A 271509-nucleotide genomic window follows, 5' to 3' on the forward strand; every position below is an offset into this window, starting at 1 on the left:
TACCAGTTAAGTTAGGTTTCTACACACGTTTCATTACATGATTAGTTGAATGTAAATTTGTTTGGTTCCTGCTGAGACAGTCCCCTGATGCTGGCTTACATTTGCCCAGTGTTTTTGTGGCTTGGTGCACTTGTGTGCATGTCAACTGCTTTAACTTCAGTTAGCTGGAATACCAACATCAAAGAATATGATATAGTGCTGTTTAGAGAAGAGGGATTTGATTATATAACATTTAAAACTTTGAATATGCCTTCCAAAGAAGGGTTCTGGCTTGGAAAAGTAAAGGAAAATTAAGACTAGAACTAGAATTACAGAGAGCTGGGAAATATTTTGCTGAGCTTTCTTCATATGACTTTATATATATATATATACACACATTTGTAAGACAAAAAGCTGCTTATCCCTTTTGAACAAGTATTTTAAGATTATCATTTAAATGGATGCCGATTCTTAGCCTGCTAGAAAACTTGCATCTCTTTCCTGCTCTAGAGTGAGAGCGCTTCCCCAGGTCTGCAAGGACCTCCTGAGGTCCTCCTCTGCAAGGACACCCACATAGCTTAGACCCGAGGGGCCTGGCCAGGTGGAATGCAAGGTGTGATGGAGCAGGAACTCCTTTTGCACATTCCTTGGAGCAGGACCAACTAAGAAGCATTTGAAGAACTCAGACTTTTTAAGTACTTCATTTGGACAGCAGTAAGATGTCAGTAAAATGAATTAGGTAAGACAGTGACATGTTTGGATGGAGATTCTGAAAGATTTCATGACTACAGGGTGAGAAGAGATTGGGCTGGTAGTGAGCACACGGGCAGAGGCAGGGTGACTAGCAGCAGCTGGTGCAGTGAGCTGGGTGAGCTATGACGGTGGTCTGTACTAGACAGGATGGAGGTGAGCGAAAGGATTCCAGTGCGGTGATAGAATTAGAAAGGATTAAGGAACCTTTATCAGGGGGCTGAGGGAATGGTTGTTCAGTTCTGAGTGGGTAAAGGGCACGGCAGTTCACCAAGTCAGAGAACATAGGCGAGGAGCAGGTTTTTAGGTTGGTGGGTAAGAGGGGAATAAATTCAGATCTTGACACTTGGAATGCTGAATTGCTGAAATGAAGTGGTACCAAATAGAACACAAATAACGAAGTGTTGATGCGTAACCCAAAAGTAACTTGAGTAAAGAAAAAAATTCACTGCATTTAAAAAGAATATTTAGTACTAGTTAACTGAGGTTTCCACATGAGCTGCCTTATATGATTAGTTAGAGGTAAATTTGGTTCATGCTAAAATAGTACTCAAGCAGAAATTAAAACAACAAATTATACATCTTACAAATGCTGGTCTATATATCAAATATAACAGATTTACAAGCATGGAGACCTGAGGAGAGGCCCCAGGCTTAGACAATCCTCAGGTATCATTGGTGAACCATGACTTACACAAAATATTAAAAATACTTAAACATGAATTAGTGAGGAGAAAATTAAGTGAAGAAAATTTTCTTTTGAAATACTTGTATGACCATATCATTTAACTTTATCCTGATCAGTCTAGGTAAAATAGCATTCTGCTCTCAAACCCCCTGACTTTTCTCCATAGCAGTGATGGACTACTGGCTGGTGTGCTATATATTAACTTGTTTATTTGTTTTTCTTCTGTTTTCTCTCTCTTTCCCTTACTTAACTAAGATGTTAGCATTAGGAGAAAGGCTTGGTGTGTTTTGCTCACTGCTATATCACTCAGCATCTAGTAAGTTCCTGGCACATACATGTATTGAGTAAATATCTGTTGAATGTTGTTGAATGAATAAAATGTCAGTTCCGCAATTCCGCACTGTCAGGTCCTATACATCATACAGATTGTCATGATAAAAACAGACTGAAGCATTCTTAAAACTACGGACATTTATGTATTGTACTTGGGTGCAATGTAGCTAACTTCACAACTGACCTAAAAATAGAGTATTTAAAATCTTCTGGTTCACCTAGTTTTCTTACCAACATTTATTAAACATGTTTATTGTGGATATTCAAGCCCAGCTGAATGAGGTTTTAAAAACTAGCACGTTTGAATGAATAAAAATGTACTTAATTTTAAATGATGCTATTTTTTAATTAACTCCGGACTTCATCTCATGGGACATTTTTATAAATATTTATAACTTAAAACTGTGGAGCGTCAAGTCCTCCCTAAGAGTACATGCCGCAGTGGAATTCCAGCAGCATTTCTGTGACTCGGAAAGAATCTTTAGAACTTTTTTCCTTCTGTGTAGGAGCACTCTAGCCTGAGTTTCTGGAAGATGAAATAACCGTCCTTGCAATACGGAGGTTAGTTAGGTTAGATCAGTGTGTGCTTTTCTGCCCTGTTGATAGGAGGGCTACTTTAATGGCTAGCATTTCCGGAGACTGTGTGTGGCCCCCCAAAATCGAGTTTGACGTGTGCGCTGAAGACTGAGCATTGCCTCAGAATGCAGCCCAAGTGCCCAGGACGCACAGGTCCCCAAAAGGTCCACGCCCGCGTGTGCCTTACAGCGAACCCTACTTCTGGGCATGGCATCACCTCTGGCGGCGATCCACTTGCTAAAGTTCACAAAGCACTTACAAGTCGTGAACCGCCGCCGGACCGAGGCCGCGCAGCCTCTCCCGGGGCCCTTCGTGCACGCCCCCCGCCGACCTCCGGGCCGCGGGGCGGGCACAGCCCACCGCACACCCCCGCGAGCGAAACCGGCGGCAGCGGCGGCGGCCCCGGACCCCGGGGCGAACTGCCGCGACCCGGCGCGTCTCCCCCGCCGCCACCTGGGGCGCCTGCGCCGCCGGCCCGGGGCCGCTCCCTCGGACCCGTGCTCGCCGGCCTTCCCAGCCCGTCGGTGGCAGCCCCCTCCGCCGTCTCTGCCGCCGCCCGCGGAGGCTTGTCCCTCGCCGCCCGCCGTAGCCCGGCCCTGGCCGGTCGCCGTTCCCAAGATGGCCGCGGCGCGAGCCGCCCCTGCGGCGGGCTAGGGGCGGAGGCGGGGCTGAGCCGCTCCCGCACCCCGGGGCTCCGGGCCCCGGCTCCAGGCTGCGGCGACCGTCCGACGCGGCCATGCTGGGCCCTGCGCACGGATGAGGGAAGCCGCTCCCGCCGCCGCGCCGGTTCCTCCGCCCGCCTTGGCCGTCCCGCCCGCCGCCGCCATGGAGGGGCCGCCGCCGCCGGAACCTGAGCCCGACCCCGAGCGCCGCCGGGCGGCGAGGTGAGTGGCACGGCCGGCCCGGCGCGGAAGGCGGGTTTCGGTTGGGCCGACCTCGGTCGGAGGCGAGGGGCGTGGGGGCGCCGGCTGCCCGCCGGGCGGTGAGGCGGCATCCCGGCCCCGGGCTGGGCCGGAGGGGCGCGGTGCAGCCCCAGGGCCGAGGCGCGGCGGCCGGGGCTGCGGGGGGAGCCTTGCCCTCGCGCCCAGCTTGCTGGCCCGCGCTGCTGCTTCTGCCCCTCCGCGCCGGGGGCGCAGTGGGGCACGCGGGGTCCCCACTGCGGCGCGAGCTCTGAAACAGGGGCCGCACTTAAACTGCTCGCATCGTTACTAGAGGAGAATGCGATCTTCCCACCGCCCCTACCCCTGTAAAGAAGTAGGCGCTCGTGAAGCAGAGACGCGCTGGCAGATTGTCCCTCGTTCTTCTCCTGCCCTCCTTTGCTGCACCCCCCCTACCCGCCATCCCTGGGCCTGCTGTCCCTCCTCCGAGAAGCTACACTGTGTCTCTGCAAAGCGGCAGGTTGGTTTCTCTTTCCGATGGCCCTTAACCGGCTCACTGTAGTAGCGTTGTGCAGATTGTTGCGCACACGTGCACATAAAGTAAAGGACTGATTTGTCTAAAAGTTTGCTACCGCATGAAGCTCTTACGATGGAACTTTGGTACCCAACGCATTTGTTGCATTTTGTTACTTAGGGACCCAGTTAATTTGATGGCGTTTTCTTTGGGGGATCAACCCCCACCATAACTGGGAATTTTTTCCTTACATGCCTGTTTGTATGTTCAAATCTCCTCTTACCCCTGTCCTTTGCATCCGAAAGTAGACTTGCAAACTGCTGCCCCCTGTCCCTTATAATGAAAATTTGTGCACCGCTCCTCTTGAATCTGTCTTGCTTTGTGCTTCCAGGAATAAGGCAATTAAGTGTCCTCTTTATTTTTCCTGCTTAAATAAATTTCAGACAAATTCTATAGCTGCAGTTAGAACTGTACACAGGACCCATATTCTTGCTTGTCATGACCCAGTTGCTCCATACCTGTTTATTTTTATAAGCTCTGAAAAAAGTCTTCATTTTCCTTGATGTTGAGATACAGCCTCTCTAAATAATGGTACACGGTGTAAAGAGAATTCATTTTGTTCCTTTTGAATACATCTAACATTTTTAGAAGTTTTGTCTGAAAGTTTATAAATTTGTTAGTAGATTCAGTCTTTCAGCATTTTGACTCGTTATGCTTTTAAAATAGTAAACTGAATGAACGCTTACTAAATGCTTAGAATGTGCTGTTTACTTCTGTTAGCCCGTTTAGTCCTTAACAACAGCTCTGTGAGGTTGGTCCTATTATTCTGTCTCTTACAGATGGGGAAACTAAGGCACAGTGGTTAAGTATATTGTCCACGGTTTCACAGCAAGTAATGAACTCAGGTCTGCATGCCCTTAAACACATGAAGAGGGGGTGTGATTCCATTGTCTAAATGGGCAGATCAGAGATTATAATTCTGTATAACCACACTTTGGGATAAAATGGATTAGGTAAAAGTAAAAAAGGGCAGAGAGAAATGGAAATGTGCTGTAAAAACGACTCTACCTCCAATGATAAAAAGAAACATTGATTTTTCAGCCAGATTTCTGTGTCTTTGTCATAATAAAAATAGGTCAGGATAATGGGCTTCATCCAACTTTAAGTGAACAGAACAAGAAGAGCTTTGAAATATTTTTCTTAGCAACATTGCACTTAATTTTACAGTAAATCTGTAAAACAGATTATTTGACAAAGCTGTTGTTTTCTGTGTCATATGCCCTCATTGTCACCACCACCTGCCTCTTCGATATACAAAGCTGACCTCTGACAAACTTACTGTAGATCATTAGCAAAAGATGCTTCAGGGGTTCTACAGTTGTTTATTTAAATTTCTTTTGTTTATATTTTTAACTTTTTAAAGAAGCTCAACATGCACATTCAGCGTGTGCTAGATACCACATTCTAACACATTGGAGATTGGTAGTGTGATTTGCGCTACCAGGTTAACTGGTTTGGGGACAGACTGGAACAGCTCTCCCTGCCATCTTTGCTCGTGCACTTTCTGTCAATGTGTCATTGATTAGCAAGGCTGTTCTAAGGCACAGGTCCTCTGTGGAGTGCAAGCCCACACATGTTTGCCAGTGCAGTACCGTGGCAGGTGCCAGCCCGGCCCATCTGCTGGGTGCATGCTGCTGCGACAGTTACGCAATGAGCAAGAAACACAAAACAGGCTGAGAGGTGATAGTACTCCATTATGGTTTTACTGCTAATTGTCAGTTGTGGATACTGCTTGTCCTTATTTTTGATAAAGCATTCATGGTAGGGATATCAGTTGTTACTGTTAGTGATTAAGCTTAGAAATAAACATTCCTTGTAATTTCTTTTTCCAGCATCTTGGTGGGTTGTAGGATGATTCTGAGATTGTAATGAGCTTTTAAAACTAATTTGGAATAATTTACTTTTGTGATTTCTTGAATATGCACTTAAAAAAACACAGAACTTGGATATTAAGGCTGAAGTAAAACTGCTCCTATCTACTGTAACCTTTCCTTTAAAATAGTGATATTAAAACTAGCCTCATTACTCTCACTTATTGTCCATATGTTACATGAACCTAAAAGTAGCTTTCTTTTTAACCAATGACTTTAGCTACTATTCACTTTCTGTAATACTCACTTCCTTATAAATTCACTTGAAAAAATGGGTTTCACTACTGAAGAAGTACTTGGGTATCCTGTCACTCCCAGGTGAGTTGATCGTTCTGTCAACTTGCATGTCTCCTTTGAGTGGGACTTCATACTTTTTCATACTTTCTCAGTCTTGACATTGGATGTCACTGTTGTCCCTAGTGAAGTCCACCTTAGGGCACAGCTGCAGACTGCCAGACCAGCCTCAGTGGTGGGCGTGGCTTGAGGCCATAACAACAGTAGAACCCGTGGGTGGGGTGGGGGAGCTTTAGGCAGAGACGCAGTGACCTTGCAGCTGCAGTAACAAAGGGCTTCAACCATGGCAGAGACTATCCTGTGTTCTGAAATGGGGACAGCTAGTCTCTTAAGAAGGATTTTGTGGTTTCCTTTAATTGTCCTATTGTTAGAAGTTGCTTCTCCTTCCTTCACTTGTGTTCCCTTGGTGTCTTGTAAATCTTGTTCTGAGCTCCACCTGAAGTAGGGTGATAGGAGGTCTTCACTGCTTCCTGGATACATTTGCCTTAATAACTTCCTGTTACTTAATAATTCCTCATTCCTCCATGATTATCTTTTTACTCATAGCATTCTGTTGTCTCAGCCTTCTCATTTGACCAGGCAGGATGTATTCTTTTTAAAGCACTTTCATCTTGCTAGTCAGGCCGTTGGCAATAGTTTCTTTAAAGAGAAAATAGGAGGAAGTCAGAAAGGGAGTTTGGCGGATGGCTGCTGTGGATCTTGGTAGGCCAGCATTCCCCTGGCAGGAAAAGTAAGCAAGGTCTAGGCATTGCATGTCACCCCACTCAGCTTGGTCTACACCTGGTGGGTCAGTGTGCCCTCTTGGCTATGGAATGCCAAAGCGTAATTAAGAGATTGACAGGTGAGCATGGCATAAGCAAGAGAAATTAGCTGAATGATCTTAGTGACGAAGTTACCAGACCAGGGAGGCTGGCCAGCATCCCTATGAGGTGTACTGCCTGCTTCTAGCATGGAAGGCCTGCAGCTTAAACTTACTCCATTCCCTAGACTTCCCACAGGCTGTCCCCCACCTCCTGCCCCCACCACTAACTTGCCCGGGTTGGTTGGGTTATAGTGTGTTTGTTTTTAATCTTCAGTCTTGCTTTAATTAGATTATGACAGACCTTGCTTTTCTTGCTTTACTCTGTGATATATTGTACCCTGTCTCTTAAAGACATTTGTTTAAAAAACCCTCAGTGGGAGATTTTTACTAGTGGTAAGTCTCAGAGGATCACCTAACTGCCTCCACCCTCCCCATAATCCACCCCCCACAAAGAATCCTTTGGCATAGTTTCTGAAAAAAGGTGTGGTAAAGATGCCAGTGGTTGGTGCTTTCATAAAATGCTTTTTTTGAGTCTTGTGACTATTGTGTTCAAAAAAGGTCATGATGGTATGTGGTTCTTCTGGATTTATGTCATAAAATTAAATTAAAAAAATTCAGAACCACATAGGAATTCTGTGTGGCTATTAAAAACCATGTTTTCAAGGAATATTCAGACATTAAAAAATGCTCATGATATAAGTTCTTCTAGATAAGAGGGACCTGAGCGTCTATGTCTAAAAAAATTCTTAAGTATTGCTGATGTTGTATACTCACACTGTGTTCAGTGAGAAAAGCAGATAATGAAACAGTGTTTGTGGAAGATGGGAAGCAAAACTTGAGGAGGCTTCTCAGGTCATGTGTGTTTCTGCACTAGTTATGTCTGGCCTCCCTTCGTCCTTCCGCTCCCCCGTTCTCATCTCTCTGCTGATGCCAGCTCCGTGGTCCAGACTGGAACTGCTCTCTTGTTCCACATTCCTGGCTATCGGGGTAGGCAGTTGACCCAAGCCAGGCCTTTAGGGTTCTCTTCTGGGATTTTTCAAATCGAAGCTGGAGGAGAAAAATGCTCTTTGTATTACCCGAACTATGTACTGTGGAGTCCTGAGCCTAGAACTGGTCCCCTGAAGCTGTAGTCACAGGCTCATAGAGAAGTGAGTTGATCTCAGACAATGGCGTTAACCCCACAGAAAAGCAGAGACACTTTGCCCACTGTCCTTTCCTTTTATGCTAGATTCATCCCCGTTTTTCTCCTGTTTTGATACATAGTTAATAAATTCTCTATTTTTAAACTATTATTTATTTGAGTTGGGCTTTGTAAAATCCAAGAGTCGGTATGATCCCATTGAAAAAAAAAGATGTATATGTGCATAGAAAAAAAGATTGAAAGGCTATATAATGACACTTTCCCTAAAATATTTTACAATGAACATACTACATGTTTTTATTTTTCCATAAAAAGCTAATTATAGAGCCCAGATTCTTAACTAGTACATTTATAATTTTAAGTCTCTTTTGAATTGTTGCTAGAATTGAAATTGATAAAATTCCATTTAAAGAGAATATTGCTGCCAAATTTTAAATGAAATCTTTTTAAAAATTTATTTCCAATACATGAACTATCCAACTATATTGAGTAGGTTTTCTTTAATTATTTAGTTCATCCTAGGTAAGAGAGTAGGTAGATTGAAACGACATTAGCAGTAACGAAGCAGACAAAGGGCTTGCTTTATGATGGTAATTTACATGTGTAGAACTGTAATTTAGAATCTGTAACTGTATTCTCAACAAGTACGTTATTCTAAAATGCTTTCCCCTGTTTCAGCGGCATATTCCAAACTGCTGTATATTAAAAGGAACATTATTCCTCTGGAAAGTAGGTATGTTAGTTACATTCTTCTGTTTCACAGAGACCTCAGACTCATGTAGTAGAGTACAATTTGCCTTTAGATATTTATTCTCTAACAGAATAGGCAAAAGGAAAATTTATTTCTGACCTATACAAATATTCATTTGTCATATTTTGCAGACATCAGTAGAAGTACTAGTCTCACGGATCATACAGATGCCAAATATTCATAAAGGATCAGGGAAGGAAGGCTATTGTGGATGTATTAGGTGTTCTGTCCGAAGCATTTCACTTCATAAGTGAATTTCATTTCAGTATAATTTCAGAAGAAATAAACTTGTGGAGAAAAGTGGACACTAAACTTCAAAGCTGATCAGATTTGATGTTTTCAGTGGAAACTTTTTGCATGTGAGCAGGTTATTTGAGGATACTAGCTGTACAATATCCTGAGAAGGACTTATTAGAAGACAGCTAGTTTAGAGATGTAAATTAATAGAAATTGTCAACCTTTCAGTGGAAGTATTTTGGAAGAAAATTTAATACAGGTGTTATTTTTATTATACCATTGACAATCCTAAAGTCTTTATTTAGGAAAATAAAAATGTATGTATAACTTGGGTTTCGTTAGTTCTCATTCAGATGAGGAATTAAGCACTTGCTAATGCAAGTCTTATGAGTTGGTAGGGCTCTTAACGTTACTTTAGTCCAACTTCCCAGCCATTGCTTATAGAATTACAAAAGTTAGAGTAGAAGGGAATTTGGAGATCATCTGGGCCATGCTCTTCATTTTAGAGATGAGAAAACTAGCCCAGAGAGGCTGCATCTTCCCCAAAGTTAAACTTGGCATCCTGGGTCCAGGCTGTTTGCTTTTTACTTATGACACGCTGTGTTCCCAGGTTAGGGTCCACAGCTGAAGGCATGCTTCAGCCATCTGACTACCTGGCCCAGCGTCAGCACAGGCCCACATGACCAGTTACTTAGCAACTGTGGAATACTGTATTTTCTGAGTTAATTAGACTCTACAGGATAGATTAGTGATGAAATATTTGGTTTCACAAAAAGTCAGTGCAAAAAAGCCTCTGACATCTCTGTCAAACTCATTGTATACTTTCCCCACCATGGAACAAGCTCACAGAATAATGAGGAGACAGTGCACAAACCTTTATAGATACATTGTTCTTTTCTGTGTTCATCTTAGATTAAACAGGCAGTAAGGCTGTAATTTCTGTTTGGTGGTAGTGGTGTTGAAACTCCTGCTGGGACCATGCCCGTGGTAAGAAATAGTGTGTATAACCTGTATAACTGAAGTAAAAATTTATGAAATAATGTTTGACCTTGTAATACAGTTTGATAATTCTTGTTCTGTTCTCTTAAAAAAGCTGTTCATTATGATCCATTAAATTGATTTTATTACTCATAAATGTGTTGTGACCCTCACTTTGCAAAACATGACCAGTCAGAAGTGGAAAAAGGCACTCTTGTGCTCGTCCTTTGAGAGTGAGTGAGGAGAACATGCCCAGTACCCACTAACTGGCAGTTTTGAAGAAGCTGAGCAAGGTTGGGATCCCTTGAAAATAACCTTATTTCCCGAAGGCCAGAATAAGAATACATCTCATCCTTGTCTCTCAAGATTGTTCTCTTAGTTACTTATCAGAACACAAGAATTGTAACAGAATTTAGGATTAATTTTAGAGTAAAATTGGGGTTGGAATATATGGGTACCTTAGGTAAGTTATTCGTTTTTCTCTAAAACACTGATCTGTATTTAAATTTTTTCAAAAATAGTGTGGCCCTCAGGAAGGAAAGAAGCATGTTGCCCCTGCCATGTGTGCACACAGCGGTGGGCAGTGCGCAGAGTAAGGACAGTGGTGGGCAGTGCACCGAGTGAGGACAGCGGTGGAACGGTGGGCAGTGCGCAGAGGACAGGGGTGGGCAGTGCGCCGAGTGAGGACGGCGGTGGGCAGTGCGCCGAGTGAGGACAGCGGTGAGCAGTGCGCGGAGAGAGGATGGCGGTGGGCAGTGCGCCAAGTGAGGACAGCGGTGGGCAGTGCGCAGAGGACAGGGGTGGGCAGTGCGCCGAGTGAGGACAGCTGTGGGCAGTGCGCGGAGAGAGGACGGCGGTGGGCAGTATGCCGAGTGAGGACGGCGGTGGGCAGTGCGCCGAGTGAGGACAGCGGTGAGCAGTGCGCGGAGAGAGGATGGCGGTGGGCAGTGCGCCAAGTGAGGACAGCGGTGGGCAGTGCGCAGAGGACAGGGGTGGGCAGTGCGCTGAGTGAGGACGGCGGTGGGCAGTGCGCGGAGAGAGGACGGCGGTGGGCAGTGCGCGGAGGACAGCAATGCATATATTGATTGATTAGGGCTTAGGTTTCGGTGTTAAGACAGGCTTTGTATCTTACCTCTTGTTTACTAGCTGTCTGATTTTGAGAAAGTTATTTAACCATTCTCCCACTGAGTTTTCCTCATTTGAAAAACAGAAATAATAATAGCACCTACTTTCTAGGTTGTTACTAAAATTCAATGGAATAGTGGCCTTTTATGTGAAGTGTTCAGTATTAGTAGTCATTGTTGCGTATCTCTTTTCTTCCTTTTAAAGTGATAAAGGGGGAAGTCCATCATAAGTAATTTTTTTTAAAAGCCATCAAATATATTTTGAGTCTAGATATTTTCTAAAAAAGCTGCAGTAGTCTGCATTATCCAAGAATCTTTTTTTTCTATGTCTGCAGAAATCACAGAAAGGAGAAAAAGGTTTTGGGACCTGACTTTTCCAAATTCCTTTTTTTGCTTCAGCTGTGATTTATTTTGCATGTTATTCCTAGAGGTGTTTGGAATTCACACTGGCTGTTGCAGAGTCATAGATCCTACTCAAATCAGAAGTGTGGCATTACTGGTTGAGTGACTTGTTTAGGTCAGTAGGCACAGCTCAGTTTCTTTTCTTTTTTTTGGAAGTTCTTTTTAGTTTTTTATTTAACTTAATGTGTCTTTACTACTTAGATTAATACTGTTTTCATTTTTTTAAGTGGTATAGGCTATACTTAAGAGTAGTATTTTCCAGATTGATCTATTTGCTGCTTCAGAAAAGCCAATGAAACTTGTTCAGTTGATAAAACTAAATTAGGAACCTCTCAGATAGTAAAAGTAACACATGTCTATTGTCGAAAAATCTGAAGAATTTGAAAAGTTTAAAGAAACTAACTGGTCAGAATCTTCCCGTCTGAAAATTGTTACCGTTAACACTTTAGCATATTTCATTCCTGGGCTGTGTGTGTGTGTGTGTGTGTGTGTGTGTGTGTGTGTGAGAAACATGTTGAGATATGTATTTTTTTCATATTTCATTCCTGGGCTTTATCTGTGTGTGTGTGTGTGTGTGTGTGTGAGAAACATGTTGAGATATGTATTTTTTTCATATTTCATTCCTGGGCTTTATCTGTGTGTGTGTGTGTGTGTGTGAAACATGTTGAGATATGTATTTTTTTCATATTTCATTCCTGGGCTTTATCTGTGTGTGTGTGTGTGTGTGTGTGTGTGAGAAACATGTTGAGATATGTATTTTTTTCTCCATAGACCTTACCTTTAGAAGCTATCATATGAGTCCTGTCCCATGTGCAGTGTCCCATGTTTAATGACAGTCTCCCACTTGATGTATATGCCATAATGTCGCGTGCCCTGTCCTCGCCGGCAAGAACAGCATGCAACAACAGCAGGATTCTTCTGCAGAAAGCTTTATTCTTCAGCTCTTTGTGAAACAAATGAGTTGGGCAGGACCCCGAGGGGAAGGAGAGGCTTGCTTATATAGTTCTCATGCTCTGACCTGGTTGGTGCGGCTCCATATGCCTTATTAGCATAACCATTTGGTGGGTCTCATTGGTCCTTATGCCAAGGCGCAATTAGCATGTAGTTTAGTGGTGTGGGATGATTTGTCATTAGGAAGTTCGGGGCCTTCCGGCTGCCCTGCATGGGGCGCTATTTTCTGAGCGCAGCTGCCAACATCTCCCCCTTTTTTGTCTAACAGAAGCTCAAGGCGGAACTTGCCAGCAGAGGCGGAGACAGAGGCCTGACCTCCATCATACTTCCTGATGCCCCCTTTTTGGAGAGGGGTTCTGGGCATCTACCCCTATGCAGTCAGGCATGCCTCTCAGAGGGGTCCAAGACCTCTTGCAGTGCTTTGCCTCGCATCCTCTGGCTGGCGTTGGGACCGCTTGGTACAAAGGGTTTGGACCCTTTTTCTCAACCCTCTTGCACCATGAGCTTCTTAAAGAAAGCTGTGATTAAGCATTGAGGTACTCGGGCCTGGTGCAGTGCCACATGGGCTCAGGGTGCAAAAGCTACCTCAAGCTAAAGCCGAGCTTCCTTCTTAAGCATGCTGAGCCACACTTGGGGAGAGGCGCCAACGTCTATCGCCATTAGGGCTTGAGCAAGGATCACCTTGTCCTGCTTATGTTGGTTGCGGAGTCTGCATAACAACCAGAGTAAGAGCATGAGACCTCCAAGCAGGAACACGCCCATCCCAGCCATGCCCGCCCACTCCTTGACGTGGGAGAGAGCTCTGAGGAACCAGGAAGAGAGTCCTTCCGCTACGGAGATATCTAGACGGGTGGAGTTGATGTGGATAATTTCTCGCCGCAGCTCTTCTAGTGTCCCATCGAAGTCTTGGGACCAGTTTCCTGAAAGATACTGGGACAGGTCTCGTGACAGATTAGCTGCCCGTGTAAAATTTTTATATTGAATGCTAGTGATGCAGAGGGCACGATATTTCCGCTCACATCCCAATTGGGCCATTTGCCAGAGCACCTCCATTTGTTCCTCCACGAGATCTATGCGTTGATTGAGGATCATTATTCCTCCTTTCAGTTTGCCATCAAGTGTGGACTGTTGGTCCAGGGCAGAAGCTACTGAGGCTGCAAGGTTATTGAGCTCTGTAGCCGATTTGATGGAGGTGTCTAAAGCTATACCAGCGGCGGTGGCTGCAACCGCGGTCGCGGAGATCAGGAGCACTATGGCGGCTGTAACACCGAAATCGCGCCTTTCTCGAAACAGAGTCATGGTGTTAGGGGCGTCTACGGGAACAGGGACCCAACGGGGGATGCGGACTACCAAAGCATTGGTAAAGTTACGCGCATCCCAACACTGAGACAGAAAGCAGGTTTCATTGGAGCAGGAGTCAAAGCTACTATTGGATAAGATAAACAGAAATGGGGGGTATACGCATACTGGAGAAGGTGGAAAAAGGGAATTAGGTGACTCTGGACCTGATTTTGCTGAACACGTGTAGTTCTCGTTGTTATGGGTCATGATCATGTTCCAGTGTGCGCGCATGTGGTTATTCTCGCACCAAAAGGTGATATTTTTTACACCGATTCCCCCACCCTGGAGGGCGGAAAAGGGGGAGAGGTCGGTACACGAGCCATTGACTCCACACAGCATCCATTTATGGAAGGGGTTCATGCTCAGCTGCTGACGAAACTCGCCTTCGAGCACCTTTACTGGCCACCAAGCCTCATTGACTGGCCGTCCCTCCATATCTGGGGAGATGGTAAACTCCTGCCTCTCAGTTGCCCACGTTACTACAGTTGACTGACAGTCAGTCCAGGGCCACAGCTCTCCCTCATAGTCGCCCACACAATGGGAGGCATATTTGGGTTGACGAGGCCTGTCGGTGGAATTGTTCCTGGGAGAGTGTACAAATGTGCCATTGATCCAGAGAACCATCTGGTGGATAGTCATGTTCTTATAGGACGGGCTCCCTTCCTTATTAGGCCCTTCAAATTTAGCTGACATAACGGGGAGGCTACTGGCCTCTAGAATTATGTCACTGAACCATCCGTATTTCCTCCGTTTCAGGGAGATACAGCCAGCTAGATTCTGAGTGGTGAAGCATAATGACCCATTAGTTACGAAGGATCGGTTTTCTCCCAGGGGAGCTACTAGGGTGTCTTTAACTAAGTAGGGCAAGTTCATACTAGTATTGGTAGTGAAAAAGCGCGGAAAAACGGCTGCATTGAAACGGACAGGCATAGGCTTAGGAAAGGCAGACAGGATTCCCCATCTCAATACTCCCTGAGTCGGGGTCTCCAGTGTCAGGAGCAGGGTCAGGAGGTACAGCGAAGTCATCTCCTTTGTTTAGGACTTTCCTCGTTAGGCGCTCCGGGATCCAGAAGGGATTTTCTTCACCCTGGGGGAAAACACACACAGCTCCCCTGGATCTGATTATGATTGGATCCGGGCCCTTCCATTGGTTAGATAACACGTCCTTCCATTTTACTAGTTCTTGTGGGTCTTTTGGCCACTGATTATGGCGATCCGCTGCTGTATGGCTTTGAGCATCCAGATTCAAAAAATTTATAGTGAAAAGTGCTAGGGCTATGGCAGTTTTTGGTGTGGGGGGTATATCTTCAATTCCCCCTTTTTGTTTAAGTAAATAGGATTTGAGCGTGCGGTTTGCGCGTTCCACAATCCCTTGACCCTGTGGGTTGTAGGGAAGGCCAGTGATATGTTTTATCCCCATGTGATGACAAAATTGAGCAAATTTTGTAGAGGTATAGGCTGGGCCATTGTCTGTTTTCAGAATCTGTGGTAACCCCCATGCGCTCCAAGCTTCAAGGCAGTGCTGGATGACATGGGAAGCTTTCTCTCCTGACAATGGGGAGGCAAAGATGACTCCTGAACAAGTATCCACGGATACATGTACATATTTCAGTTTCCCAAAAGACGAAATATGCGTCACATCCATTTGCCAAACTTGTAAAGGCCTAATACCTCTGGGGTTGATCCCAACATGAGGTGTGGGAAGGAAGCTGCAGCAATGTTGGCAGCTAAGGACAATGTTCCTAGCTTCGGCCCTGGTTATGCTAAACCGCTTGCGCAGTGTTTCGGCAGTGACATGAAATTGTGTATGGAATTTTGAAGCTGTGGTGATAGGGTCTAGCAGGGGAAAAGCTATATTTCTGGTTGCGAGGTCTGCCAGGTGGTTGCCTTGGGTCATAGGCCCGGGAAGGCCTGAATGTGCTCTGATATGAGTTATATACAAAGGAGATTGCCTATGAAGTAGTGCTGATTGTATCTGTTTGAACAAAGTGGCTACTGGGCTGGACGCTTTGATTAGCCCGGCCACTTCTAGAGATTTGACTGCATTAACTACATAACAGGAGTCAGACACAATATTTAAAGGTTCAGGAAAGATTTGTAGGACCTCTAAGACTATGCGACATTCCACTATTTGTGGAGTGTCAGGCGTGTAGCCTTTTGTCACAACTTTGCCATCATGGACATAGGCACCTGTGCCTGTCTTAGACCCGTCCGTGTAAACTGTTTTTCCATGAGGCAGCGGGGTTAGGCTAGTGACCCGAGGAAATACTAGGAGATGATTTTTGGCGAAGTTGATGAGGGGATGTTTAGGGAAATGATTATCAAAGGTTCCTGAGAAACTGTAAGCAAGTATGGCCCAATCATCGTTCATAGCACATAATACTTGTATCTGTTCTACGCTGTAAGGGGTTATAATTTTAGCTGGAGCCTCTCCGAAATGTGTCATGGAGGTTTTTACTCCTCTCAAAGCAAGTTTGGCCACGGCTGCTGGATAGTACTCTATTGTCCTAGCCTGAGAGGCTTGGGGATGAATCCAGATCAGTGGGCCGTGCTGCCATAAGACTGCTGTTGGCAGCTCTGGGGTGGGAAGGACACACAACTCAAAGGGTTCATTCGATTGCACTCTATTTAATTGTGCTGTCATCAAAGCCTGTTCTACTTTGCGAATGGCTTGTAATGCCTCAGGTGTGAGGGAGCGCGGTGACGTTAGTTGTGGGTCTCCTTCTAGGGTTTTAAATAGTGGAGTCAATTCAGTGGTGGGTATCTTTAAGTATGGGCGCAACCAATTAATATCCCCTAGGAGTTTTTGGAAGTCATTCAAATTTCGCAATTGATTATGTCTTATCTCAAGCTTTTGGGGGCAAATTACATCTGTGTAAATGGTTGCTCCTAGGAATTTGCTAACACTAGATTTTTGGACCTTCTCGCTTGCTATATTCAGTCTCCAATTTTCTAGGGATCTAGTGAGATCTATATATGCTTCTTCTATTTCCGCTGGTTGTGGGGAGCAAAGAAGGATGTCATCCATGTAATGGATGATCTTTAGCGTGGGATAGGTCTTACGAATTGGGTCTAGCGCTCGCTGAACGTACAGTTGACATATGGTGGGGCTATTTGCCATTCCTTGAGGGAGGACCTTCCACTGAAATCTGGCATCGGGTTGTTCATGGTTAATAGCTGGCAAAGTAAAAGCAAATCTTTCCCTGTCCTTGGAGCTTAGAGGTATAGAAAAGAAACAATCTTTAATATCTATTATGAGCACTTTCCATTCTTTGGGTAAGGCAGAGAGGAGTGGCAGTCCCCGTTGTACGGGTCCAAGCATTCTCATTTGAGCATTTACTGCTCTCAGATCATGAAGCAACCTCCATGATCCTGACTTTTTCCTGATTACAAATATGGGTGTGTTCCATGGGGACACAGAGGGTTCTAGGTGTCCCACTTGGAGCTGCTCTTGCACTAAGCAATGAGCTGCTTCTAATTTTTCAGAGGATAGGGGCCACTGAGGAACCCATACGGCCTCCTCTGTGAGCCAAGGTATGGGCATGGCATCTTCAATGGCCCCTATGAAAAACCCAGGCCGTGACGGTCATTCTTTACTTTGGGCAGGATGGGCTCTATGTGTCCCTGTTGGTGTTTCCCCAGCCCCTTGCCAGGGATGTATCCCATGTCCATCATCATGCCTTGGGCGGGGGTGGAGTATTCATTAATGAGTTTGAGGCCTAAGTCTCTCATGACATCCCTCCCCCATAAATTGACCGGTAGAGGGAGTACATAAGGGGTGACTGTACCCTCTTGTCCTTCAGGGGCTCGCCATTTCAATGGTTTGGCACTAATTGAAGGGCTTGACTCATATCCTAAACCTTGTAATGAATGTGAGGATTGGGTCACAGGCCACTTGGAGGGCCACCAGGTTGCAGAGATAATACTTTTATCTGCTCCAGTGTCTAGGATTCCCTCAAAGCTCTTTCCCTCTATTTGAAGAGTTAATTTTGGTCTGTCTGCTAAATCTAATACTATGAAGGCTGAATCCCAGTCAGAGGAGCCGAAGCCCCTTTCTCCCCTCTCCGTGTTGGTAGCAGGATAATTGGCGTGGAGACTAGGTAAAACTAAGAGCTGGGCTATGCGGTCTCCCGGGGATATAGGATAGATTCCTCTGGGAGCTGAACACATGATTTTTACCTGTCCTTCATAATCTTGATCTATGACTCCGGGATGAACTACCAGGCCTTTCAATGCAGCAGAAGAGCGCCCTAGGAGTAACCCAATGGTATTTGGTGGTAGGGGGCCTTTAAAGTCTGAAGGGATAGGCTGAACTCCCATCTGTGGAGTCAACACTATTCTGGTGGTGGCACGGATGTCCAATCCCGCGGAACCTGAAGTGGCTCTCCTTGGGGGGCCTGGTTGTTCCCGAATGACACTTGCGTGCTGGTTGCCCCATATATTTGCGGGCCCTGGTGACGGGGGCCCCTCTGGGCGTTTTTTGGCAACTCTAAGGGTTTCCCTTCTATATCTTTAATAGACCGGCACTCATTAGCCCAATGCCTGCCTTTCTTACACTTAGGGCACAACTCAGGGGTCTTTTGGGTTGTTTGTTCTGAAGCTGGGCTCCTACACTCTCTCTTTATATGTCCTAATTTCCCGCATTGAAAGCATTTGATACTTCTGTTAGTGATCCTGGCTTGTTTGTGGCTCTGTAATATGGCCGCGGCTAGGCCCGCATTGGTGAGTGGCCCTCCTATTTCTCTACAGGCTTTCAACCAGGCATGTATCCCTTTTTGTTTCCAGGGTGTTATCGCCTGTCTGCATTCCTTGGTACATTGTTCAAACACTAATTGCTCCACTAGGGGCATTGCTTGTTCCTGATCTCCAAATATTCTGCCTGCGGCCTCTATCATACGAGCGACAAAGTCAGAAAATGGCTCGCTCAGCCCCTGAATAATTTTTGTCAAATTGCCTGATACTTCTCCTTTGTTGGTGAGGGCTTTCCATGCCTTGGCGGCGCACGTGTTTATTTGTGCATATACCTGTAAGGGGAAGGCGGTCTGGTCGGCTACCCACTGTCCTTGGCCGGTCAGCATATCATATGACCATGCAGGCTGTCCTTCGGCCGCGTTTGCGCGTGCCTGGGTCATGCTGATATCATGCCACAATGCCTTCCATTCTATGTATTGCCCCATACTAGAAAGGCATGCCTTAGTTACATATTGCCAGTCTGCGGGTGTCATGGCTGTCTCTGTTAATCTCTCAACTTGTGCTATGGTATAGTTAGCACTGACTCCATAAGCCCGAACGGATTCTGCTAACTCCTTAACTTGTTTATGGCTCAGGGGCTGGTGAGAGCGTACACCGTTATCCTCAAATACAGGAAACATTTGTCTAATTGCCTGAAGAGTATCTGGGTGGCAAAAGGAGAGTGCGCCACTCACGTAAGGTGGCGGGGCAAAGGGCGTCGGGGGACACCCTGCTTTCATTTTTTCCTTGGTCCGCTTTTCAACTTTGCTGGTTCCCTTACTTCTACACTCTGCGGTTTTATTTTCTTCCCCTTCCTCTGCGGACGTTAATTCCTCCTCAGATTCCCTATTGGAGAGTTGGAGGTCCCTCAACTCTTTCCAGGGGTATTTACTATTTTCTCCGAGGCGATTGTCACTCGCTTCTCGGGGCTCTTTCGCTTTTGCCCTAGGCGGGCTTTCTCCCTCACTCTGAGGTTTCTTTACCTTCGTTTTTGTGGCCTTTTTTCGGCCGCGCGCGCTCTCTGTTTCCCGTTCCGTTTCTGACATGCTCTCTTGGATATCTGTCAATGCTCTCTGACCTTCTTTTATTACCTTTTCACATCTCTCATCTTGCAGAAAAGCTCTAATCAGTTTCCAGAGGGGCCTGGTGCCTCCCCTCAGGCTACCCTCCTCCTCCTCTCTATCAAGATCTTTCCCCAGTTTGTCCCAGCTCGGGATTGAGAGGGACCCTGAACAAATGAACCAGGGGGCCACACGGTCTATCTCCTTCACAAAAGATCCTAAGACTTTGCTGGAGACCTTCAAGTTTCGCTCTTTGAGAGCTGTCTGCAGCGCCGTGACTAATGACGGTGCATTCCCCATGGTGCCTCCTTATTTACAGAGAACCATCAACCATCATCCTAAAAAGCAGGGGCCTCTCGGAACTTACCCCTCCGGGCTTTCTTCTGACCTGCAGTTCTGAATCCTCTCCAGATGTCTGAAGGGTCCTCCCTGTGCCGGTGATGTTCTGGTTCCCGGGTTTCGGCACCACTTGTCGCGTGCCCTGTCCTCGCCGGCAAGAACAGCATGCAACAACAGCAGGATTCTTCTGCAGAAAGCTTTATTCTTCAGCTCTTTGTGAAACAAATGAGTTGGGCAGGACCCCGAGGGGAAGGAGAGGCTTGCTTATATAGTTCTCATGCTCTGACCTGGTTGGTGCGGCTCCATATGCCTTATTAGCATAACCATTTGGTGGGTCTCATTGGTCCTTATGCCAAGGCGCAATTAGCATGTAGTTTAGTGGTGTGGGATGATTTGTCATTAGGAAGTTCGGGGCCTTCCGGCTGCCCTGCATGGGGCGCTATTTTCTGAGCGCGGCTGCCAACACCATAATGTAGCTAATTGTTTTTGAGTTATTTTATAAGATACATGTTTCCATTTAATAACTTGATAGAAATCTTTATGTAAACTTTTCAGGTTTTCAGATTATTTCCTTAAAATAGATTACTACATTGTGAAGACAGTTTTTTTATGTCTCTTGAGACACATTGCCACATTTCTTTTTAGAAGTGTGTTACACAAGTGTGAAAAGACAAGATACACTGGATAATTTCAGTTACAAAAGCACAGTCTACTAAGTTGTTACAAATTATAGATAGCTTAAGAGAAAAGAGAAAAAGGTTCCTAATATAGCCAGGAAATAAAACCTAAGACAACAGCAGTCTTCCAGCAAAGCCTACAGTTATCCTTCGTCAGTTCTTTCAGTCCTGCGTAGTTCTTGTTCTGCTTGATGTTCAGTTTAGCAGTCTCCTGAATCCATCTTCTTGACTAGAGTTCTAGAAATCCTGACTCAGTGCTAGAAATCCTGACTTAGTACACTGGTGTTGTTTCAACATGCCATCAGAAACCTGTACCCAAAAGTACCTAGCATAGTCCTTTTCCTTGGGCTCTGAGACAACCACTTTTGTTGAAGACTGGCCCTCTGGCCTGGAGCTGATTGCAGATGCTTCCAGGGAAGGAGCAGAGTCAAACAAAAACCTGTCTGTAAGTGATGGAAAACTTAAAGTGACCCTGGCTAATTATATATTTTACTGTTAAATTAATTTATAATTTTCAAAAGTGAAAGATCCATGAAATTCATTAAAGATTAAGGCAACCGATGAGAAAATTTGCTGGTTTCTGTGACACACAAAATAAGATAAAAGTCAATCCAGTTGAGGTCTAGCCCAACGGGACTTTTTCTTTAAACCTACAGCATTGGAAATGCCTCAGAGAGTGTCTGTGTGGTCTGTTTTTCTCACAGAACTGTGTGTTAGATCTTTGGGAAACTACACGACAGGTCTGCTACACCTATGAGAACCACTGGCTTAGAGGATCCTAGCTTTGAAATTAAGAAAGTTGCAACTAAGTGATCATATAAAAAACATAACTGAACTATAACAGAAAATATTTTTTTAATCTTAGGTATTTGCATATCCTAGTGATCTGTACAATTCCTAGGGTTTGACAGCTTAGGAATGAGTATGATTTGAACTTGACCCATGGTTAGAGGGTATCTGAAATTGAGAACCAGGTGGATCCTACTCTGACCCTAAATGTGGCCCAAAGGTAAATGCTTGAAGAAATTGGATCCCAGAGATTATACAATGGGGAATTTTTGAAGTATGTCTATATTCAAGTGGTGATCGTAGAAGCTCAGCTAAAAGAATGTTGGACTGAATGATAATAACAACTGTGGACTGAACAAAAGCTGATTTTAAAAGGACTGTCATGAAGATCATGACTCAGACCTGGGAGGAGCTGAGGGTATTGGCAGTGGAAGGAATCACAATGTGAAATTCCTTAGATAAAAATTTATTGACTTAAAATAATTTTTCCTGTGTTACACATAATTAAAAAAAAGTTTACTCTTAAAAAAATGTCAATCCAAAGATTTTTTAGACAAAAATTTTTTTAAATTTTATTTTGGTATCATTAATCTACAATTACATGAAGGACATTATGTTTACTAGGCTCGCCCCTTCACCAAGTCCCCCCGACATCCCCGTTCACAGTCACTGTCCATCAACATAGTAAGATGCTGTAAAATAGACAAAATTTTTATAAGTTTAATGATTAAGTCTGTTAAGAAGTTTTTTAATTAAGAAAATGGAAAACTTAATGATCGTTATAGAGAAAAAAGATCTTCCGGTATAACATTACAGTCCTGATATAGTATACTAAGAATATGTAAAAAATATCAAATAAAGAGATTCTATAAAGTCCGCAATAGGTGCTAATAAACATCTGTGTGCATTAATGAAACTCCATAGGTGGTAAGTGATGTGAATCTCTAGTTGAGAACCACTGGCTTAGAGGATAATAGCTTTAAAATAAGGAAGTTGCAACCAAGTGATCATATAAAAAACATAACTGAGCTATGCCTAAGAACCCTGTGCTGTTGTTGAATATTGAGGAAAATGGCTCCAGCACTCTGATAACAGAAGCATGTCATGGACAGTGAGGGCATTAACAGTTCTCTGGGAGCTTCTATACAGCAGAATGTTTCTGAAATATTTATAACATCTTACTCAGGCAGATTTAACCTAGGAATGCTAAGCATATAACACATCAAATAGACCTAATTATTTCTAGTATCTCTCCTTGTACAAAGTGGGAAATCTCAAGGACAGTGTTAGGTGTAAAAGCTATCATTTAGGATTTGATTTTGGGAAGGCAAAATATCAAAAGTTGTCAGGAGATTTGGACCCTTTAATTAAGATAGCACTTTTACATATTCTCCACTGATGTTTTCTGTTGTCTCTGGGTATTAATATACTACCAGGTTGGGCTGGGGGCAAAGGTGAAGAAATATTTGTCTCTATAGTTCTAAGGGAAATCATTTCAGAGCAGAAGGGAAGAACCAAGTTAAGTGTCCACATAATATACAGAAAGGGTCTTGTTAATTTGATGACTTCAAATTAAATAATTTAAATTACACTTGAAAAAAAAAGATAGAATCATCGATTACCAAGAAAAAATACTTTGATATGTATTTAACCAAAGTGACAGTAAAGATTTTAAAAGTAAGAATAGTGGGTAACATGATTGTAAAGAAGCTCTCCTATATGAGAACTTCCATTTTCTTAAATAATCAAGGATGTAATATTCAGGCTATTGCAGTGTGGAAAATATCCATTAATGGAGAATATCTCAAAGAGGAGAGAGAAAACTTGTTTTATGAAACATGGGAATCATGGAAGAAGATAGAGATGGTTTTATCTCATAATATACAAGGACATGGTGGCCTTAGGGTTAACAATTTCTTGGAACACAAAAAGTTGGGGGGATTTCTACTCATTGCTCTTTTCCAGAAACATAGTGTTCAGGTAAAATTCAATAGTTTTCTCAAGTAATGTGTGTCCTTTATAAAATTGAGTATCTTCATTTTAGTAAATAGTTTGAGGTTATTTGTTTAGCTGTAAATATCTGGACATAATCCATACAGACTCTGAAAATCTATAAACAGAGTTTCTTTTTAAAAAATTGCTCTGGTTCTTATTTATTTTGGTGCCTTTACTCTTGAATAAACTTCATTTCTTATGAAGTATCTGTCTTATACTCATTTAATTTCTTGGAATTGAGCTTTTAGAGAGTGATATTTCATCAAAGATAAGATGCCATTGATTATAAGGTGCACTGCCAGTATAGGTATCACTGAGGAAACACACACAGAGGCTGCTGGCTTTCATATGATCCTGGTAAATTCAGGAGGAGTACAAAGAAAATGGGATAGGGTAGAAAGAAAGCAGGTTGTAGTGATTTTTTTATTACATTAATATTTGGCATAATCTCAGTCTACCAGTAGGGACTTCTGTTGGGTAGCAACTGCTTACTGATTCCCACTGAGTGTTTTCTTAAGTTTTTATTCCAGGGAGCTATTTGTGATCTTAATTAATTTGGTTAGCTTTTTGTTGGATTTTTAGGGTGTTTCCATTTCTTCTGCTTTTACAAATATCAATGTATGGGCATTCTTCTTAGCTTAATCTTTGTTTTCTTAGAATAAAATCCTGGAAATGTGCTTGCTCTATCAAAGAGTATGCACACTGAGTTGACCCTTGAACAGTGTGGGGATTTGGGTTGTTGACCCCTCCCACAGTGTTACTTTTGACTCCCCCAAAACTTGACTACTAGTAGCCCGCAAACTGTTGACACTGTTGCTTAGGCACTTCATTGGTGTGTGATTCTGCAAGTGCTTGTAGGGAGAGTGGATAAATGAAGAGAACACCGGAGAGAAGCATGAGAGCAAGGGCAGCAGGAGTTAGAGATGACAACGAGGGAGCAGGTGGGTAGAAACCCGTTCCTTTTCTCACACTCCCTCCTGCTGTCCTGATGTCCTTTCCCCTGGAGGGAAAGCTGTGGGAAGAATTTTAAAGTTAAGTGCTTTTAAGGAAAGTTTCTTTGGCAGCATAAATCAAATTGACTCTTTTAATGAGAGGTTCCCAAACAACCGTGAAGTTATCAGCCTACAGTTAATTGATAAATTAGTGTGGTGAGTTTTTTTCTATAAAGTTAAAACTTAGTTAAATTGTATGTTTTTGGAGATTATGGTGGCAGTCAGTTTTGTATATTTTCTATATCTTTGCTTGGCAAAATAAAATGGTGGCAGTCCTGTATTGGTTGCTTTCAGCTCCCAAGCCCCATCATACTTAATTTTGGATATATGCCTTGATCTGAAATAAATGATTTAGAAAATAAGTACTTGATTACACTCATTTATTTGAAGAAGTCAGAAATAAGTCAGGGAAGTAAGAATACTTCTGGAAACATCAGAGACATTTGCCATGAAGTTTCAACTCCAGAACTGAGCTTTTATTTTGTAAAAGAAGCCCTTAGAATTTTACTTGAATCTTTGACTATCTAGGTGTTAACAGAATACCAAAAGGAGTATGTGTGTATTAAGGAATGATTTCTAAAAAGGGAGGGTCATTAGCCTAATTGTGTGAATGAAATTTAAAAACTCAAACCTTTCCTGTAGTGACTAGTAGCAAATAGTAGTCGCTGCTTCCTCCCATCTTACCCATTAGAGTTTCCTGTCCTGTTTATTTCCCTTGCAGACTCACAAATTGAGTGCCTACCATGTGTCAGGCAGTGCTAGCCAAGGACGTGGGGCTCCAGTGGTGGACAGAATAGACATAGGCTCTCCTAAGTGACCAGGTCCTCTGTGGGCCTCTGTTAGGTTCAGGGACCTTTCCCAGTTGGAGATCCTTCATTCATCTGCCCTTTTCTCTGTTTTCTGTTGGAGTCATTTCAAAGACACTTTGTGAGTATTCCTATGCTCCCCCAGGCAGGTAATACTTTTTTTATATATAAGGATAATAGAGAACATGCCTTGCCATCAAGGAATTTATAATCTAATTAAGGAGAAGAGATAAGGTAATGGCAACGTTGTAATTCATAGTCTGGTTCAGAAATAGTCATAAATTTACATCTGTCATCTGCCTGCATGCCATCATCAAGTGGTTTAACATGTTTTATGTAACGATTACAGTGAACTTGTAAAATAGATGTGCGTTTTTCAGATGAGGAAAATGAGGCTTTAAGAGATGTATTATTAGTTCAGAGTACTTGGAGCCTGGACTCATCTGTATTTGTTACAGTTCAGAATCTGTGGTTTTCTATTTTATATGCTATTTTCTTAGGCATACGTGTGAAAAGATGTGGTGAAGGACTTAAATAATAGTTTATTATAGCAATAAGAGGTATCACAGGAAGATGAATTGCCAAGCAAATCATGTAGGTATGGGAAGCGGTCTCTCTAGGCTGAGGTGAGCATGATGAATTATCTGCCTGTATTGTGAACACTTGACATGTTAGTAAAAATATTAAAATCTTTTTTTCAATGGCTCCATCATATCCATTTTTATGGTCATAACATAAACCGTTTCGGTTGTTACCAATTTCTTACCGTTCTAGGTAGCACTGCAGTGAACCTCTTAGTATACTTCTGTCTGCACTTCTGGCTGCTCTTGTAAAATCATTTCCTAATTTAGAATTCAAAAGAAGTTTTGAGAAATAAAATCTTTAATAGTTAAAATTTTCCTTCTAGAAAGTTTGTATAAATATACATATAGGCCATAAATAGTGCTCTATGCTCTTTCTAGTTTTGAGTGTTACAAAAAGTCTTTGGTAATTTAATAGGCCAGAAAGGGTTATCTTTTTTAAAATTTGAGTATCTGTTTACTAACATAGGGGGAACCTTTTCCATGTTTTATTGCTGTTTGCATTTATTTTGTGAATTCTCCTTTTTATATTTGCTTATTTTCTTGTTGGTATCTTAGGTATTTTCTTGCCAGGTTTAATGAATCTTCTATAAGTTAAGGATGGTATTTTATCTCCAGTTTAACTTTTAATATAGCTTGGTTAAATTTTTTTTCACATTTTGAAGTTTAAACGTTTACATAGTTGAATCTATTTCTTTAAGTTTTCTTTGATTTATTTAAAGCTAGAAAGTCTAACACATGAAATTAAGGGAAAATAATTTCAGATCCATTTTCTGGAAAAGTGCCATAAAATACCATTTTCTATCATAGCTTACAAATATTGGAAGCTATGTAAGAGCTTTTGTAATTTGGGTTTTATATGTTTTTACATCACTGGAAACTAGTTTTAGTAGCCACACCCATAGTCGGTGCTGAGTAACTATCTGTTGATGGAATGAATAAGAGTTAATCTAAGGAGTTATCACTGACGTGATTAGTAATTTTATTGTTTCTTGGCATGTCTTCCTTTGTATTCTCTGTATCTATCATTTTCTGAGAATTAGTGAACTAAAGACAAAGGGGTGCCCTTTCTTTTAGGCTTTTTATGCAGGATTTCTCCTCCTTTTTGTATCACTGAGTAGTATATCCTGCATACCTGGTAAAATGTACCATTTTCTTCCTGGAAATGGTATTTGAATGAGAGTTAATGTAGAACCTGTGGTAAGATTCCTGTTGCCCCTCATTTTAATAGAACTAGGATTGCCTTCCTTTCAATTCCTGCTTATTTGCTGGTGCTTTTTCAAATTAATTTTTCAGAATTTGGATAATAGGTGATTAAAATGAATTAATTTGGTTTTGCAGAGATCTGTACCCAAAATTCCCAAAATTTTGGGAACAGTTCCCAAAATTTGTTGCTATTCACAATTTCTTCAAGAAATGAACAGGTGAGGTAGCACCCTTTATATTACGGTGCTAAAAGCTTGTCCTAACCTTAACGTATATATATATTTGAATTCTGGACTGTCACATTGCATCTCTAGGATATCCAGAAGTACTCTAGCTGGAGTGGGAATTTGTGTGGAGAGTTAGAGAACTGTAGGAGTAGGGATCTTGCTTTTACTTATTTATTTTTTAAGAATAGCTTTCTGATGTCAAGAGGTCCTGGTTCATATCTGGGTGTCCCCTCCAAGAAAAAAAAAATAGCTTTATTGAAAGATAATTCATATATACAGTCAATTTTAGAACATTTTAGTCACCTCAAAAAGAAACCTGTACCCACTAGGTATTGCCAAACTGAAACCCCCATTCCCCCTAATCCTAAGCTACCACTAATATACTTTCTGTCTCTATATATTTGCCTATTTTGAACACTTCATATACATTTTATCACATAATATGTGGTCTTTTGTGACTGACTTCTTTCACTTCACATAATATCTTCAAGTTTCACCATGTTGTAACATTTATCAGTGCTCCATTCCTTTATATGGCTGAATAATATTCCATGGATATACCACAATTTGTTTATCCATTCATTACTCGGTAGACATTGGGTTGTTTCCACCTTTGGGCTAATATGAATAGTGCTGCTGTAAATACTTGTGTACAAGTGTTTGTGTGGACATATGTCTTCATTTTGCTTGGATACATACCTGGGAGTATAATTGTTGGATTGTATGTTTTCCATCGTGATTGCACCATTTGTATCAGTAGTGTATAGGAGTTCTGATTTCTTCACAACCTTGCCCACACTTGTTATTATCTGACCTTTTGATTATGACTGTCCTAATTGATGTCAAGTTCTATCTTGTGGTTTTATTTGCATTTTCTTAATGATGGTGAACATCTTTTCAGGTGCTTGTTGGCCATTTGTGTATCCATTTTTAAGTGGGTTATCTGTCACTGAGTTTTAAGAGTTCTTTTGTATATTCTTGATGCAAGTGCCTTATCAGATATATGATTTGTAAATATTTTCTCCCATTCTGTGGGTTGCCTTTTTTATTTTCTTGGTAGTGTCCTTTGAGGCACAAAAGTTTTAATTTTGATCAAGTGTAATTTATGTTTTTTTCTTTTGTTCTTTCTTTTGAGTCATATATCTAAGAATCCATTGCCCAATCTGAAGTCCTATAGCTTTACCTTTGTTTTCTCCTAAGAGTTTTATACTTTCAGCTCGTACATTGTCTCTTATCCATTTAAGTTAATTTTTGTATATGGTGTCAGTCATGGATCCAACTTCATTTTTCTGCATGTAGCTGTCTGGTTATCCAGCATCATTTGTTGAAAATACTTTTGTTTTCCCATTAAGTGGTTTTGGCACACTTGTTGAGAATAAGTTGACCACAGACATGGGTTTATTATATAGGGACTCTCAGTTCTGTTGCATTGGTTTATATATCTGTTGTGTGTGGTCATGACCACACTGTCTTGATTACTGTTGCATTGTAGTAATTAGAAGAAACAGTAAATTGAGAAGGTGAGTTTTTCAACTTTATTCTTTTCCGGGATTGTTTTGGATGCCTTTATCTTTTAACTCTTTCTATCCCTGTTCCTAGAATAGTGTGTAGCCCATAGTAACTTCAGCAAGTATTTATTTAAGGGATGGTTTAAAGCAACTAATTCAGCTTCAATTTGAGTGGTAAATTGTTATCTCTAAAAAGAATTTTCCAACTGCAGCATTTTTTCAGTAATTTGTAAAATACCTCATACTTTTTGTCCCTGTTAATAAAAGTTTCTAGTAATGAGATATATCCTGTGAGTATGTTGCTTTATTAAAGTTCCTGTATTCATTGAAAAAAGAATTAAAGATGAGGAAAAGAAATAGACAGACATATTAGTGATTAATCAACATGATATTAAGGTATAAAGAAATGTTTAGACTCAGTATATAAATTACTCTTGTAGAAGGGGGCATGTTTGTATAATTAAATATGAGTTTTCAGAAATTGTGTGGCTTTTTGACTTAATTTCTTAATATATTAGAATTTTTGTTTGGATGATCCTGGCCAAGTCAGAAAAATTTAGTGGCATTTTGTTTCTATTAATGACTCCCTTTAGCTGTAGAGATTAGAGTAATAGAATTACTCATAGTTTTTCTGATAAGCACACAAGGAACTACCAAAAATGGTATGTGTTGTTTGATCTTCCAGTACCATCTATAGTTGTTTTGCTGTATTTGGATATTTAAGTGGTATTAGCTTTGTTTGTTAAGTATTAAGTTTTAGATCTTTCATATTCCTCTTTACAAATTAAGTCCACAAAGAATTTTTCTGTAATTAATTGAGAAAAAAATCGTATGAAAATTATAGAAAGAGAACTTAAGTTGCTATAAAATAAATTGGCTAGATTTGGCTATTTGTGAACATTTCAACCTCTAAAATGAGATAGTTTGCCTTTTTATATAATTTGTCTTCATTTTAAACAGAATTTTCCCTCTCTTGTTTCCTAAAGAACTGCTTTATGATCCTACTTTAAAATACTTTGTTACTTTATAGGGTTAGTCACTGAAAGTCAAGTGTTGCTTTTCATATATATATGATGAAGTAGGTAGTGTGTCATTTCATTGTAACACCAAAAAAATCCACAGAGCAAGTTTTGAGATAAAAAGTTATACTACATTTTAGTGGTATACAATAAGCTATTACTGTGCTATTTTGAATAAACTTAAATATAGGACATGGGACAATAGGCCTTGATTGTTGTTCCTGAGACAAGGGAAGCAAATAAGGTGAGCCCTGTAATTACCCTCGTTTTCTGTCTGGAAGCCTGTTCCAGACTGTGGTGCAGGCAGGGGAATCCCAGGCAGAACAGAGTGATCTTTCTGAATTGAGGAGGCTGACTGGTGTTCAGGGAGGCTGAGGCACTCAGATGTTGAGGCTGCATTCTGGAGAGGAATGAACGATGTAGAAAGAGAGCTCCAGAAATCTACGTAAGGCCAATCCAGTCTTTGAATACAAGATGCTTTTGCATGGGGCAGAAATGCCACAAGGTTATTAAGCAAAGAGCCCTTGGGGTGCCGTGAGCCACATAGTTCCCAGAGCTCACGTGTGGCTGGGAGCATGAGTTCCCATTGGTCAAAGTGGAAAGTCTTGTGTGAATCACTTGGGACATGCTATAAAGATGTGGAAGATTCACATCTTAGTAGTTGGGGTTAAACTGTCTTTGAGTAAAAGCATGTCTGGAATCACCCTAGCCAGGTTGCATTTAATTATATATCTTGAGACATTTCTTTTCTGAAACTGTGCTTGGTGTTTATATTTGGAATACACAGGATTTTTGGGCTCCACTTTTCCAGTAAATTTCACATTGGCCTTATGTATTCAACCACAGTTACCAATTATGTTTTCCTTACTGACGAAACTATAAAATTAAAAACAGGAGCTTTTATATTTTTCCTAAAATTTTTAGACCCGTTTAAATTTTTACTAGTTTACAGTTTATAATTAGAAGAATGTTATATTTTTCATGAGGCAAACTTTGTGTATGAATCTTTAATCACATCTTTGATGTTGGTAGTATGTTACTCCTCAGAGGTTAGTGTGCTATTTGTAAGGATTTCATAATTTGTAAAGGCATTGTTTCTCCCAAGTGAACAATACTTTTTCTTCTGTTGGCTCCTGAACGGTGAATTGGTCTTGCTTGTTGGAATACTGTCCACAGAATAGCTGTGTAGGTTGATTTCAAGGTTAAATAGTTGAGAAGGCTTGTGTGTGAAAGTCAAAGTCGTATTTGAAAATTGTATGCATTTGTACGCCTGGCTGCTAGTGTAGGGTGATGTGGTCAGTACTTAGAAAGACAGGGTCGCTCATGTGCCCCCTCTCCAGGCTGCAGCGCTTCGGTAGGCGAAACGGCCCTCTGGCGCTGGTGACGGCTGCTCCTGGGGCTGCTGTTGGTCCTGGTGGCCTTTCAGTTTCTCAAGTGAGCCGAGCCCTCTTCTGTCTCAGCCGCTCTTTCCCTCCCTCTTCCTGTCAGAGGCCTGCAGAGCTTGGGTCTCAGTTTCAGTGTTCCTTGTTTAGAGAAGTCTTTTTTGTTACCATCATCCCAGTTCTGGAGGCTACGTCCTGTCTGCCGTATCCTTTGTAATCTCCCTTCTTAGTATAATTCAGAACCACACTTTAAAGATTTGTGTGGGTACTTAAGTGCTAAATATCTAGTTCTTTCTATAGACTGAAAGCTCCAGGAGGGCAGGAATGGTGACTGTCTGCTCAGTAATATGTTTTTCTTCACCTCCCCGCACAGCGCTTGTCCAGTAGGGCTGTTGTCGAGTGAATGACAGTTCTTGTCCTGGAGGAGCTAAGAGTGTAGTTGACACACATGCACACACAATGAAGTATGAGACAGTGTAGACTTTCAACTGTAAATAAAAACAAATTGCTAGAATAAAGACCCAAGAAACAAAAATCCAAAAAGTGATTAAAAGAACATACGTTTAAAAATTTTATGTCTTCTATCTCGTTGCTTACACAAAATTTTATTCTCAATGAAGGAAGTTAATTGTTAATTCCAAATTAATGTTCTGTAATTTAAAAGGCCAGCTGTCCCACTAAGGAGTAGTTTTATGCTCTTTAAGACATAAGCACACTCAGGTTTACACGAAGTGAATGGAAGCAGCAGCCTGATCTGGAGGGTGCTCTGTTAGAGGAACAGTAAATTGGCGTTCCAGGGAAGAGGGAGTATGATTCTTACCTGTGGTGGGGAAAGTAAGGAGCTACCTGAAGGAGAGAGGTTTTGAGTTAGATCTCTTATTTGATATGCAGAAATACATAGGCCAAGCACAATCCTCACTTTTTTCCTCATTTAAATTGTAGCCAAGCTATGGACCCATAGGCCTGGATTTAGACTTAGTATCTTACCCAGGCTAACACCTTTGTTTACAGGTGAGGAAATTCAGATTTAAGAGTGGTTAAAAGGCTTCAGCCAAGATGTGAGCCCTAAAGCTGATGAAGAACTAAATTCTGAACTGTCTTTTCTGCAGCTGGGAGGGACCGCATTCCGTAAGTGGAGTAGTCCTCTGTGCCCGATAGGGCAGATAACTCAGTGACCTAGGGGCTGGTGGTGGGCTGCAGGGGCAGGCGCTGGAGTCAGACCAGGGCTCCTGTTTGGACCTAGACGCTTGTTCCAGCTTAGCAGACAAGGTTCCTTTGCAGCTCTTTTTCCTGTTCTGTAGCATAGGGATTGTGATAGTACCTGTGGGGATGGTTGGAAAGATTTACATGGGATAACATTGGTAGAGTGCCTAATTGAGTACCTAATATGTAATACGTATTTAATAATGAGTACTTTTCATAATCAGTGAGATTTTCTGGGCAAAGAATCCTTTCCTAAAATGGCTCCATAAGACTCTGGCAAGGGTTAAATAAAATTGTATATGATACTTAGCATAGTGCCTGGCAGATGGTCTGTATTCAGTATCTGATAGGAGCAACTGTACTGTTACAATGAAAATTGTTCACTGCTGTGTATTATACAATATATATACACTTAGTACATACAGTATTTATTGTACAACAGTTATACAGCTGATTAAAAACATAAATAGAGATCTGATGCATATCCCTGTTTGGAAGTCTGTTTTAAACGGCATGTCCTCACCTACCATTTAAAATGTTTTTACAACCACAATCATCAGTTACATTGATAGAGAATTGCTTAATTTTTAAAATTTTTATTTTGGTATCATTAATCTACAATTACATGAGGAACATTATGTTTGCTAGACTCCCCCCTTCACCAAGTCCCCCCCCCACATACCCCATTAGTCACTGTCCATCAGAGTAGTAAGATGCTGTAGAATCACTACTTGTCTTCTCTGTGTTGCACAGCTCTCCCCATCCCGCCCCATTATACATGCTAATCGTAATGCCCCCTTTCTTCTCCCCCGCCTTCTCCCTCCCTTCCCATCCATCCTCCCCAGTCCCTTTCCCTTTGCTAACTGTTAGTCCTTTCTTGGGTTCTGTGATTCTGCTGCTGTTTTGTTCCTTCAGTTTTTCTTTTGTTCTTATATTCCACATATGAGTGAAATCATTTGGTACTTGTCTTACTCTGCCTGGCTTATTTCACTGAGCATAATACCCTCTAGCTCCATCCATGTTGTTGCAAATGGTAGGATTTGTTTTCTTCTTATGGCTGAATAATATTTCATTGTGTATATGTACCACATCTTCTTTATCCATTTATCTACTGATGGACACTTAGGTTGCTTCCATTTCTTGGCTATTGTAAATAGTGCTGCAATAAACATAGGGGTGCATCTATCTTTTTCAAATTGGGCTGCTGCATTCTTAGGGTAAATTCTTAGAAATGGGATTCCTGGGTCAAATGGTATTTCTATTTTGAGCTTTTTGAGGAACCTCCATACTGCTTTCCACAATGGTTGAACTAATTTACATTCCCACCAGCAGTGTAGGAGGGTTCCCCTTTCTCCACAACCTCGCCAACATTTGTTGTTGTCTTTTGGATGGTGGCCATCCTTACTGGTGTGAGGTGATATCTCATTGTGGTTTTAATTTGCATTTCTCTGATGACTAGTGATGCAGAGCATCTTTTCATGTGTCTGGAGAATTGCTCAATTTTATAATTAATGTTACATTTTCATTTAGTCCTGTCTCTCAGTCTTTTTTACCTGTGGCGTAACACCGAATTTATTTAGCATTGTCATGAAACTGTTCCATACAATGTCATTAAATTAGTTACTTAATTTTAAAGTAAATTTTTATTCTAGAATAGTTTAGATTTTGAGGCAGTTGCAAAGATAGTATAGAGAATTTCCATGAATCCTATGCCCAGTTTCTCTTCTTGCTCAGTCTTACATTACTGTGTATATTTGTCACAACTAATGACCAATATTGACACATTATTATTTATTAAAGTTTGTACTTTATTCACATTTCATTTATTTTCCCCTAATTTGCTTTTCTTGTTACTGGATCCCATCCAGGATAACACATTACATTTGGTTACCTTGTTTCCTTAACTGCCGCTTAGTTGTTACAGTTTCTCAGACTTTGTTTTTGATAATGTAACAGTTTTAAGGAAGACCAATCAGGTGTTTTGTAGACTGTTCCTCAATTTGGGCTTGTCTGCAGGTTTTATCATGGTTTGGCTGGAGTCACGTTTTTGGGAGGATCACCACAGAGCTGTAGTGCCTGTCTCACCACAGCAGGCGCAGGTGCTCTCGAGGTGACCTACTGCTGATGATGTGAACCTTGCCCACCTGACTGGCAGCTGTTAGGTTGTTTGTCAGCTTTCTCCACTATACAGTTACTGTTTTCTCTGCCATTCCATACTTTATTCTTTGGAAGAACTCAGTACCAAAGTGCACCCCACATTTAAGTGGTGTCAAGTTAAACATGCCACCTCCTTGAGAGGGGAGTATCTAAATGAATTATTTGGATTTTTTTCTGTATGAGATTTGTTTCTTCACTCATTTATTTACTTATTTAGTAACTATTCATATCAGTATCGATTCATGGGTTCATAGTTATAATCCAATATTGTGTCTTTATTTTGTTACTCAGATTGTTCCAGTTTAGGCCACTGGGAACTCTGCTCCTGTGTCCTTCTAACATAGTCTCATAGGTTTGGTTTTTGAGCACTTCCTCACTTGATGGCACTACAGTATGTTTCAGGCACATAGTCCATCTTCCTTGCCCTAGTCCTGGTATCAGCCATTTATCCAAGGATCCTGTTTTTTTTTTTTTTATTGGAACATGGTATTAGAAATTTGGTGAGAGATTCCTATGGTTTTGGGAAGAGGTGAGATTTAATGTCCAAATTTTCCTAACTGCTTTTCCTATTTTTCTGTTTTCCTTCACTGAAAATCCTGGGAGGATATCTCATATGCTTGCACTTCCTAGATATATCTTCCCAACAGTTGGACTTCATGTTTGAATTTATATGTGTGTCATAGGGTATATTTACAGTTAACTATTTTTAAAATCTAGAAGAGAAAAAAAAGATAACTTGAGCTAAGGAGATTCAGATAGCTCATGTGTTTACTACAGAAAGTGGCTCTTCAGTTAGTTACTTCATTTCTAAGAATGATAGGGAAGTAATTCATCATATAAAAGTCTTTTTTTCCCCACAAATAAATTCAAATTAGAATAAGGGAATTAAAAAATGTTCTCACTTGTAAGAAGGGTAGATAGAGGGACATCGTAATTCTTTCTTGCTATCTTTGAAGTTTTAAATGTCTTTGTTGTTTCTCTTTAAACTCTTTAATGTTTTGTGTAGGTTTGGCATAGTTTAATACTCTTTGTTGTCTTTCCTTCCAGCTTTGATAGTTTTTCATCTTCCGAATATCTCTGCCTAAGCCCCATAGTTCTCTTTAGTAAAGCCTAAGACAACTTTTTGAATGAATCATCACTTTTATTTTGTTGATTTTCTTTAAATATTTTTCTGTTGACATTTCATCGTAAAATGCATTTACAGTGAGATTGACGAGGTGCTTCTTTTCACTTCTTGTATTGAAAGGACACCGTCCCATCAGTGGCCCCTGTATCACTCCCCTGCACAACCTATTGTACAGATGGCAGGCCCAAAACAGGTGCATTGAAGGTTTTTATTTCATTTCAGTTGACTCCTTGCTAATCTGCATGTATACAATCTGGTGTTGATTTGCAAAGCTTTGGATTAAGATATAGATACAGATATACTCACACATTTCATTTTTTGGAGTTTTTAGACTGGTAAAAATAAGAAAGCACAACTGAAAAATGTCTTAATCTCTGTCCGCTTGTTTTCAAGTGTTGGCAGCAAGACTGCAGAAGTAACAATCACATTCGTCTTTTTATCTGTAATGTGACTCAGGTATTTAAATGCCTAAAGCTTCTCTCTCTGTGTCTTGCTTTTTTTCTTGTTCCTTTTGGGTAGTCTACTGGCTGACCAGAAATGAAAGATAACAGGAAGTCTTTAAAGCATTTTGTTTTATTTGTTTATATGATTTTATAACTTTGTTTTCTGAAAGCCTTTACCTGAAAATGTTTTTTAATAGCTTGTAGAATTTTAGCTTTTAATTACTTTTATTTCCAATGATGAGTAAAGTTTACCCATGTGGGATAATTAATTTTTCTTTACATATGTGTTTGTTTTCTGTTTTTGTGTGTGTGGGTTTTTTTTTGTTTTATTTAGTTCAGGACTAATAAAGTATTCTTTGTGTAAATCTGTGAGTGAAAAAAGACTTCTACCAAAAGATCTAAGTCAAGCAGGCCTTATCCACTCATGTACCTAACCCTTTCAAGACCTAATCCTATCCCTTTCTTCTATAAAACATATAGACTATAGACTGATGCTCACAGAAACATGTATGCTTATGGCTCTGCTCCCTAGAAAGCCTATGATTTTCTGTTCCCAGCAATTGAGCTATGTTTATCAACAGTTCCTGATTTGTTCCTTAATCTGTTTAGGTCTATTGTGTGTTTTAATTGTAATTGCATAGTTTAGTAAATTATTATACAAATACATGATTTGTGAATGCAAAAGAGAACTGTAGGTTCTATATAAACTAATTTAGAATGCTTTGGAAAGTCTCAAGATAGGTCACAAAAAGGAAGTTGCTGTCAGATAGGTATGGGAGAGAAATGTTAAAGTTTAGGAAGAAAAATCATGAAAATCCTGGAAAGTTGCTCCACAAAAGTCTTTAATTCTTGTTCTGTTTTCAAGAAATGGAGAGTGGCAGTTGTAGGGGCTGCGGTTTGGTGTCGTGTGCATGATGAAGGTGACTCGTGACTTCGCTTAGAGACCCACATGAAAAAGCAAGACGGTAGCCCTCATCAATCAGCGTAGTGATGGACTTAAACATTCATGGGAGTAAAGAGAAAATGAAGTGTTTAAGTTTTGTATATGTGTCATCTATTTATTATAACTTAACAAGCCATACCAAAGCTTAATGGCTTAAAATGAAAACCATTTATTGTCTTGTTATGGTATTGAATGGTCTTCTGCTTCTCATGGTGCTGGCTTGGACTGGGAGACAGCTGGGAGGTCCAAAATAACCTCACTCAGAGGGTAGCAAGTTGGTGCTGACTGTTAGCTGGGAGCTTAGCAAAGCTTTGACCTAGCTGGGTTCTCCTTTTTGCAGCCTCTGCACCGGCTAGGTTGGGCTTCAGAAATGGCAGTCTCAGGGTAGTTGAGTTTCTTACATGGTGGCTAGCCTTTGCTTGTGTGGCCTTCTTAAGTCTCCGGACTGGAACTGGCTGTTGTCACTTTTGCTACATTCTGTTGCTTAAAGCAGATCAGAAGATCATCCTGGATTCAGGAGGAGGTAGTTATGCAAAGGTGTGAACAGCAAGAGGCCAGGTTCATGGAGGGCCATCAAAATAGCAGCTATCACAATTGTTTCAATGTTTCTATTTGCATGTTTCATTTTTAATGCTTTTAATATGTATTTTTAAAAATTATCTGGCTTACCAAAAGTCCAGTGTGTTCTAATAAATCAAAGGCTTCTAATAAATCAAAGTGTTTGTAAGCAAACTTGTAATAATTTGATTAGAATTTGTATTCTTACTGATAAGTGTGGGGGCCTGGGGCTTTCAGCCCCTGTTAATCTGACTCCAAAACCCTTATTCCTTACACCATACTCCTCCATTACTGTTGTTTTGGTTAGTAGACCGTCATCTTGGCACGTAGGGTTACTGTATCACTTAAACAATGTTATTGTCAGAAATCAATCTTTAATTCTTGTAGCCTTACAGAATTAGATTCTTCAAGTAATTAAATGTTACTGTAGTTTAATAGAGTTTAGATTATTCAATTGAAAGTATCAAAGATATAATTATTTATTTAACATTCATTTATTTAACAGAAAGCAAAAAGCAGAAATCTCCCTTTGACTATTACTTATTAGATAGTAGGTTGATGATGAGGTGGGGGTGGCAGAGTGAACCTCACACAGGGGAGTACCATACTTCATAAGTTAACAAGTTTTTTATTTCTAAGGACTTAGCTAAAGAACTTTAATGAAGTTAATTTTTTTTTCCTTAGGGCTTTTGCTAAACTACAGATGTTTTTGAACTCATCTAATCCAACTTCATCATTTTATGGATGAGCTGTTTCAGGCACCATGTGGCTTACATACTATGTCAGAGCAGAACTATTTAACCCCAAGTTACTTGAATTTTTGTCTTGTCTTCCACACATTTTTCACTTAAAAATGACACCAAACCCCCTTGGGTTGAGTTCAAGGCATACTTTTCTAAGACCAAATTTTATGTCAAGTGAATAGTACCTTAACAAAGTTTTATGTTAAAAGAGTGAAACATTGTTTTATGTGACTTGTCAGAAGTTTAGTACCAGAAAGATATTTCACATTTATATGTTTTTAAGCACAAACAAGGCCAGTGTTACAGGGTAACTGATGTAGACATTGTACTAATTTTCTCATCCAAAATAATTGGTATCCATGGAAACATTCTGAACCAGTCAGCTGACCACATTAGCTCATCTCACATGAGCTAATCCTAAATGAGATTTGGGATACTTTTGGTTAGTTAATTGAAATGATGCAAGTTCTTTTAAACTGACCACTGTATTTATTTTCCTATATTTTGTGCATAAATTTTTTTTTAAGAAAATAAAAGAAGAAACCTTTGCTTGATTTTCCCCTTCTGCCCCCCTGTACCTTCTAAGCTAAGACTCCCAAACTAAGTTTTTCTTTGGCTGCTTTTAAGATTTTTCTCTTTCGTCACTGGTACATCACTGGATGTGCATAATCAAAAAGTAGTAGTTTTATAGTTGTTCTTCTTGGCATTTGCTGAGTTTCTTGGATCTGTGAGTTTATGGTTTTCTTCAAATTTGGATCAATTTCAGGCCTTAATTCTTAAAAAATTCTTTTCTGTTCCTCTTTTTTCTCATTTTAGACTCCAGTAACACACATGTTGCACTGCCCGATGTGTCTCACAGATTACTGATGCTCTGTTTTTGTCTTAACTTTCCCTTTAACTCATTTTGGATAGTTTCTATTGCTATGTCCTCGAGTTCACTGACCTTTTCTTCTGCTGTGTCTAATCTGCTTTTAATACCACCTGGGGTATTTTTCATTGGAGCTGTATTTTTCATCTCTGTAAGTTCTACTTGAGTCATTTTTGGTCTGTTGATTTTTCTCCTGATTTGGGTCATAATTTCCTGTTTCTTTGGTAATTTTTGAAAGGATGGCAGACATGAATTTTACTTAGTGGGTGCTAGAGTTTAAAAAAAAATCCTTTAACTTTGCTCTGACATGTATTAAGTTACTAAGTTACTTGGATGGAATGTGAACCAATAACATTTCCAACAAGTTTGAATGCTTGTCTTGACTAAGCTAAGTAAATCCTAAGAAAGTATTAAATGCATAGCTTTACTTTTGTGTAATGCGTATCCTAAAAGTTATTTTAATTATGAATTATAAATATAGTGGCTGGCAGGACCACATGGCATTTTCCTCTTATTTTCTGTGCTGCCTAATGAATAAGGAGGGGTGAAATGTATTATGTTTTATCTTACTTAAACATTGTTTACAACAAGATTCATCTTCCCTTCCATATGATTCTTTGTGTTTGCTGTTAGCGTAATTAAGTATTTAGAAATACTTTGAATTAGTAGTTGTTTATTGTGTCTGTATGCAGGGATAAGACTAAGATGACTTTTTGTTTTGTAATAGATGAAGTTTTGAAAATCAGGTATCTTCCTTTTCTGAAGAATTATTAAAGGAATTTATTATTCTACTTTTATTTGAAGAGTGCAGGCAAATGAATGGTTCCATGTGGAGAGAAATAACTTGAGTCCACAGTTGGACAGCAGAACACAAATGTTCTTTTTTGTTTCTCCAAATTAAATTCTTTGCAAAAGTTAACATTTTATCACAGATACTTACTTTGACTTTGACTTTACTTGTTTTTATGATATGTACTTACTAAAAAGTGGTACTTATTTTAAAAATAAACTGTAGTGTTGAGATCATGCTGTGTTGTTAGGTCTGGGGGCTTTCCCACTGGGGTCTTGGCTCACTGAAGTTTGGATATTTTCAGTCCCTCTTTAAAAAAATTTGCTTTAACTTTTCATTTCATTAATTCATTCAGTCACACAACTGCTGGATACCGGTATAGTATTTCATACCATTTCATATGCTCATTTGATATTTTAGTATTTTCCGATAGCCTTTCATTTTTATTATTTTTTGATATTTTTTTGAATGTTCACAACTGAAATTCCTGAGATATTTTTAGAGTATTGACCTTGCCAATTCTATCTTAATTAGTCATCATCTTAGTCTTAGAAAGTTAAAGTCATGTATGCAGTGCCTCATCCAGTAAGGCCGGGACTTGGCTTTAGGTCCTCTGCCTCCTGAGTTCATGTTCCTCCTCACTGCAGAGGGCATGTTCTGAACAAGGTCTTGTTTGCTTCTTCATGTCTGACTCCATTTTGCTGTTTATCCTGGTATTCTCTGCTGTCTGATCTTTTAACTCACTAAATGTTTGTGCTCTAGTTTTCTAGTAATTACCATTCTAATACCTGAATTGTGTTACTGTAGGAAAATACTGGGTGGTTTTGAGCATGCTGAAGACTACTGGAGATACAAAAGTAATAAAGTACAAAACCCTTCTTTACCATTGATATTGTCTTAGTGGGGAAATTTATAAAAGAAAAGAGTTATAATATTGAATTAGAAAGGATTTAGAGGATGTTAGAAATGTTAAAACGGTTTACAGTGCTGTGCTGTGCCGAACTCAAAGGCGAACTTCTCTCTAAATGTTAAGCAGGTGAGTGACGATCTCAGGCTGTCTCAGTGGGTAGGTGCATGAGGACACTGACTTCCAACGCTTGTAATATGAGTAATATCAGTCGCTTAGTGAACCCTTACACTTTGATTACTCTTGTTGAGCGTGCAGGTATGAAGTTGAGGTATTATCCTTATTTTGTAAATGTGCAATGTGGAGATCAGATATAATTTGGCCAAGGTCACATAGCTCCTAACCAGCACAATCAGGATTTGAATTTAAATTTGAATTCATTTAATGCATTACTGAATATTTTCTTTGCTTATTATCTTTTGTAGGCAAGAGTGCACATTGGGAGATTCAGCGTGCAAGAATTCTGAATCAGATCTAGAGGATTTTTCAGATGAAACAAACACAGAGAACCTTTACGGCACCTCTCCTCCCAGCACACCTCGACAGATGAAACGCATGTCAACCAAACACCAGAGGAATAATGTAGGGAGGCCTGCCAGCCGATCTAGTTTGAAAGGTGAGTTTTGTACTTAAAAAGGTGTGCATGAGCAGACATGGCACTTTTGGTACTTTTAGTTTTTCCGTTTAAATTTGATTTTTATGCTGCTTTAAAATGGTATCTTTTCATTTGTGGATTAACATTAGCAGAATTGTTAAGAAAGGAGGAAATAATACTTCAGAGAAAGAAAGGTTTGTCCTGAGTAATTGTTGAATTCAGTGCTGTGAGGCATTTGTATTACTTTTGGGATGAAGAAGAGACCAAGTGTGGATGAATCAGTGTAACTCATCCAGGATGTCTGCTGCTCTATGGGGTGGATGCCTGCTTTTATTCTTTGAATTTCTAGATTTTGTCTTTCAGACATGATGTATTGGGCAATTTAGGAGAGGCTGAGCCAGGCTTTCTTCCCCCAGATTCCCTAGCCAGCCTGAGACCCTTGCCGTCTGATGGGGACCAGGAAGCTGCCCTTACAGTGTAGGGCCCTCTTTCTCACTAAGATCAATGCAAGCTGTTACCTCATGCCTCTTAACTATAGACAGAACTTGTGTTCTGCTTTTCTCTTTGTTTAGAATCCCAAGGCCCAGATGGTGTTCAGCTCCTAGAAGCTGGGAGTGATCTCTGTTTTCATTGCTTACTCCCTCCTAGCATGGTACAGCAGCTTTCTGAGGTAGAAGAATCAAGTCCTGACCTGCTCTCTCCTTGTCCCCTACTTTCTATCATGGAACCTCAGGTCATTGAAGGCTTGTAATTTTAGACTTTCTCTGTTAATTTCAGCAAACTTGTTCTAAAACTGATCTCATAGCTTCCTGGAATTCATTCATCTATTACTGAAAAAGATAGGGATTTCATTCTTTATGTCATCTGAGAGATTTCCTTGCCACATATTTTCCCTGTTGACATCAAATTTTGCATTTCTCTTTTTCTTTAGTCCATGCTCTTCCTCCTTTTGACAAGGTTCCCATCCTGCAGATTTTTCCCGCACATGACCTCTCATGGTGTTCGTTGGCAGGTTCCTTCTGTGTCCCTGTTGTGGCCCTTCCTCAAGAAAGAATGAAGGGAAGAGAAATGGATTATATTGTATTTTGCTGCTTGAGTGAAATCTTACACAAGGAGGAATTCCTAAGCAGTAAATAGTCTTTCTTTCCCACAGGGAAGGTGATTTTTTTTTACTTTCTCTTAAAACTTGATTTTCAGTAGGATATTAACCTATAGTCTATACTTATTAGTTTCTTTGGAAAACTAATAGCTTTCCATTGCAAATTGCCATCTTTTAAATCAATCCTTATCCATTTTCTGAAAGAAATTTCTCAAATGCCTACAGAAGTTTCTTAAACAAAATAGGTATTAGTGAAGTAGTATCTACTGAGTCAATATTAGTACATGTTTTGCTTTATGTGGTAAGTGGAGAAGACGCCAGTAGTACATCTGCCTTTTCTTCACTTACTGGTCCATACAGCTTTAGAATAGGAGTTGGGAGCTCAATTCCTGTTAATAGAGTGAGGAACTGAGGCCAGGAGTTTTAAAGCAACTTCTTTAAGGCCAGAAGGCTTGAGATAGTGACAGGATTATTCTCCTGGTACTCAATTTGGACTTCTTCCTAGTACAAGCAGTAGCGGTTAAACTTCCCTGAATGCAGTGCTTGAGTTAACTTGTGGTTTTTCACTGATCAGTCAGAAAATCAGTCACTTGATATTTGTTGAGCTCCTCCTGTTCTTCTGGACTATGTGGGAGACAGAAAGAAGATAGAAGCTTGTCTCTTTTTCTTACCAATTTCTTTCAATTGTATATTTCATTAAATTATTGAATATTAGATCTGGCAGGGGTCTCAGAGACCACTTACTCCAGGTCCTGCCATTTTTCGAGTGAAGAAGCAATGGCTATAGACCTTTGGACTTGTTGCTATTTAATAGTAGACCTTGGACACCAACATCCTTAACAACTTGTTCTTTTTCTTATTGCAAAAGATTACATGTTTGTTGTAGGAAATTTAGAAAATGCAAAAAGAAATAAAAATACTTATAAACCTAACATGCATAAATAACTTTTGTCATCTTAGGTAAAAGCCTGTATCAGTAGGAAGCACACAGGTAAACGGGCGGTGCAGTCTGTGTGGCAGAGCTGGGATGGAGGGTGGTGAGTAGAGGCCTCCCTGCTCCCCATAGGAGGGACTGAGAAGAGCTGAGGTTGGGAACATTCTGAACAAGTGACCTTTGTGTATGACCTGGATGGAGGCTGAGGTACGGAGACCAATAATTGAAAGGAGTGTGTGATTCATAATAATATATTGGTCCTTGGTATTTTCAAGAGCTTTTAGAATTAATTAGGTTGGTCAGTTTTATTTTTAAAGCTTTCCAAGGAAATAGTACCTGGTACATTATTTCTTTCTCACTGCAACAAGCAAAGGTTCTCTGAATCATGCTATTCATTTTAGAACTACAGTCCAAGTTGGACTCCTCTTTTTAATAAATGTCACCAATAATATTTGTGTTTTTCTGGTTTTCCATTGCTATGCAACGAACCGCTCCAAATTTTAGTGGCATGAAAGAGCAGCCATTTTATTGTGCTCACAATCATGTGGGTCAGGTTTTTCAGGCAGGGCACAGCTTACCTCTAACCATGATGTTAGAGCCTTAGCTAGGACAGCTCAGTTGGCTGGAGATGTTGTCATGGCTTGGAACCTGAGGGACCCTAAGTCAGGAGTCTCAGTTCTCCTCCACGTGGTGTCTGCTGGGCCTCTGTGGTCTAAGATGGCTCCTTCACTCGTTTGTCTGGCACCTGGGGCTGAAGGCTTGCTGCATTGTTTTTTTGCCTCACCACTTTTTCACCTGACTAGCCTAAGTTTCTTCACAGCATATTGGTCCCTGGGTAATTGGATGTCTTATATGGCAGCTAGCGTCCCTCAGAACAAGTGGTTTAAGAGATCAAGGTAAAAATTGTCAGGTTCTTAAAATGCAGCTTGGGAAGCCCCACAGCATCTCTGCTGCATCCTCTTGGCTGTGCAGGGCTGGCCAGAATTCAGGGTGGGAGAGGCCGCACAGGCCTTGAGGATGAGGACGCGTGGCTCACTGATCATCTTGACAGACTAGTCCTGCCTGCATTTGCTGTAAATCTTTGGAGAGTTAAGATCTGGTCAGACTGTCTTTATGCTCTCCAGCCCTTCTCCTTCATAAATGCAAACTTCAAGAGCATCCCTGAAGGAATATATGAACAGAAAAAGGGCACTGTTTTTTGAAAGGAAATGAGAGTAACCATGAACACTTACTTTTTTAGTATGGTAGCCTTTGTTATAAACTAAGTGTATGGATATGATTCTTTATATATTTTTATTATAGACTGAGTAATTACTGTTAATCTGTAGTAACTAGCTACTATAGATTCATTTTTTTATAATTGGAAATTCCTTCCCAGGCCACTTTTTGACCAACAGGCCATGAATTGAGGGCTCCCACGAGACTCTCTTCAGGTTCTGTAATTTGCTATAATTGCTTACACAACTCAGAAATGTACTTTTGTCCCCTCCCCTAAACTTAATGTTCATCGGACTCCAGAGTAGCTGAATGAAGAGATTCACCAGGCAAGGTGAGGCTGGTGAGGGGCTGGTGCTCAACAACAGGACATGAAGCTCCCATGCCCCATCTGTGACGTTATCCTGCCAGCCCAGGATGTGTTTGCCAACCTGGACGCTTATCCAATCTCTTTGTTCTGGAGTCTTAATAGAGCTTAATCTCCAGACCCATCCTGCTACCTACAACCCCATTCTGGGAGGTTAGGTTGGTGGGAAGTGGGGCTTGAAGTTCCAACACTATCGCCTGGTCCTTCCGTGACTTGCCCTATCCTGGGGCTGTTTGGGGCCCCACCCTAAGCTGCCTCATTAGCATTACATTTAGGTGTGATGGAAAGGAGCTCTTTGTGAATAACAAAAGAAACTCCTATAATTCCGGTAATGCCAGGGGTTTTAGAAGTCTGTGCCAGGAATCTGGACAAAAACTGAATATACTTACTATACCCCAATGTGCAGTATCAAATACTAGCAAAGATACGAGGAGATGCCAGCTTTCATACAAAACTGGTGGGAGTGCAAATTGTCTCAGTTCCCTGTTGGAAAAGCAATTTGTTAATATAGTTAAATTGAGATTGGTTAAATCTTTTATCCAGCAAATCAACTACTGGGAATAGATTTTAGAGAAGTTCCTGCAAATGGACATAAGAAATTCTGCAAAAAGACTCATTGTGTCATTCGTTGCTTGCGATTCCAAGCATGATATGCAAGTGTGTAACCACTAGACAGGGAAGTTCAGAACAGTACCTATCAAGGTTGTCTGAATGGGAGTTGACTGAGGAGAGGGGACTGGAGATTTGGGCAAAGATGAGGTCACCATCCCTGCGATATTTTATTTCTTTGTATTGATGGACTTTAAGTTATTGCCACCTAGATGTGTGGAACACTGTGTTTTATCCAATGGTTGAATTTTCTTGGTTTTGTTTCCCTGAAAATGTTAAAGACACGTTTGTTTTCAAAATATTAACTTCTGTTTTAGAACTGGTGCTAAATGTGATAGTGTTGTTATGACATCCAGGTAAGGATGGTTAGCTCCTTCCTACCTAAAAAAAGCCAGCTATGTGACATGCTGAGCAGCATAACCTACCAGACAAGCTCTTGACTTAGCTTGCTGGCCAGGCTTAATTTCATACTTTGGTGAGTAACAGAATTTAGCTATGGTATTATTTAAATTATATTTTCAGATCATGGTAAGTAACTACCAAATTACAGCAATTAAGGATTTAATAAGTTTTGGACAGTAATTAGCCATATATTGCTGTTTCTTCTTGAGGTTGGTTTAAGGGAAAGGCAGTCAGTCAGGCTATCTCATCCTAAACTTTTGTTCTTTTTAATGTAGCAGAAGGAAGTAAATTGAGCTCATTTCATAGTTTAAATAGGCCGCATAAGAATTAAGCCTATTCTTAATTCAAAGCCCTTTTTAGAGTGAATCTGCCTTGTAATTATTATCAGCTCCATTTTGCAGCGGTATTAGGATATTGCAGTAGCCAGGTTATAGAGATAGAACAAATATCCCAAGATATGTATATCAAATTTGTACATATATATACACATGTATATACATATACATATATACACATTAATGTCCCTATCATTAGGAAATATCTCAAGCTCTGTGTGTGTGTGTGTGTGTGTGTTCCAACAGTAGTAAAATCTGCAACTCTTGTTTTTGAAAGAATATAGTGTGGCTATGAACTTGAGCTGGTAAAATGGTTATAAGTCAGATTCGATCTGTATAGTCAGATGAATGCTCATTGTTAACCAGAGTGGACCTAAGTCTATATTTCAACTCTTTAGTCTAAACCCAGCCTGACTTTCATGGTTCTAATTTATATTTCCAGGCTACCTACATACATACTCACTGTTCCAGCCAAGCTCTCTTCTTTTTTTTGCCTTTGTGTCTGTTCATGCTCTTCTTATTTGGTGTAAAGATCCTCTTGTCTTCCTTGTTAGCCTTAGTTTAATGAAGTATAGGACTTCATTGCTCTAATGATCATACATTTAAGGGTAAAGAGCAGGCATCTGCATATACTGTCTCATTTGAGAGCCTGAGGAAAGCCAGCATTTTGAATTTGGACAATACGTGAGTGGGGGGAAATACGAATTGTAAATACTGATAAAAAAAACATTTTATATGTAATCTAAGGAGCCATTTTTAGATATGGATAGTGGAAATTCAGTTGATAGACTGATAACTCCTCAAACAAGTGAACTGTGTTGTCATTGGTTGCTTTTGGTTTCATTGTAAAACTTAACTTCTTTTCCATTCATGTTCTTTTGACTTGGCAGTAATTATTGTTGATTGGCCAAAGGAAAAAGTAACTACTCCAGAAGTTCACTTTGTGCTACAAATCATGCCATTTAATTTATAGCCACTGGGGATATGAGATGTTCCATTAGACTTACTTAAGTTATTATGAACTAGTTTTGTAGTACTTTAGAACTTGTCATGGAAAATATTTATATACTTTTGATCTATTCTCCTTTTCAGAAGCTCTGTTTGTATTTGACTTTTTTCTTAATTGAAGAGGGTTTAATTTTAATAGAAAATTTGACAAACCTGTCCATAACAAACAGGCTTTTGAGTAGGAAAAGTTTTTTACTCATGTCAGAGTGGGTAAAGATAAAATATAAAGTCCTTCAGTATATTACTGTCTGAGCTTATCGGTTTTTTACCCCTGATACCTTATTACTTCCCAGATCTCCCTTAACTGACAGATCCCTTAGGGTTTCATGGAGGCCTCTCTGGTTACCACTGCCAGAAAATACTCGTGTGTTTCTTCTCTCCAGCACAAATACATTATTTAAAGATTATAGTTACTGATAAGATAGATGGGTTGGTATATGTATAGATTTTTTTTGCATGGTAGTTAGAACAGGGTTTAAGTCTGTTTTAAGTTGAAATCACATCATTTTAAAACTAAGATATATCAGTTCCCATTTGTATTCTTTTAAAACCAACTTTATTTTTATTTTGGAAAAAAAAATAGCTTCTTAGTCCCATCTTGCTCCTTTTCCAACTTGCTTTTCTTTATGCACACACACACACTGTAGATCCCCATATTAAACCATTGCTTTTTGTAAACATGAAATTTCAAAAAATTTTGTAATGCACCATTTTGTGAACTGTAAGGTAGACTGAACAATATTTATATATAATCTACAAAAACAAGTTTTTAAGGCTTGCTAACATTTGATTCTATCTGTATGGAAAAATGGGATTGTGGCATTCTTCCCCTTAAGTCTTTATAATTGTTGGAATAAAGATCCAGGCTGAGAAGCTTCATCTCTTAATATTTTCATGCTTTGAGTATTAGCTTCTTGGTGACTATAGATTTGGATAAAGTTTATAGCCCAGTGTTCTCTGGTTGTTAAAATCAATCCAGTTACTCTCAGATAATTCTTTGTTTCCCTTAGAACCTTAAATCGTGGATTAGAGAAACATTTATAAATTATATAAGCAAAGTAATACTTCTTCACTGTTCTCTATTACTTTCAAATTATACACTGTATGCAGACATTCTCTGGGCATTATCAATAATGCTACCCTAGGTTTGTTTTACAGTCTTAGGATCCTGAATCTTAAGCTCACGAATTGTTTGTGTTACCCAAGTTTTTTATTTCTTTGATGCAAAACCATTTATTTGGATACATACACATACTAGTTAGAACACCATTCTGGTCTAGATAGGCAATGGTTTTTTTCTTCACATATTTCTTGGGCATTCTTATGTACTCTCCTGGTGTTAAATAGCATCTGTATATACCAATGAATTCCAAATTGGCATCTCTATCTAGATTTTTGTCCTGAGCTCGACACATATATTAATTACTACAGACATCTCCACATGGCTGTCCCATAAGGCATCTCAAACTAAATAGTGTTAAAAACTAAACTCATTATTTTTACCTCCATTTTTACTGATACTGTATATATATCATTTTGTGTTTCATAGTAATAGAGTATAGAATTACTTCAAATCTTGAAAAGTAAAATATAGGGAGTTAAATTTGGAAGTACTTGTTAGCTTTGCTTTTAACTAAACATTGCTTTACTTAGTGGAAACAAATGGTATGTATGTGCTATGTTAAAGGTGTAAAGAACATAGTTAAAGAAAACACGAAAGGGGAGGCAAAGGGCTAGCCTGGATCAATTTTTATGACAGCATTGATAAACATCTGTAGCCAGAACAATAAAATTGTGAAGAAATTTCTTGGATGGATTGTGTAAGAAATTTTAAGACATTCAGCAATAAAAGAGATTAAAACTACAGATAAAAATTCCATCATTTAAAAAATATTGCTAAGTTAAAAAATAATAGTAATGGTTTTTATATGAAAATACAGAATAATCCCTATAGACAGATAAAATCCTTTTGATGGATCATGAAGGAAATTAAATATAATATAAATCAAGTTGGAAGTGCTCTTAGGGATATTTGTTCTAAAATCTGTATTTTAAAACTAATTTAAATTGACTGGAAGGTTAGTTGGATTTAAACATTTTCTTTGGTGAATTGATTTTGGGTATATTAGTCTGTAACCGATATAAATATACCCTATTTCTTCAAATCTAAAGGCATACTGTAATGTTATGTACTAAGAAAAAATGCTTACATTGATGACAAGGTATATTCTTACACTTGGAATTTTTAATTTATTGAAAGAACTTTAATACATCTTGATTATTTTAAAACATATTCAGTTTTTTATAAGAATAATCTTAAAGTACCTTAAGGACTTTTCCCTCAATCTACTTCATTTTATAAATGAGAAAAGTGACCTAGAAAATTTCAGCTCCAAATTAATACATTTTAGTTCATGGCAAAGGCAGGAATTGGGTGTGTTTTCTCAACCATGTTTCTGTCAGATCTGCCATATTGTTTCTCCTTAAATTGAAGGTGAAAACTTGTGGAGCTTTGACTAGCTGGTAAGTGTGCTTTGGAGTGTAGAGGTAAACAACCTGCTGTAGGTTAGTAGTGGCTATTAGAGACCATAACAGTATAAGATAGCAGGGAAAATAGGTAAAATCTTTTTAAAAATTTAGAAAGAAATGTTATATATATTTTGAATCTTCTAATTTTCAGCAAATAGTAAGACATTTTTCTCCAGTAACAACCTAAAAATATAAGTACAAGTGAATATCAGTTTTATTGAAAATATTCAAAATATTGAGAGTAGCTTCATATTTAGGAGTAATATAATGTTCTTAATTTATTTATTTTTATAGAAAAAATGAATGTATCAAACCAGCCTCCACATAAAGACACTGGAAAGCCCGTGGAGAATGTGGAAGAATACAGCTATAAGCAGGAGAAAAAGATCAGAGCAGCTCTTAGGACAACAGAGCGTGATCATAAGAAAAATGTGCAGTGCTCGTTCATGTTGGACTCAGTGGGGGCGTCTTTGCCCAAAAAATCGATTCCAGATGTGGATCTCAATAAGCCTTACCTCAGTCTTGGCTGCAGCAATGCGAAGCTTCCGGTGTCTGTGCCCATGCCCATTGCCAGAACTGCGCGCCAGACTTCTAGGACTGACTGTCCAGCAGATCGCTTAAAGTTTTTTGAAACTTTACGGCTTCTGCTAAAGCTTACCTCAGTCTCAAAGAAGAAGGACAGGGAGCAAAGAGGACAGGAAAATACCTCTGCTTTCTGGTTTAACCGATCTAATGAACTGATCTGGTTAGAGCTACAAGCCTGGCATGCAGGAAGGACCATTAATGACCAGGACTTCTTTTTATATACAGCCCGTCAAGCCATCCCAGAAATTATCAATGAAATCCTTACTTTCAAAGTTAATTATGGGAGCTTTGCCTTTGTTAGAAATGGAGCTAGTTTTAATGGTACTTCAGTTGATGGGCAGTGCAGAGCCCCTCATGGAACAAAGGTCATGGGTTACTCAACATATCATGAGCATCTCCAGCGCCAGAGGGTTTCATTTGAGCAGGTAAAACGGATAATGGAGCTGCTGGAGTACATAGAAGCACTTTATCCATCACTGCAGGCTCTTCAGAAGGACTATGAAAAATATGCTGCAAAAGACTTCCAGGACAGGGTGCAGGCACTCTGTCTGTGGTTAAACATAACAAAAGACTTAAATCAGAAATTAAGAATTATGGGCACTGTTTTGGGCATCAAGAATTTGTCAGACATTGGCTGGCCAGTGTTTGAAATCCCTTCCCCACGATCATCCAGAGGCAATGAGCCAGAAGATGAGGGCGACGACACGGAAGGAGAACTGAAAGAGCTGGAAAGCAGTACGGATGAGAGTGAAGAAGAGCAAGTTTCCGGTGCACGTGTGCTTGAACCCAGACAGCCCGTTGACGCCAGTTTCAACATCCAGTCGCAAGATTGCAGATCTAAGAAGCTTGAGAGGCTTGAATCTGAGGACGATTCTGTCGGCTGGGGGGCACCAGACTGCAGCCCAGAAGCAGGCTTAAGTAGACATTGTCTGACTTCTATTTATAGACCATTTGTAGACAAAGCACTGAAGCAGATGGGGTTAAGAAAATTAATTTTAAGACTTCACAAGCTGATGGATGGTTCCTTGCAAAGGGCACGTGTAGCACTGGTAAAGAGTGACCGTCCAGCGGAGGTAGGTTTTCAGTAGGCGTTAGCACGCTCTCTCGTCCTTGGTTCCATTGCTCCTTGTTAATTACAAGGTGTGTTGTATCGATTATTATGTACTCTCAGGGTCTTGATATTTTTAAGGCTTCAATGTAGTTATTGTAAATTATAGATTTAAATGTTTCTATGAAGTTCTGTGATGAATGTGGAAATGGATCTATGGAAACTGTGTGAAATTCAGTAAATTAAGTGTAAGGTGGTATGTGGAGGAGAAAACTCCAGCCATATAAATACAGGACAGAGAAGGACAGGCGACATACAAAGAGGGAAGAAAGCCACAACCACGGGTGACCACAGCTGAATATGAATGTTAGTAAAAAAAAAGTCAACATGACACCGAAATATTTTTTTTTTTTTGAGAGGGCATCTCTCATATTTATTGATCATATGGTTGTTAACAACAATAAAATTCTGTATAGGGGACTCAATACACAATCATTAATCAACCCCAAACCTAACTCTCAACAGTCTCCAATCTTCTGAAGCATAGCGAACAAGTTCTTACGTGGTGAACAAGGTCTTACATAGTGAGTAAGTTCTTACATGGTGAACAGTGCAAGGGCAGTCATATCACAGAAACTTTCGGTTTTGATCACACATCATGAAATATAAACAATCAGGTCAAATATGATTATTCGTTTGATTTTTATACTTGATTTATATGTGAATCCCACATTTCTCCCTTATTATTATTATTATTATTATTAATAAAATGCTGAAGTATACCGAAATATTTTTAAATGAATAAAGCACCCAGGGTTTAGTTCTTTCTCTAGTCTTTGCACAGCTTACTCCCTTTCCCAGTAGCACATCCAGTTTGGGTCACTGTATTTCAAAGAGAATGTGAATTATAGAGAGATGTAAGAATGATCACAGGCGGAAAGTATACATTGTTTGGCAGTGTTAAAGTGTCCAGTGTAAATATGGAAGTTTAAGGAAAGCCTTAATTATTGTCAAATCTGTTTTGATATGTGAAGATATTTGTGAGAGGATTATACCCACTAGAGGAAGTGGTTTGAAAACAGTACAGATTTGGTTTTGATAGTTTGATATCTCAGAAATTCTTTACTGTTAAGTTGGAAAAATTAGAAGGGGACGTATTGTTGGATACCGTTCTTGAGAGTTGGAGAGCACGAGTAATTTTTCTGTTGTGGTGCGTTTGCATGTTCATCTGGCAAACAGCAAAAGCACCAGACCTCAGAGATCCCTTACAACTGTGTTAGTCTCAGCGTCTAAATTTTAGGAGCTATATACATACACATGTGTATTTTTTATTTTAATTTTTTTAACTTTGGTTTTATTACACGGTAGATAATAAGTAGATAACAAAACAGAAGGTATTCTTTCAAGAGATGGGAAACATGGGAAGTGAACCTGAGTTTGCAAGATTTTTATTTTTAATCTGTTGGCCAGATCATGAGCCCCAAAGAGAAGGGGTCAAACGTTTATGTAAGATGTTAGCAAAATTAATCAATACTTTGTAGCTATAAGAGATTAGTTTGAGTATTATTTTGTTTAGAAATCTTAAAAATGAATTTATATGATTCTCATTGAACAGTATTTTAATGCTGAGTATTTTTATATACATCTTTTTATTAGAGCAAGTGAGTTTCCCCCCCTTTTAGTCCATGAATAACCATTTTATAATAAGATTTTATTGTAGTATAGGTTTCAAAATCAGTAGAACAAAGCTAGATATGTAATAAGAATTTGTTATATACTTCAGATGGTGAATAATTTATCTAGGTGTTAGGCTGGAGTGGTTCATTCCATTGGGGAGACATGTGGCAAGACAGGATTGAGAATTAATTTTTATTGGGAAGCACTGTTTTTGAAATAATATGAATGAAAAACTTTTGACAGTATTACCTCATCTTTGATGAGGAGAGAATGTCTTGGGGAGGTGTGCCCTCCCCCAAATTATTCTCCTCTCCCCTCCTGACTCTCTGTAGCAGTGAACCATTGCTACTAACAGGAATGCTCTGCATCCCTTAGATGTGTTGGAACAATTGAGAAAGACTTCACTACTTTTTTGTATTAGAAATCAAGTTGAAAAGATGATAAAGTAACCCATAGTTTTGAATTCCCATCAAAGTTGCATTCCCAATCGAGATTTAACTGAAAACTTTATCCTTGTTACAGGAAAAAAAAGGAACATACAAATCCAAAGCTAATAAAGTATGTGAATTAAAGACTGTATGAGAATTATCTGTAGGTTGTTTGCTTTTCAAAAAAAAATGAAGTTTAGAAACCCATGTTTTAAATTTTGGCTTAAAAAATGTGTCAAGTAATGAAAGAGTGAGAGCTGAAGTAGAAATTATTCTGTATTGGAGATTAGCCCAAACTAAAAGGTAAGGTTCTGAAATTATAATTAACTCAGTGGGAAAGTAAGACTTTATTTTTATTCCCATTTCAGCACCATAGTTTCTGTAAGGGAAGGTGTATGTGTACACATGTATGTGAATATACGCATACTCCTCTTCTGGGTTTAAGTCTTTTTTTACTAAGTCTGGGGAAAGAGCTACAGTTTTGAAGTCAAATAACTGGATTCCATTTCTTGATGTGGCTCTTTATCACTACATAGCTTTGTAAGTGAATTAATCTTTCTGACCCTAAATTTTCACATCTATAAAATGGCTATAATAATACTTTCCTACCTACCTCACAGGGGTGTTGTGAGGCTTAAAAAAGATACTTGTCTAAACAGTAAAATGCTACAGAAGTCAAATATAAAATACTATCATTTTCTAAGAGTTTTTTTTTCTACATTTTTCCTCCCCCTAAGCTGACTGTAAGCCACTACAGGTTAGGCTATTTTGTATTTTTATTTTTAAAATGTATTTTACCTTTTAATCTCTGCCAAATAATCGTACTTTTAAGGGCATACATCTTCAGCAGTTTATGTAACCTTTTAGGTTTGAGGATAATTTTATTTTTATTCCTTATTGTTAGAAATATCTTGACCAACTGTTATCAGAGATCATGTCCAGTACAGCCTTCTGTTTTGCAATTTTCATGGCTTATGTGGTAGTGGTAATAAGTATAGTTGAATATACTTTGTGGAAAAGAAGAAATGCACTCATGATAGTTGATTTTCCTTGTCTTTGTCTTTATGTTTTATTCCTTTTGATTAAGTTACTTGTAACTACTATATGTAAATAGTATGTGATCTTATATTTAATTCCAACCCTTGGCTTGTAAACATTTTATGAGAAAATTTTCCTTGAAAATTTTATTATATTTCAAAATCTTGTAAGTTAAAAAGAATTGCAACTGGTGATTCCAGCTGTTTGTTTTAATATCATGAATATTTTAAGTAACCCTAATGGTTTAGATAACTTTATAGCTCTCTAGCCTCCATAAATTCATTTTCTCAGGACACATTGCTAATTATATACAGAGTCTCTGATTAACATATGGGTTAGTTTCCAGAGTTCCCTTTGTAAGACAGTTATTGTGATGTTGAAAATAATTGTCTAAGAGAAATTGCTGTAAATGAGTCTCAGCCCATCAAATAAAACTTACTTAAATCTAGTAACTGAACTAATAGTGCCAGCCAAAATTTTATTCCTGGCAGCAAGGACAGCATAAAGTAAGAGGAAAAAATGAGAAAGCATTTTTTTTTCTCCTCTTTTGGACCCGGAGATGATCCTTGTTCTTTTGAATGCTTATTTATTTCCTGGTTTTCTTAGTCCCTTGACATTTAGAGCATCCCAGGAACTTGTTGTTCCTTCTTAGGTCTTCCACTTTACTGTAATCCTAATTCCTCTAATCTGTGGTTGATCTCAAGTCTTTGGAATGTATCTGATAACCATTTCATAGTAACATGTCCTGGTGTCTCTCTATGATAGGGATCGTCCAGCCTCTGCATCCTGCTCCTTCTCCACCAGATACTGCTTGTGGAGTGACCCTTCCCAGCCTTAGAAATTAGTAGGAATCATCTCAGAGTTCAGTAGTTTATAGGTGTCCTTCTTGACAGTTACTGCAGCTAAGTGTGGATTTTGTTATATTATTTATAGTTCAGTTTTAGCTTACAAATTAACAGACTAGGTAAGCATATATAAAAGATATATTTTTATCTCAAAACCACCTCCATGCAGTTGCATTTTTAAAAAATAAATTTGTAATTTTGGAATAATTTCAGATTTATAGAAAACTTGCAGAGATATTAGAGTTTTCATATGCTCTTCATTAGCTTCCTCTAATATTGATATCTTAACTCTGGTACATTTGTGAAAATTAATATATTGACATTGGTATAAATACTGTTAACGATAGACATTATTTGGGTTTGTTTTTCACTAGTGTCTCCTTTTTGTTCCAAGATCCAGTCAAGGAAGCCACATTGCATTAAGTCACTGTATCATCCTAGTCTCCTCTGATCTGATACAGTTTGTCTTTCCTTGTTTTTCATGACCTGGACAGCTTGTAGCATGTCCCTGGATTTGGATTTATTTGTTTGCTGTTTTCTCATGATTAGACAGGGATTCCTGGGCTTGGGCATGAGTACCACAGTTGAAGCACCCTCATGGCATTATATTACCACTGGTGATGTTAACCTTGATCACATTCATGTGGTATCTGCTAGGTTCCTTTCCAGTTTTTCCTTTTCATACTCTGGAAGTGAGTCACTAAGCACAGCCTGTACTAAAGGGGAGGGGAATTAAACTCCACCTCCAGGAGTGGGGACTATCTGCTTGCATTATTTGGAATTCTGTATGAAAGACTTGCTGTTCTCTCCTGTTTATTTATTCAGTCATTTATCTTAGTATGGACTCATAAATACTAATTTTTTACTTAGAGTTATATTCCAGGTGTGTTGTTATTTATTTTGTTGCTCAAATTGTTCCTGCTTTACTTAGCCATTGGAGCTCTTTCTGTTGGCTTCTGTGTCCATTGGACAGACCGACAGCTTTTTTGTGTGGTTGTGCTTTTTGTTTGCTTTTTGAGATTTCTTACTTTTTGGCATCATCTTGTATTTTCCTTGCTCCAGTCCTGAAATCAGCCATTTCTCCGAAAGCTCTGATTCCTTTTTTTGGAGAATGTATTTAAAAGTGAGGTTCTGGGCACTTGGTGGGTTTGTTCCTGTTGGGGTGTCATTGCTTCCAGGCCTCCCTAGTGATCAAGTTAGAAAATAGAGGTATGTCTGCTAACCCACGTATAGGCACAGATCTGCAGTTAGTTCTGTATCTGTCTATCTTTGTATCTGTCTTTCTTTCTTCTTACCTGTCTGTTAAAAATAAACATGAATTCATACTGATGTCTTGGGCTCTAATCCAGCACCACAAGTTTTATCCTAGCTTTCCTCCCTTGCTTATTTACAATTTATTACTCTGGTGAGAAACCTGTCTCCCATTACTATAATTTATTTATGTATTTGTACAACCACAATATACATGTAAAGTAGGTTCCCTGTGAAGAATCAGTTTACCAACTAGAGTGCAGTGTTTAAGTACAGTTCTTTTTGTTTTAACCTTCGAGTATATAGTCAGAACAGTTATCCAAAGTTAGTTAGGGCAGCACCTTTTTCCATTACCCTCTCCCAGTGAGGTTATACCATATAGTTGTAATATAGTTAGGCATTTATATCAATTCATATTCTTTCCTGGGATTCCCCAGTGTCCTAAAAGATTTTTTTTTAATTTGTATACTATAAAGGTCTCTCTTGTATAGTTCTGTGGTTTTTAAAATGTATTTAAAATGTTAAATACCTGTGAAATACTTAAGCCATAGATTGTGATATGGTTATTTTGTGCTGCTTCCTTTTTGTTTTACCTAATGAAATTTATATATTTTCAGAAAAAAAGGTAAATGAAGATTTATACTTGAATGTACTACACAAAAAATTAGCTGCCTTTACATATTACCTCAAATTCTAGGATGATTTTTGGTTACTTTATTATTTTTATGAATTAGAAATTATTATGTAATTGTTTTAAGTTTAATGGCCAGTGAAATATTGTTTGTCTTTAGATCTAACAATAATTATGCTGTTTTTCCTATGAGCACAAGAAACCCTTAAGTGCTTGCCTTTTTATTCAGAGTCGACATCATATCTAGAAACTAGGATATGTGTGTGTATATATATATCTAATGGTTCCCAAACCTGGCTGCATATTAGTGTTACTCAGCTTTTAAAAATACACATACCTATCTATGCCTTCTTGGATATAAGGCAACTTGGAATCTCTTGAGGGAGGATATGAGCACTCACATTTTTAACAGATTTCAAAACGTGCTTCTTATGTAGCCAGACCAGTCCTGGTGCAGTTCTGAGTCAGCCCACTGGAAACATCAAGTAGGCTGCCATACTTCCATACCCCTGCCTTCAAGATCATTGTTCAGTAATAGTTATTATAATTAATTTTTAATTTTGCCCCAATTACCACCTCCCTGATTTCATAAACTTTTTAATTGAGTAAGTGGCCAGCTGACAGGCACATACTTGCTCATTTGCCTACAAGTTTTTTTGTTTTCTTAAAAGAAGCATGTTTTTGTAAGGGAAAGTGGGAAGTTGTGCTACATTATTTTTGACTGCAGTGAGCCAGCTGAGTCAAACCTGCTATAAGACGAAAAAGATCAGGGATCGAACAGAACTCGTCGGCTTGCAGAACTGGACCTGTGACAACAGCAGGAGCAGCCAGTGGGTCTTGTGATAACTGCAGAGAACTAGATCCTGTAGAGAAAACAAGAAGACTAGTATTGGCATTAACTGAGTACGTGCTGTATGGAGGGGTTTGGTCAAGCAGCTTGGTCAAGGTCACACATCCTGTATGTCGCAGAGTCAGGATGTGAACCAGAATGGGCGAGCCATACTTTTAGTGTTACAGTGCATTGCCTTGTTCCACATAGTGCTTAAAATATTTTTTGACTTGGTGGGTAGCATTTAAAAGTGAGAAGATTTCACATGAAAATTGTATTTTTCATTTTCCTTGAAATACTGAGAGGTCTGTCCGTGCTGGGCCCACATTCACATGTGGTAGCCCTGGCATGCTCCAGTTTACCACATGCCCATGTCCTGTTCTCCTGGCCCACTGCCCTAGCTCGTACATTTACGTCATCCACTGGTCCTATAGATGTTTCGGTTTGTGGCATGTCCCTAGTATAGAATCATAGACTGGCTTTCGAAGGGTTACATAAAGACTATTTTGATCTAATTCTTCATTTTATAAAATAGTATGCCTTCTTTTGTTTTATTAATTTGTTGATGTACATAAAACAAAGTTGCTGTTTCTCTGTCCCTGCTCAGAGTTTTAATCATTTGGTTTGTGTTTTCTAGACATTTTTGTGCTTATATAAATATGTATGTTTGTTATGTAATGCAGGAAAATAGCCCCCCCACCTCACCCCCGCCCCCAAAACAAAAAACAAAAAATCATGACAAGCTATATTCTGCATTGGTGGGTCATCCCCACTCCATATTCTCTATTTTGGCCTGTCCCTACTGGTATATGTAGCTCTACCTCCATTCCATTGAACAACTACAGTGGTATTACATTATATGAAAGTACCATAGTTTAATTAATTTTTTCACTCTTTTGTTTTTAATCCTACCTTCTGCCACTGGCAACCATCAATCTGTTCTCTGTAACTGTGGGTTTGGTATTCTTGTTTTTTATTTTTTTGGTAGATTCTACACATAAGTGAGATCATACAATATGTTTTTGTCTTTTTTCTTTTTGACTTATTTCTCTGAACATAATGTCCTCAAGGTCCATCCATGGTGCCACAAGTGGCAGGAACTCCTTTTTCATGGCTGAGTAATATTCCATTGTATATGTAAATCATGTTTTCTTTATCCATTCAACCTTTGGTGAACACTTAGGTTGTTGCCATGTCTTGGCTGTTGTAAATAATGCTGTAGTGAACATGGGGGTGCAGATGGCTTTTCAAGTTAGTGTTTTCATTTCCTTCACACAGTAAGAGGTGGAATTGCTGGATCGTAAGGTAGGGCTATTCTTAATTTTTTGAGGCACCTCCATACTGTTTGCACAGTGGCTGTACCAACTTATATTGCCACCGGAAGTACATGAGGTTTCCCTTTGCTCCACATCGTCACCAACATTTGTCAGGTTTTGTTTTTTTGATAATAGACATTCTGACAGGTTTATGGTTATACCTTTTTGTGGTTTGATTTGCATTTCTCTAATCATGACAGCCATTTTAATGGACGCTTAATTTTTTTGCACTTACAACCTAGCCACAAATACTCTTTTACATACCCCTTAATGAATTTATTGTTTTTTGAAGAATGGTAAATTGAACTGGAATTGCTAGGTTGTAGGATACACACATTTAAATTTTTGATAGATACTGCCAAATTGCTTTCCAAAATAGCCGTACTAATGATACTTTCCCCCAACAGTGTAGGAGAAATCCAATTTTTCCTAATTTTTGCAACCATGATCTGTAAAACCATAATTTCATTTTAATCCTTAATTCTGTTCATTTTTAGTGACATTGAGCCAGTTGTCATACTTGTCCATTTGCATTTCTGCTTTGATTTTCTTTTATTCATTTTGTCCAATTTCTGTTGGGTTGTTATTAATATCATTATTGATCTGTTAGAGCATTTTGTATTTAGTGGATGTTATTCATTTTTTATTTTGGCTATAAATATTTTCTTTGAAAGAGTCTCATCTTATTTATTGTGCTTTTCTAGATAGAAATTTAAAATTTTTATGCAGTTGTATTTATTACTATTTTATGATCACCTTATTTTATGTGTACTTCAAAATTATATATAAAAAATTATCCTATATTTTTTTCCTTATTCTTTTTACATAGATTGAAAATTTTTTTAATGGAAAATATTAAACATATGCAAAACTAGACAAAATAATACTGGGAACCCACTGGAGTCTGTGTCCTGCACAGTAGTTACTGATTCATGGCAGGTACTTACAGCCACCTGGCACCTTACTCTGTCATTTATCATTTATCAGAGGAAAACCTCTCATATCATCATTTTTTGGTTCTTAAACATTTCAATGTGTTTTTCTGAAAGATGAGGGCTTATTTAAAAATGTACTGCGATACCATCATCATGCCTAAAAAATAGCAATAAATTCCTATGATCATCAAATATCAAGCTAATGTTCATAGTTCTGTTATGTCATAATTGTCATAACTTTCTTGAAAAAAGTATCTTAGCATTTGACTCAGTTTGCAAGTAATGTCCACACATGGTAACTGTTCATTATATAATATTTCTTAAGCCTCTTTTAATCTGTAGGACCCCCTCCCTTTTTTTGCCATGTATTTATTGAAGAAACTGGGTCCTTTATAGCGTCTCCTCAAGTGAGAATTTTGATGATTGCTCCTACAATTGCCCTTTTATATGTTTCTTTTTTTTTCTATGTTCTCTGTGAATTGACTATAAGATCTAGTGGTTTGATCAGATTCAGGATTTCTTGATTGATTGAGTTAACACTACCTGGGATACACAGTTGCAGGTTGTCTCTTTGAGACATTAGTAGTTGTTGATCATTGTGTAGGTCCCTTAACTCATTAAGAGTTGAAAAGGCATGGTACTCTAGTTCTCTCATTTCTTCATCATTTATTAGCTGCCTTATTGTTAGCTTCATTAATTAGATATTGCTAGAAAGAAACTTTTCTCATCCATTATTTGGTTACCCAGTGGAATAGTTGAACAGAATTGACAGGATGAACATGCTTGATTCTTTTATTTTTATTTACCATTTTTCAAAATAATGAGTTGGTATATTGGTGGCCAGTTAGTAATATTTTTTATTAATGTGATTTTGAACTCATGAATTTAAACATAGTGGATATGTTTAAGTCCGTTGAAGTCATTATTATAATCTATTGAAGTAATTACAATATTTGATGTCACATTGTCATGTCTTTTTGACAATGGAGACATAAAAAGTTGGCTTAGGCCCTTTTTTCACAGCCCTAGTGAGTGGTCTTTGAAAGCTTCCTTGCTATTGCTTTTTTAAACTTAATCTTGCAAGAATTATGTAAAACACTTAGTTTGAAGAGAAAAATCTAGAATATATTTTCAAAGAAGTCTGGCTTCTTTGATAGGGATAGTTAAGCTTTAAAAAATTCTATTCTTCCATTTTTTAATATGAGGTTGTATATGTATTTTTCTTTATTTACTTTTAATATATGACAGGTTTATTTTTATCCCTTAAATTATCATTATATTAATATCCTTATATAATAAATGTATTACTGCCCTCCTACCCCCCAGTTTTTGGTTATTTGTTCATTCCCAACTGAGCTGTATTGGAATTATACTTTTTTCTCCCAGCTTCTCATATGAAGTAATTTCCTTTTATTTTCTATGAAATGCTAAGACATTTCATACACCCTCCCCTTTCTCCCTGGAGTCTGATAGTTGTAGTCTGTCTGCATCTGTGAAAGCAGATTGCCATTATTGACAGTAGTGTCTGCCTTACAGTTACCTAGTTCTGCAGCAGTATGTGTGTATGTTTAGATAGAGAAATTTAGATTTAGACATATTGTTTCTTAAACTTTTTTTTAAGGCTCATTTTTAGATCTTATGCCAGAGTCTCTTTGAGTCATTTTGGTTGGCTGGCACTTGTTCCCTAAGAAGATTCCTCAGTAAGAGCCCATGAAAACAATGTTTCTTGAGTTCTTGGATTTTCCCTAACAGTTTGCAGCATTTATACTTGCAAATCTGTTTGGCTGACCATGAAATCTTTGGCTTATATTTTCTTTCCATGAATTCATTTCATGTATGTTATTCATTGTCTTTTGGCATGAAGCATTGAAATTGCAAAGTTTGAGGACAATATGATTTTTCCACTTATCAGAACCTTGTTTTGTTTGCTTTTTAAATTTATTTATTAGTAACCTGGATACCAAAAGATTGTTGTTTTTCTTTAATTCTACTAGTTTTACTTGGGGTTGGTTTTTCACTCTGGTATTTTGAATATATGCTGCTTTTTCAATACATTCCTTCAGAATTTCGTTTTATTTTATTTCAAGTGAATTTCTTAACTTAATATTTTAACTTTTTTTCTGTTTTCTTGGTTTGGTTTTCTTTCCTGAGAACCATTGCTGTGTGTATTTTGGTTCTACTTTGCCTGTCTGTTCTGTCACAATCTTTCTTTTTTCTTCTTTCTTTCTTTCTTTATTTATTTATAAAATTTTCCTTACTTTCTTACCTCTTATTTCTGTCAAGACATTATCGGTTTTATTTGCTCTTGTTTCTAGTTTGTTTTTAGTTCAGAAATGATTTTCTACTTAAAATTATTTTCTGTATTCTTTCACTTCATTTGTCTTTCTGATTCTAAGTTCTGTTCTTTTACCTTTTCTGTGATTTTCTTACTTTCTTTTAGCTTATTTTGAAAATTGGGCCACAGCTCTCATCTGTTTAGTAGGCCTGTGTCTGACATGCTTTCATCGTCTAGAGGGTTATTCTCCATATTCTCTCTGCTTATCATAGCCCCTTGTCGGATCCTGTCACAACCCTTTGCTATTGTTCATTTTTAAACTTGAGGCTTGTTTTCTTGAACTTTAAGGAGAGAGTTAGGGAAGTGCTGAGGTATATGTCTTTGTGCTCCCTCTTCTGACGTGCTAAAAAACTCTCGTCTCTTAGTTTTTGAGATCTTGTGGCTGCGCTCCTCCCACCTTCTCTGGCCCCTCTCTTTCCTTTACGTCTGCTGTCTTTTACTGGCCAGTTAGATTCATTCCAGCAATTTCTATGTGGTGTGAAGGTTTGTCCTGGAAGGGAATTCTGGCTAGTAGTTTAAAGAGTTTTGGAGGCCTAAGCCACTCCAGCCCCTTCAGACCTGTTGCTAACTGCTTGACTTCACTCATGAATTTGTGCCAAAATCTTTTTCAAAATCAAATTCAGTTTTGCCGAAGTCCTCAAACAGAAACAATGAACTTTCTAATGACTACTCTTGGGGATTGTGCAATTTGTCCAGTTAGCCCCATCAGGCACCCTGTTAATTCCCTTTGTTTACCCTATACAAAGGTGATAGATAACTTCAGGGCCTGAGGTACCGTGTGGTCTGGGTTATGGCTGGAGTCTAGAACTATTTCTTTTTTTCCCCACCTCTTGTGTTTTGGAGTTCATGGAGATACCTTGTCCTGTTTTTATTGTGAACATGTCTCATGGAGTTTGAGTTTTGTCATCCAAGTTGTTCTATTTTTATGGGGGAACTAAAGGAAATTAAAATCTACCATCTGCACTGTCTTCCCAGAATTCTTTTATTATGTTGACTTACACTAATTGCCAATATTTGGTCATTTTCAACTGACTAAAATGGCAGTTTTATATGGTTTAACCCAATGTAGAGCTCTGTGTTTAGGTTTTCATACATTTGTAATCTTTTCCAAATATATATATTTAACACACATTTTTGCATTTAAGTTAATACATACTTTACTTTCTAGGCAAGAATTTCTAAAATAGCCACATCATTTGAAAACTGATTGATTGCAGTGGTGTGAGGTATGGTTATAGGGTGAGGTAGGGGTGTAGTTATTTTTCCTTTAATTTCCTATAGCTTTCATTGGATTATTCATTATCTTCAACTTCTTGAACCACTGGCTACCTTTTTTATATACTTAATTATTGTGGGTAATTGGATGTTTCTGTGGTCTGTTAATATGTTTATTACTGTGCTAGTACTTTTCTGTTTTAAATAAACTAAGTTTATTAGTAAGGTTTGCCATTAGGTTGGGCAACTCTTCCTATTCTTTTCAAATACTTCTGGGCTGTTTTTATTTTCAGACATTACTTTCTTCCACATGAACTTTAGTTAATGAATTTGTTAATCCACACAAAATGCCAAGGGATTATGTTTGTAATCACCTTGCTTTTTTATTGACGTCCCTAAATTATTGAGTCTTCCCATTTTGCCTGAATTGATCAGAGATTTTATACTATATTTAATCCTGTATTTATCACCAGAAATAATAACAGATGAATGGAATAATAACAAATACACCATTCTTGCACCTTATTGCCCCTTCCCCCTCTCCCTGTGTTTTATTGAAATAGGAATTTAAGTTCCAAGTTTTTTTCTTATAGTATTTTTTCTTTTAATTCAGATATTCCTTTCACGGGATGGAATTACAGCCTTTAACTGAGTTATCATCTTGAAGTTGTATCTGCCTGTATAAGTTCTGCTGGATTCATGGCTTTGTACTTGGATGTTTTTCCTCTCTTACCTTGAGATCTTTGTTCTGATGCAGTTTTCATTTGACTAGACCCCACTGTACTTGCTCAGGTTTATAGAGCAGGTAAATGAATTGGACTTTGAGTTCTTCTCCTTTGAAAGTGGTTTTTCCTTCTTAACACTTAGTGATATCTTGACTGTACAGAAAACTCTCCATTTTTTCCGTTTGTTCTTTCTGGAATCCCTGTCATTCTTTTGTTAGAGCTCCTGGATGTCACTTCCATATCTCTTTTTTATTTCAGAATTCCCACTCCTTTTTCTTTTTCTCTGGGCTATAGTGATAGATAATTTCTACTGATAATTTCTAAATTATTAATTCTTTTTGGCAACATTTATTCTGTTTTCACTGCCTTTATTAAATTTATTTCAGAAATCTTGTTTTCTTTTTCAGAGAACTTAAATAAGATCTTGCATTAAAATATTTGCATGTTCTCTCCTTTTATCTACATTAAATTAGTACCAGCTGTTCTGATTTCCTCACCTTGGTTTCCTTAGTTAAAACTGCTGTTTCCTCTTGGATGCTGAGTAGTTTTTCAATGTCTCTTCCTCTCTAGATGGCAGTGGACCCAGCAGGTATCCCCGGCAGGAGTGCGTTTCCACAGCACCTGTGTGGGTCTGGCTGTCGGGTCTCCCTGGCAGAGAAGTAGAGATCATTCTTTCCCAGTGAGCTGGTAGCAAATAGGTCAGGTGGCTGTTGTGCTAGGGAGCCTTGACCACAAGTTATCATTTAAAAAATTTTATGGCTATTTTAGAATGTGTATTATTAATTTGCTGTAATGCATTAATTTAAATGTAAAAATATGTGTTGAACATAAAAGGATATGAACAAGTAGGAGACCAGTTAAGAGTTCACAACATGGCAGGGAGCACAGAGATGGATGACATATGGAGGTAGAACAGCCATCATTAGGGATGTTTTAAGTTGAAGAAAAGTTGAGATTTAAAAATTTTGGTGACCCCAGATTTTTCAGTAAATGAAGAAGGGAAAGTGTTTGAATATGATTGGTTAGGATGATGTTCCAGAGGTTTAAGAACAGTGGGAAAGCTCCAAATCCCCTATTTTATGGGGAAAAGTATAAGGAATTGATGGGGATAACTGTAAGAAGGGGGTGAGCAACACTAGGGTTCCCAGGAAATGTATTTGAGTGGGACCAGCCAGGTCAGTTTTATGAATTTTTTTTTCTATCAGCTTTGTTCAGTATAGCTCGGAGAACAAATGGACAAAAGAACTGGTTGAACCCATTAGTTTTTATTTTTACATAAATGACTAGGTGATTTTGTAAATCTTTTCTCAAATGTTATTAATTTGTTTTCCTCAGTGTAGTAATAGTTGTGGATAATACTGTATATAACCTTAAAGTGTGCTGGTCATTTTAAGAATGATGAAAAAATAGATGTTGAAAACATGAACTCAGTTCTTCTACTATACCTTTTTAATATAAATATAATTTGGTTTTATTTCTTATTATGGTTTTCTAATATTTTTAGAATTTCTTGGGTCTATGTTGAAAATGTTGAATTATCCTAAAGATTACTTTTCCTGTAAAATTATGATTTTGTAGGTTTGTCAGCAAATTATAAAGAATAATAGTTTATAACCACAGCTTTAGGATGTTCTCCTGTAAGCTATTTTAACCTTTGTTGAATTTTTGTCATAGTTTTCTGAATTTCCAGATCCCATGTGGGGTTCAGATTACGTGCAGTTGTCCAGGACCCCACCCTCCTTGGAGCAGAAAGGCAGCGCTGTGTCGTGGGACGAGCTTCAGTCCATGGATTTACCTTCATTCGAGCCCGCCTTCTTAGTTCTCTGTCGAGTCCTTCTGAATGTTATACATGAGTGTCTGAAGTTAAGATTGGAACAGAGACCTGCTGGAGAACCATCTCTCCTGAGTATTAAGCAGGTTTGTTTCAAATATTTAGTGATCATTATATTATTCTGCAGGTTTATTCGTTTTATTTTGAGGAGTTTTTTTCCAGTTATTGCAAATAATGGAAAATGAGTGTTACTGTTTTTAAATTGTTCTTTTTTGGGTGATTTTAAATGTTCTTTATATGTAGCCCCCAGAGTTAAGACTCTGGTTCAACCTTTCTACCACCTCCTTTCTTATTCTAAAAGGATATAAAAGTATGGTGATGGTATGGCTCTTTTTGTCCCACTAAAAATCTTCAATCTTTGAAGATTGGAAACTTAAACATCATTCAGAAAAGATAGTTTAAGTTTCTTAAATTTATTTATTTTTCTATATATGCTACATGTAAACAGATAAACGTCTTTAGAGTTTACAGAGGGGCATGTTTAGATTTCTTGCTTGCTTAGACAGTTGTATGGTTTAATCAGTAATAAGAGCTTCTGCTTGCTTAGTTTTTATTAATTTTTGAAATGAGACTTTCTAGGGAGTTTGACTCCATGGTAACAGAGGAATGGCTGGAAGCAGTTATATTTATCAGAGTGTTGAAGAGTGTATTTATACATTATAGTATTACCATGTTGACGTTCACTATATAAAATAAACATGCCAGATTTTGATTAAAAAGAAGTTGATACGTTTTTGTGGATTGTGGGTGTCCATCCCATAGGGATTGAAGAGCTAGGAGCCTCTTGGCTGTGAATGGTAGGGTGGAGCATAGGGGAGAAATCATACTGAGGAGGGGCCGTATGTTTGGTACAAAATAGGACTGTGCCAACTTGTTAGCTTGGTTACAGGTGGAGTAGGTGACTGATGGACTTGGAAGTGGACCCCTGCACCTCGTGTCCATCCAGCACTGACAGAGCTCCATTTACACATTTGCTTTGCTTCCTTCTTCCTATCTTGGTTCTGCTTATTGTCCTGCCTTCCACTTGGCCATGCTTTGCCCTTATTCTCTGTGTTGCAGTGGTAATTTAGGAAATTTTGGTAAAATACTTTTCTTTCTCAAAACAAATATTTCAGGACTATAACCTGGTAGAGCAAGGTGGGGTTTACTTTTGTCTAAAGGGGCTACTATGAGGATTAAGCAGTAGTTCATGTTAAAACATTTTTAAAAATAAAAAAACAGTACTTAGGTCAATGTAGCCTTACTAGAATAAAAAGAAGAGAATTTGGCAAAATGCGTTCAAAGCACCTAAGTGACATCTTTAACATAGAAATTTATGTCTGTATAATCTGAACAGAGCACTTTTTAATAAATTAAATCTAGCTACTGCTCTCATTGGGATAATAATTTTAGAACATTTTAAAGGGGAACTTTTTTTCCGATAAAAAGTTCAATAAAAGCAATACATGTTTATTTTAGAAAATTGGGAAAGTACAGAAAGTTATACAGACAAAAATGAAAATTATCCTATTATCCTGCCATGCAGAGGTAACCACTGTAGTATTTCTGTGTATTTCTATCCATCTGTTTTTCCTGTATACGTACATATTTCCTACACATACATGTAAAAAAAAAAGGTTTTACCCATAAGTAACTTTCAAAAACAAGATTTTAAATGGCTACAGTAGTGCTCTACTATATAGGTACATCAGAATTTATTTACTCCCTGTTTTAAATAATACTGTGATGAATATATTTGTTTATAACTTTTTGTCTATCTCTGATTACTGAGTATAAAATATAAAAGTAAATTAGTCATTCATTTTTAGGTTCTAGAAAGTTTGTACAAGCTTACTTTGTCAGTAGTAGCACTGGAGTCCCTTTTGTGTCTTGACTATTACATATAAAAGTAATGTAACTGTGTAACTGCGTACCCAGTTCCTGCTGATGAGAATTTTGAGGACATTATGGCCCAGCATATTAGTGGGAAGGACTTTGCAGGGCCCTTACTTCAGCCTCCTTTTCTCCTTTTTGGCATTACCTGCTGGCCCTCATATTGCATATTGGGGTTTTACTCATTTTTTTGTTCTGTTTCAGTTTTTTTTCCTTGATTCCATCTAATTTCGTCACATTAATCTTAGGTTCATTTGTTTTGTGGTTGTTAGAGTGTTTTGATGGCAAAGGCCACAAATCACAGTATTTACTATGCCAAATTATTATGAAGGCCTCCATGCTCTCTGGTGGGTAAGTATATTTGAATCTTTATTAAGTTTTTGGTTAAAAATGACCAGTTTCAGTAGGAGAGCTTTCTCTCATATCCCTTGTCTTGTAACATAAACTAGTAGAAAAATAGATCTTATCCTGTGGGATTTATTTCCTATGTAAATTTATTTGTAGGAGATTGTATTTTAGCACATCAGTGTTTGCCTGTATAATATTTTCTCTGTTTCCATGTTGTAATATTAAATACTTTTATTTTCACTATTTTGTTCTTACTCAATTGAGCCTACTAAGATATTTATATAAAATGAACTGATAGAGATTTGGAAAGTATTTCAGGTTTTTTGGTGGCAGCGTTTCCCTTTTTCTGAGCTTTTTGAGGCCCTAAGTAGGAAATGTGTGAAAACCAAGGAATAATCTGGCTGGGAGGTGTGCAGGGCTAGAGCCCGTGACTCTTTCCTTGCAGCTGGTGAGAGAGTGTAAAGAGGTGCTCAAGGGCGGCCTTCTGATGAAGCAGTACTACCAGTTCATGCTGCACGAGGTGCTGGGCGACCTGGACAAGACCGACTGCAACATCGATGCCTTTGAGGAGGACTTGCACAAAATGTTAATGGTGAGGGCAGACGGGGGAGGGGGATGTTCTTACACGTCTGTGGGGGGGGTTAATCTTTAACCTGATTCCTTTCGTCTAGTGTTAGAATGTGTTTCTTCTAAATCTACATTTAAAAAAGTTCTCAATATTGTTAAGTTAGAATTTTTGACAAAGCTTACCCTAGTTCATTGTTCGATTATAAGATAGTTTGTCTTATAGAGGAATGGCCCAGAAGTAGGATCAGAGTTTGGCCCTATTTTGTTGAGCCACCTATCATCAGCCACTCTTGTGGTACGAGGGGTGCACTAGGAACCTTGCACAGCTTTGGGGACACTGGAATGAGTGATAAGAAACTCATGGTCTGGTGGGATCTGGGCAGAGTAAGTCCTACCACCCTGCATGGGAAGTGCTGGGGTGGAATTTGGCTGAGATGTGATGATGACTTTGAGATGGGACACCTAAACTCGCCTGGGGACACCCAAGAGCTTCTTACCATGAGGAAGCTGAATCTTAAAGTTGAGTTAGGCTTTTGCCGAGGAACCTGGCAATTTGAGAAATTGTGAATAATGTGATATAGCGGGAACAGACTTATTTTTATTTCTCCCTTGTCTTCTCACATGCACTAAGCTTACCTGCTTTCTAGCTTCTGTATTTTGCTCATATTTTGCCTTCCTGGTAGACATGCCCCTCCTCCTTCTCTGCCCAGTTAAAACTTAATTTCAATTTTTATTTTTCTCTAGAAAGCTTTCTCTGACAGTTTTAACCTTTAGTGTGCATTTATTTATACCTTCTCTGAACTCTTAGAGCAGTTATAATTAGAAGGGTACTATTTAATAGTTAATGATATACCATTGCCCTGTTCCCAGGTTTCTCTAATTAGACTGAAAGCTTCATAAGCTGGGGTCTGTGGCTTGAGGTTGTCTTTGTAATGTGTGGTACAGTGTTAATCTATAGCAAATACATGTTAGACTAATTCGAGTAGATGTCCTGTGGCAGGGTGAAGAATAACAGGCAGTGATAGTGCTTGCAGGCATGTTGTTTTTGGAATGCTTTCATCTTTGTTTGACATCTCACTGTGTCCTGCCTCAGGATAGCTGCTGCATCTCCAACACCTCCACTTCCTAGGTTAGAAGAAAAGAGAAGGGAAAGGGGAAAGGGTCCCTGCCGGCTAAGTCCAGAACAGTGAAAGCTCACCCAGCCCCACCCTAGAGATTTCCCCTCTGTCTTGTACAGGCCTCTTACCTGTAATGGAGGCTGGAATGGACATGTTTAGCTTTCTAGCCTCTCTAGTAGAAGAAGAGAAAGAAGAATGTGTCTAGGAAGAGAACTTGTCTGGCATACCACAGTAGTAATTTTGAATTTGGAATTATTTTCTAATTGGAGAGAATACATAAAAGACCAGAGTGTATAAAATATGGGTACATTCTGATTCTCTGACAGAGAACTTGTTTTCATTGAAAAGTTATGGTAAAAAGCAGCAAGTGAATTGTTTTCTCTTATTCTACAGATAATTAAATCAGAAGTTTAAAAAGACAAAATGTGCTTTTTTTTCCAAAACTGTATTTGACAGCTTTACAAAGGCACGTACAGCCTCTTTTAGCATGTGATCACCAAGGCAGGAAGGATAAGCAGGTAAAATGTGCCTCCTAGGTCATTAGTTTCAGGGTCTTTGGTGTTCCTGTGAGACATCTAAAGCCCGTTAATTAAAATACCAAAATTCATAGTTAGAGCTAGAGGTGCCTTAGGATTTTCTGGGTGAAGTACAATCTCACTTAGTTTAATCACCGTAATTTCCCAGATGAAGATCTAGAAGTTATCAGTGGTTTTAAAATTGTATCCCAAAGTGTGCTTGATGGCTAGTGGCAGGGACGTGTTTTGAGAGCTGGGGGAGCCCAAACAAAATTAGTGTTTTTATTAGGAAGGAAGGAGAGAATGACCTTTGGGTAGGCAGTCAGATTATGTTTACCACAACACCTTTCTTTTGAAACTCACCAAAAACAGGTAAAGGAATAAAGAATAAAGAAAAACTTCTATGTTCAGTGAAAGAGTGAATTAGCCACAATACTCCCCTCATCCCCTCTAAAAAGGACTGTTAATGGTCATTATTTGCCTTGAAATTTAGACTGAAATGAGGGTGGATACAAACTGTAAATATATCTCATTTTGATGTGGAGGGCCCGTGTGGTGATTAATTAGAGCTGTGATCTCCAGGGGTGTGAACAGCCAGGAGAAAAGCAGGGCTCATCCCCATAGAGGACCATAGGTGGCAATCTATAAGCAGTATACTCAGAGACACTTGTATTGTCTGAACTTACCCTGTTTGCCAAGTAAGACTGAGGAATGATAGCTAGGTTGAAAGGGTGAAGGGAAGTGGTGATTAGCAAGTTATGAAGCGGAACGTCTGTGAATTGGGCCTTTACTTTGTGTCACATCATCTGACTCAAAAAACTGAGAGATGACTTGAGTATTTGAGGCGCCAAACCCAGATTAAAGCTCTGAACTGTCTTAGCTAATTTCCCTGTCCCTGGCCTTAGAAGTAACCAAAACAATAAATATAATATCGTTATAGGAACATGTGACAGATTTAAGGGAACCACACAAAAAGAATTTAAAAGGAATGAAAATACGAAAAGGATGAACAAGATGTTAGAGTTGTCGAGATATAAGGCAGAGCTCAGATTTGCATAATCAGTGATCTTTTATTCTTTTTTATATCTAGACCATTGGCTTTTTTCTTTATTGAAGTATCATTGATATAAAATCCTATATTGATTTCAAATGTACAACAAGTGGTTCAACAGTTACCCATATTATTATATCCTCACCCCCTCTAGTGTGGTTACTATCTATCAATGTAGAAAGATGTTACAGAATCATTGACTGTATTCTCCATGCTACCGTCCCCATGACCAACTTACACTGTGATTGTGAATTATTGTGCCCTCTTATCCCCCTCACTCTTCCCCCCAAACTCGCCCCAACTCCTCCCCCTAGATAACTTGGTGACTTCTCAGTGTCTGTGAGTCTACTGCTGTTTTGTTTCTTCTGTTTTTATATTTTACAAATAATAGACCATTGACATTTAATGTTCTTTTTGATATAGCTATATGAGTATCTACCAAATTTTTTACTGTTTTATGTTTTCCACCCTTATTTTCATCTTTGTCTTCCACTTCTTTTCTGCTTCTTGTGGTTTTAATTGAAAATTTTATGAGATTGTTTTTTTTTTATTAAGGTATTATTGATATATACTCTTATGACTTTTTTTTTTTGGTATCATTAATATAAATAAAATCACATGGGCAACATTATGGTCACTAGATTTCCCCCATTATCAAGTCCCCACCACATACCCCATTACAGTCACTGTCCGTCGTAAGATGCTATAGAGTCACTACTTGTCTTCTCTGTGCTGTACTGCCTTCCCTGTGCCCCACCCCCCCCCCCATTATGTATGCTAATCGTAATGCCCTTTATTCCCCTTATCCCTCCCTTTCCACCCACCCTCCCCAGTCCCTTTCCCTTTGGTAACTGTTAGTCTACTCTTGGGTTCTTTGAGTCTGCTGCTGTTTTGTTCCTTCAGTTTTTGCTTTTTTTTACACTCCACAGATGAGTGAAATAATTTGGTACTTGTCTTTCTCCGCCTGGCTTATTTCACTGAGCATAATACCCTCTAGCTCCATCCATGTTGTTGCAAATGGTAGGATTTGTTTTCTTCTTATGGCTGAATAATATTCTATTCTCTGTATGTACCACATCTTTATCCATTTATCTACTGATGGACACTTAGGTTGCTTCCATATCTTGGCTGTTGTAAATAGTGCTGTGGTAAACATAGGGGTGCATATGTCTTTTTGAAACTGGGATCCTGCATTCTTAGGGTAAATTCCTAGGAGTGGAATTCCTGCATCAAATGGTATTTCTATTTTGAGTTTTTTGATGAACCTCCATACTGCTTTCCACAATGGTTGAACTATTTTACATTCCCACCAGCAGTGTAGGAGGGTTCCCCCTTTCTCTACATCCTCACCAGCATTTGTTGTTCTTAGTCTTTTCTATGTTGGCCATCCTAACTGGTGTGAGGTGATATGTCATTGTGGTTCAAATTTGCATTTCCCTGATAATTAGTGATGTGGGGCATCTTTTCATGTGCCTGTTGGCCATCTGAATTTCTTCTTTGGAGAAGAGTCTGTTCATATCCATTTTTTAGTAGGGTTATTTGCTTTTTGGCTGTTGAGGCTTGTGAGTTCTTTATATATTTTGGATGTTAACCCCTTGTCGGACATGTCATATTCTCCCATACTGTAGGATGCCTTTTTGTTCTGCTGATGGTGTCCATTGCTGTATAGAAGCTTTTTAGCATGATGTAGTCCCATTTGTTCATTTTTTATTTTGTTTCCCTTGCCCGAGGAAATGTATTCAGGAAAAAGTTGCTCATGTTTATATTCAAGAGATGTTTGCCTGTGTTTTCTTCTAAGAGTTTTATGGTTTCATGATTTACATTCAGATCTTTGTTCCATTTTGAGTTTACTTTTGTATATGGGGTTAGACAATAATCCAGTTTCATTCTCTTGCATATAGCTGTCCAGTTTTGCCAACACCAATGTTGAAGAGACTGTCATTTCCTCACTGTATATCCATGGTTCCTTTATTGTATATTAATTGACCACATATACTTGGGTTTATATCTGAGCTCTGTAGTCTGTTCCATTGGTCTGTGGGTCTGTTTTTGTGCCAGTACCAAATTGTCTTGATTACTGTGGCTTTGTAGTAGAGCTTGAAGTTAAACTCCCCCTCCCCCCCTGCTTTATTATTCTTCCTTCTGAGGATTGCTTTGGCTTTTTGGGGTCTTTTGTGGTTCCATATGAATTTTAGAACTATTTGCTCTAGTTCATTGAAGAATGCTGTTGGTATTTTGATAGAGATGTACAATTGGTGATCTTGTAGAAGACTAAAGGGCAGAGGCTCAGAAAGATTGAGTTTTCCCTTCTACATGTATTTCTCAGTGCCTCCTTTGTGCCAGGCGGGCATCATACAAGGTACTGGAGATTCAGTGATGAACATAAACTCCCTCTTGGAGCTTAAGAATGAGCAGGAAAATGGTTGTTAAATAATCATATAAACTTAGCCTTGCAACTGTGAAAAGCACTACAGAGGAGAAACACAGGTCTTTTATGGACTTGAAGTTCACGTGGAGGGTAGGAAAGGCTTCTCTGAGGAAGGGACACTTGGAATTTATCTGAAAGCTGATGTAATATCCAATTTATGCAAGAAATTGAAGAGAAAAAGTGCTATGTATAAAATAATTTATGTAATAACATTGTTTCAAAAAGCTCATAAACTATAAGGAGACATTCTGAGTACATACTTACTGCCTCTGAGAGGGAGGAAAGAGAAGTAAAGAAAGAAACAAAGGAGAAATTGACTTTGTTATGTATTATTTTATTGAAAAAATATCAAAGCAAATATGACAAGACAGTAACATTTGTACATTATGGTGATACTTGTTAGAAAATCTTAAAGCCTCCATGCTTTTTAATATAAAAAAAGAGAAACTGAAAGAAACACTTCCTGACAGAAAGGCAGCAGATGCTTCTGTGGTTGAAAGAGCATTGGAACGAAGGTTCCCAAGAAAGCATCGTGACGGGGTCATTGTGGCTGCAGTTGGATTCGGAGCAGATGTGAGAAGACCAGTCAGAGACTATGCTAGTAGTGCGTCTGGGCTGAGACTGGTGTAGTGTATATTTAGAAAGAAGGGTGAGGATTCAAAAGAAACTTCGGTAGTGAAATTGGCAGGATTCAGAGAGGGATTGAATAAGGGAGCTATGGAGAGTGGCCGCTGGGCGTTCAGTTTGTGTGGCAAGCTTAATAGTGAAGAAGGTGGGTTTTTTATATTGAAGATAGCAACTGAGACCATTTGAAACAGCCTTTGGGAGTCATTTTGTTAAGGGAAAGACATGAAAAGGAAATGTGTGTGAGAGAAAAGGGAAATGGATGGAATGAGGTTCCTCAGGTACTGTAAGGAGAGGGATCTCAAAACCCACGTGTTGGAATTAGGAGGAGCCGTTCGTCTGTTAAGGGAAGGACAGTATGTAACAGTATGTAGGCTTACGTTTTTGGTTATTGGGAAGATGAGAGACTTAATATGTAATGACTTTTATTTTTGTGGAGAGGTGTGACATCACCTGCTGAAAATGGGTGAGGGTAGGTTTTGGCAGTTTGAGAAAAGTGGAGAAGCTTCAAACTTGTGGTTGTAGAGAGAAGGAAAATGAGTAGAGAGATAAATATTACCAGAAATGTTGTAGGCTGTGTGGTTGATAATGATGGTTGTGAAGACCTCCTCTTCCACAAGTCATGTGCCGCCCTTGCAGCCCTCAGCTTTGTGAGCGTGGGCATGGGGAACGGGATAGGAGGGCTTCTGAGCTTTGGGGTTTTGACAGGCAGGTGGGATGAAAAGGCAGGGATGGTGGTAGGGGAGTGGAGCGTGCTCATAGTACCATTGGAGGGGATGCATGGGCTGTACACTGGGAGTGAACTGGAGAAGGAAAAGGAACAGTGACTGGAGTCCCTGGGAAGGTTAAGAGAACAGCTGTAGTTGAATAAATAAACTGGAAGAAGGAGAGGAGGTTTTTGAATCAGGGTTTCAAAATTGGTGGTTTGGGGCTTGGAGAGGGTCTCATAATAACATAATCTGAAATGAAACCTCGTCAAGAGTGGAAGAGAGGTGATTGGACCCGGAAGCAGTAGGAAACAGAACTGAAATGGTATTGGGGGGTTATCCACCTAATATTAAGTCACAGAGCATGGTGTCTGAGCCTGGAATGGAGAGGAAACTAAATCAGACTCTAGAGTGTGATGGGTGACCATGGGTAGTTGGAAATCAGTAGATGGCAGTGTGTGGAAGGGGGTGGGGACTGATGGTATATCTGATGACAGAAACCTTCAAGGGGCAGGGTATTTCTTTTGTTTGTTTTTCAGTAAGACTGAGAGTAGTGATTTGAAAGTAGCAGTGGAGAGCATGAGTATGCCAACTGCTTGCAGCCCTTGAGGTATATATGGTAAGACAGTTGCCCCTTGAGAGGACTGTAGGTTGTAAAGGAGAAGTGCATTCTTCAGGAGACAAGCCTCAGGGAAGCCAAGGAGAGGAAGGGGCACTTCAGGAAGCAAAAAGGAGGTCCTGCCATTTAAGAGACTGTGCCATTTGGATAAGATGATGGTAGATCCATAAATTGAGGGTTCCACACAGCTGTTCCTCATAATGGACCCAGACCGCAGATTCACACCTGGATGGTGGAAGGCCCAGAAGCATCAAAGACAAAACAGAAGACAGTTTTCTTGAAATAAAAGGCCTAAAATTTGCCTACTGAAAGTTATTTCTGGATCTCAGAAACATTCATTCCAGTGAACTCTAAGATGCAGCCTGGCGAAATAACTGAACTCTAAGACTAGAGAAAGAATCCTGTAAACATCTGAGCAGAGAAAGCTAGTGTTAGGGGGAGAGTGGTGACAGATTAGGCTGGCATCAGATTTCTTTATCGGTGTCAGAAGGTAGTAATGTCTCAGAAGTTCTGAGGGAGAGGATATGTGACTTGTTTATTTTATACCCACTCAAATTATCCTTTCAGTAAAAGAATCTGTAGACAGTGATGTTTTGTAATACAGGAATTGTGAATCTCTCTTGAGAAAAACCAATTGATAGTAGAACCCTACTAAGCAACAGATAAATCAAAATAACTTAGAAATGGGAAGCTGTTGAAAATAGGACTTGTGGTGGTTATAAACCCCACTTCAGAAAAATTGAGCATTGTGGTTATAGATCATAATTTATATGTAATAAACCTTGAAAAGGTTATACTGTAAAAGTCTGGATGTCAGGAAGCAATGATGGAAAAAGTTTGACCATTTTCTCCTTTCAATGTGTAAGATACCATCTAAAGTTAAATAAGTAATTAAGCAAGTAAAGACCCCAACTACTTAAAGAAATAATGTTCCTAATATATTATTATTAATGAAAATTTCTGTGTGCTATTATTTTGATTTTCTTTATTATACTTTCCCTATGCATTTTGAACACATTAGTTATTAGTAATTTGAAGGGTTTGTGAATAATGTGTTAAGTTGCTGAGGAGTTGAGTTATACAGCTGAAGAAAAACCCTCATTTGGACATGAGTGAGGATGACGAGAATCTCGCTTTCTCAATGCTGCCTGCCTCAGTGATCTTTCCTGCATCTTGCCCTTCTTATTTGTGGCTTTCAGGTTAACAGAGGGGAAAGTGAGTTGCTGAATTCTATTCTCAAATATTTCCCTTTACATTTTTATATTCTAAGGTGTATTTTGATTACATGAGAAGCTGGATCCAAATGCTACAGCAGTTACCTCAAGCATCCCATAGTTTAAAAAATCTATTAGAAGAAGAATGGAATTTCACCAAAGAAATAACCCATTACATCCGGGGAGGAGAAGCACAGGCTGGAAAACTTTTCTGGTAGGAATCCTTATGCTCCTGAGCATGCCGCCTTCCTTGCTCATCTGCTCCCTGGTTCATTCAGCACTTCTCTTCTGAACGTTTGAATGCTTAGTTACATGAAGTCGACATTGTTCATTTCTGCTGTGTGCCTCCCACCCAAGTTGTGTTATCTTTACAGTGGTGGTTCCCAACCAGGGGTGACATGCCCCCCGGGGACATTTGGCAATGTATGAAAACAGTTTTGGTTGTAACAACTTGGAAGTACTACTGGTGTCTGGTGAGCAGATCCTATAGTGCACAGGAGAGCCCCAAAACAAAAATCATGCACCCAAATGTCAGTTTTGAAGTTGTGAAATCCTGCCTTAGAGTAAATCTCTTGGTTATATATTAAAAAGAGAATCTAAGGCCTCCAAAGAGTAGAATAGACTTTTAGAGCTATGTGTATCAATCAGTCTCAGTGGGGGACATTTGGAAACTAAGAATTGTGTATTTTCACTGATACTGTTTGGGAATGTAATGCTAATCACAGAATCTCTTTACAAACTGAGTATATATATGGTGAAAGATTAGAAATATAAACACAGGAAAACTATAATGGGGGGAGTGTGCTCACTGGTTAGTTTGTTCTAGGAAATGAATGCATCTTCTCCAGGACAGGCACCTGAATGTCAAATGTGGGTGCATTTTGGGTCTTTCTGGGGGACATTCCTCTGCTGACTGACAGGATCAGTTCATTCTGTGGCTCTAGACTCTGCTGCTGTCTTTTGGTGCTGTTTTCTCTCACTTGCTTCATTAGCCATTTCATTTTTCTGACTCCTTTTTATAAGTCCTTTTATACCCAGCCCATATTTTCTTTCCCACTTTGTGTGCCTTCTTTAGGACTTCAGCTTTCACATGGAGTTCTCTTCTGACTTCCAAAACTCATTGCTCTCAGTGCTACCCATCTCTGTCCTGTGCTCAGTGTCATATATTCACTTTCCTGCCCTAATCACCAGTTCTTGTGTCTTCTCTTTCTCTATTTTGAGTGAATAGTGAGCTTGCTCTGGTCTCAGAACTCTCCGAATCCCTCAGGCCATGATTCCCAGTCTGTCTTGCTTCCTATTCAGATCAGTCCCATATCCATAGAGCACCTAAGCAATAGCCCATAAGGCCTGATACAGTTTGACTTTTCATGAAATACTTTCCCCATCTCCTACTAGCCTCTCCTTTGCTCACTGTACACCACAGAAATTGCATTTTTACTACACTCCTTTAGACTTTTGGGTTTCCATTTTAACCCTAGGATTTAGATAGTATATTCAGGGAGAAGGTCAGCTATAGGGTATTTCATGTTCATTGACTATGAAAAGCTGATTGTGAGGGACATTTTTTAAAACATTTAAAAATCCTTGCATTTAAGGAGTTCACTTTATTTTCTTATGCTGTCATTTAGTTTATTAAGCTTTTAATAAACATCTTGTCATATAATTGAGGCTACTTTATATCATTTAAACGTTGGACATGGAAATAACATTTGTATAATAATACATAGCTACTATGAATGTAATTTAAGATTTTAAAGTTTATAATGAAAAACTATGGTAGTAGAACAAAGGTAGATATATACCATATTGAGATTTATCCTTTTTAATCATGATTGTATATTAAAAGAAAACTGTCACTATTATTGGTTTTTAAATTACTGAAATAGTAGTTGTAACTTCCAGTGTTTTTATCGAAGAATTAGAATGAGTGAAGACCATTTTTCTTCTTTGGTTTACTTTTGTTGTTTTTGTTCCCTTAGTGACATTGCAGGAATGCTGCTGAAATCTACAGGAAGTTTTCTGGAGTTTGGCTTGCAGGAGAACTGTGCTGAGTTCTGGACCAGTGCTGACGACAGCAGTGCTTCAGATGAAATAAGGTGGCGCCCGCGCCTTCTTTCCTCCCCCATGTCTTCCTTCATGTAGTTCTGCTCTCGGTGACAAACTTAGAGTGCGCCTTGTTCAAACCATGTGGGGTTGGGCTTTATGAATGGCTAGTAGACCTAAAGGGATTTATTTATTTTTGCCTGTCTTTTCGTATGATCTCTTAGTTATGGTTTTGTATGAATTTTCTTTGAAGGTGTTAAAATTTATTTAGCCTAATAAAAATAGGATCTGTAGAAAAAAGGTAGTTTAAAGAGTCTAAAATGAGTATAGTAGAATTCATCTTTGTATTCTAGAATGTCTTCAATTAAATAATTATGTTCTGTCCTTTAAAACCCCCATAGCAGTCTCATTATGCACTTAACTGACACTTGGTACATTTTATTTTTATATTTAGCTCTTGTCCCTTCTGTTGAACTTTAAGCTTAAGTACATCAAACCAGGGCTTTACTTATCTTACTGCATTTCCTTCAATTCTATGCAGATACCATTTAGACTGGACCATGTTAAATTGCTGTTTTTGTGGTATATTTACGAGCCATGCAGCCATTTTGTGGCCATTTGTCAACACTATCGTATGATCCAGTCTTAGGAAGTGCTTAGCTGGAACTGACTGATCTAGAGCTGACATGTTTCCTCTCGCTATCCAGAATCTAATGAAAAACACATTTTGGGTGTCAGAACACCTGGGATATTTTTATGCCAGGGTTAAAGAAAAGTTAGCACATAGAATAGCACCTGGGAAAATGCTGAATAGCTGAGAAACAGGATGGATCAGTTTGTAGAAGGTCTTGCAGTTTTGAGAGCTAATGTGGTAAATTCAAAATAAACACAGCAATTTAGGAAGTAAGATGGTGAGCTAGAGAATAGCACTTATGATGCTCTGATTGTTTAACAGGGTTGGATCTAAATGGGGTTCATGCAGGGGCTGGCTTACCATGGCTCCAGGGAGCTGATGTGTGACGACTGTGTACTTCCTTCCCACGTCATCACTCAGTGATGTCGTCCACTCTGGTAGCTTGAAATCATTTACCATGGAAATATATGTACCGCGATATTGGCAAACACCAACTAAGACAATAAGTTTTGAGGGCAGGCAGTCATTAAACATTTACCAGCCCACCCTTGCATGTATTCTTTTTTAGTTAGAATATGAGTTGGGAGTCAAGAACTCCTCTGAGACTCCCAAGAAATTATCATAAAGAAATCTTTAAAAAACTGAGCTTACTGTTATTTGAAGGTTTTTAAATGTCCCTTACTTATTTAAAGAATGTAAGTACTTTATAGAAAACTACAGGAGCAAGATTCTGAATGTTTTGAGTACATTCTCAGTAATTGCTTGCTCCCCTTTATAAAATCTTCAGCCTTTGTTAATGTGATTTGGAATTCGCTTCCTTTGTTGCCATTTATTCCTCAGTATGCTCCAGTGTGTTCTGACCAGGTGTCAATTACCTCTGCAGGAGATCTGTTATAGAGATCAGCCGGGCACTGAAGGAGCTCTTCCACGAAGCCAGGGAAAGAGCCTCCAAAGCACTTGGATTTGCAAAAATGTTGAGAAAGGTTAATTACCAATTCTGATTCAATTATCATTTTTTCTTGTTTTTCAAAAAGCTGACCCTAAAGAACTTTCTTTGTAACTGTGATCCTAGGACCTGGAAATAGCAGCAGAGTTCATACTCTCAGCCCCCGTCAGAGACCTTCTGGATGTTCTGAAATCAAAACAGTATGTTAAGGTAAATATTTAAGATGGTGTAATTGACACGTGTGGCCTGACTTTACTCTAAAACTGGCAAACTTCTTAATGGTCCAGATCATAATTATTTTAAACTTTGCAGGCCATACATTGACCCCACTTTTAAGACTATCCCATAGTTTCCCAAGGAAATAATTAGAAAAACAAAGATGTTCATATTTATTAACTTGCTTTGAGTATTGATAAAATAATCAAATATTTACTTATATTTTCTCATACTATTTATTAAATTAGTTACACATATATATTTTAAATAATGTATATAAAAATGATATGTTGATTTTAAAAAATTGTTTTGTTTTTCACCCTCACATTCCCTGAAACAATTTGAACTTTTACATGACTCTGTGACACCAGTGTCCTGGTCATGACTAGAGCCACTATTCAAGTCACCATCTTTGCTTCCATTGAAGTTGTTTCAAATTTAGCACTTCTAGGATCTGTGTATGATGTTGTTACTGGAAATTTTATTCCAAGTCCCCAGTTTTATCCTATTCACATTTATATGTCATTTGCACAACATAATCACATGTTCCTTGTTAAAATGATCTTCAAGTAGCTTTTTATGATACCCCCACTGAGGATAACTAGTGAATGTGTAGTAACATTTTTTGCCTTTTTATTGAGTCAAGTGACTTTCCATAAGCATCACAAACCAGCATTGATTGTGGTCGTTTCAGGCTGACATTCCTCCCCTAAGAGTGTCTTCTTGGTTGTTAAAAATAAAGCAGTTGGAGGGTGCCCCGAGTGGGGGAGCATCACAAGGCCTCCCTACAGCCCGCTCACACGCTCGCGTCCCTCCTCCAGTCACACGCAGCGCAGCTGCCTGCAGCCCAGCAGCTCCCCCCGAAACCTGACATAACGTTTGTATAATGTATGACGTTTCTTAACTTAAGGTTTTGGATTGTTTGTCTTCCAGGTACAGATTCCTGGCTTAGAAAACTTGCAGGTGTTTGTTCCAGACACCCTTGCTGAGGAGAAGAGCATCATTTTGAAGTTACTCAATGCAGCTGCAGGAAAGGACTGCTCAAAAGACTCGGATGATGTACTGATTGATGCGTATCTACTTCTCACCAAGCACGGTGATCGCACTCGGGATGCAGGTGACAGCTGGGCCATGTGGGAAGCACAGCCCATCAAAATTGTCCCTCAGGTGGAGACTGTTGATACCCTGAGAAGTATGCAGGTGTGTGTCACTCCCATTTCCCGCGTCCACTGCTCCCTACCCTCTGCCTTAAAGCACTATCACTGAAAGCACTTTCAGGAAAAATGAATTACTAGCATCTCATGAGTGACTTGTTTAACTGCCATACTAGTCTTAAGTATACACTTCCCCAAAATATGTCTCAGTGTTTTAATAGATAATTTTAAGCATAATTTTTACTAAAAGATGCCATCAAATTCTGTATGTATATTAAATTACATTGGAATATTGAAATATTTTAATTTTTAACTTTTCTTGGTTTAGCCATGTAGTTAGGTCTCTATACCTATGATGTAAAAGGAAGTGTCTTACTCATCTAATTTTAGTTCCAGGAATCCCAGCTTTTTAAGTACTCTGGTGATTTACCATTTAGTTCTCATTTTGGTAGTAAAGGCGATCGCATCCCTTACCTGACAGGTAGCCCATGACAATTCATAGCACTCATTGCTTAGAATGGCCAGGAGCCTTCTCATCTTCTCGGTGCTCAGGTCGGGACAGTGGTGGTGGGCGCTCAGGTGCCCCTCAAGTGCAACCTGGCCCGAGCTGAGCACCCTGGCCTGCTGTCTGCTAGACTCTGCACATCTCCCTGTCTCAGTGAATAGTGCTGTGTCCCCTCAGTTGTTCAGACCAGAACGTGACAGTAATACGCATTCAGCCCACCACCCTTCTGATTAAACAGTAGCTGTAGCAAGCCTGAGGCATTTCCAGTAAATGACCCTTTGCTGCGTATCCAGAGCCACTGCCAAAGTCTGACATTGCCTCCCCTTTCCTGGACTATTGCAGTGTCCACCTTCTAGTTCCCCTGCTCCGGGCCTCACCTACACTCTTTCCAGTTCTATATTTGTTTGCTTGTTTGGGTACTTTCAGAATGATCATTATAATACATACATCTTATCACATCACGGCTCTACTCAAAATACTGCAATGACTCACTGTCACATAAAGAAAAAATAATCGTGATTTCTTACTGTTTTATACAGGGCCTCTCATCTGATCCCATTCTTATTCCTGTGTTGCCCATTTTCACATGCTGCCTGGACACAACACACACTCGCACACAGACACACACACACACACACACACACACACAGACACACACACACACACACACACATACACTCTCTCTCTCTCTCTCTCTCTCTCTCTCTCTCTCTCTCTCTCTCTCTCTGCAGCAGGAATATTGAATGACTAGGGGTTTGAGGATATTTCAAAGACATCATGCCCACACAGCTCCTGGGACTCTTCCCCATTGTGCTGAAGGTCCTGGACATCAGGGCCCATGGCAGTGCGTGGCTCTATGGGAGCAGCTTTGCCTAAAAACTGCTTTTGGATCAGATGGTTGTTGGCTTGGTAGCCCTGCTGAGGTTGACATTGTGTTTGGTTGAGGGGCTGAACCAGAATGGGGAAACAGTAATTGGGTTCGTTTTGAAACCCTGTGCTTGATTTTCCTTCCAGGTGGATAATCTCTTACTAGTTGTCATGCAGTCTTCCCATCTCACAATTCAGAGAAAAGCTTTCCAACAGTCCATTGAGGGGCTCATGACTCTACGCCAGGAGCAGACGTCCAGTCAGCCAGTCATCGCCAAAGCTTTGCAGCAGCTGAAGGTATTTCACCCTCAGCGCTCCTTGGCTAATTTACTTACATTGGGTGTAATGCTGTGGAAAAAGCAGTGTTAACATGTAATGTCATTTAAGGGGTTTGAGCTCTTAAATTGTCCTCACCACTTTCCTTCTCTTCCCAGTACACATTTTCTATTTCCAAACTTAAAATTTCCTGAATCTTTCCTGGAACTGTAGAATGGAAAGGACAGAAATTTGAACAGTTATGTGACTTCTTAATGGTCACATGGCTGGTTAGTAGCAAAGTAAATACTGGAATTTAGGTCTCTTCATTCCTAATCCAAGTTTCTTTCTTCTTTAGCAATTACCAGTATTTTCTAGAGGTACTCCAATAATGTGTAATCTAAAGGAAGATGTATTTATCCTTTTGGTTAACAAATAATTCAGCCAAATTAAATATAGTAGAAAGGCACAAAGGCCTTCAAAGCTCAGGGCAAGCCAGAGCCTCACCTTCTCTTCCCATCATTTTCTGTTTTCACTAGATTCTGTCCTGTACTCTGCTTACCAATCTTGGTCTCACCCTCACTTTCCCACAGGCCATCAGTCTTGTCATAAATCAGTCACATTAAGGTTTGACTTCTTGAAGAAAAACACTTCTTGAAATTACATGTAGTTTGATAAGCATTTGTTTTCTTCTGTTAATCTGATTATCTTATTTATCTAGCAGCCTAATTCTCTTACAGATTATCATTCCACTCCAATACCAAGGCAGGGAACTTTTACCTTTTCTTTTAGTTTGAGTCAGTGAGCTCTGGAGGAGTGCAAAATTATATAAGATTCTGATTATTCTTGGGCTTAAGGATTTAAGATTTTGATTTTTCTTGGGCTTAAGCCTAAAAGACCTGAACTGTGACCCTGAAGTGCAGAAGAGGGAAAGATGAACTCTTCCTGTTAACATTCAGGAATTGCCACTGTGAAGACATTTAAGTTGGAAGGATTTCAAAATATTAGGAACTGGGAAGGGCTTAACTAACAGAAGAATATTTGGGATCAGTGCCCATGGGTCAGGGTCACAGTAATGCTCATGAGTATTAGGTGGTCTGATTTGGCTGGTTTTTGTGTATGCAGTGGAAGGTAGTGGGAAATAAGGCTGGTAAAACCAGGTGGGCAAAAGTGAAGCTATTAAGAGATTTAGGATTTTATTTTCTAAGCCGCAGAGAGTTGGTGAGGGTTTAGGAATGGTGGTGTGGAGCAGTACGTGGGGATTACCTGCTGGACCGCGCATGCGTACATGGCGCCTTGGGGTGGATAGACAGGGAGCCCTGTTTGGAACCATTGCAGTGTTGTAGGGAGGCAACAAAGCTGGGACAAGAGCAGAGTTTTCACCTCTATACTACTATCATTTTAGGTCAATAACTGTTTGTTTTAGGGAGCTGTCCTGTACTGTAGTGTGTTTAGTATCCTTGGCCTCTACCTACTAGAGGCCAGTAGAGTTCACACCCCATCCCCGCAAGTTTTGACAACCACAAATATCTCCAGACATGGCCAGTGTCCCCTGGTGGGGAGTAGAACCAGCCCTGGTTGAGAACCTCTGAGTGAGGGAGTAGCAGAGGGATGGGAGGGGCAGTGTGACTCGGTCACATTGCAGCGGTCATTTAGACATACGTCTTCGGTTCCCTCTGGGATTGAAACCATACTTAAGCTTCCGCAACCACCCAGGGGAAAAAGCAACTGCTGGTTGATAGGCATAAATATTGAAGACAAAAGCATCTATTGAAAGACCATATTGTAATGAGGCATTATTGTTTTAAATGGGTGTTTTTCCTCCTGTTCTTCATAAAATGTTAAAGAATACCTAATACAAATAAAAATGAAAATAATATAATTTCTTCTACTTTTTGTCATTTCTTTTGAATAACCAAAAAAACAGTTGTAATACATCACAATGGTTAACATGTCTGTGATAATGAAAAAAATCTTTCTCTAAAATAGAGTACGTATTGTGTGATTTGCTTTATTTTGGATTAATTATTGTTTGGGACTCTTTAGAATGATGCATTAGAGCTTTGCAACAGAATAAGTGATGCCATTGACCGAGTGGACCACATGTTCACTTCAGAATTTGATGCTGAAGTTGATGAATCTGAGTCTGTCACATTGCAGCAATACTACCGAGAAGCAATGATTCAGGGGTACAATTTTGGGTTTGAGGTAGGTACAAAATAAGAGGAAAATGGGTAATAACTTAAGCATTGCTTTGTAACTTACAAAAGTATCATGTATCTTGTATAGCAGATGTGATTGATTGTAATCACAGCTTTGTCAAGAATGTCATCTTATACCAGTGCTGAACATCAGAAATGTCAGTTGCTGAGTTTTTATTTTGTGCTAACAGCTATCTACTTAGATTTATGAGCTTTCTTTAAGAGATGTTTACTATCATAAAAACACATTCTTGGTTTAAACCTATGAGTAAAACATTGTGCAAATGCATTTTAAGACATTATGTTCTCTATAACACTTCATACTCTTCAGAATATGTAAATTGTAATTGGGTTTTGCCTTTTGTTTTTAGAAAAATGACATTTTAAACAGATGTGGCATTACAGTGTTTAGGTACTTGTATAATTGTTTTCTTTATTTTGATGTACATGAAATCTTACAGTATCATAAAGAAGTGGTTCGTTTGATGTCTGGAGAGTTTAAACAGAAGATAGGAGACAGATATATAAGCTTTGCCCGGAAATGGATGAATTATGTCCTGACTAAATGTGAGAGCGGTCGAGGTACAAGACCCAGGTAAGACCAAGTGGCTACAAGACCCACTAGGCTGTTCCCTTCGTGAGTCGTGTGGGAATGATAGTATTTCAATCTTAAATTCTATGTGGGATTTCTGAGCAAATGACACAAAAAAGAGCATTTGAGCTTTTTGATGATCAGGGATTGTGTTTTTTTTTTAAAAAAAATAAAACTATTTATGTGGAAAACCTCATAACTTTTGGAAAACTTAAAAAAAAATTGCTCCAAAATGAGTTATCCTCCCGGCAGTTCGCATTCTGCCTGCCAGGTCTTCCTCAGTGCTGATGATGTTCCCTCCCACAAAATTTAAGCCTATTACTTAGAGTAAATGGAAGACAAATTGGTGACCTGTTCTTTTGAGAAGTGTTTGCCCTTCTTTCCCAGAACATACTCTAAACTTACTCAACCATAGGCATTTCTCTAGAGACAAAATGCAGGTTTTGTCCTAACTGGTAATTTTCCAGTTGGATCCCTTCTCAGTTCTGTACAGACTAAAGTGCTATGACTTCCATGGTTTCTGGTGACTGAACTCTTTCGCGTAATAGGTGGGCAACTCAAGGTTTTGACTTCCTGCAAGCCATCGAACCTGCCTTTATTTCGGCTTTGCCAGAAGATGATTTCTTGGTATGGAATATTCTGATTTTTTTTTTCATTATAAAACAAATACGTTGGTCACTGTCTATTCCTGATTGTGTATTTTTAAATATTTAACAGTGGTTCTTAAATATTTTTTACATGATTGTAATGGCAGTGGCGAGAAGTTTAAAGCACTCTTTGTAGCATAGTAGGATATTCAGGGTTCTTTTCTTCCTCTAACAATATTAGTGAACTGACTAAAGTCAGTGCATAGCTTGTGAAGCCTGATGCTTCTAAAATATCTGTCAAACTTTCGTATTTTATAAAGTGCTGAGGATGTTGCTGTGTTTTAGCAGTTTAATGGAAAACGATGATTGGGTCTTTTACTTCATTGTGCATCATTTGCAAGCAAAATGCCATCTGTTAAATTATCACTGTTATTCTGGTAAATTCTATCAGATCAAAAAGATGTTCCAATGTGAATTCATTCATTTTAGCCTCCAGATAGCAGAGATGATGACAGAAGTCCCTTGCTTGTGCACCTCCTCACATTACGGAGAGTGGAATGCTCATTTGCTTTCACTTATAAAAATGGAATTGTTATTATGTGATTTTAAATTATATACAGTTTGTGTTTAGTTCATACCTATGTTCTTTTAAACTAACTTTGAAAATATTTGTTAAGGATAGAGTATTTCTTATTCTGAAAGCTGAATTTGTGCTACTTCTATAATTGAGAGAAACTACATTCTTTCTCTTCCCCCTTCCCATTTCCTTTGGTTTCTAGAGTTTACAAGCCCTGATGAATGAATGCATTGGCCACGTAATAGGAAAGCCACACAGTCCTGTTACAGGTTTGTACCTTGGTAAGACAGCAGTCACAGCATTTCTCCTAGAACCTACTGGTTTGGGTGAGCACATCGTCTTGTAATAGTAGCCATCTAAACTGGTGTGGAGGTTCTCTAAGAATATCCAGGAAGATGACAATGAAATTGATAGGCGTGAAGTATATATAGAGAGAACTCCACAGCAGTCTCTCAAAATCCAACAGGAAGACTAAAATCTTAACGCAAGATAGTCGGTGCTTGTCAACAATGTTAAACTTCAGTTTGTTTTGTTTTTTGATTTTGCACACCAACACTCTTGTTCTATTCTCCCCCTTAAAATCTTTTCTTCTGGAAGTGAGTTTCCGTTAAGGAGCGAGGGCCTTGCCTGCTGCGGCTGGTGAGTGAGTGTGAGCGATCTGTCCCACCCTCCTCCTGGAAGGAGGAGTTGGTTTTCCCCACAGCTTTCCTGAGTACCAGTTTCCCCAGTAACGTAAATTCCTCCTTAGTTTTACTTTAAAAAAAAAGTTAAATTATGCTACGATATAGTTAATTTCAGTTTTCAATTGCAGTTAATAGACAGTTTTACAGTATACGTTGAAACTTTAAAAATATTTATCAGAAAAAGGCTGTGTCTTACCCCATTCTTGTGATAGTAAATAAAAGCAAAACTGTATTTAGATGTAATAAAAATCCCAAAATGAAAACTTAGAAATTTTAAACAATTTAAGTTACACAGAATAAAATAATACATACATGTAAGTGGGCTGCCCATCCTCGCCCAGTAAACTACATGGTAGTTTACTGACAAGCGACTGTATCTTAAAGGGAACTTGCTAGCTATAGAAAATTTAGTAGACAGGTTTTAGAGCTTAACTTCTTTCTCTCTAAAATTCACTTCAGTTTATACCTCTTTTTCTCCCAAGGCTGTTTTGAAGTGAGTTATCATTTGTAAAATTGGTTGAGTATTTTATATAAAAAATGGTAGATTCTTATTTGACTTTGATTAAGCATATTTTCATTAAATAGTTCAGTAATTTTGATTAAGTACTTCGATTTTTCTCATTTCCTGGAATATTTCTCTAAGAATGTATGAACACTAATTCAGTAAAAATTACTTCTTTAAAATATTTTATTGCATAAGGAATCATTTTCATTGTAGAAAAATATTACAAAAAAATGCTTATGGCCCCCTGGTTCACAGGTCTCACTGCTAACTGTGAATCACTAGCTGTTCACTGCACTTCTCTATGAATGCTTTTAGCTCAGGTGGTCGATAGTACTCTCTGTAGGCCGGAGGTGTCCTTGTCCCCGTGGCCGCTGGGATGGCGGAGACAGGCACTGGGCTGCGAGTCAGATCGCCTGACAGTCGAGTGACCTGGGGCTGCTCATTGAATATTACTGAACCTCCTCTTCTAATGCTTAAACCTGGATGCTGATGAGGATTCAGTGAGGTCACAGCATTTTATAAACCTGTAGTGTTGATACTTGGCAGTCGTTTGCATTTGTACTTTTTCCTTACAGGAGAATTACTGAATGAGCATGTCAACTGTCATTTTTGTTTTTGTTGTTATTGCTCGACCCATGTTCTAATGATAATGATCTGCTAGATAGCCTTCCATATGATTAAACAGACCCATTCTACCATGCCTCGCTTCAGGCTTATATAATCACACAAACATCTATAGGGTTGTTTCTTCTACTGTGTAAAAATTGAATCACATTGGATATTAATCTCCTATTTTTCTTACCTGTTATAGAAATTCCCCCGTGTCAGTAGGGATAGACCCAATTCATTCTCCTCTGTGACTGCATTGTGCCCATTACGGGTAACTATAACTGTCCCACTGTTTCCATATGGGTATTCATTTTGTTAGGTTCTGCCATGAGAAACATCTCTATAATAAACGTTCACCACTAGTGAAATTTAAGCAGCTATTTTGTGTTTATTGGCTATTTGGATTTTCTTTTCAATGGAGTATCACTGTTTTGCAACAGTTAGATATCCATATTCTTAAAAGAAATGTTTTGTTTCAAACATGAAGAATGTTAAACATTGTATGTGTTTTAACAGAAAGTTTTCATTTTATACCTTTGTTGGAAAATTTTGTAGTAATTTTTAAGTCAGTAGTTCCCAGTATGTTTGCTGGGTTCAAGACATCACCGTTCTCACCAAATCTTTTTTGTTGTTGTTGTTTTCCTTTTTACCCTTTGTTGCTACTGGAATTTTTTCAGTTTACTATTGTGGTAATGGAGATAATAGGCTAGGGAACACAAATGGCCTGAATTTTTTTTTCAATAATCGTGTGATTTTTGTTTTGCAAGTTTTCCCTTCTGATCTCTCCTTTTTTGGTAGTTCGGTTTATTCCTGTGTAATGTTATTAAACGTAAACAAACACCATGGAAGTAGTTCTACTTAGGATGAAACATTTAAAATAAAAAATATGTAGACTAAAATTATTAACATATGAAGAGAAAATGTGACATTAAAAGAGCTAAGGAGCGTTAAAATGAAGTCAGAATTAAGAGGAAAATATGTCAGGCAGAAGGGAGCCAGTGGAGCCCTCGGCCATTGCTGGTGACAGAGTGGTTGGGGGAGCAAGAGCCATCAGTGACCTGGTGACCTGGTCCTGGTACGGTCACTTTTAAATTTCACTTTTAATTTTATATAGTGTTAGAATTTTGCTTTAAATTTTATCCACATTTACCTTCTACCAGAATATTTAAAAGAAGAGGAGAAAAACAACATGTTCTGAAAAAAGAATAACCAATTTAAACTGTGCCTGATCCTCTTAGTTTTGTTAAAGGAATAAAGTAAAACTCATGACTCAGGAAAATGACAGCGTCTTCCCCAACTCAGGACCTGTTGAAATGTCACTACCAACCAGCATCTTTTTAAAAGTGTGGATAACATGAAAACCTCCTTTTTATTAGAGACATGCTACATAAGCCACATTTTCACATTTTCAGTCTTCAAAATGGGTTATGTGGTTTGTTTTGCATATGTTGTATACTTTCACTCCAGGATTTTAAAATTGGCTTTGGTGGATAAAAGTTTGAATGTGTGATCCAACTTTCAGAAAGTGACATTTTCCACAAGATTCGTATATGTAGTATGATTTTCTTGCATATATAATGGATTTATTTGGGTCACCAGCAAAATTAAGTCACATCCTATGTCCTTTAATTGCTGGGTTTGGAAGTTTCTGTTGATGCCTTTAATAAGTTTCATTTGTCACTGTTTTCACTGGCAGCTATTCATCGGAACAGTCCCCGTCCTGTGAAGGTACCTCGATGCCATAGTGACCCTCCTAACCCACATCTAATTATCCCGACTCCAGAGGGATTCAGGTATTTGGTGCTTATCTAGTCACTTGCTCTGTCGAGTCTTCTCTGTTGTGCATGCTAATATTCTGAAAGCCACTGAATGCTTGCTTTGATGTGTAGTTTTTCTGTGTTCTTGTTCATATATTTTTATAAGTTCTCATTTATGTTATCTTGAAGACATACCACAGTGCCTTACAAAAGAAAAAGGCATGCAAATTTAAAATGGACTTGGACCTTTCAAGATAACTTAGCTTCTCGGCTTATTTTTAACCTTAAGCTATTACTAAATGCTTTCCAGCTTTGGAATAATTCTTTCTTTTTCTTTCTTTGAAAATGACCTTTGGAAAACAAGTTTGAGTGTGCATACCATAGTAAACATTTGAAAAACAATACTAACTAGCAGTTTAAAAGTGGAGAAAAAGCTGGAATGATCTTTCCAGTCTTGACTTTTATGTATGTATATAACTATGAAGTGACTTAAATACTTAAGTGAGTTCAGAAACTCTAGTACATCAAAAATACTTACCTTGAATGTGGTGGCATTTCTGCATCTTGAGGTAGTGAGCATTTTCCCTGCTCTGGAAAAATCACTTTTTAAAAGTTAATTTTATCAGACAGTATGTGCTAGGAAAGGACCATAGTTATTTTTAAAAGTAATTAGTTTGAAATTAGTTTTTCTTTTTCACACCTAGACCTGCATCTCAATCAAAGAACAATTTGCATTTGATATATTTAAATAGTTTTCACTTCCTCACCCTGTTTTATTTTTAACTGAAAGCTGTCCGAGCATCTGTCCCTCTTGTCCTCTGTGTTCCTGAAGCTCTTCTTCTCGCTTCAGCACTCGGAGCGTGCCTTCGGATGCGCGGGGCCACGGCAGCTCTGCTGCTTCTGCTGTCACTGCCGTCGCCGCTGCTGGGCGCCCGGGCCCCTCGGGCAGCGACCCTGCGCCGCCCAAACCCACCAGCAGTGCCCATGATACCAGGTAGTCCTGCTCCGCTGGCGTCCATGTGTCCTCGGCCCTCCCCAGTGCACCTCTGCGGGGACCTCAGTTTCGGGGGGTCCCGGGAGGACTCTCCCCACGGTGTGTGCGCTGCTCAGGGCCTCCCATGGGCTCTCATGGCCCCAGGGGCCTGGCACCCCCAGCCTCCGTGGGTCGTAGGCCTGATTTTCATATTTTCTGGAGCTAACCACCAAACCGAGCCGACCCGCAGTCAGCAGTACCTCTGCAGAGAGAGGGTCGGAGGAAAGAGCCTGGTTCCCACGGGAAGGGGGCGGGAATCCTGGCGAGCAGCCCTTGCCTGAGGAGCCCCAGGCAGTGCACAGATGGCATCTAGCCAGTGCCATTAGGTGGTAATTCTTTTTTTAGGAGGATCATTTTTCTAACAGCTTTCTGAACTTCCAACATTGTTGATTAGAACTAGTTTATAAAAGTGGAAAAGACTCATGGAGTTAGTATCTCATCTGGAGAGTAGATCATTCCTAGAGAGAGCTATCAGGAATTTGGCAAGCTCCAGAAAAATTTAAGTCTCCTACATGAGGTCTTTCGTTATAAGTAAAGAGGGCATTGCAGTTTTTCCCATTCTGGTTGTTTGTTTTGGTAAAGGATTTTGTCAAGGTCTCATGTGCTTAATGGTCAGAGGGCATTTGTTTACTCTTAATTCCACCCTTGTGTCTGGTAGAAGGGACACACAGTTACCATCTTCGTCTTCCTACAAAGATGGTGATAGAGTCAAATAGAACTACTTGGGTTGAGGGTAATCTGATCAAAAAAGATGAAATTGTAAAGGAACTCAGTGCTCTGTATCCTGCTTTTAAGAAAAAATATTACTATAATGTTAGCAGAAAGATGCATACAGCTTTTGAATTTAAAATAGATGAAAGTGTTTTTACTACTCCATAACAGTCTGCATTTTCTAAAACATTTCCATACTTCTCATTAATTAAATTAACTAATATTACTCATTTTTAGTGATAAACATCTATAACCTAAAAAAAGTCAAGAGTATTTTACAGCTTAAGCAGTCAACTAAAAAAATTAACATTGAGCAAATCCCATTTGCCCTCTCTGTTTTTTTGTTTAGATTATTTCATGGCAGCTACTTCCACATATGCTCTCATGTCCCTGTGCAGGGTACTGAAACAGCCTCTATAAATGCAGCACAACTGGTGAGAGAAGTAATGCACCCTCAAATGCAGCCGTGCTTGAGAACAAACACCTCACCAGAACTAGGGTGCCTGCTTTCTTGTTCATATGTGATTTCTCCAGAAAAGGGGGAGTAATGCCCTATTTTAGTAAAGGTTCATGAACTATGGTTTAAGGCATTTATAAGTTGGAGGTGTTTAAAATACACACAATGTACTTCGGTATAAAAGTGACTCCCTGCAGTTGACCTGTCTAGGCATTTAGTCTTAGGCTTCGTGTAAGTAGTTTTTCAACATGTTATGGGTCATATTTTGTAAGTATTCTTCATCTTAAATATTTGTCCATACTTCAGGATGATCCTTGATACTTAGAAATTTTACTCCCATTGTCATGGGCCTTCTTGAAGCCATGTTTTACGAGGAGGAAAGGTACTCGCTGGTGTGCGAATATGACAGCAGGTGGCTAGCCACAGGGCCAGGGAGGCTGTGCAGAGCTGACAGCTGCTAGCCCCACTTCAGCCTTCTAGCCTGGCTTGGCTTAGTTGAACTCGTGCCTCAGCACCTTGATGGTGGGCCTGTGTAGCAGACCTCAAGGCAGACCGCCCAGGCCTGGCCTGGGAGCCGGAGACCCAGAGCAGCCCTGGGTCTGTGGACGTGAGGTGAGGAAGCAAAATGCAGCCTGCAGCTCCCGGCATCAGAAGGGGTGTCCCGGCCTGTGCAGCCCTGGCCTGTCTTAGGGGTACATCACCACAGGGACACTTTACTTTGCCCCATGGAAGCCAGTAGATGTTTTGATTTGACTTGGTTTGACTTAGGAAATAGTCTGGACTTCAATTATTTTCACCATTGTTTATAAAACATTTTTGCAGTGTTCTGCTTGTTGGACCTAACTCTTACTGGTTTGCAAGAGCTGATTGCTAATTTTTCAGAGATTTTTTGCAAGCCACAAAATTTGTTACACCACAGAAACTGTGGGACTCTACAACCAACTCCCCACTCCCGATTAGTTTTTAAATGTTTGTCAGCACATCACCTCATGTAAGTGTGTTTCTTGCCTTTAGCCCTGGCACAAAACTCTGAGGATGTGGAATGGGCTGATTGTGTCTCTGGGAGATCAGGGGGATCCGCAGTCTCCGGCATGGCTCGGGTGTGGCTGGCTCTCTTCACTCTAGCGTCAGTGATGTTGTTATGAAATGGTGCCAAGCCTTTTTGATGAACTATGTGTCAGTAGAAGATATCCCTCTGCCTCAGACTTAGCAAGTTCTGTACTAGGTTTGGGAGTTTAGGGAAATAAGGTGCTGCAGAATTCACAGTTGGTGAACATCTGTCGAGTAGACTGTGTTGCCATAGGCCCAGTCAGTGTACGATCAGAAAGAGCATAAATGCTACCATACTTCAGAGAACCATTCATTTGAAGGATACCTACTAAACTTGTTAATAAACTAATGCCATCTTTACTTTGAATTGTTTGAGTTATAATTTTAACACTTCCCTAATTTAATTCTGGGTTTTACTCTTTATGGATTCATTCTGGATTGCTGAACACTTAACTTTACTCTAAAAAAGCAGCAGATTGACTTGGTTCTTTGTATGTCAAGCTTCCTGCTCTTCTGCACTCCTGCTCGGCTCCTGCTCCAGAAATGTCAGGTGTTCTCTTCCATTTTCTTATGAAAGAGATTCAAGATCCTTTGAATAGTATGATGATTTTAGCAGAAATAGAATTAAATACAAAAATAAAATTTGATGGTAACTATAAATATTATCCAGGTTTGGTTAATAATTTGTAACCACCGTGGGCTTAAATTATGGAGCTTTCCACACAACAGTAATACTTCAGTAAATACTGTTCTGTGTTTATTTTTGTGTTTTTTACATAAAACAGTGTATTATGCAGTCAGGTTCTCATGTGTTGTCTGTGGAGGAATAAAAATAACATTCTCCTCCCATACTGAGGTGGGTTTCTCAGTAGCAGCACTGTTCATTTTGGGCAAATAATTCTTTTTTGGGGGCTGTCCTTTGCATTGTCCTGGACCCACTAGATGCCAGATGTCCCGGGGTGTGTGTGTGTGTGTGTGTGTGTGTGTGTGTGTGTGTGTGTGTGTGTGTGTGTGTGTGTGTGTGTGTGTGTGTGTGTGTGTGTGTGTGTGTGTGTGTGTGTGTGTGTGTGTGTGTGTGTGTGTGTGCGCGCGTGCGCAGAATCACCCCTAGTTGGGAATCTTTGCTCTAAAAAAAAGTGTGTGTGTGTGTGTGTGTGTGTGTGTGTGTGTGTGTGTGTGTGCGCGCGTGCGCAGAATCACCCCTAGTTGGGAATCTTTGCTCTAAAAAAAAGTGTGTGTGTGTGTGTGTGTGTGTGTGTGTGTGTGTGTGTGCGCGTGCGCAGAATCACCCCTAGTTGGGAATCTTTGCTCTAAAAGAATCTCACAGATCTTTCATTTTGAGTGCCATTGAATTGATAGCATGATTTTTAAAAACACTAAACCAGGGGTTCCAGTGTCCCGGAGAATGACCGATTGGCTTCCATAGCAGCTGAGCTGCAGTTTCGGTCTCTGAGTCGCCACTCAAGCCCCACCGAGGAGCGAGACGGTGAGTATGCTCGGTGGGCCTGGCCATCTGTCTCGGCCCCAGCTTCCATTGGCTATACCTTTGAGAAGAGGTGACAGCTTTCTAAGAAGATTTAATGTCAGACACATTGGCTTTCTAATGTAGGTGCCTTTTTAGCTATGTTTTCTAGTCTACTTTTGTTGATTTAAAAAAAATTATTATTCCTGGTATTTTAATTGCCAAGCACTGTGGCTCACCTTAAAAGTACAACAGTGACCCTGTTTGTCGAGGCCATGCTGAAGTGTTATCACAGTGCAGACCCGGGAGTCTGCCCAGGAGCTGGGGTTACTCACGCTGCCGCACTGCTGTGCTCCTGGGCAGGGCCTTTGAGTGGAGTCCCCCAAAAATCCACTTTCCATCCAGTATCATATTGTCTGTTGCTCTCGAAAAGTTTACACAATTAAAATCCTGTAACCCCAGGAACAACTTCTTAGTTTGGTGTAATTTTCTGGAACTGATTGTAGAGACAGCTTCTCAACACTCACATCAGCCAGAGGTTAGTTACCAGAAAGGGCAGGTTGTTGGTAACTAATGATTGTCATTCACTCTTGAATCTTGCTCTCAATTACAAAAGCATTTTTGTTTTATATGTCTTAATTTGTATGAAAAAAAACCATTTCCTGCAGAACCAGCATATCCAAAAGGTGATTCCAGTGGGTCAACTCGGAGAAGTTGGGAACTTCGGACACTGATCAGCCAGACTAAGGGTAAGGGAAAGAATGTTGAACTTAAAAGGCTTAAGCATAAAGTGAGCAGTTTCAGCTAAAACATGCTTTAGCTTCTGAATTATTAACCCTTCTACATTGATATTTTGTGGCCTTTCTTATGCCTTGATATCACTTTCTATATATACTATGTTTGTGTACCTTTCCTGTTTCTTAAAATAAATTACCAGCTCCTTTGGGTTAGGAACATGTTTTGCTCTTCTTTGTATTTTTAAAGCAGTGTGGTGGTTAATTTTATTTTGCCTTGGGTGGCCCCTTAGCATAAATCTTTGTAGATAGTAGTAATATATAAGTATCTGTGAAATGAATAGCCATTCATTGCTTACACTAAGAAGTTGAGAAAAAGCATTTATCTTAACAAAGTGGGTGATCAAAAATCAGTATTAATTCACAGAATAAATAGCAGAAAAACCACTGGTCTAGCACTTGATCTCCAAATGCTTTCACACATTTGTCACAGTCTTGAACAGTAGGCAGAATAGGTTTTCTTTTCATAAATGATAAAGTTTGAGAGGCCAGTTAATTTGTCCAAAGTAGTAAACCGCAGGACTGGGATCAGAGCTCTTCACCAATAGCACCCCTTTGCCATATGTTGTCCCCCAAAGCTGAGGACAATCAGAAGGGATTTCTTGGAGGGATAAGGCTGGAGCTGGTTTTAAAGGAAAGCGGTTCTGCATCAAGCCAGAGGAAAAGTACAGAATGAGAAACACACCTGAAGGCCCGTGACCAGTGAAAAGACCCATGGGGCTGGGCTGGGTAGTGTGGCTGTACACGGAGGTGAAGTTGAAGTGGGAGGTCGGGCGTGGCCAGTCTTCAGAGATCGGCTAAGTGCTTATGGCTTTACCAGGTGATGGTGGGTAGCCTTTGAAGCCAGTTGAGCAGCTGGTGTGTTTGGGAGTGGGTAGGGATGGGGGGTAAAAGGGGACACTGAGGTAGGCTAACCTGCTGTCCTGAATGGGGGAAGAAACAGGGAGATTGGTTTGAAGGCCATTGGAGTAATGTGGTGTGAAAGAATAAGCTATAGGCCTAAGGTGGGATATAGAAAAAGGAATGAAGTCAAGGAACAACTGTATTACAATATGGGACAGGCCTGGAGTGGGCCAGGCGTGTGTAGAGGGTTGGCGGGGGCAGTGGCGGAGGGGATTGCAGTGCTTGGGCTTGAGCTGGTGGCCAGGAGGGTCTCCGGTGGCTCTCACACAACCTGTGGTTCCCACAGATACCAGTCTTTACTATGCTTTTCGAAACAAGTACTTTGTGGTTGGGTAAACTTGGGAATTCTTGGGAGAGTTGTAGTTCACACTGACATATTAAAGACCAAGGAATTGAGAAACTTTACTGTTAAAAAAAAAATAAGCTGTTCCCAGAAATATTTAATGATGGAGTCCATGGCCTCACAGCTGTGAAGTCTTGTTCAGTGCTGTGTAGACTTGATGTGTCATAAACTGAGGTAAAGGAAACAAGGATTGACATTTTTAATAAATGACTGTAGTAAGAAACTGTAATTAGAACATTATGAACCTTTGGGAATTTCTCCCTTCAAATTACCATATTGTCATCCCAGTCCTCAATCATCTCTTGTTGGCTAGGAAATCCAGGCTCTTAGATAGCTAATTAGGATACACTATGCAAAGTGCTGTATTAGTACTTGAAGTAGTGCTTCTCAATTATGGGTTGTGACTCATTAGTGGGTTATAAAATCAGCATTAAAACAAAATAGGACGGAGTCTGAATCACACGTAATAGGAGTAATGAGGTTTCCTGAAAGTGTTGTTTTAGACACTTGTATGTGGAAAAGACATTTCTTACTATAAATAGTGATAAAATATGTTGGAGAAAAAGAGGTACAGAGGGACAGAAGTGATGGGAAAACAAAAGAATAGTGACCACATTGTCTGCGATGTGTTGGGTATTCCTGTGTTCCTGTCACCAGACTGCATGCTTTACATGCATGCTTTCATGAAATCCTCACGCCAGCTCTGTGAATCAGGGATTATTACCTTCATTTTACGGAGTAGGGATTTGATATATAAAGAGATCCATTAACTTGCCCGTTATCAGTCATCAAACACCTGGAGCATGGTGAGGTCAGAGTTTGATCCCTGGCATTCTGAGTCCAGAGCCCCTACTCTATACATTCTTCCCAGAGAAGGGAAAGCTTAATTCCTTTCACAGCAGGGATGGCTTCCTAGACGAGGTGCGGTATCACAGTGACCTGTGATAAGGAATATTTACTCACCAGGCACTGTGGTGAGAAGGCTGCCTTTTAGGCAGACAGAAAAGTGTGGACAAAAGTGTGGGAATGAGAAACAGTTTGGTGAGTTCCACAGAGTCTTTTCAGTTCAGCTAGTCCAGAGCTTGTGGCAGGAGAAGAGAAGAGAGAGGGCTTAAAAAAGTGAAGCATAAAAGATAAACTGGGTCCAAATTATGCAGGACGTTGGGACTTTTGTGAACAGGTTGTGAAGAACCATGAAGTAAATTTACATAGGAAAGTGACATGATCAGATTTTATGTTTTATTAAGACAATTCTGGCCAACGAAAGTGCATTGGGGAGCTAGCCTAGAGGCAGGTGGGAGGTCACTGCACTAGGCTGACCAGCAGCCTGGAGAGTTGTCCTCAGCCCTGTGAGTTCTGTGAGTGTGTGTGTAGTATGCAGTGTACTCTGTAACTGGTGGATTCGGATGGACTTCAATTCACCTGCTGTGTGTCTGAATAGTTAATGAGCCTTGCTGTGAAGGGTGCCAATGTATGTTGCTCTGTTTTTATTGTTTTTTGCTGGAAATTGACTTGATGGTAGTGATTGGGACTGAGTTTGTGTGTTTCCCCGCAGATACAGCTTCTAAACAAGGACCCATAGAAGCTATCCAGAAGTCAGTCCGATTGTTTGAAGAAAAGAGGTATCGAGAAATGAGGAGAAAGAATATCATTGGCCAAGTTTGTGATACCCCTAAATCTTATGATAATGTTATGCATGTAGGCTTGAGGAAGGTGACCTTCAAGTGGCAAAGAGGAAACAAAATTGGTAAGGAACCCGAGGAACGTGACACAGAAATAGCAACAGTTACACTTTGTTAAGTTAAATCTTACATAGTTGGTCTTTTTCTCTTACAGACATGGCATACATATTATATCTTTTGCAGAGCATTCTGTTTTTTGTTTCATATGTAAAATGTGTTCTGAGAGCAATACAAAATGAGATTTTAGAGACATTTAAATGGTTCACTATATTGAATAGTTTTGCTTTGTAACTCCAGAGTTACAGTGGAGAACTACATCAATTTTACCCATTTGTTCATGTCTCTATTTTTTTTACCTTATTCCCACAAGAACATTATTTAAGAAAGACTGGGTACAAATAAAGACAGGGCAGTCTTTTAAAAACACTGCCTATTAATGAAATTAAGTTTCTTGTAAAATAACTAGTGGTAGATCGCGTGAGAGAAGGAGCCTGCTGCTGTTCTGGTCCCCGTTTAAGTGCTACTCTCTGGCGAGCATTTAGGTCCAGAGAGGCAGGCACAGTGTGAGTGTAGGACCCTGTGAGCTGAGGAGACCTGAAGTGTCCAAAATTCTATCAGTTGGAGCAGAAAACACTGAAAACAGTCAAGCACTTCATAAATTGTATTAATTATTGTTATCAGTGTTATTCAGTCATATATCCCCTTCACTTAATGTCCCCAAAGCTGTGTTGGTGGGACACTCCCCCCACCCACTACTGGTCCCGGCCATGCAGTGGCGCCGCAGGAAGTCTGAGTTGGTGGTCAGGTTCCCCGCCTGGCAGCCCCTTGCGGCCCAGACTGCCTCCAGGGCCCTAAGGCTCAGAGGTGTGCCCCTTCATGCCTCCTCTGGGATTTTCCAAAGTCAGTTCTACCCTATGTATAGGTCTTTACAGGTAATCCATAGGGAAGAGATTGTCCTCAATTATTAGGGAATGTTCAGAAATATTTTGGGTCTTGCAAAAGCGGACTGTAGTAAGCGTAATTATAGATCTGTAAATAGAGGTCCAGAATTGGAGATTTTATCATCTGGATGACTTGAAATGCGTTGCTTGGTGACTGAGAGCTGCGTGTTTGTTCCCGCTTGCAGGGGAGGGCCAGTATGGGAAGGTCTACACCTGTATCAGCGTTGACACTGGAGAGCTGATGGCTATGAAAGAGGTGAGTGGTTTGGCCCTCTAGGGCTTTTTGTTTGAAGTCCTTGTGTGATAAAGATTTGATAAGGAAAAGTTCCTCTTAGTGCATAGAGCTGCCCCCAGTGCTTCTGTAGTGAGTCTGAGACCTGCCTTTTAGCACTTAGACTGTTGAGACCAACCAGACAGGCACACACTGAGTGACAAGACAGGCACACCGAGGTGACTGGGCAGGCACACACTGAGTGACCACACCAGGCACACCGAGGTGACCGGGCAGGCACACACTGAGTGACGAGACAGGCACACTGAGGTGACTGGGCAGCAGGCACACACTGAGTGACCAGACAGGCACACTGAAGCTACACTGAGTAAAGCCGATTATGATTCCATGAGGACACTAAGACTGAGCTGGGAAGGCCTGAGGAGGCCCCATCAGGGAAACAAAGACTTGTTGCTGAAGAGGGGACTCCGCATGAGGTGAGGTCAAAGGGCAGGTGGTGGAGCTGGATGAAAAGGCTGCAGCTCAGCCAATGACCCTTCTCCTTCCTGAGCTCCTGCTGCATCTCCTCGCCGTGCCTGCGTAGCGGCCGCACTGCTTCTGTAACCTTGTTCAGCTTGGTTGTACACTTCTTCTGAGCCCCTGTGACTGCTCACTGACTGGTTAATGGTTTTGTTAATTCAGTTTGTAGCTGTGAGAGTGATGTGATCAGCCGCTCTCTCACCAAGTATTCTAAAGCAGGCACGTTTAATTTGCTTGGAATGACAAAGGACAGAAAGTCTGGAAGGGAAGTCACAGACACACAGACCCTAGTCCTGTGGCTCTGGGTGAGGACAGTGTCAGGAGACAGCTCACCAGCCCTCCTAGTTAAAGCTGTTGTGTTTCTAGTTTGTGACAGTCCCATCAGTAATCAACAATTTCCTTTTACAGATTCGATTTCAACCTAATGACCATAAAACTATTAAGGAAACTGCAGATGAATTGAAAATATTTGAAGGCATCAAACACCCCAATCTGGTTCGGTATTTTGGTGTGGAACTTCACAGAGTAAGCCAACTTTGATCACACTCTTTTGTGTGAGGATCAGTAAGGGTGCAAATGGAGTCCTGTTCTACATCACAGGTCTTCTCATTGCAGAGCACAGTAACTTTGCCTAATTATCAGGAAATCTCCATGAGTTACATCATTTCTGCCTTCTCTCTGAAACTAGAGGAGTTCTTCCTGAAATGTAAGTTGTAGACTGTAGTCATTAACCCGACATTATAAAGCGCTGAAACCCATCCTGCCAGTCAGAAGGCTCTTCTAAAACACCCCACACAGCTTCTCGCTGCTTTTTCGCGGAACCACTGTAGAGTACACTGTTGAGGAATACCAAGGTTTCTTTTATGTTTATTTAAGGAACGAACCATTGTGAAATGACAGAAATCTAGAACCTCAAATTTGTTTTCCCCCTTGTCTTTAGAAGTAAACACTTTGAGGGAAAGAGGATAACCTGGAGCATCTTGGCAGAGCATGAGCTTCCAGGGGAAGTTGGATATTTGTGATTTTTTAATGTTTCCACAAGTAAATTCATATTTGAAAAGGATGTGTTTCAGTACTTAATAATATGTTTATAGGGTCAGCCCCGTTGGTCCCTGTCTGAGAGTATACAGCGGACTGGATTCCAGAGGATCACAGACATTGTCGCCAGTGATTCGGAGATGTTCTTATCCCGACTAGCTATGTAATTCCAGACAGAGGAAGGAGACAGGCACATGCTCGGTAGAGGAGTCAGGAATGACTGTCAGGAGACAGCCTCAGTGCTCAGGGTGACAGGCGTAGTGTACCATCGCAGAGAAGGTTCCTCTGGGGCCTGGCCTGTGACGTGTTCCACATTCTTCGCTTAGTGTCCATGTAAACACAAGGCTGTGTTTCATTCCTCCTCCAGGAAGAAATGTACATCTTCATGGAGTACTGTGACGAGGGTACGCTGGAAGAGGTGTCGAGGCTGGGACTTCAGGAGCACGTCATCCGGCTGTACTCAAAGCAGATCAGCACCGCGATCAACGTCCTCCACGAGCATGGCATAGTCCACCGTGACATTAAAGGTGATGTCCCCCGCTCGCCAGGAGCCAGACAGTCCTCTGGTGCCCAGCACAGGGTCGGTGCCCCCAGATGGTCGTTCCCACTCCCACACATCATTTCTCTAGGAAGAAATACCTTTTTTATACATAATCTCCTGTAAAGAGCTCAAGACGAAGCAACTGTGTGGAGCCCCGTCTCCTCCTGCGAGCGGCGGCTCTGCTCTGTGTGCTCCATAATGCTTTCGGGGAAGTCTGTTTCCCAGAAATGAAATTTGTTACTTTTAAGGCTGATTTGGTCAACATGGTGTGTTCACGAGACATTTGTGATCAGAGCATCCTTTCTTTTCCCCATGTCAAGACCCTTGTGTATTTGCATATAGACATCGTGAATATGTCAAGTGACAGTGAGTCAGAAATGCTGGTGTAACTCATGATGTGCAGCAGTGTTAGGGGGACAAGGGTAAGATTTTATTTACACCAACCTCCCCAGTGGAGTTTTGCTAAATATTGATTTGGTCAAGCTGATGGATTAAAAGTGCTTTTCTCTTCTGTGAGGAGAGCAGCCATGCTTCTGTCTTAGAGCTGTCCCTCTGGCATTGGGCTTAAACACACTGTCTCCCTGACCTTTGTATTTGGGAATCTGAGGGGTTAAAGTAACAAATGATTTTTATCTAGACCGAAGGGTTCCATTCTATCACGTAGTCTTAGGCCAACCTAGACCTGTTCGCTCTAGAATTGGCCAACTTCTGACCAGGCACTGGAGCCAGTGGGGATCTAGATTACATCCAAACCTGCTTTGATCTGGATGGAGCACTGCCCATCCTAAGGCTGCCCACTGCCCCCAAGCCTGCATCCCAGTGTATGCCAGTCTTGCTGCCTGTCCGCCCACCCACCACACGTGGCTGTCTGGGATCATTCTGAGCATCTGCTCAGTTGGTTCTTTGTCAGGCCACGGTGTTGCCTGTTTCCAGTTGCTCTGCCACGTACACCAGTTGGGTCTCTGTCTGCTGTCATGAAGTGGTACCTGCATGTCATTGGCCATGGCCATAGAGAGGATCCCTCAGAGTTTTTGCAGCAGATTTGTTCACTTTTGTCCTTGTGATGTTTGTATAATATGGTATGGTGGAGGATATACATGCTTGGACTAGTTCTAGAATGATGAAATTAGCAATGTGTAACCCACAGTGGACACCACCTACTGGGGGGGCACTCAATCCACGAGGAGTGACTGTTAGACGTCAGCCCATCATGTGGCTGTTTGTCTGACTTGAGTGGCTCTGCATTGCTTTTTGAAAGCCGGTACCCCAGGACTATGATGCCACCTAGAGATGTGTGGCTCAGTGGAGTGATGATATCCTGTAGCCCATAGCAAAAGGCAGAGCTGCCTGAGAGATGAGCAGTACCCACCACCCCAACTTGAGTACCAGTTAGCCATGTATACTGCTGGCAGAAATACTAGGAAACTGCAGAACGCTGTTCAGTCTACACTGAACCTGGTGGCAGCTAGGATCTGATGAGAAAGTGCAGCAGTGTGTATGCAGTTCTTTATCCCCGTTGCTTCCTGTCATAGGGGCCTCTGTGCAGAACTCTGATGTTTAGAGACTGCCACTGCAAGCATTTGTGTTTTATATTAATGTCTTTTTAAGTATCTCTGAGTTTTTAATGTTAGAATTAATACATGTATTTCAGTTCAGCATTTATTGGTCAAAACTATCTGCACTGGTACTAAAATTGCTTTGCTTTATTTTGATGTCTTGATTGAATAATGGCTTAAAATCTTTCTGTGATTATACTCTGTAAAGCTTGTGAATCAAGTTGCTGGTAGTGGAGGTTGCCATGTCAGCTTAGGAGGCACTCATGGCATGCCAGGGACTAAAGACTGCTTACTTCTCACTAGGTGCCAACATCTTCCTTACCTCGTCTGGACTGATCAAACTAGGGGATTTTGGATGCTCAGTAAAGCTTAAAAACAACGCGCAGACCATGCCCGGCGAAGTGAACAGCACTCTGGGGACAGCAGGTGGGCACGGGCGGGGCTTGTCTTAGTGCTGTGACTCGTCGTGGCCTGCCTGGTGCTTGGGTCTCCCTGTCCTGCCTTGTCAGCAGAGACCTGGGAGAGGTGAAGGTCTCTAGCGTGAGGGGCCTTCCACCTGAAAGCCCTTGTCAGACGGGAATCGATTTCTCCCTTAAAGTCAGAGGAGGAAGGGAAGGAAGGCCTCTTTTTCTTCCCAGAAGAACTATCTTTGTTGTTCCCATGGGATTTATTATGGCTGTTTCAGTCGAAATAATACTATGTTTAAATGGTAATTATTTGTTTGAATTATTTAGTGTCATTAAGAAGTCACATCCTCCTTTGTAGGTAAACTTTGTATTTTCATTGTGGATGTAATTTATCTGAAGATTTGGATATTCAAAACTTGTCCTTTAGAAGATAATGCAGCCCCTAAAATGTCAATTTAAAAAATTGACTTGAAATACCTTTGTTCAAGTTTTGATATTTCTTCTTATCTAACTCGGAGAAAGCTCCCCATGGCCACCTAACAAATCAATTGCATCTTCTGTGTACGATATTATACAATATTAATTTCTTGCTTGGCTCTGCTAATAAATGGTGCTGTGTTTATAACCCATTCCTATCATCATATCTGTGACTTTTAAAGCATACATGGCTCCGGAAGTCATCACTCGTGCAAAAGGAGAGGGCCACGGGCGAGCGGCTGACATCTGGAGCCTGGGGTGTGTTGTCATAGAGATGGTGACGGGCAAGGTAAGCAGAGGCCACACCTGGAGGAGAAAGCTCAGGAGAGCACTTCACAGGAACAGGGCCATGACGGGTTTTATTATGCTTTATAAAAAAGAGCATGACTGGAGGTGAAAAACATGACCTCATGAAAAGATACAGTAAGCTTAGACAAGTGACAAACTAGGAACCAAATATTTACAGGATTTATGACTTAGAGGACTCTTACGAGTGAATTACAAAAGCATAAGGCTTGAATTAAGAGAGGGAGAAGCAAGCCGCTACAAAAAGAAACATGCAGTGAAAACTTATGTCCACATAAAAACTGGCACATGATTGCTTATATCAACTTTATTCATAATTGCCAAAACTTGGAAGTAACCAAGGTTATCCTTCACTAGGTAAATAGATAAACAAGCTGGTAATCCATACCATAGAATATTATGCAGCCATATGAGCTTACAAGCCATAAAATGACAGGGAGGAACCTTAAAGGCACGTTGCTAAGAGAAAGAAGCCAGTCTGAAAACACCGTGCCACATAGGATTCCAACTGTATGCCATTCTGGAAAGGGCAAAGCTATAGAGGCAGAAGATCAGCGGTTACCAGAGGCTCTGGGAGAGGGAGGGAAGGATGAATGAGTAGAGAACAGGAGTTTTAGGGTAGTGAAACTGTTCTGTATGGTATGGTATCTGAAAATTCTGAAAATGTATCTTCTAATAAAGATACTAGTAATGAGCAAGTCTGTACATGTCTGAAGTCATTCTGTGTGTGGTGTATGTAGCATCGTTTATAAAGCAAAAAAAGTTAGAAACTATTAAATGTTATTAGTAGGAAATTATTATACCTTGAAGCTGCTGAAAAAGATCGCACAGAAGTGCTCCATAAATATTAATACTATTTGTGTTAGCAAAGAAAGATACCCATGGTGTCTGTTACTTCCATTAAGCCACAGCTCAGAGAAAGAACATGAACTCATTGAAGAAGGCATACCGCAGTACCTAGACAGTGGCACACAGATCAGAAGGCCCCACAGCCTTGTTCTTTCCCCGTGAATGTCATTTTTCATGTGATTACAATAAAATAATCTAAGCTTTGCACTAGTAAAATTTGATGCTCACTTTTCAACAAGGTAGCATATTAAACATGCCTATAAGTTAACTTAAGTTTTATTAACATATTGTATTGTTTTACATATTACATTTTTTATTTGCTTGCTGGTGGCTTCTAGGTAATGCTGGATTAATGGAATATCCAAATGGGGTAGGCAGACTATGCTGATCCCTTAGTTGTATAAATAAAGTTTTGTAAATAAAGCACATGATCACATCCATTCATTTATTTATTGTCTGTGGCTGCCTTCATTCTACAGTGGGAGAACTGAATAGTTGTGACAAAGATCCTATAGCCTGCAAGCCTAAAAAATGCATACCTGGCCCTTTAATTATCAATTTGTTTCAATAAAAGTTTGGTCCTATTAAGTAAAAATTGCTGGCTCCTGATAAATATTAATACCGAGATTCCTAAAAAGAGATTGAGCAGTTGCTTTTTTTATGTCTATGTGGTATTAAGGCCTGATTTTTTTCTTTTTAGAGGCCTTGGCATGAATATGAACACAACTTTCAGATTATGTATAAAGTGGGAATGGGGCATAAACCACCAATCCCTGAAAGATTAAGCCCAGAAGGAAAGGACTTCCTGTCACACTGCCTTGAAAGTGAGCCCAGGATGAGGTGGACGGCGAGCCAGCTCCTCGACCATTCCTTCGTCAAGGTTGGGCACATTGCGGCACCATCTGCATGTTTGAATATTTGAGTTTGGTTTTCATCTGGCACATGAAGAAATTTGGGAACTTAAATATTAATTGTCTATGTATCTGAAATGGAAAGGGGCTAAATGTTTTGTCAGGGGATTTTGTATGTGCTTTTCCTTTTGGAAAATATTCATCGAGTTCTGCTTGATCCATTTGGATGGTGTGTTTGAGGTGTACCTGGGACGGTAAGTGGAACTTCAACTGGGACCCATGAAGGACTTGGTGTCCACCCTTGAGAATGTGTAGCCTCCCTGAGGCTCAGAGTTAGTAACAACTAGCCAGTGTGCTCAGAGCCACATGTGCCATGTTGCAGGGTCATTGAGAGGAGGATCTACCTAGTCAGGTGGTTTCAGACATTACTTTTCCTAGAGTGAGAGGCCTGAGCTGTTAGAGTAGGTCCGGCAAGGCTGGGGTTGGGGGCGTGGATGTGACAGACTGGGAGGGTCATGGAAAGGCGCTCTGATTAGCCTGTCACGTAGCCAGGGAGCTGCGTACAGGTAGACAGTGAGATCGCAGAGCATGGCAGGTGGTGAAGGGAAGGCTGGAGAGGTGGGCAGGAGCCACGTGAAGGGATTTCAGTTTTACTGTAGGCATAACATGATGACATAGTGTCTTGGAATAATCACATTGGAGGTGCAAGACAGGTTTGGAGGCTGCCGATGGGTCGGGCTTGGGAGGTCAGGGCAAGTTATCAAGTGATATTTCGGAGTCAAAATGGCCAATACTATGGAATGAGTGGGTGAGACAGGTGAGCGAGCCTGAGGTGTAGGTGGTTCTCAGGCTCCCAGCTGCAGCGCCAGGTCAGAGGTCCCACTTGCCAAGACAGGTAGAGCGGGCAGCTGGTAAGGGCTGGTCAGGGGGTGATGGTGGTTTTCTTTGGTAGATTAGGTTTGAAGTGTGTTTGGGGCATCTGCTTGGGGACTTCAGACGGGCATATGGATATTTTGGGCTGGCACTTGAGAGAACTGGGCAAGGACACAGATTTGGGAGACAGAAATGTCGCTGGGAGAGTGTTCAAGGGGCAGTGGGCTGGGAATGGACCCCTGGAAGGAACTACATCAAGGCTGTGCAGGTGAGCCTCTGGGGAAGGGCAGGAGGGAGCAGACAAGTGGTAACATGATTCCTGGGGAGGGCGAAGGAATAAGGAACAAACAGCTGCATTTGCTACGGAGATACAAGGCATTGCAATGAAACACAAATTTACTTCCTCATGAAGTATTTGAACAGTTGACACTGAGAGTGTACACAAGTGCATTCTTAAACCAGCTTCCGTGGAGCAGTAGCTGCACTGCCGCTATTCCTTGCACTGATGAAGTGCCCTCTCTGTGCCAGGTACTAACTTCCTGATGCGCCCCACCCGGGTCATGAATAGGGCTCAGCTCTCTCCTGCCTTCTTCACAGGTGTGCACAGATGAAGAGTGAAGCTGATCAGTCTGTGGCCTGGTAGTGTGTGTGCTCGGAAAGTTCCCTTTATCACTACTGTATGTAATATTTACATGACTGTGCTGAGGAGCAGTGGAAGCCTTTCTGACCTTCCAAGACCGAAGACTGCACAGGTGACGAGGGTCACTCCTCCTGCTGCTCGTCTGTGTGACGTGGCGCGGGGCCTCTGAGTGACGGTGTTCGCGAGTAAAGAAGCTGCATGTCGAGTGTCATTACTACTGTGCACGGACCGTCGCCTCTGCTGCCCTGTTTCTCGTGTGACCGAGAACTGTGACATCGGTGTGGTGTTTTTGACCTTGCTAGGTTCAAAAGCAGTGGTAGTGTTATCAGGCGTCCGGGCCTTGCTGCCAATCTCCTGTTTGTCGGGTGCACTGACTGTGAGACCTTACCTTTTCGTTGTTGGCAAGCCACAGGTTTGTTACACAAAAGGCTGGTTAATGAAATTTAAGAAAAAGGTTCTTTTTTCAATAAATGGTTTATTTTAGGAAAGCTCAGTTATATTGTCTTTTAATGGTTATCAGATTCAGAGCCAGCATATTATTGGGTACAGAGGTCTGTCACATTCCCTCACGTTCCTCCATGGAAGGGGCACCATCCCATGGCCGAAGGTGGACGCTGCGCTGGGAGCTCCCTGAGATGGAGGCTGTCCTCACCGGGAGGTGACAGCGCAGTGGAGCACCGCTGGGGTGTGAGAGGGCCCTTGCAGTGGTCTTATGTTCACCAGCAAGTGCGTAACAGAGTCGATGCCTTGTTAACCCTTGGGGCCCCATTCGCTTTTAAATCAAGATGTATAGATGCTGGGTCAGTATAAATACTAGATAATCTCTTGACAAAAAAGCCTCTTTTTCAGAATGTAAACATTATGGCAGTTTTCTAAAATAGCCCAAATTATGTGACATTGATAGGGTTCTTTAATTTCTCTTTGCTTTATATTTTTTTAAAGATTGATCTTAAAGCCTCCTGAAATCTCTGTAGAGGACGACTGACTTGCTCCTGACACACAGAGAGTGATTTGTTAGGCAGGTTCTGCATTCACCTTCCTTCCAGGGCAGCAGATCCTCTCCAAGAAGTTAATATCCAGAGGATGTTGGTATCACAGAAGGATTTATACACTTAGAACTTTTTTTTAATTTCAGTATTGAAAAACACCTTTTTGAGGTAAATAATTCACATAATTTGTCAGTGTCCTATTTAGTAACCTTGAGTGTAGCTACACAGTCATACCACCACCTGCACAGTCCATCTTAGGATATTTCCATCATCCGAGAGGAACAGCTCATGGCTGTTTGCAGTCATTCCCATTCCTACCCTGAGCCCTAGGCAACCACCAGGCTACTTCCCGTATCTATGGATTTGCCTGTTCTGGACATTCTGTAGAAATAGAGTTTTACAGCGTGGTCTTTTGTTTCCAGCTGCTTGTACTAAGTGTAATCTTCCTGAGGCTTAGCCGTGGTGTAGCCTGTATCAGCACTCCATTCCTTTTCATTGCTGAATCCCATTCCCATGTATGGCCATGCCCCATTTTCAGTTACTCATTTACTACTTGTACATTTTCGTTATTATGAATATTGCTGCTCTGAACATTCACATCCAAGTCTTTGTTTGGACGTATGTTTTCATTTCTCTCGGGAATGGAACTGCTGGCTTATTTGATAAATCCAGGTTCGGTATTTTAAGAAACTGCCCAACTTTCCAAAGTGGCTGCACTGTCTTATTTCTCCCCAGCAAGGTAGGAGGCTTCTGGCTTCTCTGCACCCTCACCAGTGCGTGTTGATTGTCTGTCTTTGTGAGAAAGCCGCTCTAGTGTCTGAACTGGTTTTCAGTCCGTAGCTCCCTGATGATGGTGGGCATCTTGACCATTTGTACATCTTCTTTGGTGAAATGTCTTCAGATTGTCTGCCCATTGTTTACTTGGGTTATTTGTCTTCTTACTGAGTTGTGCGACGTTTTTTATGCATTCTGGATACAAGTCCTTATGGGGCATGTGATTTGCAAACGTTGTTTCTCCTACTCTGTGGCTTGGCTTGTCACTTCTTAATGGTGCCTTTTGAAGAACAAAAGTTTTAAAAGTTTGAAGTATCAACTAGTTCTTTATTGTAGGTGCTCTTGATACTGTATCTAAAAGCTTACTACCTGACCCAAGATCGTGAAGATTTACACCTGTTTTCTTCTACGAGTTTTATAGTTTCAGCTCCTCCATTTAGGTCTGTCACCTACTTGTAGTCACCTTTTGTGTATGATATCCGGTAAGGGTTTACTGTGTACTTTATGAGTTTATGAGTAACTCATTCCCTAACTTCAACTGTGGATGGGACAGAAAAGCAGAAGAGGAGCTGCCCCCCCTCTGCCGCCATCACCCTGTGGTCTGCAGGAAGCCCGTGGGGCCTTGTTCTTCCTGCCTCGGATGCACGGGGCTCACTGTAGGCGCTGCACCCCGTCCTGGCAGGGCATGGGGTGCTGGGATTTGTGACCTTACTTCATGTACACTTTAGGAGTCTGACCACCCTATTTCATCAACGTTGTTAATATTCTCCACTGCTTTTCTTCTGTGTTTGCAAACATACAGATAGAATGGCATTCTGAAACTCCATGGAAGACTTTTCTTAATGTCCTAGAATGTTTGGAAAGACCTGGATAAAGACTATGGACTGTAAGAAGAGAAAGTATAAACTGTGTAATTAATTAATTTCAGAACTCCAAAGGGATTATTATTCAGCAACCGTAGTTTTGTTCTTACGTCCTTAAAATTCAGCAGAACATGGATGCCTGAAATTTCACAAATGTCCAGTCATTCCAACATGTAAAATAAGACTATGCCTTTGTATGAAAAAAAAATATTAAAGGTAAAAATTGTATGAGTCTTACTCAAAGGAGAACTTTACCAGCATGGCTTTAGGAGATATTTTCTAGATACTGAAAAGATCTAAGTAGGTGCTTAATAAGTACTTTTTAGTCAATTCACAATCAATATTAAAATAAGACAAGGTTGCAGGGGCTGAAGAAGGCCTAGTTTGGAATTGCTTATCCTGTACTGGAGAAAACTTTGCTTTTTTTCACTGATAACTCTGAAACTCCAAAGTATTGGCTGCCTATGAAGTCCTGGATTTTATTTTGGCCTAACTGTGCATAAGAAAGGCTCCTATTTTTACTTGAGGAAAGGGACTCAAAAGGGGACAATGGAAATTTAGTTAGTTAAGCCTCTGAGTCGTTAACGTCCCCTTCATTCCGTCAGTCGGTGACTCAGAACCGCCACAGGAGCCCCTGTACAGGTAACGCTCTGAGGAGACACACACTCACCGTTTAGATGAGGTTTCCGATATTCTGCTGTTCCTGACCCAAATAATGGTAATTTCAAATTAACAAATGGCTATCATAACCAGATTACCAGCTGGTAACAGGCAGTGTGAATGGCACTGAGATCATGGGTCAAAGGAAGCAGGAACATCTGCTTCGGCCTTTGTCATCCTCTCAAGCTGTGCACCCGGTGCTTTGCAACAGGAAAGCCTTGAAGCGTCGGAAAGTGCTTGGTTGTCATTTAAGTTTGTGGAGACTGAATATACTCAAACCCAAGCCAAGGATGCAGGAGTGTGAGGTTCCACAGATGTGCCTTGGAGACGGGACAGCATTCATTCCTAGGTGACAGGTCAGCGCTGTGCTTGCCCTGGGGGACTGGGTGATGACGTGCGTAGGGGTCATTTCGAAGGGCAGGGGACTGGCCCCCGAAGAGGGACTCACCTTTTTGTTTGGGATGTCATTAAGGATGTGACTTGAGTGTCATTTATCCTGGCTAAAAAATTGTTTTTAAAAATATTTTTTGATTAAATCTCTAAAGATATTTTTAGGAAATCATCATGCTGTGATGCAGCCAATTCCTTATTCACCCACACAGCCAGCCATCTTTGCCTATGTGGGGAAGAATCCAGAGAAGAAGGAGTTTAAGGAGTTAGCCTGACGTCCCTAAATGATTCCTTGGCAAAGGCAGGGAGTGCTCGTGAGTCTTGGCACCGGGTGGGCACAGCTTCAAAATCCACAGTCGTTTGTCAGGAGAATCACTGGCACCTTCCCATTTCACAAAGGCGGCAGTTGAAATCTATCAAGTAGGAGGCGGAGAGCAAGAGCAGCATGGTGCCCGGGAGCTGAGTTCATGCCCCCGAAGGTAAAAGACGTTCCCAGCTGGTGCAGTCTTTGTCTCCCATTCCAACAGTAGATGTCAGACCAGTTTTGGAGGAGGAGCATTTACCAGAACAAGAGCCCGCAGTTTGGCAGGCCGGCGGGTCCCCGTGCACAACAGCTCTGAGGGCCCGGCGTGCCGGCAGGGCCGAGGTGTGAGGGTTGGGCAGCGAGGCGGTGCTCACGGCCGTGAAAACAGTGCTGCACTTTAGCTTTTCCCTTTCATCCTCTGTAAACAGAATGTTAGAGCTGCTTCAGTTAAGGCACCACAAAACAGGTGTTGAAGGAGGGTGAGCGCTAACCCCTCTCAGGACACCTTGAGTTCCCTGTTGGAGCCCCTCAGCCGGTGGTGCCCTTCCTAGAAGCCTGGAGGGGCGGGGTGGAGAACAGCCCTGCAGATGGCCACGCAGGGTCCTGGCACCTTGCTTCCGGGTGCTGCCTTTTCAACACAACTGCAGGCGACCCTGTCGACCCCCCTGTGGTCGCTCAGGAGACCAGCTGCCCCCAGAGATGTTCTCACTTCAGCCTGGCAAACAGGCGAGAAGTCTGCCCGACGCTGCAGAGAATGCTGGGATGCACCTCTTGTTCTGAGCAGGAAACAGGTCTCCAGAATTGTCCCTGATACCTTTCTTACCCTTTTGTCCATATTTATGAATAAAGTTCTAACGTCTGCAAAATGGAATCTGCTTTTCTTTGGGGAGCAGCCAGACCGCTGCTGTGATCCATCGGGAGCAAAACGCGGAGCTCCAGGGCCCCTTCTGTGTCTGCCCCCCCAACTCTTCCTCCTTTTTTGACTGGATGCTTATCGTTGGATTTAACATCTAAATCACTGTCTTTCAGATCCACTTATGGATGTATTTTAAAAAACACTAATGCTTTTAATTTTTAAACATCAGTAGCTACTTTCACAAAGTTTTGCATCTATTTATTAAGAGTGCACAGCTTTCAAGAGAGATTCCAGTAGTACTATGGGATCATATGAAGATGGTTGTGTTCTAAAACCAAGGAGATAGGCTGACTCCCAAAGGACATTAGCTCTTCCTCCGTGGTTCTTACATTTATGTAGTAGTCCTAGGATCAGTCTGCTTTGTCCAAACTTAAGCCTGCATCCCAGAGCATTGATGTTTTTTATTTTAAAAAAGTCACTTGATAGGCTGGCTTTCCTAGAAGTGCATTAAACTCCCTGCCTCAGAGCTGCAGGGTCATCAAGGATATGGCCCTTACTATCCGAGGTGGCCCCGCGTTGCTCTCCCGTTTGCAGTAAAACTCTGTCCTCTTCTTTCCACGTGGGGTTTCAGAGCAGGCTCTCAGCAGGGCTGACTTGAGCTGCTGTGAGGCGGAGATGTTAGGACGGGAAGTTCTCGGTTCTTGATGCTCCCGCCAAGTGATGGAGAGGTGGCTTAAGCTACATACGGTTTTAATTCTGAGAAATAAAAATACCTTGAGAGCCAGAACAGTTCTCTGCTGAGGAGACTGTGGTACCTGTGAGACCTGAATGTGGGCTGAGGATGCGGGGAGTGAGGAGTCTCCCAGAGCACCATGCTTGTCCCCCCGCTATCGGAAGTGGGGCAGGAGGAAAACCAGGGCCCCAAGGCAGAAAGCAAACCTTTCTTTGTGGAAGGGCTGAACTGAAAATACGTCAGCATGGGCCCCTAGCACCCCACACTCTCCTGTTCTCTAAGGCAGTTTTGAAAAAGAGCCCCTTAGTTCTTTCCCAGGAGAGTATTTCCTTGCCTTCCTCTGACCTGACCTAAGGCACTGGTGAGCAACCTGTTTGCTTGTTCAGTTTTGTGTTTGGCCCCAGAGCCAATTCAGAAAAAAAAAATTGAATGTCTCTGGGCATCTTTTATGTTCCAGACAGGAGGGGTTTGTTACTAGAACCTAGATTACCACTACATCGAGTGGGAAGATGAAAATGAGAAAAATGACACATTTGTGGGTACATGAAGGTGATTTCTGAGCATTTTTGAGGCATAGCAACATGCAGGCAACTTTCTAATCTTTCATCCCTTCTTTGTTTAGGGCTTTAGAATTCTTAAAGTGATTTTACACACTGCCTTGTTTTACTCCTAAAACAGCCCGAGGGGTTGGTGCCATCATCCCTGTTGTGCAGGGGGACAATTGGCCCTGTAGAAGTGGGTGGCCGCCCAGGGGCCTGCAGCAAGGCAGCTGCAGTTCCAGGAGGGCGGACACAGCTCACAGCATGACCCGTGCGTCCTGCCGCTTTACCCAGGTCTCCAGCAGAGCTTGGAGTCCCCGGTGTAGGACGGCCCCACAGGCAGGTGCTGGTGACACCGGAACGCACACAGCTGAGTTGCTCCCGGGAGCCTTTGTGTGGCTGAGGGGGCCGTTCCTGGGCGTTGGCCTACGAGTCTCTGTTCTTAGGGCTGTGTTTGAAATGGGCACGTGGCCTTCTGCAGGGTGGGCAAAGGCACCGGTTTACCAGCCCTGCCCTCAGGCACACTAGCCAGTGTCAGCTTGGGTCCTGGCCTCAGAGATACTCCCTTTCCACAACTAAACCAGAATTTTTTCCCCTTTTCACTTCTGCAGATTCATATCAGTGACACATTATTGTCCCTTAAGTAGAGAGCATTGTTTTGGAACTTTCTTACAATTCCTTGGCTATGTCTAGTTAGTTGTGCTTGTTAAACACATAGTGACTACATCATTTTAGTACTGGGCCCCTGCTGACTGGCAGCACTTCTGGCAATCCTGCATGGGGGCCATTACCCCAGAGGCCACGGAGATGCCAGGGGGCAGCACTTGTGGTTCAGAAGCCTGCACTTCCAGAAGGGAAGAAGCAGCCCAGGGGGTCCCTGCACCCGATGTTTGCTCCAGTCTGACGGTGATTTGATAAAGTGAGCCTGCATCTGTGCTGGGGGACCCGGTCTTTGCCGAGATGAGCAGTGACTGAAGTCACCTCCCTAAGGATCACCTGTGGATCCCCAGGTTTTATGTTTACGTTCAGCCTTAAGATCAGTTTCTTCAGTAAGGTGGGCACATCTTCAAGACTTAGGCCAGAGAGGCCCTGTCATTGTCTGGCAGGCGCGCTTGGCTGGCCCCCCCCCACCTGCCGAGGCGCCCGTGCCTGCTGTCGGGAGCGGCCGTCAGGGAGGCATGCCCACCCTCGTCCAGCCAGCCCCCGACGCTGAGCCCCTGCCACCCCCAGCTCTCTCTCTCCTTGTGAGCACTGTCTGGACCACAGCGGTCCCTCACGAAAACATCTGGCAGTGGGCGGAGCGGAAGGACGGAGCGGTCTGTGTAAACACACCACAGAGGAGCCAGACATTTCCATTATTATTATTTTTTGGAGGCATAATTTAGTCTTCTTACCTAAAGCACCTTTCCCTCCCTCTGGCAATCCAGAACTACAGAAAACTCAGCACCAGAGGATGTAGGGGAGTCCTCCGTTCCCCATCCCTGCCCCCCTGCACCTCAGATACCCTCTGAATGATCACCAAGCCAGGCTCACACAACCGCATTTCATTCTCCCCTGTGTGTGTTCTTTCTCTTACACACACACACATGCGCACACACGCACACTCACATGAAAAGAAAGAACCGAAATCCACTGAAGCATATGGGGGAAAGATTTAAGAACATCTTCCTCCCCAGCTGGCGCTCAGACGCCCTGCCTTCCCAGCAGGGGCTCACCCTGTTCCGCTGCGAGTCCCCCTGAGGATGACAGGCAGCGTCCACCAGTTCCCCGTGGTGCCCTCTGGCTGGTGCCGTGCCCTGAGTCAGTCGTTCTGCTTCTGCTTGCTGTCGGCGTTGCCGTAGGCGGAGCCCTTGTCGATTTCTGTCACGCCGATCATCCATCGAACGCCCATGGAAGCTGCAGAGATGGCAAGGGCAGGGGTCAGGAGTGGCCTGTGGGAATCCAGGGCCATCTGCCCGGTGAGAACCAGAGAAGGCCGCTGTCTGCAATCTCAAGCATCAGCTCAGAGCTGGCTCATGGAGGGTGCCCCTTCAAAGCCCCCGTTCTCCAGTGACCCGTGAGCATGGGCATCAGGGTCTTCTCGGCCTAAGGGACATTAAAGTGAACAGCAAGGCCATTCTGTTGGCATGTTCTCCTTCGGCGCTGGAGGCGGGCAGAATCTGGTAAGCCATACCAGCTCTACATGGGGGCCACAGCATTCCCCTCTTGCCCAAGCCATCCCCAAGGCAAAGAGGATTCTTTTGTGACTGCAGGGCGGGAGCTGACAGAGCGCTGTTCAGTGAAGCTTCATGACAGACCAGGAGCCAGGAGGGCAGGAGCTCACCTAGCTCCTCAGCACCTATGTGTCCCAGTACAGCTTTTAGCGCAACTACCAAAGCAGTGACCAAGCAAAGGCCCTCCTCCCTCCACAAAAGCCTCTTCTTTGGCCCAAATAGAGAACGTGTAGGACCCACATGACAGTCGAGATTAACCCCTAGGAAGCTGGAAAACGGGGCAAAAGCTCAGAAGCTGCAGTTCGAGGTCCTCCCACTGGAAAGGGCGGACTTGGGGGTCCCCTTGGGGGCAGAGGTCGCACTTTAATCTCCCTGACATGCCACCAACAGACACAGGGCCTGGCAAATAGTCCATATGTAATATGCATTTCAGAAAGGGTACATGGGTAATGACTGCAGTCTCTGTGTCACCTGTTCAGAGAGCATTGCCGTAGCATCTGTGAGCAGATGGAGCAGACCAGGGTGGGCAAGTACCAGCAGCCAGCAGCATGTACACGGACCCGAGGGTCAGTGACAGGCAGGCCGACCCCAGCCTGGGGCCAGCTCTAAACAGGCCCTGTCCCGGTGTCGGAGCCTCCCTGAAGTCGCAATGCTGGTATCACATGGAACAGAGGCAGGTAAAACACAGACTGCATGGCTCAGAGGCTTTTTGAACAAGACAAGCACAGAGCAATTGGGGTTTTCCTGCATCCTCTTATTTCTCTATATTTTTCTACAAAGAGTGGTTGTCATTTTAATTTTCAATATTAAGATGTATCTTTAAGAAAGCCTACAGCAGGGTCTATTTTAGGGACAGTGGCCAGTTTGCCCATTGCGATCATACAGTCTAGGACTGGTTGGCTTGATCCAGAACAATGAGACAGGTTTACGTGTTGTGACATGTAGGTGGCCACGATTTATTAGGTGAAATAGAGAAACGCCATTTGTGTGAATTTATATTGCACGTATGTCAGAGTGGAAGAATGTACACCAAAGCGTGAATACTGATGGTGATTTCCAGGGAGCGGGCTCAAGGGGGAGTCATGTCCAGAGACATTTGCAATTTTTTACACTTTTATATTGTCTGGGTCTGTTACAGTGAGCATAGGGCACCTGTATGCTTTGCAGGAGTAACTGAGATGTGCCCATTTGAGACAAGCATGCACATTACTTCATGCTTTTGACTCCAAGTATTTTTCCTCCGTCTCAGAAAAGCAGGAGTCACTCTGCCCATGCTCTCCAATGTCTCGGGAGATGCAGACGCTCAGACAAGTTTCCCTCTGGCTCCAGGAAGCACAGACTGTCCCTGTGTCTGGGGCGGGAAGGAAGAGCAGGGGCATCAGATGTCCCCTTCAAGTCCCAGTGGCCTCCTCCAGGAAAGCTTGTGACATGAGGAGACAGCTGTAGTTCGAAGCTGCTGGTCAGCTGAGGCCAGTGTGGGTTAAGAAAATCTGGTTACTCAGCAGCGCTGTTGGGACGTCAGGGGAGGGGGCCAAGGTGCTGCACATCCCCTTCCCCGAGGAGCCTGGACCTGCTTTGCGTGAGGAGATCCTCAGTCAGTTGGGGTTGTGCTGGGGGTGGGTGGGAAAGGTTTTCCTCAGAGAAGGAAGAACTGAATATAAGGAGCGCCTTCTGCAGGGGCCGGGAAGGGGCGACCCAGCCCTGGAGGCTCTGAGCAGGTGCGTCACTGCTGTGGCACAGGGATAAGGGACCTCCGCCCTGGCAGGAAAGGGGCAGCAAGGTGCCCTCCCTCCGGGCTGGCCTGCATGTGCATCTGATGCGTCCAGCCTCCCAGCTGCTGAGGGGGCCCCCTTCCTCCTAGATGGTGCAGTCCTGTGCTCAGTGTGTGCCCCCCCAGGCCCGTCTCCATCACATGCGGCCCTGCAGCTGAGGGCTGCTGCCCCCTCTTCCCGCCAGCCTCTTGCCCTCGACTTACCCACAAAGAAGACTAGGACGAAGCTGGCCAGAGTCAGGGAGGACCCGCTGCTGATCATGTTGCTGAGGAAGCGTAAGAAGGGGTAGAGCAGCAGCGAGGCCCAGACCAGCCAGTTCACGAGCGTCCAGGGCCGCCGCGGGGGCACCAGGGGCGTCTCGGGGAAGGTGCCCGTCCTGTAGTACTCCTCCTGGAAGGCGTCCTGGGGACGGAGAGGCCGCCCTGAAGCGCTTTCCTCGGAAACGGCCCGTGCTCCCAAGGCAGCTCAGAGGGGCAGGGGCGGTGTGCAGCAGACCTGGGGCTGCAGCCAGTCAGGGTGAGGCGTGGGCCCCAGACTGGGCTGTCCCCAGCCTGCAGGGCATGTGGAGAGACAAGGTGTGCAGCTCTCACAGCCCGGCCGAGGCCTGGTGCCACCGACCAGCGCTGAATGTGGAGGGGATGAGCCCAGGCCCAAGTCCGGCCTTACCGGGGGCAGGAAGCGCAGAGCCCGTGCCTTGGAGGAGGGCTGGCCCAGGAGCGTGCCTCCCACCGTGATCCCTGCACTGTGCCTGGCATGCCCAGCTCCCGCCCGCACGCCCGGCATTGCCCACCCCTGACCTGCACGCCTCTCACCTGGCCAGATGTAGCCCACACCCTGCACTGCCTGCACAGCCCACAGGCTCCCCACAGCACCCAGCCAGCTCTGAGCCTGCGCTGCTGACAGAAGGGTGCTCACAGGGGTGGAGGTGCTCATGGAGGAGGCAGCAAATGAGAACTTGGTGCCCAGCTAGGCCAGTGGCCAGTGACATTGCGCTCCAGGCCTCTTTCCTTCCTTGGGAGCAAACGACTATTTTAAATGACTGGAGACAGGTCACCAGGCTCCTGCCCTCACGTGTTAGAGCAGATTCTCATCTGAGGCCCAGCCTGGAATAAACACAGTGCTCCCCCGATCCATGGGGGATGCTTTCGGGACCTTGGGGGAAGGGGGGAATGCCTGAAACTCGGCATAGTACTGAAGCCTGTGGGTTTTCCTATATATACATACCTATTGATGAAGGTTAATTTATAAACTAGGCACAGTAAGAGAGTAACAGCAATAACTAATAGTAAAATAGAACAGTTATAACAATATGCTGTAATAAAAGTTAACTGAATGTGGTCTCAAAATAACTTACTGTGCTGCACTAACCCTTCTTGTGAGGGTGAGATGCTGAAGTGCCTATGGGTGAGATGGAGTGAGGTGGATGGTGTGGGCATGGTGGCCCAGCCGTAGGCCACCACTGCCCTCTGACCGTATGTCAGAAGGAGGAGCATCTGCTTCTGGACCACAGTTGATCACATGTAGCCAGAGCCGCTGATGAGGCTAACCTGATCGGTTAGGGTAAGGACATCGATAGGATAACAGCTGTACCAGAAACTCTGCTCATCCACACCTGAATCTCCGTGTTGTATGCATGCGTGCGTGCTGCTGAGGGGTCTGCAGGAAATCTCTCAGGCCCTCCAGGAGGCTTGGTGCAGGGTACAGGAGAGACCCCGGGAGCACCATGGCCAGGACTCATCCCAGGCGCATGCACAGTGGAGCTGCCACCCAGGCTGGGCCCAGGGGACGCCCAACAAGCCACTCTGCAGGCGGTGTGAGTGGGTGACACAGTGGGACCCAGGCAGCACCAAAGCCAGGGCGGGCCAGTGGGCACAGATTGAGGCACCCGGAGGACGCACGTACCAGACGGTCACACAGGGTGAGAAGGAGGGCCCGGCACTGAACCTTCTCCAGGTTCAGCCTCAGACAACCATGGGGAGCGTCCCTGATTCTTAATCTGGTACCTAATTCAGATATAGTAGAAATAGCCTGGGGATGACAATGGGTACGCTGAATACAGCATTCCTGTGTTTCCTTGGCTTCTTTTTAGCCTTAGTTCTCTAAGGAAGACGAGCTTCCAGACACCTTAAGTGCTGAATTCTTCCCCTTAACCAAAGAGAGAGATGTCTCACGTGTCTCGTGCTTCTCTTTTCTTCCAATCAGGGTGTACCGGGTAATATGCTTCTTTTACCACTCACAGTCATGACTAAAACTAGTTCACAAATGAGCCCCATTGAGGGAGACCCTCTGGCCGTTCCATGGGTGCTGGGGAGCTCTTCCCTGCGGCCCCTTCCCCAGCCCCTTGCCGCACTGGCCCCCTAGCCGTGCTGGCCCTCTCACCAGGCCTGGCTTCCCACTGCGCCTGGCCCAACCTGCCGTGCTGCGGGGACAATGTGCGGATGCCAGGAAGATCTCAGGGTAAATGAAGTCAGCAATTACAGGACAGTCAACTCGGGTGCCAAGTGCTCCCACACTCCAGAAGCAAGGGAGATGGAGCTGATCGCCCAGACGACTTGCAAGGAGGTGACAGTGACACGTGGGATGCCAGTCACACGTGGGATGCCCAGAGAGATGGCACCTAACTGCCAAGGCCTCTTGTTTTGTCTCCTTGCTGGTTAATTTTTCTCATCCCAGTTGGGGCCACCTGATAGCAAAGGAGTGTAATGGACTTAATGTTTGCATCCCCCAGAGTTCATACGTCTTAACTCCCAGTGTAATGGCATCACCAGTGGGGGGACGGGAGGCAAGTCACGAGGCTGGAGCCTCACGACGGGATTCGTGGCTTGCAGGAGAACTCAGGGGAGCCCCCTCACCCCTTCTGCCATGTGAAGGCTCAGCACCCCAGGCCAGCCGCGACTAGCTCCGGCCCTGCCGGTGCCCCGGCCCTGCACTCCTGATGAGCACCCAGGACAGTGAGAAATAAATTTCTGTTGCTCACAAGCCACCAAGTTCGTGGCACTTCGTTACAGAAGCCCGACTGGACTAAGGAGGGGATGCTTTTGTGCCTTTTTGAAAAAACAGTTTTATTGAAGTGCAATTTACGTACCATAAAACGCACCCATTTAAACAAGGGCAAGGTTTCTTTTTCCTTTTCTTTTGATTTCTTTTACTTTATAGTCTTGGTAGTGCTTTTCTATTGTAATGTTATGATGGGCAGCCAATGGTGGCTTTTCACCTCGTTTCCAGAAAGACATTTGCTTAGCCAAGATTTTTTATGTGTACCTCCAGCAGAGGAAGAGCAGGCGCTCCCTTCCTGGGACTCAGCCAGATTCAGAACTTCATATTCACTCCAAAGTTTTCTTTTTATCTGGTTTGCTTAGAAAATGACTTGTCGCCCAAGTCCCTCGCTGCGCCCCAGTGGCAAGGCTGCTGCAGTGGCTCGCTTGCCTCCCAGGCGCCAGGGCTGCAGTGCTGGGACTGCAGGGTAGGACACAGCGCGGGGGCCAGGCCTCAGCTCCAGCGGCAGAACGCCTGCGACCTCCCTCTGGCTGGTGCTACTCCCTTTGTGGTGCCGTCCACCCGGCAGGGAGAGGCCTCTGGTTAGAGATGCTGCCGTTTCCCCACGTGGTATCACTATGTGGCAAGCAGTAAGTCGGAACTGGGAAATGTACTCGGTGAAAGAAGAACTGGTTTGTTCCCAGAAAGAAACATCAGCATCAATGTCCAAAGGAGGATGAGGCCCTACGGATGTGGGCAAGTCCCCTGAGCACACGTCTGCCACTCGCACAAAGCACCTGGGAGTGGCCACCATCCATGCACGGCTGGGCAGCCACACGGAGTGGCTCCTGACCGCAGCCTCCAGAACCCCCACAGCCCCAGGACAGCTCAGAATGGCACTTCCTTCACCCACTTTATAATTTGCGCCATTAATGGCTGATGCCTAATCCCTTCAGCTGACTTCAAACTACAGTCCAGGGAAATCCTTTTTTTTATTCAAGCCATACAGCTGAGAAATCACAACGGCTCTGAGGAAAGGTGTTTCTGGAACTACAGGTTCGACGTGAGATTGGGTTGATCTGGGAACTTTTTGTCCCCAAGGAGTCATGTGAGGGTGTGAATGCTTTGTCAAATCCCACACACACCCTCCAGCCAGCTGGGGGTTCCAAATGCTGGCAAGTCATGGGCTGTGCCTGTCTAAAGGCTCCATTTGTTCAACTGAAAGATGGGCCTGCTTTCAGAGACGACGCCCTTCCTGACTTAGTCTTAAATGACACTGATGGAGAGTGGGTATCTTTTTACTTATGTCCCTGCTTAGAAAGAATAAAATGTTGGCACACCGCTGCCCACCCCCCTCTCCCACATCTGTGGAAACCTTGTCCATTAAATCAAAGTCTGAGAACTGCTGCCTTAAAATCCCAAGCTCAAAGTCAACAGAATTGTCCTTTGACATCATACATCCAACAGGTGATAACATGGAACCCCACTTCTACAAGCCTGGTGGGGGCCCCCAATGCATCAGGCTCCTGAGAAAGCAGAGCTGGCTCAGAAACCACAGGATGCAGTAGTTCCTTGACATCCCCTCTTGGAGAATCTGACCACTGCTACTTGCTGCTCCGTGGTTGCCCCTTAAGGGCCAGGCCAGCCTTGAGGGTCTGTGCACAGCCCCGGTCCTCCTTGGAGAGAAAGGACCTGGCAGCCAATCCTGGCTACAACTAACGAGCTGGAGGACCGGGCAGGTCTCGTCACTCTCTGGACTTTAATTCCTTCATCAGTAGCAAGAGCTCTGAACTGGGTGATCCTCCCAAAGGGAACATGTCATCTTCATGGGTCCATAGTCTCGGGAGACTTTCCCAGAAGGAATGGCGCCTCCACACCAAGAGCCCTAGAGGCTGGGGGCACACAATAGCCACAGCCCTCCTGCCTGGGGCCCCAGAGAGAACGGGCTGATGGAGAAAACCCTCCTTTGATGGGTGGGTTTTCGGAGCCCACGTTTCTTGGAGATTTGTTCTTGTGGCTCTTTACAAAAGGATTCTTTTTTTAGGCCTTCTCTTAGCACGTTTTTCTTCTTGCTAACACTGACATTTTTATACTGCCTCAATGATTAAGCCAGAAGGCAGCACACAACACCGCCTCATGCATGAAACCAGAGGGAGAGAATTTGTATTGTGTTCTGCTGTCAGGTCTGGGTCTGCGTAAGCACAGAACCCCGATGACTGTGGATCTTGTTGAAAAGCACCAGGCAGCGCATTTCCAAATGGGTCCTCAGAATATCTGCGTCAGAAGCAGTTTCCCAGAAATGTGCATTCCTAGGTCCCCCTCACACCTACCAGGTGAGGCTCTCTGAGGTCGAGGTCCAGGAATCTGTTCGGTCCCAGCCTCTGGCGGCAGCTGAACCAGCCCCTATTCACTGCTTGTCAGAGGAGCCCAGACACCTGTGCCCATACCCGTGCCCGTCCAGAACAGAGGCCGGAACTACAAGTCTGTTAAGTGGCCATTATAGGGAACACAGGAGCAACTTGCTCAGAGTATATCAAGATCTGGATTCCCAAAACTAAGCATTTTCATAAAAAGTATCTCTATGTAATCAGATCACAGTAATTTGATAGTAGTTTGGACCAAATCCTACCCTCAAAGGTGGGATTGAAATTCTTATTCCACTGTAGCGGAGGTCCCTTAAAATTCTGTGTACTTATCTTCTCTAGAGGAATGGGGAGGAGACAGCAACGGTCAGACAGTCTGTAGTTATGGAATCTGGTGAATGGAAATCAGAATCCTATTAATGTATTTGCTTCTAGATAACGAGCTGGTCTGGGCTTAAAACGTATGATGAATCAGAAATAAGTTTTTACTGGGTGATGAGACCTGATCATAAAGACACCTTCTTCACCAGCTGGAAGCTGAGCTTTTCTCCTCCATAAGATCCAGCAGGAAGGGCAGCAATGGTCAGACTCTCTGTGCCCTGTGCATGTCTTTCAGAGAACCCAGTGAAGGATAAGGCCCTGCTCAGAGGAAGTAAAGAGAAAGTGGGGGCCCTGGTTGCTGGACGACAGACAGGATGGCAGGGTGCCTTGCAGGGGATCCAGCCAGCCAGGGTGGGCCCTTGCAGGGCTTCATCCTGTGTGTGCCAGCAATCTTTTGAGGCCACACAGCCATCAGGATCACGTGTGCCGTTCTCTCCCTTCCTGTCCACCACAGAAGCCCCTTTAGAAAATCATCTGCTACATTCTTTTCCCTGTTGCCAGTAGAGCACCAGCCCCAGATGGTTGATAACTGGGGTATGAGGTTGCACCCAGTGGGAAAGGCTTGCCACCCTGTCAGCTCTCAAAGGCCCCGCAGTGCACCCACAGTGGCCACTTGGAATGGGCCCGTGGGCCCCGAGCAGCGCCCGGCACACTGACCTTCTCCTGGTAGAGCTTGTGCAGCCAGGTGGAGCACCTGTCCTCGTCCTCCGGGACTTCTTCCAGGGGGATCCGCCTGCAAAGCAGAGAGCAGCTAGCAGGCGGGGTCCCCGCCACAGGCCCCGCCACCACTCCGAGGCGACAGTGCCTGCCCACCTTCGGCTTCCATTTGGATAGCCTAGCTCATGTGGATGTGAAGAGGGTAATTCACTTGGTGACGAGGGAAAATCCACCTTTGTATTGAGGAAATACAGGCACAGACTTAGTCACGGCCCGTGAAGGGATGGCCCAGGGCCTGGGTCCGCGGTCAGGCAGGACGGCCATCCAGGCGGGGGGGCCACCTGCCTCTTTCCACCCTTCCTACCCCACGGAAAGACTCCAAACTCCTATGTGTGCCCCTTGGGTGGGGGGCAATACTGCCTCAGTTTCCACACGAGATAATCCAATATACACAGAATCTAAGTACAGGCAATAATATGCTAGGACTTTCCTTAGCCAGGTAATGACTTTAATGCTAATGGCGAAGTACCTCCTATCAACTGATTCTTTTGACCTCCTGGCAGTGTTGAGACCAACTTTCTGCAAGGATTTTAGCAAAAAAAAAAAAAAGTATATCTTGGGAACTAATGTTGCCCCAGGATGGGAGAAGCCAGGGACCCTCCCCAGGCTCTGTGGCTCCCACACTTCACTCAGCAGTGGTATGTGAGCAATTCCAGGGTGGCTGCGGGGCTGAGGCTGGCACAGCTGAGGGCTCAGCCATCTGCAAACAACCCATCCTGAGCAAGGGGGAGGTCTGGGCCATGTGTCCTGTTCCATGTACATTTCTGTTCTCAGGTTGCTGGCTTTGTGATTTTAAGGCATGTTTATTTACATCTGGTTTTGTCCATGTAAAATTCTTCATCCACCATGATTTTCCATGGGTCATTTCACTCCCCTTTCTGGCCCAGGACTATTTTAGTAATGAGATAGATTTTTAGGATTTATCCATCCCACTCTAGCCTGTTAAGGGAATAAACGGTGGCATTTCATCTGATAACAGAGCGTGTATTGCACAGAGGGGTTTTTCACATAATTCAAAGTTACCCTGGAAGCTCCTACATATACTTCCATGAACACTCGGCTTCTTTGCTCTTTCTGATTTACTGTGGTTTGGAGACCAGATCTCCAAGTGTGTTTCTGGATGAGGGCTAGAAAGCCTGCCTACCATTTCTTTATTCAGGTGGTGGGAGTTTAAGGCAATTTCACTCTTTTTAGTAACTTACTTGACATTATTGCCCTTCATGTTTTAAGATGTTGTATCGAGGTATACCGTGAAAATGCTTCTGTCATGTTTACTGGGCAATTGCAATAAGAAGTGTGTGCCCAGTAGCATAAATAGCCTTCCTCCGAGGCCATGGCAATAAACTGGCTTCACTGGCTGAACGTGGCATCATTTCAGCTGTTTATGCCCCGATTCCTACATGTGCTCCAGAGAGATGCAGTTACCTGAGAAAGGCCTTGTGGAGGTAAAATAGCCTTGCTTACTCTACCTGAGCCTGCCTGGGTGCTGAGGAGAGTTCTTGCCAGGCGTTAAAGGAACTGGGATAAAACCCCACTTGACTTCTGGGAGAAGGCCTCCTTTGGGAAGGTGGGTGGTTTTCTGCCCTCATCAGCCTTGTAGCTGAGTAATAAGGTGGACTGTCTGCTGCACTGTTAGAAAAGAAAAACTGATAATTATGATGCTTCTTTCCTATCACTAAAGGGGCAACCAGAGTGATTTCCAGATAGGAAATTTAATGCAGGCAGTCAGTCCACCAAAGCTTCTCTCTGGGCATGTTGCGCTTCTCACACAGCCTAGAGGAGATGGCCGGCCATTGTGGTTTCACATTGCCGAGTTGTCATATGGCGTCTGTAGGGTCAGAATGTGCTAGAACACCCAGCTGGTTCTCCAGTCATGGGTCATGTTGAATCGTGTTGGTGGGCCTCCAGGGAAGACACCCTCCCGCACGGGAAACCCGAGCCGTCCCAGAGCCCCATCACATTGCCCTTAATGCGGAATCACCACTGTGTTCTACGGTTTCAGCTGCTTTCTGCTCATCCCAATGGCACTGCAGAAGGCCGGGCTCAGACCTCTCCTGTCAGCTGGTACATAGAGAAGAACTTGTTTGTCTGATATCTCTTGAAGTGTTTTCAATAACATCATAAGCTGGAATATGGCACATATGTGAGGGATGGCTAAAATGTTCTCCATTTGCTCCAAGACCTCCTTCTACATCGTATATGCTCGGATCTGTGTGAATCAGCACCCTTTGAGAAAAAGGGTCAAAAAATAGTCTCTTCACACTCAGTCTCAAAGTGACTGTACAGTACTGGCTTCCATTTGTCCAGCCTGAGCTCTAACAAGAGCGAGTCGGTGAGAGGAGGTGGCTGAAGAGAGAGGAGGCTGCACTTGGTTCTTTACCGTAATGGTGTCTTGATATTAGTACAGACTGTGAATAAGTTCAGTACGGACTGCAGACAAAAGAGTATCTGACAGATTTCCCTGGAGGAAGGCCATTTGTGATGCATTGGAAATGGGGCCCTCTTTCTGGAAGGAGAGTGGGGCCAACTTACCTGACATATAAATCTGCGTGATATTTCTTTCCATTTAGGACTCCCAGCAGCGTTGGGTTTTCATTATTTCTGAAATTGAGTGTACAGTCATATACAGCTGAAACTATAAAAAATAAAACAAATACAAAGCAGTATATAGCATGTGAACCCAATTTTGTTTTGTAGATACACACATTGGAAAACAATAATCAAGCTGCTAACTAATCACATCAGAATGCGGGGACTACTGCTGCCGCCGCATGCCTTTCTGTATCGTCCAAGTGGTCTACATGGAACGCACGCCACCTTTTGTAATCAGAAAAGTACAATACAACTTAGTAATAGAAAACAGTTATTGCTGAAGTCAGATGAGTTTATAGAAGTACTGCAATGTCCCATCTAGATGTACTACATCAAATACCAATATTTAAACAAATATCATAGTAGGATAATTCATTCCAAAGCATACTGTCAAAGGGTCTATCTAAGGTATGGCGGCAGGGCCATTTTATAACTGTTTTTCCCTTAGATAAATAAGATGCCTATAAAACTAGAATAAGATGCTGGGAACTTAAGGAATTTAATCGCAGTCAGTGGAACGTGGCTGGGAAACAAACGAGGTGCCGGGACTTCCTGGGCCTGCCAAAGGCTGAGCTGACCTGTCGGCATACTGAAGGTTATGTCAGAATTCACGGTTGCAGCCCTGGGACCTGGTCCGTGCTTGGCAAATACTTGCTGGACGGGGGATGGATGGACGGCGGAATGCAGGAATGAGCTGGGGGCGGGAGCAGATGGCCACTCCCTACAGTCAGGGAGGCAGGACTGGGCAGGGTGAAGAACAGGACTTTGGGAGTCAGGCTGGGTGCCCGTGGGACCCTCTCTTCCACATGTCACAGCCTTCCTGAGCCCAGTTCCCCTGGAGAATGGGACTCGGGAGGCCTTCGTCACTGGTTGCTGAGATGAGGAGTGTCAGCACCTCCCACAGGGCCCAGCGTTTGTGTTCAACCAACTGTGAGCCTGGCACTTCACTGAGAGCTTTGCTATGTGCGATTACTCTTAATAAGGTGAGTAGGTGGATCGCAGGAGGGTAGAAAGCCTCTTGTCTGGTTGGGACTATGAAGAATCGAGACTGAAAAATCAGTAAGAAAATCATGGCCCACTTTCCTTGGCCTGCAGCTGTAGGCGCTGGCAGGCCTGCAGGGGGCGTGCTGGCAGCTTGAGTCCGTTTTTGCCAATGGGAGAGGGTCCCTCCTGTGGGCCTGCAGGAGTGCCTGGGGTGCCCCCCCACCCCGCGGAGGCCCTCCCACCCCTGCAGCCCCACCGGGAGCACTCCGCGTCCTCATCCTCAGTCAGCCTGGGGCTGAAGGCTGTCAGATCCCCTGGTGGGGAGAGGCCTCGCCGTCCCTAGGAGTAAGGCTGATGGAAAATAACCTCCATGGCTTTTACATTTTCCAGGCATTTTAAGCATAAAATTGCATAGAGTACAAAGCATTCAAGCTGTACGGGGTTTGGCTGTGGAGTCTGGGTTTGAGAACAAGAAAGGGTGGCAGAGCTCAGGCTGGGGAGGAAGTTCGGCGTTGACAGCCTCTTTCAGCCCAGTGGCTGCACGGGAGACGGGCACACACAGCAGAGGCCCCCAGGAACAGCCCCAGACTAGTGATTTGCACAATTCCCTCCTTTTCCAGAGGGGAAACCCCAAAGGAAGGGTCTTGGAGTGAAAGAACCGGGCCTGTCACTGAATCCGTCTGTCTGCAGAGCCCTTGAGAGGGATGGGAGACCCCCAGTCCTGCCACTGGGCAGGCAGCCCCGGTGTGAATCCCCAGCCTGCTGGGCACTAGCCAAACCACTTGGGATAAATTCCTTAACTTAGCTCTGAGCCCCAGCTTCCTCATCTGCAAACTGGGAGTAAAAGCATAAGTTTGCTTCATTGAATCTGGGGGGCTTGTGCTCCAGGCATATGGGAGGTGGCTGCACGTGGGCTGTTACCCTCAGGGGCGGCACGGCCTGCAGACCTGGGCAGCTTTGCCTGCCGCGGCCTGTGGGCAGAGCTCAGTCAGCAAGTCTCGCTGGGGGAACCCATATGGGGAAAGCCAGACCTAGAAGCTGGGCACACCCACCAGGGAAGGTGAGGAGAGCTGGGGGTCAGCAGGTGGCTCCTGGCAATAGCCAGCACTTGGCTAGATGTTCATGACGTGCCAGACCTGATGCTGAGCGCTCCATGGAGTTTCTCATTTGACCCTCCTTGCCACCCTGAGAGGTTCTACAGAAGAGCAAGCTTAGGGTCAGAGAGGTGAGGTGACTTGCCCAGCATCACACAGCTGGCGAGGGCAGGAGCCAGGACCCATGGCTTGGTCTTCTGATGCTCTGACGCTGGTGGATGGTGCAGAACGGAAGCAGCTTGTGTCTGGGAGGCTGAGGAGGGCCACACAGCAGGTGGGCAGGGCCAGAGAGCTAGTGACAGGCAGGTTTTAGTCCTTGGGGTGAATCCAGAGCAAATGAACTCCCCCAGCTGGTGCCCCACTGTGGCAAGGCTCCTTTGGGGGCATGGGCAGAGGAGAGGGAGGGTGGAGGTGGCCCTCCCTGATGGGACCTCAGTCCTGCAAGCAACTTCTCCTGCTTTTCTTTCCTTTCCCTGGCGTGATGGTGGGTGCTGGGTGTTGTAAGCAATGATGATGGTAATGTCTGTGGGCAATGCATGCAGCATGGGCCAGGGGGAGCAGTTGGTGACTAGAGGTGGTGGGGTGGGGTCGGGTAGGAAGGAAGCAAGGCAGACTTTGGGCAAGAGGAAACCAGAGTCAGCTGGACGAAGGTCAGAGCAGGGACACCGAGGGGCGGCCAGGGCAGGGCCACAAAGGCCACGTGGACAGTAGCCTGGGTGGGAGGAGATGTGGGGTTGGGGGGTCTTAGACTCCTTTCTGGGTGACCTGTTAAAGAGACCTCACTTGGGGACACGTTAAGCGCAGATTCAGTGGCCCCACGGCTCTAGCAGGAGGTCTGGGTAGAGGGGTCCTCATGGCCACAAAGCTCCTGGTGGCCCTGTGGGCACCACCAGAGACCACTGCATGGCCCACAGTCCCTGACGTGATGCAGGCACAGAGGGAGGGAGGCCCGTGCCCCTTGCCTCCCAAGGTGGAGAGGACAGCTGAGGGCCGTTGGCCCTCCCCGGGACGCAGCCCGGCCCCAGAGGACGCGAGGGAGGCTGTGCAGCTGCGGCGCTGCGTCAGAGCGCACAGCCACAGCAGGGCCTCCCGGGAGCTTTCGCAGGGGCGGAGAGCATGGGCGTGGTGTTCCTAAAGGAAGTGAGCATGAGGGAGACAGAGCAGCCAGGCCCAGAGGAGACACATCATTGTTGTCCCTTCCTTATGCTTACCCAGTGATTTAGGGCTCCGAACTCAGAGGGTCAGCTGCTGCAGATGACAAGGTCACAGAGTTCATCATCTGGAGGCAGCTGGTGCCAAAATGGGCAAGAAATGCCAAATAAAGCAAAACAACGACGCAAACCTGAGCTAATCAGGTGATGACCTGGGGTTCCACCCAGTCCCCACAGCCTTGCAATACCGGTGCTGAGCAGCAGAGGGCGGTGCTTGCCAAACGTGCGTGTGTGTGTGCGCGTGCGTGCGTTTGTGCCCCTGTGTGAGCAAGTGTGTGTGAGCAGGCAGCAGCCACACTGCTGATGCCAGGTGCCTGGATCTGGCTAACTGGTGTGCACGTGCCATCCTGTCCCCTCTGGCCCTCCTGGCTACCAGCCACACTCGGCTGGGAAGCACTGCCAAGAAGCTTTTGTGTCAGGGGTGCTGGGTTCGGTTTTCCTTGCGCAGTGGGGAGGCCAGGGTAGGGGAGACCGGGGTCTTCCTTACCTACATTTCTCAAACTCCTCACGGTGATGGTGAAGCCTTTGGTGCGCGGCAGCAAGTGGTACTTGAGGCTGGGCAGCCCCTTGGCTTGGGCCACCTGCATGCTGATCTGGTGCTTCTTCTCTGTGAACCGGGTGCCCTCGCAGTGAATCAGGAACTGGAAGTGACAGGGCTGTGGTCACACCCAGCCCGCGGTCACACATACGCCCCCGCGGTCACAGGCCATCCCCGCTTTTGCACACGGTCCTACAGGAGCCCTGAGGGAATGGCCAGGGTGGGGTGGCTGGCAGATGCGCCTCGCCCTGCCCTGGGCTGGGGCCTGAGCTCACGGAGACAAGGGATTTACCACCTGAGACTTAGGAAGTAGAGTGAGAGCGTGTGTGTGCATGTGTGTACACATGAGAAGAGCTCCCTGAGTGTGCGTCTGCACGGGACCAAAGACCCTGAGGGCTCACTTCCACACTGGCTTGTCCAGTGGGAAGGGTGCAGGCAGGGTGCACGGGGTAGGTTGGCCGGCAGCCGCGAGGCGCCAGGTGTAGGGGCGGAGCGCACCGGGGCTGGTGGGTGAGGGTGAGGCACGTCGCTTTGGGCCTTACGTACGAAGTACTTCTCCGGGTAGTCCCGGAGGCGCAGCAGGCTCTGTGAGACGGTCTTGCGGTCTTGCTCCCACTTGCGCGTGCAGAAGACCATCTCCGTGAAGTACCACATCCAGCCGATTATCGGCACGTAGGCCAGCTCCTTCTTGGCCAGGACTTTGGAGCCCTGAAACAGAGGACAGGGCCCGGGTGTCTGTGAAAGGGTGATGGGGCTCTGCCCGGCGGCTGCTGGAGATGCCGGGGAGCAGTCAGTGTGTGCCCACAGGCCTGTGGGGGCAGCTCCGGAACGTGACGGATGGAGCAAGACGGGGCTGACCTGACTCTGGAGCCCCCACCGTCAGCTAGGACGGGGGCCTTGCTCGGGGGGGGGGGGGGGTCAGGCGTCTGGGACAGTGAGGAACATCTCAGGGTCTTGGGGATGCCTGGATTGTCCTCCACGGCTCTCCATGGACCGGTGGCATGTGCTCACCAAGCCCGCTGTGCAGGGCTGACACCGGTTCCTCATACTGTCCCCAGCTCTCACCCAGTGCTCCCCAGCTGTGCTGGCTGCTGGCTCTGCAGGCAGGGCAGACTTTCCTCTCCTCCCACGGGTGAGGAAACCCGGCCCAGCGGGTTCTCCGGGTCATATGGCCAGGAAGTGGTGGCACCTGGCATTAAGCTCAGATCGCTCATTCTCGTTGGGAGCTTTCCATCTGTTGCCTTCCAGCTTTGCTCTAAGGCTGAAAGTGGTCTGGGCACCTTGAAGGCTGGTCTCCAGGCTGCTTGGCATGGGCCCCTAACCAGCACCTGGGGACTACACGGCCTGTGCTGGGCCTGGGAAGACCCGGTATCCAGGGGGGTGGAGGCGGTAGGGGAGACACACAGGGGCAAATAGCAGGCCATGATGTGGGCAGTCCTGGTGGCCAGAGCTGTGCTCTGGTGATAACAGCTGATTATGCCCCAGAACCTAAGGGGCTCAGAAGTACAGCAAGGGTGATGGCCACCCCAACCTGCTCACACCAGCCAGAGAAAGATGTGAACAGCCACTGCTCCCTTTACTCAAAAAACAGCAAATACCTTCCCACATGGGGTTGGGGATGAGCAGGGCACAGATGCCTTTCTAGATTAGCATCTCCGTGTTTTGGTGGGTTTTATTTTTGTTTTTCCCATAAATCCAGTACATAAATTCTTTTAAAAAGAATCAAGCCATAAAATTCAGGGCCTGCCCCAGAAGGACTAGTGGCAAGAACTCACTTTCAGCATGCCATGCACAAGCTAAGTACTTTGTAGTTACTTTAAATGCTATTCAACTTGAAACCAATAGTAGGAATAGGTACCCCCATTGTACAGATCATCAAATGGAGGCTCAGAGATGTTAAGTAACTTGTTCAGAATCACAAAGCTAACAGCTGCGGATGCTGAGCATTTAGGCCAGGTTGTCTGCTGAACGCCAAAGTCCATGATAAACATTAATAGCCATCGAGGCTCTTGGTCAGACCTGGGGGCCACCCACCCACAGCTGTCGCCCCTCCTCTTCCATTTACATTATCCATTTTGTTCCAGAGGCAACATGCTCAGGCTCTGGGGTGACATGAGCTGTGTCATCCCAGCTGGGCGTCCCACTGGACCCCTTGGCCAGTGTGGGCATAGGACCAATTCTGGCCAAGGCAGCTCAAAGGTTGCTGTGGGCACATATGTTCTGGGGCTTCTGGGAAGACCTTGCTCCCTGAGAAAAAGAGAGATAGCCAGAAGGCCAGGCCCATTTCCCTGCCACGAACATGGCTGCCGAGCAGGTCACGGTGTTGACCCTCATATCTCAACCTGGGGACAATAGCCTAGAAACGCTGAGGCCATCAGAGCTGCTCGGCCAACCCAGAGACCTCTGGCTGCAGCCCTGCTGCTACCTGAGGAGACGGGGTGTCCATGGCTGGAGCCACTGGAATTTGGGTTCCCATCCCTCTCGAACTGTGGAGGGCCCGTGACAGCATGAGCCACGTCACTATTAAGAATCTTTATTGTAGTCTGCTTTTCTTTTTTCAACATGAGTTTAATTTACTAAAAGGATGAACTAATTTTCCTGACTCATGCTTTCTCATGCCATAAATGAGAAGGAAATGCCTGTCACTCAAAAACATGCAAACAAACGGCCCTGGGGATCGCCACTGTTCTTAGAGGAGCCGTTGAAGAGCCCCTCCATGTACATCCTCCATTGGGTCTCAGGCCGGGAGGCCCCTCTGTCCCTCAGCCCTCCACGGTCAGCAGGACGTCCTCATGCTGACTTGTGGTGTTCAGTCAACACCCTCCGCACAGCCGTTAAGATAAAACAAAACAAAAAATTTTCACCAATGAATTGAACTTATCTTCTTGGCAGGTGGGACTCTTTCCAATAATTACATATTCCTGAACTCATTCCAACCACAGTCTGTGGCAATATGATGGCGTTATAAGGAATGATCTGTTCAAGAGCCAGGAGGTGAATCACATATTCTAAAGCAGCAGCCACTGTGTCGGGGAGGGGAAGCGGTCCAATGCTGTCAATCACAGCTATCTTGTGGGAAAAAGTCCTGTCAGGGGTATTTTCTATTGATGGCTCCATCCCACAAAACCTACATGGGTTTAGTGGTTGGCCTTTGATGACCTGCTGCTAAAAGCAAACAGTAACTTTGACGGTGATGTGGGGTGGACCAAACAGGTGACCTCAAGGGGCTGTGTGTCCATCACGGTCTGTGTTAGAGCACTGAAAATGATCTAAATGTCCCATAGTAGAACAGGTAGATGAATTGTGGTATATGTGATATACCATATAGTTCATAATATAATGCTATACAGCGGGGATCAGCAAACTGTTTTCATAAAGTTTTATTGGAACACAGCTGCTGTCTTTCATGTATGTTTTGCCTACAGCTGCTTTCATGCTGCAACAGCTGAGTTGAATAGTTATTGGACAGAAGCTCTGTGGTCCACAAAGCCTAAAGTATTAGCTATCTGGCCACCTACAGACATTTGTCAACCCTTGATTCAGAGGCTGTAAAATTTTTTTTCTATGAATAGTGAACGTCTGGGGAAATGCCTATTATATATTTTAAAGATCTGGAATCAAAGTTGGGTCTATAGTCTGATTATGATTATATGAAAAAAATAAAACAGAAAAATAACAGTAGCTGTAGCTGGGAGGTCAGATTAGGTATGACTTTCTTATTTTATTAGATTTTCCTGTTTTTTATCAGCAAAATATTTTTCACTGTCTCTCTGACAATGCCATTTTTAAGAGGTGGGCGACATCAGCATGTTTTCAACCATTTGCTTCTGAAACATAAGTGAGGCACTGGATCAAAAACAGCCTGTTTGTTTTTGATGATCAAAAGGAACTGAGGAGGAATTTCTGTTTTCATGTTGAATTAATACATCTTTCAACCTTAAATTTCTGGATGTTATCTGAATGTAACAGACAAGGCCTTGATGCTAACTGTATTTATTTGATATAAGAAATGTTTTAATATAGTAAGATAGAAACTTTTACCTCCCAAATCCAAAAAATCTTGACCTGATTTCCTTTTGTCAGGGACAAAAGAACTTCATGGAAAGTTTTGGAATCTGACAGTCCTGGTTTTAACCAGACGCTACCATGGCCCAGGTATGTGACTGAGGTCCAGATACTTAACTCTCCAGAGCCTCGGTGTTCCTGGCTGTATTATGAGGAAAGTAATTCCTCAGAGGGTTGCTGTAAAGGTTTAAAAACATACGGAAATATACACAAGAGCACTGAGTCTAGTACCTGACACTCAGGTGTTCAGTAATGTGTAGCCGTATCACCATCCCAGAGCAGTACAGTGGCTGAACGCCTCTTCCCATGGCCCATTTCTTACACCATGCTTCAGCAGAGAGTAATAATAAGAGGTTACATTTATTAAAGCACCCTCTGACAGGCCTTGTGCAAAGAGATTTATAGGAGTTAACTCATTTAAGACCAAGAGACTAGAAACCTACTATTCAAATACACTTATAGCTCCCCTAGAAACTCAATATATATATCTCAATACATGACTCTCCCAGGCAAAGCAAAGGTTTGTGTGTGTGGTTGGTAAGACCTTTAAGAGAGAATGTACCAACTGCACTGATTCTGGATTTAATTTGAAGGTAGACATGAGAGGATTTACTGATGAGTTAGATTTACCAACAGACCCATCTAAACACAAATATATCTAGAAAATAAAAAATGTTCATTGGCAATACAGAGTGACCCACAACAGGGGGCCAAAGTGAACCATCTGGCTGTCTTCTAGCTGCTGCATGGAGTCACTGTCACCCTATAGCATTCTATACTTAAAAAGTGTATGAAACTTTTGAGTGTGTTTGTGTGTGTGTGTTTGTGTGTGTGTGTGTGTGTGTGAGAGAGAGAGAGAGAGAGAGAAAGAGAGAGAGAGAGAGAAAGAGAGAGAGAAGGAGAGATTGAGAATCATCTCACCACAGCTGCCCAATGAAGCTAGTAAGTAACCCATAATCACAGTCAGGGTTACCCAGTTGCTCAGGAGAGCAGCCAGCCCCACTGAATTCCAGAGTCAGCACCTCCAGCCAACTGGTCAACCCCTGTGCAGCACCCACACGGCTCTAGGAAGAACTGCTCTAAGGACATGCTGAGATTCAGGGCCTTCGAACCCTGAGATTATGTGGCTCTCGCCTCACTTCTCTCAGCTCCACACAGCCTCTGTGAAAAATGAGCAGAGTCAGGACTTTCCTATTAAGGTTTTTTTCCAGTGTGGCCTCCTGCTAACTAATGAGATGAAATAATAAGCTTTGATGCTGAGTTTGTAGGATGGTTGAAACCTTTCCAGAATTCCCCCACCTCCTATACCCCTCTGTAGGGACTAGCAGAGAACAGTTAGGGACTGGGACTTGTCAACATGATGCGCCCTGATCAAGGTGCCGTTTGCATGAATATCTCTTCCAGGTTCCAAACAGATGACCACTCCTGAATAGTCACCAGTATAGTCACCAGTTAATCACTTGGGTTCACCCAAGGTCATTTAGTCCCACTAAACACATCAAATACCTGAATTGGAATAGTTTAAGTGGAACTTTGAACACAGATAAGACTTTAATAACAAGCAGGCTAAAGCATGCACAGTTTAATACTTTGAATTTTTTTCTTAACTCTGAGCTAGAGACAGTTGCAAATGTTTGAGATGGGTGGGGCCCAGCCAAGCCATTTACCCCAGCCCTGCAGAGGACCAGCAAGCCAATGAGGATCTCAGCCTCTATTTTAATGCATTATGTGTGAACTTTAACTCCAAAACTGTTCTGTCCATACAACAGGTATTTGTTAAATACCTTCTTTGTGTCAGGTCCTAGGAACACAAAGATGGACATGATTATCAATGGCCTTGAGTTGCCCAAAATCTAGAAGGAAGAGAAAAACAGAAAGTTAGCAATTTCTCTTCCTTCTACCACTAAATTCCTCAGTTAAGTTGTTGAACAGACCATGCTCTCGGACAAAAGAGAATGCAAGAAAGGACGGATGGTATTAAATTCTGTCTCTGAAATCTAAGTCCCTAGCTACAGTAAATGTGGACATGGGTTCAAAATAATGAGTCAGCTCTATATGTGTGGGTTTGTGTAAAGGAGAGAGGCCAGTTTGTGCCAACCGGGATAACACATACTTGCCTTAATTCCGCCTACATCAAGTTTCTGTCTCTTGCTCTCTCCTTTCTCTGATGCTAACAAGGAGCATGCTGGGGGCCTCACACTACCAGAAAATTTTCAAGAGGGTCTCAAAGCAACATGAAGACTGTGCCACAATCAGCCATGGCCACAGGGGAATGCATAAAACAAACATGAAACAAAGGCACTCCCTGCGAATTCATGTCCCTTAGACAGGAAATAAACATGCAGTATTCACCCAAGTCAAGCAGAGTGCGCAGAGCCCCTTGGCTCTTGAGAAGGTCTTTTCCCATCCAGCCTCCCTCCCTCCCTTCTGCCAAGTCCTAAACTGGTCTTGGTTTGACTGGTGTGCAGACCTGGAGGGGGAAAGGAAGAGCATTTGGGGACAAAGAAGGGTGCTCTTAGATGCTGGATATTCAATCATACTTGGCTCTGGTCTGTGGATCTGGGATCCAGGTAAAACAAATGAGAGAGGAGTCCCTGAACAATGCCCTGTCCCTGCTCCTGGGCCCAGGTCCCCTTCCCAGCCTCTGCTCCAGATGGCCAGCCTGAGTCCTCCCTGGTGTGGCGCCAGGCCTGGGCAGAGAGGGAGACAGAGGAGAAGGAATTCCAGGGAGGGGTGGGGGGAGCAGGGCCCCTGAGCTCGTTCCTCTTGCAGCACCCTCTAGCCAGCAGGTGTTCGATCACCCATGGAAGGCAGCACATGGAGACAGGGTGTGGGGGTGGGGGTAGCAGGTGGGTGTGACAAGGACTCGGCTCCCAGAGCAACATCCCAGGCTCTCCAATTTGCTGAGCACTGTAAGAGGAGGAGGACAGAGGCTCACGGCACCACTGCCCTTGGCAAGCCCAGATTTAAAATCCTCAGTGCAGTCCACCTTTGGCTTATTAAAGATAATGCCCAAAGATTCTGTTAATATAAAAGACCTTGATGGGTCTAACTGGGAACTACACTGCTTGAGCTGTGAGGGGTTTTATCCATCGCCCTTCTCCTGGGTTCCTTATCTGTGTACTGTCAGATCGCAGCACACCTGCCTGGCTGGTGAACACGGGCAAGAAGTGGCACCTGCCTCCTCCCAGCATGTGCGGGTGCTGGGCGGCGATGCAGGCAGGGCTGCTGATCAACCCTCTGAGGCTGGTGGCGGAGCGCCCTTCCTGGGGCAAAACCAGCTCCCAGAGTTGACAGAACTGCGGCTGCAGGTGCAGCCTCTCCTTTGGGAGAGCAAAACAAAACACTCCTCCACATCTAGAAACTTCTCATCTCTTTGTAGCCCAAGAGCACTTGACCCGCACGTACAGAGGAACTGGGATGCAGGGAAATCTGACAGCACTCAGCCTGAAGGGGACGGGAGATTGCAGTGGCTTGGGGCCCCAGGGCCAGGCCAGCTGGCTCAGCCCCATTAGCAAAGCATTCCTTCTCCCGTCTGTTTTCCACACTATCTTACTTTCCATTAATATGATAAAGGTCAATGATGAGAAACTAATTCGGGGCAAGGCAATTAATAACTGATGCACATCTATTTTGTGCTAGGCACTTGAAGTGCATATTTTACTTATGCTCAGTAAACCCTTGTAACACCATGAAACGGGAATTATTAACTGAGGTTCTGAAAAGTCAGACAACCTCCCCAAAGTCGTGTAGCTGGTAAAGGCAGGAGCCAGGGTTCAAGTCTGTATCTGTGGGACTCCAAGCCATTGGCTTTTATGGCCTACACAGCTGTCTCTCCCCCACCTCCCTTATCGGAGAACTGTTCTTGAGCAAGAAGATGGAAAAGAAACAATTGTTCTTTCTATCTGAGCTCAGGAGGCATAGATTCATTTTTCAGAGTGTCTACTTTTTTGCTACGTTTTTACATGTTCTAAAAAAAAAAGAACCATAGGAAACCCACAATTTGGAGAGTGTTAGAATCGAAGTTTATAGGAAATACTATTCATGCAGGTTTTGTAAACAAAATACGCACTGACATTTTCCTGCAGAAGAACTTTCCTTAGGAAAGTGATCCTTGTAGAGTCAAATTTTAAGAAACTCTGGTTTCCAAATGGGGCGATCTTCCTCAGAAGGAACCGCATCTGGTGTTCCTGACCAGCGGCGTCCTGGTAGAGTCGCAGGGACGCCAGCAGTCCGGCTTTGGTTCTCCTCTCAGCCCCTGAGTGGTTTTGTAGGGTGTCATGACATCTGTCTGTGGTCTGCCAGGAGCAGTGCAGCCCGCTTCCTCTGCTCAGGTGAGTGCCGCCAAAGGGCAGCAGCCCGGACCCTTCTTTTGGATTTGGTTCAGTACGTCCCCAGTCACCCCACAGCCACCTTGAGCTGGTGGACAGTGAAATCAGGCCGGGGAGAGGGCAAGGCCCATGCAGGGAGAAGCTGTCAGCAGAGCCCAGGGCCCTTCCTCACTGACTGGGTCCATCATGCTCCCAGGCACCCCTCGCCTCTGTCCCCTGCCTCTAACTGTCCTTTCCCTTGATATCCCATCCCCTCCTAAAATCCTACCTTCCAGGCCTGTCCCAGTGTTGTCACCTGCTGGAAGTCTTTTCTGTCCCTGGGAGCCAATAGTCAGTGTGCTGGTAAATGTTACACCAGCTGTTAAAATACTGAGATTCTTCCCCACAGGTCGGTCAGCAGAGCTGCCCAAGCTTCAGAACTCACCCCCAATTTCTGCCTTTACCACAGAGCCCCCAGCTCCTCCCCAGGGCCTTAGGGACCTCCCACAAAGGCCAGTGACCCCTGGGAGGCTGGCACTGGACTGACCGGCAGGCATGTGGTGACGGATTTGGGCATCACCCTTGCCCACCCACACCTTCTGCCGTTGGCCTCTTCGACCCCTGTGTGGTGGGGCAGGTGTGTGAGTCCCTTCTTTACCCCTCTAAGTTATAAAGTCACTGTATCTTTCAGTCCATCTCTGTATCTCCTTAACACCCAGCCCAGTGTCTTCTACAAAAAATACACACAATATACATTCGTCAGATAAATATTTGGAAGAGGCCTCAGTTGCTACCATCATCATAAGCCCTTGTGTTCAGAAGGCAGCATGGAGCTTTGTGAGTGACATCAGATTACCCTCTGCATGGGGATAATAATCCTCTCCTACTTGTCCCTGTACGAAGAAATTCAACAGAAACTCAATCTGTTTTCAGGCAGAGCTGTACTATATCCCCTAAAGCATATTAACTACATGGAAAAGTAAGGTCTGAGACTAAACGTCCTGCTGTGGGGTAGCAGGTGGCCACTGTGCTGGCCTTGGTGCTCCTGGCCTCCTGGCATTCATGCCCTCGTACAGCCCACGTACAGTGGGCTGGGATCATCAGCTCACTTCTAACGACAGAAAAGGACAGAAGTGATGGGCCCCTGGCTGCGTCTCAGTCCCACAGTGGCAGTGGGTGTCTCGAGTGTGTTCTTCTGCTCTGTCTTGCTCTGCTCACCCCAGGGGCACAGAACCTCTTGGGGGAAGGGTCAGGCCTGGTCACAAGCACAGATCACTGTGTGGCGAGCCTTTGGGTGAGCTACCACCTCGCCGGTGGCCTGACGGCAACCTCATGGGGGAACCCCTGCCAGGATCCCCCAGCTGAGCTGTGCAGGCTCCCAGAGCATGCAGACTAAGATAATATGTTTGCTGTTTGAAGCCCCTAAGTTTGGGGCTTGTCACGTGGCCACATATAACATACACGGCTTCTTCAGAGGTCTGGTGAAAAACATCCCGGGTGGCCTCCAGGTTAACCTGCGAAGTCAACAACTACGCAGCAGGTAAATAACAGTATCAGCTACTGCTTCTGGGGCACTTACAGGGGCCTGGCGCTGCTCAGAGACTCGTCAGGCACGATCTTGGGTGACTTTCTGGGGTCACTGTCAGGTGGCTCACGCACATTTTACTGGGGCAAAAAGATCCATAAGCAGCGTCCTACAGCTTCAGAAGCCTCGACCCTTTGCACTGCCCACCCCTTTGTTCGGTCAGCACACTCTTGCCTGTTCACCAGTCACCTTTCTCCCCAGGTAGGAGGGAGTCAGCATGCTTCTGGAAGATCTGTGGCATCAGACCCAGAGCATGAAACGCCGGCTCTGAGGGGAACAGAGCCCCCTGAACCAGCCACCAGAACGAGCATTTGGTGCCTCAGGTGCTTTTAGAAGGTGAAAGTCTCTTTTTTTTTCTTAAGAGAATCTTGTCACTTTCCCCCCAACACAATTTCACATTTAACTACCCTATTCTTAAGACTTTCTGCAAAAATCACTTGCTTCAATTAAATCAAACTCACGTCTTCTTGAGCTGTTACATGTGAAGATGAAAAATGCCCTATAAGGAACCTTCCCCCTGTCCCTTCTTCCCTACAAACTCCTCAGACACCGGAAGGATCTCCACATCAAGTGTTATTTAAAAAAAAAAGTGAATCAGGTGATTTATTTGAAGGTCGTTCAGGACAAAAGGTACCTGTGAACAGTTAATAACATGGTGCTGTTCTCCGTGCTTCCGGGGTGCAGGAAGGAGTGGGTCACTCTGGAAAGGGGCCAGACATCCTGCGGCATCATGCCCTCGCCTGCCTGCAGCTGTCCCAGGGGCAGACAGGGGTGGCAGCTATCCCCCTTTGCGTGGGCAGGACGCACTCGTGCCGGAGAAGCCCGCCTGGCAGCTTCCCCCTGGGCGGCCCTCCCCACGCGGTGGCCAGCGCCCCCCCTCCCCCGGTCCCCGGCCGCACGCCCCGTCCGAGGCGCTGCAGCGGCCTGCTTCCGCAAGGGGGCGCCCCGGAGCCCCGGGACGCGGCCTCAAATCAAGGGGCCGAGCTCACGCCGGGACAGGCAACAGTAACTGCTCGGATGTCACTGGTAGTAAAGGAAATCTAGGCGCATCCTATGCATTTAGGAAACCGAGGTGGGAGGGGAGAGCCCCTGCGCCGCGGGCGGGAAGGCGGTCTGGTCGCCAGCTCCCGGCGTCAGCGCGCTCAGCCCAGGGCTCCCGGCGCGGCCTCCTCAGCCTCCCCAGACCGACCCCTCCGTGGGGCTGAGGCAGAGTCGCCCCTCCTTGAAGGCCTCCCGTCTCGCCCTGGGTCCCCACGTGTTCCTGCCCCTGTGGGCGCGCTGTGGCGCCTGCCCTGGCCGTGCCCCACCACCCCCGGGGCCTGCCTCCGCCGACCTCCTGCCGGTGGCCCTGCTTCCTCGGTTCCTGCTGGTCCATCCCGGGCCTGATGAAGGTCCCGACGGCTTTCCCCGCACAGACCAGGAGTTGGGGCGAGGGCAGCCTGGTCCCCAGCTGCAGGTGGCCCTGGCCCTTGTCTGACTGGAAGGCTCCAGGCTCCTATCTTGAGCACCTGCAGCCTCCACGGCTTTTCCGCCTAACACCTTCCAGGCGAGGGAGCAGAGCTCTGAAATCTGACTGACTAGGCATCATTCCCGGGCAAATTATTTACCCAAACTGAGGCTCTGGGAGTTTATTATAAAATGTAAATAACAGCAATGTCATAAGGCTTAGAAACATCCTAAATAACAGTGAACAGCACACAGAAAGGGCCTGTGGTCCTAAAGCTACCACAGGCACAACAGGGCCTGGAAAGTGCCCCAAGTCAAGCGGACCCCAGGGCTCCTGCCCCCCAGTCACACACGCTGTCATGTACCTGTGAGAGCAGGGCCACCACCCGAAGCCACAGGGGAGGCCCAGGAAACCACCAGCTGCTCCCAGCTGCGCTTGGAGCAGTGGTGCCCCAGGAGGCCCTGGCCTGCCGGGAAGCCAGCTCTGAGGCAGGGGAATGGTGCTTAGGCCAGGGTGCAAAGACCCCAGTCCCCTTTGCTCCTGTCATTGATCACTGTCCTCGGCAGGGTCAGGACTATCATATTTGAAGGGGCAGTGTCCTCCCAGAGACCACAAAACCACAAACTAGATGGCGTCTCCACTCAAGGGCTCTAACACAGGGACAGGTCGGTCTGGAACTTTTGGTCTTATTTGTGAAAATATATGTGAACTCCACCCTCCCCCCCTGCCCCCCCCCACACATACACGATAGATAAGTCAGTACTGGAAGACTAAGCAGGAAAACACAAAAGAGAAAACTCGTGGCCAGGGCCTGTCATTCTCCTAGAAATCCTTCCAGTACACTTACCCCCAGGCCATCCAGTTTTCTAGAAGTCTCAGGGTAGCCGCAGTGGTTTAACACTGTTTCTATCTCTTGAAAAACTGCTCCGGACCTTGGTTGTCTTTTGCTAGTTGAACTGCACAATTTGGGGAGCAGTTGCCTAAAGACCCTAGTGTGGCTTGTTTCTAAGCACCATTTCCTTCTCTCTCTTTTTGCCCCCAAATTAAAAATGCATAAATGCTAAAAGCACATACAAAACATGTCCCAAGGCTATTAGTCTTTACACAACAGGCAGAGGGAAACAAACCCCAGAGTGTTGGGGCCTCTAGACATTCCCCACACCCCCAGCACATCGGGGACTTTGCCATCAAGGCCTGCCCCCTCCCATCGCCACCCCACATGCCACCAGACGCAGGGACTCTTGTCGTCTTATGAACTCTCCATGGCCTTCCATCTTCCATATCCTGAACTCTAGGATTTTGTCTACCTCGCTACCAAAAGCAATGTGATGTGAGCAGCCCCCGGTCTATCTGGGGGGTTTGTTCCCAGGTGCAAAACATGCCCCCCATTCTGGTGCAAGTGGTCCCAGCCTTTGCTAGTCCCGGGCCAACACACATCGTAATTCCTGCTGGAACCTCAGCCCCGCTGATGACCTAATTCGGTTATCTGATCTGGGTGCAACCATTACACGCCTGGATATTTTGAAACGTTTCTAAAGGTGACAAAAATCAATTGAGGACACCCTGTCCCTAAAGCGTGTAAGAAATCAAATGAGTTGGAGGAAAACAGAATTCCATATTTATTCTGAATTCTGCAGCTCAAACTCTGTCACTTAGAGATTCAATATTCTTAGGCCTATGAAGATGAAAATTCAGAGGGCGTGCTGCCTGTCGCTCGGGAAGCAGGAGAGCAGAGGTGAGAATCTGAGATGGCATCAAGCTAGAGGAGTTCCATCCAAATCTACCTAGGAGCTGTGTGACTCTGAGCAGATTATTTAAACTCTCTTACCACTTACTTTTTTAAAACGGAAGGTGTATATTATCCACTCATTAATTATGTTCCCCTAAGGGTTTAATAAGCACATTTATGCAAAATGCCTATCACATAATAATTGCTGAATTTTATTTTTGCTCAAAAGCAGATGTTCACTTGATTCCAAGCAGGAATGAAGGGCAGCTAGTTAAGAACATTTCATTAAGTGGAAACTCCATTTGTGTTGCCAAAATCCTGAGTGATCAAGAGAAAAAGGCAAGTTACGGTGTGGACACTAGAAATGTTTGAGGGGGGCAAACGCGCATACAACTTACCCCTAAAACCCCAAAGCGCTCAGCCAGACTCCAACCACAGAGAAAGTCAATCTCAAACTTGTGGTTCAGAACCACGATGGCATTTTCCTTCCCGTATTTGGGGTAGGCCCGGGGGTCTGTGTGGATGACGCACTCCGTGCCGGACCACCACTCCAGCAGCATCACCAGCTCTGGAACAAACCACAACAGACAGACGTTTACTCACGCGTCCTTCATGGCCCAGCTCCGCTGTGCTGTGGGGCTGGGGCAGAGACCGGAGACTAGGGCTCAAATTCCGGATCATCCCAGTCCAGACCCCATCCTTGAATGGTTTGGGAAGGAGAAGGACAAATAAGAGGACTCCACAACAGTGTCCAGGGAAGGAGAGGAAGCTTTGAGAAGGCAAATGACCTGCATTCCTTGATTAAGTATCCTGGAGAAAAGTAAGTCAGAAAGCTTGAATCCGTCAGGAATTCCTGCGCCGTGTGTGCAGAGCTCTGAAAGGCAGTGTGAGATGATGCACAGAACACTTGAGATTCTGAGGAATGACTTATTGGGATATTTATCAACTCCATCAAAGCACACAAACCCCGTTTTCTTGTCCCATGTGTGACACTTGAGTGCACCAGGAATCACAAAGAGCCTGGTGTGAAGGAGCAGAAATACCATCACCCGAAGGGCATTACACCAGAGGCCTGAATGAAACTACTAACACATTCTTTGTAGGAGCTTATGAAAATAGAAAAAGTCCTTTTTTCAGGCAAAAATGACCCATTTGACTTTATCCTTCGGTGATACCTTTAATCCAGGTGACCAGTTTCCAACTGGACAGCTCAGGAGAAACCTATGTGGTGGAAATTGTCCAGAGAAACCATTGTGTGTTGGTGATTGAAACTGTAAGCTCTCTAGCAGCCTTGCCATGAAATCTGAAAGCTGTAGGTGGCCTGCAGGTGGGTGAATGGGAGTGTGACATCCCTTCTGTTCATCACCAGTTAGTGGGGGACACATTCTGCAGGGTCCCAGTCACTCACTCATCACCCACCCACTATATACACACACACAAGCAGGTGTGGTCTTGATGCCAGCCAAGCCTCATGTTTTAGAGGCCCAAGTGGCTGCCCCTGGGGACCTTTCTCCTTGGGGCTGGAGACTGATGTTTGGAACTTCGGCACCAGAATTCTCTAGAAGACATTACAGTTTAGTTTCCAAGCAGTGGCACTGTGGGATGTTGGACAAGTGAACATCACAGGGTCTTAGTGTCCTAATCTTTAGGATGGGGTGCTTCACAGGGTTTTGGGAGAACTGAAGTGTCTAACACACAGTAGGCACATACTACATGCATAGTATATAGTAAGTTCCTGGTGAATCCAGGACTTCAGTGTCCAGTGATATTACAAACGAAGCAAACACTCCCCTTACTTGATGATGAAAATGTCTCCTATTCGTAGGAGTTGAGTATATGCCACACCCCCAGTTAGTTATCCCACTGGTGGTGACATTGGCACAACCAAGAAGTGGCAAGTTGGGGAACAAAGACAAGGGTTCAGGGAGAGTATGAGGGGCTGGAGCGCAGCCATGTGTCCCCACCGGCTAGGACAAAGGGATAGTTCATTACCACGGGGTAGAAAGTAGCTTCTATTGCTGCACTGATTTCTTCCAAGCAATGTGGGGGAGTGGGTGGCATGGCCCTTCTATCCCGGGATGGCTGAGGTGTGGGTAACTGCAAGGGAGTCAGCCACACCCCGCCATCATTTGGCAAATACCTCCTGAATGCCTCTGTGCCCTTCTGCTCTCCCAAGGCCAGGCTGTGCCTCCAGGTCCCACCTGCCTGGCACCCTTCAGACGCTGATCCCAGCTGGCAGTGATCTCCCCAGTTACAGAGCATGAGCCCCATGAGGCAAGGCTGCTCAAGTCCCGTAACCCTAGCCTGGCCTCCAGATCCCAGCACAGAGCTGCACATTTATGTTTTCAACATGCATGGTGGTGACCTGTTGTGTGCAAGCTCAGTGTGAGGTACTGGAGATGTGACTCCACACACATGGGTCAGACGTGCGCCCCCCCCCAACCCCAGCCACCACACGGAGCCAAGACAGTCATGCTCACAGGGCGGCGCCAGAGGAAGGAAAGGTATGTTTATGCTGGGTGTTGCTGAATATTGTGCTGATGGATTTAGGATCACACACACCCAAGCTCCGATCCTGGTGGTGCCACCACTGGTCATGAGACTTAGCATAGTTCTCAATGTCCCTTAAGCCTGTGTCCTTGTTTGTAAAATAGGGATAAGAAAGGCTTTTAGAGGCACTGTGTGTATTAAATCATAATAGTAGTCAAGGCAACTAGGGTAATGTTGCACATAGTAGGTCTTCAGGAAGTAGCCAGTCTTTTCTTACCATTATATGCATGGTGATTTTGTAGCACATGAGGCTCTGTGACCACTGGAGGGGAGAGGGAAGGGATGCGGAAAGAAAGAGACAGAGACAGATGAGTGTCACAGCCACTTCTGGATTGGGGTAAGGAGTTATGACTTACGATTTCATAATAAAAGCAGTGAGAAGTCACTGGAGCATTTTTAAATAGGAACATAGCAGCATCAGATCTGCATTTTGAAAAGATCACCGTGGCTGAAGTAAGAAGTTTGGAAGAGTTGCAGAAGCAGGCAGCCCAGGTAGGAGGCGACTGCGGCAGCCCGGTGTGAGGGAAGGTGGCTGGACCAGGCAGAGGACAGTGGGGAAACAGGCCCTCAACAGGCTGTTAGCCATACAGCTGAATTTTCAATCCCACTGCTTAGGAGAGTTTTCCTTCCCTTTTCTCTTTCACCAAAGGCTTTCAGCTTTATTCTATTCAGAATAAAACAACTATAAAGTCACATTGTAAAAGAATTCAACCAATCCAGTAATATAGAGAGGAAAATGTGAAATTCCTCTGATGGCTTTGTAATGTGTCAGGAAGGCTGGGCTGGGCTCCATTCCCCAGAATCCCCTTTCTTGTTTGTTTCTAGTTGGTGGGGGGAGGGGGGGTACTAGATGCAATCATGTGTCATGATTTATTTAGCCATTCTGCCACTGATTGGCATTTTCCCCTTGTTTTTCACTGTTACAAATACTACAACACACGTCCTTAAAGATGCATGAAAATAAAAAAACATTTGTGAAAGTATTTCTCCAACATAGGTATATTGAAAGTGGAATTATGTATTGAAGAATATGCATATTTTAATATGTTATGCATATTTCCAAATTATTTTCCTTAAAGATCCTATCAATCTATGTTTGAATCAACAGTGTGGGAGAAGGTCTTCCCTCCTGCCGTCTGGACCAACACTTTGAAGGCTGGGACCAGGTATGTCCTTTCCCTGGAAGTCTGGGCAGAGTACTTCTCATCAGCTCCCTGCTGACCGCCTCCAGGTGGCACTAGTCTCATCTTTGACTCACCCCCATCCTTGCCCCAACATCCAACACAGGGCAAGGGCTCAAAAAGCTTATGCCTTTAGCTGAGTGGCTTGCTGGCTGATGTTTTCGTTGGGTGTTCCTTTACAAATAACTGCATGCAACATACAAATCTCTCCCCGAATGGAAGCTTTGTTTACCCTCCTGTGTGGCCCCTCAATGCCATAGTCCTGGGCCTGGCTCAGGCCATCTCTGACTGCCAGCCAGGCCACCTTTCATACTGACAAACATCTGCTGAATGGAGCTGCTCCCACCCAAGGTGAGGCATCTGCCATTCATGTACCACCTCAAATCAATGTCAGGACTATACAACTGCCCAGGGCTCAGGGCCTGCAAGCTCTCAGCCCTCCTGCTCTGGGCTCTCCAAATGAACATGTTTCAGCCTGTCCGGCCCACGGTAACCATCTGCCCTGGGGGGTGGCAGATCTCCGAATTGCTCTAACCCTCTCCCTCTATGGAATGGCAGTATCTTTTCCTTTTAAAGGACACATTCTTTGGAGCCTATAATTTAGCTTGGAAAGTTGCCACATCCTGACGGGGGGTACTATGGGCAGGCGAGTGGGGCCAAGGAGGCCCAGGAGAAAGCAGAGTCCTTCTGTTATTTAGGGGCGAAAATCACTTGTCAAGAGCTTCAGATTTCAGTCCGATCAGCTAGCGGTTACTAGGCCAGGAGTCACCCCGCAAATGCTACCAGCAAAGATAAAAGTCTTTGCCCCAAAGCATTTACCTTCTTGTTTGTGTACCAGGCTAACCCACATTAAGCAACTAGAAAAAAGCAATTGAAGCTTTTACCCAATAAGAACTGGGACCACTAGTTGGGCAGCTAATTGAAAAAAGTACAGCCAGGAATTAAAACAACATATCAAATCAAAATTGAAGCAGAAGAAGGGGGAGGGGGCAGGGGCTCCTTCTGACACCCGGAGGGCCCTGAGGCTTCTATGACCTGTCCTGCGAGGGGCTTAGCAGTGAGGCCGGGAGGGAAGGAACTGGGCAGGTGAACCCGGCGATTCGCCAGCTCCTGGGCATCCTGCAGGATGGGGAAGACCGCCGTAACCCGCGGTAGCGTCCCGGCCTCCTGGATGAGCAAGCGCGTGTCCGGCTATGGACCTGTCCGTTCAGTGCGCCCCGACGCGGCCTGAGCTCGGGCGCAGCACAGGCTGTAGGCAGGCGCCGGAACACAGGACTGCTGAGGCCTGCCCGGCGAGGCCACTGGGAAGGCGCCTGGCCCCTGACATCTCCAAGGTCAGGCCCCCTGGGGATGTAGATGTTCTGCTGACTCACGCTCTGGCTTCCCAGGCCTGGTCCTGCTGTGCAGCGACTGTTCAGGGAGCCGACGAGATTGCCACCCTGAGGCTGAGTCATCCACGGGGCCTGGTGGCCCTGCTGCCCACGAAACAGACAAGGCCAGGGGAGGAACCACAGAAAGCCCCCGAGTGTGGAGAAGCCCTCACCCCTCAGCGTTGCCCTGGGAGCTCCTCACTAACGGAGCGATCGGGTGGCCCTGCACCTTCCTTCTTGCTCAGTCCTTTAAGACAGGCAGCAGCCACGAAAGCCCCCCACTAACAGCATGGGATCCCCTGGGCCCCGCCTCCGCCCAGGAGCCTGCGGTGGGGCGGAGTTGGGGCTCCAGTGGGCCTGTGCCCCTGGAGGCCTCTCCCAGGAAGTGGGTGGTCACTGGGTCCCCACGGGATGGAAGATGGCTGCGGGGTCACACACAGGTCACAGCTGCCCCCCAGCTTCCTTAGACCCGGGCTGCCTCCCTCCTGCTCTTCCCAAGCCTGCTGTTGAGTAAGTCTTGTTGTTCCCTTAGCGCCAGACTCTACTGGTGGTGATGAAAGAACTTTGTTTCCTGACCAGCAAGGGGCCTGGGGGGCGGGGGTGTCATCCTTCCCTCTTCTTCCAGTCTCTCAGGAAATTGCCCCCATCCGCAACCAAGAGCCCTGGGCTTCTTTCCTTGCAATTACCCCTTACAGGGACTCACCACAGTCTCCTCTGGTCTCTGCAGCAGCTGAGATGCTGTGCGGACAGTGCAGGCCCTGTGACCCCAGGGACTGCTGCTGGCATGGCTCCGGCCCAGTCAAGAGCCCCATGTGGACCCTGAGCCCCTCAGCTTCCTTACCATGCTGGCCGGATGGTGGGACACACACCAGGCTAAGTGGGCACAGGGACTTCAAGACACGTTTTATTTGGGTTCTGTCTTCAGCTCCCTTCTGGCATCTGTCTCCGGCCTCCTGAGCACTCCCAGACCATTAATCCATCTGGGGCTGAAACCTTGTTTCATGTGTGTGCCACCCTCATCCTCAGACCATTTTATTCTGACATCAGAATAAATCTAAATGGAAGCATCAGGATTTGTTCAGAGCAGAAGATGGCACAGATCATAGGACACAGGAGGAAAGGGGCCCCACACCAGTTTCAGAGGACAGGCAGGAAACATGCAGGGCCTCCTCACCTCCTCCCAAAAACCAGCACCTCCTGTCCTCCCCTCATCCCCTCCCCGCGACTCTGATGTGAACTGACGCCTAATTCATCATGTTCCCTCGGCCACTGCAGCCTCAACCTGCATGTAAATTCCAGGGCCTCACGGGAGGTGTAGACTGGGACAGTGGGCCCTTGGTGGCTGTCAGAAACTTGTAACAGACAATATCTGTAGCCAAGGTTTCTCCAGTATAATATAGTGATTTTGAAAAACTTTGTCCTGTTTTAACATTTCCAGTTAGCTAAATGCTGCGATCTTCATTTTTATTGCAGCTGCTGCCTGAGGGCAGGTGGCCAGAGGTAGCCAGCAGCTTTTTCCCAACAGCTCAGCCACCTCGGATTCTGCTCTCTGTGGCCACACCTGCTGCGGCCAGTTGCTGCCGCCTGTCTTGCCAATCACCTGGGGGGTGATTCCCAGTTACTGGAGATAATATGCCCCAGGGAGTGTGAGTGTGTGTGGGGGGGGGGCACTAGAAATAACCTTCACTCCAAATCCCAATCTGCTGCCAATGACTCAGGGCCAGTGGAAGGACCAAAGCAGAAGGTCACACAGTCTGAAATACGGATTCAGTGTTGGCATATTGGCCACCGTGTGGTTCAGCTTAGTCACAGATGGAAAAAGGAAGAGGTTGGACAAAAGGACATGTGGGAGGAGGGAGAAAGGCACCAACTGCCTATTTGTAAAGAAGGAGAAGAGGCAGAGAATGGCAACCACCACCTTTTCTGAGTCAGCTTACAACAACCTGCAAGAGCCACGCTGTCTGGCCCCTTTTACGGACAAGGACCGGGAAACACAGAGGAAGGAGCCGGCTGCACCCCTGCGGCGAGGAAGCGGGTGTGCTGGGGCTGAACCAAGACAGGGGACGTGAGAGCCCACGAGGACTCCCCAAGGCTGCAAAGGCACTAAAGCCGTGGAGGCACGGCAGGTGGGGAGGAGAGGAACTGCAGGGGGAAGGATCCCACCTTTGACCTCGGGCAGATGGTGTCTAATCTGAGACCAGCTGCCTTAAGATAAAGGTCCCCAACTCAAAGGCTGGTTGTGAAGGTAAATATGCTGAGCATGTAAAGCATTTAACACATGTCTGGTGTGGAACAGTGTTTTTCTTCTGCATTACTAATGATAACACAGCAGTGACAACCCAAGAAATAATTAAGGGACAGAAAGAAATGAGCAACCTTCACCTACCCCACGGAGTGTTCACTTCTGGGCAGGTCCTCATTTGTCACCCTCAAACCCCCCCCCCACCCCGTGTGCTTAGTCCTGGCTTCTCTCCAGATATAGTTGATGTTAAGCAGCTGCAAGGGCTGCTTCCATTGTGGCCTGCATCCCAGGAATCCACGTGCTCGCTGGGAAACCCCCGCGAGACCTCAGGCCTACAGCCAAGAGCTTTTGCTGGTCCAGGCAGATGGGGCTTTAAGGCCCCTCCTTACCGCCAAGCCTTCCGCCGGAGTTCCTGCTCTCTCACAGGAGGGCCACCTCCTCTCCTCCCTCAGCACATTTGGGTAGAAGGGCAGAGAATTCTAACAGGGGAGACAAAATTCCTGCAGAAGAGACCGCAGAATCCAGATTGTCACAGTTCATTGTTTAAAAACATCGACAGCCAGAATCCCCCACATCTGGAGATATGGGAGAGATGTGGCAAAGGAGAATGGTATTTTTTAAATTAACTTTATCTAATTTTAATAACTGTATAATTACATATACTATGATGTATAATCTCTAAGCTAAATATATATAATTATTTATTTATAATAGTTCTTCATAATTTAACTTTTAACTGATAATAATTTAGGTTGAAAAGTGAACCTCTCATTCACAAAGTCCTCCAAAATGCAAAAATGCTGCTCTAAAGTTTCAAGTAAGTGAGGTGATGTTTCTCCCTTGGCCCTGAATGCAGAGGAGCAGGCCTCCCCCCTGTCTGCTTGCACTGAGGCTGGGAAACAATGGCAGCTCGTGCCTTGACCTGGGCTACACCCTTCACCTGGAGCTCATTCGTCAAGTTAATGCACCCAACTGGCCCTCTCTGGGCCTCCTGCACAAACTGGAGTAAATATGACAATGAACAATCACTGGGACAGAGTGATCAGAAAGCCTTGTCCCGGCTCTGGCCCCCCCGCGGGCCGTGCCGCAGGCCTGGGACAGAGTCTGAGATTTCTGACCCAAGACCAGCTTTGTATGGGTCCCCATCCACCTCTCTTCCAGGATCTACTGTGGAGCAGCCCCTCCTCTCTGCTCAGAGCCTTCCTGAACCAGCTCCAAACTTGGCTGAGTTGGGTTCCCCCAGCCAGCCATGCCCCACAGACCATGTTTACCACTTCTTCTCTTTCCCCCACTTCTGAATTCCCTGCCCCACCTTACCTATCCTTCCAGGCTCAATTCATGCCCAGATTTCCACAAAAACTCGGATGTGAGGCCACATACACAGGTCCTCCCAACTTCCTGATGCTAAGTGTGATCCGCTGACGAGAGCACTTGCTTGTATTTCATTCTGAACGATTTCTAGTCAACCCACCAGCCTCTCTGCCACGGTGGCTCTCTCTGTGAGCCCGACTGGGGGCCCAGCATTGTAACATTTCAGTCCCCATGGGTCCCACAGTCACCCAAGCATTGTCCACTGTCACACCCAGGTTGCTGAGGCACAAAGCCTGTCAACAGACCCACGGTGTATATGCATTATTGCCACTTGATGGGGCTGGCTCGGAAAACAATGCCTGAAGAGGCTCCTCAGCCTGGGCAGGAGTGGAGAAAGTCCGGAAGCCCTGCTTGTGTGCTGGGAGCCGCCAGCACCTCCAGCCCACGCCTCTCGCCAGCATGGCGCCCTGTCCCTCTGGGAACCTCCTCGGGGGCCTGTTCCTACACAGGCTTTGCTCTTGGCAGGGGATGGAGGGGATGGACTTGAGCTCAAGTCCTAGCTAGGCAACGCTGCTACATTGTCCCCTCCCTCCTGAAGCCTTGAGGTGGCAGGTGGGGCGCTGAGGGGCCTGGAAGGCACCTGTCTGAAAGGGGGCTGCTCCCTCCCCGCTGCACATCCTGGCAAGCAGGGAAGGGACTGGGTGACTGAGTCTGAGGCAGCGGTGGACTCCCAGTAGGCAGTGTAAGTGCTGCAAGCTTTGAGGGTGTGAACATAGCAAAACGGTAGGAGCAGAAATGCAGTTTTACAGCAAGAGGAGTCCACTCTGCTTCCCATTACTGGGTCAGGCTTTCAGAAAGGCAAATGTCAGGAAATATGACTGCCTTGACTGATGAATAAAAGCTGGGGGAGCCCTGTGCTTCCTGCCTCAATCAAAACCTTCAGGTGGGGGAGGGAGAGGAAGGCTCTGGAACCCAGCCCCCAGCCCACCACTCTGCTCCTGACATTTGGCTTCTCGAAACTCCCTTCAGGTCCCACCACCGCGGGGAGCCAGAGGAGACATCCACCTTCCCTGGCCTGGAAGCAGGAAGCGAGAGCTCAGGATTAGCAGGTGTGGATAAAATGAAAGGCCCCATGGCCAGGATTCTCACCTGGCCCTGGCTGGCTAGCTCACTACACACGTGTGGGCAATGCGTTGCTCTCGACTCTACATAAAGAGCTCCGCCCAGTGGTATGCGTGTGACACAGTAGCATGGTTGCAAGGCTGCAGGGGAGCAGAGCAGAGGTTGGAGTGGTGGCAGCACTGAGGACAGAGGACATGGCTGTGTGGGATAACTGTGCAGGCAGAGAGGCCCAGACGATGGCTGTGTGGGCAGAGGGACGCAGAGGTAGAGACCGGCTTGCTGCATGCAGACTTGCTCTGAGTGAGTGGGGTTTCAGTAATTGACCTGCCACCATGGGAATAAAGTTGGGTGTAACCCTTTCACCCCAAGACGTTTTACTGTCATTTCCTTTGGTCACATTGAATCCATAGCAAACTTGCCAGGGGGCTGAAACCCATTGGCAAGACAGCAAGCTCCGTGAGCACCCAGATTCTGTTCTTTAAAAATGACTCCCATTGTGTTTCTTGCAGGGAGGCCCACCGCCTGCAGTGAGGCAGTATGGCACCACCCTGGAACGCCCTCTGGCCCAGCTGAACCTGATCCAGGCAGGTGGGTCTAACTTCTGGTTTCCTGTCCAGGGAGGGAGGGAGGAGCCGGTGAAACTCAGCCCAAGCAGCACTCTCTGCCACAGTGTGGGGCCTCCACGGGACCAAGGTATGGGGTGAAGAAGGGATGGCTCTGTTCTGAGTTAAGAAAGACTTAAAAGACGTAACAACCTAATGCGGTGTATGGACCCCGTTTAAGTCCTGATTGAAACACTCCAAATGTTTAAAAAGAAAAGCATACAAATAACTGGAGAAATCTCAGTCTAGGTGCTATGATGTGATACCAAGAAAATATGCATTTTGATAGTTGTGATAACAATGTTGTGGTTCTGTTTTTAAGATGCCCTTATTCTTTAGAAAACATGCCTTGTCATAATTCGGGGTGGTATTTCACAACATACTATGTCTGGGATTCACTTTATGAATTTTCATCAATCAATCAATTAATGATAATTTAATAATGTGAAGACCAGCATTCAGGGCAAAAGTGTGCTGGTCAGCAACACGTGCATTTACTTCACCTTGTTTATAGGTTATTAACTGCATTCTAGTTTTTATACCTCAGTTTCGTGAGATTGCTCAAATGAGGTCAAATGAGTCTGGCTGAAATAATAATAAATCAAGTGTCTTACCCTGAAAACAGAGCCTCAGACTCACTGACCAGGTCCTACTGCTTCTCCCACTCTCCTTCTTCCAGTGTTTTCTGCCACACACCTGAAACTGAAGTCAAATGGACATGCTGTTCCTGGAACTACCTGGAACTCTCTGACCTACCCTGAGCCTTGGCCTCTTGCCCAAACTGTCCTCTTGGCCCAAAGGCGCGTCTTTTCCATAGCCTGTCACACCTCACCTGTCTTCTAAGTCAGCTCACAGGAGGCCTGCCCTGGGGGACTTTTCTTGTCCCCCCCATCCCCACCCCCACTAGGAGTGAATTGTCTCTCTTCTGAATCCCTACGAGGGACACCATACTGACAGTCCTTTGAAGTCAGACAGAAGTCCTGTCCACTGATCACTAGCTTTACGACATCGGCATGTTTTAACCTCTCTGGCTTTGGGTTTTCTCTATGAGACAGGACCAACATATCCATCACAGACTTGCTACAAATGTTGGTAAGGCTCATATTTGTAACAGGAACTGCAGGGAGCAGTGGTGACGGCGAGCATCTTCCTCCCTGGACTCTGTCCTTGTATCCCAGGGAGAGAGATGCTGGGCTTGGCTTGGTTTCTCTCCCACCACTGAGTGCATGTCCCTTGGGGTGGGGGGGCGGATGGTTTGGTCTTGTCAATTTGCTGCTGGCTGCCTACAGCACACACAGTAGGGTTTGCATGGATACCAGCAAATATTTGTCATTCAGCAACCAGGGTGATGGTGTGAGTTTGAGCCAAGAGAAAATTCACAAAAATAAGATGATGTCAAAAATCACTTAAGGATGGTAGAGTCCTCAAGCCCATTTAGTTTTTTTTTAAAAGCAACATTAAGGAATTACTGATCTCTTTAGGAACATTTAAGACAGATTTTAAAATCCAGTTAAGGTCACTACTTACTCAGAACTTCCATCTGATGTCTTCTCCCACCTTCTCATCATCAGAATGCAATTAGGCTTATTTTCATAATTCTTATTTGTTACAGACAAATAACATGTAACTTTGAAAAGGAAAAAAAAATAAGATGCCAAAAATAAAGGACACAATTCCCAAAATAATTTTTAGGGCCAGAAATGTGAAGGAGAAACTATCCTGGAACTATTTTCTAAAAAACCCTACTCTTCCCATGAGACATTGCTTCCATCCCTCGGCCTAAAGGCCACAGGACAGTCTGCTTTGACTTTTCTAATAATACACAACCAACTCCTTCAGTGGGGCAACTTTTAATCGTGGAGAACAATGTAGAAATAATTTATTCTCTCATAATTGCAATCAGCAGGATCACAGGATAGTTCCGCGTCTATCTTAACATCAGTGTTTCAAGTGAAACTTCTTACAAGGTAATCGTCTGTCCGTACTAAGGTTGCCGGGTAGAATACAAAGCGCCCAGTGAAATTTGAACCTCAGATTCAGTGTGAATTATTTTTGAGCATAAGTAAGTCTCATGCAACAGTAAAGGCAAGAAATACTAAAGTACAGGCATGCCAATATCTGGGACATGCTTACACTAAAAAATTATTTGTTATTTATCTGAAATTCAAATTTCACTGGGCATCCTGAGTTTTTCTTGGCTAACTCTGGCAGCCTGAGTCCTTATCCAGCCGTGGCCATGGCGACAAGCTCGGCTGTGGCCCCAGGCAGGCAGCTCTGGACCAGCCGGAGACGCACGGTGAGGGCTGAGCAGCCACGGACAGTGCCGTGGTCCCATGAACCTCACCTAGTGTACCCTGATAGTCACCTGGCCTATGAGGAGGCGAGGTGGACATTAATTCCCCACTTTACAGATGACAAAATGGAAGTACATGGCTCCCAAGGTCATGCAGATTCCCGCGAGCCGGATTACTCTACTCAGATGCTGCCCCTTGAACTTGCCAACACACGTTCCCTAGCATCTCGGCAATTGTTAAACAGTAAACCAGCACTTCATTTATATCTTCATCTTTCAAAGGTCCCTGAAATTCTGTTTCTTGGGGGTTTGTCTGAGTTTCATCTATTTAAGCTGTGAAACCAGTGAGTGGACCCAACCACCGGTCAGTAACCCTAACTGCCTGGCAGCCCTGGGGATCCCCAGGCCCTGGACTAAGAGGCACTGCCCCCTGTGAGCTGCCCTGGGCAAGCCCTACAGGCCCTTGCGGGGAAGGCTAACTAATGCGGGCCAAGCCCTAGGCTGCCACCAGGCCCCAGTGGCCAGAGGGCATGCCAAGCATGAGGGTGAGGTAACCCAGCCCAGCCTGCAGTGCGGGGTAGCCACCGACCGAGGCAAGAAGGGAGAACCAGTATTTCCCGAGCACACAATGTGTGCAGGTGGTGAGCTAGGCTTGTCACGTATGGCGGCCCATGTCTGCAGCCCCACAGGCACCTGCTCCAAGCAGGTGCAGAGACGGAGGCGCACAAGGTTTTAGTGACTTGCCCGGAGTTCGGTTTGTGCACTTCCAGTCCCAGGCCCTGGGCATTCAGGGGCACAGCCTCGAGCTCCCTCTGTCTACTTTCTTCTGCCTTTCTGTCTCCATCACCTCCCCAAACTCCTGCCCTCCCAACCCCCTCTCACTGGCCCCATAGGAGGCCCAACAGGCACCTGGGTGCAGGTCCTTTGAGTGTTTGCACCCATGTATTGCATCCTGCGCTCTATGCCTTTTATGCATATTCATTTTAACTTGCTTGAAATTGGGTGCATCTTACCATCAGTGGTATGCCTTAGCCTGAGGGTGGCATTTCATTTCCCTTCTTAGAGATGTATGATATAAAATAATGAGGTACCTTATAATCAGTAACATCTTAGACTCAAAGACAAAATATCATTAATAAAGACTTTATCAGACATGGATTATATGCATCTACATCATCCCAGTGGGTAAAGATGTAGCTGCTGAAGAGAATTACAGTTAATGTGGACAAAATGAAACCCTAAGGAAGTTACTGTTGCCTCCGTAAGCTGAGCTCTGGAGTCAGCACAGCCTGGGTGCGATCATTGCCCCCACCTTCCCTAGGGGACTGGCCTCGGACAAGTGCTTTGTTTTTCTTCAATCTCGAAGATAGAAATGGTGTTTCAGCTCTTCATTCACACTCCCCACCCCTGTGTCCAGAGCCGTACAGGGCACAGGGTGGGATGCTGCTCCCCTTCCTGGGTTCTAGATGGCTGTCCTGTTTTGCACGCTCTGTCCCACATTTCCAATATGTCTTTCTCCTTTCTTCTTGCCTTCTTCAAGATTATTGGAAGTCTTCCTTTAGATTTTGCCTGGCATGTCCTTACTATTTTGACAGCTCTCTGACACTCTTAAGAAGATTTAAAAAATCTTTTGTATCCAATATTTTTAGTTGCTTGTGGAGAGTTGGGAAAAATAACCTAACCTGCCATATTATTGGAAATGGGTCAGTTCCTTTCAAGGTAGTTAACTTTTCTAAGTCTTAGTGTTCCCCTCTATAAAATGGGGTGAGCAATGCTGTAGTAGCACAACTGTGCTGTTTGGTATTGTGGCTGCTGGCCACAGGTGGCTACTGGACATGCAGAGTGGCCAGACTAAAGTGAGATATGCTTTCATGTAAAATACGCACTTAGTTTCAAAGACTTTGAAAAAAAATGTAAAATATATTTTTAAATGTCATTTTAAAGGACACTCTTAATATCATTAAATATTAATGATTTTTTTATAATGGTAACATTTTAAAAGAATTTGAGTGTATCATGTTAATCAGATATGGATTAAAATGAAATTCAGCCTGTTCTAAGTTTTTTAATGTGGTTATCAGAATATTAAAAATTATCTGTGTGTTTCTCATTATACTTCTAAGGGCATCACTGATCTAAAAGATAAGGTCACTGCTTCTTAGTTTGTCATAAAGACCCTTTCTGAGCTGTTCCTGTGCCCTTCATCAGCATCATTGTCAAACTTGGTCACCATGCCTTTGTGTATGCATGTCCCCCGCCAGACTGTGACGTGAGTTAAGAAACATCTTGTCCATCTTCGTGTTGTCAGACTTGGTGCCTGCTGTAGAGGAGAAGCTACAAACATTTGAGCCCTGAATGACTAACATACTTTCGATGGATGACCTGCTGTGCTTCCCACTCAGATGGGAGCACCTATCCTCTCTCCTGGCTTCTTCTGCTGAATGCCCGTCCTCCCGGCACCCCCCTCACTTGCCCCGGGAGAGGTGGGTAATACACATGACTGGCCGGTTTCGGAGGGGTAAAGCGGCCTTCTTGCCCTGGTTCTGCCCCTCCTCCTTGAGTGAGCGCTCTCTGCTTCTCAGGGCCGTAGGAGGCTGCCTGGAGCCGGCGCTGTCTGCGCTGGTCAGGTAGGTCTGCCTGATTCTGGCATTTGGTCAGCAGGCCCATTTGGTCCTCACCAAAAGCTAGACCTTCTAAGACAGGTGCTATGAGAGAGAAAGGAAATGTGGCTGCCATTGCCATGCCTTTGCTTAAGCTCTCAAATTGTTTAGAAAATAACTGAGAAAGGTAGTATTACAGGTGGCCTTTTGGGAGATCTTAACATTCTCTATGTCCAAAATTACATGTATTATTTTCTCCAAAAGAATATAATACAACTTACTTGAACCACACTGAAAACATTACTCAGAATTTGAAGCAAACTTCCCATTTAACTCAAAATCAAATGGAAGGGCAACAAGACAAGAGACTGGCTACTATTTTCAGGGTAAAAGCCTAGCTTTCTCTACCCCATGGCAGCCTTCTCCAGTGACAGGAGAAAAGCAGTTACTCAGAAAAGACAAGCCCTGGAGGATGACAGCTGGACTGGAACACAAACTGCAAACACTTTTTAAACATCCATTGTGTGGCATGTCCTGCAACGAATAGACAGTCATTCCAAGGGTTAAAGCAGCCTGGAAATACAGGGAGTTCACGATCATTAGAATTAGCAGCTTGTATATGCAGCCGATCATCTTGAAAAGGCCAAAGTGGCTTCCACTGAATGGAACAGTCCACAAGCAGGTTCAGGGTGTTCGCGGTAAAAGCACACTCAGTAGAACTTCATGAAGCAGCCAAAGGCAGAGGAGACAAGAAACGGTGACGTGTCTGATGCCTCAGGCTGGGCCGCACCTCGGCTATCACTCCTCTGGAGAGGAGAGAATGCTGGGAGAGCCACCCTCCAGCTCCTGGAGCCAAACTTCATGTGCGCAGAAACCTTATGCACAGGGAGGCTTATTCAGCACATTTTACTCCTTCCTCTCTTCTCTTTGGTGGTGGCAGTGGCCAGTACGCAGGTCACTTATTGGCAGATGGTGTTAAGGCAAGACTTGAAGGTGACAGTTCTCAAGGCCTTTATATTACATTATATATTATCTTTATTATTATTTTTATATTATCTTTATTATATATTCTACATTGTTAATAGTATTAATATTATATATTATCTTAATTACTATATATTATCTTTGTATTATATAAATATTGCAATCATATTGTCCCTGAGCATTCTGGTCCCATTAAAGCTGTGCCCACTGTTTGGGGCAGCAAGCTGGGCACCTCTCTCTCACACAGGCTTCCTGAGTCATAAGCTGCTGTGTGTCCAGATATTCATGTGCCCTTGAAAGTGTCAGAATTTTAGAACTAAGCTTAATGGACCTTAACGATACCACAGCCCAGAATGGAAAGATGATCCTGTCCTCTTTCTCACATGTCTGGCTTCACCACCTCAGAACACTCTTTCTAGGCGACTAAGGAATGAGGTAGGGGAAGGATGGTGAGTTAAATTTTGGACACTGAGTGCTGAACTTTCACCAATATTTAAAACAACATTAAGAAATATTCAGAAGTTAGTGAGTCTGGGAGGCTGGAGGGAAATCATTAAGAGAGAGTCCTGCAAGCTAAGAGAACATTTAAAAAGAAAGGAGAGGTCAGTTCCAAATGCAACAGAGAAATCACATCAAATAACACCTGGGGTGATTGGCTCAGGGGTGACTCACTCAGGGAGGATCCAGCCTTGGATTCAGGGGGACCCGAGGGCTCCAAACAGGTCTTGAGCAACAGAGTTAGTGTGAAGACTAGAGTTAAAGGTCAGAGTTTGATTTAGTGTGTTAAACCCTGGCTGGGAGAGGTACATCAGGGTGAACCCACCGATCAAGCATTCAAGGTGTCCAGCATGGGCAGACTTCACCTGCACCCACAAAAACCCCTTCCCCAAGCTGTTTCATGGAACCCAGTCCAGGAACACACTATTAGGTGACATTATGAAGTGTCACATGGGAAAAAATGAGACAAAATGACATCTTCACCAGCAGACTTCTCAGAACACACTTAATGTGCTAATGAGACCTCAGAGAGAGGTCTGCCCCCTAACTCCTGACCTTATGCTGCAGGGATGGTGCGGAACTAACGTCCCAGGCAACAGTGAGCGGCTCCTGATGAAGCAGGTCCATGTGCTCATCTTGCTTTCTTAACACTGCATTCCAGGTGATCTGGGTAAAGTCTCTCCAGGTCGGAACCTAGTCAGCCCCATCCTGGAGAACCTTCCACAGCAATAGCACCTGGTCCAACTCCCAAAGCACCTAAGGGCTGAGCTGTGCACCCAGCCCCAGGCAGCCCTGCTCCTGTCTCCCATTATTTGAGGTGCCCAAGCCAGATCTGAAGTCTGCTGCTCTTAACCCAGAGTGGTAGCCTTGCAGAAGCTTCTGGAAGGACAGGGATGGGTGGAGGGGAGGGGGGGACCTGATGACCCAGCCCCTCCTATCAGTGAGGGTTAAGTGCCTGTGGGCATTCAAGTTACCTGAGTTATACAGGAAATGTCACAATCAATAGTCACTGTTCATTGACTGAAATACCATCTTGGCCTAACTGTCAACAGCACGAATAACTATACGTAGAGTTTACCCAAACTTTTCCGGCTGGCAACTGTTGGTTCTATTGAATATTCTTTCCTTCCGGGGGCAGCATATTTCACTTCTGCTTTACCTCCCCTTCCCCATTGCCCATCTTCCTTTTCCCGGTGTTTTGTATCTGACCCCTTTCTCTCACTTCTTTCCTGAGACCTAGAATACATTTCCCTTGTACTTACTGATCTGCTTAAGGAAGAGTTTTGTGTTTCTTAGTCTTAATTTTAAGTGTAGGTAAGTAGAATGATTTAATATCCTTTCCAAAATAACATAAAAACCTATAAACTACACGGCTCCCCTTGCACCTCAGTGTGGCCTCCAAACACCTTCCCTCTGTGGCTGTGGTTCTCGGCTGGGAGTGGGTTTGTGCCTCCCCCACCCCAGGACACTGGCTGTGTCTGGACATGTTTTTGGCTGTCCCAAGCCCCTGGCATCAGGGGGCTGGCTGGGGGTGTGGCTAAACATTTTAGGGTGCACTGAATAGCCCCCACAACAACCCACTCCAAAGACCTACCCAGCCCCAAAGATCAAGAGTGCTGAGGGTGAGAAACCTGCTCGGTGGCCACCAGCAGTGGAAAGAGAAACCAGGTTGCCGCGCAGTTGTAGGGGCAGCTTTAGATGCACAATTGCTCAGTGAGGGCACAGTCCTGGCTGCATCACTTCGTGGCTGGGAGACCTTGGACAAGTCATTTGACCTTACTGTGCCTTGGTTTCCTCATCTGTAATGGTTGTTCTGAAGTTTAAATAAGCTGACATCTGTAAAAGACTTGGGAGAGTGCCTGGAACATTTTATGCCTTATTGCCTTTTTCTCCTTTACTTTGGCAGAGTGTGTGAATGTTCCAGGGGTACTGGCCTCAAGCTTATGTTTTCTAATGCATACGAGATTATGTAGTTTGTTAAGGGAAAAATACCTGGCTTGTATTATCTAAGATTCTATATTTTAAACTCTAGAAAATCCTTAAACCAACATACACCAGAATTACTGCTAATATTGACACATTCTCTGAAATCCTAAGATCTGTTTTTGAAATCCATGATGCAGTAGGCCTTTGGTGCAGATTATCTACATTCTAAACATTTTTCACTGGCCGAGTACAGCACATCTGGACATGGCCTGCCTAACAAGCAGCTTTCCAACAGATTCTAGTTTGGTGATTACAGCAGAATTACAAAATCATTAACTGGCTTCTTAGTCTCTTTGGCAAAAATAACACATTAGAACACTGTACATGAGACTTGTACAAACATATAAAAACATATAAACATGTAGAACATATATCAAAAACACCCAACTTCCTGTGGCACTGTGAACACATTCAGCAGGCATTTGCTGGCCATCTCCTCCATGTGCCTTCCTGTCCCGCTCGCCCCTCCTGTGGCTCCTTCACTGCTAAAGGCACAGGGCTAATGCAGCCAATGTTAGGGCCTCAACCACCTGTGGGCACCTTGGCTTGGTTCCAGCCACGGCTGGTGTGATGGCTAGTTTCACCCGTCCACTCAGGCAGGCTGTGGTACCCATTTATTTAACCAAACACTGATCTACTGAAGATTCTTTTTGTAGATATGGAAATGTACATATTTTATATATATATATATATATATATATATACATGCACAACTATATAAATAATTATATATATCATTTGTAACATATATATATTATATGTTTTGTATTTATACATATTTCCTTTTGAGAACCTGCTGACATAGCTGGACATACCAGCCCCCTGGTCGAAAACAGTGGCTGGCCAAGAGCAAAGGGATTATGGCCCCATTTGTCATTCGTCACCTCTGCTGGGGAAATAACCTAGGGTTGTGCCCTACTGTACTGTGTGAATTCTTGCATAAAGAATATAGGCTCCTTGGCCTCTGAGAACACCAGCTTCCCCTTAAAATCTCTCAGAGCCACAGACTCCTTTGAGCGCTGCTGCACTGACATGGGGACGGAGAAAAGCAAAGAGAAAGGTGCTAGAAAGTGTTTCTAGGGGCCTCAACTTTGAGTTGGGATAAATCAGGGCATAAAGGACAAGAAAGAAATATGGAACAAAGGAAAAAGGAAACAGTTAAGAAATTCTGTACTTGTACCTCTATTAGGTCCCTGAGAGGGAAATGTAAAATTGTGCATCACTTTTGTAATAAAAATCACAGTAGGATAATGATAATAATATTAGTATTAATATTTGTATATTTACTACTCACATAGAAGGCCATCAGTAAGTGTTATTAATACTTTAGATTAAGCTGCATGTGCCAAGCACTATAGGAAGGAATTTATGGGCCAGTAAATAATGGAGTAGACTGTCTGATTCAGAGAGTTTCATGTTAAGTAATATGCCATTCCATCCCGAAATAACTATAGCAAAATCCTAATTATTTGGGAAAGGCTGCATTCTCCTCCCCTCCTTCCACCTTTGCCCAGTGTCTTATCAGAGTTTGTTTGGATAAGTAGAGAAAAAAAGAGCATGTCTTTGATCCTATGTCACAGTACAACAAGATCTATCCAAATGCATAGACACAGAGTTCTTCCACCACCTTGTTTCAGAATAACAGGTCCCTGTCACAGTTGGGGTTACTGCTTTAACTGAAACAGCACATCTGAGCCTGGGGGCCTGGTACATGCAAGGCTGAGCCAGCCAGAAGACCCTTTCCATGTGCAGAAACAGGACAGCTGCAGCTTCCTGCAGAGACCTCTCCTGGCTCTCGAGCCACCTCCGAGATAATAGTTGAGCTGAGAAAGCCACCGTGTATTGAGTGGTACTACAAAGGTAATCTTCTCCCATTGATCAGCTCAGCTTCCTCTGCAATATTGATCTTCCAGGCCCTTCCTGGAGAAAATGAGCTGGCAGGGAAGCGGGGACTGGAGGCTTTTCAAGGGAGACTTAATTCTGCACCTGATCAGATAAGGCGAAGGTTAAGAAGTCATTAATGAAAAATGACATTTGTTCCTTGGGACCAGATTAATGAGCGCTACAGTTCCAAGAGAGATGCCAAAGTACCAAAAGAAGTGGAAATTACAGGAACTAATTTCATTTTTTTCAAGTCTTATTTTTATTCACAGAGCACGTTCTATTTAAAAATAGAAGAAAGTCATTTGTAACAATGAGGAAAGATGGTTTTCTGTATCTTTTCTTAGTCACTCTGATTTCCAACGCTGTCATCTAAATTTCTCTCCCATGAGCTCTACCTATGAGGTGCCAGGAACTCTGCAGTGGGTACCCAGGCTCCGTTATCTGCAGCAGAGTTTCTCATACTTTAATGGGCATTCCTGCCACCTAGCAATGATGTTACAATGCAGATTCTTAGGGCCGGGGTGTAGGGGGTTGAATCTGCACTTTAAACAACTCCCGGATGATGCTGAGGCTGACACAGGGGAGCAGGTAGATGAATTCCTGAGCTTCCTCTAGGGCCAGGCCTTGCTCTCACCTCTTGAAATATCTTAGCTCTGTTCAGTCTCTGAACAGTCCAAGAGGTAGGCCCAATATGAGAGGCAATCAGTTAGACTTTGGTCACTATTTACCCACAATTCTTTCCCTTATATGGCATTTCCAGGTCCACATGTCTTAGCTTGCCATTCCTCGTCTGAGCCTTTGAAGACTCAGCAGATGTTTCCTTCTCCAGGAGGCCTTTCTGGCCTAGCAAGCCTGGAAAAGTTAGTGTTCCTATATACGTACTCCTACATACTTGTTGTACTTGATGCATTGGTTATCCCACATTAAGTGTACCCCAACTTAATGGCTCAGAACAACAAGAAGCATTTATTATTTCTGACAGTTTCTGGGGCCATGAATTCGGGACTGACATGACTGAGCGGTTCTGGTTTGGGGTCTTTTGGGTGGTTGCAGTTAAGACGTCAGTTGGGGCTTGACTGGGGGCTGGAGGAGCTGCCTCCGGGGTGGCTCCTCCCAGGGCTGGCTGTTGGCTGCAGATCCCTTCCCCCCCCCACCTGGCCTCTCTGAGAGCAGCTGAGTGTTCTCCTGATGCGGTGGCTGGCTGATGCCAGAATGACAGAGGAGAGGGGTTAAGTGGAGTGGGCTGGGAGAGAGAGAGAGACAGAGGCTATACTTTTCTGACTTTGCCTTGAAAGTCCTATAGCATCATTCCTACTGCTCAGTTTACTAGAACAGAGCCCAGCCCACACTGGAGAGTTGGAGGACTTAGGTTCCACTTTTTTACAGGGAAGACTGTCAAAGACGTATTTTAAAGTTACTTGCAACAAACTGAATTTTCCAAAGATAGCCATAACAGTATCTCCTATTCCCCATGCTCTTCTGGAATGTAGCCATTCCACCATGAAGAGACAGAATCAAATTCCCTCCCCTTGAGTCTAAGAGGGCTACTAGCTTGCTTGTCACCAATAGTATGTACTGGTAGTATGTATGACATTCAAGGCTAGGTCGTAAAGGGTGGAGTACCGTTTGCCCTGTGAACTATCAGACCTAACCATCAGCTAAGAAATTCAGCTCAGCTGAAGTCCTAGTCAAGAACCAGCAGAAACAGCCGATTCAGAGAGTAAAAGGCACCTCTAGTTGATTCCGACCCCCAGGTCTGAAGTCTTTCCAGTAAGGAGACATCCCAAAGCAGCATCTAGCTATTACCACTGGGCTCTGTCCAGATTCATGACCCCCAGAATCCACAGGCATAATGGAATGGTCGTGTAAGCTACGAAGTGTTGGGGTAATTCACACACAGCATCAGTACCTGCAACATAACTGCATTATAATGGTCTATTTATGCTCCCCTTTCTCTCTCTCTTTTTCTCCCATTAGATTGTTAAATTGAAAAGTCTAGGGCACAGGACTGTGTGTATACTCCATATAAAGCCAGCACCCAGCATAGTGCTTACCATGCAATATACACTCAACAAATGTTTGTTAAATGATAATGCATGAATAAGTGGAATTTTGCTGGGGTAGTTCTTTTTGGCTGTAATTGACGAGACTTACTGATCTGAAGTCCTAGAGTGGAGTCACCACTTTTATCTAATCAGCTGGGGTGCCCATCTCCCTGCCCGCTGAGGAGATTTTGTTTCTTTTGGTTTCACCCTGCCCTTCTTTTGATCTTCTAAATTCACTCTGACAGCATTTATTCAGGAACTCTTTCTGCTGCTATGCAAAGACTTGCATACCATTAACATAAATGAACAATAACAATGAAAACAAAAGTGGTTGTGACCTCAAAGCCAAAAGATACGTATGTTTAATTTTGATTCTAGGTTGTTAAAAATTTGGAAAACAATTTCAGACTCTTGTGCCAACCTTAGCATCTCAACTCGAAACATACAGGGTGGAGGATGTGTTTTAAAAAATTGAAATGGTTCTCAGTTGCATTCAGAGGAGTTGCATGCATTTAATCTCCATGTTAATAAATGTACACAAAGGGGATTAATTGTGTACTTACTGACATTTTGTATCTCTTTCTATATAAATGTAGAATGTATTTTAAACATGTCTGAAATTTGAGAAAACAGCCTTTAAGTTGGGATGGATAGAAGTGTCAAGCGTTGCATTCTCAAAATGTCCTTCAGTTGATCCAGTGCCTTTATTTATCATTTTATTGATTTAATAATAACCAGTGCCTATAATATCCATATAACTAACTTTATAACTAGCTCCAGCCTTGAAGCTAAACACTTCAGTTACTACTTAATCCCCCAGCAAGTCTCCCTTTCCTTCTATATTTACTCTGCAGTCAAAGATAATTATCTAGAAACAGCACTCAGTTCTCATTATCTCATTATCTCATGATTAAGTTAAACTCTCCTAAATTTTACAAATGCTAATTAAATCTTAAAAAGCAAACAAAATGTCAATCAAAACTGATCTGCAGTTGTTTGTCACTAGCAGCTGCTTTAAAAAAAAAGTGTTCCTTTAAATTCAAAGAATTTATATAGTAGATAGATATACTCTGATGTAGTTGATAAAAGAGGCAGGAATCTTCCCACCAGAATTAAAGACATACTTGCAGTGAAGTAAAGGTTTGAATGACTTCATTCCTCCCCTACTCCCACACTGTACTCCTCTGAATGTAACTATTACAGAATCAGCTACAGAAATAATTTCAGTGGTACTTAAAACAAAACAAAACAAAACAGGATCACCTCCACACTGGAATATTATTAAATTTAAAAATATACCTGGCATGAACACCTACACAGGACTGTGAATTAAAAGCACTGGGGAGAAACCCAAGATGGCACTCGCCTCAACCTCCCACTGATGATACTGGAGCTTCACTGTCTGTCGGTGGACCCCGTATGTGGTCAGGAAAGTGTGAGAAGCACCGCAGCACTGAACCGCCCAGGGTCAGACAGACAATGATTCACTGGCATGACTGGCCCTAAAATGTACACCTTCCCCCCTCCCCACCCAGCCCGGTCCACTCTGCTCCCTCCAGGCAGCCCATCAACAGGCATGGGCATGTATGTCCCATTGACCTCCAGCTGCTCTCCAGGCTTGGCCAGAGAAACTGAGGCAGTGGGGCCCAGTGGACAGCAACCAAAAGAGGAAGCAAGCCAGTCCTATGCCTCCTGAACAAGGACAGTCTTTCACCATCGCCTCTCACCTCTGTTCCCTGATGCTGTGGTTAGAGCATCCTCTCCCTGCATCAACTCTGAGCAATAACTCAGGCACTATGGAGTTTGAATAAGAGGGACGATTTAAGGTCAAAAACCTGAAATAGCAACACTCCCCAGCCAGAGGGGGCAGAGGCTCTGAGGCACATCTCCTCAGACAATTAAAAATGTACTTGGACCATTTCTAGATGTCCCCAACTTACACGGAAGATCAACTAGATACATACCTGGTTATGGAAGCAAGAAGCAGTAGCACTTTCAGGAGGAAAAAAAAAGCATGAAACTTCCTATTGGCAGACGACAAAAAACGAAAACAGAGTTGATGGCAAATCAATTTTAAGAAATACGTTAGAAGAAAAAAGCCATTGTAAGAGCTGGAATCACAATAACAACAAATGTGCCCACATAAAACGTTTAGTCTGCTTTGGTCTCCTTTTCAAAGTTGTTTCTTCTGAAATGGGACATTAAAATAGTTCTTTGAGACCCCCCAGTTCTGGGACAAGATGGTGGACACACGCTTTCCTGTTGTGTGATTACAGGGCATCCTGCCAAGAAGGATCATAAGAAGACTGAAAGGGGGGGTGGGCATGGAGTGCCTCCAGAGCTGAGGAACACAGGCAGGTGGGTTCCCTGCTGCCACATACATTTTCCATATATCCCCACTGGGTGCCACCGTGCTGGCCACCTGGAAATGCCGATGCGGAGAAGGCAAGGAGAGTCCCGAGAAAAGCCTGCCCTCTCTAGCTGACCTCCAGAAAATGTGTGGACATTAGCTGGCCTCATGGGCATCATGGAGGCAACCGTGGCCTGGCCCTGATCCACATCAGCAAAGACCTGTGCCTAGCCATTTTCAGACTAGTGACGCATCCCTCCCAACTCCCCACCTGAGGGGTGTTACCTGGCAAGGCTGACGGGGGCTGGAACTTCCACCATCTTCTAGTGGTAGTGAGCCCGCCTGCCCCTAACGTAACAGGGCACCTCTCCCTGTTGCAGCCGGTGTGGTGTCAGTGGGGCCTGGGGGGGAGTCTGAGCTCGCACCTTTGCCCAGCAGTAATGAGGCACCCTCACCCCTCCAGAGTGCCAGTAGTGTTACAGAGGGGAATCTGGACCTCCCGCCTTCCCAAGCAGTAGCTGGATGGCATCCCTCCCGCACTAAGGCAGTGTCAGAGGGAAGCTTCTAAAACAGGTTTAAATAAGATGCACAGTCTCATAACATAATATTCAAGATGTCCAGGATGCATCTGAAAATCACTGTACCTACCAAGAAAGCCTCGACTCTAAGGAGGAAAGACAACTGACACGTGTCAACAGTGAGATGGCACAGGTGTCAGGATTATCTGACAAGAATTGAAGAATGGCTATCGTAAAAATACTTCAACAAGTAATTATGAACACACTTGAAGTAAATGAAAGGTAGAATGTTTCAGCACAAAAATAGAAGAACAACAACCAGATGGAAATTTCGGAACCAAAAAGCATCAATCGAAATAAGAAACTCAGTGGATGAACTCAACAGAATGAAAAGAAAGGAAAGAATCAGTGAATTCAAAGACAGAACAATAGAAATTCCAGTCTGACTAACAGAGAGAAAAAAGGTTGAAAAATAGTCCTGATTACTCAATGGAATATTCCAAGGAATTCCTGGGTCCTAGAAAGTATAAAACTATTTTCTAGACACAATTTCCAGTGCAGAGGTGAATTTAAGAGTCTTGTGTTTCCACAAAATCTTTGCAGGCTGAGCTGATCTCTCTTCTTCAAAGAAGTGGGGACAATCAATTAGTGATTCTAGAAATCCTCTGGAAGTACAGTTGCTAAAATGTGTTTTGCTGATTAAAAGTGGCAATGGGGAACAACCTAAGACAGGCACAGTCACAGGGGGGCCATCAGGTGAGAAATAGGGGATCAACAGAGGTGAGGCTTAGAACCTCACCCCCCCTGTTTTGAGAGAAATCTTCTGCATCTGTGGATGTTTTGTTGCCCTTGTCCAACTTGGATTAATACTTAGCCTACAGGCACACACCTGATCATCTACATTTGCTTTCTTACAACACTAAACTATGTTTTCTACCTTTATCTTGCATCTACCTACCACTTCATTTTATTTAAAAAAAAATAATAATAATAAGGGAGAAATGTGGGATTCACATATAAATCAAGTATAAAAATCAAACAAATAATCGTATCTGACTTGATTGTTTATAGTTCATGATGCGTGATCAAAACCGAAAGTTTCTGTGATGACTGCCCTTGCACTGTTCACCATGTAAGAACTTATTCACTATGTAAGAACTTGTTCACCATGTAAGAACTTGTTCACCATGTAAGAACTTGTTCGTTATGCTTCAGAAGATTGGAGACTGTTGAGAATTAGGCTTGGGGTTGATTAATGATTGTGTATTGAGTCTCCTATACAGAATTTTATTGTTAACAACCATTTGATCAATAAATATGAGAGATGCCCTCTCAAAAAATAAAAAGTGGCAATGGAATAAGTCCCTGAAGAAGTAGGAGCCCCTCTTGTCTCTAGGCCCCTGGGCTGTGCCCGTTCTGTTCTCTGGCGGGTACCAGGATGCTGCCAAACTCTCGGGCAGTTCTGAGTGGAAACAAACCTCCTGGGCCACATGCTCAATCTCCAGGCTTTTGTGGTACCAGCTGTTATTCAGTGCACCAGGCTGTGGTGTAAAGATGCTATAAATCTGGGTAAACACATTCAGTAGGAAGATAAAACAAGTGTCATGCAATGAATTCATTCTTTCAACAAATAGTTACTAGTGCTGTTCCGTGTAAAGTACTGCTCTGTACAGTTGGGATACATACATGAGCTCCAGAATGAGGTCCTGTAATAAGATCAAATTCCAGCAAAGTGGGAGATGTGGGGGGGGGGCAAAGAGAGATGATGATAAACAAGTAATATAAGAAATAAATAAATGAGTATACTGGAAAATTACATTCCTCTGGTAAAAAAAGAAAGTAGAATAGTGTAAGGAGGGTGGAGATGGAGTAGGGGTTGGATATGGGGCAACAGAGATGGAGTCCCTGGGAGGGAACATGGTGATCCACCGTGGGGCAAGGTAAGCCCTAGAGAAGTAACTGAGGGGCAAGACGGAGTCTGAGCTCCACACGGAGTGTGTGGTGACAGGGCTGTTCCCAGCCAGCTGTGGAAAAACGCAGCCTGACGCTTGGGGAGGAGCTCCAGACTTAGTGATACGCATTCAGAATCATGCAGGGATACCTTGAGAACTGCTATCTTTTATATTGTTGAAAGGGATAGAATAATGAGAATGGAGAGAGACATCAACAGTCCTTTCCTAGGCTTTATTTCCCCCGGTTCAAAATCCTGTTAGTCTTGTTCAACACAAGATTAGGCTGAGTTCCAGTCAGTTCAAAAAAACAAGACAGATTTTCTGAAGACCAAGTGCATGTTTTACATTTCAGTATTTGTTTTTTTATGTGAACAGTAGCCATCAAGAAAATCACTGTAGTCCCAAAAAGCAAGCTAGTCAATATTCAGACAAATCTCTCAAGATGTGTCCCGTGTGGAGTTTCCCTTACAACGTGCCCTTATACGTTTATCTCCTCTGCAAAGATAAACTTTGGTAATAGCTTTGATAATGCTTCCCTGCTTTTCCATCCTGAAATCCTTCGTTCTCAACAGCCCAATGAAACACGCACATACACACTCCTGTACCCAAAAGACACCTCCACACCCACTACACAGTACCAACATCTGCAAAGTTGAGGTGCTTTATTTTTTCACAACACTCACAAACTTTAAGACAAAATCCAATAAGGCATATGGCAACTCCCACCTCTCTAGTCAAATCTGAATCCACTTAAAACAATAACAAAAGATGCTTACAATAAGCAAGCTGGTGAAAAAGTAATCATCATTATCACTTAGATTTTCAGGAGTCATAGAAATAAAATTAGAAATGGAATATTATGTGTGCTCAGAAGGAAACTACTTGGTACTGACTGATTGAAATTAAGAATTCTTTTCCAAGTTTTTACAAAGGCAGAAAAAACTTAATTTAAATTCCATCAATTCATACTTTGTAGCTTTTCAAATAGAAGTCAGAATGAAATGTGTAGCTGCCCTGCAGGAAAGAATTGCTAATAAGCTGATGAAGCAGTGTAATCAGAACCACCGTTGGGAACAGAAGCAAAGTGGGCGAATACTTCCTAGGAGGAATCCCTGCAGGTAACACCATGACCTTGAGTGTCAATTCCTGAGAAAAACCATGTTCATCTAACAGGGAAGGCTGTTTTCATCAAGCAAACAGAAATGCAAACCAAATGGGAAGAGTTGGGTTGCCCATAAATCAGATTGAAAACTGGTGATTAGAGGTCAGAATGGGGTTGGAATGAGATGCATTCCTGATCATCTGCAGAAATCTGACATGTGGACTGAGGTTCCTCCCTCTGGGGAACAGATGAGCAAAAAGGCACCATCAGAAATCCCGAAGCCGCACCGGGAGGGGACAGGCTGCTTCCTTCTCCACTGCGCCTGAATTAACCCAGGAGCTCATGTCAAGTTCCCTAACAGCTTGTGGTACAGTATGTACCACGGAGCTGGATAAAAGGCTTTAATTACTATTCATTTATGAGGAGAGCATTGCCAAGCCTCTAGAAATTCTGTTTCCTTTTTTTTTTTTTTTTGCAAATTTAACCATGAAATATGTTAATGATTCTGACCAAGGCAGAAGGAGGAGGGAGTTTTTCTGTTTCCTTGGGTACTTACTGATCTTGATAGTCGGCAGCCAGTCTTCGACCCCGTGAGGAGCTCGGACCAGCAGAACGGAGTAGGCAGGGAGCACAGGCCAGGAGAGCTAGGATTAGAGCCAGAAGTAGCCAGGGCAGGACACGGCAGAGAGCTGGAGACAGGTTCGGAGGCCACAAAGAGGGCAAGACCCCAGGTGAGACCTGAGAGGCCGCGGGAGTCTGTGGGGATGTCTCCTCAGCTGCAGGGAAGGGTGCTCAGCTGCCTGGTTGGCTCCTGCGACAGGGTGTGTCCTGAGCAGGTTCTCAACAACGTTGAGTGAATGAATAAAATCAATCGAAGCACAAATACAGATGAAGGGTTGGAGGCCAGATGGGCAGTGCTGAAGAACAAAGCTCAAGGGTGTAGCTGAGCAGAAGCTGGGAGACAGCTAAGGCAAGAATGGAGGAGTTCAGGTGACAGCCCTGGGGCCTCTGAGCCATCCTGCGGGGCAGAAACCAGTCCTGCCTGGCCAGCCCGGGCTCTGTAGATCCCCCATGCACCCACCTGAGGTGGGCTGAATATGAGGGGTCACTTCTTGGGTCTCTATGCTCCCCTGCTTATGTATCGGAAGATGTCCACCAGCACCACTCCTGCCAACCATGCCGCAGAGCTGCTGCCAAAGGCTTATTTCGCTCTCAGTGAGCAGCGGCTGCCTGCTGCCTGCGCCCAGCCATCACACTCCCCTGGGAAAGGGCACGATATGTTTCAAACCGTACTGGATTCTCTTTTAAGTTGGGATCTTGGTGCTTCCAAACCTTTTCTGCTAGCTTTCCTCAGACAGGACTGAGATAAAGGCCACTGGGCCTGCTGACTGCAACTTGGAAAAATCAGTCCATATCCTGCTTAACACTAACAGTTTTTCCTTTAGAGAGGCTACAGCAATGTGGTTTATATAAAATTTTAAGTGTTGATTTAAATTCCCAAAAGGGAAAATCTAGACATTTCTCATTTCTAGAGACCTGAGGACTATTTTGACACTCACTATTACATGAGTCTTCACTATGTGGCACGAGACACTCATTATCCTGTTTATGATCCCATCCCTCTATGTTCCCAAGCATTGCATTTCTAATCTGTTGCTTAGTTTGTAAATGTCTTCAAAGACTTGGGTTTCCAAGTACCTATTAGTGAAGATGTTTGTACTACTTGGTGGCATATTTGTGCTGGATCTCAAGCTCCCGGAGGTCATGACTCATCCCCACTCTGCTGTTTTGCACACTCATGGATCCGCTTATGTGAATGCACATACACAGCCAGTGACTGTGGCTCAGCCTGGTCTGGCTCCTGGGAATCACATGGAAACATCGTGATTCTTCAGTGTGAACGTTTCTCTCTGGCATACAGTATAGGCAAAACCGTATTTTAAACCCATAAGATGCTCTTTTTTGGACCTCAAGCATTTAATTCTCATGTCCTTAAGTTAAGCACACACGTGAAGTACTGAGACACCTGCCAGAGCTAAGCGGTCACTTACCTGAGCCACCAGATCGATTATTTATATCAACATCACCTCAAAAAAAAAAAAAACTTCAAAGTTCCTGTTGGTGGCTCAAACTTTGAAATCAGAGTGAATATATAGTCCCCAATCCACTACCCTTTCTCCTTTGCAGGTATATGTACCCACTCTTCCGTTATCAATGCAGCATTTCCACTCAGTATACACAGAAAGCAGATGGAGTAGACAAACTTGGGTTGATCTATGCCCATAGGTAAAACTGCCCTGTGTGCACCCTTCCACGAAGGGCTGTCCACCTTTCTGTGTACCCAGAGCTGGGAACTGTTCTAGTCTGGACAGGCATGTCTCTCTCTATTGTTGCATGTCCTGTTGACAGGGATTAAAAAAACAAAAACAAAATGACATTCAGTTGAAGCCAAATTCCTAGGCTGCCAAAGCCACGCCTGCCTTCTGAGCTGACAAGCCTCCGTCGTGGTCTGCGGAGCAAACTGTCTCCGGGTTAGACCCAAACACACACGGGGGATGGTTCTGCAGCAGAGTTCTGGGCCCATGGAGGACTGGTGGCCTGGTTGGGGGGGAGGTTGACCAACAGACAAGGGCATGAGGGGTGCTCTCCAGGCTCTGGGAGGAGGCCATGCGGGTCAGGCCCACCCATCCTGGGGTGCTGAGCTCAGTGTCAGCCCGCCGGTTCGTGGGGCACAGCCAGCTGCCTGCCCTCCTCAACCCTGGGCTCGGCCTCTGGCACGCGGTGACCGGCTTTCCCGCGGGCCTCCCTCCTTCCCGGCCCGCCCCCTTTGCCCCAGTTGGGATGGCTCCCGGAGGGCCCGGCGGCTTGGGGACCCACTTTCGGAATTTTCCCACCATTCCTTGCCCACCTGTGACTGTTCGCCCACCTGGCACTGGGGGGCCCTCCTGCCACCTGGGGCCCGCTCATGGCTGCTGCTTGGTCTGCGCCTCCTCTTCACTCCCAGGCCCTCCTTGACCCGGGTGCCTGGTGGCTTTTCAGCCATGAGAGCTGAATGGGTGAGCGAGGAGGCCTGTCCAGGCTGGAGGCCAGTGGGGCACAGGAGAGAGGAAGGGGCCCAGGAGCACTGTGGAGCTGAGGGAAACGCGGCGAGGGGCGCGCCGGGTCCCCGAGGGGAGGGGGGTGCCAGAACCTTCGGTGTGATAGGGGTGCCAGGACCCTTGGGGGTGATGGAGGTGCTGCCCCCGAGGGGAGAAGTGGGGTGCCAGGACCCTCTAGGGGTGATGGGGGTGCGGCCCCCAAGGGACCAAGGGCGTGCCAGGGCCCTGGGGCCAGGCAGTGGGCCCCGTCTCTCCCGGTGCCCAGCACAATCAGTGCAATGCCTGCTAATAAATAGAAGGTGCTCAGTACGTGTTTACAGAATTAAATTGAAGGGCACTCCACTGTTTGCGCTTTTCAAAAACACACCGGGTGTCAGTGGAGCGCGTGGCGCGGGCTGAGGTGGGGACCTTCACGACCCTGGAAGCAACACCCACGGCGGAGAAGCCCATCCGTGCGTCCCGGGAGGACCAGCCCGGTGTCCGCAGCGCCATCTGAGGTGCTTGGCTTCACCCTTGCATTTCCTCTCACTAAGCCTGCCTCTAGTTGGAGATACGTGTACCTTCTGCTTAAAGAAGGTGGCTGCTGGGATGTAAATTATACATGAATAATCACATATTTATGAGAATCCTAATTATCCTGGTGAAAGTGATAAACTGAGAGGGACATTGCTCCGTTCAGTGTATGAAGATTTCCTTGAAAAATGACTCACAGCCTCAGAAGAGAGAGTCCAGCCAGGAGCCGCCCCTGATGGTGCCCGTGGGGACAGCGCCCCAGCCAGGGCCCAGCAGCCTGCCTGCTCCCTGCCTGAGCCGTGCTCCCGCAGCGTGGCCTGCGGCTTCGCTGCCGCGCAGCCCTCTCTCCCACAGGACTGCGTTGGGGTTAAGGGCAGGTCCCTTAGCCATCTTGGCTGCTCCCCTCCTCGCTCACCCCTTGGCCCAGAGCCTGCGCTTCACGGACAGCACAAAGGCCCTCTGAATGGCTGGATGCCCCGGCATGGCTGGTGTCTCTGCCTGACCATAGGGTGTCCCTTCCTTTGGGCTACAGAACTCACGCTCAGGGATGGTTCTGCGGCCTGGACAAGGATGCTCCGGACTCTCTCCTGTCCAGAGTGACAGTACAGACAGCAGCGTGCTGGACAATGTTTAACAACCAGCTCTCCGTGGGGAAGAAAAGCCCTACTTACTATACCACGCTGACGTCCACGGTGTAAATACTCCCACCACAGTCGATGTCAAGCTGCGGATCTGCAGGCATTGACTGCGGAGTTACACGGCGTTCCTACCGCACACACAACAACCTCCAGGCCGGAGATAACAGTACAAGGCAGCAAACCGAGGCGTGACGAGAATGACTTCCAATGCAAGGCCAGCCAGACATATTCACCCTCTAAACAAAAACTGCCCTTTTAAAAAAATGATTGCTCACCTTCTAGAGCTTTCTTTCTGCTGGGGAAGAACTACTGGCTGAAGCAACACACAAGGCCATATTTACAAACCCCGGATGGTGACCTGCGGCATCTGCTCAGAGGAGCTCCAGCTAAACTCTCACATTAAGCGTCTGTCAAAAGGCACTCCTTTTGAAATGAAAAATGGTGAAATCTTAGGGTAAAAGACAGGGTAAGCATGACATCAGTGTATGCATCACCGTAATATTCATTGTCTGTGGCTTAGGATCACCCACAATGAGCAGAAAATGAACTTCAGTTCGTTTCCCTATTTAGGGAGTGGTTCAGGCCTGGATATCTGCATCTGGACCAAAGTTATGTCAACCCACATGTCAGTTTGGCTGGGGCCCGATTTTTTTTTTTTAATTAATTTATTTTTATTTTTTTGAAGAACATTATGTTTACTAGGCTCTACCCTACCCCAAGTCACCCCCACAAACCCCATTACAGTCACTGTCCATCAGCATAGCAAGGTGCTGTAGAATCACTACTTGTCTTCTCTGTGTTGCAAAGCCCTCCCCTTTCCCCCACCCCCCACATTATACATGCTAATCATAATACCCCCTTTCTTCTTCCCTGCCCTTATCCCTCCCTTCCCACCCATCCTCCCCAGTCTCTTTCCCTTTGGTAACTGTTAGTCCATTCTTGGGTTCTGTGATTCTGTTGCTGTTTTGTTCCTTCAGTTTTTCTTTTGTTCTTATACTCCACAGATGAGTGAAATCATTTGGTACTTGTCTTTCTCCGCCTGGCTTATTTCACTGAGCATAATACCCTCTAGCTCCATCCATGTTTCCATGTTGTTGCAAATGGAAGGATTTGTTTTCTTCTTATGGCTGAGTAATATTCCATTGTGTATATGTACCACATCTTCTTTATCCATTCATCTACTGAAGGACACTTAGGTTGCTTCCATTTCTTGGCTATTGTAAATAGTGCTGCGATAAACATAGGGGTGCATCTGTCTTTTTCAAACTGGAGTGCTGCATCCTTAGGGTAAATTCCTAGAAGTGGAATTCCTGGGTCAAACAGTAAGTCTATTTGGAGCATTTTGAGGAACCTCCATATTGCTTTCCACAATGGTTGAACTAATTTACATTCCCACCAGCAGTGTAGGAGGGTTCCCCTTTCTCCACAACCTCATCAGTATTTGTTGTTGTTTGCCTTTTGGATGGTGGCCACTCTTACTGGTGTGAGGTGATATCTCATTGTGGTTTTAATTTGCATTTCTCTGATAACTAGCGATGTGGAGCATCTTTTCATGTGTCTGTTGGCCATCTAAATTTCTTCTTTGGAGAACTGTCTGTTCAGCTCCTCTGCCCATTTTTTAATTGGATTATTTGCTTTTTGTTTGTTGAGGTGTGTGAGCTCTTTATATATTTTGGATGTCAAGCCTTTATCGGATCTGTCATTTATGAATATATTCTCCCATACTGTAGGGTACCTTTTTGTTCTATTGATGGTGTACTTTGCTGTACAGAAGCTTCTCAGCTTGATATAGTCCCACTTGTTCATTTTTGCTTTTGTTTTCCTTGCCCAGGGAGATATATTCATGAAGAAGTCGCTAATGTTCACATCCAAGAGATTTTCGCCTATGTTTTTTTCTAAGAGTTTTATGGTTTCATGACTTACATTCAGGTCTTTAATCCATTTTGAATTTACTTTTGTGTATGGGGTTAGACAGTGACCCAGTTTCATTCTCTTACATGTAGCTGTCCAGTTCTGTCAGCACCATCTGTTAAAGAGACTGTCATTTCCCCCATTGTATGTTCATGGCTCCTTTATTGAATATTAATTGACCATATATATTTGGGTTAATGTCTGGAGTCTCTAATCTGTTCCACTGGTCTGTAGCTCTGTTCTTGTCCCAGTACCAAATTGTCTTGATTACTATGGCTTTGTAGTAGAGCTTGAAGTTGGAGAGTGAGATCCCTGCCACTTTATTCTTCTTTCTCAGGATTGCTTTGGCTATTCAGGGTCTTTGGTGTTTCCATATAAATTTTTGAACTATTTGTTCCAGTTCGTTGAAGAATGTTGTTGGTAATTTGATAGGGATTGCATCAAATCTGTATATAGCTTTGCAGGATGGCCATTTTGACGATATTAATTCTTCCTAGCCAAGAGTATGGGATGAGTTTCCATTTGTTAGTGTCCTCTTTAACGTCTCTTAAGAGTATCTTATAGTTGTCAGGGTATAGGTCTTTCACTTCTTTGGTTAGGTTTATTCCTAGGTATTTTATTCTTTTTGATGCTATTGTGAATGGAATCATTTTCCTGATTTCTCTTTCTATTGGCTCATTGTTAGTGTATAGGAAAGCCACAGATTTCTGTGTGTTAATTTTGTATCCTGCAACTTTGCTGTATTCCGATATCAGTTCTAGTAGTTTTGGAGTGGAGTCTTTAGGGTTTTTTTATGTACAATGTCATGTCATCAGCAAATAGTGACAGTTTAACTTCTTGTTTACCAATCTGTATTCATTGTATTTCTTTGTTTTGTCTGATTGCCATGGCTAGGACCTCCAGTACTATGTTAAATAACAGTGGGGAGAGTGGGCATCCCTGTCTAGTTCCCGATCTCAGAGGAAAAGCTTTCAGCTTCTCGCTGTTCAGTATGATGTTGGCTGTGGGTTTATCGTATATGGCCTTTATTATGTTGAGGAAATTGCCTTCTGTACCCATTTTGCTGAGAGTTTTTATCATGAGTGGATGTTGAATTTTGTTGGATGTTTTTCAGCATCTGTGGAGATGATCATGTGGTTTTTGTCATTCTTTTTGTTGATGTGGTGGATGATGTTGATGGATTTTTGAATGTTGTACCATCCTTGCATCCCTGGGATGAATCCCACTTGGTCATGGTGTATGATCCTTTTGATATATTTTTGAATTCGGTTTGCTAATATTTTATTGAGTATTTTTGCATCTATGTTCATCAGGGATATTGGTCTGTAGTTTTCTTTTTTGGTGGGGTCTTTGCCTGGTTTTGGTATTAGGGTGATGTTGGCTTCATAGAATGAGTTTGGGAGTATTCCCTCCTCTTCTATTTTTTGGAAAACTTTAAGGAGAATGGTTATTAGATCTTCTCTGTATGTCTGATAAAATTCCGAGATTAATCCATCTGGCCCAGTGGTTTTTTTCTTGGGTAGTTTTTTGAGTACCGCTTCAATTTCTTTGCTGGTAATTGGTTTGTTTAGATTTTGTGTTTCTTCCTTGGTGAGTCTTGGAAGGTTGTATTTTTCTAGGAAGTTGTCCATTTCTTCTAGATTTTCCAGCTTCTTAGCGTATAGGTTTTCATAGTAGTCTCTAATAATTCTTTGTATTTCTGTTGGGTCAGTCATGATGTTTCCTTTCTTGTTTCTGATTCTGTTGATGTGTGTTGATTCTCTTTTTCTCTTAATAAGTCTGGCTAGAGGCTTATCTATTTTGTTTATTTTCTCAAAGAATCAGCTCTTGGTTTCATTGATTTTTTCTATTGTTTTATTCTTCTCAATTTTGTTTATTTCTTCTCTGATCTTTATTATATCCCTCCTTCTGCTGACTTCAGACCTCATTTGTTCTTCTTTTTCCAATTTTGATAACTGTGACATTGGGCTATTCATTTGGGTTTGTTCTTCCTTCTTTAAATATGCCTGGATTGCTATATACTTTCCCCTTAAGACTGCTTTCGCTGCGTCCCATAGAAGTTGGGGCTTTGTGTTGTTGTTGTCATTTGTTTCCATATATTGCTGGATCTCCATTTTAATTTGGTCATTGATCCATTAACTATTTAGAAGCATGTTGTTAAGCCTCCATGTGTTTGTGAGCCTTTTTGCTTTCTTGGTACAATTTATTTCTAGTTTTATGCCTTTGTGGTCTGAAAAGTTGGTTGATAGGATTTCAATTTTTTGATTTACTGAGGCTCTTTTTGTGGGCTAGTATGTGGTCTATTCTGGAGAATGTTCCATGTACACTTGAGAAGAATGTGTATCCTGTTGCTTTTGGGTGTGGAGTTCTATAGATGTCTATTAGGTCCATCTGTTCTAATGTGTTGTTCAGTGCCTCTGTGTCCTTCCTTATTTTCTGTCTGGTGGATCTGTCCTTTGGAGTGAATGGTGTGTTGAAGTCTCCTAAAATGAATGCATTGCATTCTATTTCCTCCTTTAGTTCTGTTAGTATTTGTTTCACATATGCTGGTGTTCCTGTGTTGGGTGCATATATATTTAGAATGGTTATATCCTCTTGTTGGACTGAGCCCTTTATCATTATGTAATGTCCTTCTTTATCTCTTGTTACTTTCTTTGTTTTGAAGTCTATTTTGTCTGATACTAGTACTGCAACACCTGCTTTTTTCTCCCTATTGTTTGCATGAAATATCTTTTTCCATCCCTTGACTTTTAGTCTGTGCATGTCTTTGGGTTTGAGGTGAGTCTCTTGTAAGCAGCATATAGATGGGTCTTGTTTTTTTGTCCATTCACTGACTCTATGTCTTTTGATTTGTGCATTCAGTCCATTTACATTTAGGGTGATTATTGATAGGTATGTACTTATTGCCATTTCAGGCTTTAGATTCGTGGTCACCAAAGGTTCCAGGTTACTTTCCTTACTATCTAAGAGTCTAACTTAACTCACTTAGTATGCTGTCACAAACACAATCTAAAGGTTCTTTTCTATTTCTCCTCCTTTTTCTTCCTCCTTCATTCTTCATATATTAGGTATCAGATTCTATACTTTTTCTCTATCCCTTGATTGGCTTTGGGGATAGTCAATTTAATTTTGCATTTGCCTTGCAATCAGGTGCTCCATCCTCCCTAACATGATTTTACTACCTCTGGTGACAGCTATCCACCCCCAGGAACACTTCCATCTATAGCAGTCCCTCCAAAATAGACTGCAGAGATGGTTTGTGGGAGGTAAACTCTCTCAGCTTTTGCTTATCTGGAAATTGTTTAATCCCTCCTTCAAATTTAAATGATAATCTTGCCGGATAAAGTAATCTTGGTTCCAGGCCCTTCTGCTTCATGGCATTAAATACATCATGCCCACTCCCTTCTGGCCTGTAAGGTTTCTGCTGAGAAGTCTGATGTTAGTCTGATGGGCTTTCCTTTGTATGTGATCTTATTTCTGCCTCTGGCTACTTTTAACCGTCCTTATCCTTGATCTTTCCCATTTTAATTACTCTGTGTCTTGGTGTTGTCTTCCTTGGGTCCCTTGTGTAGGGGGATCTGTGGATCTCCATAGCCTGAGAGACTATCTCCTTCCCCAGATTGGGGAAGTTTTCAGCAATTACCTCCTCAAAGACACTTTCTATCCCTTTTTCTCTCTCTTCTTCTTCTGGTATCCCTATAATGCGAATATTGTTCCACTTGGATTGGTCACACAGTTCTCTCAATATTCTTTCATGTTTAGAGATCCTTTTTTCTCTCTGTGCCTCAGCTTCTTTGTATTCCTCTTCTCTAGTTTCTATTTCATTTATTGTCTCCTCCACCGTATCCAACCTGCTTTTAATACCCTCCATTGTGTTCTTTAATGATTGGATCTCTGGCCTGAATTCATTCTTGAGTTCTTGGATGTCTTTCCATACCTTCATTAGGATGTTGATTATTTTTATCTTGAACTCCCTTTCAGGAAGCGTCATGAGGTCCATATCATTTAAATCTTTCTCAGGAGTTGTATTAACAATTTTACTCTGGACAAGGTTCCTTTGGCATTTCATGTTTGTATATGGCGCCCTCTAGTGTCCAGAAGCTGTATTCTGGAGCTGCTGAGCCCCTTAAGCAATGTCGCAGGTCACAGGGGAGCGGTACTGGTGCCTGGGGGGAGGAAAGAGCTGTTCCCCGCCTCCTGGCTCCTGTGCCTGTCTCCACTGCCTGAGCCAGTGGGCCGGTCACACAGGTATAAGTTTTTGTCCCAGAGCAGCCAGATATGGATCCCTGCTTTCCACAAGCAGCTGGAATCCCAGTCTCCCCAGGAACTCTGCCTGTATTAACTTTCCATGCAAGTCTCATGAAAGCACCATGAAACGTAGGTTTGTGCTCCCAGAGCAGATCTCCGGAGCTAGGTATTCAGCAGTCCCAAGCCTTCCACTCCCTCCCTGCTCCGTTTCTCTTCCTCCCGCCAGTGAGGTGGGGTGGGGGAGGGGCTCGGGTCCCGCGGAGCCACAGCTCTGGCACGTTACCCCGTTCGCTGAGGTCTGCTCTTTTCTCCAGGTGTGTGCAGTCTGACGCGTCCTCTTTCCTGTTGCTCTCTCAGGATTAGTTGCACCAATTAAATTTTCTAATTGTGTCCAGTTTTAGGAGGAAGCCTCTGTCTCTCCTCTCATGTCGCCATCTTTAATCTGGTCTCTGGGGCCTGATTTTAAAACCGGAAGTCCCACATACTGGGAACCCCATCAGTTGGAAGCAAACGGGAAGGCAGGTCCCTCTCAGGAATCTTCCGGGGCAACAGGAGCCACACAGGAGGATGAGACCAGGGTAAGGCTTGTCCATGTGACAGCCCCCTCGCCTCCTCGAGGAATAGTGTCAGGTGAAGCAGTCCCCAAGGCAGGCCTCCCCTCTAACTAGGGCTGCCTAACCTTCTGGCCTATACAAAACATTACTTTTCTTGCCCAGAGTTTTCAATCCTATTGTTTTCAACGGTTTGTTCTGATCCTGCCTCCACCTGTGTGATGCCACACCAGCCTCTCCCTCCTCTCGCAGGTCAGCACACCTCATACCCTGCCATCTCTTTATCCCCTCGCTTTTTTGAAACAAGTTCCTGTGTTCTTTTGTTAGGCTCTGAGGGTTACCTCAGGAGGAAGCCTTCGATGCTCTCCCCAGCACCCAGGATGCGGCAGGACCCTGCAGCCCTACGGACCCCATAAATGGCCCTGGCTCAGATTCTTAATGTTGGAAGGGATTTGAAAGGTCATCTGAACATCATCTCCCTGCGGATGGTGGTTTGAGGAGTGCCCTGAAGAACATTCCTGGAAGGTCAGTACCAGGCGCCTCGGAGTGCATGGGCTGGGGGTGGGGGAGGCCCCTGGTTTGGGTTCCTTGCTGCTCCCAGACAGCTTCTGTCACCACAGGTCTTTGCATATGCTTTTGGCAGCCTTCTTCAGATGCCCACCTCCTTCCTCCTGAGGTTATGAGCTACATCTAGTCCTTCCTCCGCATAATGTCCTTCAAGTATCAGCAACAGGGTCTCTCAGGCCCATTTCCCCTGACCCCCCGTGTCTCCTCCCAGGGTCCCCCATCACCCAACCACATTCTCCTCCCCCACTCCAGGGGACCAGTGCTCCTGGGAAAGCACACTCAACCCCACCTGTCCCGTGCTTCACTGAATGGATGCAGAACAACGCCAAGATTACCTTCACCTTCGTTTTCATAGCACATTAAAATTTATTTCCCCTGTTTCACAAATGAAACAAAGTCCAAGTCATCAAGGTGTTAGGCCGGTGCTCAGGGACCCAGGACCCAGGCTTCAAATGTGGTTTTGTTAAGGGATCACCAGAACAGGTGCCCCCTACATGGCCCTACACAGGTATGTCCACGTCAAATCCACCCCAGAGATCCAGGTGGGAGCTATGGAGACAGCCTGAGAATGTGCGGCAAACCCACTCTAGTCGGTACTTGCCAGAGGATGTGACTGTGTATTCTAGAAGGGAGAGTTGTGTAGTGTGCATTTTAAAACATGATGATAAAACACCAAAGAATTTCTAGGGTTTTTATCTTCAACACAAAATGTGGAGGCGGAGAACACTTTTAATCTGGGACCTCCCGCCTTTCTGGAGACCTGGGATAGGACCAGAGAAGGGATGCCTCACAAAGCTTGAAATACCCCAGATCCCATCTGGATTCAAGGATAAACTGAAATAGAGGAAAATCAGAAAACACCTTTTGCCATTAGCATTCCCTTTGCATTTGAGCTTGTTTCTATGAAGCCCGTTTCTCCCGCACTTCGAACTCTGCTATCTAATTTCTGTCTCCAGTATACGGATACCCAAACCCATAGGCAAAGGTCTTCAAATGTTTCTGATTATTTAAATTAAAAAAATTAAGCATGCATGATTAAGCACATGCAAATTTAACACACATAAAAATTTGTGTTTCACATAATTTACAAATGAAATTTCTTCTATCTTACCCCCCCCTCACACACACATATGATAAAGGAAATATAAATGAGAAGTTGTAAGGTTTTCTTTCTATATCCTAATGGCTTGTGTTGTTAACCTCCTGGAGAATACCCACCCCACTCTGCAGACCACACACCATCATGTTATGAAGTTACAAGACACCAAAATCAAACTTACAACCTAATTTAAAAGCTGCAACTTTAGTCACAAGTGAAATTTAATGCTTGCAAAAGTAAATGGGCACCTTGGCTGAGAATTTATTTATTTATAAACCATATCAACAGCTAAGACACCTTGCTCTAAGGTGTCTCCTCAAACAAGCCAGTATCACATTTGTATTCCTAAATTTGCTGTTTCTTTAATGTGAAATTTGGAGTGGTTAAGCTCTCTACTTAAAACATAAGGTCATTTCTTGTACAAAGGATCACAAATATATATCCTTCAACTGTGAGTAAAACATCTATGTTTATATGTATAGATACACACACACATATATATATACAGAAATAGATTGCTACTAAAAATAAATAAGGCATGCTATAACACAGTTATATTACTCTTTTTAAAAATGTAAAAATGTCCAGTCTCCCCACCTATCACTTTCCTTTTGCTGAATCAGTTTTGCCTAAGATCAGGCCTTTTGTATATTTAATATGCTTCTAATCACCAGGAATATCAGCCACATAATCATGACATTGCTTGATGAACTGAGCTAATAAGGCACTGATGTGATCAGATCTCAATCCGAATACTATTTTCCCCCCTTTTTGGTTTGCCAAATAAACAAAAGGTGTTGGCACAAAGGGCTAATTTTGTAACAAGCTTTGTGTGGAATTGGTTGGCAAAGTACAAGCCCTGTTCTAGATAAAACCATTTCACTGGGACTGGGTGGGGGTGTGACACTGACTATGAAGAGAAGACCTTGTATCTGGATGGAGCTGGTGGACATCCTCCCGATACCTCAGAATAAAACATCCAGGCTTGTGCAGCCAGCAGAGTGCACCTCCCTGGTGAGGTTACTTCATTTCCTAGTACTTCCTTAAGCAAAGCAAGGAGAGAAAGAAAAGACCTGTTTCCTCTCTTATGGCCAGAGAGGTTATTGGCTTTCGGGGCCTGCAGTAATGAAGCACCACAGACTGGAGGGCTTAGAAACAGAAATAATATCTCCCAGTTCTAGAGGCAACGACGGAGATCAGGGTGCGGGCAGGGTGGGCGAGGCTGTGAGGGGGAATGGGCTCCGCACCTCTCCCCCAGCTTCTGGGCTTCTCCCTATGTCCTCACCTCACCTTCTCTGGGGGGCTGCCCCTGTCACAGTGGGTTAGGACTCACTCCGATGACCGCATCTTAATTTGCTGATCTGCAAAGACCCTCCTTTTAAATAAAGCCTGCTTCACAGGCACCGGGGTTCAGGACGTCAACATCTTCTGGGGAAGGGGACACAACTCAGCCCATCACCCCAAAGGTGTAGCTCTGGGAAGGCAGTGCTGGGAAGACCTCATCACCATCGCCCTGGGCACCTACGACTTCCACGGCACCAGCCATTGGGCGAGGCTGTCACACACACACACACACCAAAAAAATATTGCTTTGAGTGACTTTGCCACACTTTGTTGCACAAAGTGCTCAATTTTTATTTTCTACTCCCTTCCAAAGGCCATTCTTTAGTTCTTCTCAGTGTCTGGGCTTTTATTTTGTTTCCTTTTTCTCAGTTTGTAAAATACGTGCTTCTCATATAAAATGTAAGACATTTCAGAAAATATAAAGGCAATTAAAAATGATCTCTAATTATAATGTCTAAAAATAGCACTCTAATAAATTTACTTCCAGTCTATATTTACAAAATTGGTATTATACTGTACAGTTCTGCCTTATGCTATTTTTACTTAGTATTACACATAGGGTGTAACATGGTTCAGGGAAATAGTGACCCAGCTGGGGTTCATATAAAAGATTATGAACAAATTTTAAGAAAAACAACAAATTAACAGTTTTTCAAGGCACATTTTGAGCAATTTTGCTCAGGGCAAGGCAAAAATAAATGTTGAAGTAAATTGCTTTTCACCATGCATGGAATTCCTGAGGACAAATATGTGGAGTCCATCTAGCGAGTGTGGTGGCTGTGGGCCAGCCTGGGCACACTGCACCCCTGTCTCCCTGTCCCCCAGGCTGGGTGGGGCTCATTCATTCCTGTTCTAGTCTCCTGACACTGCAAGGTCAACTCAGCATTCAGGGGGCCCATCTCCTCTGAGGCCTGGCTACCTGAATAAATCAGTTTAGCCCCGTGATGATGCTAGAATATGCTTTTTCTTCTTGCCAACCTATCGTAATTCTTCCTCACACTGTAAACCCCTGGCTTGTGATGTTGCTTCTGGGGAACATGTCTCTGTCCCTTCACAGGATGGAGCACCCTTTCTCTGCGTTCCTGTACCGCTATCCTAGCTTTCATGTCTGCAATGGTTTGTGTCCTTATGCCTGGACACACCAGACTGGATTCCCCTGAGGGCACCGTCACCTCTGAGCTCCAAGCACTGGCACAGCATCGGTCCCCAGGGAGCCCAAACGCACATTTGCTGAAGAATGCTTGCTGAGCAGTGACAGGCTTCCTGTAGGTCCCCTGGGGCTGGGACAGTGAAGTAACATGTTCTGAGCTGATCCTAGTAGATGTCTGCTTAACATCAGCCGTGGGTGTTAAAACAAAAACTTTCATACACTTTATTTGTCGGCTTCAAAATTCAGTAGAAAAAAATAGACCTTGGATCTCAGTTCTCCTTACTAATTGTGTGACCTTGTAACCGAGTGAAAAAGTGGCACCTCTGCCTTCATGTTATATTTGCTTCCTTTGCTGTCTTAACCTTTGGCCCAAAAGGCAAAGAAAAAAAAAAAGGAAAAAGGCTTCTGCCCAGCCCTGCTGCCCTGCACATAGGTTTGTTGATCATTGAAAGCAATTTTGTTTATAGTTTGAGATTTCTGCAAAGAGCTTCTTACCCAAAGCTTGCCTCTTCCAGGAGAGACAGGAAAAAATATGTGGAAATAATGATTGCCCTGCCCAAGAATTTTAGGACCAGACCTGGGCTGGCTAGAGTCAACTGCCCAACGACCCAGTTTCTGGGCTCTCCTCAGACCCTCGCTGGCACCCAGATGTCTGTAGCCTTCAGTCACCCACTAACCTGCTCACCCACCTGCTCCCCTTTCCCCAGCATTTGAGAAGCTTGCAAATAATGCTGAGCTGAGATGGTTCTTCAGGACATGAGTCTGTCATCCTCTCAGTTCGCTGGCTTTCCAATAAATAAAGTAAATAGTTGCTTTCCTTGCCCCAATATCTTTGCTCTCAACTTCCTGGGATGTCGTGTGGTGAGTGGCACGAGCTTGGACTTGGTAACCACCTTAGACAAGTCACCTGACCTCTTTGAACCTGATCCACAGATGGGGGTTTGCCTGTTCAGAGTGGTTATGGGTTTGAGCAAGGTAACAGATATAAAAGGCTCAGCATGATGTCTAACACGTAATCAACAGGACAGACCGTAGTGATTACACTGATTAGAAATGAAACTAGCTACGTATCATGATTAGGCTACTCTTTTCCTTTCTCTATAGCCTGGTAGAATGTCACCTGTGACAATCACCAGCTGGCCTCTGCTCAGGAGCCTGGGCCCTTAATCTCAAGGCCGTGCTGGCTACCACCGCAGGGAGAAGCTCTGCACGCAGACTTCCTGGCCTCCAAATCTGTTCCTTCACTTCCTGTGTGACTCTGGCCAAGTTGCTTAACCTTTCTGGTAGGTCTTGCCCACCTCCACCGTTCAGCAGGAGCCCAGACAGCAATGTGAAGGGTCAGGACTAGGGGCTCTGGGGACAATCCAGCAAAGACCCTTCCTGATATCTTGGAGGTAATAACTTGCAACAAGTGAAGGGGTCCAACCTGTTCAAGGCTGAAATGGGTGAAGAATCAGCTTGGACTGAAATGAGGAAAGACAGCATCCATCCATCCCTCAGGCTGGCTGGAGACATGGATTAGGCCAGAGGCCAAGTTAATGGGATGTAGTATTTCTCCCAAGGTCACATTGCAAAATGCCACAGCGACCCCCTCTTTGCTGGGTCACTCTCTTAGTAATGACACCTGCTCCTGGGGGAAGAATCCACTTTCTCGCAGGAGAACAGAGCTGCCTCCCTCTCTGTGGTCGTCACCTTCAGACATGGGCCGGCACTAGAAGCATTGGTGTGCAGTTTCCCTGGCATCTGGGGCTCCCGTCCTGCCTACCTGTGCATCTCTCATGGAGGCTGTTCTGCCAAGTGACGGAGCCCTGATCCTCCCCCCTCAGAGGGGATCACGGACTGATGTGCTACCAGCCCCTGCTTCTTGGGCCATAGCTCTGAAATGACTCCTACATTCTGGAGTCCACTGTGAATGGGCAGTATTATTATGGCAGGAAAACTGACATCTGTTTCAAGGTGGGACCCATGGGCAGTGTTGTAGGAGGTGACAGAGAGCTTGAGTCTCTCTTCACACCCAACCACCACCTACCACAAGCAAAGTGACCATAACCCACAAGCTGAGGGCGCGGAAGGGAAGCCGAAAGGACAAATAAACATCTTCCCCAGTGCAAAACAAAAAACCTCAGCCTTTTATTAGAAAAATACTGGAATCTTGCTCAATTCCACCTCATCCCCTTTATTCAAATGCACTTGTGTTTTGAAGCGATCTATCCAAGCAGTTAGTGCCACAATGGGAAGAAAGAAGATCCCCTTGCCCACCCTCCCTCCTTAGACATAAGCTCCAGTTTTCAATCTAAATGTGAGGTACTTTGAGTAATCTGTGAAACATTCTTGTGCCAAGCACCTCATTCTGTTTTTCTGACCATCCATTGTGATCAGACCTTTTATTCTGTGCTGGACTCCGGGTTGTGTGGCTTGCCCAAGGTGACAGCCTGGAGGCAGGAGGGCAGGATGTTTTATTTAGCATCTTTGCGCTCTGAGTTCTGACTCCCTCCTCGCCACCGTGTGGCCTTGCCCATTAGAGGAACCTAGTGGGGCTGTGTGTCAGATAGTCACTGAAAACCAGGAGCATCACTGGGCTTGGAAAATGAGGTGACAGGCTCAAATGCACAGCGCTCACTAGCCAGGGCAAGGAATTTGAAAGCAAGGCCCCAGGGCTTGGGGGCGGGGAGGAGGCTGCGCTTTGTTTTGTGTCACCAGTCCTTTCCAGGACCTTAAGGTCATCTGTAGTCTTCCCCACCATCCTTTTAAAAACCTGTCGCTGTAAATAGGTTCTCCTAATCTTCCTTGGTCTTTTTTAAACCCACAGTGTTAAAGGTGAAGAAAAACAAGCCAGCCAGTCTTGGCTCCCCTTCTCTAGATATTAAAAGGCACATCCTATGCAATGGAAAGCCAATTCAATTGTACTCCTCACCCCACTTGTAACCTCCTCCTTGCAGAAGCTCGAGCCATCTTCCCCCTCCTCGTTCAGCATGCAAAGTCAGCCTGTCTTAGCAAATCTAAGCAAAAATAAAGTAAAACAGCCCTCCCAAAACCAGCCATCTAGATTCAACATGCAGTTTGAGCAATGCAGGGGTTAGGGTCGCTGACGCCCTGTGCTGTCAGAAATCTAAGTATTACTTTTGACTCCCCCAAAACTTAACTACTAATAGTCTATGGTTGACCAGAAGACTTACTGATAATATAATCACTTAACACATATTTTGTATGATATATGAATTATTTACTGAATTCTTACAATAAGGCAGGCTAGAGAAAAATTGAGAATTTTTTTTTTCAAATTGCCGCAGAGTTCCAAATGTTTCCATTTTATTTATTGAAGCAAACCTACCTAAAAGCGGGCCAGCACAGCTCGAACTTGTGTTGTTCAAGGGTCAACTGTACTTTCAAACTGTTATTTACACTGTTGGCCCTGGCCTCTAGACCAAAATTCTCTGCCCTGTGCATCGTGCTCGTAACTACGCCATCTTTGCTGAATTTTGTTTCTATTTGTCATTTACATCAGTGTGGCCTTTTGCATATGAACTTGAACACATCAGGACTGGTGGCTAGTTTGGACTTAGCTGGTACAACACCAAGTTCCTAACAAACATTGAAGGTAAAAGGGGTGATGACAGAGCTCCATCAATAGAAAGTGAACAGGGTGATAAGGGAATCCAAGTCTCTAAGAAACTATTCATTCTGCCTTTTTTCCTTAAAAAGTCAGCTGCAAATGATGAATGCTACTGATTTTGTAAGCATTAGAGTGATTCATATTCCTGAAGACACAATTAAACCCCGTGAACACTTTTTATCTTAACTTAGAGGGAAGAGGAGGAGAACAAAGTGAACAGAGGGGCCTGACCACCTCTTATTCTGAGCTGCTGAGCAGCTCACAGATGGGGGCCTGTGATGACCAACAGTCTGGCGAAGCTTCCCAAACTGTCTTTACATGTCCTTTGTTGTTGAGAAGCACTCAGGATGTAAGGAAATCTATCAAACTACAGAGAACAAGTGAAAGTAGAAAGACAGGGGGAGCAGCTTTGTTATCTAACACATGCTGAGATCCCAGGGACAGAGAAGCCGGGAAGGGGGTGGGCGGGCTCCTCCCCCAATGGGAATGGGCTCTTTACGTGCACTGCCCATAAACCATGCTCAAAGCATCATGCACCGCTTTCTCCAGGAGCAGGATCACCCTAGGAGAGTGAGAAACTTCCCTTCCTTCTTCAGATGGCTGTCAATGGCTCTGCTCTGGCTTAGCCCACAGCCCATGGAAGCTTTCCTGGGGGGCAGTAGGCCAGAGCTCCATCCAGGCTGTACCCAGATGGGATGTGTCCGGGTGAATGTGCTTCCAGGCCTCTCGGCAAAATGAGGCTGCCTGCCCTTCACTGTGCCCTGTGTGGGGGTCTTTGATGCTAGGTCTGGAGCTTTGCTGGGACTTACTCTAAATAATTTTTGATGGGTAAAAATCTGCCTGGCTTTCTGAGTTTGTTACTCATCTTAATTTCCACCTGAAGCACACAGACTAATGTGCCCTTAGAAGAATATTGGCTTAATCCTGCTCTAACTGTGGGATGCCTTTACTGCCTACCAAGGGCAAAATACAGTACTCTTAGGAGCTCCCATCCTGAATGCTTCTCTTATTTCTTGACTCCTAAAGAGAAACCCAGTTCTTAGCCACTTATTTGAAATTGGGATAGGGGTTATGAAAGTCCAGATAGACGTGTCTTCAAATTCCAAACTGAAAGATTTTGGAATCTCTATAGGTGCATGCAAATCTGATAAATGCATGTTTTGACGAAAAGTGCAATTGGCATTGCTGTGTTAAATTTAAATTTTGTTCAAATAGACAACTATGGCTAGCATGTAAAAAGACATGTAGAAATATAAGGTAAATCTCAGACAACTATCCTTTCTCTTGATGGTGTAAATGCCACTCTCTTCTCTGTCAGTCATGATTCTGGCTCAGGCCACCTCTTACTGCCTCTGCCCTGCTCTGGCAAGTTGCTCCCTGTCCTGTACCACAGTAGATGCCCAAATATCAGGGAGCAATGTTAGAAGGAGATGTATGACAAGGGAACTTAAATCATGTACCATGGCATTGAATGGTTGGCTGTACTGATAGGTCATAGACACATGGATTAAAGATACGTATTTTTCACAATTACAACTTAGCTTTATGATTTTACAAAGATTTTCAAGACACGTATGTGAAGCACTTTAGTACAAGACATAGTAGATCTAGCAGTCAACCATATCAGAAATAGAATCAGACATATTTGCAAGGTCTGAGTCAGTAAAGAAATCAGAAATAAGGATGTTTCCGTCATTTCTTTATCTCTCACAAGTTAGTATTTTTAAGTTTAAAAGATAACTGATTGGCTAAGTAGTGATCCCCTTGGATAACTGTATTCATCTTGTATTGTTTTGATTCAAATTCAGGTTTGACTGCTTCATTTAAAGGGTTTTGGGAAGATTGCAATGATTTTGAACTCTTGGTCTAATCTAAGGTAGCTGAGATTTTTTAATTGCTTAACTTGAAAGAGCTCATATGTTTAAATATATTCACACCCATTGGTGATGATGCACTGCATTCCTGACTGTTGAGAACAGGTCTAGGTTTAAGGTTGACCAACAGCAAAACTCATCTCTACACCTCTAATATTCTGACTCATCTTTTTTCGTTTCCATTTTTGAAATTCAGGCCAGTTGAATTAGTCATGTTTAAAACAGTCTAGTATAATCACACACACACACACACACACAAATGAGTGTACACAAAACCGGAGAAATCTGAGTAAAGTTGGTGTGTGTGTCATGTCAGCTTTCTTGAGATGTCAGCCTAGTTGTGCAAGAGGTTTCTACTGGGGGAAACTGGCGGCAGGGTCTCTCTCCGGACATCTCTCTGGATTCTTTCTTACAACTGCATGTGAATCTATAGTCATCTCAAAGTAAAAAGCTAAAGAAAAGAAGCCAGAAAGAGAACAATATATTATATTGCCACTTGGTTTTTTAAGATATGTATTATGTATCTATACGTATACACAGAAGAACTCACCTGTATATGCGTACACATGTAAGAGCCACATATAGATACGTATTTCCTTAGAGAAATGGCCCATGCATGTACACCATTTCTGTATGGATAACTAAGAAATCGCTGTCACTGACACCCTGACGAGGAGCACTAGGGAAACAGACAGAAGGCATTCTGCCTCCCATGGGGTGCCCTCTGTGCCTGTCCAATTCACGCTGTCGGCATCACTCATTCAAAAAATAGTTTTTTAAGAGTGAGGACAAAATAGACATTTCAAACCTAAAATAAAAAACTGCAACAGAAACCCCCAAACTAGCTTACTGTACCCTGAAAGCCGAGCGAACCTACAAAGGCCTAATTCTGACACTCGCGAGCAGGGCAGATACAAACAGAGAAGTAGGCGCGAGTCTCTTACGGCTGGAGATGCAGTAGGACAGCCTGCAGTTGATCTTCCGGAAGAGCTGCTTGTTGACGGGCCAGAGCAGGAGGGTGAAGAGCTGGACGGTGTTGATGATGAGGCCCGAGGCGATGAACACATAGCAGAAGACGAGATGGCACAGGAACTGGGACTTGAGCAGCCCGACGATGTCCATGGTGCCAGGCTGCTTTTGTTTACCACAGTGAATCCCCGCGGTGGAGGACTTCCAGAGGGGAGAAGGTCCAGGACTTGGGAGGCGTCTGCAACACAGACCAGTGTGAAGGGTTAGAAAAAACACTCCGTGCATTTCTCTAAAAAGAAAAATATACTCGAAATTGAAAGCACTGTACACCAGTGGATGTATTTTTATTTTGCAAACATTTGTATTGAGTTTATATTATATATTGATATTATATATGTATAATATAAACAAGCATCATATGTTTAACGTCGAGTGCAGTTTCAGCCCTTTAAAAATAGTGCTTTACATTGTTCTAATGCCCTGTGACAGGAGTACAATGCCTGCAGAGGAGGGAATTGAGACCTGCCAGGTTGAGCAGCGTGGCCAGGGTCCCCCAGCTTCCACCACGACATGGCCAAGCTGGCCAAGTCCATGGGCGCACTTGTTTGGCCAGCTACTCTCTCTGCTTCTTGCAGCACAGCCTGCATTTCTGGGCCTTCTGTCCTGCTGCTGTCCCCAACTCCTCCTCCTCCAGATCTTAGCTTGACTGTCACTGTCCCTTCTTCTGGCAAGACTCCCCTGGGCAAGATCCGGGGGCTCTGCCTCCCCAGCTCCTGTACCAGGCTGCTGTGTAATGCCAATTGTTCCTCCATGGAACTATCATGTCTCTAGGGCACACGATGATCTTGAAGACCATCGATGTCTCCCCACCACTTGAACAGCACATAGTTGGAGCTTAAATTTAAAAAAGTATTTGTGGAATGATGGGTATCAGTAAACACGAATACCAGCCATGCAGGCAAGAGAACCACCTCCAGCATAGCCCCCTCTCCACACACCACAACACACACACACCCAATACACCCCAACACATGCACATACCCCAACACACACACACACGAGTTCTAAAATAAGGAAGAAACTCAAACATGCATAACAACCAGCCTCATAAACCTGTAATCAACCCCCATATACAATAATCAAATGATATTACTATTTGACAAATACAGCCTTTGACAAAAAGCATAAAGGCAGGAGGTTCCCTGGTGGAAAAATATTAAGCTGAGGGGTCAAGCCCAGAAGACCAGTTTCTCCTGGAAGCAGAATGTCATTCCAGCTGTACTAGGAAGAGAACAAATTTTAGGATGAACTTGCCAACAGTAACAGTTGAGAGATCCTGGGCTTCATTACAATCTTTATTAATAATACCAAAAAACACTGTATAATAGTTTCATATCTTTTACATCACTTTAAGCCTTGCACGAATCCTGTGAGAGGGGTGTTTTTATTATCTCATTTTCCGGAATAAGAAACTGAGACCACCCACAGGTTAGGTGATTTGCCTAAGGCTGCCACAGTGGATAACCAACCTTAGGACTCAACTCCAAGTTCCTTGTTCTGCACCTGTCTGGGCTGCTTTGCTCCCGCGGTGAGATTGGGTGATTCTCTTGGGCTGAGAGCTTTCCCTCTGCAGAGCAGCCCAGAAATGATCCCCAAGTGCTGCTTAAAACAGTGCAGCCTTCACTGAAGTTCCTGTGCTCAGAGTGGGGGAAAATGGGACTTGCTTCTGGGCCATCTCAGTTGGTTCTGAGCATGGGAATTCTCGTCCTTAGTATGAGAATAATCACAAGGTGCATTCTCCTCAAACGTTTATACCTGCTCAGATCAGCGGAAGGTATGCTGTATTCCAGCATGATTTTTACCCATTTCTGATAAGGAGGGAAATGGAAAGTAACCTTTGGCCTGATTTCTCTGAAGTCAGCTCAACTCAGCAGAGACAGCTCAGTCTCCACAGAAGCCCTGCTCTCTGGCACAAAGCCAGGGCTGTGCAGGTCTGAAGCATCACCTCTGACCTTCTCCAGACAGCACTGCCTACAGATATCTCCAGGTCCTTCCGCTCCTTAAAACACACCCAGTGTTAGCACCATCCATCTCTCTGAGGAACAGGCATGAAGCTGGCGGCTCACTCTCCATGCACTTGACTTTTAGAAGCCACATATATAAGAGTGATGCACATTGGTTTACGGTTTGGCAGCAGTTATAGCATGATGTTGAATATTCATGCGCTTTATTCATTGTCCCTGTATTAGCTGTTAAAAGCTTCTGACAATCAGGCCAGAAATTTAATTCTACACTAGGTTTCTGGGATCTAGTGTTTGTAAAGTATTTAACAAATCCTTTGTTATGCTGACTTAACGCTCAGGAATGAACTCTACTGACCTTGGGTATACAGGGGATTAAACAGTGCCTTCCTCAGCTTCCAATCAATGGTAGGGCATCATGAAGGAAGCATAAGATGTTTTTTATTTTGTGAAAGACAGAGGACCACAGTGACTTCTAGCAAAACCCTCATGAGCACTGCAGGGGGCCCGCAGCACATGGGTTGTGTTGAAGGAGGAGTCACAGACACAGCTTAAGGGGGAGCATGGGCAGCACGGCCATGGTGGGTCCGTCCTGCACACACTGCCTCAAACCCCGTTCCTGGCCCAGTGTGGTCCTCGCGTGTGGGCTTGGCGCTCACTTGTCCAGCTTTGAGGCTCTGCTGTACCTCTTACTGGTTGTGTGTCCTCAGGTAAATGAACTTCTGAATCTCAATTTCTCTATAAAAAGGGATATTAGATTGCAATAAAAATTCCAAGGAGGCTATTGTTTTTGTTTTTTTAGCTGAAGTTGATTCTCAGATTTATATGCAAGAGCCAAACACAGGAACAGCCGAGGAACTGCCTGAGAAGAGCAAGGGGAGGAGTGTGATGGCTTTGTTAAATAATTTAACTGACTTTAGTCTCAGGGCTGAATATTAAAGGATAGACAAAGCTAAATTATTTAGGGGAGGTATCTGGTGGGTGAATATGTATTGTATGTCTTAAGTTTATTCTAGAGAAGTTTGGGGAGACCGCCCTTTCCACTTGGTATACAGGAAAGCTTCCCTCGAAGGTGCTAATGAGCCCACCTAGTGCCATCCTGAGGAAAGATGGCATGAAGATCCGACCAGTGATGTAAACAGCGAGAGCAAAGACGTTTTAGAAAACTGCCCATTTCCCTGTCGGCTTTGTGAGTACCTAGATTGTTACGGAGAGAGCCTTCCCAACAACCCACAGAACTTTATGTCATTTCTGAGTATCAGAGCAGTAATTTATGGGGTTTGCAAATGAACAAATAACCACAAAGCTGTTTCCGGGTCATATTTCTGTGAACAAAGCTACTTCTTAGCATCAAGGACAACATTGAAGAACCATGTGCCCGAAAACGCAGCACTGACACTGCCTTCAGTTCATTCTGGTTCCTTACAGAATGCGTAGCGGGGCCTGCACGTCAGAGCCCTGAAGTGGCATTGCGCCTTGACTGCCCCTTTCCCAGGGCTCCCCCCATGACCTTGAGAACCGGCCCCCGAGGATGTGAAGGGCAGCATTCGGGCCAAACCTTCCCAGCATGGTCACACAGTGAGATCCGGCTCCAGCCAGCAGCACAGGTCATCTCTGAGGAGGGGGCAGAGGCGACTGGAGACCCTGTTGGGGCCCGAAGCACAAGGTGACCCTGGGTGAGGACAGAGCGGGCAGCTCTGCCTGATGCCAGATCCCAGACAAACCCCAGCGCAGGGACCTGAGGCGGCACACAGAGGGGACTGCTGGAACAGGAAGGGAGTTAGGAAGAATGCCAGAAAACCCAGTTTGGATACATTACCTAAGTTTTTAAAAAATGAGAGTCTGACCCATGAGCTTAGTGTACATCACCTAAAAATTAGGAAACCGACATTTTAAACATAGACAAAAAGAATTATTAACTAGGAATCTTAATACGTTCAAGAGAATAATTACTCCCAATTACCTTTATTTCTGAGGCTACTGATAGTTCAGTCAATTTCAATGTTAGCTAATTATTTGAGAAAGTCTCTGGCAGTCCTTGAGGGTGCACTGTTGGGTATGAACCTATGTTAAATTGTACCATAACTGTTTGAAAACATAGGCAACTGTTATTAATGTTGGAGGCTTCTATTCAATGGACAGGGTCTCCCTGTTCATCATTTGCCTATAAAAAAATAACTTGTTCATACAAATTATTGGGACCTAGGGATTACACATAGAGGGGACACTGAATGACCACAAACCAACTGTGTACCAAAGGCATTAAACCAGCTAGTGCAGACCTTTGAAGAATTTAAGAACATGTTGAGTATAAAATGGTAACAAAAAAGCATGATTCAGATTTGTAAAATAATAATGTGTGTATTTATATCTTTCACATCCACATCTATTTCTATAGTCATAGCTCTCTATTAATAGTGGCCACTATTTGGTGGCAGAACCGTGGTGGTTTCTTTTTTATTCTCTATTTTATTATTTGTTTCTATACAAAGAATGAGCTCTTCCCCTTACTGGGCACCGAGCTACATGGAGCCGTCCTGGCCTCCCTGTGGTCCGGTGTGGCCAGATGATGGAGCACATAGGGGGAAGAATGGGAGACCCCCCGTCCAAGTCTCTGATGTTGAGAAAGCAGAGGGTGGCCCACCCACCAAGGGAGTGGAGGGCAATAATCCAGCCCACCAGCAAGAGACCAGAGAAATTCTGAAATATCAAGGCAACCTGAGGCCCCCTTGATTTCAAGCCCTGTTGTTTGTAAGGGGCGCCACAGCACGGCTGTTAGACAAGGAATGGTTAAGGGGGACCTTTCATTCAGCGGCTCTGGCTAGAAATCCAGGCTTGGCCACTTGATGACTTTGGAAGTCACTTACTTTCCATGCCCCAGCTTCCTCAGCTGTGACATAAGAACAGCCCCTTTGGCAGCAGGGTGCTGTGGGGAGCAGGCACAAGAAAGCATCTGAGACACTTAACGCGATGCTTGGGACACAGAGAGCACCAAATACTGGGAGGATTTTTCAGTGATTGGAAGGAAATAAAGAGGCAAAGAAGGAGTGACAGCGCATTGTTGCAGCATTCCTGGGGGAGCCAGTGAGACACAGATCGACTCAGTTTCCTTCCTCTGTACATTTCCAGATCCTGATACTTTCTTTAATTTACCTTCAAAGGGGTTAAAACATTTCTTCCTCCATTTGTTTTTAATTTACACTCTTCTGCTAGTGACACATGGGAAATGTTGCGTTCTGGAAAACTCAGATGGACTTTACCTTCCTGACTGTTTAATAACCTCCCAAAGCTCCGAGCTGCAGCAGAGGACTTCAGAGTCAGGGCAAGCGGAAGACAGCAGAGGGCAGCAATTGGAAGGGGCCACTGCACACGCGGCAGGCCTCTTGCTCTGTAGGTGAAGCGGATGGTGCATGTGCTGCCTGACCTCCATCAGTGGAGATGTAAGCAAATAGCAGAGAATCTGAGTGTCCCCATAAGAGGATTCAAACTGCATCTTTCTCTAAACTCCCAGAGCTTCAACGTACGGCATTAAATTAGACAACACATAGGAGAACCTTAGGTAAGACTTACATGTCTCCTTAGTCAGTCTTGGGGAACTGTTAAATAAGCACGACCTTCATCAAACTCAAGGACTCAGGTGGAATTAACTCTCACGAGCTTGTTTTTAAAGATTTTGTTATTTGTTCTTTATAGAGCATTCAACCAGGTCAGGGGTTTAGAAGAAGCAAAACTTCCAAAGGAATCAATCCAAGTGGAGGCACTAATATAATACTCGTGGCCAATTTGGTATCATCCCGGAAATCTAAACAAGCCCTCATTTGGCCTCTTTTAACCCCAAACACCAGAATAGTTCACAAAACCAGACAAGAGATGAAAGAAATGCCAAGTGAAATAATACTGTTTTTTACATTGCAAACTGAAATTGAGATCACACCATTCTAAAAGAGCTCAGGTGAAGTGGGGCTCACACCCGAGTATGAGAACAACCACTTAGATTTTGCAGGCAACCATCTGACATACATAGCAAGACCTTAACCCTCTGCATCTAGCGAACCAACTTAGGACAGCCTCTGCACAAAGATATTCAACAAGCATTATTTATAAGCATCTAAAATCAGAAACAGCTTACATTTTCTGACATGACACAATGTGGGAAATCTACACAATTGAATGGACAAAGTATCATTGGAATAGGTTTGTAGAAAAATGGATACATTTTCATTATGCTATTAACAGATAAAGACACAAAATACATACATAGAATACCCACATACTCACCCACACCCACTCACATACACACAGATGCAAGTCAGCCAGCCTGGTCTGGGCTTGGCCTGACTATCACTTCAGCATCTTCATTCTTAGGAAGAAATGGGGTAGGTGAGCTCCAAGGTGCTTTACAAATTGCACAGTCTCTGATTTCAGTGTGGAAAGCTGATGTCCTCCCAAAGCAGGCCTTTCCTTTATTTCAGGGGGATCTGTCTGGCTAGGGACTAAGAGATCCAGCTGTATCTTCCTATCTCAGCTCCCATCTACAGAGAAGAATCACAAATGAGGGAGTTTAACCAGATGAAGAAAAGAAAAGGAAACTCAGCAGAGATTGTCAGACAGACACTTGGCTAAAGCGGGGCTCGCCGAGGAATTTTGTTTCTGGGTAGTATTTTTGGTCTGTAGGGCAGAGAATGCCCGTGGATAACAGTGCCCCTGGAGGAGAGGGGCATAGGGGCAGTCCTTGGCAAAATGAGCAAGGCGGTGTTCTGTCGAGGGACCCTCAGATCTCAGGTTCTGCTTTAGGTTGAATGAATTCAGCAAAAATCTCCAAGAGGGCAGCAACTAACTTGCGGAAACCCAAGGCAGCCACTTAGCGCTTAGTCCTGACAAACAAGGATAGATTTAGTTTCTGGATCCCTGGGAGTTAGATTGGCCCAAGGCCCAAAACAAAACAGGAGAGAAAGTGTTCTAGACCGAATTTAACTGTCTCTGGAACTATCTCTAACTAAAACACTCCTCAGTTAAAAAATCATCAGCATCTAATGGTTTGGTAGAAGCCAATATAATATTAGCTTATTTTAAAAATGTATGGAACAGTCTTTTGTCCGATATCCCTGTGCAGTACATGATGTCCATTAAAGCAAATGAAATACTGAAATAGTCATAAATCATATTCAACATTTTCATTAGGTCCTCTAATAAATAACTCTTAGTCTCTCTCTGAAGTCTAACTTCAGGATGATAAAGACTTAAGTCTATAGAAAATGGAGGCTTCTAAGTTTATATTTAATGGTTAGTTCTGAGTAACTTATATGAGAAAAACAAATCCTGAAGAGATTTTATATCTAATTCAAGGAAACCAAGACTAGGAGGTTAACACAGATGGAAAACCTAGATAACTTTTTCTGTCATGAGAAAAACAAAGATGAAGGGAAATTAAATTAGGTTCTCTAGGGCCTTTTGCAGCTTTAATATCCATAAGATTAAAATATCTAGAGTTCAGCATCAGGTTTTCAGAATAGTAAACAGCGCAACAGGATCGGTGCAAGAATGTTTTACACACATTATCTCACTACTGACATGAAAACCCACCATGGAAGGTATGGTTAACTCCATCTTATAGACAAAGAAATTGAAATTGAGGTGACATGCGAAGGTCAAATCATGAGTCATTGTCTGCAACCCAAACTCATGCTTGACCGTGATTACGCTGCCTTTGAGGCAGGAAGCCTGCGGGAGCTCGACTTCACATGGACTTGGCCCTCCACAGCACCCCCTCTGACTCTTGGGGTGATCACCAGTTTCTGCGGACTGTCCTGCCAGTCGGTCCTACTCCAGTCATACCCTCCTTCCCCGCAGAAAGCTTGGCGCCTCCAGACCCCGACCCCGCTTTACCGCGGCCTCGGTGTTCGTGCAGTCCGAGGGGGCCAGCGGGCTCGCTGCGCTGCCAACGACCAAGAGTGTGTGGACTATTTTACAACATACGCAGTGGAAAATCTATCTATGAATTATATTCAATCTCTGCAAGTTTCCAAAAAGTTTTCTTAAGTCCTTATTAAAAATCCAGTATCATGAAACCAAAAAGCTGAAATGAAATGAGGACAATTGATCCTCCAAATGAAGAAGCATCCACATTTCTGCTTTAAAGGAGTGATTCCAGTTAATACCGAGACTTTTCAAATATGGAAGGAAGGCAGGATGGATGCTGAACTGAGAGGTGGTGCCCGTCATCGCCGTTCCTGCTGCCGCATGGCGGCGGCCGTCAGACCAGTAGGACGTGTGCGGGCAGGAGACGTGTGGAAGCTGTGGAGCATGAAGGGCTGCGTCGCCCGGGCCTGCCCAGGTGGGGGCGGCCTGAGACCAGCTCTGGGCCCGGGAGCAGGTCTGAGGCAGAGGCACCACCAGCTGGCACCAGGAACAACAGAAGAAAATGCACACAAGCCACCTGCTACTCTCAGCCTCTGCTCACCTGCAATGTCCACCACAGGGCCCACTTTCCTCCTTCTCACACTGGCCACGACCAAGCCACGTGCGGCTCTGCCAGGAGCTCCCCTGCAGGCAAGCGTGGGGTCTGGGTCCCAGGTTACTAACTGTGTGACCCTGGGCGACTAACTTGTCTCTGAGTCTCAGGTTCTGCATGTGCTTTATGGAGGTATCTGTCCATGCCTCCAAGGAATGCGTGAGGATTAACTGTGCGAATGCACAGAAAGCAAATGCCCAGCTCAGTCTCTGCCCGGCTCCTGGGCTGCCCCTGACCTGTACCTTCCTCCTTCAGCTGCTTCGCCCACTGCCTCCCAGACTGTCTACCATCTTTTCTTATTAATCTCTGCCAGTGGCTCTCACGATCAGTTCCTTTTGCTTATTTTAATAAGATTCTTTGTCTGTGCATTTCTTCTTCTGACATCCCTACAGTACAGAGCTACGGTGACTGGTAAGACCCCCAAAGTCCACTCATAGCTTTATATAAATGATTATGCCTCCATCCCCATCCTGAAGGAAGGCAGTCCAGAGTGGTTCATCATGGGCAGTCTTCATCATGATGGATGATACCTAGTTATCTACTTAAATTGCATTGAATAAATGAACTGAACATACGACACAGGCCTTGTTCTAATGCTGTGGAAGAGAAATAAGAACTGGTGTCAATGAGACCAAGACCATCATCACTTTCAAGAACCTTGAACGCATGACTTTAGTAGCCATCAAAGAAAAAAATGCCAGCATTTCCCTGACCTCACAGAGCCTTACAGCAAAGAGCTGAGGATGCAACTCTGGCATATGCCTTACCTGAGACTAAGGGTGAAAGGTGTGTCTTGCTAGAGGAGGCGGTTTGGAGGAGGCAGGCTTCTAGTGGGGTGAGGTTGGGCCCCACCTACAGTGTGGACAGACATGTTACATGTAGGTCACCAGCATATCATGGTACCTATAATTTTTTTCACGAAATCTGATCTTTAATATGTCAAAATAATTCAGAAACAATAAAAAGTCTCTAAAATTAAGACTATGGTAAAATTCAAAACTTTGTTGGAAATTTCCTTAAATTTATTTTGTAATTTAATATTTTAATTTTCAACACCTTCTGGGGAAAGAGGTACCCCTCTAATCTTTGCAGTATTTAGCAGCACTAACCTTTAGAGAGGCTTCATTGTAGCTGAATAACCCCACATGCTCTGTGAATAGCAGGGCCAGGAAACCATGGGAATGCCATACTGACCAGAGACAGCCAAGCACACCGTCCCTTGGCATCTTCTTTTGGTACAGCTGATAGGATGGCACAGATCTCTTCACTCATTATGGCTTGACCCACCTGCTCTGTCTGGGCCAACAGCTCCGTTAGGAGTGACTGCTCTCGCCATTACACACAGGATGAAACACCGTCTGTGGTCATGTGAGCAGGGCTTGTCACCAACAGAGGTCACCAGTCCTGGACAAATGGCCAAACAGCCAGCCCTGGGGAGGCTCCAAGCATCAGAGATAAGTGATCTCCTAAAGCCAGGATGTGATGTGGTGGTAGCCGAGGCCTGAAATCCATGTAACACAACCATGTGGGCCGGGAAACTCCTCCACGCAACAGCGACCTGATGCAAATACAGGCTACAGGGCATTAAATTGACTTGGAAGCCACTTTGCCCTGGTGTGGATCAATGGGGCTAGGGTCCCCCTTGGGAACCTTGAACGCGTGATTTTAGTAGCCATCAAAGAAATAGATGTGGAAGGACAAGCACTAGCACTGAGTCGGGGGCTGGGTCTGACTCTTGGCTCGCTGTGCCTACTTACCAGCTTGGTCACTTGGCGTCTAGGAATCTCAGATCCCTCATCTGTCAATGGGAGAATGTGACAGGTTCATTGGCCCCCATGAGGGGGTCGGAAGAGTTCAGTGAGATAAGAGGTGTGCAAGGGCTCTGCTGGGCAGGTATTAAGGCATCTATGACCACTCCTAATTTTATGGCTCAGAAATGGGGCCACTTATCTACTTGCCATCAAACACAGTGCTTCTCATTCATAGAAACTAGCCTGGTGTTAATACCGCAGGTATTTACCAGGTGTAGAGCTTGAAGGAAGCACTCTGTGGATTCCATCAGGATCAGCAGAGCTCATCTGCTTAGAGTAGCTAATTTTGGGGGAAACAAGCATGTGGCCTTTCTTTTCCTTCTGCATCTCAGGCATCAGAAACTGAGCTCTTTCCTCTCCTGCAGGTCCCTTTTCATTCTCCTCACTGTTCCTCAAGCTCCCTGGACCTTTGAGTGCTTGGAGTCCCTGTTGCTGCCAATCCTTATTTTCTGGTAAGGAGTGTGGGGAAGGTGGGAGATCAATAAGGCTAAAATTTAAATCCTTTGTTTCTCTGATTTTCAGAAAGGGATGCCAATGAACCTGGGCAATATGCCTGACTTGATTCATGCATAATGGACCCAAAGAGGGACTTATTAGAAAACAGATGCATTTAAATGCTTTCCTGACATGAATCATTTATTGAAGACGGAATTGCAGGCTGTGAGTGCCCAAAATAAGTTGACTTACAGTATCCTTATTTCTAGACAGGTCTGAAATATGACCACAGACTGTTGAAGTACTCAGATCTGACCAATGCTTTTGGGGTCATTATGGACTAGCTGTTCCTCGAAAAGTATCATTAATAAAAGCAGTAATAAAACATGAAGCAGGGCTCTCTCTCTCTCTCTCTCTCTCTCTCTCTCTTTCTTTCTTTTTCTACTTTAGTCACAAGGCTCAGGAACAGAGGATGCTTGGTGGAAGCAATGCTGTTCTTTCCAGTTTCTGTTAAGTAGAATCCAGGACAGGTATTCTTGGATTCATGCAAATATTCATTAATCCATTGATAACTTCATTTATTCATTAAGTTGGCTGCCCATGAAGCTATCCATTTATTCATTAAGTTAAAACTTCAATGGTTCCTATTTATTTCTATAGCTGTATTATGATATATTGCTTTAGATGTCAAGAGTGGCCATGGGGGTTCTTACAGAGTCCCTGTCTGTGTTTCTGTGGGTCAGTCCCGTGCTTAGTTAACTAATGTGCTTATGGAGTATAATTTTCAGGCCTGGGATGAGCCCCTGCCCCTCCCACTTCTTACAGAATAAATAGATGCTCAATAAATTTTGGTTCAATCTGAATCTCTACATGACCTAGTTAGTATATTTAATCTCTATACTAATAACTGAACTGCTAAAAACAATGTACAAAAGTGACAGCATGAACTGATTCAAGTCCTAGGTTTCTTTCCCAATACAATAAGCACAGAGGAAATAACCAAACACTTTATTCTCCGTGCAAAAGCCATGCAGGTATACCCACATGACTGCTACTTAAACCATCACATCTCATAAGCAAGCACAGAATCCTCCTCTCCCAACACTCAAACTGCCTGAGACAATATCAGACTAACATGAAAATAACTAAAATGAAAGCAAATTACCTACTTAAACCCCAGTAAGGGAGAAAAATATTGGTTGGGGAATAGAATTGACTTTTTTTTTTTAACAAAGACTCTTCTATTAAAATACAAATCTGGTAAAAGAAAAGGAAATTATAGCCAAAGTCATGGATATTTTTAAAGGTAATTTTCCTCCATTACAGCAGTAATGCTCATTCATTGTACAAAATTTGTAAAGCTCTAAAATGTAGAAATTTTAGCACCTATAACAGCCACTGACACTTTGGGTTATTTTCTTCCAGACTTCAGCAAATGCACAGCTTCTTTTTTTCTTTGCTAGCTAAAATCATTGCAGAGAATTTTTTTGCTTTTGAATCGAGTGGAGATCTTATGTTAAATCAATTTCATATGCCCTTTCCTCCACCTTTAGTGAGGTCATTTCAATGTCCATATCACAAAATAACTCTTCTAGTAGTTATACTGCATATAATCATAATTTTTACCTTATTGCCTCTTTTTTGTATGTTTAGGCTTCTTTTTGCCTTTTTAATAATAAATAATGCAATGATTAACAATTAAGAGCATAAACCTTTATTTTTCTGAATTTTGGGTTATTTCCTTAGAATAAACTCCCAGATGCAGGGTTTCTATATTCAAGGAACAAACATTGTAAGACAAGTCGTAAACATTGCCAAATTGTTTTCCCAAAACCTTTAGCTATTTATGTTCTTACCAGAAGTATACAAAAATACCCATTTCATCACATTTGCCAGTAATAAGACCTCATTTAAAAACAGCAAAAAACAGACTTAACTCTTCATACATTAAAAGTATCTCTCTTTGTTTTAACTTGCATTTTTTGAGTGACAAGGGAAACTGGACATTTTTTAACATCTATCAAACTCCTGCTTTTTTTAACTTTTTTTCTTCCACATATTGATTTGCAGGAACTCTTCACCTATTAAACAAAATAGCATCTTTCTTATTGTATTTAGAATGACCAATTTCTCCAGTTTGTTTGGTCTTATTTTTAGCTTATTGGAGCTTCAAATAATTATGAAGTATGAATCATGATTTCTTTCATAAAGAAATTTAAGCTTAGGCCTGCTTGCTATCCTTCTTGTCCTGCAGAAACCTGGTAACCATACACTTTTTTCATCTAGCTTTTCCATAATTAATTCTATTTTTAACTATTTGACCTGACATTTCTTTTTGGCTAGGATGCTCTGTGAGGTAAACGGGTTTATTTCCAAATATTTAACCAGCTGTATAGAAGGTAATTACTGAAAGGTCCTTCCACACTCTATTAATTAATGCTACAGTTTCTTACATTAAATACCAATAAGCAGAGAAGAAATGAAGTGTAGGTATCAATATGCTGATTGCTCAAATTACAGGTGAGAAACTGGCATCTAGAGAGCCCGGTGCAGAGCCCGTAACCCAGGCAGTTGGGGGCCGAGCCCTGAGCGCTTTGCTTCCCGTCCCTTTGCCTTGCTCCTTGGCCCTCCCACTGATGCTGTTTCCTTTCTCAGAGGCAGTAGAAGGTTACTGTGTATTACCGATCAGCCTTTCCCAATCACTGGTTAAAGATCTACAGGGAATCAGGAAGCTATATTCGTGCCAACATAATCTCAGATGGATATGAGGGAAACCGAGACAGGTGTGGCAACCATTTCCTGGGCCTTACTTTTCCCATCAAAGATCAGAAAAGACTCTTCATACTTGCAAGGATATGGCTAGCTCTGATACTGTACAAATCTACCTATAGGGTGGTTTCTGCAGGACAAAAAAAGAACAGAGAGAAAAAGTGGTTCAGATTTTAAAAGGGACACTAGAGATGAGAGATGAGGGGATGGAGCCCAGTGTGGCAGGAAGTTAAAGTCATCTTGTCATCTCGTGCATCTCAAGAGAACCTCACAGGCTCACAGAGGATAGCAGAGCCTCACCAAGCCCCTGGGCCCCTTTCCACTGAAGGACCAATGGCCAGGGACACAGGGATACTGCAGGGAGGCCTGGGACATGGTGACTCTGAAGGGAGACCAGGGATGCTGAAAGGAGGCCAGTCCTCAGCCGAGGCTGAGTTCTGGCACTGGGTTGGGAGAATCCTCTTTCCAACCCAGAGAGGTTTGATTGTTACTTTTGATAAGAGAAAGTAAAAGTTCCAAGCCGTGAATTCCCAAACTTCAAGGAATACCTTAACACACCCAAAGGATTCTTCTCTTCTTGACTAAACCAGACTTGAATTGTGCCTCTGCTTTTATATTATGAGCTCCTTCTGCATCAGAGACCAACTATAATTAAATGAATTAGCAATAATTATGAATAACTACAATTGAATAAATAGAAAATAATTATAAAATTTTAAGAGGAAGCTCTAGCCATTTTGTTTCTTCTAAAAATTCATCTCTGAGTAAATAATTAAATTGCAACAGGAAGACTTAGAAGGGCCAGAAAGAACAATTAAAAAGTATATTTAGTGACAAAAAGATGTTTATGATATGAAGTCAAGAAAAGCATGTATGGTAGGAGACAACTTTTATAAGACAAAGAAAAAGTTTCTCTCTATGCTTAGGAAGTAGTCTAGATGGTAAGTCATCAAACTTTTAAAAAATTTCTGAAATATTTTAAATATGTAAAACATACAAAATATTTTGTCACATTGATATTTAGTCATATTTGCTTCATTTTTTTAAGAAGTAAAATATTTCATATATTAATTAAAGCCACTTCCCCAATCCGATGTTGAAATTAGTTGTTTCCTTGTATGTTTTTATTCTTTGATTGTATGTATGTGTATTCACAAGCAACATACAATTTTTGTGTTGTAAAGATGTGCATAAAAACCCTTTTGTGATTTCCTTTCTACACTCAACACTATGTTTTTGAAATTCTGTGCATCTTGTTTAGTTGTTTTCATTGTGGAAAAGCATTCTGTTTTATGATTACACCAAAAATTAATGTATTACCACACTGATGGATATTTAGGGCATTTCGAGATGTTTTTCTCCATTATAGACACTACATTAATGACCATTGGACTTGGAGTCACTGCCATGTTCTGACATGCGCATCTCCCGCTTTACTAGATATTAATCAGCTTTTCAAAATGGTTGGACAATTAACACTCCAGGATGCTGTTTGGGTTTAGTGATATAATAGGAAATAATCATTTTCTTCTTTATGCTTCTATTTTCTCATATCTTACCAAGAGCATTTACCACTTGGGTAATATATTTAAGTTGAAAAGAAACCTCAAACTTTTACACTGAATTTCTCAGACTACTTAGGTATGTTACATAGATTACTTGATATTAACAATGCTGTCTGATTTATTAGTGTATTCGTTTTATAGCTCAAGAAATAGAGGCTCAGGGAAGTTCTTCCACTTGTTCAGTTTGGCCTCTAATCTGGTCCTGTGCTTTCTCTGAGCTTCAGTTTCCTCTTCTCTCATTCCTCATCAATCTATCTCACAGCACCACTGAGGGCAAAGAGTAAGACAATTGACTTGAAATACTAAAAAATGTTAAAGTGATTTATATTTATATATACAATTCATCCGTCATCTTTTTTTACGGCCATGTTCTTTTCTCTCCTCTGTTCCCAGTAAGAAATAACTAAGTATCAGGGGCTCTGGGAAAAAATACATTCTTACAAAACCTCAAGGTAGCATTTCAACTTGTCCTTCCCATGGAAAGAAGTATAGTTTAGCAAATGATTTACTACTGGGACACCGATTCCTTTAATCCTTGATCTAAGCTTCATTCTAACAGTAATTTAAGTCTTAAAGATCAGTAAATACTGACTCAAAAGAGAGAAGGAAAAATGGTTCAATATGAAAAGCAAATGCTTTTCGGTTTCAGATAACACTCTGCAGAGGACTTCCTCGTTTCTAAGAAAGCAAATCCTGGCAAAGTGGAGAGCTCTGGAAATACAATGCCTGGCCTCAAAAAAGCCAGTGCTCTAGAGCTGTTCTGAAGACACAACTGCTGAACACACCCAGCAAGCTGTCTGACCCTTCTGAGGGAAGTACAAAGCCAGCTAACGGTGCACAGTGCTTCCAGTCCAAAGATACGCCAGTTCAGGTGGGATGCAAGTTCGATTCCCTGCAGCAAAACCCCATGCGGTCAGCACTGCGTCACCACTACATGAGCTGAGTCAACATCGCTTCACTTGCTTCTTCTCTCCCTTCCTGTGGAATAGCACTAATTCTGTGATGATATTTCCGTTACAACATTTTGGACAGCAAAGGGACTTGGATGTGAAAGTCTGAGGCATTTATACCAAGTATCGTTGCTTCCTTAGCCTTGGAATTTGGGGAAGTGAATGAGAAACCCGGATGGAACTCCTCGCATGTTAAACAGAGTCACCGTAGGACCCAGATCCCACTCCTAGGTATGTGCCCCAAAGAAATGACAACATAAGTCCGTGCAAAGCCTTGCCCACTAATGTTGATAAAAGTGTTATTCACAGTAGCTAAAAGATGAAACCACCCTAATGGTCATCAACTGGCACGTGGATAAAGTGTGGTGTGACCACACAATGGAATATTATTCAGCCAAAAATTAAAGACTGAATTACTGATACCTGCTGCAACATGTGTGAACCTCAAAAACATTATGCTAAGTGGAAGAAGTCACGGAAGACCACATATTGTATTATTCTGTTTATACAAAATGTCCAGAACAAGCAAATCTATAGACAGAAAGTAGACCACTTGTCCAGGGCTGGAGGGGGTGGGCAAGGGGAGTGACTGCCCCCAGTCTGGGGGTTTCTTTTTAGAGTGATGAAATGTTATAACTGTAAATAGTGGTGATAGGTGTGCAATTCTGAATATATTATAAGCCACTGAACTGTACACTTAAAATGCATGAACTTTATGGGGAGTGAGCTATGTCTCATAAAGTTGTTTTAAAAAACAAAACAAACTCCTGGTATGATAGAAGGTAAAACATAAGCAGGGTCAGCTCTCAGTCCGCATGTATTGGAACCATACATGCCTGGCATTGTTTAAACCAAGGATGAAGGAGTCCTGATCGTAGAAAAGGGAAAGGGACTCTCCGCCTCCAGGAAAAGGGTGCTCTCCCTTCACCCAGGCAACAGAGTGAGATGTCAATGCCAAGGGCAGTTGCTGTGGTATTAGTGCTCAGCCGAACACTTGGGAGTGCAGAGGGGACCCTCCTAAACTGGTATGACCTCTGTGAGATGGGGCCATAAATGAAGGTGGGATGAACCTCACCTTTGATCCCAAGGGTAGCTTGTGGGCAAAGGCTGTAGGATATTAATCACCCCTAAGCTTTGCAGGCAGTCTCAAAGAGTAAAGGGGAACCAACCCCACTGATTGGCAGGCATGCCAACAGCAGCTACCGCTACAGTCCACGGTAGTTTGGCTTTTTGCTTAGATCCAGAGAAATCTCCAGTGGATCTAAAGTTTTGAATTCCTGAAATTGAACACTGCTAACGTTCATTACCCTCAGTGCTACCCGCTAAAGTGAGTAATAGACCATATTTGCTAAAGCAGACTCATCATGACTACATTTGGATGAATTTCAGGGTTCAAATATGCCAGAAAAAAAATTTGTGCTAGAGCTATAAAATCAGTGGCTCTCTAGTGGCCAGCCACAGCACAAGCAGACAAAGCCTCCGTGGAGAACTCTGTGAGGCAGGGCTGATGCCTGGTGGCATATCCTGTTGCCTGGGAACCCACATGGGGCCTGTACACAGTAGACACTTCCAGAAAGAATCTGTGAATGAAATTTGGTGAATTGCCAAAAGCTTCATTTAGTTAATGAAATCATTGGGGAGATAAATAATTGAAGGAAAATAACTGGGTTCATCAGGTTGGAAACACTTAAGTTTTCCTATTTTGGGGGTGGAAGAAAAATAAATGAACCAGTAAGAGAGAAGTAAAGAATTTATGCCCCCTATTGTCCAGTTTTAGGTATGGGAGACTTTTCTCTTTTCCCAAAGTCAGAGTCGTTGATTTGATCCATCAGTTGCATCAAATTCAATGTAACTGCTGTGCTTTCCTCACAGAGCCGCTACAGCCGGGGTGGGTGGGGGCACCTTCCTCTGAGCCCTTCCTTGGGCATTCGTGCCCTCCAGTGGGATGCTGGGGACAAGGATAATGTAGCAAGGCACACGGGACTTATTTCTAATCTGGACTTTGGATCAGGAATAAAAGTAGTTAATTTAAAGTAAGGTGAATGCTGAAAACCATCCAAATAGCCACTGCCAGGTGAGTGAATAAACAAGATGTGGTTGATCCATACAATGAAATATAGCTCAGCAGAACAGAGGAACGAGCTGCTGACGTGACCCCTGCAACAAAAGGATCTGCCTCAGAAATGCTATGCAAATGAAGGAAGCAGACAAAGCACGGCCTGTCCAATCGTCCACTGATCTGCGGTTCCCGTAAGAGGCAAAACTTTGGAAAATGGATCTACGATATAATGAGTTATAAGAAATACGTATTTGGTGATACAGATGACCAAGTACATATTTCCCAGGTATATTTGGTAATCATCTACCGTTCCTGAAGACACTTCAGCACCTTAAAGGTGAAATGGGTGTCTGGTCATGTTGATGAGACACTTCTGGAGCCCACCCAAGGGTGAGGGCTGGAGGTTAAGTCAGCCAGTGGCCAATGACTTAGTCAATCACGACTATGCAGTGAAGCCTTCACAACAACCCCTGAGAAGAGCGTCTCTCTCTCTCTCTCTTGCACCCTGCTTCTCTGTTGGAGAGGGCTTCTGTGCTTGGGGAACCAGGACGCATCCATGTGGCGCTGAACCAGGTCCCAAGCTCCGCAAGGACAGAAGCTCCTTTATTTGAGACCTTGCGGAATGTATCTCTTCATCTGGCTGTTAAATTGTGTCCTTTATAGTATCCTTTATGCAACTGGTAAATCGAAGTGTTTGCCTGAGCTCTGTGAGTTGCCCTAGCAAATTACTTGAACCTAAGGGGCAGGTCGTGGGAATCTCCAATCTGTAGCTGGTAGGTCAGAGCACAGGTTAACTAACTGCCTGGGGCTTGCAACTGGCATCTGGATTTGGGGATGGAAGGGCAGTCTTGTAGCACGGAGCCCTTAGAGAGCGTCAGAATGGAGTTGAGTTCTCAGACACCCTGCTGGTGTTCAAGAATTGCTTGGTGGTGTGTGTGGGAAGATCCCCTCCCCATCCATCTCCTACTCTCCCCCCACCCCACCACTCATTGGAATCTAGTCTGGGAACCTGAAAGAAGCGATATTACTGCTGTATAAGAAAAAATACAGGACCACAGACTGCCTGGGGCTGGAGGTGCCAGGGAAGATTAAGCGCAGGGGAATGAGGGGAACTGTGGGGGTGGTAGAAGGGCTCTAAGCTGGATTCTGGTGACTGTTGCACACCTATATGAATTTACCAAAACTCAGTGAACTGTACATTTAAGATGTGTGAATTTTATGATAGGCAAAGTATATTTCAATAAAGCTGCCAAATATTTGATGAATGAATGGAAGAAGAGTTAAAAAAAACTCTTGAATGCCCAACAGTAAGAAAGAATGATGCGTGTGCCCCTTGGAACATGAGGAGTCGATTTAGATTACTTTTCTTGATGGGAATGCAAAAGGCATGTGGGCCAGAATGAATGGGAGAGATGTGGGACAGGAAACGGAGAAAGTGCCGGTTCCATCTTCCATGTGATAGTGGAAGTAAAAACAAGTCAATTTTGTTGTCCCAGGAGCTGTGAACTCAGCCGCTCTCCCAGGTCCCATCTGCACCGTCATGTATGTGAGGATGTCATGGTACATTCTATTAAATTTTTACTTAAATAAAAACAATGCCCTTGCTCTGGCATTTTCCCAACCTACTCACCCAATGGCGGTACCAATGAAATCAGGTTAATTCAACTCAGCACTGTTTAGCTTTGGTGTATGCCCACTGGCTCCATATGATTATTCATTAGTTCCTAAATTGAAAGTTTGGGACAAAGTCCTGCATACCAGAATGAAGGTTCTAGTATTTACATTTCCCAACTTGTGGAAATAGGGAATTTTACTTGTCTCTAGACTTAAGGATACTTTTCCAGTTTCCCCATGAGAGCTCTGAATTGAGAATGGCAGTTCTGAGATGAAAACTCTATGTTTGTTCCATTCCTTTAAAAGGGATGTGTTTTGGCTGGAAGTGAAGCATGTGGGAATTTATATATAAAGTATAAAAATCATATAAATAATCATATCTGACTTGATTGTTTATAGTTCATGATTCGTCGTCACAACAGAAACAGTTTCTGTGATATGAGTGCTCTTGCATTGTTCCCTATGGAAGAACTTGTTCACCATGTGAGAACTTGTTTGTTATGCTTCAGAAGATTGGAGACTGAGAAGAGTTGGACTTGATTAATGATTGTGCATGGAATCCCCTACACAGAATCTTATTGTTGTTAACAACCATTTAATCAATAAATATGAGAGGTGCCCTCTCAGCACCACTCTTGCGCTGTCGCGCCTTGAGTCCCCTGGCTGGTCCTTTCAGGTCTTCGATGACTCATCGCGTCTCTTCCCTTATCTGCGGGTCGGAGACAGGGAAAGGACCAACAGAAGCAATTCAAAATGTCAGCAATTCCATCTTCATGTTGTTCTATTCTTTACCATTTGAAAACAAATTTCCTGCAAACAGGGTTGGCAGATTGTTCAAGAATCTCTGAGTGGGTCCAACTACCACTTTCAGAATTTTGTTTTTTCAAAAGTGATCTTGTCTGAATATCGAATTGATGCTTCTGGTGGCAAACTTGAAACCTACATTTTTATTCATGTCTTGAGTCAGAAAGGCAACCAAAATGCAGAACACACACACACACACACACACACACACTTAAATTGACACAGGAGCACAACAATCTCTCATAACCCTGGTGTTGAGGAGTATCTCTTATTGGAGACAACTTCAGTCTTGGACTTCGGCATCTTTCTAAGTTGGGCAATAGTTCTTATTTCCTTAAAAAACCCATAGAAACACCATCCACAGAGTTATTCTTCAGATGAGGTTTTAGTAAGATTAGGTTGAAAGTTTAATCAGATGGCGGGAGGCAAAGGACTTGGGGACAATCTCACCACAAGCTTTACTAGCAACTGCCACCCTTCAAATACTGGGAGGAGCTGAGAAGACACTGGCTGGCAGTAGTGCCTCTGCTCTGAGCCACTGGTGATCCCGGGTTTATTTTTATGTAGCCTTCCTGTGTCACACTCCTGCTTTTGAAAAGCTGTCCAGCTCTGGGGAGGATGGCAGTTGTACCGTACTAACTGGCATTCAGGAACCCTCCATCAACTTCCTGGACTCAATGCCATATGGGCTGCATAATTTTCAGCACCCAGTGCAAAATGAGAATTTGGGGCTCCTTGTTTGAAAACTAGGAATTTCAAGACAGTGAGAGCAATGCCCCGTGCCAAGCAGGGTCCTGTGTGACCATGCAAGTCACCCACCATGCCACCTTCCTCCCTTAGAGGTGCCCTGACTTTCCTTCCCAATGGGCAGCTCTCTACAAATCTGTCCAACTCAGGAAAACATTTGATAATTGCCAGGAAGGACACAAAAGTCTCCAGGAGAGGAGTCCATGTAAAAACACAACGATGTCAGGAGCTTGCTCCATTGTATGTGTTTGTGAGCTACACCCCAGAATAAAAATGTGAGTTTCACACTGATTACACCCTAATTCTTGCACCCATTCCCAACCTGCCCTAGGGCCCCTCATAAGAGAGGTCCACGGCCACTTGAAATTGAAGATGCTTGGGACTGGTGTGGAACTGCACATGACTGAAACAGAAAAGTCATCCGGGGAAGGATGCCTGGTCTCTTCTCTAACAAAATCAGGCTCCTCTTACGAGGCTTGTCACTATGATCCAGTTCAGGCACCAATGGAAGTCTAGGGGTCTGGGTGGCAATCACTCCCACCGCAAGGGCCCATTTCTCTTAGCCCCTTCCTCAGAGGATGCCTTTCATTCCTTCAAAAAATATTTACTGAGGCACCATCCTGGGGCGTGGAGACACCGGATAGTCTCAAGGAGCTTGTTAGACTGTAGGAAGGAATGGTGAGAAAATGTAAACGATGAAGTCAAAGACCAACAGCTACTTTCCCAGGATGCTCAGCGTGGTTTTTGAATAAGCAGCGCAGGGAGGGCACCTGGATCCCCAGGGCAGGGCGGCCAGGAGGTCAGCACGGTCTCCTCCGAGCTGTGCACACTTGAGGGGCCTCCACCATTCCCAGCTCTGGTAGTTCTTTGGCCCGGTCCCTCCCCCTTCCTCCATTGTTGACTTGCTGAACGTATATTCAGCTTTCCAAACCCTGCCTAGCCTGTACCCCCAATGCCCTCCCCCCTGACACAGTTAGGTGCCTCCTTCTCGGTCCTCTTGAGGTCCCTGCTGGTGGTCCCTGCAGAGCCTGGCCATCATGCAGTGGTGAGCACCTACTGCAGGAGCAAACGATGTAGAGGAGTCACATGATGTCCAGGCCCAGGACCAAGGCCGTGCACGTCAGTAGACACCATTCCCCTTCCTATATCTGTCTGCCTTTCCACAAGCCGGAAGTCCTTAGGAGCTGAAGTGTTTTCATCTGCTTTCCGCTGTGTCCAGCGTGGACCTGGCCATGGCAGATGGTTAATACTCATAATATATGATGATTCGAATGGTCAGCGACATCTACTGCACTGTTCCGGAGAAACACCAGCTCATGGCATATCGGTGACTTGACTCTGGTGTCACCAGGGCGCAGCTGCTCTCCTGCCCCCACACAGGAGTCGCCATCAGCAGGGCAAACAGCAGGTGAGCAGGTGGGACAGTGCACTTCCCATGGAGCCAGCTGACAGTGGAATGTGCCCAGCTGTACTGATGTGGGAAAATGCAGCCATTTACTGCTCCCTCTCTTCTAGGAACAGATGCGGGTCAGAGATAATAGAACCCTTCAGACCCTTGCTAGCATAACTTCCCATCACCCCATCAGTGTAAAAGCCAAGTGATGCTGGGGAAAATGAAACAAAATAAAATGAAATTGGGGATAACTGGTTTTACCCTTTTATTCCTTTCATCCTCAGGTAATGAGATGACTGGCAGCATCTTGCTGCAGGCTCATGACACGGAGCCTTGAACACCGAATCCTGAAGGTGCCAAGCCTCCCCCTCCAGCTGGGATTCAGGAGCCAAAGAGCCAATTTCAGCCCCAGTGAAAAAAGCCTTTATGAGGAAAGGAGGCTAACTTATAAAATAGTGATAAGGGCTAAGATATCAGCAAGCACTACAGCGTAAAGCAGTTCCTTATCCGAGAGACAGTCCGGGTACTGAGAAGAGATCAGAATGAGCTGGCGTTACCCTGGCAGAGCAGGGGGAGGGCCCGACAAGGTGGGCAACCAGAGACAAAGTGATGGGGTCCCAAGCAGCCCTCTATCAGTTATGCCACCAGGAGCAGAGACAGAGAAGAAAAAGTAGTCAGGCGGGCAGATTCTCAGGGATGACTCAAGCCTGGCCCCTCCCGTCGCATCCCAGTCACCGTTCAGCCCGTGGGAGAGAGAAAGGCAGTTGGAAGGCCTCGCTGTTAATCTCCTCTTCCTCCCCACCAAGGGTCACCTAGAGATCATTCAGCTCCACTTTCTTCTCAAAGATTCCCAGAGAGATGCTCCCTTCAGCAGAGGAAATGGGCTCCAAAGGGCCTGGAGCTGTGGCCTGATGCCTCCCCAGCCAGCAAGCATAAAGTCTTCCGTTTTGTCTTAGAAGTCCACGTGACTTGCATGTTACAGTGTGGCATACCCATGTCTGTCTTCTTTTAAAGCATTCTTGTTCCTTTGATCTTTCAGCAAAGCAGATGCTTGAGTGAGCTGGGCTCAGTTCACATCCTCGTGCAGCTCTGCATCCTTGTTGGCACACCACCAAAATGGCCCCGGGATGTGGTGGCTGAAGGTGTTTGCGTCTGCCCTCAAGTCCTCCCTCACCAGGCCAGGAAACGAGGCTGCAGGACGTGCTGGGCCACTTCCTCACGCCAAGGACAGCGCAGACCAAGAAACGGTCCAGAGTTCAAAGAGTTCAGCATCCCGCCGGGAGTAAGCAGCTGGCCGTGGCTGGGGACGGAACCCAGGCTTTGCCATACCACCCTGCTCCTCCCTCATGCCATGCTGCAGTGCAAGGTCCCTAAAACACCCCCAGTCTAAACAGCCAGAGGAGGAGGCTAGAGAAGGCGGCCAGGCAGTCTCCGGAGACTGGCTAATGACACACTCCTGTGGCCTCCAGCTTTGGGCAGGACCCCTTCACTGCCAGGCTGCTCACCCTCTGCCTGCCTGGGGAGGCAGGTGCGGCTGCATCATGCATGGCACGTTACTGGGAAACGGTGGCACAAGGCCTGCCCAGCCCCTGCAGGGCACAGCCAGAGACCAGCCTTGCGAAGCAGGCATTCCAGAAGGTACATCTGCCCTGAGGAGGAAAGCCGGCGGGAAGCTGTTTCCAACCAGACTCTTAAAGACGAATCACAGTTCAGCCATTTGAGGAGAAAGAAGGAGGGAGAAGGGGTAAGGGAGTCACAATTAGGTTAAAATTGGAACCATTATAAATAATTAAAATAATCAGGCACATTAAAATATCCCTGTGGTCCTCTCTCCCTGTTCCCCCTACTTAAACTTTGACCCTGTCACCCTCTAGAATTGGAGGCCAATGAGGATCTTAGTGACACCATGAAACTGTTATTAGACATTTGGCCTTAAATAACTTCTTAAATTTCTACATGATTTGGGGGGTTAAGATGCAGAATGTCTGTACACTTTGCAGCCAGGGAAAGTCCTCTCAACCTAAAAGAAGACCCAGGGGAATTGTGGGAAGCAATCTATCACACAAGCTATGCAATGCTTTTATGACTCTTCACAGATCAAAAGCCCCAGTCCTTCCTCCACAACAGGCACCCCAGCCGGTGACTTTAGAAAGCTAGCTAACCATTCTGGGCCTCAGTTACAAGTCCGCTTAGAGACAGTGATTTATAACCACAGGGCTGGAGTGAGGATGACACGAGATGTGGCATTCAGAGCACATGCCACAGCAGTAAGTGGTCATTATGGAAGCCCCTAGACGACTACATTACAAAGCATAACATAAGTGACCCTTTGAGAGGAATATTATAGATGAAGTTTTATTCTGTAGTTACAATCCCAGAGGGTCAAAAAGGGCCTCTGCACACCCAGGTACCCAGTCCTGAGGCTCTTCGTGCAACTCCCAGCCAGCTTCCCTCCTCTGCCCCACGCCCCCGGCCTGGCCAGGGCCCTCAGGCTAGGCTCAGCTCCTGGCCCCAGCCCCAACCTGGCAGGGGTCTCCCTGCTTCCAGACGGCTCTTCCAACTGCACAGGGGCCCTCTGACTTCACCGTTCAGGCCACTTCACCACCTGGCCACATTTCCCTCGTGTCTTATCACTTCCTGATGCACGTCTGCCCTCCAGGGAGATGCAGCAGCAGGGCTCTACTTCAAGACCTAACTTGGGGGTTATACTCTTGTCGAGGCCATAGCCTGGCAGGGAGGGTAGTAGGTCCCTTCCTGTGCCCCCAAGATGCTCCTCATGCTGCCCTGCCCATGGGTGACAGGGATCCTGTCCCCCAGGCAGACCCCGCATGGTTCATCCTTGTATCCTTAGTGTTTGGCCAATAGCAGGCCAGACATAAGAATCCAGTAAGGATGCTGCCAGCAGATTCTGCAATTGCTTGGGATTTAGAATAACAGGACAGGACATGATGGTGACTGAGCATCTGGTGAGCACCAGACATTGTGCTGGGGAGCTGGGGCCTCCCCTGAGTGGGGCAGGTCAGCTGGTCCCAGGACAAGCAGGAAGAGTGGCCTTCTAGTCTGAGAAGTGCTGGAGGCCCAACAGAAGAAAAATACGCACAACTGGGGTGGGAGCTAAGAGGCAAATAAATAACTGGGGACCCTGGCTGTGGAGGCACTGGTTCACTGCGAAGGCCTAGGAATTGGGAATAAATCAGCAAATCCCAGTGAGGTAAGTGAAGTCACCAGTGCTGAGGAGCTCTCACAATTCTTTCTTTAAATATGTTAATGAATTCCACTAGAACCATCCCCTCCAGCTGGGCTCAGCCAGGCCATGGGGTCAGCCCACCTAAGCAGACCTCTGTGTGGAGGCCAGGGCTGCCAGACCGTCCAGCCTTCCCAGCTTGCTCCCCAGCAACCCAGGTTACAGGTGAGTCTCTAGGTCAGCGTGCCAGGAAAAAAGAGGGTGCTAAATATTTGAATATGTTCTGGTTGCATGTCTGCTCTTCACTTACTATTATTTTTCAATGCCTATCTCTTTATTAATTTCAATGAATGAATTGCCCCTTGGTTTGGACCTGTCTTCGAAAACCTGCTTAGTCCAAGTTAGTCCTGGGGCCTGTGTCTTGCTGGGACCCAGGAGCTGACTGACCGGATCATTGCGTGTCAGGTGTGGGAATTCCCTAGAAGAGGTTCTCAGCTGCAGTTGATTTGGTCCCTCCAGGGAACATCTGGCAATGTCTGGGGCATCTTTGGCTGTCAGAGCTGGGGTGGCAGGGACTAGTACTGGCATCTGGAGTGGGTGGAGGCCAGGGATGCTGCTAAACTTCCTACAATCACAGGATGGCCCCACAGCAAATAATTATTTCGCTCCAATGTCAACAGTGCTGAGATAGGGACCTTGGCTTCAAGGAATGTGAGCCTGGGAGGACCTGGTTGGGAGGCCATCAGGTTAGGCAAATCTGACCCCTGACTCTTTGTGGCCACCTTTTCTCTAGGCTACAACCCCATGCAATGCCAGGTGCTCTGCTCTGTGCTAGAAATGGTGCAGTTAGAAAGCTCCTGCTATCATCAATAAGGGCCCAGTGTAGTTAACTACGATAGAACACTAGAAAAAATTGTCACATAATACAACAGCATCTGGGAAGAGTGACTGTTGTATGAGGATGGGTGGGAAGGAGAAAGAAAGTTAGGTTTGGGAGATCAGCATGGAGAGTTACTGTACGTGTTTGGGGAAGGAAGCTGCTCACTGTCTCTCCTTTCAACCTACCTTCCCCACAGCTGGGGAGAGAGGAAAGGGAGGAACTGGCTGGAGTTACTTACACTGGCACCCAGCAGCAAGTGGGAGATGGTTGCATTGACTGAGTGGTGATGGCTGCAGCATCCGGGGAAGCAGCGTTGGCATGGAGCAGCCTCTTTAACATTTCATCAGCCTGGGTTAACTTTTGCCCACAGAGAGAGGTGACAGCTCATGCAGAGCCGATGAGATGGGGAAAAGACCAAATTTCACTCCCGGGCCAATTCATTTCTCCCATTCTCATTTCCAAGTCTGTCTAAGATAAGCAGTCAGTGCCTTTTCAGATGATACTTCACCTTTAAACTCAGCCATAGATTTGTTGACAATCGGCAACAATAAAGAAGTCTCCGAGACTCTATCCACACGCAGCCCTGGGTACCATTAAGCGCAGCCACCCCAGGTATCCTTAAGAGTAACTTCTCAGCACAGTTCCATCCTTGGCTAGAAGTTGGTTTTGAGAACAGTTTCTATTTAATTTCATGTGTGTACTGCAGTGTCACTCACATATTTTAATCCCAAACCATTTTCTCCTTTCCCCACCCTATCATGGCTCTGTCTGGGCCACAGCATAAAAGCAAAGCCCCCTGAGAACTATATTCGCTTGTTTTACAGGTGCTGCTATTATTCCCCCCAACCTCCAGTTCAAAAACACTACTCTCAGCACTTCTTCAGCTCTTACAAAGGAGGATGAAAGGTATGCAAGGGGGAGGTCTACGTGGTAGAGATGTGATTGTTATTCCAGAAATATTTCCTGTATGTCTGCTATGTTCCAGGCACTGTGCAGGCCCTGGAGATAGTTGGATGAACACATACTAACGAGATGGGAGGCCACGCGGGGTCAGAGCCCGGCTCTGGAGGCAATAATCACGGCTCAAATCTCAGCTCTGTTACTTATTATGATACTGGTGAGTAATTTACCCTCTCTAATCTTTACTTTCTTTATCTGAAAAATGCAAAGTGATAATAGTTTTTACCTGCTCAGTTTGTGATGAAGATAGAGTGAACTAAGAAATGTGAAGTACATGTAATATTCTGGCACTCAGGGCGCCCTCAGTATAGGTGGGCTGCTATCATTTTCATAGAGCCTCCAGGTTGGCTGGTCACTTCAGGGTCTCTGATGGCTTCTGTAGGTTACCTGTTGTCCCACAGACTGAGGAATAATCTCCTGTAGGAATTTTAGTGCCCATCGTCAAACTACCGTGACGTCTGAAACATGCCATTCCTCTTGGAAGATTCTACATAGAAATGACCATGAATAGCTCCTGTGTATAACCCAGGTTCAGAGGGAGGGTCTGAGTGAGGGCCAGGGTTATCTGGAACAGCTTCGGGCTAAAGGGAGAAGCTGATTTCATCTGATATCAAAATAACAAAGAAGAAGGGGAACTTGCTGAAAGTTTTCTTTGGAAAGTCACATAAGCAGAGGTGGGTGGTGGTACAAAGGAATGTTGTTATATTGTCCAATAATTCCAGTGCTGAAGGCAGAAATTAAGTGTGGCAAAGCAGTTTTACTAAGAGGAGTTTCATGACCTCAGGAAATAGGAACAGGTCTTAGCATTCTTTGTTTTGGTTACTTAGATTTAAGGTATTGAAATCCAATTGATTTTATTGGAACAAGACACAGACTTGTAATATATGGGAAACCCAGCTCTAAATGACAAGAGGCTATCTAGTAAACCAGTGGGAGTATCATTTTGATGCCAGTGGGAGGTTGTCATTTAAAAATACTATACTTTGAGTCCATCTGGAGGGAGCTAGGATCCCATGGAAGTCCACGTGTACCGCACTATGAGGGAACCTGGAGAGAGTATCTCACTCAGCTTGTACTTTTCAGAAAGAATGGACAAACTTTTGGGACTCTATGTCTCCCAGGTCAGAACCACCACTTCTTCCCATCAAGTTAATCAGCAAATGTTTACTGACACCAGCTATGAGCTCAAACAGTGTAGAAGGTACAACAAGAAAATTATAAATCGACAATAGTCCACTGTTAACCATTCTCTCCCTGTCTTCCCAGCACAATCTGTGTATAAAGTTGTTCAATTAAAGAAGCATCTAGTGTCATTAGCCAATAAATGCCTCTATCAAAAATAATACATCCTAGTTTAAGGCGATGTTTCTACATCCGTCTCCATGCTAGTTCCTGAGCTGCTTTAGGGAAGAAATAGTTTCCTATTTATTGCTACATCCATTATATATAATGCCTGACACATGATGCTCTATATCATTTGTTGAGTGAATGGATAAACAGGTGGGTGGATGGATAATGTATGCATATATATGTCTTATTTATACACAATTTATATATATACATAATATATACTTATATATACATATATATATATATATAATTTATATATATACCTTAATGAATTAATGGTGACTGAAAAATAAGGTTTAGCATCAAAGGAAGAAGTAGAGCAAACTAGACTAGAGTAATAAAAGGAAGACAAGAACAAAAACAGGTAGAAAATCTTTGTGGAGCAAAAGTGCATCTTGAAAAATAGAGGAAAACAGGTTAGATAGATAATTCCATGAAAATGTTCACCAAAAATTGCTGTTATTTTAAGATATTTCCTCTTATTCAGTCATCAGAAGAAAATGGAGATCAGCCAGTCACAGTATCTAGCTTAAAAAGCCTTCAGATATTTGAAAACTGTAGCAATTTAACCTTTATGTTGTTTTGCTCCATAGCACTTGGCCCAAAATAAATGCACAGTAAATACTGTTAAAAGAATATGTTTATGATTTAAGCTTTCTTCTCACAGTCTTGGAAGTAAGCCTCCCTGGTCCATTTGTAAAGCCAAATTTCAGAGTTCCAAAACCTGCTCTCCAAACTGATTCTATTTTGGACGAAGATTATTGAATTAGAGCTGCCCAGGCTCTGGGTAACAGTAGGGATTTTTAGCCAAGCTTGGTCCCATATGTTTCTCTAAACATTTCGGTGTCAAAAGCCATTCAGAACAGTGAATGCCGCCTTCACATACCCACTAGACCTCCTTTTCAAAATACAGCAGACTGCACAAAATGTGCTAAGTTTGCCAAATGCTCATCCAAGCATCCCACAATTTAAAGGAACGGCAATGGGAGGTATTATCACAGTGACAGTGGCAGTGCATGGGGCAGTCCCTCTCCCAAATCTCCTGCTTGTTTAAAGTCTAATTTAAGTCTGGCCTTCACTTCTTGAGCTTCAACTAAAAAATAATTGAATTAGCAAGGATTCTGCCTCCTTCTCACACAGTCTTTCTTCTACCAGTATTTCTTGATCTGATTTAAGCAAAATTCTGTCCCTGAGTCTGTATCTACGAGTTCTTTCCCCCAGCACAGAGCATACCTGCCCTATTTCCACAGTAAAGATGGACTTCTCCTTGCTTGGGACAAGACCTTTACCCCACGATCCATCTCTTACCATGCAGCCCTGTTATGGGGGCACCTTTGTGTCCCTCTGCTTCGACTGTCTCCTCTCCTTCAAAGCCATCACATCATTATCTCCATTACATTCTTCTCAGACTAGTTGTACCCTGCTTCCTCATCTCCCTCTTGCCTCGCCTCCTTTTTTCCAGCGGTGTACTCATCCGTATGAGGTCATTCCTGTTTGGGGAATTTTTAACTTTAGAGCGCAAGCTACCACTTCCATTTTCTTTACAAACTCCAGTGTACCCAGGCCAGAGCCTCGCCGATGGTGAAGTCCCAGTGCAGTGGTGGCTGACTCCCACTTCAGATGCCGTTTCTCGGGATCATCTCTGCTCAGCCTTTTCCCTGAAACCTTGAATTTGCTTTGTATCTGTAGCTCCACTGATCTTTCCTAGAGAAAGGCTGCTAATTATGCTTTTAATCTCTACTCAGGGTCCAATAATAGGATATATTTTTGGGGGCTGTGCTTCTAAGTGGTTCTTGCTACTTTTCCTTTGAGTTTCTTCCAATAGGTTGTTGTAAAACTCCTAGATCTAGAAACTCAAGAGTGCCCTCATTGCAGACGTTGACTTATTCATTGTCCATCTGCTTTGCAGGGTCATGTGGTGAATTTACATCCTTGAGGATGATTTTCAGGCTGGAAATCCAGTAACTTAGCATGACTGCTTTCCACACTCTTTGCAATTGAACACCTCCAATCCCACTATTTATGTGTACTAACATGTGCTTTTGAAAGCAAGAGTCATATTCTTTTTAATGACACTTTTTAAAGCTTCCTGCCCTTCCTTTAACTGGTTCTCTTGTCATTAACTCCACTTCGTTGTAGTTGGTTTTCTGCCAGGCTATTCAGCCCCCATTTTCAGATAACTTTTGTATCTGAAATACTTAAGACCTCTTGCCCTGTAATAAGTTTTATAAGTCATAGATAATAGCATAAAGATCTCTTGGTAAAAAGAAGCCTCTTTAAAACCAGCTCTTGCTGCTGCTTCCACCAGGAGGGGTTACTCTGAAGTTTCTAAATGCTTTTATGAGGGCTAAGTAACTTCACCCATCTGTCTCCAAAATCACAGACAATTTTAAGATTTGAGGATGAGACTACTGTTGATGGATAAAGGCTGATTTGGTCATTTGGGATGCCTATTTAAAAAATGGTCTCGTTATCAAACATTTCCTCAGATGTACTGAATAAAAGCACCCGCTGGACTCCTACCTGTTCATAGGCCTGTTTGGATTCTGTCTTTCTAACAGATGTGTTGCTTGATTCCAAACATATTTAACTTTGCTTGTTACTAGGTAGATGATACTTTTCTCTCATGTTTTATATTCTTCGTGAAAATCAACTCTTTTTCTTCCCACAGAGGACATTCAGAAGATTCAGTAGTCACACACACACACACACACACACACACACGCCCTTATCTTAGGATTCAGTAGTGACACACACACACACACACACACACACACACACACACACGCGCGCGCGCGCGCGCGCGCCCTTATCTTAGGATCCTTTCTTTCCAAGTAAGGATGCCTGACTAACAGACGGGTTCATCCTTTCCCAGTGGTCTGTGGATCCTCACCTTAATGCGAGTGGACAGTGGACATCCTGGGCGACCCTTACTTAAAAGGGCCATGTGCAAAACACGGAGACCCGGGCTGGGGCGGGAGATGCGCCGCCCCCCCCCCCCCCCCACGGGTCTGGTTAGAGCTCAGACTTGTTGAACTTCGACTCTGGGCTAAATAAGTTCAGACTAGAGCAAAGATCCCTGGTAAATACTGAGGCTTCTCAGCAAACCTGGGTCACAGTAACAAGATGCTGATTCTCAAACACCCTCTAAAACTTTTCTGGAGGATGTCGCTTCCCGTGGAGGAGGGCTCTCCCCACCTTAGTGAGCAGACCTGAACATCACGTCTAGGGAGCTGCTTAGGTTTTCCAAAAAAGACCAGAAGCAGAAACTGATGACTTGCATGAACATCAAATAGTTCTTTTTACAATTTCTATGCATGATGGGGAAATTCACAGGCCGAAAATTAGGTAAATAAAGAGGTAATTACAAATGCCTGTTGCCTTGACAACACCCCTCCCCCAGCCCTCCTGTGACAGGGAAAAACCAAAACGAACTGAGGAGGGGTAGCCGCGGCGCCCGCTGCAGCTCGGCACGCCGGGCAGGGCCCGCGCGGAAAGCCACCGGCTCGGCACCAAACACGGAGCAACCCGTGTCTGCCGGGGATGCATTTTGTGTAGTATTTTCGTGGTTGCCATAGAAACGCCAGGGACGGAAGAACGTGTTGCCTGCCACCACCGCAGACCCAGGGGCTGCAGGAACCTTCTGCCCAGCCTCGGGGGTCGCGGGGAAAATGCCTCCACCGGGGCCGGGGCCGGGGCCGCGCCGCCCGCGGAGCACAAAGGCCGGTCCCCGCGCCGCCCGCCGCCCGGCCCGCGCCGTCCCCGCCTAGGGCCGCGCCCACCCGCGCGGGGCCAGGGAAACGCGGTGGCGGGCCCCGGGCCGGGGCACCTACCTCCTCGCTGGCAGCGCGGACGCACGGACCCGACCGGCGCGGGGAGGAGCGGCGGGGGCAGCGGTCGCCACGAGTTTATAGCCGCTGTAATTCGGCCAACACTGGAAAGAGAGAGCGAGACTCCACCCATGGGGTGGGCCCTTCGGGGAAAAAAAGTGGTCCTCGGCTGACGTCTCTCCCCACCCCATGTCACTTCCTTTTAAAGCTACGGTTCAGCAGCCGCCGGGAGGGGAGACCCGGCGGGCGTCACATGAGTCACCCCTTCCCCTGCGGCCGGAGAAGCTGCCAGAGCCAGGGACAAAGCCCGCGGGGCGGCTCTCCGAGCCCGCGCCCGGACCCTGTTGCATCCCTGGGCCGAGGTGGCTCCTCCAGCCTCGCCCGACACGCTCCAGCCCCGTCTGCCTGCGACCTGGAAACGGTCCCGACCCGGCTCCTATTGGATTCAGCGAGTACGCATCCATCTGTTCCGTGACATGCCCACGCCCCAAATGCCCCTCACCTCTCACTGGTGGCAGCGCTGGAAGGAGGCTGCGCCCCACTCGGAAGAGCCTCAGAGCACCTTCAACGGAACAATACTGGAAACTCAGATGGGAGATGGGAGGAACTGGGAAAGAGAAGCTTGGAGGTCGGCGTATTTTCTCCCTGCCAAGCAGCCACCAGGGCTGATTGCCGCGGCACACGCGCGCGCACGCATGCACATGCACGTGGCATTCACATGCAGCATGTTAGACAGGGGCTGGGCAGATCTGAAGAATGAAAGGGTGTCACCACAACTTCAAAAGAGAGGGCGGCTGTTGATGCTGCAGAAATGCCAGGTTTCTAGCATTACCCCCAGAATTATTTCCATCCCCAAGTAGTTAGGAAGCATGCCTTTCAAACGTTGACCATTCGAACCATTGCCACAAACAATACTGAGTATTTGTACAGGAGTCCTGTGCTCATCCCCTTTTAAATGTTAACGGTACACGAGGAAAAAAATAAAACGTTCATAAATAACTAGACCACATTGCATACTTACTAAAAGCTACAGAAGTGCTAGAAGCAGTGGGTCATGAGGACAGAGAGGATGGAAGGAGCTCCTTTTGGTTATGATGGAGGAAAAAGGCATCCATAATCCAGGAAACGGGGTTGGAACCGAGTCCTATAGGGTGTGTGGCATTTGGACAGCATGTGATGGCAGGGAGGGTGCGGGGGTTAACAGGACAGCGGCATGAAGATGAAGGACATGGAGGTCATAAAGAGGGTTTTGAACAGAAAACCCTTTTGTGCCAATGCTTTATCTTAATATACATGTGAAAATTAATTTATACAGAAATGCTTATAATAAATGTTTCTAAGAAGGTTATTGCAACCAATGCAAGTTTTAAGCATTCTCATAACTTTTCAAATCATGTTTTAAAATCCATTTGTTTCCAGTTTTGCAGAAACTTGAAAGGGTTTTTTCAGAGTACTTCAGGTAGAGTTAGACTGATGTTTTTCATATTTGTATTTTGAATGGGAATTTATTTTAAAATCGACAAATAGCATCAATTTGTGCTGTATTTATTAGAAGTACAGTCAATGATTTCAACGGGAATGATATGAAATTAAAAATTTTTTACAATTACTAATCTTATTCTGATATAAATAGTTTAATATATCTTTATTTTATTACAACTATAGTCATTTTATGCTTATTAGTTGCATATTTAGATGATGTTGCTCAGTCTCAGTTACCTCAGAAATATAGCTGGGGAATGCAGGAGAAAAAAAAGTCTGCTTCTAAAAATTTAAGTAAAAAATATAACATTCATAGGTTAAATTCCATGCACTTTATTCGAAGACCCATTTAGTGTTCATCCTTATTTTAGATGTCCTTTGTTAGCTGTTTCTATCTAAACAAGGAATTGTGAAAATTTCCTGGGCCACAGTCCGGCAATTTAGTTCAAGAAATATTTATTGAGCATCCATGCTGGTTGCTGAAGATAGGAAAACACAAATAGGACACGGACATTGCCCCCAAGGTGCTCAAAGTCTAAGGAGGGAAAGACACCTGTGAACAATTCAGATACGATAAAACGAAGGCAATAATTGAAATCTGTACAAGGTTCAAAGATGGTCCAAAGACTGGGAGAAAGGAAGTGGGGGAGTCTGTCTGTGTGGTTTCTTAGCTCAGAACAAATTGTAAAACGGGAGATTGTGAATAGTATATTCATTAGTGAGACTGTAAGAAATCGATCCTGATAGCTGGAGAAATTTAAAAGGAAATAGGAGGCATCAGCTGGTACCTGGAAAAATGGATACACAAATAACTAATAAACAGTAACAACAAAGATGCAACCTCACATAAAAGTACAAGTAGAAAGGAAGTAATGTCATTTCTTTGCCTCTCTGCTTGTCAAACATTCAAAAATGAATGTCCAGTGTAAGATGCATGTACACACTGGGCTCTCTCCTCTTCTGCTGGTGACAGGAAACTGATACATTCTTTCTGGAATTCAGTTAAATGAGATGCATCATAAGCATTTCAACTGTTCATATTCTTTACCCAAAAATTCAACTCGTAAGAATTTATGCCAAGGAAATAAGCAGAGATAACCTCAAAGATTTAGGCACATATAGATTCATCAGTCATTTCCAATAGTGAAGTCTGGAAACCATCTAAATGTCTGAAGTAGCAGGGTGGTTATGTAATGATGTGAAATTCTTAAGATGTTACACTACAAAAATGTTAAGTGCTACATAAGACATGAGCCCTTTGTTATAATTATACAAATATATATATTATATTGTGTGTGTAGTGGATTTGATAGTGTTCCCCCCAAAATTCTTGTCCACTCAGAACCTCCGAATGTGACCTTATATGGAAGGCTTTGCTGATGTAATTGGCTAAGATGAAGCCATACTGGATTAGGATGGACCCTACATCCGATGACTGGTGTCCTTATAAACAAAGGAGAGGATGGAGAGAAGTCATACGTACAGAGAATCAGGCCTTGTGATGAAGGAGGCAGAACTTGGAGCCTTGTGTCTTACAGGCTAAGGAACACCAAGGCTTGTGTTCCGGTAACCACCGGAAGCGGAGACAGCGGCCTGGGACAGATTCTCCCTCAGAGCCTCCAGAAGGAACCAACCCTGCTGACATTTAATTTCATCCCCTGGCCTCCTGAACTGTGAGAATGCATTTCTGGTTGTTTAAGCCACTCTGTGTGCGCTGATTTGTTACGGCAGCCTAGGAAACTCATACACTGTGCAAAGAGGTCATTTGATAATGATTATTTCTGAGCTGTAAGCCTGAGGATGCTTTTTATTTGCATCTTTATATTTTACTGCAGATTGAAAAATTTTCCACAATGAACACTTACAACTTTTATAAAAGATAATTTTTATGAGCAAAAAACAAAAGACTCAAAGTTTCTGAAGTCACTGTGTTCTAGGACGATTTAGGACAGAGGCAAAGAACAATTGATGATGATTATAACATGTTCTAGCCCAAAGATTAAAGTGTTTTCACATTCCTCTGTTAAAGGAAGAATGCTCTGTATTTCAGAAAAGTGGTACCTAAAATGATGAATATAATTTATCAAAACTGTTAACTTACACACCATATATTTAACTCATGCTCAATGGTGGAGTTATTATGACATTATTTCAAATAGCCTGTCCTCTGAATGTGTTATTAGCTATACATTGACAATATTTTTGCTTTATTTCCATTTGTCTTATATTATGAACACAGATATAGATAAATCCATATATATCTATATATCCAGTTTGAAAAATTCCTTAAGTTATATAAAAATATAGACTTGTGATTATGATCACCTCCCTGTATTTTAAATTAGGAAATGTGGCTGTTTCAAGAAGACAGAGAAAAAAGTATAAATAATAAAGCCAATTTGATATTTGAAATCTATAATCTTATATTTAATAGTTGTTTATTGAGCCTTAAAAGTGTGTCATTTACATGTTATTAATGATCAGCAAGCTCCTAAGACTGTATTTTTATTGTTGCAGTCCATTTAAGTCACTCAGATAGCTTTAACATTAACCATCATTAAGCAAAGTACAGAGGAACCAGACAAGATTTCCTCCTTGATCAATGATTATGACCTAAGTCATTTCCCAAACATTAACATGCATGAGGACCATCTGCTGACCAGCTTTCAGTGTGTCCTAACTTGGAGTTTTGTTTTAAGCCTTGCAGTGTTTGGCTAGCTCCTTCCTCCTCTAGGGATCTCTTGGTTGGTTGGTCCTGGCAGTGATGACCCTGGAAAGTTCACTCATTCAGGCAATGGGCAACTGGAAATCACATAACACAGGAGCAAATCTACTGCAATAGGAGGATCTGAATTCAAATCAATTAATGTCCAACTGGCGGGCAGCAAATGGAAAAATTACTACTTCACGATCTGATTTTAAAAGATGAAGTAATACAAAAGAATACTGAAACTTAACACTTGTATTCTTCATAACCAAGTGAAAACAGAGCATTAACTCTGTATGATTTTCAGCTCCTGCACCTTATATATTGTGTGATATAAAACAATTTTTTTGATAGGCATGACTTATTCTTATAAATGAAACCATCTTCATTTTGAAAAATACTTCTTGTTATCAATTGTATCATAATGCTTTATTTGGCAAACATTTCAGCTCTAAGCCTAGTGCGGGTGGTCTAATTAGAGTGTGGTCATGGCCCATTAGCATGGGCATCACCCAGAACCTTCTTAGAGATGGAGAGTCTCAGGTCCACCTGCATTTTAACAGCATCCCCAGGAGATTCATACGCACAATAAAAATGGAGAAATGCTTATTTTGGTCCAAATCTCTTCATTTCAAAGAGCCCAGGAAGGCTGGGGCTGCTTGTCCTGAATTATACAATGAACAGGAAACATTGCTGAAGCAGACTTGGTTTTCAAAATGATTCTATCTCAGAATCCTGTCCACTGTATTCCCTAGGCTTTCTGATAAAGAGCAAGTCTGAAAGGAAGTCTTTTGGCATAAAAATGTTAAAAAGAGAATTTCTACACAAACTTATGTTCATTTTTTTAAGGGTAGCTATTAAAAGTCTACCTATACTCCATGCATTTTAGTTTAAACATGGAGAATCAGTTTTACCCAAAGAAAATTAATCTTGAAATTTGGCAACTGTCAGGCCAAAGTTGGCAAAAAGCACACAACATCTTTTCTCCATGATCACTTATTTTTTCTTGGTTTCAAGCCAAAGTCACATCTAGTTCAGTAAGGCTTAGCTTCATGACTGATTTGCAAGAGGTGGAAAAAAAGAAAATGGTCTCCACAGGCCCCCTTGTTCCTGCACTTGCTGCTGTCCAATCTGTCCGCTCCTCACCTAGCAAGCTTTGCAAAATAAAAAGAGAATGGGATTCTCTCCTCTCTCATCTCTGTCCTTGGGTGCCGCAAGAGGCTCCTGTGTCCTTATAATAAATTCTCCCAATAAGTTTGTTTTGTAATTTTCAACAAAGAATCCTAATTCTTTATGTAAGTGCTTGTAGCCTCAGCTTCCTCAAACACATAATTCATGGGGTGGTTGTGATGTTTAAGTAAGACAAATAGCATGGAACCTCAAAAAATGATCCTGTTTTTACCCTCTTCTCTCCCCATTCATTAAAACACAGATGACCTTCAGATCTACATTTCCGGCTGGCATCTGTCTGAAACCTCCAATCCATTTACCTGATATCCTGATGATGCCTTCACAGAGATATCCTAAAGGCATCCCAAAGTGAACAAGTGTAAAAACTGACCTTTTGGCCCCAACTATGCCAGGGCCCTGGTGTCCTATCTCACCAGGTCCGGTCCCTGTTTTGGTGAGTGATGACGACTTCAAAGTCAGCTTGATTCTTCTCTGTCCCTCCTGCATCTCTCTGCCTACACTGAGCTCTTCATTTTCTTCTCTGAGATCGTTACGACCAGCCCTCTCCTGTCTTTACCACTGTCCTAGACCAGGTTCGATCACTTTCCTCTTGTTGATTGCAAAAAAAAAGAAAATCCTCTTCTTCAACTTCTCATTACAGCATCGATCTCAGATTCCTTTAGGTAGCATGCAAGACCCTTTAATGACCTGGCCCTCCCGCTCTGTCCAGTTTCATCGCCTGCATCTTTCCATCCTCTTCCAAGGACTACCTCTCATCAGCTGACTCACCCCTTCAGAAGCCCCCACTCCTTTCAAGAAAAGAGTGCCCTGAGCTAATCTCTATGGATGAATTTCCCACAGTGGCATTTAATAGGTTCTTTTCATACGTTCATTCCTTACTAGGCTGTGAGGACAAGATCTCTGTTTTCAAAGTTCTGCCATGTCATGGGGCTCCATACACGTTGACTGAATGAACACGATCACCAATATCATCTTTTATCACTGGCAGGTGGGACTCTCAGCTTGTACTCTTAGAACTCAGTGAAGTTTCTGTTCAGGCATTCTTTGTCCCTCGTTTTCATATATTATAAATATATTTAAGAAAATGTTTTAATGCTCTATAAAATCACCTCCCTCATTTTCATTTCCCACATGCTTTTCCATGTCTATGCACATTTTCTTTAGCTCTAATTGTAGTGGTGTAGAACATGCCATCACATTTTTACTTCCCATATTCTAAACTGATATCCTCATCAGAATTTTTATGACTATCTTTTGAATGGTTTCCAAATAGTCTACCTTCTTAGTATACAATGACCCTCACAACGGACCTCCTGTGGGTCCTGCCTGCTCCCTGCTCTCACCCGCTGTGATCATTCCTTCATTTCCCTCTCTTCCCTCAGTTATGGAGCACCAAGCATCTGATACTATTCTTTTCATTTTATAAATAAGGAACCCGAAGCTTAGCTGGGTTGAATCACTTCCTCAAGGTAATGTAGCTGGTAGATAGCAGAGGTTGGATTTTCCCTCAGTTGTGTCTAACTCAGAATATTATATTCTTTACCTGTACAGTCTACTACCATTTCAACAAACACGGCTTCTTCCTTTGGGGTGATGCCCTAAGAGAAAGTCTCAGAAGAGGGTTGTGTGACTCACCCATGCTTCACTGAATGTACCAATATGTGTCTGTCCATAACCACTTTATTAGCATGTGTTAATACTTAAAACTATTTTTGCAAGTTTCTAAATTTTAACTAATGCCAATTTTAATTTTTGTACATTCATAGAAAGTTCAATTCTTTCAAAGTGTTTGTTTTGATTTATTCTTATTATTTGTAGATATTTCTGGGCGAGAATTATTCTCATGCATTGACCGTTTAGGCTGTAGTCCTGATGTTTAACATGGCATGCCAATTTAAATTTGTTAGTCTGCTTCTCCTAGATCTGAACTGCTTCAATACTCGATTCTGTTTTCTGCTTGTTATCCTATCATTTTATATTTAACTCTTTATTGATGAGCTTCAAGCTCATCATTTGTGTGTGGTGTAAGGCATTTAAGGTGCTTAGCTTAGTGCCATCTTCTCATGCCATCTATTAAATAAATCTTCCATCGGTTTGAATGTGCTGACCTGGAAAGATTGTGGGCATTTGGAGAAAACAGGCCATGGCAGAGGAGGTCAATTCTGTTGTAGTTGGGGGCATCCTTTCCCAGGAGGAGGGGACACTCTCCCCTGCTCCTCCTGCAGGGCCCCGGGCTGTAGGACAGGGGGAGAGAATGAGGAAGGGCACTCTGCCCAGTCCACACGCCCAGCCACATCCCACACACCCAGCCCACATGCCCAGCCACGGCCCACACATAGAGTGTCTGTTCGGAGGGCTTGAACCTTTCTCCAGGCTGAATCTGCAGGACATAGAGGAGGGCCAGCCAGACATCTCCTGAAGGACCTGGGTGGCTGGGGCAACGGACACTGCCAGTAAGCAGAGGCAGACCTGGAGCCCTTGGCTGAGCTGGGGCCTTCGCCGGGCGAGAAAGGCAGGCAGCCAAAACAGAGGAGAAGCAGACACACCTCAAGGAGGAGAGACACATTGGTGGTGCTGACCCCCTTGCATGTCTTCCAGGCCATTTGCGACTTTGCTTTTCTTCTGACTGGGCACCATTCATGGCCCAAGGTATGCTGTGGGCAGCTGTGTCCCCCGATGGCCTGTGACCAGGTGTCTCCCGCTCTGGCACATTCGTTGGCAACAGCTGGTCCCTAAGCTGGTTATTGCTGTTTCTCTTCTTGGTAGTCTTGACTACACTCCACCAAGTATGTTTTTCCTGGCCTCTCCCCTGGGAAGAGGGCTCTGGGGACACTTTCCCTAGTTGCTATGCTTTGCATCCTCATTCACAAACCCTACTAGGAAGGTGGCTTCTTTGAATCAGGGAGCATGGCTGCTTGGCTTTATCACTCCCTCTGTGCTCCTCCCTGTGTGCACCCTGAGCGTGAGCATCGTGAGCACCAGGAGACAGGGGCACCCGAGCTTCTGGGACGTGACTTAGTGATGCAGGCTCCCCCATACCTAGTAATCACAGAGCTTGTTCCTGGCCATCACGGAGGGCCAGGTTTTCCTTTGACTGTACATTGTGAGAGCTGGTTTTGACATGCTCACCCCCAAACATGCCTTTCCTGAAATGTGGCTTGTGGTTCAGTCACATTATATTTTCCACGGGCTGGTGTTCACTCACTTTTGTACATCTCTTCTGGGTCAATCTGCAGGCCTCAAGTGCTCCCACACAGGACGTGGCTCTTCTGATAACTACACTGGGCTGACCCAGTGGGAGCGGGAGGGAGAAATCCCCAAAAACTTTGCTGAAATGGAAAGAAGTGTTTGAGCTATTTGTTTCTTAGGGAACCTCTCAGGGGCTGTCTTATCGACCATGGTTAGGCTCAACTGTGAATAAATTTTTTCAAATCAAGTCTATAGTTGGGCCTAAAGGTAAAAAATGAATCAAGGGCTTCAAAAATTTGATTCAGGGACAAAATGTTCCCTGCCCCCTCCCCAGCTCACCACCATTCACCACTCCCTCCCTCCCAGCCTCCCTTTGCAATCTTAGAACTGTTGGTGTCTTTTACAAACAGTTTTGTCAAAACAACGGCAGCCCGAGGATGGAGGGAGAGAAAACTCAACAGTGAAATAGCATCACTTATGGGACAAGAAGTAGAAAGTGTAGAGATTAGAGAAGAAGAAATAAATTCCTAATTTTTGCAAGGGCATGTTACATATGTAAAATTTCCAAAGAATCTACAGATAATTTGTTAGAATTAATAAGCAAGTTTTTGAAGGTCAGCATGCTAACATCGATGGTATCTATGTGGCATCTTGTGTTTTCCAAAGAAGCCCATGGCAATCCCTGTCATCCCCCATGCTCTTCTGCAGTGTGGCCTACCACTCACCCACCAAGAGATGGGATCCCCTCCCCTCCCCTGGAATATGCATGACCTCATGACTCGACTGTAACCGTAGAAGGTGGTAGAAGTGGTGCTGCAGAACTCCCAAGCTTCAGGCAGAAAAGGCTGATCAGCTTCCTCCTGGGTCTTTAAAAATGCCCAGGCTCTGCAAGGCCTCTCTCTGTGCTCTACCTCTTAAAGCTGCTAAGCTTTGAGAAGCCCAGGCACATGAGAGGTCACGTAAAGAGCTTCCGTGGCCAGTCCCAGAGAAGACCCACCTGTGAGTCAGCCCGGCTTTGGTGCCCAGCATGTGAGCAGAGAAGCCTCTAGATAGTTCCCCAGCCATTTGAGTCACCCCAGCTGCTCAAGTCTTCTCAGCTGAGGCCCCCCACATCTTGGAGCAGAGGGGAGACCTTCTCATTTCGTCTTGTCTAGCATGCTCAGCCAGAGATGCGACTAACATAATAAAATGGCTGTTATTTCACAACACTGAGTTTGGGGTGGTTTGTCACACAGTTTTGGATAATCGAAACTTAGACCAATAACAAATGGAAAAATTAAATCAAAAAAATGAAAATATTTACAATAGCATCAAAAAACTCAAATACCTAGTGATGTTTCTAATGAAGGATATGTAAGACCTTTATACAGGAAACCATAAAGCTCTTGTAAGAGAAATTAAGAGAGACTTAAGTAAGTGGAAGAATATCCTATGGACACAAAAACTCATGTGAAATTTCCCTCAACTGAACTAGTTTCAATGCAATCCATTCAAAATCAGCAGATGTGCAAGGTGACTCTGACACTTACACAGACCTGCAAGGAGTCAAGAAGAACAAGAAGAGAGGGCCTGCAGCCAGACCCAAGAGCTGTGGGCATGGGCTACAAAGCCACGTTGACTGAGGCGGTGCAAAAATAATGACAAACCAACGAAACAGAACGGAAAGTCCAGAAATAGATCTATGTATTTATGGGCACTTGATTTATGATGATGGTGGCACTATAGGGCAGTTGGGAAAGAGTAGTCAGTGAGAAAAATAGTGCTGAGTCGACTGGACAGCCACGCAGGACAAATATAGTTAGACTCGTTCCTCACACCACACACAGAAATCACGCCCAGGGGCGTGGTAGATTTAAATCTGCAAAATAAAATAGTGAAGCATCTTGGAGACAGCCTAGGAAACTATCTTCATGACTTCGGGATAAAGAATGTTTTCTTAAACAGAATTCAAAACGCAGTGACCATAAAGGAAAAGACTAGACATTGGATTATCCCAAAATGAAGTTCTGTTCATCAGAAGATAGCATTCATTAAGAGTGTAAAAAAGCAAGCTACAGAGAGCAAGAAGATATTAGTTACATGAACGACTGACAAAAAGCCCTTACCCAGAATGCATTAAAATGTCCTTCAACTTAGTAAGAAAAAAGTGAACCCCATAGAAAATGTGAAAATTTTGAATAGGCACTTCCCAAAAGAGAATGTCCAAATCATTAGTCCACAATTAAGAAGATGGTCAATCTCATTAGTACACGTCCATCAGAATGGGCTATTGCAAGAGATGAAATATACTAACAAAATGACTAACATACAAGAGATGAAATATACCAGTTGTGGACAAGATTATGGAACAACCACATAAACACTCCTGGACGGAGGTAAAGATATGCAACCGACTTGGGCAGGCATGCCATGTGTTCTGATAAAGTTGAAGATTGAAGATACATATACACTAGGATTCACAACTCTGCACTTAGGCATATGCCCAATAGAAATGCAGGTGCAAGATTCAGTAACCTCCACAGCAGTGTTATGTGTGCTAGCAACATGTAGCAGCTGGGTACACAAGCTACAGAAACTTGTGTGTAGAATGGATAGAGAAATTGTGGTATACTTAAGCTGTAACTCAATTTAGCAATGGGAATGAACAGAATTCAATGCAGCAACATGAAAAAAATTACAAATACAATTTCGACCCAAAGAAGCTAGACTGTTGGTCCTTTCCCTGTCTCTGACCCGCAGATAAGGGAAGAGACGCGATGAGTCATCGAAGACCTGAAAGGACCAGCCAGGGGACTCAAGGCGTGACAGCGCAAGAGTGGTGCTGAGAGGGCACCTCTCATATTTATTGATTAAATGGTTGTTAACAACAATAAGATTCTGTATAGGGGACAATCATTAATCAAGTCCAACTCTTCTCAGTCTCCAATCTTCTCAAGTATAACGAACAAGTTCTCACATGGTGAACAAGTTCTTACATAGGGAACAATGCAAGAGCACTCATATCACAGAAACTGTTTCTGTTGTGACTACGAATTATGAACTATAAACAATCAAGTCAGATATGATTACTCATATGATTTTTTATACTTTATATGATTTTTATACTTTATATATGAATTCCCACACTAGACCCCAATGATTATCCACTGTATGATTCCATTGATAAGTTCAAGACCAGAGGAAACTAGTCCATGTGTTATAAGTTAAGATGTGCTACAAGTCGGCGTGGTTGCCGCTGGAGAGGCGGGAGGGCAGTGGGAGGAGAGGATAAGAAGGGGGCTTCTGCGGGATTGTGATATTCTCCTTGCTTTGTAGTCTTTATACAGGTGGATTCTGTTTGGGGAAACTTACTGACACGCATGCACTTAGAACTTGCCCTTTTCCCTATGTGTACTGTTTCAATAAAAAAGCTGCAAAGGAAAACTATTCACACCAATTTCTCCATCTGTTATCCAAGAGAAAACTCTAGATCGCCTCCCCAAAACAACAGATTTTAGGCTCTCCCAGCCCAATCATAATTTTAAAGTACATTTCTCTTTGTTCCTAGGAATGGAATTGCTTCTTTGTTCCATGGAAAGGGCTTCAAGAAGAATAACATAGGTAAGCATGGCCTAATATGCTCAGTATAAACCATAATAGTTTGCATTTAGTGAATGATTCTTTGTACTTATGCTGTTTTTCTTCATATGGGTCTGTTCTGATTTTATTACAAAGATGTGTCCTATAGTTTAGTATTTCTTATAACAAAAAAACAGTATGTTTTATCATACCTCTACTACCTAATATCAACCCTTTGAAGACAGGGATGGTAAATATTGCCAAGAATCAATTACATAACCCAGTGTGATTCTGGAAAGAGGTTGTGTCTTGAATGTACATAACTAGGACTAAAAGTACATCGTCCAGCGTGCTGCTTTAAGATTACAGGGTGTTCCTATATTAACATCCTAGAAACAGCTGAGCTTACAGCCAGGGCAGAGATGTTTCACGTGTAACTCCTGCCTGACTTTTCAACATTCACTGAAGCAAACCCACACCCTTAAGGGAAATGAGTTTAGATTCTCCTGGGAGATCTTAGTACTAGTTCAATTGCTTCTTAGGACCCAGCAGCCAGCATTTGTCACTTGCTTCCCAAATAATGGGCATAACTACAATTTATTGTGTACTGTGTGCAAGGCACATGATGAGTACATTACATTTGTATTTCATTTGCCTGCACCACACCTTTTGACATAGCATTCCTATTGTACAGAAAAGGAAACCGAGGCGCAGAGAGGTTGAGACCTTCCAAGGGAAGTAGAGCAGGACCTCCATCCTAGTCAGTCAGCCCACAGCCAGTGCCCTGGGCGCCAGGTCGCTGCTGGGTTCACACTCAGTGAGTGCAGTGGGGCTGGAGGCTGCTGGGGCGAGGGGCAGGGACTAGTCCCACTGTGGTGTCCTTGTGTCTTAGTTTTATCAAGATGAATGTGTTATTTCAGCAGGCGACCTCCATCATTTCTTCCCTCATCTCATTCCCTAAAATACAACATTCTCTCCAAAAATAAAATCACCAGCTTCACTCAGGAAAGTAACTGCTGATAACGGAGGTACATTGCTTACAGCCCCCCTTGCAGTGAGATTCATTTCCACACATTCCGTGTTGTCATGCGGCTCCCTGCGGGTTCATTAGCCCCTTAGAGATGAACACGGAGCCATAGGGCCAAAAGCAAGGAGCTCTTCGCAGGCAGGAAGTTAATGATTGGCCTGGAGCAGGCCTTTCCCTGGAAACAGGAGGTGGCTCTGTGGTGATATCACGCTCCTTGGGACCTGACCTGACTGGAGGGGCAGGCACCCGCTGCTCCCTTGCATTTAACCTGCTTGCGTTTAACTGTGAGGGTCAGAGGATCGTGGGAAGGGAAGTGTTAAGAGGGTGATTTGATTTCTGCAAATGATCTCTCTCCTGTTCTGCCCAGTGAACCTGCCCTGGCAGGAGCAAGAGCTGATCTGAATTGGTGCTTCTCGCAATCAGCTGTTGGTACCAACCTCAGTCGGTCATCTGTTGGTGAATATTTATGCCTACAGGGGAGCAGGTCCTCTCTGGGGTGCCTGGTATACACCTGGGAGCCAGACCACGATTCCAGGTGGTGGAGCTTTCTAGGGGGAAGAGCCTGAAAACAAATGATAACTACAGCAGATACATTTAGAATGTGGTACAAGTTGATATTTACGGCAAAATGAAGAGTGGGGGACGGTGTGGCTGGGGGGCGGGTGGTAGTAGGTTGGCTTGTGAGCAAGGTGGGCAGGGCAGCTCCCTGGAAGGGGCGGGACTGGAGCTCCGACTGGCTCGGTGCAGGGGTCCAGGTGGATATACATCTGAGCGGAGGGCCTTCCCTGGGAAGGACAGACAGGCAGCAGGAGCTGGCTTGCTGGGTGAGTGAGGGGGTTGCAGGAGCCAGTGAGTGGGAGGGGGGAGGAGGCCGCAGGAGACAGTGGCTGAGGGGACTCGGGCCCTGGCATGGGGGCTCTGCAGGACACACAAGGGCCTTAAGTTTTATGCTGAGTGGCATGGGGGCCATGCTGGGCAGCAGGCTACAGAGTGATAAAACATGACTAATTCTTTAAGAGTCACTCTTGCTGGTATGTGAGGAGAACTGCATGGGGTATGGGACAAGGCAGGGACATGAGGAAGAGCTGTCTGCAGCCATCCAGCAGGAGAGACTGGCAGCAGACCCGCTGGGATGAAGAACTTCCTGAGAGAATGGGTGTGGGGCACTCAAGACCAATCAAAGCTTTGGTGGAGCAAATGGGGGGACAAAATTGCCTGTGAGGAGAACAAGATTTGGGGTAAAGGCTAGCATTTTTTGACATGCTGAGGTTGAGACATCTGTTAATTATCTCTGTGGCAATGGGGTGTGGGCAGTAGGAATCGGAATTTCAGGAGAGAGCGATCGAGGCTGGAGATAAAAATCCGGAGAGAAGCCGGCACAGAGACAGCACCACGAACCTGGGGGAGCTCATCCTAGGGACTTCTGATGAAACACAGGATGGCTAATAAAATTTGAATTCAGATAAATAATTTTTAGCATGTGTTTCATGCAATATTTACTTGTTTATAGAAGCAATTTAAATATTTGGCACCATGCAATATTTGGGACATTCTTATGCCACAAAATGATCAGTTGTTTATCTGAAGTTCAAATTTACCTGGGAGTTATGGATTCTTACTTGCTGAATCTGGCAACAGTACACTGCAGGCTGCAGTGAGAACCGGGAGAAGGGGTCTGAGGACTGCGATCGGGGCATGCAGCAGCCAGAGAGGAGGGGAAGGGAAGGAGACAGAGACATGGTCGCAGGGGCCACCAACCCTAGGGCAGGGATCCTGAAACCCAGGGGAAGAAAGAGCAGCCCAAGGGAGGAAGTGATCAGCTCAGGAAGCCAGGACGAGGGCGCCGTTAGATGTGGCAACGGGGAAGCTGCTGGTTGAAGGGCAGTTGGCCCCTGGGGTGGGCGCCTTGCACAGAGTGCGGGCCTGGCGTGCACGGGTCAGCGCCGCCCCCGCCCCTGGGGCCCGAGCTGCAGGCCGGCCTTCGGTGTTGGGCGGAGGAGAGCCCCAGAGACGGCCTTCCCCCTTGTGCTCGGGCGGTGTTTTCCCCCTGGAAGGTGCCCCAGAGGAAGGCAAGCAGCGGGGTTTCAAATAAGTTCCCTAGACACCTCCCTCAAAAAAGGCCATCATGCGCACCCGAGCAGAACTGCGCCTGATGAGAACAGCGCCGCCGAACGCCCCGGGAAGGGGTTGGGGGTCCCTAGGAACCAGGGGAGGCAGGACGTTAACCCTGCGGGGAACCACGCCTGTTGGGAGATTGGCTGGACTGGCCACCGGGCCAACCAACACACTTTTTGCCTTTTCTAAAAGCTCAAATTTCAATTTATATATATATATATATATATATATATATATATATATATATATATATATATATATATATATATATTTTTTCCCCCTGGAAAAAGAAAGCAGCAGTGGTACCATTTGAATCCTTTACGTCTTTTAAAACACGGTTGTCACCAGCAAATCCCTTAATTCCAGAAAAACCAACATTGTTTCCTCACCTCAAAGCAAAGATATGTGTCATATCTCCAGAGCAGGAAATACTTCTTAGAGTTGAAAAACAATACCAACAAAAAAAGTATTCAGTACATAGCTTGGCCTTCACTTCATTGAAATATAAAAATGCTACAGGGTGTGGGAGTGAGATGATTTTTACACAGTGTATTTTTACACAGCCAGTAGAAGATACTCTCTTACCCTGCAGCTTGGGCCATTCCCCCTCGTGTTTGGTAAGACAGAGCCTACCTTTGTTCCCTATCCAAACAGTATCATGCCCAGAAACCTTAGTCAGCCTTTTACATTAGAAAATGGGCTAGAGAATATGACTGCATGTATTTGCAAATTATTAGGGATGTTCTACTTGCCTTAAAAAAAAAAAGACTATAATATTTACTTTCACAACCATATTGTGACCAAGTTAAAAGTTCTCCCAAACTGGAAAACTCTATGACACAGCTTTGAAAAAGAATTGCATAAATCTCTGTAAGTTAATCATTACATGACTATCAATGAAAGCTTTTTGTGTATTTCACATTTAATCAGATAAGGGGTGTCTGGTTGGCTACAACACTGTTCTTATAAAAAAATCAAAATTATTGAACTGCATTAAACTATATAGAAAACATTACATATTTCTAAATTGTGAAAATTACTCATTTTGGTGCAGCCTGGTTACCAAATCTAATGTGTCCAATCTGTTTTTTCCTACACCTACTAATATTTGTGTAAGTGCTGTTCACTGTTGATCATCCTCCCAGTAGTAAAGGGGTAAGGCCCTGCCTGTATCCCACACAGCCTGCCAGCTCAGTCTTCTATGTGTAGTAGAGCTGTGGTTCTCAAACCTCAGGGCACACAGAATCACAGGTAGGGCTTAGGAATTCACAGCGCTCTGGGCTCCATCCCCATCTGGGTGAGGCCTGATAATCTGTCTTTCTAGCAAGTTCCCAGTGATGTGAATGCTGCTGGTGAGGGGACCACACCGCATTTGGAGATGTGGCAGAGTTTGTCTACAAGGAAGTTCTCCACACGGGCTGTACGGGGCCCCAAGGAACACCTGACCCCTACTCCTCAATTCACGGATGGGAAAGCCTGGTGCAGGTGATTAGATGTCGGTGTCGATCCAGGACCAGGGCCTGGGGTCCATGTCCAGACTCCCAGAGTTCCAGAGTGACTCATTGTCATTTATATCCACTGACATTTCCTTCTTGTCTGTATTGGACACAGTGGTACTAATTCTTTTTTTCCTGTTGAAGTCAAAAGGGAACCTATTTTTAAATTGCTTAAGCTATGCATATTCTTTCCTCTTTTTGATGATAGGCAGAAAGGTGCTTGAATTGGGGCTACAAAGACTAAATAATGTTTGTGAGTACCTAGAACTCTCATATTTCTGTCTATACTTCTTTGAACTTGAACCTCAGCATGTCTCCTGTGTCTGAATTAGAAAAACAAGTCTCATGATGGCCACCGTCCCTTAGGAGGTTCCTGTCCACAGGCCTTGTCTGCGTCCTGACAAACCCTGGAATGTATTGCTGTGGCGCCTCATGTTCTGGCCCTGTGGCTCCACCCCTCAGACCAGAGCAAGGCCTCCCAGAGCCCTCGAGGGAAGCCAGCCTGCGCCCCCCTACCTAGGCACCCCTACGTCCTAGTGGTTAGGGGAACTCTGGGAGGCCACCCAGAAGTGAGGAGCCCATTTCCTGTGTGTGTGGGTCACCACCCCACCTTGAAGGTTCCGTTGTCCCCAGCCAGGGCTCGGCTGGCTGCTGATGCATCAGGCAGGAAGCCCCCTCTGCCCTTCTCCCTCCCTGCTCTCGAGAGGGAAACAGGCTCTTCCATCATAATGAATTCTCTGAACCCTTTTGTTTGTGGCATAAACTCTGAGCTTTGGAAAGTCTAAACCTCATTCTCTCAAACTATCATCTTGGTTTATTTTGAATATCAAAAGCTAAGCCAGAATTATTCACAATAGCCAAAAGGTGGAAACAGCCCAAATGTCCATCAACAGCTGAATGTACAAATAAAATATGTTGCATTCTTGCAGCGGAATATGATTCAGCCTTATAAAAGAATGAAGTTCTGATTCATGCAGCAACAAGGATGACCCTTGAAACATATGGCTCCGTGAAACAAGCCAGAGCATCATGCTGAAAGCCAGACAGAGAAACACAGATGTATGACTCCACTTCCCTGAGGTGCCTGGATTAGGCAAACTTAGAGCAAAAGAAAGAAAGTAGAATAGTGTTACGAGCGGCTGCAGGAGGGAAGAGAGAAGTAGTTTCATGGGGGCAGAGTTGCAGTGTTTCAAGGTGAAAACAGTTGTGGAGGTCGGTGGCAGAACCGAGTGTGAATGAACTTCCTGCCACTGGATCACACTCTTAGAAATGGGTAAGAAGGTGACTTTTATGTTGTTGTTTTACTGTAGGTGAACATTTTTTTGAAGCCAAAAAATGTTTATGGAAATAAAGAGGAACGAAATTCTGAGATAAGTTATAAAACGGATATATCTTGAAAACCTAATGCTAAGTGACATAAGCCAGACACAAAAGGACAAATATTGCAGGATCCTGCTCGTATGGGGCACCCACAGTAGACAAATTCATGGAGACAGTGTACTGGGGGTCACCAGGGACTGGGGGAGGCGGCCTGCAGACGTAACGTTTAATGCAGACAGTTTCTCTTTGGGAAGATGAAAACGTTCTAAATATGGGCGGTGGTGACAGTTGCACAATGTCACAAATGTACTTAATGTTACCAAATTGTGCACTAAAAATAGTTAAAGCAATACATTTTATGTAATGTTTTATCACAATAAAAAAAAATGAAAAAAAAAAGGTCAAAAGCTAAGCAGTGCCTCTTAGCTGTGGAAGGTCAGCCTCTGGGGCTGGAGGAAAACCCCACCTGGAGGGAAGGAGAGCAACAGCGAAATCCTTCGGAGCCTCAGCATTTACGGCCGCCATGCCGCAGCTGCAGAAGAGCCAGCCGTGTCCCTGTGCAAATGCTCTGGAGGAAGCGTCAGCTCTGAGGGCCCTGGCTGGGGACGTGGCACTCACCCTAGTGGGACCAGCGTGTGCTCAGAGGTGTGGAGTGGTGCCTGCCTCTCCTCACTCAGGCCTGAAACCACGGCCAGCAGGAAAAGCAGTCGACTGCATGTGCTTGGGCCATGACTGCTTGTCACTAACCCGTTTCATGAGCTCCACACTGGGCAAGTCCCTTCTCTTGGAGACTTAGCTTTCTCACCTCAACATGAAGGCTTTGGACCATATTATTTTTAAAATTTCTTGAAACGCCAACATGCTCTGAGTCTACCTAAACATAAGAGGCCTCAGAAGAATGTTTGTTGAGTGAGCAATGGAAACATTTCTGTTCTCTTGAGAGAAAATGAGGAAGGGTGGTTCCTCTTCACGACAGGAGGAACTGACTAGTCTGGGCATCCCTGCCTCTGTTAACAGGGTTTCTGAGAGTGTCACGTCACAACAGGAAGGCACAGAGCAAGGTCAGTGGCTCAAATGTTCCAGAAAATTCATCTTGAGAGAATGGTTCTTTCCTTTAAGTAAGAATGTTCAACTTAGAATGAAAGGGAACCAACAAAATGTATGAAAGAACCAGTTAAAGCCCAGAAAAGTCACGGCAGGTAAGGTATAAGCAGACAGAATCAAGTAAGGACGGGGTATTTCCTCCACCAATTCTCCCACTGTTCTGTAGACCATCCCGTGTCCACCACCATAGATGGAGCAGGCAGATACCCTCTGGTTTGTGAAGTTGTTCTTATCTAATTTGAGGGTAAATAGTTAAAGAAAACGAACTAAATGTGCCTTTAGCTGAGGGAAAAGGGACAGTGATACAATCTCCAAGTCTCTCTGTTTTAATTTTGAAATAATTACAGTTTTAAAATAATTTTAAGATGGACAGATAACCTATAGATTCTTGTATTAGGAAATACCAGCTCTTTAGATGCTAACTGCATTATACCACTCAATTTTTGTTTTCTTGGGTAATCCTACTTATGGAAGAAAACTGGAGTCCAACGTGGCATGTCCACTTTAGATGCTATTATACAAGCTAATATTATATGCTATTTCAGACTGTGGAACTTTCTCACCTTGAAAATGCACAATATGCCGTCTCCTTGTGCCGAGAAGGTTCTGAAGAAGTAATGTTACCAAGACAGGTATAGCTGGTCCCCATTTAGCATCTTGGGGAATGAGAAGCTCCATTAAAATTTATTCCCAGTATCTGAACCTTATGTCTTTAAACAACAAGATGGTTTTCAAATTCTAATAACTCTAATGGAAACACTTATAGAGTTCATACTTGCCTGTTTTCTTAACTAGGATATTCAGAACATAACCTTTTTCTTGTTGACTCACAGTGAATCACCATTATGAATCAAAAACCATAGAATTTTCATGCAAAAAGGACTTTAGAGATCAGACAGCTCCATTTCTTCATTTTCTAGAAGCATAGAAGGGGCATGATACAAGAGGTAGAAAGTAGGGATGTGCTGCTGGCTTGAAGGGAGGTGGTCCAGAAGCCATGGCTTCAGTTTCTGTCCAAGGCTCTGACAGCCACACCCTAGGCTTTGTGCCTCCCAGACTGGTGAATGGGGTGGCATGCCCCGAAGGCCAGCTTCCCCTTTGCAACATGGGCTCAGACTTCAAAGCATTTTGCATTTTTGCATCTGCTTCTTATGGTTTCTGTCTTCATTCTCACCTATTATTTGCAGCTCTGTGGGTGTGTGTAGAGTAAATGTGTTCTCTGCTTCTAAATGTAACCCCAGTCTCCCCAGCTGGGGCCTCTGCTCTGCTGTAAATATTGGAAATGGGGACCTTCCAGGTGTATTTCTGCTCTGAGCCTCCCAGTCACTCTCCTGGGGATGGGGTCACTTCCTTTCTTCTCCATGCTACCTTCCCCGCATGCCCTGACTGCTCATAGGATGAGTGGAAAGCCTTCCCTGTTTCTCCTTTCCTCATTGCCCTTGCAAATGGGTATTTAGGCCACAGACTCGGGGCTTAAACAACAGAAAGTTATTTTCTCCCAGTCTTGGCTGTTAGAAGTAAGGTCAAGGTATCGGCAGGGTAGGCGTCTCCTTGACATGCAGACAGCTGTCTCCTCCCTGTCTCTTCACATCCATGTCCCTCTGTGTGTCTGTGTCTTCATCTCTTCTTTTAATAGGATCACCAATCATATTGGATGAAGGCCCATGCTAGTGCCCTCATTTTAACTTAGTCACCTCTTTAAAGGCCCATCTCCAAATACAGTCACATGCTGAAGAACTGGAGGTTAGGACTTCAACATCTGAATTTGGGGAGCGGAGGGAGGGCACAATTCAGCATATATCATGCCCTTTTCACTTTTAAAGTTATCATGAATCACTCTGGGGAAACAGAGAGTTGTAATGGTTTCATAATTCTATACAATTCTTATAGTCAAGGTCCCGGAGTAAAGTTCCAGACTTACTTCTCAGATGTTAACTGGAATGAAAAATGATTGCTAGATTCATTCATTCCGGAAGTATGTGTTCCCACATCATTCCAGTGAAGACAGTGATTGGCAGAGACAGTTTCCAGGCCCTGCAGGGGTGGGAGGAAGGAGGAGGCCTGGAGGGGACAGAGCCCAGGCTGTCCAGTGGGGGCCCCAGAAGCGGTGCTGCAGGGGCCTCCTGGGGCTGGCAGTCATCACCACCTGTCCACCCCCTTGCCTCCCTGTCCTCCCCCTCTCCTGACAACTCTCTAAGAAAAGGCCACAAAAGAAACACTGGTGACCTGGGTGCTGGGGAGCAGCTGAAAACCAACTGGGCAAGAGGTACAGTCTGTGTCTATGAGAACAAAGAGTTCTTTGTAGGAGCAAAAGACTTAGAACTTGAAGTCTGGCCACCAGATGTTCCACTGAATGTTCCAGTCCTCTCACCTCAGGCCGGAAGCCTGAGTGCTGTCCCTCCCGGTTCCCCCTTCGCACAGGTCCCAGCCCTCAGCCTGCCTGACCATCGTCCTCAGCCCTCCCAGGACTGGCTGTGGAGGGAAACACGCATCCACTTGTCCACCCAACAACCTCAATTTCTTTGAACCCTGAGCACAAGCAGGCCACCAAGGGCCATTCTTTTAAAAATATTTTATTTTCTGAAGATGAATACCTGAGGAGTCTGAAAACCAAGCTTGACAGATGAAACTGAGGTCTAAAAAGTGCTCACAGAGCTCAGTGGGTGGAACCTGCTCGCATTCCAGAGATGGGAAGGGATGTGGGATGGGGTCGGTGACTGTAACGGCTTCTCTGGGACCACCTTCCCTCTTGGGTCCCGTACAGGTAAAGTGTTTCTTACTTAAGAAAGACATTGATTACGAAGAAAAAAGATGGGGCAGGAAGATGTGGGGAATTATTTGCTACCTTTTTAGAAATCATACTAGGAAGAGATACCAAGTAAAATATGAATTAAGAAATCTAAATGGCCTCTGAGACCAGGCCCTGGTCATGTATGGGTCAGAAAGAGGCTTTGCCACACTAGGAAGGTCTTTCAGTCTGCAGAAAAATGCTTTTCACAAGGATCTATAAACCTGGACTTCGGCACTGGACATTTTCTGGGAAGTTGGGTCTTTCTCTCCACACCTAGGAACGAAGTTCCCTTTGGGACTTAGACATTAAAAGTTCCCTGGGGCAACAGGGAGGCCTAGGCCTGTTTTCCTAAATTTCTTTTTCTCTTATCTTTTAAATTTAACCTACATAAAGTCATCAATTCTTGCCCATCTTATGGCCTGTCTCTGGCTAGATTCCCATTCAGAAGAAATAGAGTAGTTGGAAGTACTTACGCCTTTACTGTCATCTCTCTAAAGGGGCACATTCATAGTGCACTCACATTTGTCCCTAAAATCCTTTCCCCCTTCTGTCTCACTCCAAATCTCACACAGCTCACCTGGAGATCGCTTCCAACCCCTTCTCTCTGTCCAGCCCCCAAATGTGCCCCCTCCGGCTTTATGGGGCTTATCTCTCTGCCCCACTTTCCTCCATTCTGCAGGTTCTAGACCTGGGCTTTCTGGCCCTGAGAAGTGGTTCAGCCCTTAAAATCAATCCAGCTCCGTTTGCCTTTCCAGTTTTGCTGTGCTTTTGTCTGTCCTTGACTCTTGCACCTAATTGCTTCAACCAACACCCAGGCTCCTGGGTCAGTAGCTGCTATGCTCGGGGAGAAGAATACTCACAGGCTATTCATTTTGTTTTTGTTCCTTTCACATAATACATACTGGTCACCACCCTGTTATGCACAGTCTGAGAGAAGGATAAAATAAAATAATTTAAAATCCTCTTTGAATTAATCTAATAACTTTGCATTTATCATTTTGGGAAAACCATTGTTGCTTTAAAATGTTGAAAATGTCTGCATCATAAAAAGGCACTTAATTTCCTTAAGAAAGCCTGGCACCTTTGTATGAAAAATAGTGAAAAAAGGAAAAATGATTTATTTTGTTTTCATCAGTTAATATCATTACAGATACCTTAGAGTTCTGTCCCAGTCAATCAGCCTATGCTTTTGCACTTGTGTGCATGGGCATGTGAAGGCTCTATAGTACCAAGGAAATAATCTCAAACATGTGTGTGAAGGATGAAGGTGCGAGGAGACACACAGCTGGCACCGGCACCCTCTCCGGCTTCAGCGCCGGCTCTCAGGGTTCTGTCCTCAGATGTGTCTCAGATTCATTTGCTTTTTTTTGAACCTGAGACCCCCATACTGACCTCAGCGGCATTGCCTCTATCTTCCTGACGGGGACACTGGGTGGGGTGTGCCGAGAGCTATGGTGTTCCTGTTCAGCTCCGCAGGAGAGCACAGGACGTTTCTAGGGCAGGCGAGGAGAGAGGCTCTGCTCTGTAGCTGCAGCAGGAAGACGGTGGAGATGGGGGAGGCACATGTCCCTTGTCAGCTCTGACTGGGTGATAACCTGCCAATCGGAGAACCAAACTGAGACTCCTCCAAGTGTTTTAACATCCAAAAGAGTACTTTCACAAGCCAGGGGTCATCACTGTGGGGGCTCCCAACAGCAACTGCCTTTTAAGGATTGTCTAGGGTGGATGGAGGGGGGGGTCACGAGGTCAGAAAGTGCAGTTAGAATCCTAAGGGTAGTGACAACGGGAAGGTGATGGCAAATTCGAGATGCACCACCGGAGTTGAAACGGGGGTCAGAGTAGCCCATTAGCGAGACAGGAAGTACTCAAAGGCGCTGTGAAGACGTGAAATGCTGGGCCCATTGAAAGAAATTCAGAAGTGGGAGGGGACTTCGGCCGAGGAGCGGTGATGAACGCCGGCTCTGCGGCGCGTAGGAGGAGCCAGGCCCCCAGAGCACAAGGCCGCTCTGCCCGCAGGAAGGGGCAGCGCAGGAGCAGGGCCTGGGAGCTGGGCGTCCGCGCACACGTGCTGGGTAGGCTCTGGTAGTTGTAAGGAGACAACAGACCGCAGATGGTCTCAAGTGACGGGCTCCGTGCAATGTGACGTGAACTGGAGAAGCAGCAGCTATTTGCGTCCATACCAGGATGCACTCGCCCCGTGTGGTTGTTGGTGGAGAACTGGAGAACTGACGCACCCCAGTTCGGGATTTAACAGGTAAAAATACCTTCTTTCTTTGTTCTCTTCGCAGCCATACTTCTGGGACAGGATCGCAATACCCGAGTCGCCGCTGGGGTCTAGCCAGCTCACACATGGTTGACTTCATTGGTGTCCGGAATTTGCCTTTGACTTGACCACCAGACACAGGTACAGTCAGTCATATCTAGGGTACAGGCTACCTTCCCATAAAGCATGTGGTACAAACCCTGAAATCTTTACCCGAAACATTGGCCATTTTGCTTGTGGGGAGGTGCACTTCGGTTTTCATGGTCTGTGAGGGCAGTGTGAAGGAGAGATTGCAGAATAAAGAACCCTGAAAGAGGGAGATCTAAAAACCCAGAGGAAAGGGAAATAAATAGAGCAAGGTCCCAGAAGGGTTCAAAAGCACAGATGTAAGAGGACTAGCTTTGTCAGAGTGACAAAATAATTCTACCTGAGAGACAGGAGCAAGTGGGATGGACTTAGTTTACTTACGGAGGCAATAATTAATGAGAGGTAGAGTGAAATGATTTTTACGATGAAAAGGGAACTTGAGGCCCATCTGCACAGCTTTATATGGAGCTGGGACTCAAAATGAATGAGATAATTTCAAGAGAGAGAGTGAGGTCCCAGTGGGGTTTTGGAGCATGAACTTGCAGGGGAGCAAATCTAACAGAACAGAATTCTGGGACTGGGACCCAGGACGGCAACAGGTTGGGGGCAGGGAGGGGACATGTGGGGGCATGGCCTAGGACTGCTAGCAGGGATGACCCGTAGCTCAGAGGTATCACATGATCAAAGAACTCTGAAGCCAGGGCATCAGGAAGGCTGACATGGGTGTTACATCCCTGAACATGATCGGATAGATGGGAAACCTTTGATTAAGGGTCTGATGGTGAGGCAGCATCTTGTGGGTTTGCCAGTTCACAGCAGTGCAGGGAGGACTCGGCTTCGTGGTAGAGCAGCCCCAGGTGTGAGTCCTGGATCTGTGATTGGCTAGCAGCCGGAGAGAGTGCAGCTCCTCCTGCGAGGTAGAGAGCGTCTCTCTATGGCCCGCCTTTGCTCCTCACTCCTGAGAGTCATTTATGGTATATTCTGACAAGGGCGAAGTGCTAGCAGCTGCAGCTCAGTGTGCCAGCTTAGTTTATAATAGGGTAGAGGAGAGGGAAGGAGGATTAAGCCTCATAGCTTTGCCAGGTGGCCCTCTGCCTTTGGGGAGAAGGCTTGACTGTCCCCCTATCCTGGATGACTCAGGGGTGTCAGGAAGACCTCAGCTTCCGGTGCCAAGTCCACAGTCGCCTGTCCAGGAGGGCATGAGAGGCGGAATCTGAGCCTTGCTCACCCTGTCTGCGGTCTCCCCCTCCCACCCCAGCATGCCATTGTCACTCTTTTCTCTTCCTCCTCTTGCGATAACTTCATTAACAAAGAAGCCCGGGCTTCTAGTCTCACAGGAGGGCCCAGCCTTCCGCAGCAGCCAGGAAAAACCCTGCAGCCCTCCGTCCAGTCAGGTTTGGCTGCCACTGCATCCTTCAGTCCATTTCCGTCACTGTCTGTGAAGGCCTGTTGAACAAAGGCAGAACGGGTGATGGTTCCATCTATGTTCATAACCATCCTGTCTGCTCTCCCCATTGCTAACTATCCCTTCCAGTGGTTTCGGCTGTCCCTTGGCCATCAGAGGCACCTGTACTATGAAGGCTGTGGCCAGACCCCAGACACTTGGGTTGGCCTGGAGTCCCGAGTCCCTACAGAGGACCCTCTCCAGGTGCGGGGGTCTCCACAGAGCCCTGCAGTGTCCGCATGCCTGAGAGCACCTACTGTGGGCAGGAATCTGGCTGGAACCCTGGGCGGAGGTTGAGCCTCAGCAGGACCCAGCCCATATGCCATGGGGCTTTCTTCTTCATAGCTGAGTTTGTGAGTGTAGCTGACAGGCCACCAAGAGCTCCTCAGCAAAGATTTCTAGCCTTGGTTTAATAGTTTCAACAGCCTTCAAGTGACTTCTGAGTCCAAGTTTTTAATGTAACTTTCCCCTCTCTTCCCTCTTATTAGTAACAAATATTTGATCACTAGATAATAAGCTCCTTGAAGTCAGAGATGATAAATTTTCTTCTTTGTGTTATGAAAAACTTAAAAAGTATAGATAAGGTGGGAGATAAATATAATGAACACGCCTATACCCTTCACCTATTGTTACTACACCCACACCCACACATACCCACATATATTACCTGTAATATATATAAACATATATGCATACATTATATACATGTGTACATCTATATACACATACATATATACTTTTTGCTGAACTATTTGGTAGTTGCACATATCATGATACTTTACCCCTAAATACATATCTCTTAAGTACCATAGCATTCTCCTACATATTAATAATATAATTATAATCTTCAGGTGTTTATCATTGTTTCAATATTATGATCAAATACAGTGTTTCTATAGGTCCTTTTTTCAGAGGGGTTATAACTTTCAACCTTGAATCCACTTGTTTAACTTTCCCTGCTTAATCAGCTACACTCAGGATCTAGCACAGGATGACACACACAGGAGTCCGCAGAATAAATGTTAGTTGAATGAATGAAAGGATGGATAGATGAATGAATGAAAAATCCTTTTGGATGTGTCTTCAGACTTGAAAGGGCTCATGAGTGCATACAGTTCATGAGCTCCATGTGGGAATTACACGACCTTCAAGCTCTTCTCATTGATCTTGGCAGAAATCTAACACCCAACAGGATATATATTTTTCAACTGTGGCTTTTTGTCATTAGTTAGGTGATACTTAAGTTATGAGTGGTTAGGGGAACGGTCAGGAGCTTGGCAAACCTGTTCAAAGTGAAACATAGCGGAATTACTGTTAATCATATCTCATAGATCTTAAAAGCTGTCAGGCCGTAGCACCAGTTCAAAAGCCTGAGAAGGCAAACCAGTATTACAAAAAAGCAAGACGGAGGAGGATGGGGTCTGCATTGTAGGATTTTGTACCAACAACAAAGAAGGGCACAGCTTCTGCTGTGATTGCATTCATTGTGTCAGATGTCACAAAGAGGCTTTTGTGGAAATTGACAGCACTATCATCCCCACCAGGCACACTGTTCTGTGAGACAGACCTTCCCCCTCATATTTGAGAGGAAAATTTCTCTCTCATATTTGGTGCCATAGAGCCCCATCAGAAAATCCTACTTAAAGGGTCCTCTTGAGTGAGAGATTGTGTGGAAGGGAAGGGCTGTGCCTGCAACAGGTGGTCCTGGGCTGGGCCCTCTCTGCACATCTGCAGCCATGGTATCTTAGACATGGTCGTAGTGCATTTAAAAAGTTAGACCATGGAAGAAATGTATTTCATAGTTGTGATGACTTTTTATTAGAACTTATGATAGCTGAATTTCAGTCTCTTTCTCCTGAGTTTATTATTTTCCTTTTTTCAGCATTTCCTATGTATCCTATCAAGACTTTATGCCTCTTAAGTTTGAGCATAAATATTTCAGCAGTGAGTGTTAAGTGCATTCTATGGGTGCATCAAAGCAATTCTCCTGGAGTGTCCCCAAAACAGTGTTAGTTGAGTCCCACTTTCATACAGATAGCACTGAATTTAGAAACAAAGTCTAAAAGAATTTTCCTTTTTTTCATTTTGGTCCCCTTCTTCTCTAACCAACATGTTGGAATGACTGCAATTTCATTCATGAGGTAGGAGTGTGAGTTTTTTAATCCTTCCCCAACTCCTAATTTTCCCATTCTTTGCATTCTGTCCAGCACTGCCCACATGACCCATCCACGTCCTGATGAAAGGCTCCCTGTTTCACAGCTGGACCCGTCTCTTGGTGCCCAGCTGAGGGACCCAGGGCCCATGGGCTCTTCTAGGGACAAGCTGGCCCATTGCAGCTTGACAATCACCCATTGTCAAGGCAAGGACTGCTGCTTGCTTTCCCTGAGAAACATTTCCCAGAGTACATTTAATGTGAAGTGATCACTGCTCATTAAATTAGGGGTAAGGAATCTGGCCGCTTTGGGAGGTGACTATGATGTGCACCCAATTCTATTTGTTTTACAAACAATAGCTTTTCTTTGCTGTGTGTTTCCTTTTCCCCAAGAGCTCTCTGGACAGCTCCTCTTAGTAAAGTCACAGTATTTCCTGTTGTACAATGGCCCTTGAAATAGTACCCAAAAATGCAGGGTGGGATATTAAAAAAAAACAGCAATTCTCTCATTATATTAGTGAGTAATTTCCTACAGGATATAAAGGATACCAATAACAAGAAAATCTATCAGTGACTATTGTTTAGGTAGCAGGATTGCTGTTAAAATAGTAGAATTAAGGGACATGTGTTGGTTAGGCTATGAACTTCATTACCCTGTCCTTTATCTTTTAAAGCCAATGGTAGACTTTTTAAAGGAAGTGATAAAACAATAGTTAGAACAATCACAATATTGGCTAAATAAATAATAAAACTGCCAACTGCTTGGGTGACAAGAGTACTGAAAGGACAGTACTCAGCTTGGACGGGAACTAGGGAAGTGAAACTGTTGGCAAGATCAGCCCATGTCTTTATGAAACATAGTCTTCAATCACATTTTGCTTAGTCACCAGTGTCTTCCAATGACATCACATGTTTGCTTTGTAACAGCCATGGTGAGCCAGAATGCTTGATTCTGATATATTTTTAAGAATCTGAATTAAAGCCAATTGACTTCTATTACAAAGCCACAGTAATCAAGACAATTTGGTATTGGCACAAGACCAATGGAACAGACTAGAGAGCCCAGATATAAACCCAAGCATATATGGTCAATTAATATATGATAAAGGAGCCATGGATATACAATGGGGAAATGACAGCCTCTTCAACAACTGGTGTTGGAAAAACTGGACAGCTGCATGCAAGACAATGAAACTGGATTATTGTCTAACCCCATACACAAAAGTAAACTCAAAATAGATCAAAGATCTGAATGTAAGTCATGAAACCATAAAATTCTTAGAAGAAAACATAGGCAAAAATCTCTTGAATATAAACATGAGCAACTTTTTCCTGTACACATCTCCTCGGGCAAGGGAAACAAAATAAAAAATGAACAAATGGGACTACATCATGCTAAAAAGCTTCTGTACAGCAAAGGACCTATCAGCAGAACAAAAAGGCATCTTACAGTATGGGAGAATATATTTGTAAATGACACATCCGACAAGGGGTTATCATCCAAAATATATAAAGAACTCATATGCCTTAACACCCAAAAAAGCAAATAACCCAATTAAAAAATGGGCAGAGGATATGAACAGACACTTCTCCAAAGAAGAAATTCAGATGGCCAACAGACACATGAAAAGATGCTCCACATCACTAATCATCAGGAAAATGCAAATTAAAACCACAATGAGATATCACCTTACACCAGTTAGGATGGCCAACATAGAAAAGAATAGGAACAACAAATGCTGGCAAGGATGCAGAGAAAGGGCAACCCTCCTACACTGCTGGTGGAAATGTAAACTAGTTCAACAATTATGGAAAGCAGTATGCAGGTTCCTCAAAAAACTAAGAATAGAAATACCATTTGACGCAGGAATTCCACTCCTAGGAATTTACCCTAAGAATGCAGTTTCCCAGTCTCAAAAAGACATATGCACCCCTATGTTTATCGCAGCACTACATACAATAGCCAAGAAATGGAAGCAACCTAAGTGTCCACCAGTAGATGAATGGATAAAGATGTGGTACATATACACAATGGAATATTATTCAGCCATAAGAAGAAAACAAATCCTACCATTTGCAACAACATGGATGGAGCTAGAGGGTATTATGCTCAGTGAAATAAGCCAGGCATAGAAAGACAAGTACCAAATGACTTCACTCATCTGTGGAGTATAAGAACAAAGCAAAAACAGAAGGAACAAAACAGCAGCAGACTCACAGAAGCCAAGAATGGACTAACAGTCGCCAAGGGGAAAGGGACTGGGGAGGGTGGGTGGGAAAGGAGGGAAGGGGAATAAGGGGCATTATGATTAGTACACCTAATGTAGTGGGGTGGGCACAGGGAAGGCAGTACAGCACAGAGAAGACACGTAGTGATTCTATAGCATCTTACTACACTGATGGACAGTGACTGTAATGGGGTTTGTGGGAGGAACTTGGTGATGGTGTGAATTAATAACCACAATGTTGCTCATGTAACTGTATATTAATGATACCCAAAAAAAGAAAAAGTTGGAAACTAAAAAAAAAAAAAGCCAGTTGACTGAACTTGACAAATTGGGAGGGCAAATAGTCCTGAAGCATAAACTTTTCTTAGCTGGGGTGAGGTGTTCCTGTTGTAGCTGAGGAGACCGGTGAAACAAAGCTCTGCACTGACGATCCCTGATCTGAGCCAAGTGCTGTTCCCGGTACTGTCCCTGCACAGGGAGGTGGGTAAGAACTCAGAGCCCGGACTCCTGGGAAGCAGGTGAGGCTACTTTCTAGCTGGGCAGCTGTGAACAAGTGTTTCTCTTCACTGGTCTTTTTCTTCCTGCTCAGATGAAGTCAACGCTTTCCGAGGGCTGAAAGAGAAAGGCAAAAATGAGACTGTACGTGTGAAATTTTTAGCACAGTGCCTGCCACATATGTACTTGATAAATGATTGCTATTCCTGTGACCTCTAACCAGATGTGTTGTTTTTAAACACAGGTATGTTTAGATCTTTTCATTAAAAAAAAAAAAGGAACTATACAGGAAAATTCTCCATGCCTGTTTTTTTCAAAGTGAAGCCAGGACATATTTCTTTAATCTATTATCTCTATCTAGTTTGAGAGCTGGATCTTACTGCATGCATTTCATTCTAGTTCTGGCTTGCGTAAGGTAGAGTGGGGCCCAAGGATAGAAGGGCAAGACGTAAGATATACAGGCATTTATTTGCACTTTCAGGGAAAAATGTAGTCATTTACCCAGGCAGTCATACAAGACACATTTATTAAACACATGGTAGGTGATAAGGATTAACATACCATTAATGAAATATTCTTTCTCTCAGAAAGGTATTCCCTATATTTCCCATTGAGAGATTTTCTTTTCATGTTTATTTGTGTGTTGCAAATTTCCTTGATGCTTTCTGGCTGGAACAACCTGCCTTGTAAAGGAAAGAAAAGTTTATGTTGCTGCACCAATTTTACACCAAGTCAAAGTTATAGAATACCCAGTGTCTGTGGCCATCCTTAAAAGGTTTACACATGGTACAGCTGTGAGAAATTGTCTTTCTTAAGTGGAAAATTCTAGAATGATTGCCTTTGCCTTTGACTTTGGTCTGGATTTGTGCATCCCATTGACTGCCCTTGGGTTTGTGCTCCTTGGGCTGCAGACTGCAGTGTGCCATCCTTTGCACCCTCAGTACCTGCAGAGTGCCTGGCAGACAGAGGGTTGAAGTAAAGTTGAATTAAGGAAGTAAAATGGAAGAAAACATGAGAAGGGGCCAGGGAGAAGGGCTAACAAAAGGAGAGGAAAAGGATTTTACCTGTGAGGCTGGCTGTTATATTAGAGAAAACATGAAGTGGTACATATGCTGGGTTTTTCTTTTCATAGATTCTGGAAGGAGAAAAGTCACAAGATATTTAGAGATAGCCAACACAGACGAGAATGAGGTGCATGTGCATTCTGCCTAGCAAGAACACTACTGGATCTCTTTAAAGGGGGCAGCAAAGTTCTACACTGTTCCCCCAGAATTAGGGGAATACCCAAGGCATCGTTGATTATACCTGGTTAAATTCCCAGGCCAGAGAATGTGGCAAACAGCAATGTCTCATTAATGTTACCCTCAGGAGTTCCTTAGAAAGGGAAGGCCACTTTGGAGACCAACGTATTTCTCAATAAATCCATTTTTTCTTCCAGAGCTGGAATGAGTGACTGTTTCCCAGGCTGAGAACCAGCCCAAGTAGCTGATGAGTATTTTTAGGGCTGCCCTGTGTACAGATAATACAACAGAATCACCACCCATGGAGGCCAGAAATAAGGACACCCAAAGGGATGGTGGACTCACAGCTCCTGATGCAAGCTCACTCCCACGCACGTACACTTCCTGAACGTGGGGCAGATGGAATTGTGCACACTGTTCATTTTTGTGTTTTCTCTTCCCATGTTTCTCAGCCAAGTGAGAAACATACATATGAGCCATAAATAGTCTATTGTGTGCCAGAAAAGACAAAAGGGGAAAAACTCCATTGCGCCCATCATCTGAATTCCCAGCTAAGGAATTGAGGAAGCCAAGTTCGGGCTTACATCCAAAGGAGAACCACTGTTTACTCTAGCAAATTGAAGTTTTATTTCAACCCTTCAAGTGGAATGGAAGACACAGCTCTTTAAGACAGGAAGGGGTACTGATGACAGGGAATTAAATTCTGTAGGTTTTTGCCAACTGTGTAAAAAAAAAAGTGATGTACTTTTGAATAATAGAAACTGTAATCCTGTTGGTACTGTGAAAATAATGTAGGAAAAGGGTCATGTGGATGGATTTTGTACTTGAGATACCATTTTGTACCTGTGAACATGATTTGATATAGAAATACTGAGTAACTGACAGCCTATTTTTAATTATACAAGTATGTACATAGCCCTTTTCTCATTTGCAGACAATCTTATTAGCAATTAGAAACTCCCCAAATGAGCTGTGATAGGGTTGAAAAACTCAAGACTTTGGTGGGGACAGCAGAAACCCAGATTTTGTTATTTTGATTCTGAGACATTGAGCTTTTATGCTACGTGAATTCGAACATTCTTGACAGGTACCAGAAAGGAATGGTGGCTACTCAAGGACGGACCCTGACATCCACAGGCAAAGTACAGTGTGTGGAGTTCAAGATTTTCCTGAATCGCCTGGATTGTATGTTTTACCTCTGCTCTGAGGCCATTTCTCCTGCAGTGAAGAGCTGTTTACAATTCACTACCAGAATAACCTGGGACTTCCTCCAAAAATGCTCACCCCAGGGCACATTTCCCACAGGAATTACGCCCCCAGGCACCAGGTGCCACTGGATGCAAAAACAGTGTGCATCCGTGAGTTTAGGTAAAACACTCTCCTGGTGTGCACACATGGGGAATTTGAAAGGAAGATTTGCCAGTGAAATAACTTCCCTAAACATGCAATACTGTAGGACAGTGGTTCTCAACAGTGACTTTGCTCCCCAGGGGACATGGGGGTGTTTGGGTTGTTATAACCGGGGGTGACAGGGAGGGGATTGCGGCTGGCATCTGGCGTGTAGGGCCAGGGATGCTGCTCAACGGTCTCCACATGGAGACTCACCCAGCCCAACATGTGAGCAGTGCTGAGGTTGGGAAATCTTGTGTCAGAAGAAGTCGTTTTCATTCATGGACAGGTGTGTCAACAAGGAGTTGGCATGGATATTTAAACATGATCGATTTGTGAGCTGGCAAGAGTCTTTAGAGAGCTGTTCCTGCATGACTTTTTCACAGTGAGTTCACGGCCCCTCTCACCTGATTCTGGGGTGCAGGTAAGAAGGGGGATTGTCTGTGACTCTGAGCACATGTCTTGTCACAACTGTCTTGAATAGTTTCAAACCTAGTTGTATTTTCATAACCCAAGGAGGAAGATGTGGCGGTTACCATTGCCCCCATTTTATTGATGAAAAAACCGAGGGATGAAGGAGTGATATTACCCAGTGTAGTTAAGACTCGGGCAAAGTCAGTCATAACTACTGCTATTATGCACAGCAGGATGCAGTTAGCACATCCTGGGGGCAGACTGCTGTGTCTCCGGGTGCCTGGAGCCTCACTCATCCCTGCATGGTCCCACAGATTCCACCCTGGCCCTCCTGGGTTTGGTTGAGCAGCTGAGGGCCCGAGAGCGGGGGAGTGGCAAGCCTGGGATGGACCCATTCCCGGGCTCTGTCCGGCACTGCCTCCCTCTGCACAGATGCCCAGTTCTCAGACTTGTAACCGGGAAGTTCAATCAAACACATGGACGAGCTTTTTTATTTAAATGGGATAAAAAACTTCCAAGTCATGGACATTTTATGATCTCCATTCACATGCTTTCAAAGCATACTTTTTCGTTCATTTTTAACTAAACGTATGGATACATAGCAGCCAGATGAGGGGACCAAACCTGACTCACGCCGTCACCCACCCATGAAACAGTGTGCACCTGCTGTGCACCACGGATAGCTCGTGGCTCCAGGCGGGGGTGGGGCAGTCAGGTTATTACCTCTTAGTGCTGGTCTTCAGCGTGGTGGCCAACGAGTGTGGGCGGTGAAGAGCCACCTAAGAGGGCAGAATCGGATGTGCTTCAGAAGAGAAATGGGAGGTGCTGTGGCCTTTCAGAGACGGGGAAAGCCATGCCTGGTTGAGTTTTGAGGGGTCAGTTCACCCGGAGCCTGTGGTGTGTGTGTGGGAGCGTCACAAGGGAGCTGTGGGTGGATCTTCAGAGCTCGGATAAACGTGGAGGAGCTCTGCTGGTCACGGGCACTGGATGAGGTGCCGTCTCCCTCCTCACCAGTCCGGGTTTTTTCAGTGGTATCTATACTCATGACCCAGAGGCCGTCTTTGTCCCTCCTGTCTATTCGGTTACCATAATCTGCTGTCTTTTTTCCCAAATGACTTCCACAGAGGGTGGCTGGGGGTAAATTTCTGTGAAATCATTTCTGCTCATCTGTAAAATGGGAGCATAAAAATGGTTCTTTGCAAACTTCAATTTCCTTAGCTGTAAAATGGGGGAAATATCATTACATGCCTGATGCGGTTCTTATAAGAATTGAATTAGATGTGCAGATACATCTTTTAACCCAGGGCCTAGCATGTGAAAAGTGCTAATTTGTGTTTATCTTTGATTGTCATTGTTGCTGTAAATGGAGATGTCTTCCTGCAAACAAACAAACAAAATGGTATGTGTATGATAACTTGTGAGGATCAAATGGAAACATTAAGACACAGGCCAGCTGTGGTGGGGAGGGGGTCTGCTCTGCCCCGTGAGCCCCCTCACCCCTGTTCTTCAGGGCCTTAGCGTCACACTGGACAGCCTGGTGATCTCCTGGTTTGTTCCTTCCCTGCAATCTCCTGGTTCCACAGTTTTCTGCCACTACCCCACCACATGAACCAAGAAATTCTCTCCCCCAGGGAGCTGAAGCAAGGAAGACAGTTGAGCTGGAGACAATTTGAGCTCAATTACTTATGAGCTCATTCTTTTCCACCTCATTAAAAGTGGTTTTAAAAATGTATTTCACGGATCTTACAGCCCCACACCGTGTTTTTTCCTGCAGTTGGGGAATGAATACCTTTGTCTTGCTTCCACCCTTTCTTTGTATGTGTGTGGGCAGGATGGTGAGGTTGCCTTATTAGACAAAAACTCCAGTGGCAGGAACATTATAGGACATTAACAATTATATCTAATCATGTCTTTTCCTTCTCAAACACAGTTAATTCAAGTCAAGGTGTATTTATTGAATGGGTAAGACACGCTGTTCTGATTTCCACCCTGAGGGTGGCCCCAGGGTTTTCCCTGAATACCAACTGATTACAGGACAGAGTGTTAGGAGACTCAGATTTCTATTTCTTTTGAATGTGTAATATTACAGTTAATTGTTAGGAAATTATTTTAAAGGTAAGCGCTGAAAAAATGAAAACGGTTCCAATTTATAGCAGGAGGCGAGACTCACTGGATGTTTCTACAGCTTTGATGGAGGCAAGAGACCACATTTGAAGAGTGGTCGTTGAGACCAGAAATGTATATAACATGCAGTTAATTGATTTGTCAATTGTTCTTCCTGATGTGGGCACCTGCTCCGTGTTTACCACCCACTGCCGATGCTCTGTGGGACTGAACTAAGACCTGGGCCCCCACCTGCTCCTGTTTCCTGTTCTGCCTGCCCACGTGGAGGAAGCGCGAGAGAGCAGGGGGCTGTGCCCTCCTCAGGATCCAGCCCCAGCTGCGCTCCGAGCGCCGGCTCCCTTCTCCGGCCTCCCGACCCCTCACCAGGGGGCTTCCCTCCCAGTCTGTCGGGCGCTGCCTCGCGTGGAGCATCCTTTGGGCAGGCAAAGCCTCCGGCACCGCCTCTGCCTGGGCCTGCCTTATCTTGAACAGCAGGATTCCAACACTGCCTTTCTTGAATGGAGGCAATATGAGCAGTGCCATGTGAGGCCTCTTGGCTTTCCTCCTTGAGGCCAGTCCTCCCTGTGCAAATCCTATCTTTTCTTTTCTAGAACATTCAGTTGCAACTCTGCATACTTCCCCGCATTGTACTGGCTCCTGCCCAAACACGTCACCGGGACCCTTTATCTCTCCCACTACCACCATGTCTCACAAAAGACCAAAGTTATATATGTGCTATCTACTTCTCCGTCTCCCATTTCTTTCTTTCTTGGTAGCAGCTTTATCGAGATATGATTCACAAATTATGCAATTCACACATTAAAGTGTATAACTCAGTGGCTTTTAGGATATGCATAGAGTTGTGCATGTCACCAAAATCAACTTTAGAGCACTACATCATCCCAAAAAGAAACCCTGAAATGCATTGTCAGTGGCTCCCTTGTCCCCCAAGCCCCAAGTCTGGGCAGTCACCAGCCTACCTTCTCTCTCTATGGAGTTGCCTATTCTGGACAGTTCATAGAAATAGAATTTTACAATATGTGGCTTTTGTGTCTGGCTTCTTTCATCATTACATTTTCAAGGTTCATCTGTGTTTTAATGTGTATCAGTAATTCATTCTTTTTTATGGACAAGTCATCTCCTAATCTGTGGGCATAACACAGTGTGTTTATTCATCAGTTGGTGTATATTGTATTGCTTCTAACTTTTTGCTCTTATGCATAAAACTGCTCTGAATATTCATATACAGAATTTTGTCTGGATACATGTTTTTATTTCTCTGAGGTTGGCCACCTTCCTCCTGGGGCTTGTGGCTGAATAGGAAAGGAGTGGATAATGGGAAAAAGCAAGGTCTGTTGGGAAGAGAGGGGAATAGATGCTGGGTAAATAATAATGGTCACGATAATGTTTCTTATTTTAAAGAGGGTTAAATTTAACGAGCATGCCTATAGGTTCCACCAGTGAGTCATTTCTTTACCAAACTCAGAAAGCATCCTTGAATTTTTAGTTTTTTAAGTGTCTGATGTTCAATAAGAATGGAGACTTATCAAATGTCCTTTTGCCATCAAATGAGATTATTTTATATTATAAATGTCTATATTGTAAAACACTATATTTATAAATTTTTCAATATTACTATGTAATTAAATTTATGGGATTAAAATTTTGTTGTAGTTGGCAGTTCTCTTAATATGCTGTCTATAGAGATTTTATTTAAAATGTCCACATCTAAGTTATAATGCATATATAGGGTTTCAGTTTTCTGGACTATATGCAAATAATTTAGCTCATGCACGTACAGTAGTGATGCTGGGGTTCTTGTTCACGGAGTCAAAGAATGAACTTTGCAAACACTCAAAGTAGGAGAGCAAGGGAGAGGCTTTTATTTAGAGAGAAAGTGAGAGGACAGAGCTTCTGGTGTGACAAGTGAGTCTGTGGTGGTGCACGTCTAGGGGTTTTATAATGTAATAAAGGGCTAGGGGTGTGGACCTATTAAGTGGTCTTAGAATGTTCATCCTTGAGGCAACATTAAGTTTCTTTTCTCATCAGTCTTCCTGACAATTCTGCAAAATTAACATAAGAAATTTACTGCAGATTTCTTTCCCAGAATAGCAGCTTTTTGGTCTGGGAGCATATCAATCATCAATCAAGACTGCCTGCCCTGCCCTCAAGGTGGCCTGAGTTGTTGTCTGTTTGCTAAGAGTTTAAAAGGCAATTTAAGATGGAATCTTTCTTGCTTTTACTATGTTGTTTATGGCTGGGCTTGCTTGCCATTATTAACTGCCCAGGTTGCAAATCACCTGATTAGGTCTAAAGGAGGAAAAATAGCACATAGGCCTGGGCCTTTTAGCATGCTAAAGTGAATCTTACACATGATTACAAATGATTAGCATAATAAAAAACAAGGGCTACTTTCCTTTATCTGGGGAATATTAACTGATCCAACTGAAGAATGACTCTAGAGCTTAAATTTTAACCTGGAGTTTTGGTGGGGGCTTCCTTGCATATTGTCACACTGCTCTGTACTTACTTGCCTTTTTCAGGGGCCCTCACCCCACCCTGCTCTGTCTAAACTCACAGTTCCTGTCTCAGTAGGATAAGCTACTAATGAATACAATTAATGAATTTTAATGCAGAGATGCAGCGAGGAAGCTGGGAAAGGAAATTCTGCAGCTGGACGTTGTTTTGTGGTCTGAAAGTCTATGTAATATATTGTCCAGTGTAACGGTTCCCCAGGAAGCCCTCTGTTAACACTATCTGGTCTTCACAGTTCCCCTGCACACCTCCATCTGAGTCAGAGGCCCTGGTGACAGTTCACTCACTAATCAGATCCACTGGGACTCACTAAAGCCAACAGATGGATGTTCCACTTTAGCAGGATGCCTTGAACACCCTGAACACAGTCCCCTTGTCTGCCTGCAGGGTCCCGTGTGGGCACTGTAGTGTGGCCAGTCCTTCCCTGGGAGCCTTTTAAGAATCCTCAGTACGTATTCACAAAAGAGGCTGGTCTGTAGAGTTCAGTTCGCCTTCTCTCTCTTATCATGATTTTTGTTTTTTTCTATCAAAATAATGCCTCTTTGTTATAAAAAATTCAAGTACTAGAGAAAAGCACAATGAAAAGAAAAAATCACCCCATATCTCACCACTCCCAAAAAGTCAGCACTGTTTCCTGTAAGCTTCATTCCAATCATCAGTGTCCACCAAGCATACAAATGGAAGGATTAATAGATTAATAGATGGTAAATATAAACACGAAGAAGTCTGACTTCATTTTATAAAAAGGGAACCATAGTATACATGCTCTCTTTTCTTGTGTAATATTTTTGTCTCATGTGGAGCTAACAGAAGGAAAAGAATAAAAACTGAAGCTGAAGGGACTGCTGAAGTTCTATAAACCTTTTTTTAAGAATATATATTCCCCAAAGTTGCCCTAGATACTAAGAAATTAATGTTAATAATATTAAGAAATATTAACTATTAAGAGGTGTCAAGACTATGTTCTTTTAACCACATTTTTTACTACTAGACAAACTGAATTGAGTCTCTTCTCGAAAAGCCAGGTGAAAGGCATCTTCCAAACTCCCTTCCCCAACCTCCTCATTTTTTTTTCCATGTGTGACGTAAACATAATTCCTGGGGGTTGCTTGTTCGTTTTTTTTTAATTCTTCTTTTGAATTGATCCAATGGAATCTACACTCACTGCCAGCCTTGAGTCATAGCTTCTCCCTTATCACCTAAATCACACATTTGCTCCTAATCAGATACTGATTTAGGAGGAGAAAGTTTAGTTTAAAATATTGCATAACAAGCAGCCAGAGAAGTATTTCTAGTTTTGTACAAACAGATTAACATAGATTCTCTTTAATCATTTCTTTACCATTTGAAAGTATCATCCAAAATTATTATTTTTGAGAGTCTATTTATTAAAAATAACTTATAGGTAACAAAGAACTATGTAAAATGTATTTCTGGGATGTTTCTCCTGAGGTCCTGCAGGAGGGCTCATAGCAGGTCCGGTTCCACCGGGTGCAGGAGGAACCAATGTCTCCCACCCCAGCTCTGCCCCCGTGTGCCCTCTCCTGGCTTACGGGTCACCAGCCCCGCAGCCATCCAGGAAACCCCCAGGTTCACCCTAGATTTCCCTCTGCCTAACTCATTTGTCAATCTGATTACCAAATTACATATTTAAAATTTTTTAATGTGTTGATTTTGGAATAATTTTAGACTTTCAGAAAAGTTACAAAGATACAGAGAGCATTCCTCTATATTTACCCAACTTCCCCTAATTTTGGCATCTTACATAACCATGCACAATTACCCAACAAGAAATTAGCATTGGTTCAATGCTATTAACTGAACTACAGACTGTTTAGATTTCATCAGTTTCCTATTTGCATCCATTTCTGCTCCTGGATCCGTGAGGCAGGGTCGCAGAGCCTGAGTACATATACGGGCATATTGCACGCCTCCTCTTTAGGGCCCTTGTCCTGGCCCCACGCTCCTCTCCCCTCCACTCTCCAGAGCCTTGAAAATGATTGCTTTTCTCCAGTCTCACTCCCCCTTCACTATTTCCTGTGGATTGATCTTTCTAAAACACACATTTCCCTTGGAGAATTTCCTTAGTGGTTTCCCATCATCTGTAAGAGTTGGTTTAACTGGTACAAGCCCATAGGTCAGGTCTCTGCGTAGGTTGGAGGTGGGTGGGCAGTGAGGCCGTGGGAGTGAGCGCCTTCGCCGCTGATCATTGACCGGGGTTCTCTAATCATACACTAAATCGGCAGGTGCAGCAGTGACCTGCCCTCACACAGTAACATGCGGGTAACTAAGGGACATGCGTGATCTGTTCAGGTGCAGGTGAGGTGAGCGCTGTGGAGACAATCAAGCCAGGCTGGGGGTGGGCATTATGGCGATAGGTCGGCCAGGGAAGACGGGCTGCCTTGAGAAGGGGCTGCTGTGGGAGCGCCTGCAGAAGGCCGGGCAGGCCACGTCTCGGGGGAGCATGCCGCCGCAGAGACCACCCGAGGTCACTGCAGGGAAAGAGGCCCTGGAGCGGGGACTCTGCTGCGGTAAAGGCACAGAACACGTGTGAATTCACGACACCCAATGCCACGGTGACAAATGGTCCTGACAATAAACCAGCTGCTATTGCCGGGGGGTATTTCAGAGATTCTCAAATGCCATGTGCTAGGGCCCTTGTGGGTATCAAGGCCTGGGATGGTCTGCAGTGATCCTGTTCTTAGGGGGAGCAACGCCTTTGGGAGACATCAGTGTGGAAGGTGTTGGCCTCTGGACTGGTTTGGCTTGAGGAAGGATCAGGGTCGGGTCTCAGAGGCAGGCTGTGAAAGAATGAGCAGGGGAGAGGCGAGGCGCTGGCCTGGGCCACAGGCCTGGGCTGGCAGGCGGGCCCGGCTTTCTGCAGCTGTTCTCTGCTCAAGACTGGCGCGGTTTCCAAACTTTTTAAAAAATCAAAATGAATTTGTTCAATTTATTTGATTTACTCCACAGAGGAGGTTTTTACTTCACATAAAAAAGGTTTCTATTTCCCATCGCTTGTGGACAAAGTAGGGTCATCGCCCTCTGCACGGCATGGATCTGATTTTTGTTCACATCCTTCTCACACATTTAGTTGCTGCAGCTGGATTATTACAGCTTCTTGACGTTGATCGTGTTTACGCTGGGAAAGGTGCTTTTTGAGGGAGAAATCAGAAACATAAAAACCTTTTTCTTTCATAGTATATGACAGAAGTGGCTACTTAAATGGGCGTGCTAGCCTGTTCCCTGGCACTCTTATGGATGCAAGTCCTTCCACCTGCCGGGAGCCAGCCGGGTCCTGGGAGAGCAGGAAGGCTGGCTGTCCCCGGGCTGAGTGGGCTCCCGAGGAATCCCAAGTGTGGTGCACTTTCTGGGGCTGGAGGCAGAAGCACACCTTTCCTTTGACATTAAATCCAACTCATTTTCTCCTAGTCCACCTTTTCCAAATTCATTTGGCAAAATTCCTTTGAAAAAAGTGTGTTTACTGTTTTGTTATCATCTTAGTAGAGTTCAGGTAGTTCAAAAACAAAATTATTGATTGGAAAATCTTCACTTCTTGGCTGCATGCAGTTGAGCCGCTTTAATTTCATGGGAAATTAAAAAAAATTTTCATTATAAAGTGGTATTTTCACACTGCCAAAAATATGTGGAAAGTAGAGACAAGTAAAAATTTACCTATAATTTTATCAAATAAAATTTAACTTTATTAAATAGCAAACTGCATGTAATGTGTGCTCCAACCATTTTTTATTAATTTTTTAAGTAATTGCAATTACAGCACACATATAATTTTGTAAACATTCTTTTCACTCCCCATTCTATTGTGATCATCTTTTTGGGCTGCACAAGTTTTAATCTCCAAACCAGTTAATGACTACATGAAAAACACATTTTTGAATTAGATTTTGAAACTTGAAAGAAACGCTTATGAACATAACTAGTGTACAGTAGACCATGGCAAAGCCTTGGAAAGCTGTATTTTAGAAACTGATTGATATGGAAAGATGTTTTTCATATGTTTTTTTTCTTTTGGTATCATTAATATCAAATCACATGGGCAACATTGTGGTTACTAGATTCCCCCCATTATCAAGGCCCCACCACATACCCCATTACAGTCACTGTCCATCAGCATAGTAAGATGCTATAGAGTCATTAACTGTCTTCTCTGTGCTATGCTGCCTTCCCCGTGCCCACCCCCATGTTATGTCTGCTAATCGTAATGCCCCTTATTCCCCTTCTCCCTCCCTTCCCACCCGTCCTCCCTAGTCCCTTTCCCTTTGGTAACTGTTAGTCCATTCTTGGGTTCTGTGATTCTGCTGCTATTTTGTTCCTTCAGTTTTTGCTTTATTCTTATGCTCCGGAGATGAGGGAAATCATTTGGTACTTGTCTTTCTCTGCCTGGCTTATTTCACTGAGCATGATTTTTCATATGTTTTTAAGTGGAAGTTACTATGATGCAAAATATTTCTAGATAATGGTTCTTATCTTTTTGCCTTTTTTACTTTAATAAGTATGTAAACATATTACGTAATTATTTTGTAATACAAAGAAAACCATAAGGGAAACTTTAAAAGGAAAAAAAATACCAAGTGGAGATCTGATGCTAAATAACACCCCTCAAAAATGCCACTGAAGTCATTCTGAGTTCAAATGAAAAATCCAAGAATTGTGAATGAAAATCCA

The 271509-nt window shown here is 43.8% G+C and overlaps 2 protein-coding genes and 1 non-coding gene across 12 annotated transcripts; 2 read left to right on the forward strand and 1 right to left on the reverse strand.

Moving 5' to 3' along the window:
• Positions 1-2937: 2937 nt before the first annotated feature.
• Positions 2938-109850, forward strand: MAP3K4 (mitogen-activated protein kinase kinase kinase 4). 6 transcript variants are annotated; one of them, XM_073219861.1, is made up of 28 exons: positions 3093-3210; positions 3539-3724; positions 41147-41337; positions 50109-51472; positions 66347-66589; positions 69169-69315; positions 77623-77780; positions 79546-79662; positions 81127-81226; positions 81316-81399; positions 82339-82605; positions 84079-84228; positions 86233-86394; positions 86849-86982; positions 87528-87606; positions 88346-88424; positions 91637-91733; positions 92548-92691; positions 96334-96434; positions 97079-97159; positions 100006-100197; positions 101259-101329; positions 102233-102349; positions 103230-103389; positions 105263-105385; positions 106026-106132; positions 107699-107878; positions 109320-109850. In XM_073219861.1, exons 3-28 carry the CDS (start codon positions 41268-41270, stop codon positions 109338-109340), a joined length of 4548 nt encoding a protein of 1515 aa, XP_073075962.1. In that variant the 5' UTR covers positions 3093-3210; positions 3539-3724; positions 41147-41267; the 3' UTR covers positions 109341-109850. The 6 variants fall into 6 exon arrangements, with proteins under 6 accessions (XP_036879786.2, XP_036879790.2, XP_036879795.2 ...); XM_037023891.2 differs by lacking the exon at positions 3539-3724 and having other exon boundaries at positions 2938-3210; XM_037023895.2 differs by lacking the exon at positions 3539-3724 and having other exon boundaries at positions 2938-3210; positions 88346-88412.
• LOC118974054 (small nucleolar RNA SNORA18) lies at positions 21093-21220 on the forward strand. Its single transcript, XR_005063640.1, has one exon. It is a non-coding gene; the product is annotated as a small nucleolar RNA SNORA18 (small nucleolar RNA).
• Positions 109851-117108: 7258 nt separating the features above from the next.
• Positions 117109-229409, reverse strand: AGPAT4 (1-acylglycerol-3-phosphate O-acyltransferase 4). Of its 5 annotated transcripts, none has more exons than XM_037023935.2 (9): positions 228998-229409; positions 195588-195850; positions 145846-146015; positions 132858-133019; positions 132261-132414; positions 128425-128527; positions 125833-125908; positions 119659-119857; positions 117109-117366 (listed from the first exon to the last, which is right to left on the reverse strand). In XM_037023935.2, exons 2-9 carry the CDS (start codon positions 195763-195765, stop codon positions 117272-117274), a joined length of 1137 nt encoding a protein of 378 aa, XP_036879830.2. In that variant the 5' UTR covers positions 195766-195850; positions 228998-229409; the 3' UTR covers positions 117109-117271. The 5 variants fall into 5 exon arrangements, with proteins under 5 accessions (XP_036879830.2, XP_036879811.2, XP_073075963.1 ...); XM_037023916.2 differs by lacking the exon at positions 228998-229409 and adding an exon at positions 228499-228953; XM_073219862.1 differs by lacking the exons at positions 145846-146015; positions 228998-229409 and adding an exon at positions 228499-228957.
• Positions 229410-271509: the final 42100 nt, after the last annotated feature.

Source organism: Manis javanica, chromosome 13, assembly GCF_040802235.1.
Source record: "Manis javanica isolate MJ-LG chromosome 13, MJ_LKY, whole genome shotgun sequence".
In the NCBI taxonomy this organism is placed as follows: domain Eukaryota; kingdom Metazoa; phylum Chordata; class Mammalia; order Pholidota; family Manidae; genus Manis; species Manis javanica.

Excerpts from the sequence above, each read along its gene's own strand:
- MAP3K4 (XM_037023891.2), top strand. The coding sequence starts at position 3,083 with ATGAGGGAAGCCGCTCCCGCCGCCGCGCCGGTTCCTCCGCCCGCCTTG. Across the intron at positions 79,663-81,126 it reads AGTGCTTCAGATGAAATAAG|GAGATCTGTTATAGAGATCA; the intron begins GTGGCGCCCGCG and ends TTACCTCTGCAG. Across the intron at positions 86,983-87,527 it reads GGTCGAGGTACAAGACCCAG|GTGGGCAACTCAAGGTTTTG; the intron begins GTAAGACCAAGT and ends TTCGCGTAATAG.
- AGPAT4 (XM_037023916.2), bottom strand. The coding sequence starts at position 228,686 with ATGGGGTGGGGAGAGACGTCAGCCGAGGACCACTTTTTTTCCCCGAAG. Across the intron at positions 146,016-195,587 it reads GTCCTACTGCATCTCCAGCC|AGCTGGTGATGCTGCTGGAG; the intron begins GTAAGAGACTCG and ends GGTTTGTTCCAG. Across the intron at positions 132,415-132,857 it reads ACTACCCGGAGAAGTACTTC|TTCCTGATTCACTGCGAGGG; the intron begins GTACGTAAGGCC and ends TGTCACTTCCAG.